We start from the raw sequence: 229,353 nt of genomic DNA on the forward strand, positions 1-229,353 counted from the left end.
TGACCTAGATTAGGCTCCTGTGTGACAAGGGTCAAGGAGGCAGAAGAACTGAGAGCATAAGGGAATTGTGTTTTATCTATGGTGGAGCAGAAGACGAGGTTCTTGTTGCTACGAATGGCGCTTAGTCTCAGCCTTTCTGGAGACAGTCATAAGGGTAGGAATATCACCTTTCAATATCTGAGCCATATGCTTGAATTTGCTTTTCACACCTCTCCACTTTCAAGAAGAACCCCAGTGAATCACACTGTCTGGCTATAAAAAGGGAAACCAAAAGAAATGTCAAATGTCACTGTGGCTTTTTCACGTTATCGTTCTGTTGTTCAGACAGGAAGTAGGACTGCATCCTACTCACCGTGTAGATAGGGGAGACAGCTGCCTCCAGAGTCTCTTTATCAGGAGGGACTGCCCCTTTCGGAGAACCACAGGGTTGTTTTCTTTTCTTCTAAACAAGGTTTTGTTTTCTGACCTTCGTTCTGCAAACCTAACTCACCCTCGGGGCTTCTCAGAAGACTCTATAGATGAAAAGCAACGTTTCAGGGTGCCCTGTCTGCTGAAATTTTGTCTCATTTCCATTTTAATCCAGATTTAGAACCATACCCATCTACTCTCAGACCACAGGGAATGGTTGAAATTAAAAAATATTTCATTTTATGTTTGGAAACCTGGTTCTCATCTCACCTAGCTCAGTACACTAGGAACAGTACCATTGAAATCCATGGTAAAAGAGCCTAGATTAAAAAGCTCAGTGTACAGTAATGCTTGAAGGAATAAATCCACTTCTGTCAAGCTAGGCTCAGATTTCTTCTTAGGATAGGTCAGTCAGAAAACCTCTCTCACCCACACTTTCCCACCGCTCAGAATGAGTGGCAGCTGCAGATCCCCCATGAATATTTGTGGTCCCAGCTAAACCGTGAGCATGCATTTTGCACATCACAAAGTGGGGATGGCCTGTTGGCTGCTCTGCAGCCAAATTCTTTCATTCTGTTCACAAATACACTCCTAGCTTGTAAGGTTCTACAGCTGTGTGTAGTCCAAAAGCTAAAGTACCTGGCAACTTTAGTGCATATGCTACAGTCTGTATTGGAAAGGGTTGAAAAGAGGTGAAGCAGGCCATGCAGACAAGAGCTGCAGGGTCACCTTCTTACATGTATGACTGCCAGATAGAAAACTACCAGTTATCTTCAGGCAGGCAAAGTTATTTCTCCTCTTCAGGAAAATTGAAAGGTGCCACCCAGTCCAAATCATTCTCTTTCTAGAGTCTATGATGAAAAAATGAAGAGACCAGTCAGCAATTAGACCAATGGTGTCTTGAGCAGACTCCCTCTTTGGTTTTGGCCTTCGTTTAAAGCTGAGGCTGAATTTCTTACAGCCTTAAATAAGCTCCTACAGATCTGAAAGTGGTGTTTGCAGCTCAATTAGTCTGCACTGTCTCTTGGAGCAGTTGTTGATGATAGTAATCTGGGCTTGGAGTCTTGGCATGTAAGGGATGCTTGTGACTGTAGCTCACGTTGCCTCTCGCTGGCTGAAGGCACATAGAGGGACAAGGGTCACTTAGTGCTATCACAAACTAAGGCCTCTGCCACAAGGCATCCCTCAGATATGTACCCCGTTGCCCATGTGCTGAGCTTTGTTAGTGAGACCATGCCAAGGCTCAAGCTAGAGAATTATCAGCTTTGTGAAAGAACAGCATTATAACACTGCAGACAAAGCACTCCTATGTGCTTTGTGCTGTGCAAACGGAGACCGAGTGGTAAATGTGTCAGTTTAGGAGTGTTTTGGATTCAAGAAGCAATGGAATGTCCTTTATATCTTTCGTAATGAGAGTCTGTTTGGATTAAAATGATCTCCATGTAAGCAAAAAAAAAATTACCAGCCTTCCCATTTCAAAGCTGGCAAGGCTTCTTACACAGGCCTCTATTCAAACAGTGTAGGGGAAGAGGAATAGGGGACTTTTTTGTTTAATTCAAATGACGTGGTGTGTATTTCTAACATAAAAAGCAAGACAGAAAATGAACCCTGTCTGAGGCAAAAGATTTAGAAGAAAAAGGAAAGTATGAATGTAGGAAGCTGTCTGAACACAAAGGCAAGGAAAATGAACACTTTTAGTCATTGACAGAACATGCATTTTTATGAGTGTTAACAGAAATTTGGTGTGATGATTCCTATAATGACATCTCAGCCAATACAGCTGGTCTACAGGCAGAGAGGGAAGAAGCTGGATGCACAGTGGGATCTATGCACAGTCTTTAGAACACATTTAAAAAACAACTCCATGCATTTTGGAAGAACCGAGATTGACAATGTGGCAGGGCTGAAAACCATGGTAGAAAACAAGGAAATTCCAGTTGAAGAAATGCAAATTTTTGCATCATCTAAATATAACTGCACAGACAGTTATCCCACCAAAAACAGAATCCAGGAAAGCATTAAGAAGTGGTCCACCTAGACCAGGATTGTTTTCTCCAAGACCTGGCAGAGCACAATGTTGGAGAGAAGGCTGCAAAAAAGGTCAAGGTCACTATGCACAATTTTGCCATGAGATGGATGTAAGGAAAACATACATTTCAGATAAAATGATCAAATACAGTTTATAACCTAAGGCTTAATTCTCACGTACCTCTCCTAAGAAACCTCAGCCATCCCTTTCCTTCCGTCCAACTTCCATTCTCCTCACAAAGGGAATACCACCCTCTGGCTACATGAAAAAGTACCACAATAACCTTCACAGGGCTTCCCTTTCCCTTGGGATGAAACCAAAGCAGCGTTCCAGTTTTTCTATTAGTCCCCAAAAGATGTCTCCACATACTCACAGTGTTCACCTACCTGCTCTGCCTAAACCGTTTTCTTTATTATTTTATTTTATTTTATTTTATTTTATTTTATTTTATTTTATTTTTTTATTTTATTTTATTTTATTTTATTTTATTTTATTTTATTTTATTTTATTTTATTTTATTTTATTTTATTTTTATTTTTATTTTTATTTTTTATTTGTTTTGTTTTTTGTTTTTATTTTTGTAACCTCTTTGCTCCACTTACTGTCCTTTCTGCTGCTCTCCCCACCTCTCACTTCACTCAGTAACAAAAGTCCAGATCCTGTGATTGCCTCCCTCTGTCGTACCTCTGACGGCACTTGACCCACCCTGGCTGCCTTTCTGCCTTCACACTCCTCTTTGCTCCCCTTGCAGGCTTCCCCTCTGTAACTTCTCAATGCAGCACTCCCAACTTGAATGCTTCTCTCCTCAGCTTTTCCCTCTTGCCCCAGCAGTCCATCGCATGACAGTACCATTTCTAAAATACTGCAGACAGCCAAGCTAGTTTCTCCTTCACCTCCTGGCCTGGACAGACACACATTTTTTTCTGCTGTCACTGTTTCTGAAACCATCTTTTCACAAAGATTCCTCTTCTTCTCTCACACTCCCTTCCCTTTGTCATCCTCCTTTTCCTCTTCCTTTCCACACTTTTGAATAATCCTGCACCCAAACCCTTTCTCTGCTCCTCAGCCATGCTTCAGCTTGTGTCTCCTGAGAAGTTTTGGAGAGTTTCTCCTCCTCTTCCTACCCTTACCCATCCTTGACAGGGATACAGATCACAGAATCACAGATGGCAGCATGGCAGAGGCTGGCAGGGCCCTCTGGAGGCCACCTGGTCCCACCCCTGCTCCATCAGGGACACCCAGAGCAGGCCGCCCAGGGCCACATCCAGGAAGATTTTGGAGATCTCCGAGGAGGAGACCCCACAGCCTCTCTGGGCAGCCTGTGCCAGTGCTCTGCCACCAACACTGTGCAGAAGTGCTCCCTGATGGTCCCTCTTGTGTCCCAATTTGCGCCCATTGCCTCTGCTCCTGGCACTGAACACCACTGAAAGGAGCCTGGCTCTGTCTCCTTTGCACCCTCCCTTCAGGTATTTCTAGACATCGATAAGATCTCCCCAAGTCTCCTCTTCTCCAGGCTGAACAGTCCCAAGCTGCTTGTGTGCTGACATAAAGCCAGCCCTAGAGGTGTAGGTTTCTTCACACTTTTGTCTTTGTTCTCTCTGCAGCCATGACTCAACTTTCCCCTCACCTAGCAGACCACTGACCAGGCCGTGCTCTCCCTCTTTCTCCCCTCCATCATTAAATGTTCCCTCCTGTCACGGCCAAGCCCCTTTCCACATCACCCATCACTTCTGGCCCTGTGGAGGTAACCCCTCACCCGGCATCCACGGGACTTCCAATCCGTCAGCATCTGCTCCCCACACTTTGTCCTTTCCCCCTCCTCAGTGCTTTGCCAATTCTCCCTTGATGCCTTGATTCCTTCCCCCCTATTCCCAAATGCAAGTTTTACGCTGGCACTGGCTCAAGTGCAGCAACTGTTCCTCCACCAGCAGGCTGACAACCGCCACCACGAGCTCGTTCTCTCCTTTTTCCATTCACCCGCCTCACGCAGCACTCAGCACAGTGGGCTTCGGGCCCGCGAGCCAGGCGTCGTAAGCACTGCCACGAATGCAAATGCAATCACGTGGCTGTGGAAGTTGTTCCTGCCATTCATGTGACTAGTTAGCTGCTTTTTGTTAATTAACTTTACATGCTTTCCGTAGCAGTCTTTCTGCTGGTTGAGACGGACCCTTTCCTGCAGGAATGGCTGAATAATAGCGCCAGCTGGATGCGTTGTAATTATCACAGCCTCAGCACTGGGGAAATATAAGACTTCTGGTGGGTGGAAGCCATTGCCTCTTTCTTTTCCTGTGTGCCTGGGCTTATCACAGGATGTCATTCAAGGTTAAAAAGCTTAGCATCCCTGCTGGTCATGCCTTTCCCCCTGGAGAAGACATGTGATGGATATGATCAAAAAGGGTTGTATTTCAGCCGTGCAGTCTGCTCAGGCTTGTCCTTCTTTACCTTACCCATGGTGTCCCAAAACTGACATGTGACCATGTGCACATGAGGGATTAATAACTGGGATTCCATTTTAGTGACACCGAGATCATTGTTGTGGGCCGCCTGTTGAGAAAGCCAGAAGCAGGCGAACAGAACCACAGCTATACGGCTCGCCCCACATCAGAGGGAGGGAGCCTGGCTTCGGTTTTGCCACTTTAATGTGTAAATCATTAATGAGCCTTGACTCCGGTTGCATTTGAGAACTCCTTGCAGTTGCCTGTGCCCCTTTATCTTGCCTGTCAGTGATTTCTTCGTGGCATGTTATGGAAACAGGTGAATATAATTTTTCTTCTTCCTAGATGCTAATGGGTGGAATTTCCATCCCTGTGTCTTCCTCTTTGTTTCTAAAAGGCTGCCTCTAGGCACTCCTGTTTGAATGCTGTATTTTCTAGCGCGAACACAGCTGACCCTATATTTATACATCCTTAACACCCCCTTTTATTTTTGTCTGCGTTTTGCTGTAAAATTCAGCCAAGATCAGGTACAGGAAGGAAATGGTTTGGACTTAGACCAGTAATAGCATTAATGTTTAAAGATAATGCATTGCAATTCCCATTGACCATCTTATCCTGAGCGTATGCCTGGAAAGCCTGTCTCATCCTTGGTCTTGTGGTTGTGGCTGTGCCTCAGTTTACCTACACTTAGGGCTGAGGCCTCACATGCTCCTCAGCCAACTCCACTGTAATGGCATTGGCAAAGCTCCTGGATTCTGCAGCAATCTGGTGCAGGAAAAAGCCAATTCTGCCACGGCTTCTTTTCTGCTTTAACAAAGGATATGTTTAATTAAATAAACAGCGGGATTAACAATGAGGATAGTACAATGGTATCTGTGTTAAGACCTCAAATATCACTTTCCCTTTACTTAGTAACCTCGTTTTTCAGTATACCACAATGTTTTGTTTTGTTTTTACATCAGCAGCTTTTCCTTCTGTCGTGGCATTTGTGAAAAGGACTCTCCCCCAGGCAAAATCAACAGGATACTTTATAGAAAGGACATTGCTGTTTAAATTATGAGGAAGTGCTTATAAAGAAAAACTGGTCTGATAATGTGTACTAATTCCTAGATTTAAACATGAAATCTTTAAGCTACCTCCGTTCTTACTTGCTGATGATTGCATATTACTGTCTCCACTAACAGAACATGTCTGTTCTCCTGTTTACACATACCCAATTTATTTCTTCTTTCTTGCCATATTATCAGAGCGCTTCACAAACACAAGCAAAAATAGATTTTTGTTAGATAGCTACAATGTTATTTTGGTATAAGGTAAACTACCACAGAATTGCAAACTTATTTTTGACATTGTGAATGCAGTGCATAGTTCCAGATTTGCTGATTGTTAAAAATGCAAATCATTTCTATATAGTTTCCTTGGACAAAATAAATAAATGGGCTGCCGTTTTCCTTTGCCTGGACTGACCTTATGACTAAAACACTGCCAAAATTTTACACATTTTCCTATGGTCTGTTCTCCAGACAATGAGATCCAAAGCTGCCAGATTTTTCATTAATTGGTTCTTCAGTGGATGTTAGAAAAGCAAGAAGAATACAAACTTGAGTGTGTTTGTTTACTTATCATCTGCTGCTCTTAATCTTCAGGTTCCACATTTATCTAACAAATAACTTTTCCTCCATTATCTCAAAACCACAGCGTATCCAGCATTTTTCTTTGCTTTTCTTGGATGCCTTTGTCCCTTTGCCTTATCTCTCATTACTGTTTTCCTCACATTGATATTAGGACTCCCTAATCCAGTAACTGGCCTCCCTTTTCCACAGGATGGCTCTTCAGGAGGGGGAATGAATGGCTCAGGATTTAAAATATAAAATAAAAAAAAAGCTGAAGTTTTGTCAGCACAAAATGTGTGTGATGATGGCTGTGTTGTATGGGGCAGCTCTGGAAAGAGAGAAGAGCTTCTGCCAATATGTTAAAGAAAGGGAAGCCAGTGTTAAAGAAAAGGAAAGCAACCTGATGACTCTATTAGGGAAATAAAAGTGCCTGAACCTCTCTCTCCTGTGCTTTGCTTTCCTGGCTGGCTCTCTAGGACTCACGGTGGCTGTCCGTGTCCTGCGGAAGAAGGAAAGTGGGGTGAGAGCCTTCAGGACACCAAAAAGAATAATTAAAACATTATATTAAAAAATAAAAATAATAAAATAAAAGGAGGGAGTGGGGGAGAAAACCACTTTCTGAGCCATAAAAAAAAAAAGCTACACGGAGAGAGTGGGAAAGCAGAAACCGTGCCTCCTTTCGGGAATCCGGCGGGGCGCAAGAGGAGCCAGGGTAATGTGTGGGGGCAGAGCAGCACGGAGGCTCACTGGCACCCTTGTGCAAGGACTCCCGGCCCCGGCACGGCCAGCTGTCACATCCAAAATGCTCCGCCAACTGCGAGCATCCTCTGCTGCCACCTAGCTCGCAGCCCGGGCAGCTCCCAGGCCTCGGCCTCTGCAGCCTCCTGCCCCAGGAGCCTGCCTCCACCTGGCATCAGGTGAGGGGTGAGCACACAGAGCGGGCTTTCCCTGGTCTGGGATCACGCAGGGATTTTGTTAGCCCCTGCCCTGTGCTCAGGAAGTGAGTGGAGGCTTCACCTCCTTCAAGGTTCTGTCTCCCCGTCTGGTTTGGTTGGTGCTGGTCAGTGAGGACATGGACACACACACACACACTCTCCACAAACACAATCATCCCCTCTCCACTAAGCAGGCATGCCTAATGCTGAGCCTCCCAGCACAGCAGTCATGACAAATCCAAAATCTCAGAAGGTTTCTGCATTTTGCCACCCTGCTGTATGGCCAAGTATCACCACCACAAATGCCCTAGGGTGCTCTGCAGCACTGGTGGCACTCTGCCCTCAGGATACTGCTTGCAGGCATTAGAAACAAAAGGTAAAGCTAAAGGCAGGCTGGGGTGAGAGCTGCCAGCACAGGCAGATTTGCATATCATGATTTATGCTGCATACTTATGATTAGGTTTTGTAGGCGATGCGCTGCTAGGACACACGGACCTCATATGTCTTCTCCTTACGCACACGTCAAGGTGGCTGAAAACTTGAGCTCACCCTCGGGCTGGCTGTGTTTGTCCAGCCCAAGGCTCGGTACAGATTTTGACCAGCAAAACCAGTGCTGTGGTCCTGCTGTGCTGGTGCTGCCAGCTCTCCCTTTCACCTTCTGTGCGGCCCAGTGGTTATTTTCCTTCCCAGCTACCAGTCTTCTTCCAGGCTTTGAAGGCCTTCCTTAAATTACTTTTCTCTCCTGTCTATGTGCCTCTTGCCAGCCCCTTCCTACTCTGACATAGGAAGTTCATGGCAGAAGGCTGAGGGAAGGGAATTCAGTCCTCAAGAGTCAAGTGGGCTAACACAATGGACATCTTGGGAAGGACAGGGTGAAATGAAGAACTTCTCTCGAGGCTCCTGAGGATAGTTTTCTTCAAGCTGTCCCATGTCATGGAAGCCACAGCATGAGCACTCCAGCTTATGTAAGTCTTTTTTTCCGGGCACAATGTTATGTACTTGGTTAACAGCCCATAAAGTAAACATAAATCCCTAAGCCCAAGAATGTCATTTTAGCTGGGAGCATCTGTATTAACATCACAGTGACTTTGGCTCCTGTTGGTGTGTCCTTGAGGTAAGTACATACATTATTTTTTATTCATCTTTCATGGGTTTGGACAAGCACTGCACCCAGCCCTCAAAAGTCAGTGCAGCTCTGACTCCACAGCACGGAAGGTATGTGAGATCAAACAAGGTAAGCTCTGAGCTTGTAACAATGAATTTTTTAGCTTTCTTCAAAAGTAGAATAAGCAACATTAACCCAGGAAAGCTAGTTATCTTGTAATAATACCTACAGGGCCCACAGATATTGAATAATTTAGAATAAACTTTGCATTGATTGCCATGAATTAAATTCTAAAAAATAAAATTAATATTAAAAAAAAAAAAAAGTACACAACCAAATCAGCTAGCTCAGCCTGAAATATCAAGACTCTGATCCCAGATTTATGCCTGCATTTAAATCATGCTATCCTCAGCCCACATTTCTGTCTCCAGCGAGAAGTGGCCATCTGCTCCAATTCACACGGAGCGAAGTCCAGTACAGACTTAGCTGTACATTCCTGTGCGGGACTCAGGTTTCCTCTGTGATGTGCATGTGTCTCCTTCCTACACTCCAGTCTGGTCCAAAGACTACTGGAACCCCGACTGACCTTTCAATGTTAGTGACAGCATACTCTAGAAAGCACCAAGAGAGAGGTTTTCACTGCTGCTGGAAGCCATAGATAGGTATCTATGGGATTTTTGAGTGTGTCTAAATAGGCCAATGGGCTGACTCCCACTGTTTCTGTGAAATCAGTAGAAGTTTAGCACCTAAACTCATGTTTGGAAAGATTGCCACGAGCATCTTTGAACAACTAAGAATTTCGTGATGTCTGGCCTCACTTGTAGACAGAGACTTCCCAGGCACACAGTAAAAACACAAAAAAATCCTCCCAGAACCAGTCAGATCCCAGTTCCTAGTACATAAAACTGCTCAGAACATATGGGTAGTTCCAGACAAGAAAAAAATGATTCAGTTTTAGTTTTCTTTCAGTGCACTTTGTATCCCAGAATCAGACCCAGCAGGAACTGGGCTGGCACTACTGTACTGAAGGCCCAGCTTCCTCGAGGTATCTGAGTATAATACCAACAAGACTGTAAAGCAGGAGCGATGAGTGGTGAACACCTGTAATTTCAATAGGTGCCTCGGGTCCTTGGCTTCTTCAACAACCAGAAAGGCTCTGCATCTTCACAACTCATTCCCTCCTCGCCCTCAGGCGAGCAGGAGCAGTTCTGGCAAGGATTGCCAGGTAGTCTGAAACCCGAAGCTGCTCTGCAGAGGTCTCTGACCTACCAGTGCTATCCTGAGTGCAGGCTGCAATCTGCTCCCTCCCCTCTGCCAGTCACTCCACGTGCAACGCAGGAGACTCCACCAACAACCTCCTGAGCAAAGATTTTTACCTCTGCAGCAGCAGGTTAACAACAACTTGCAGCCTTCAGTAAAGTCTGTTCTGGTTCAAGAGATAATTGGTCACACATGTATGATACAGCTGTCCTCAGCGGGAGACTTTCATTTACTTTGATCCTCGTGTTAAAATAAACAAAAACCCTTGTTGTGTATTTCCTAATTTCAGTCTGCTGTGGCAATCACAGTTCATCATAGGCATGTGAAAAATATTTTGGAAAGCCACGTCACGTACGTCTTGCTCAGCACTCAGTGCACTGATTAAAAAAAAAAAAGATGTACAGCATGTATTGTCCATCAGTTGTGCGCAGAGCTGGGCCGATCAAACCTGAACTTTGATTGCCTTTAGCCACATGGCGAAAATGATCTGCATCAATCGGCCCCAAACCATCTGCCTTTCTGCTTCAGGCTCGTGGCTGTGCTCAGAATCAGGTGCAAATGCATCAGCAGTGATAGTCACCTTTTGGCTGCTCAGAACAAGCCCCCACCTCTGGGAGCATTTACATTCAGGCTGGAAAAGGAGGCACTGCCCCAGCAGGGAGGTTGGTACAAAGTCCAGATTTACAGGCCTGTCACCAGACTAAATCAAACGGTACGTGGTCCATAACACTGTCAGGAAGGTAGGGGATGCCATTCTGCATCTGATTAAGAGTGATATATTCAGTCAAACCACATAATAATGCTGTTTTAGGACTAAAATGAGAGACTACTGGCAAATGCAATAATCCCCTTTTTCAAACGACAAAGATGTGCAAATACGGGGAGAGGATAAAACCCTAGCGGTGCTGACACCGGGATCAGGTCTGGGAGGCTTTACAGGCTGCGCGCTCTGCCTTTTGCCTTCTACTTGTTGTTTACACTTAGGAATAGAGCTGTGGGGGACAGGATATTTAGGAACTGTCACCGCACGAGTGACATATGGGCACTGCCTGGATCATGGCATCTTTATGATGGTGTGACTTCTAATCCAGACGTATGCAGATTAGCAGCGGGCTCAGTAATGCTGAAGGCATCCAGGGCTCCCTTTTAAGCACCGATCCCTTTCTGACTGGCAGCGATGTGACTGTCAGCTACTGTTCCCTGATGTCTCTCTCACATGACTCCTGCGTGCCGCGATACGCCGCGCTCGGCCGCCTCTCCGATTTCCAACCCAGCGTACCGCCGCCGCGGACAGTAACGGGGGTTTCTGTTCCTGGCCGAGTGCCACAGTGTACTTGGAGACATTTGCTGCTCGCATGTGAGTTTTGGAATCCCCTTTTACAATCAGGAGGTCTGTGGAAAAAGAAATCCCTAGCGCAGCATGAACATAATACTGGCTCTGTGTGATGCCAAAAGCATTAATCTCGTCAGCCTTAAGGCCGTGTGCCTACGGACTCCAAATGTCCCAGTTCACTCAGCACATTGCTCGCAGCCTCCTGCACGATTTTTAGCTAATTACAACATCACATGATAGCACACTGCACTGTGTTAGAGTTATGAAACCGGGGCATCTGTAGAAAAATCCAGGTAATTTTTTACTCTGACTCACAGGAGAACGGAGAAGCTGTTATCGCCAATTGCCAACCTGATGGAACAGCAGCTTGCAAACTTGGGGATGAGTCGCCCTTATCCTTAGCTAAACGATGCTCCTGTTGAAATGAAAATCTCTCAATTCAATTTCCATTGGAAGATCACAGACTTCTGTCTGTAACTCCTGCTAGCAATAGAGACAGCAGCCCCACTTACTTCGAGCCAGGACTCCGTTTAAAATGTGTATAACTGAGCAACAGGTGACTAAACGCTCTGCTGAGCGGCACATCAGCAGTGCTTTTGACAGACACAACATTTTTTGGCTTTGTCTTCTGTACCAAGTGTTGTCTAGGTTTCTAATTTAAAGAGATGTTCATAAAAATGAAGAAAAATAAGCTGTTAGGGCTGCTGGAAGCCCTTCTCTGTCGTCCTCCTCAGCAGTTTGATTTTCAGCTTTTGGCTCCTCATTCCTCCTGCCCAGAGAGAGGGCCGGCCTCCCACACGGGGCTTTAGAGCTCCTTGAAGGCATGTCATCTCTCCACCCCTAAAAGTTGGAAATTTTGGCATTACAAGGTAATGTAAATGCGTCCTTCAGGCACTGCTGAAAGCAGACTCCCCCTTGCAATGGACAAGGCATGGGCCTATCCACCAGACAGTCCCATGGCCAGCACAAAGTGTTGTGTTAAGCATTTGTACCTGTAAAGGAATGGGACTGTTGCCAAAACTCCTTGAAGGACAGGAAGGAAGAAGAAAAACAGCAATGCTTCCCAAACTGCTGATCCAATGTTCTTCCCTCTGCCATTTCCTACTGAGTATTTTCTGTTTAACCCCTTTTTATATCACGTGAATGGGAAAACATCACCGCCCCCCTTTCCGTTGGGCACAATTTATACACTCACATTGTTGCAGAGAAGGAAATTTGAGCTGATGCCATGCAAGTGTGTTGAAAAGGACTGCTAGAAACTTTTTTTTTTTTTTTTTGATAGAGAAAGATCTCTTTTCTGTAGAACTTCTAAAATAACTGTTCTGTAAAATGCATACATTCAGTCACATGGCTTACAAACACTTCAGGAGAATCACTGTTTTCTGTACTTTTCTGTAAAGGCAGTTCCTTTAGGGCTGACAGAGAGGAAGCCTCATGTTTCTCACTTTCCTTTGTGTTATTGAGTGGGGACCAGGCATCAGCATCAGCTGAGCCCGGGTCACAAGAGCAGTGACAGTGAGGCTCACCACAGACCAGTATGCCAGTTGCGAGCAGGAAGGGCAAAGGCTCACAGAACAACTGCACTTGGGAAGCACCTCTGGAGGTCATCTGGTCCAGCCTCTGGATCAGGTGGGGCCAACTTCAAAGTTAGCCCATCAGTAATTAACAACAAAATGAAACGCAACAGGAACACTGGAGATGTGCACGTGTTGGATGAGCAGCATCAAATGGAGAATTCAAAAGAATTTCACGAGTTCCCAGTTAACCACTACCTCAACTTAAAAGGCATATTTTAATGTGACACTGATTCATGACCAGCTTTCTCAGATAAATATAGCATACCCAGAAAACAGAAATTATAAGCCACTCAGATTTAGCAACAGATTGACCAAAGGAAACTCAATGCTTTAATCTAAATGCAAACAAAAGTCCTGATATGGTTGTCAAACATAGTATAATCTTGGCTTTTACTTTATTTCAGTCTTTGTTTTTTTTTTTTTTTCCTTTTCTCTTTTTTTAGGAACTGTAACTTAACCTTGTCAAGTGGAAGTTTCTGTTTTTATGGGGCTTTCTCCAGATCAAAGCGAAGGCATGTTAGGAGAGAATTGAAAGCAAGCGTGTGCTCTCACAGGCTGTGCCGGGCAGCTGAGAGTGATCAAACCTGCTCCTCGCTCACTTCTGTACAGCTGGGTATCTCTGACAGCATTCTGCTTGCTCCGCTCATATTTCCTTTTTACAGGGGAGAAGATTTCATCAGAAAGCTGGAACAAATTGCACCTTTGGTTAAACCATAATGTATGCTAACGGTTGTTTCCTCTTTCCCTGTATCTGACATCAGAGCCGTTCTCTTTGAGGAAGTCACAATTACGGCGATTGTTTCTAACCACTGCTCCCTTCTATTTCGGGCTGGGTGAGAATTATCCCATCCCTTTATACTCTGTTTTTGGCTAAATACACTTATATCTGTAACCTGTATGTACAGGAACATTGTTTGAGAAGACTGGAGTACAACAAGGTATTTCTGCACAGAACAAAGAGGCAGAAAAGGAAAGTGCGGGTCTCTTTTTTTATTTTGTATTGATTTAAAATGCTTTAACAACAACAGCGCTTTGATTGATGCGAAGTCACAATGAAGCCACAATAGACTTGGTGGTGGGATGAATGCTCCTTTGACCTTTAGAGATAGTTGGCCTCATTCCCCCACCGCTGTGCACCTAGGGCTGTAATTTATACCTGTGGCAAAGTGGTTACCAAACCAGCATGGTAGCGTTTTACAGTGGCCGGTGCGAATCACAACACAAGGAACCAGGCAGGGGGAAATCAGGCCCAGAGCCTTCTCCCACAAGGCATCAAAGAGAGGATCTTTTATAATTTACTACAATACTGCCTAAGTACCAACCTAAAGCGAGGCCCTGCCAGGCACCCGACAAACACAGAATAGAGGACGGCCGCTTGCCACAGCCCGAGGACTTGTCCGCAGGGGGAAGCTACTGCTCATTAAATGAAGGTGTGGGCACGGAAAGCGGTTCTTTGTGTTGGGCCCTTTGCTCCACACGGCGTGCCTCCAGGAGGAGCCGGGGTGTTTTGTGAGCTCCCAGCTTAACCTGCTGTGCTGGGAGCTCCCGGGCGCTGTGTAAATCTGCATGGCTACATAGCAGCGGGTGGAAGGGAGGGATGGAGCCCCTCCAGCACCCCTCCTAAACCTACCTGGCCTCCCTGCCCAGATAAATCTCTTTAACCCTTCGCAAGTTACAAAAGCACGGTAAATGGGCCGAAGGGTTACCTGGGGAAGAGGTTTCCAGAGCCGTGCACCTAACCCCGATACACAAGAAGAAAGAAAAGGCGTTGGCCGTGTCTACAGTGCCTTGCTAGGTCACTCATAAGACTATCTGACTCAGGGTGCCCCAAAGCAGAGGAACCTCTCTATGCACACAGAAGGCCTTCAAGCATCACACAAGCCTTCTCACAACACAGAGCTCCGTACCCTCTGGCATGACATTGATCTCCAGATCCCTCCAGGAGGGAACAAGCACCACTGTCACCCCATAACCTCCTCATGAGGCCCTACAAAGGGGTCCTGCCTTACTGACTGCTATCTAAGAGCACCTGAAAGCAGGTCTAGCTGATCACATGCAGGCATATCAGTGTTGGGGCAGGGGGAACTCACTCCATCAACTCTTTGCCACCAAGGGATGAAATGCTCCTTTTTTAAAAGGAGGATAAATAAGAGAGTCTTATACAGCAGGTGTTTTATACAGCAATCTCACAGGGAGTTGGCTTTTTCGATGATTCAGGGTGGGTTTGCAAAGATAACCCATGAAACCTCCCTGCACTACATACTGTGATCACACAGGCCTAGGCCCAAGGAACAAAACCAGTTCCAGGCCAAAGGCACACAATCCCCCAGTTTCTTCCAGAGGACAAGGACACCTCCCAGGACTATCTTATTCCTTTTTGTTTAGAGGCAAGCATTTCAAGTCAGTGAAACACAGCAGTTTCTGACAGCAGCCCAAGCACATTTCCCAGGACAGAGCAATTTGGGCTGGGAATCACAGACTGCAATCATAGGAGATGGTTTATCTTCCCCTTAATGAGAACAGTATAGGAAGCTGAAAAACAAGGTCTGACCGAGGCCTACAAAATGAATACACAACCATGCAGTCCCTTTTATCTCTTTTTAAAGTCCTGCAATTCCCCTGTCTATACCCAACATACTCATTTTGAAAGTGCCTGAGAAGAACTGGGAGGTGGCTTATTACATGAGCACTGCTGCGAGAGGCAAGCTTGCAGGAAACTTTCTGTGCACAATGTCACCCCCAGACACCAGCGGCTTCAGGTCTAGAAAAGCTGTGTGGGAGTCCAGAAACGCCTGCAATTTATGTGCTCTTGCAGAAGGCAGGGCCGGTTAAAGTGACCAACACACCATCGCTTTGTACGCACACATCTGCAGAAGCACAGAAAACACAGCAGACAGTGGATATGCTGGGGGAGCCAGCATCAAAAGTTTACCTGGCGCTGATGTCTATGATGAAAATGATCTTGATGGAGTAGGCAAAATGGCATTATGTGTCTCAGACCACATCTAATATGACCACCCTCCACTCTCCCATCTTGCCAGGGCTGACACCACCACAGAGCTCTCACAGAGCTCCCGAAGACACACATCCACAACTACCCCTCTATCCCTCAAGGCTTGCCTACTTGGAGGCCAACAAAACCTCACCTGGGTCCCAGTGCTCCCCTGCCTCAAAGGACTGAAGGCAGGACTCAGTAAGGAGGTGGAGGGGCAGCAGGCAGGATGCTAACCCTGTGCCTGCCCAGCACCATTTGTCCTTTCTTCTCATTAAACTCCATTTCTAACCATTTGTTGTTTTATTAACTATTCCACAGGCTCTCTTTGGCTTCGAGAGGCCTTCTTGCTTTTACAGGCACTCAAGGGAGAAGAACTGTTTACTTAGCAAAATCTCTGGAATTAGTTAACTTAAACCAAGTAGTGTTTTTGTGAGCCAGTTATTTGCTCATAGGCCCTATTGCACAGGCAGATATGATGAAGCCTATGAGGTGTCCCGGCATAACTCAGTGCAGAGTTTGTCCTGTGTGGTCCTTGCAAGTGATGATGCATGAGTCAGCTGGCTAACCACTAGAAAGCAAAACCATATTCCCTGTAAGCTTTCAATTAGAAACAGTAAATTAACAAAGCCACGCTCACTTTTCAAAAGCTCCTTTTTCAAAGCAACTCTTTTCCGCTGTCCTCCCCAATTTCTCTCAGGATCCGAAGATGAGGACTTCAGCTCCACCTTCTGCTGAAAGAATGGAGCAGAGAGCACGGCAGGCAGCAAGGTCCAACTTCAAACAGGAGCAAAGAGCATCAGGAAGATTCCAGGTGGGAAGGGTCTCCGGAGGGCTCCACTTCAGCTCTAGGCAGGGCTAGCTTCACGACAGATCAAGTTTTCAATATCTCTGTAGACTGAGAAACTACATTTTGAAGAAAACTTCTTCAGCATTTGATTATACTCCTGGTAAAAAATTTCCTTCCTACTACCCATCAAGAGCCTCCCTGCTGCATCTTGTGACCACTGCCTCTTGTCCTTTTGCTGAGCAATTTTGAGAGGAGCTTGGCTTTGCCTTCATTACCACCCTCCTCTAGACAGTTGAGGACAGCAATTAGATTTCCCTCAATCCTCTTCTCCTCTGGCCCAAATATACCCAGTTCCCTCAGCCCACCCTCCTATGCTACATGTATGTGCTTCAGCCCTCCACACAGGAGCGTTTTATTCAAGATTAATAACGTTATTTCATTATTACAGAGGTCAAAAATAGCAACCTTAGGATGTCGCCCTGTGCATTTTAATGATAAAATGATGGCATTTTAAAATCATTCAATGATTTTTTCCTCATTCCATATAGGTTAAATGCTCCAATAAATTACACAATAAGTGAGAAATTATATTGAGTTATATCTTATTACTAGTTTCATAAAACACAGCAACAAATCACAGCGTAGCAGGTGACCAGCCCACTTTGCTAGGTATTAAGCCTGTCGCTTGGCCAGCTGAGCTGCAGATAAAACCTGCAGATTGATTAGACCCAACTGGCACCTGCAGAATTAACACCTGCAATTTTGGTCAGCTAGCTAAACTAATTGAACCGAGCAGCACACAGCGATCAGATTTCACTCCTTTTCTTTTCACACATAACTCCTGACGTCCTTTGCAAGCGGTTGTGAGAAACTGCATGTTTGATTTAGTTGGAAATCTGATCATTTTTGCAGGTGACCACAGCTTTTTAATGCATACATGGAGATGTCTCTTTATTCTTGCTGCAAAGCAGAGCAGTGTTTTATTTTTGTTCTGCTTTCGGAAACTGCCATTGTATATTCAGTGACAAGCAGATTGAATAGATAGATTTAATTCTTGTTACGGCCCTGGTTACAATAACAATCCTTACATCTCCTGTAATTATCATCCAGCATTTCACCCACAAATACATAACAGCCTCTCTTTCTGTATATTTAATCACCCTCTCCTAACCTCCAACTCTCCTAATGGAGCTGCCGGTTGATTAGCAAACAACTAATCACCTGAGTGCCAGATACAGGCAGCTGCACGGTGTGCGTGTCACTCACGACCCATCTGCAGAGCACAGCAAATGCCAGATGCTTGTCTCGGAGTAAGCTCGGCAGCAAACCACTGGACACGGAGAGCAATGCAGACAGGCATGTGTGTACGTGTGTGTATGCAGAGAAACAAGAGTGAGGGAGCCACAGAAAATGTTATGGAAAGGAAACATTTTGGTCTGCTGCTCCCTCAGGGCTCATTTCTTTCTTTATACTTCCTCAGTGTCCTGCCTGCCATACCTTCTGCTAAGGAGAACAGTTTGGTGCAACCCCAGGTAGTCGAAATGGGAGCTGGTTGCTCAGCCTATGCAATAATAGTGGACTTTGTGAGCGGTCGTGATGAATGTTGTGTGTGTGTGTTTCATTAGTTTTACAGTTTCTGAATATTATTAAATGGGACGCAGTTACGACTAACACAATGTTTGGCAAAATCTACTGACTCAGCCCAAATTTTACATTTGATTCACGGAAGTGACTGCACAGTTCAGCAAAAGGTGGGCTTGTAATGATTGTCAGCATTATTCATGCAAACATGTTAATATTTTGATATTGCACAAATCATCTTGAAAAGGAGCTAGAGAGTCAATGCCAGCTTCATGTATATACACCAGAGTGCTTCTGAAGCATGTCTGAAAATTCTCATTTTAATGATGTGATATTTTATCTTAAAATATACAGTCAGGTGTGTGGTGATAATTCAGGAAAGACATACATATAAAACTCACTCCAATCCATTGGCTTCTTTAAGGTTGGATCGGGCTTCATTGTTTGATTTTTCTTGACAAGAATGTCATTAATGTCTTAGTGGAACCTGAGATTATATCAGAGCCTAAGAAGTGAAAAACAGTAAAACAAAAGAGAGGCCAAACATCAGAGAGTAAAGATTTGCTGGGCATCCTGCCATTTGGAAAAGCTAGAGGTAACCTGTCTTTTTAAACTAACTTTAAACAAAACCCAAACTTGTGCCCAGAGTAGATGCACATTACTTCTTTTTAGCTCTGAAGGCAGATCCTGACAAAGACACAGTCAACCTGAGGTGAAGAGGTATCAAATCTTTTTCCCTATAATGTAACTCCAAATGTCAGATTATACATTTCAATCAGAGAAAACAGGCAAATGGACGGGAGTAGTAATACAGAAGCAGAAATGTTTTCCCCATCGTATTAAATAATGCCTGCCTGATTACAAGGAGGAAAGGGGAAGAAGAAGGGGAAGAGGAAGGTCCTCTGTCTTCATTACATTTATCTCCTCTGTCTTCACAAGGCTTTACATTCCACTTGTTCAGATTTTAATCCTCCTTCAGAGCAACACATTGTTGTCTGTGTTTGCCAGAGAAGACACAGGCTCCTTTAAAAATCTCATATTTAGCTGAAATTGCATGCCAAACTACAGAAAGCCTCAGGTGTAAGCGTATGTGAGAAAATGCAAGGATTCTATACAGACCTCACCCAACTATTTCCCTGGTAGGATAAAACCACTGTGCCACCAGCTATTTCTGCTTGTGCAAACAAAACTTGACAGCAAATAGCAGTGAACCTTCTGAAAGATTTAATCTGAGAAAATGCTCTGAAGTGCTTGATCCACATGATAAATAATTGCTCTGTGGTCTATATCTATACTACTGGATCAAAACTTCTTTGCTTCCACATTTTTCCATCCACACATTAGCATTTAATATTAATTTACTTGCCTAGAATGAGCCATAATCATATTTGCCATACGTGAGCTGTTACTAGAAGTAGAGGGCATTATTAATTGCCAGGAAAAAAATGAACTAAAAAGCCACTTGGCTACGTGCATGAATATGTAGAGGAGAGAAAAGAATGTGAACAGCATCCTGCTTTTCTGCTCACCTGTGCAGTGTTGCAGCACTGATTCCATGAGAATCTGTGTGTCTGTGTGTTGATAAATCATGAGCAATATTAGCCTTCCCTAAGTACAGAGGGTGAGGAAGGGTCCACACCCTACCTGTATTGGTGGCACACCAGTGCCCACTGGCACCTGCAGAGGGTGAGTGGGCTTCTCTTATCTACAACCTATCAGACCTCACGAAAGGAACCCAAACTTTCCCTTCACCAAGCAGCATTATGCGGAAGCAAGTTGTCTCCAGTGGAACAGAACAGATCAGTGGGGAAATGCCAAGCTATGTATTTTACCATTTACACTTAAAGAAGTGGTAGGAGAAGGCTTTGAACCATCCCTTTCTTTTGAGCAAACCAGAGTGAGCTCTGTGCCTGAAGGTCTTACACATTGGCATAAAGCTACTTGATCACATTGTGATTTGCAGCCTGTACAATTTATATCAACTGCATCTATGTGATGATTACACATTTCCTTCCAAATTGTTGATAAAGGTATTGAGCGAACCAAGAATAGCTCCTTATGCTACCTCAGTTCAAAGTTTACAGTACTGCAGCTCTTCTAAGCCAGAGATTTCCAATCTGCACTGTGTAAAACCCATTGACAGCGCACCTGCAACCTCAAAGGAGCAGCCAAACACAATTAAAAATCTGCCCTGCTGCTTTCTTCTGGAGGCAGCGAGAGACTGCTTGAGTAGGTAAGAACTCACTGTCATACTTGGGCTCCATCTCACACAGCAAGGGGAGCTTCTACCTCTTAGACTACTTCAAGGACATCAGAAATTACAAGAAACTCAGTGGCCAGCAATTTTTCTTCTGAATACAACACAGTTGCTTTGGGTTTCAACGACAGCAATTTTTGTACTGTAGCTGAATGTTGGAAATGATTACAGGGTCATATTGTTTAGGGATAGTATTAGACTATGGGGCAGCAGTATCAAACCAAAATGTGCAGCTGAAAAAGCTGAAGGTGGTGGTAAATTCTGAAGTCATTAACAGAAACATGTTCATGAGAGCAATAATCCAGCCAACACCTAGTCAAGAGGAGGTGAAATGGGAGAATAACATAAAAAAGAAATGACAGAATCAGCTGGCACCTCATAGAGGAGTAGCCATTCAAATGTGAAACAGCACACAACAAAAGAAAAAAACAAGGAAGATAGTGTAGCAATGACACAAAGGAATGGAAACCACCAAATAAAACAGTAAAATCTAGGTAATAAGATCCATAATACTAGCACAGCTCTAAGTCAGTCCCAGAAAAATGTACACAGCTTTTGGAAGCTGAATTTAATCAAAAATTGTTTATTAACGAAGATACACTGCAGAGAGGTTGGAAAGACAGACAACAGGCAAAAACTTCTTTTCCAATGCTATGTCCACTTCATTAATGCATCAGTGTCTTCCTCTTCTCTCCCACACCCCCACACCCTCTACATTTCTTTCCTTGCTTCATCCTATTGAATCCTGTTGTTCATCAGCTGTCTGGGGGGTGCTCTATTTTTCTTTTTCTATTTTTGTGTGCTAATAACAAGCACAATGAAGCTGGTAGGATTCCTAGTTGTGTGACTATGTATAAAGACCTAGAGAAAGGCAAAATCCAGTAAACTCTGAGGTACATATAAGCAATCACTGCGTCTCAAGAAGTTACTATGGGATTAACATCTGAAATGCACAAATCTTTGAATCTCTTGGAGGAGATGCCCTACATTGCTGTTTCTTTGTTTTCTTCAAAGGTTGATGGACAATGATCTTCTCAAGATTTTTGCTATTGTCAGACAATGCTAGTCAGTCAAAAACAAACTTTGGGGTAAAATAAGGCAGTATCAACAAGAGATGCAAATTCTGTTCAAAAAATAGAAAGAAAGGAACCCCAGATAGCCAGTGATACACTTGTGAGAAAAATTAATGTGGCATGTGAGAGAACCAGATGCATGTCCCTGCTCTGCCTGATTCACAACAAGAATATGAAGGAAGCCTCGTCAGTCTTTCTGTGGTTCAGTGACTATTAATACAAGACAGAACAGACGCAACAGGAAAGCCTGAGAAAGTCCCACACACACTCCCTTGCAAAAGGCACTGTCTGGAGAGTAAGGAGGCCACAGCCTAGTTTCAGCAGAGCAGGTGCTTGCAATAGCATTGAGTTGTCTCAGGTTTTGGTTGAAATGTGGAGAGAATATTCATAAAGTCTCAGTGAGTTTGATAGAGTTACTCCTCACCTCTCTCCATGCTCCTCCTCTCCCACAGCCCTCCAAAAAATACACACTTCTAGTGTCTTTACTACACTCTGCGCTTCACTGAGGGCTCAGAGGAGCAATATTGGCTGCAGCGAGATGGTTTCTGCTTAAACATCCAGGGATTCTCAAAGAAGGCTGCCATGTCCATTAGTTACTCTTCAGCCTCTGTCACCACATGAAAACCCCCTGAGCCTCTGCAGGTGTTGTAGGCACCTAATGTTTTTCTGTGGGAAGAGGAGTGTACTACAGCATTACTACTGACTTCTTTCATTACTCTAGCCTGCGTCCTGCATCTGGATTTTTTATATTATTATTTATTTATTTATTTATTTATTTATTTATTTTTGTGGAAAGGATGGTAACTATAACCCCCAATACAGAGCAAACTGAAGCAGAGTAAAGGAGAAGACCACAAATTAAACTTTCATACAAGCTCTGCTCATTGCAGTTGTATGATCTGAGATAAAGCTTTTTAACACCAGCAACAACAAAACCTAACAGAACCCAGTAGAGACACCCAGGAGTGAAAATCAAGAGAAAGGTTCAGGAGTCAAGCACCAAATGATTTTATTACAAGTGCATAACAAATAAAAGTTCAGCAGAAGTTACTTCAGACTCCCAATGAAGTACGAGAGGAACCTGCAGACAGATGAGACACAGAGACTAATAATGGAAACCAGAATGGAAAACAAAAAGAGTTCTCTGCTCAGTGGCTATTGGGAACAGGAAGAACAGTGTTTCATGAAACATTTACCGGAGGCAGAAAAGCATGACCACTCTTTAGTCAGGACAGGCATAAAGGAAAAATACAACATTACCTAGAGATTTTTGCTCTTGCCCTGACCCAGAAGCCTGACTCACCTTGATCATATTGTTTTTGCATCTGTGTAATCATACAGACATCTGCTATTATTTAAAGACAACATTTATCACTTTATCACAAAATCATAAAATGTTGCTCAAGAGGGACCCATGGAGATCATATAGTCCATCCTTCTGCTTGATACAGTTAAGGTGTGGGTTTGGCTAGCCAACTCTTGAAAATTTCCTGGGATGGAGACTGCACAGCCTCTGTTGCACATGTTCCAGGGCTGCACTACACTCCTTCATGTTTTTTTTTTCCAACTGTCCAACCCAAACCTTCCAACTGCAGTTCTGGGCTGTTGCTTTGTCACATTGTCAGCTACTACACTGAAGAGTTTGTCTCCATTGTCTTTGTTATTCCTCTTCCAGTCGCTGTAGGCTGTTGCTAGGATCACCCTATAGCCCCCTCTTCACCAGATAAACCCCTCAGCTCTCTCCTGGACTCCTCCAGTTTCTTTACAGCCTCCTTTGAACTGGGGACAGGAAGGAAGGTCAGTATGGGATGCATTACTCTACGTAGGGCCTCACCCTTGCCGAGTAAAGGTGTATAAGAACACCAACTTTGATTGAGCTGCTGGCTATGATCCTTCTAGCCCACTGGGTGGTTTAATTTAACAGTGGCTTTTGGCTCAACCAAATGTTGTTCAGACAGTCCACCAAAACCCTGAGGTCCTCTCCAGGTTATGCTCCTCCTCAGTCAGTTACCACTTTGTACCAATGCTGGGGTTATTCTGCCCCAAGTGCAGAACCTTGCATTTCTTCGTGTTTAATCTCATAAAATTTCTGTTGGTCCAATCTTCAACTTCCTGCAGATTCCTCTGGACTAAAGCTGTGCTATTCTCTGTGTCAATCACTCCCCCCCATTTAACACTGTCTGCAAATTTGCTAACGGTGCCATCTGCCTCCTCATACAGGCCACTGCCTTCTTATCTTTGCTATGAATTACAAGATGTTCTTTTTCAGCAACTGAGGTGACGTTAAATGGCATATTAGGATCTTCCTTTTTGCCCTTATGCAAGGTAGGCCTTTTAGCCTCTAGCCTTTTTCCAGTCTTCATGAACATCCACGGATCACCCCGACTTTTCACTGATGATAGAAGTCTCACAGACACATCAAGTATCATTTTCAGTGCCATCAAACGAATCTCATCAAGTACTATGGATCACATCCATAGTACATCCAGTGGTAGTAGTCCCTAGCTTATTGCTCCTTCACAGTAGGCCGTGATGGTATGTATGCTTTGTGAGCAGCTGGTTAAGTACAGCCCCTTTACCATTTGCATTATAACATTGTCACCAACATAGTTCAGGAACTTCTTGGATTGCTTACACAGTGCAGGCCCCAAAATAACTATCTCAATAGCTGAATTCTCCCATGAAGACAAACATTTGCAAGCTGGAGACATCTGTAATTGTCTGTAGAAAGCCTCACCCTCTACATCTTCTTGGTCAGGAGGTCTGTAACAGACCCCACCACAGCATCTTCTGTGTCACTCTGCCCTTAGATCTTGAGCACTGGCAGACCCATCCTTTGTTTTCTACTAGAGCTCTGCAGTGTCAAGGAGCACCTTTATGGAGAGCACAGACCCTCTGCTGATTGTCCCTTAACAGCCTGTGATCAGTGGTGACAGCACTCCAATCAGGATATAATACATACTTTACGTATGTTTTAGAAGACCTACCAGAAAGACTTCATGTCATGCAGTGTGTGTAAAGCAGTGTTCCATATTACAGCTCTGGTTTCACTCTTCTCTCTTTTCCTACATAACCTTTTCCTATCATCCTCTTAACTGCTGTTTTAGCTTGTCAGGGCTGAGCTTTCCTCCTACATTTGTATTTTACCCACTTGAATCCGTACCCTAACTGGCATTACAGTAACAACCGTATTTTTAAAAGTGTAAAATAACAAAAGAGGGGTGAGTGTTAGGGCTGAGGGGGCAGGAAAAGAGGAGTAACAGACTCCCTGTACTCATAATTTGCAATTTGTCAAACTTGAAAAAGATGAATACCCATTAAACCACTCAAAATGATTTAGCATCATTTCTACAAGTAAGCAAAACACTGGGATCTAGTTATGGTCAGTTACCATTATGAGGAAGAGGGAAAAGTTAATTCCGAATCTGTTCAAATAAATGGGAGATAAACCTGTAGGTGATCAAGAAGAGTGAATAGACTGCAATTATACTACTTTTAGTTGAAAATTCATTGCAGAATTATGCACAATAATTATACCACTGTTGTACTGAAGTTAAAAATGAATTAAAAAAAAATCCCTTACTTATACTGATTACATTCCACAATCCTTTCTGTGAGACTGGAGAGTACAAAACCGGATGAAGACACCGAAGTTTCTGTGTTAATCTTCTAACAGAATAACATAGTAGTTATCGATGAATAGCAATTAATGCCCCCTAGAGAATATTCAAAGGAATTAACAGCGCTGTAGTCTCTGAAGCACAAAAGCAGACACTGCACGCTGAATTCTCCCTAGCCCGTGCCTGAGAGCCACATGCCGGGCATTGCTTTTAAAGCTTTGAAAGGCTGCAGGCCATCAGCATGCCCTCTGGAAGGCCTGCAGGGTTCACGAAGAGACAGGTCTCCTTGAGCCCATCCTCCCCTTCTCGTTTCTACCTTCACCACAAACATTTCTCCTCGGCGCGTCCGAGCCCTTTCACTGCTTTCCAAAACACAGCAGAGGTGTGTCTCTTTCACACCACGTCACAGGCCTTGGGTGGCTGCTTTTACAAGACATCTCTGAGCTGTACAAAAACTGGGTGGATGGGATCACAACCTAAAGCTGCTGTGGGTGTCTTCACATGACGTGCAACCACACGGGGATATTTGTCGGGCCACGCTCCCCGGTCTCTGCAGTGCCGTGCCAGCAGCGCCTTTGCTAGCTCCTGTTAGGCCAGGGACAACCCACCGTGGCCAGAAGGAGCCTCTGGTGACAAACTGGCTGAACTACAGCCTGGGATGTGTGTGACTCCTGGCTTGTATCTGGTATCATGGCCTGCTCACACCAGCAGCCACATCTACTGGTCCTGCTGGCTCTGCACTGGGTTCAGGTGGTGAGGAAGAAATCCCTCCCACATAGCTCAACCACCACACCCCAGGCCATCATATTTACAAATGGCATTTCTCAGATCCAATCATCAATAAAATGATACTTAAGATTTTAATTCACTTCTGAAAAGTTTCAACAGTAAGCACGGCACAGTTCAGATTTTATGTCGCGTTGCAACCAGTATCCCCATGTAAAATGCCTGTTAAAACACAGCTCTTCAAGGAGCAACATTAAAGCAAACCTGGTGACTGAATTCACTGTCACCCACACGGCTGACTCCCATCTGTCTGTCTCAAGCTCCCATCCCTCCCTGTGTTGCCTAAAAGCATCTCTCTTCACCTCAGTTTTTCTTCATCTTCATCATGAGGAAGAATAACCAAGGACGTGGTTCTGGTGGTGTGTGGCTTCTGTGTGGCTTCTCTTCTTCCTTGCTTTTGCCATGATGAACAGTGCTGTCCCAGATGGGGAACCAGGGGCCCCAAAAGGCGATTTACTGAGCTGGCAAATGTCATATAGATCCCACTGCCACCACCCAGCACTCGAGCTAGGAGGTGGTTTATTCGCTAGTCTAATCTCTACGATCACTACCAACGTGAGTCATGTTTCCCACGCTGTCACTGATTCCTCACCTATGTGATGCTGCTAAATTGGGGTCTGAAAGGGGATTTTAGACACCAGCTTTGGCCCCAATTACTCACACAGAGCCGGTGCTGTTATACCGAGATGGAGAGAGCAATTAGACTCATGACACACCTCAGTGCTTAAACGTTGCTCCAGCCTTCTTACATGCAGGATTTAATGAAACTACCTTTGATCTTCTGAAAGTGCAGCACAACCGCGACACTTAGTTTTGAGGCATTTCAGACACTGAGAGTGATTTTTATTTATTTGTTGTGTTGTTTTCTTTTTTCTTTTTTTTTTTTTTTTTCAGTATTTAAGGAGTAGAGCTGCTTTTTGGCAAGTGTATGCAAAAGCAGGAAAGCAGCAGACAGTGCCAGCGTGACTCTCAGAGAGACGAGATCTTTACAACAGTATTTCCGCCCCTTTTGAGGCTACAGCCTGAGGTTTCATCTGAGGTACCTGTGTGGCAAACTATTCAAATGAGCCCACGGAGACTCTTGTATGTTGAAAGATATGTGAAGGAAAGAGGAATTTCCAGCGGAAAATGTGATTGAATGGAGAAATGTTCACTTGGACAATCTTTTACCGAAGCACAGCAAACGACTAGAGGTATCTGCCAGTCTTTTTTTTCCATGCCATGAGGCACCATCTCTTTGCTGCTTACATCAATTAGAACTCATAATGTAATTACTGGGCACATCAAAGCATCATGCCGCCCTTCAGAAAGGCTCACAAGCCTGCCCACTCACATTGTGGTCTGCGAGTAACTATGAATCCCCCAGCACTTACTAATGCGTTTCACACCTCGTCTCTGGGCTCTGAGTGACGCTTTTAGGCTCTTCTAGCACTGACAATTACAGACACCATTCCTCAGGAACCCTCAGATTTAGTCAAACATTCTTTTTTTTTTTTCATATTTCACATTAACAAGAACTGCTTTTAAAATGCAATGCTCACAATTCAGTATATAATTAAGAAAAGCACCCATTTATTAACTGAATATTTGAAAACTCTGGTAATAGTGCAGACAGTGTATGTACATGTTTACAGACTTTGATATCAAGTGTTCTCAAAATTTAGGTGTAGAGTTTTCATAGTCTCTGAGAACTAGTATGTGCATATGCATGTATCAGAATCACAAGGATTTTTGTATGCATCAAGCTGTTTTCCAGGTACTAATTATACTGATCAAAGAATTGTTAACATGCCTGATTTTTTAATTTTATTTATTTTGAAAACTGGAATTATCTCTAACGGAAATGTAAGAGGGGCAGGGTCAATTTGAAAAGGGCAAAGGGCATGGAAATGTTAATTTTTTCTTCCCCAGAGAAGTGTTATAGCATTGCTCTTTATCCTTCTTTGTGTCTGTTACTGTAACTACAAATGCATTTGTTCTATAATGACAATGGTCTGAAGCAGAAACAAGAAATTCTCTACCAGAATTAATCCACATTGTGCCCAAAATCTCCAAAAGAAAGCTAGGCCCAGATCCCCCAAACAGCTACCTGAACAGAAGTTCCTAAACCAAATATTTGTGCTGACCTGAGCCTGCTGAGACAGTCCTGCCTTGTTTCACCCCAGAGGTACCTCACAATCTCAGCCCTTGGCATATCTCTTGTGTTACCTGCTTTACTGGCAAATAAAGTGTTTATGTTATTACTTGTTTAGTCTTCCCATCTGCAGGGGGGTGCCAGAGACACCACAAGAGAAACAACAGGAATGTATAGCTGGGGAGGGATATTCAGCAATGGTCCCAACTTAATGTTCTTTATCTGCAGCCTGGGACATTACAGCTTGTGAAATTACCCAGGAAAGTGCAATAAGGGGAACTACTAGAATAACTACTAGAAGTGGGAGGTCACGGTTCCATGGCCTTCACATATTTTTTGAGGACTGGGGCACCTCTGCTTGCTTGTATGTGCCCCTTCACACAGAGCAGGGCCAATCCTAAGCACAACAAATGCACCTGCCTTGGGCAGCAGACTAATAAATGTCCACCAGAGACCTGTTCTGAATATGCCAGAGCTGCAGAGAGCCTGGTCAGTGAAAATGGTAACACCAACAATGGGATGAAGACAGAAGTTTCATCTGGCGTCTTCACTCTCATCCCCTTTAATGTGACAAATTACATTCACCAGGCTCTCCCCTCTCTCTCTGAGGTAGCTCCTTTCTCCCCCTACTCTTCTCCTACAACATGAGTCCTACCTCAGCATCTCACTTTAGGGCGTATCATCACTGAGTTTGGTTTACAGTGCTAAGAAGCCCTAAGCCACCTCCAGCATATGGCTGTGAATAGCCTAACTGCAGAGCTGTGACCACAACAGCTGCCTGCACTTGTGATTCATACAGTGCACAGATCTGTAAAGGCCAGGAGGTACAGGTATCCTTACCCTAACTTAAATGTTCAGCTATTACAATCAGTAATTGCCTGAATACCCTTGGAGATGGAGTCATCAGCAGTCAGGTCCCTAGAAGTCCAGCTCCTTGCTGTGCACAGCAAGGTCATCAATGGTTGGTCATCAACCCAAACAACAGACAAAATGAAAATGTCAAAGAGCTACAAAGAATTATACTGGAACCCAGCCAAATGAATCTGAAGTGGTCTACAGAACCCATATTTAGCAAGTGAAGGAAATTTTCTGGAGGCCACCATCTTTTTTGGGGATGGTTTCTGCAAAGCTCTAAGCAGTCTTGTGGTTCAGAGCTCATCACAGGAGTGTGACAGTGGGATTCCATTCTTTGTTGTTGTTATTTATTTATTTTAAGGTCAAAACAGCCAAAAGAACAGCAAAAATTAATTTGTATCAAAATGAAGTTTTGCAAAAATGAAAGCAAATGCAGTCCTTGCCCAGCTTAGTATAATTGTCATTTCCTCCCATGCCATAGCACAAACTCATCTGAACTGGAAACAGGGGTGATCCTTATAAATGGTATTAAACTGCATATTTTTCATTGAACTGGAGGGGACGGAAGGAAGGAGCAGAAAGTTAAGACACCTGTTGCAACCCTCCTTCAAAAGAAACCATATAATACTAATTGTAGGCCATCATAAAAGGCTTTATAATGCCTCAAAGGCGTTGGGTCAATATGTTAACAATCAGGTTCGCATACTCAGTGGAAAATAGAGAGGAAAGAACTTCAAGGTATTCTTGTTCCCTGCAAACTAAAAGCTTCAACCATAAAGTCTGATGAGTGACTTTATGTTGGAAATTCCTTTATAGTTCCAGAAAGTGTTGTGTGGTTTGTTGTTGGTGGTGGTGGTTTTTAAAGTGCAGTCAGAAAACCCAATAGTGAAATAGGAACAATGAAGGAACAAAAGGAAGATTTGGAGAAGTCACCCAGGGATGGTGCAATTATTGCTTTTTAATCAAAGGAGTTGCTTTTCTTCTCTGTGTTCTTGAGACAAAACTTTGGTTCTAGTCTCTCTAAAGAGAACATCTCTGGTTCTCAGGCGGTATGTGCTTCACTCACTGAGCAAAGAACTGTGAGGAAGAACAGCATCTGGGGAGAAAGAAAGCCAAGAGCATTTATTGGAAGGTATTAGCTTTATCAGAAAGAGTACTTCAGACTGTGTTTTAATTGAAATCAGGAATGTAGCTGGAGAAAAGAAACATTGCCAACATACCCCGGAGAGCAGTTCTGAAATCTGTGCTCCATTGACCACTGACAATCCATAGAGAGCTGGCAGGTCACACAGTGCTGGCTCTTCTCCTTGTTTCCAGCTGCTAAATTACATTAAGTCAGCTTAAAATTCATTAAATGCTTTCCTATTATTACTTTTCCATATAAGCAGTTGTTATAGCTGCTGCAGAGGCTTTGTGTAACGGTGACTGTGAAGGGAGAGGCCTGAGTAAATATGAATGGGAAAGGAGAGGTGATTTTGACCAGAAAAACGCTTGGGATCCTTTCCTTCAGAATTTAACTGCTTTTCAAAAAATGAAAGCAGCTACATAGCAGATTTTGAATTCAGATGCTTAATTGCTCCGGATACCTTAATGCTGAATGTGGAGGTCACGTTTTGTTTTGCAGTTTTGTATAAATTTTGAACCACCGAGAGTCACCACTCTGTGAGACTGTCATTGCAATGATGCTGACCCAGTGTCAGTGATAATTACAGGTAATTTCAAGTGCTGCCATTAATTTGCCTTTTTCAATCACTCAGCAAAGCCTTACAGGCTTTGTCCTGCATATAATGATGTTGAAGGTAATAAGATTTCTTCCATCAGGGATTTAAGGAATTGAATTTAGCTTTGATTTTTGTAAAGGTTCTGTATTATTTCTTAAGGTTTTGGAAAAAAATAATTTTCAACAGTTTCCACCAATTTCAGTGGGAGGTTCTTCCAGAACAAGATACAGAGGACTGAAATTCAGGTGTTAGCAGAAATACACTGCTACTCAGTTCAGGGTTCACCTCCAGTACTATGTGCAGTTTGGGGTGCTCCAATATAAGAAGGGCATAAAACCATTAGTGAGTGTCCAAAGGAGGGCTACAAAGATGGTGAAGGGTCTGGAGGGGAAGACGTGAGGAGTGGCTGAGGTCCCTTGGTTTGCTCAGCCCTGAGCAGAGCAGGCCGAGGGGAGGCCTCATGGCGGCCTGCAGCTCCCTCACAAGGGGAGCGGAGGGGCAGGCGCTGAGCTCTGCTCTCTGGGGACAGCGACAGGACCCGAGGGAATGGCATGGAGATGGGAGAGGGGAGGGTCAGGCTGGGGGTTAGGGAAAGGGTCTGCACCCAGAGGGGGGTCGGGCACTGGGACAGGCTCCCCAGCACAGTGGTCATGGCACTGAGCCTACATGTATAGTTCAAGCAGCTTTTGGAGAGGAGGTCCCGTGTGCCCACCCAAAAAGGAGCCAGGAATTGGTCTCAATGATCCTTGTGGATCCCTTCCAACTTAGGCTATTCTACAATTCTATGATTCTATGAAAGTTGTGGAGGTGGCAGGGTTCTTCAGCGCTGCCTTTGAGTGAGCCTTTTTGCTTGTAAGTTCATTTTTTATAAAAGATGACAAATATAAAGATTCTTTGCTTGTATTCTGGCCTTTCGTGACATGTTGCATGCAACAACAAAAAAAAAGTCTTCTGGCATGAAATGAATGTGGCTTTGCCAACAGGACAGAAACAACAGTCCAAGCTCAGTATTAAATTGTACTTTAAAGGCAAGTATCAGTCATGGTGCTGTCCATTCATTACCTACATCATCTGATATACCTACGAAAAACAAGCTAAAAGCCTTTAACAACACCTTACAGCTTGACTGAAAGAACAACCCTGTCAGTTTTTCTGGGACAACAAAGTAAAATACACTGAAAGAAGAAACTCTTTTTAAATCTAAAAAAGAAGACATAAACCACTTTTTAGTGACTCATACAACTTAGAGCTGTAGAGACTTTTTAAAATAGTATTTGCAATTTCTGCAGGGAAGACTTTCAGAATAGCATCACTAAAAATACCCCAGTGCCTTTAAAGACTTACTGTCCATGCCCAGAATTCTTGAAAAAAAAATAAAATATATATATTAAAATAATATAGATCCTACTAGAAAACCATGCATCTATACTTCTCACAGCTGAACTGGGAGATGCAGAGGTCCATATACTGGAGACCCCTTCTACATGCCACGCTGTTCCTCTGTGTATGGAATTTCCATTGGCTTCACAGCTGACCAAGCCTATACAACGATGCTTCCAGCACACAGTAGCCACGTGTACTGTTGGCTTATTCTGATCTTCGCTAAATATTCAGAGCTGAATTTCGCTTGTTTGATGATTCAGGTGCAACAGAAGGTATGAAATTTCTCATGACTGGAGGCTTAACTATGTTTTGGGTCTACAGTAAGAGCGGCCAAATCAGGTATTGCAAATGTGTAGGAAGACAACATGAACCTGATGAGACTCTCCTGAACCCAAGGGACTTGTAGTTTATCCTGCAGGTTTCCTCAGTGGAATATCTGCTCCTGTGGAGAGAGGAGCTGCAGAGCCACTGGCTCTCTCTAGGAGAAGTAACTCATTTCATCTTCCTAGGTGGAGCTGTTCTGCCCCCGCATGGCAGGTAACTAGAAGAGCATGGAGCTAGACCCTTGCTTCACACATGAAAAAAAAACACCTCGTGCAAAGCTGGTTGAAGATTTTATGCCACAAGGAAGAGCCTTGTGTTGGTGCTCAGAGCACTACATCCTGTTACAATGCATGTGCCAGGACCAAGGTAGCTGAAGGGAGTCTCCAACAAATGAATGACTGACCTCCCAACAAAGAACGATCAAAATCAAAGATGCAACAGAAGCAAGTGAAAGTTGTGATTTATTACAGGCTTTGTGATGTGTTCTCGTTTGGAGCACTTTTTTTTTTTTTTTTTTTTTTAAAGGGTGAACAAGTGAAGGCATTTTCTGATAGGATGCAAACTTGGCTTCTGGAAGCAGAGGCCAAAACTGAATACAGGTTGAAACTTGGGAAGGGGAGCCCTGATGATGTTAGCTGCCCTGCAGATGCAAGGATGGAGGTACAGCCAGATGCTGGAGAGGAATGAAGTAGAAAGCTTCTGTGGAGGAATACAGCTATCTTTTGAGGGGAAGAGGAAGACTAGTCAGTAGAGAGAATTAATGCACAAGGCATGGAAAGTTCAGAGGAGCATTGATGAAACATTCTCATGTCTTGTTCCCCACCAACCCCCCAGGAGCTTAGGCAACACCAGAAGTCTCTGGGAGCTAAACAGGGGCTCGGCTGCGTTCAGCTGACTCCTCTGAGAGTGGGAAGAAGATCGTGACTGTTTCCTGATTACATTCAAACAAATGTATAGAGCTTTTATGTGGGCAGGGGCATCTGGTTTTCACACCATATGCTACTCCTTTTGGAGTATAAGTATATAGCTGAGTAAATGCAGGGGGATGTTTATACAATGAGCATGAAACAGTCTGAAAAGAGACTTGAAGCCAGTAGTAATAAATATATTTTGCTTTCCACCATGGGGCTCTGAATTCTCTTGGTAAACTTTACATTTAATCTGCTTGATCTTTAATGAGATAGTAGTTGGACATGGATGGGGGAAAACAGAGTTATTTTTCAAGATCTGCCTGAAGTACGTTTGTTACTTCAACAACATCTGAAATGTCAAAAAGGAAACAAACAGAGAAACCAAAGTAAAACACAACAAAACCTCACAAGATAGCATCACGCCCCAGTTGCTATTCTCTCCTTGCAGTGCTTGCCACCAAACACTCTGTATATACACTGATGCAAGTTCAACACCCAGTTTTGGTGAAATCACTCAGAAACGGAGCTGAGAAGAAATTTCTCCAGTTATACATCACTGCAGGACCTCTCCCAGAAAGGGACTTTGGAAACCAGGGAAGCCACATCAGAACCCCCACCTCTGGCCATTTGATGCAGGGTAGCTGTGAGCAGGTGACTAAATGCTCTTCTTTCAAGAAGCTGATACCATCATTATTGTAAGCAGTGAGGGAAGAATTTAAGGGGGCACCAAGGGCTTAATGAACCCCCAGTTCTGTGAGATCTTCTCTGTGTTGAAAAGTAATTCATTAAAAGCCTTCTTGCAGGTAACACCATAAGGAACAGTGCAGTCCAGTAGCACATGATTGGATAAAGAATAGATAAGAAACAATTTTGCTGCCTCTGGTGTCTGACTTGATTAACTGTAGACTGAAAGATGGTCAGAAATAAACTACGCAAGAAAAAGGGAAAGCATCTGCCAAAAAAGAGGTAGTATGTCTCAGATCGAAACCTCTGTGTCAGTATGTGTATGCATGTGCATATATTACTTGCTACCAGTTTCTGCTGTTTTCAGTGAATTTCATACTACCTTCACCTCCTATGGAACGAAGGATTTGTTAAAAAATGAGTATGTTCGTGGAAGAATCCTGAGGGAAGAGCTTGAGGTGTATTGATGCACATCCAAACTAGTTCTTATCCCTTGTTAGGAGCACAAATGGTGCCAGGTGACAGTGCCAGCACAGGAAAAGGCACACATACAACTAGCACAATGAATTTTCTTGACGTGAAATCTTTGAGAAAAGTTGTCCCAGCAGAAAAAAGCAGAAAAGGTGCCAAATATGATGCAAGCATAAAGGCAGGACACTGTGCAATTGTGTATAGAAAGTGATACGAGGGTCTGTTTCTAGACAGGGGAGATGTCTGTGATTAATTAGTAGTTGGCAGATGTTTGCCATTCCAAGCCATGCTAACAATTTTCAATCAGACCTAAATTTGAGAGTTTCCACAGAGAAGCATGTCAATATTGATGCCCAATGGATTTAGGAAGTACAGATAAATACCTTTGATGTATCACGCACGCACATACACACATACACATTCTGTATCCACATCCATTTCACATATTCATACATTTAGGACCACAGATGTAGAGTCATTGACATATATTTATGTGATTATACATGGATGCAGTACAGTGGGTTTATATTTGCATCTGTAACTATAGCTAGAATTATTGGTATAGTATAGAAATACTGATATATACTGAAGGTTTCTCTACGGGAGGTTTCTCTCTACATCCAGAAGATAAAGGATATATGAGTAAAGCTGTATGTAAAGATCTGGCAGCCTGACACACTGAGTAGGCCTGTGCTCTAACTGAAGGCTGGGGCTGTATTAATGTTAGCTTCCTTTCAACCATGACAGGGAAGGAGGAGGGAGGTCTGGAAAGCACCATCTGCTTTTCCAGATTGCTGTTAATCTGCCAATAATTCACATTGGATATACAGAATTAATGTTATGGGAGAATGTTAAAAATATAGAGCCTCCATCTTCAGTGTATGGAGCAAGAACTATGAGCGGGCTTCAGGTTGTCCTCATGGGCCAGGAGGGTGAAGAAGTGCAATGTGTGGGGATATAAGAGTGAAAACATACACACGTATGAAAGGGGAAGGGGTTATTCCTCTGAAAATCAACCCGTGAAAAAACTTGGAAATCAACAAAGAAGTAGTGCAAAGAACACTGCAAAGCTGGACAATTAACACGGGAGGAACAGGGTCCAGGCCCAGGCATACATAGGAATGAATAAAATCCTGGCTTGGGGGAACATGCAAGCTATGCTTTGTGAGCCTGTGTTCGCTTCTCTGCGAAAACACATTGGAAACAGCCTGGAGCAAAATGTCACATGAAGAGTGCCTGAAGTCACTTGGAAAGGATGGCAGGGTGGCATCAGCGAGAAGGCAAAGCATGGGGTGATACATCTGAGGTGAAACACTAATCCCGTAACTGTTGACTGTGGTTTTTACATTGACCAGAAAAGGTCGACATATGGTGTGCCGGGAAAACTGCCAACAGAAGTACTGCTATTTTTTTCTGAATGTTTTTAATATAAATTTCAACCTTTTTCTTGTCTTGCAGCTCTGTTAGAGAACAAGTGCCGGTTACTACAGGGAGTGATCTCTACTTATGGCTCCTCTGAACATGTAGGTTGAGTCTAAATAGGCACGAGCTACATACAGGTGACAACTCACAGAAATAGGGCTGTTTTGTCCTTTATTGACTGTTCCAGTATTACATGGGCATGGGAACCTCTGGCTACACCTGTCCAAATAAACTACACAGGGTACGGGGATAAGCCTGAGGACTGGCAAGCTATCAGCCCTGCCATGAAAGTATTAGCACGGTTTCCAGCCCAGCTTTGGCCCAGGCCAAATTACATCATTGTTTAGGAACACTTTAGGAGCTAATGCAGGCCACCAGGCATGCCAGATACAGCTGGCTGCTCCGATGGGTGAGGAAGGGATACGGGAATTTAGCTGTGTGAACACAACCTCAGCCATGCCTGTTGAACCCAAGACTAAAGACCAGTCCCTGGCCCACTTTACTTAGCTACGTGGATACAGCCTTTGAGTCCTGACTGTGGTTTTTCATATACGTTGCCCCTATGACATTCATGCAACAACTACTGGGCCAACACAGTGCCTTCTAGAAGACTTTTGCCTAGGCAAATATGATATTTTGGATCCCACCCCAAGTGGTAGAAGGAGCTTTATAGAGATGAATAAGTAAACTTTCAGAGCTACAACCTTTGTATTGCCAAAAAGGTCTCTGGGCTCCCATGCCCTGCAAAATTCTCTTAAAATAACAACATTTAAGTTTCACACCAGAATCAAAGGACTTGTATGCTCTGACACTAGGAAAAGAAAATCAGCCGCCTCTCCAAGGATAGAAAGCTGGTGCAGCAACATAAGTGATCTGGCAGTTCTTGCAAGAGTAGCATAAACAGGAAGGGAAGAATTCCACAAATTTGATGACATGTGGTCTTTATTTTCAGAGTTGCTTGATTGACGAGTGACTGTGAAGGGGTGCTGTGTACAGGGAGCTCTGCTGATGGGCCTCGTGATCCAAAGCTGGAAGGAGTTCGAGACTGATATCACTGCTACTCGATGACAATTTTCTGGCTCTAGGGGGTATTTCTTCTGTCAGACATACTGAATTCTGAGTGCCATCTCTCTTTCATTTCATATGTCTTTTTTTTTTCTCTTTGGTTTATTTTTTTTTTCTCTTCTGAGTTTTCTTACAGTATAAAACGTGTGAATGGGTACGGGTTGTAGTCTGAAATCATGAATGTGGTGCCTCTGTTTCACTGTAATTTTTAAAATCCCTGTTTCACACACAATTAAAACTACCCATAAAACCATTTGTCTCATTCTCCTCACTGGAAGCTTAAGCTGCAGGTTGAGAACTTTTTAAAAATTCAGCCATTGTGAAAAGACTACAGGAGGAGTATGGCCAGAGTCAAATGCCCACAGCACTCTAAGGACCTCCTTCAGCAAAAGCAGCGGCTAATGACTCACTTTACAGAAGTGGGACAAGATTAGAAAATAAAGATAATAACATTACTGAACCAAACAATACAGGTTGGGGAAAAAAAAAAAAAAAAAAAAAAAAGGGTAAGATTTTGGGCACACAAGTGCTTCAGGAGATTCTTTACCATACCATATTCATGATTTAAAGCTTTATTTTTTTTGGGGGGGGGGAATATTAGGTTTATTTCCACAAACACAACACAAATTTCAAGGGAAAAAAGCTCAGAACACTAAATAAGGTCCAGTTTACCTGCAACAGGCAAAGCAGAAATTCCAGAAATTAATGAAATGAAATGCACTTATATTCCATGTGCCCAAAATATATGTTGTTTAACTCAGTGGTTTGTTTTATGAAATAAAATGAAAGACATCATTTGTATAGCTGCTTAATGTTTTATTCCTGGCTGGGTATTTGGACTAGGAAAACAACAGCTTTCCTTTTGGCTGTTAGTGTTTAATTATTCAATGTTAACAGCCAAGAAGTAAGCTGTTAGCCCTCCTCCTCTTCTTCACAGCTTTTCTTTCTCTAGTGGGTCTAAATCTGTCCTTCATGCATACGAAGAGCAATCTGACTTGCAGGAATTGCATTTTGGCCTCACAGGAAACAGCCTATGAATGGCTTAAAATATTTCTTTTTAATATTGGTGTGGTTTGTTCTCCATTCGTTCAGAAAGACACAGTAGCAGCTTCATTTCCTCTGTCTGTGATGCTGGCCTTTAAACTCAATCATGGACACTTCTTCACAGACCTGATCCCAAGGTAAGTTCTCTCAGTACAGCTCCTGAAATGTAACAATGATTCTAAGTCACTGTACCCACTGCTAGACAAAGCTCTGAACTTGATTTTCCTCCTCCTTCCTGAGAAGTCTCAACAGCACTCACAAGATCTAGCTTGACTGACTCTAAAAGCTTTTAAAATTTCCTTGAAAGATGAAAATTTAAAAGATGAAATTTAAAAGCTTCCGTGAAAAATGCAGATCCTGATACCAGAGGATGATGACTGCTTGAATCATCCCCAAATAATACCTCATAAAGTAAGCCACATATTCACTATATTTGGGTGAATTCCTTGAAAGCCAAATCTAGCCATATCATCTTGAGTAGTGTGCAAGTTGTCTTTTCCTAGAGTCTTGAAGAAGCCATGCATCTTGCCTCTCTAGCATAACGGAGCAACTCTCAGGACATAACTGAACACTTTTATTGAATGGAGCTCTCCCTCATGCTCTCTTCTCCAAAAATCTCAAAAATCACCTGCTTCAGCTAAGCATGACAAAAGGTAAGTATGTACCCCCTCCTGACAAGTCATCCCTGCAATGTATTTTGATGTAGGATCAATCATGCATAGTTCATTGAATAACTACTTGTTACTACCACCTTTTAGTTACAAAAACTATGTCAGAATAGGTGAGACAACACACAGTTGCGCAAAGATAATAAAAAGTGAAAATGAGGTGAATAACGGTTACCTGATTACTAAACAATTGCTATTACAGCTAAACAAGCTAAAAGAAGTGTGCAGTAAGAACACAACTAGTCCATACAATGCCCAACAAGTCTAGAGGCCTCTGGTGTTAATTCACACAAAGCCCACAGTTTGTTACAAAAAATGGCAACACCAATATCTACCGGGCTGCAAGGTAGGAAAGTCTTTAGCCAAGTTCTGGGTTTGAAAAAAACTCATGTCTTCAAATCTGAATTGGACCTCTGAGAAGTGGTGGGGACTGTGATGCAAACTCTGTCTGAGATCAGATATTTCAATTCAGACTAGATTAGAAGGGACTAGATTTCATTACACATCTTTCAGTCACTAAGACAAATGTCTGAATAACAAATTTGCTACTACACAGAGAACAAATATTTTATTCATAGCGAAAGAAAAGAAACTGGATTTCATGGCTGTGAAGAGCATGGTATACCCTCATTGGTCCAGCTGAAAGTTCACTTCTGACCAAAATAAAACGCTTCCACTCCCGAACCACAAAAACTGACTACCAAAAGCTACTCTGGATATTTTAACCAATGTGGAAAACTCATATTCTGAGTCCACAACCTGTAGAAAAGAGGAGGTCAAATTCTCCAGGACCGTTTCTTTTGTTTGCAACCCATCGATCACATTGCTTTGGGCTACTCATCTTGGGAAAAAATGGAATGGGATAAAAATTAGTTATTACAACTGAAGAATTTTTTTTTTTTAAATAAAATAAAATTCCCCAAACAAGTTAAGATTTCTTGTCTGTCTTGTGTACAAGGACACTTGCTTACAGATACAAAATAGATTGAAAAATCCCTGCCTTCACAACTGAAGAACGTCAGATGAAGAATGCACCTTTAAACACTACAAGTTGTTATTGATTTCCCCACCAGATGGAGTAGCATGTACAGTTTTGATGATTCCCACAGACAAGTGATTTATTTGTTTGGATTGCATACTGTATTCTTAGCTAATATTACAGAACTATGTCAACTTAGTTCAAACTCAAGAAATTAGTTCCAAAGACTGAATAAAATCATAGATAAAGCAGAGAACCTTCTTTCTCTCCGTGTCTCTTCAAGACCTTTGATAAACCCAAGTAGGCTTTTGGTATGGTTCTGCTTACTGTCAGCTCTTTACCTCAAGTGTTGTGCTGAAGAAATATCCCAAGTTTCAAAGAATGTTGACATTCAAGCCAGTGTCAGAAGGGCTCCACAACAATCATAGGATCATAGGATAATCCAGCCAGATTGGAAGAGATCTTGAGAGGTCATCTAGAGCAACCTCCTGCTACCTCCAGCTCAAGACTGGGTCACCTATACGATTAGACCAGGCTTCCCATGGCTTTATCCACCACGTCTTTAAAATATGCAAGGAAGAAGATTGCACAATCTCTTCGGGCAACCTGCTCCAATGCTTGACTGTGCTCGTGGTGAAAGTGGTTTCACCTTATATCCAAACTTTCTTGTTTCAATTTAAGTCCATTGTCTCTCATCTTCCTACTACGTATTGCTGTGAAAGGTCAGTCTCCAACTTCTTCATGACCTCCATGTAGGTCTTGTAAGGTCTTGCTCACAGGTCCAGTTCCCACAGCTTCCCCTCACAAAAACAAGCATTCCAGCCCCTGACCTCTGCCGGATTTTCTCATTTATCTGTAAAAGCCCCCTGTATTGTGGGGCTTCAAAACTGCACACAGCCAGGCTCTGCTGTGAACTGGCATGTTGTGCCACGGTCCTGTATCTCCTTGTGTTAACAAGGATGCATGTGCTAACTCATATTAGATCAATTTTATACTTTTATGTTAGATATGCAGCATTACATGGAAGAACATTTGTAACTTAAGGAAGTCCTGAACTCTAACCAAGCCTGTGGCATTGAACTGCTGTGAGGAAGGGATTAAATTATTCAGTCTTCACACTGCTGCCATGCAAGGACACCATAAATCTTACAAGAAACGTACATACAAAGTTCATCCCTGTTTGGCATGTCTGACTTGAGACAAATACTATTCTTTCTTCATTAATATGATAAATTAATATGTTCCCTAATGTCTTGGGCCTAGTTTCAGAAGCAGGTGTGGGTGGGACCTACCCAACACCTACTTCTTGAGCTACGTATTTCCTGGAAAAGGCAGGGACCTGCAAGGTCCTCAGCAGAAGGCTAAGTAGTGTTTTGGTGAGCACAAAGAGGCAGAAATTGGAAGTGGTATTGATGCAGTGTGGACATGAAAGCTGGCGCAAAACTCTGGGTTTACTCGGATGTAAATGGCTTTACACCATACACAGCAACAAAGAACAGGGCCTAGGCAGGGCTGCGATTACTGCCCTGCTCAGCACACGAAGGGAGAGAGTGCCTGTGCAAGACCAAATACAACCACGTGCCAAGACCAAATTAGTCTTTCAATGGACTAATCTTGAGCTATATACGAATTACACAACTCCACAAAGTAAAATTACAGTTAGGATATCTGGGAGCAGGGAGAAGCCTTATGTCTAAAGCAGAAAAGGAACTGAGGGATCAGTCTGGCCCAACTCCAAATCAATAGGATCAAACCTTGTTAAATCTCCGCTTGCTTCACAAAGGGGAAGAAATGTCACAGCTCTTCCTTGTGTATGGGGGATTATATAGAGAATTGTAAAAAAAAGGTTCACAGCAGTGACACACTAAAGGACCTCTCTTGCAGAGTTTCCATATGACTGAGTCTGTGGGCATGACTGGAGGAATTCCTGCATTCAGACCAAGTCTGAGAAAGATTAATTTCTGCATGCACTTCTGATTGCTCTTTAGGGCTGCAGGAGTATCAAGAACGATTGTGCATGAGTATGTGTAAAAATTAGAGCTGAATTCATTTCAGCCATTCTCTTGTAAGTAGCATACATTTACATTTCACAAATGTGTGAATCTTGCACGGACACACATGGAAAGTAAGCATTCCTGCTCAGTTCTTTTATACAGCTTTCATGTTGGTGTAAAGGCACAGAAATCCCCCCAGTTCTTTCCTACTGCCTTTCCTGTCAGGTGATTTGTGACCAGATGGGGACAGGAGTCAAGACTGGATTCACCACTTTGTCTGACATAAATGACTCAGATATCTGACCTCATCCACTGGAGTCAGGACCTTTAGCACTCCAATAAACACTAAGCATACCTCCACAAACAAAAGCAAGTACTAATTATCACTCTAGGAAGGATACTTAAGTGAAGTTCATATGCTATTGAGGGACATTTTCTAAATGCAGTGACCAAATGTTGCCAGCTGCCAGCACACCGACCCCACCAGCAAGAGGAACCTCCAGCTTCTCCATCAGCCAATTCATTCAGCTCACCCACTGAAGGGCACAATTCAAGTGCCTCTCCAAAGAACAACACTGCCCTGGATGCTGGCTCAGCAGGAGGAAGGAATGACTGGAGCTAAAAGACAAATAAAGGGCAGGAACGTCTCGAATCGACAAAGGGTTCCAGAGAGATTAACCCCAAACAGGAGAATAACAATCAAAGGAATTGTTAGCAATCAGTATGGCTCAGCCCAGTACCTGGCAGGATACTGCTAAAAAGCTCAGTAAAATTTCCATCAGAGGCAATTTCTGTCAAAGGAAGAAACAGAAGCAGTGTGGCAACAACACTACAAAGGTTTGTTGGTGAGCTTACTTCTGCAGCTCACTTAATACCCAGTAAGTGAAAAAAAAATGAGCTAAAATTTTGAGAGGTACACAAGTGTTTTGAAACCACAGCTTTACAATGCCTCTGTGTTAAACCAAACAACACCTTGTAAATTTAAGAGACTGGAGAGCTTCTTATATGTAATGCCTGTCTTTAAGAGTAAGTTCTGATTGTCTCCCAACGTTTCAGTAACTATGTAATTTTATTGATATTTGGCAAAGTTCTTACAGAATTTTCCTTTAAATATATATATACTTATATATGGCAATATACTTTTCAAAGCATATCACTTTTATTCCAGTGTCATTGCTGAGGTTTATCTTCATATGTCAATACGATATCTTCCTACTTCAAGTGTATTTCAAATACATCTCTTTTACTCATAGCATACAGCAAGAGCAAAATGTAGCCTTGTTTATATTTGAAAAAAAAAACAACCTATTTTGAACAGTAAAAAGCATGGATAGTCAGTAACACAAGAAAAAACAGTACTGGTTTACCACCGTGCTGCTGGCCAGAGTCCTGGGAGGCAGCTAACCTGGAGAAAAAAAAAAGAAGTTATGACAGCACTGCTTGTTACTAATAGCTAGCAAATATTAGTAGTTGGCAAGAATCAGTATCTCAGAGTATGATGCTTTCTTGACTGTCGTATTTCAAGACAAAACATAGGTCTGCTTGTATTTTAAATATATTTCCAGTCCAGAGTGAGACACTCCTGTCTTCTGATGCACCTTTGTGGTCTTACAGGGAGACTCTGTGCTACGATGGTTATAGCTAGCAGCAGCAAGGGAGGGCGAGAAGTATGAAGGGAAGTACTGCATGAAAGCTCTTCTGTGGTGGCAGGTGCTGGAAATATTTAGCGTGGGCATTAATTAGGCATTACAGTAACGCTTTCAAGTCTGGGATCCGATGGTGTTAAATACACAGTGAAAACATGAGACTCTGTATGAGAAAGTATTACTCCGACCCCACACACGTCCCAGTTCACGATAAAACAATCGAGTTACACCTGAAATGCCAGACCCCACGGTGCCATTCGCTCTACCACTTCATTCTGCGTCTGCAGCTTCTTCAAAGCTGGTACTTCGCTAAGACAGGGTAAGACAGGCTGCTGTGATGGGAACATATGTCAGCTTCTATGACAGAGTTCCTCCATCATCTGATCCATGAATTGTCAGTATCAGAAACAGCCTTTTTTCCCAGCTTGAGCATTATCTGAGAGCCACTGTCTTACAGCAGATGGTGGGGGAGCAGGCTCTGGAGCATTAATACAATTGTCTCGCAGCACTTCTCTGCTGAATACAGAGATTAGATGGTCCTTTAAGATATCAGTTTATTTCATCTCCTGACACACATGCATTGTAGGGGCAAGGCAGTACACTTTGTCACAGCAGTACCATGTTCCCAAAGTACAGACATGTTTACTTCGCCTGTGAATCAGCTACAGATTTTACAAAGCCTGGCATGACTACGCCTACAACCTCACTGCTAAAAGGTGTCTTTTTACACATGGAAATAGCTAGCTGCTGCACTTACCCCAGTGTAACTTCTCAGACAAGACAGGGGAAGTTCATATGTCTCAGATTATGGAGTTTGATCCATTTAGGAAAGGCTTTTATGATGCATTTCTCCTGAGTGAAAGAACCAGGATTTTTATTCCAACAAACAACAGCCTTCTAGAGGCTGTCATGTCAGAGAGCAAGCAGGAGGGATGGGGCCACTGGTAAAGTTATCTAAAAATCTGTGCCTGCAGAGGCAAAGAGGAGAGGTGCTGCCCACCAGACTGAGTACTTGGACATAGAGATATCAGCTTGTATTGGCTTTACAGTCCCTTTTCCTTTCAGAGAATTAGTTCAAGGGAAGGAAGAACGAAGGGCAAACATGTACATAAAAGTTTTCTTCCTTCTACTGGCATCACTGGGAATGCCGGGAGGAAATTCAAAAAAGCAAACATTTACTGCTGAAGTCATACCAGAAATGAACTTTTTGTGTGTTGCTCTGGCCACCGAGCACATGCCGTAGGCATCTTCTATGGTAGTCTGTGCGAGACCCACAAATAAAAGAAATGGCATACGCTATCGGGAAGCAAGAACTTTATATAAATCACTTTACGAGCCAGCAGATAGATCTGAATGCACAGGTGGTGAGTGAGAAATGAACAAGCAGAAGGCCTGGGAACAGTGCCTAGTGAATTTTGGGAAGGCACTTGGAGGCCTCTCAAGCACATCTGAGTTTCCACTTGCATCTTCCATGTAAAATACAGCATGGGGCTACAGCATGCTCTTCTGTGAAATCCAGCATCTAAACGCCAGCATCACACGCAGGACCAGGCAGAGAGTTTTCTTTTCTTTTCTTTTTTTTTTTTTTGAAGATGGTCAAAAACAGGGACAAAAAGCTTAGAGAGAACCTGCAGGCTCATCCTCACGCTCCTAGCAGGAAGGTAGCTGGCCTCATTATCCACATCTTTAGCAAGTTCGTAAAGACACCAAACTGCAAAAAACAGCAGCTAGGCTGGAGAATAGCACTTAGATGAGGGCCTTAGCAGTTTAGAGAAATGTTCAGCAAGGACAAAATGCAAAGTGTTGCACCTTGGATGGAGCAGCACCATGCAATAAGGCTTGGACAGACCAGCCAGAGAGCAACTCCACAGACCTTTGCAACAAAATGAGGGCTAACCATGTAACAAGATGCACAGCCAGCACGTTAAGGAAAGTAACCCTGAAGATTCTCCATTATTTGGAATCCTGTGTCCAGTTTTATGCCCAGTACAAAAGAACTAACTGGAGAGTTGAGGAGGGGGCAGGCATTTAGATAGTTAGGGGACTGGACCACAAGTGTGGAATCTACTTGTTTTCCTCACCTACCCAAGGTTATGGAAAAGATGGAGACAGACTCTTCTCAGCAACAAACAGCAAAAGGATAACACGCAACCCCTCCTAGGTCAAAAAAAGAAACTTCTGATTAGACAGAAGAAAAAATTCCTCACCACAAGAATGGTTACGCACAGCAACAGGCACCCGGAGAAACTGAAATCTCTTCTCAGACACTTTCACAACGCAATTAGGCAGGGACCTGATGTGAGCAAGGAGCTGGAACAGGCTTCTGTGATCCCCCTCCAAAACACGTTCCTTTATGACCTATCCCCACATCTCCAATTTTACTTTACATTGTCATGGCTATCTAGTGTTAAGCGCTGGCTCCAATTTGAAACTCCAGTTCATGGAAAATGTTGGTATTTGGCAATCACTTTTCATTTTGACCAAAAGCAAAATGTTTTATATTTATTTTTAATTGTTTTGAGATTACAAAAAGTTAAACATTGATTTTTAAATATACTTCTAATGTTCAGTGTAATGATTTTTGTTCACGGATTACTTTTGGAAAAGATCATGAATATAATAGCATCGGAGCCTCCTGAATGCTAACTTCGTTATTTATGAGGAAGATTGCTTGATTTCTCTGTAGGTTTAAGGGGAAGATGTGGCTTATTTTATTTCAATCTATCACGTACTGTAAGTCGTGGCAAACTGCCTTCTATCTTTTCCTGCCTATTTATTGAGAACGTAGTAGAGACATGAAAAGCTAAGGCTGCTGAGCACGAAAACATCTTTCATCAAGATGTTCATTAGCTATTGATTTAAATAGCTGTTTCTAAGGAAGAAAACATCTTCTAGACATCCTTTTGGGCATAACTGCTCAATTTTCCCTGAACAATGGTTTCATGATTCCTCTACTTCCTCAGCAAACAGGCCTGGCTAAAGAGGCCTTAGTTGCATATGTGGAAAAAAAAAGTTATTGAGGTTGAGAGGGGGTGGATGAAGGTTAAAAATAAATATATACACACACCTTTTGGTCTTTCTTTCCACCTTCTGAACGCAGAAAGGGACACCTACCTCTGTCTTTTCCTGTGTTTGGGCAGAAGCCCACCCCACAGGCAAGCTACAGATAAACCCAAACAACATGGCCTGGTGCTTGTTCTTACTTTTTTTCTTTACAGACCAGAAATCCATCACACGATGTGTGAATAAAGGCTGTGAGAGGTTTGTCAAGCTTTCATCTTCAGCTCCCAACACATTCAAACGTCTGAAAACTTTCTGAAGTGATCAGGTACGAGTAATCATCTAACAAAAAAAATCATCTAATAAAAATTTTAAAAGGCAACCTTTCGGAAAAGCACATTGCTTTTATTTCACTTTAACATCAAGGCACACAAGTGTGATTTCACTTGGTTAACATTAAGACAAACATCTCTGTGCATGAGACCTTTTGCTTAGTGCTGTTTATGAAATTCCAGCGTGATTTCAAATAATTCTACTTCTGGTTGGTCAATTACTTGGTCAGGTGTGTTAAAAATCCTTCAAAGTAAGAAATACAAACGATTTTTTGCAAAACAAGCCCAAAACAAGTCTAAGGGTGTCAAATTTCTCAGCATTCAAAGTGATCCACGTCTGAACTTGGACACTGTTATAAGGAAAATGGGTCTGTTCTGTTCACTGTTGCTATTGCCTGCCATGTCCCTGCATCACAGCATTACCCTGCTCTGTGGCATAATTTGGTGTAACTGGTAGTCTCCAGAGACAAAAAGATCAAAGCTGGAAGTATATAACAACTTAGTCCTTGAAGAAACAAGAGGCATGTCTTTTTCTAGACAAAAATAATAATAAAATTTTCTACAAAGACCCTCGTGGAATCCATTAATATATTTATAAAATCATTTAGCCCTCACCACACGATCTCAATATAGCATCCACTCATCTCTAGCCAACACAGCTGAGGGAAGGAACACAAGCTGTTCTAGCTGCTTCTTGCACTGCTGCCACAGCGCAGCCTAATAGGGATATACTCTTACATTTTCAGACTCATCTTTTCGCATTTCTAAACAGATGAAGTGACTATATACGTGTACATGCATGCATCTTTACAGTTATACATGTGCCCGTGGTAAAGGCATTGTAACTTACTGTGAACAGTTCCGAAGACGGCTTACGCTAGTTTATGTTTGACACTCTCAGAGATCCTAGGAAACAGCTGGAGATAGATGAAACACTGAAAAAGAGCCGACAGCTTCTTCTTGGAGGGTAAATTCAGAGCCTGATGTGGCAAAATAAATTTTAAAAGTCCTTCCGCAGCAAAATAGCTGTACATGCATGAGACTTGGTAAGGTGTCACATGTACTTGAGCAACTGCCCTTCCCTTGGTCCCTTCAGGAACCAGAAACATTGAGTGATGAGAGGGAAGGCTTACGTGGTTCAGACATAGTCATGTACAACAGGGCCACAGAAGCCCTATTTCCTTATAAAACCCCATTATTTGAGCAGTAACAAAGCTTGAGGTTGCAAATACTGTTAAAAGAATAAAAGGTTCTAGTACTTTATCTTATCTCCCGTGGAAATACAAGCCCTCTCAGATTTCCTAACACTTATCACTAAGGACAAAATAAAGATCTTAGTTGACTTAGCTCTTTTTTTTTTTTTTTTTTTTTTTTTACTGAAGTAAACTATAAACATATTTACAATTTCAAAGTCAGCTCAGATGTTTGTATTTCAATCATATAGGATAAAAATCCAAAGTCTTAATTCCTTGCAAAGGATTATCATTTCTTCTTTTTCCACCTATTACTAAAGATGCCCTAGCTTTACGCATTACAGATTAGCTACTGTTTATCAGCACGACCACAATTTATTCACCCAGGCCAAACGGACTTTCACAGAAGCCAAAATTCTGGCAGATCTCTGCAATCTGCATTTCTTCATCTGCACTTCTATGAAGCTGAATTCTTGATAACCATTGACTGTAATTATCTACTACAGCTCACATATGAGGTGCTCAAAATATAAGCATGGATTGCATGATTTCATGATAACCATTAAAATGATGGTAAGCTGAAAACATAAAACAGAGAAAGTTGTCTTTATGGTGTACAAGGAACATCAGGCAATGCTATGGAAGTTTCAGCTAAATTAATTTAAAGTATCAATTTTTCCATGAATTAAAGCAGCAATTGTTTAAAGCCATAATAAAATTCACACTTCCAAACACTAGACTCCTTGATGGCACGTGTAAAAATCTATGATACAGGCCACTCTAGGAAATAACACGCTTAAGGACAGCACTGTTGAAGGACCCAATGGTTTTATACTCAGCTGAATAAAATGCAGGGTTGGACAGCAATGGCCTCCCACACAACCCTGTTCCTTTCCTGAGTTCGTGGCTAATTTGATCTTTTCCACAAGATACCAGAAAGCAAAAATATTGCCAGATTTAAATGGAATTATCTGATGTGGCAAAACAGCCTTTGAAGACCACAATTGTTTAAAAGACAATTACATTGTCAAGAGCAGAGTAAAGCAGAGGTTACCTACTTAGATACTACTACTATCCATTATTCCTTTCCTTTGTGGTATCTTAGAGCCCATTATTACTTTCCTTTAAAGTACCACAAATTAAGTCAGCCTGTCCACATGGTCAGTTAACAACTGACCTGTCTTCTTCCTCATCTTACAATAGTCGGTGACTGCACACAATTCTCCTTCTTGCTGGGCAAAACATGTGAATGAGTTCCCTACCTCTGCTTTTCAAAGCAAGCTAATCCCCATTTTATTTATCTTGCGTTTTCACTTCCCTTCCATGTGCACAGCGGTAAGTGATTTATAGATCCTTTTCCCTTTGACACACAACGTATTGGACTGAGTTTCCACCACATTATTGTATTCTGCTACCGCTGCCTTTTAGTCACCAGAACTCCCTGCTCCTCAACTCCCACTCCTCCCAAAGCATAACCTCCCTGCCACCACATTTAATAAAATTTGAGTTTCTGCTCAAAGTCTATCCTCACCTGTACATTTCCAGCAGGTATTATGGCATAAGCACAGCTCAGAAGTTATCCTTACAGGTCTGAGATCACGTTCCTTCTTTTCAAACCAATTCTCTTCAGAATTGCTCCTACTTTAAGGATTGCTTTACAGGAGAGTGGGTAGGGGTAACAGAGACTGTTTCCACAACTCGTCAGCAGTCAACACTTGTATCATAAGCAAGAATACTGTTTTTTCTTGTACAAGGTGATATCCAGTGAATCACCGTAACATGAAAAATAGGCTAAAATAATTCCAGCCAGCTGCACAGAAAGGCCTTGCTTGGTTATCTGAATCTCATGACCACATCAGCAATGAGGAAAAAAAAAAAAGTACTCTAATGCACCAATATGTATGCATGTTTAAAAGGTGAAGGAAGAGCTGTCTTGACTGTCCAAAAGGAAAATAAACACACCAGGAAAACTGAATGGGTATGGAGAGCTACTTAACTGTACCTCAGAGTGTGTTTGTACATCCTTTTATTTAAAAAGCAGCCATTATTTTTCCAGTCCTCCCGTTCCTTTCTGACCTGAATCTCCTCGTAAGAGCCTAGGACTACAGAAAAGAATCTTTGACAGTCATGCAGTTATTCTTTTTAAATCGTTTGGGTATCTGTTCATGTCCTTCCTCAAGTGCAGTTTGAAAACAAGTATACCTGTATACTTTTAGTGTAATTAATATTGAGCAGGTTAACTTGCATTTAGGAAATGAACAAATCCAGCTCTTTTTCTGGAGTTAACGCAAGAACATGACCAGCACAGCTAACACACCTGAGTTTTGTTTTTAACAACGCCCTTGTTACCATCACATGTTTGTGCACCCTATTTTGCTTTTCCCATTTACAAAAACATCTTCTGTCATAAAAGTATATAGCAATGTGCAGTATAAAAGAAACTGGTTTGAACTGTCACATGGCATTTACTCAGAAATGTGGTTATATATGGAAAGCGCAAGTATGATGCTTTAATTGTGCAGTGTTGGAACAGGAGGGGAAAGAAAAAGTTAAGACTGTTTCCATTTCCATATACAAATTTTATTTTAATACCTGTATTCTAAGCGTACAGATACAATGACCCATGACAGACCTTCAGGTCTGACCACATAGAAAATTGAGTTCATTCTGTATTAGAGACAAAGTTGAAAGGACTTCAACAGATGACAGGAAGCTTCCCCATTTTCTCTCCAAGAACAACCAGGATCCATCATATTTTTGGTCCGAGATGTATGCTTTAAGTTGGCAGCTGACTCTATGAGCGAGTATATTTACCCCAGATGTGCAGCATAAATACAGAAGCAATAAAAAGGAGACTCATGACCAAAACTGGAACAGGTCCACTAAAAATAAAGAAAAAAAAATAATTAACATAAAAAGCAAAAAAAAAAAAAAAGAAAAAAGTCTGCTTTGTCCAAAGGCCAGTCATTCCCAGCCAAACAAATCATCATCAATTCATATGCAATTGTAAGAGAAAACTTATTCCATTCGCACAGAAATACCATAAAATACACAGAAATGAGACAGCCACCTTTAGCAAAAAAATTGCCATTATGCTTTTAATGGTAGTTATGTAACAGGGCATGTAAAACAATAAATCACAACAACCACCACCCCCCACTTATTTAGAACTTCATAGTTCGTTACTAGTCATCACTGCAGAAAATTATCATCTCTATTTACTATTCAGAGATGTCGTAAGATACAAGAAACAACAGAGTCCTCTAGCGGCTAGTCGAATTTTGGCCTAAAATTCACATTAGCTTTTTTTTCCGCCCAAAGAGGTTTTATTTCATTCAAGGACCATGGCAGCAGTGAGGGAGATGGGGACTGCTGGTTGCGTTTTTTTTTTGTTTGTTTGTTTTTGTTTTGTTTTTTTGAAAGAGATAATACACAATGTTGAAAGCCAGTCGTAAAATCATTACCTGAAGCGTACAGTTTACCAGGTTTCTTAAACTTTTTTTTCTTCTCACTTTACCTATTGTTTAGAAACAGCATAGCGATGTTTTTCAAGAACAGTTTAATCTCAGAGTGCATGTTGAGAGACTGAATTAGCTGTTTCACACTGTTGTGACACCACAATTAGCACACACTATGACAGGCACTCAGCACTGCTTCGTACCACTTACTTCATACAACCTTGCATCAGATTTATAATGTTATACTGGGTGAAACGCTGTGAATTCTCTCAACCAGCCTTCAAGTCACACTTTGCAAATTACCCTTCGGGTTACCATGTACAAGGAGGTAAATGTTACTTGAACATAAAGTGAAACTCAAAGTTGATTGAAACAATTTACTAACAATTTTCTACCGGATCAGAATTGTCATCTTCCCTTGCATTCTAGAACTTGGTAATAATTGATCATGCTTAGTCTTCTTTGAGCATAGAGAACTGTGAACACAGATATAAACTACTTATTAAATAAACCAACAACACAACGTGCAAAATAAAAAGTCTGCACACACAGCAACTACACAAGCAGCCCCTATTCAGGGGAATATTTCACCAAGCAACAGAACCTAATCTGCAGTTTTATTCGTACTTCCTCAAGACAGCCTGCTTAAACCCTGGAATCCTCCTTCAAACACGTGGATGTTCTCATCTCACCATGCCCACACAATTAAATAAATAATAAACCTGACTTAGGCACCTCTAAAAATTTGGTGTTGTGCCTTCTGTAAGGCTACATACCACACATCCAATTTTATATTATGGCTCCACTGCAAACACTGCCTACAGCTCTTCAAGCAGTAAAGATTAAGATACAGGAACCACAGGTATCAAGTACTAAATGAAGTGACCTAACTTGGTTTAAGTCTTCTTTTCAAAGCACAAAATATTCATGTTAAATATTAAACAGAAAAATAATCATATCCCAACCCTGACCCGATTTCCCACAGCTCCTTTTGCTAGCATTGTTTTTAAAGATGCAAAGCATGTGAGATGCAAAGTATTGTTAGAGAGAAATGTACTTTCCTGAGACAAAATACAAAACGTTTGACCTGCAGCAGAGTAGTCCTGATCATGACTAGCATGAAATAACCTATTCTCAGATATCTTATGTATTTTTCCTTATTATTAAGAGTTCTTATTTTAAGCATGGGGAAAAGAGCAACTCCTTTCCACCAGAAAAATAAACCTCAGGCTAAGTTTTACACAGTAGAAATCACAGCTTCTGCTGAATCACTTAACTGAGGCAACCACAACCTATCTATAACCCATTTTCATTTTTAAGCCTACTGAACCAGGACAGAGATCATAGCAATGGGATCGATGATACAGAAAACAAAAAGCTGTAAGCTAGCAAGAAATATGCTCCCAACTGGAACAGGTTGTGAATGCCCCATCCCTGGAGGTGTTCGAGGCCAGGTTGGGTGAGGCCCTGGGCAGCCTGGTCTAGTGGGAGGTGTCCCTGCACATGGCAGGGGGTTGGAACTGGGTGGGCTTTAAGGTCCCTTCCAACCTGAGCCATTCTATGATGTGATGTCTATGACTGTGGTTTAGAAAATGTTACAACTAGTGTGGAAGTGACCTGTAAAAGTCAGCTGTTTTTACAGATGTTTCATCCATTAAAAGCCTGGCCATACAGCCACCCACGGTAGCTTGAAAAAAACACCACTCCAAAACCTTAGAATTCGGAACCACTGCTTTGTAGCCTCAGTAAAAGGGGAAAAAAACTGCCTACTGACCTGCTTGTATTGATGATCAGCACAATGCACCGTATGGGACTGACCACTCATCAGCAAAAGGAAAACCAAAAGGTTCAGAAGGAAACTTCATGAAGTTAGTAAAGCTGCACTGACAGCTTGCACCACTGTTTTGTTGAAAAAGTTCTTCTGAACTGTCGAATGTGCTTCCTTTTTTTTTTTTTTTTAGTTTCATTTTATTCATGTTTTCTTTAACTAATCCTTAGTAGACCAAACAATACAGAAAATATCTGCCTTGATTACTACAGAGACATGCCCTAAAACACTGCTCCTACAGACAGCCACAGCCAGCTTAGGGAACCCCAAAATAAAACCCTAATGGATTCTAGATAAAAACCATAAACAACTGGTGTACCTTAGGGTCTCCCCACGCAATTTGGGGATAAACCCCTCGGTGCCGTGAGGCAGCCTTAGCGCTGACGTGTCCCCATTCCCCCCCCCCCCCCCCCAGCCACTCACACTTTGAGGCCGGGCGAGTCCTCGGTGTAGAAGCGCCACATGCCGCCGGTGCCCGTGGACGTGGCGCGGCCGGCGCTCCTGGTCCCGCAGCTGGCATTCTTCCTGCCGACAGACCCCCGCAGCCGTTAGACGACCGTTACCGGACACCACCACCCCAAAATAAACAAAACACACCCCAAAACCCCCTGAGCCGGTAGCCGAGCCCTCACCTCTGCCTGACGGTGGAGCCGGCGGCGCGGGGGGCCACGGCTTTGCTGGGCGAGCGGCCGGAGGTGCCCACGTTGGTGGCGCTGGGGCTGGGTCCAGGCTGCGGAGAGAAGACAGGAGACGGGGTGAGAGGAGAAGGGGTGAGAAGAAAAGGGGTGAGGGGAGAAGGGGTGAGGGACGGGGGCTGCCCGCGGTGGCCGCGGCCCCCTCACCATGATGGCGGCGGCGCTGCTGAGGCGCTGAGCGCGGCCCTGCCCGCTGCGCGCGCCGCCGAGCCCCGCCCGCTGCCGGCAGCCAGGGGTTGACGTGGCGGCCGGGAAGCAGCCGGGGGTTGACGTGGCGGCCGGGGAGGCGGCCCCCGGCACAAGATGGCGGAGCCCGGAGAAGGGGAAGGGGAAGGGGGGGCTCCCTCCGTGCTCTTCCTGCACCCGGACCTGGGCCTGGGCGGCGCCGAGCGGCTGGTGGTGGACGCGGCGCTGGCGCTGCAGGCGCGGGGCTGCCGGGTGCAGGTGTGGACGGCTCGCTACGAGCCCGAGCGCTGCTTCGCCGAGACGCGGGGGCTGGCGGTGCGGCGCGCCGGGGGGTGGCTGCCCCGCAGCCTGTGGGGCCGCGGGCACGCCGTGTGCGCCGCCCTCCGCATGGCCTTCGTGGCGCTTTATGTGTTGCTGCTCAGCGGGGAGCCCGTCGATGTCTTCGTCTGCGACCAGGTGAGGCAAGAAGGGGCCCCCTCAGGCCTTATTGGGGTGGGGGGGCTCCTGGGGAAACCCCGCTGTCTGTGGGGTGGGGAGGGAGTGGGCGCTGTGGTGCCCTCCTCCTAAGAGGTGTTGGGTCCTGGGTGACAGCTTTCAACTCACTTCTCACTCCTAACACATATATTTTGATCTATCTCTGTTCTAGGTGTCCGCCTGCATTCCTATTCTTCGTCTGGCCAGAACCCGGAAGAAGGTTTTGTTCTACTGCCACTTCCCCGATCAGCTGCTGACCAAGCGAGAGTCGTTCCTGAAGCGCATCTACAGGATGCCGCTCGACTGGCTGGAGGAGTACACGACTGGCATGGCAGACTGCATCGTCGTCAACAGCAACTTCACTGCTGGCGTGTTCAAGGAAACGTTCAAGTCCTTATCTCACATCAACCCAGATGTCCTCTATCCGTCGCTCAACATCAATAGCTTTGAAACAATCGTTCCTGTAGACATAGCTGAGCTGATTCCCAAAAAGAAAAAGTTCTTGTTTCTGTCCATTAATAGGTATGAGAGAAAAAAGAATTTAGCACTGGCTCTCGAAGCATTGCATGAGCTTCAAGGAAGACTTGACTCTCATGACTGGAATGAAGTTCATTTGGTTATGGCAGGTGGCTATGATAAAGCCGTTCTGGAAAACGTGGAACACTATGAAGAGCTAAGGAGCATTGCAGCTAAGCTTAACATTAATGACCACGTCACGTTTCTGAGATCATTCTCCGATGAACAGAAAATCTCTCTTCTTAGTCACTCTGTGTGCGTGCTTTATACACCGAGTAATGAACACTTTGGCATTGTTCCTCTGGAGGCAATGTACATGAGGTGTCCAGTTATAGCAGTTAATTCAGGTGGTCCTTTAGAATCCATCTTACATAATGTTACTGGATTTTTGTGTGACCCTCTGCCAACACAATTTGCTGAGGCCATGGAAAAGATTGTGAGAGATCCTCTCTTAAAGGACGCAATGGGAGCAGCTGGGAGAGTCAGAGTCACAGAAAAATTTTCCTTAGGAGCATTCTCAGAACAGCTGTACCAATACATACGCAGATTAACACAATAAAATTATATTCCCATATGGCATTTTATACTTTTGTACCTGTGACTTGTATAGGGAGCCAGCGTTCAATGTGACTGTGATGACAAACCCAATACTTGTGAATTTTCTGGTTATACTTTGTATGCTGCCTTATGTTGCTTGATTTAAAAAAAAAAGAAAAAAAGAGAGAGAGAGAAGAAAATGCCTCTTTCTGAAAGGTTCAGATTTTCATGTTTTTGCCAATGTATGAACTCTTGCGTGCAGTACCTTGGATAAATGCATAGCTCAAATAGTGAGTTACAAGGACATTATTGCATATATTACTTCAAGACTGGATGATTAACTCAGTTTACAAAACACGCATTTGTGCAGATAAGCACGGCTTTATTTTTATGTAAGACTACTTCAAATTTGTATCATCAATAACTTGTAAGTGAAAGACCTCAGCTATGGTATGGACAGGGATTGCACAGTCCAACTGTGCATTTAAAAAAATAAACACTATCCTTTGGGATATGAATGGTATGTCTTTTTTTAAATAGCCTTTTACTGTGCCTTCTAAAATTGCGTCATCTAGTCACGCTGGGAATCATAAATGAGCAAATGGGTGTGTGAGCAAGAGGAAGGTGGGATGAGAAAACCAAGGCCATTAAACTACTTGAATCAAAAATGTTTGTCCTGAAATTCTACATCAATGCAGATGCTTGGTATGCTTAAGGATATAGTTTGAAGAGTTTCTGGTTTGTAGAAGCTTAATTGATATTTATTGAACATTTCATTATACTCTAAATTATAGAAAACACATTTATAAAAGATGATTATCTCAAATGTACAATAAAGATGGATTTTGCTTTGCCTGTTTCATTGGTAAGTTTTTGGTAAAATATTTCTGAATAGTTTAGGTGGGGGGCAGTAACCACACACTTCTCCCAAAGCAGGGATTTAATGTGACAATTTGACTTTGTTGTTGGTTGGTTGTGTTTGATTGTTTGTTTTCAAGTGCAATACTGTGTTTTAAGCAAGGAATATCTTTTTTCTATCTACCTCTTTTTTTTTTAGCACATCTGTATTGCTTGGTTGTTGGATTTCCAATAATACAGTGCTATGCAATATATTCAGTTGAATTGTAAATCTGAAAATGGACTGCGTAACAACAGTTTCCCTGTTTTTTGAAGTCTAGTTTTATCTATAAAATACTGTTTTGTGATCTGCATTCTGTGATTTTCTTTTAAGAAAAAGTTTTGTGAATTTTCACATTTCGTACTCCCCAGCAGAGATGGAAACTCTTTTTGTTACTAAGAAATGTTGACGTTAACACCTTCATGACATATTTGGCCTGGGTTTTAAGCTGCAGTGAGAAGGGGTGAGATGGTTGGAACTGATATGCGAGGCTAGCTTAGTTTATGTTACATTCTCCTTTCCAGTTGCACAGGTGTTAACTTGGAACCAAAGGTACATCAGTGCACACCTGCCTGTATGCCTGCAGGGGTAGCTCTGGTCACAGATCCTGTCCTGGTCCCAGCAATCAAAAATGAGGACCTTTCTTTCAGAAGGGGGAGTCAGAATTCAGTCCTGAAAAAACCTAACTCTGAACCTGACTCTGTCAGGCTCGATGTTGTGACCACGTCCCTGGGGATCCTGTCCCAGTGCCCGACCACCCTCTGGGTGCAGACCCTTTCCCTAAACCCCAGCCTGACCCTCCCCTGTCACAGCTCCATGCCGTCCCCTCGGGTCCTGTCGCTGTCCCCAGAGAGCAGAGCTCAGCGCCTGCCCCTCCGCTCCCCTCGTGAGGGAGCTGCAGGCCGCCATGAGGCCTCCCCTCAGCCTGCTCTGCTCGGGGCTGAGCAAACCCAGGGACCTCAGCTGCTCCTCACGTCTTGCCCTTAGACCCTTCACTATCTTCATAGCCCTCCTTTGGACACTCCCTAATGGTTTTATGCCCTTCTTACACCGTGGCACCCCAACCTGCACACAGTACTGGAGGTGAGGCTGCACCAGCGCAGAGCAGAGCAGGACAATCCCTTCCTTCAACCAGCTAGCAGTGCGGTGCCTGATGCACCCCAGGGCACAGTTGGCTGCCAGGGGACACTGCTGACTCATACTCAACTTGCCATTGACCAGAACCTCAGATCCTTTTCCCTTTAAGCTCAAATCTTGGCCTTCAGACCCTTCCCCATCCTTTCCCAGCCCTTTCCTTCAGGCCTAGCCCTGTTCCCTGCAGCTCATGCTGACTGTCAGCTCTTGTCCCTTGTGGAGCAGCCGCAGTCCTGCTGCTTTTTGACAGGTAGCTTGGGTCTTCTCAAGCCTTGATCCATCATGGAGCCTGGCCTTCAGTTTATAAGCCTTTAAGGCTTCCCCTCGGATGCACATTAACCTCAAAATCCTGGAGGAAGCTATAATGCACATAGAGATGTGGCACAGCCATTCAGGTTTCTTGAAAGTCTCTTGCTCCACAACTTCCAGAATCATTCACTGAGGACTGTGCATGGAGTGCGAGTGCTCAGCCAGTGCCTTACTTTATGCCAGTGTGGCTTTGTTTCGTCTCTGCTTCCTCTCCTCCTTTTTGGAAATCCCACCAGTTTGGTAGAAGGGATGATGCAACACGTAGGAAATGGTTTTAAGGAGGAATTCATCTCCTGTCCCCTCTCTCCCATATTTGCACATATTTCCACCTTCGTTTAGAACCAAAATACATAGAAAGAAGCTAAATAAAGAACATAGAAAAATACAAAGTACATTCAAGTATACTATGTGTGAACAAATGAAGGCAAGAGGGGTGGTTAGGATTTAGAGTTTCTTCACTTACAAGTACTGTGGGTTGTAAAGTGGAAACCTAGTTTCCCTTGTTTGGTTTATTTTTAATACCAATTGTAAACAAAATAAGAACAAATCATTTCATATGCAAATTTTTACACACTCTTTTTCAGATTATAAAAAGAAATAGGAATAACAAGGGTTTCAGGATTAAGCCAGCCTGCTAATGTTGCTTTTTCCCCCCTCTCCACACTCTTCCTCTTTTTTTACTATTTTACACAACATAAAAAATTTATAGATTTTAACATTTACATGGAGTCTATAAAAACCTCATGCTACATTATCATATTGCTAAACTTTATTCCTTTTTATTATGGCTTTATTATTCTCTCTCATGGATGAAATGACTGATATTTTATTTTGAATTGTAATTTATTATACAGTTAATATCACAGGGGTATTTTTAAGGAAACAATAACTAGAATGCTGACAAAATATAGTATTATGAAAGGCGTATATTCAACAGCATGAATGTTAATACAAATAGCAGAGAAGGAAATAGACATTTTAATTATAGTTACCTTTATCTGCATTTATGGTGAATGCAGAACATGTGGCCCAAACAGATATAAATCAGAGGTTAGTCTCTATTGATTTATGGATGTGCGTTTCTCCAGTGCCAGTAATTTTATGCACAAGATTAACTGAGTTGCTTCCAGATTTTTGCACTGTTGGTCATATGGGAAGACCAGCAAGTTTCACCTTATGAACTCTGAGACAAATCTATTAATACCGTGTTATCTTTATGACTCCAATTTCTGTGCACTGAAAGAGAAGAAAGATATAATGGCTGGGAAAAGGAAAGTAGAAATCATCTGAGTAAATGAAAGTAGAAATCATTTGGAGTTGTTTTACATGGAGAAAGGGAACACAAGTTGCTAAATTTTAAAACTCTTACATAAGATAATCAGTCACTGGGAAATTAGCCTTCAAACAACCTACACTACAACTACAGGCACATACCATTTTTTAAATTTGTGAACTTTTCCCCCTCACAGTTGTACACACAATCTCTGTACCATATAGCAAGATTTGCAAGACACAAAAAAAAAAATGAGAAGCTATCTTCAATTACTCATAGGCAAAAGAAAAAAAAAGCCTCGGTTGTGCTTCTAAGTATTTACAGGTATGTAAAAATCACAGGTGCATCACACCTTCTCTGAATTACTGTGCTCTCTCTTGGCATTTTACCTTCAACCAAGAAGAGTGGAGCCCAAGCAGAACTCTTGTGGTTATGGTGCAGATAACGTGGCAGTAGAGTGAAGATCCCTGATGTTCTAATGGGATCTCATCAGTGGTGAGGGAGAATGAAGCCATCGTTGGTCCTGATGTAGGAAACAGCACTCGGGCTAGCAGGAAATCCAGGGCCACCTCAAGCCCGTGCTATCTCAGTGTCCCTCCAGTTAATCCTTTCTCTTACATCCCATCACCTGTCCAGATCCAGTTAGGATCGAGTTAGACTGTCAGGGAGCGGCAAGAGCTGATTGATCACCAAGGGTCCATGGAGCCAGGAGCAGTGCACAGTAATGAGGTGGGCATCCCACAGGGCAGGCCCAGGGATGGCAGGATGTGGGAACTACTGAGCACAGCTGATGCACAGCTGTGAACTTACCTCAACAGAAAGAGAAACACAAGGTTCTGAACACCAAGAAGCACTTTTTTTACTGTACAGGTGACTGAGTAAAAGAACAAGTCTCCCAGAAATGTTGTGGAGTCTACCTTGGAGATCTTCAAAAGCTGCCTGGATGCATTCCTGAGCAACCTGCTCTGGGTGGTCCTGTTTGAGCTGGGGAGTTGGACCAGGTGACCTCCAGAGGTCCCTGCCAGCCTCAGCCATACTGTGAAGGTAGCCTGTGCCCGAGATAAATGGCTTTAATTGTCCAGTAGATCAACGGGATGTGTAGCTCTACTTCTCTGAGTTAATCAAAAGACTGTAAATACACCAGCAAACATGGTACAACTCAGTGGAGTGTATAAACTAGAGGAAGAACTGTGAAGGGAGCTACGGGCTTGAACTGGTTCAATTCTCCTCAGAGGCTGGGAACACCCAGCATTGTTGTGGTGCTGTATTATAGAGACCAGTAATAGGAACCACATTTATGTTGTGACTCAACTGTATGTTACAGATACAACATCCTGCTGAGGACGATTTGTACCTGTACTGTCATGTACGTACATTGCTGTATCACTCTGATAGATCAAAATCCCACATAGCTTCCAAAAAGCAGGTTTGGTATTCAACATGAAACCCTCTATAGATGGAGTATCTAAAAGAACCTGGCCAGTGAGTGTGAGACCCTGGCACAGGCTGAACTGAGAGACCACATTGTTGGAGGTGCTTGTAGTGATGAGTCAGGTCTGAGGTCATGCTGGGGTACCAACCTGCAGGTCAGGGTCAGGGTCAAGATCAGGTCCAACAGTGGTGTCAAGGGTCAGACACCATCTGGAGATTACTAGGCAGGTCCATAATGATGGTCTGGGCAACTGAGGCTTCTTGGTGTGCTCAGGACATTCATTCAGGGTAAATTTTTTGTATGTTTGCTAACAAGTATTAATGCTTTTTTCTTTCTTCACGGCCTTCCAGGTTACGTCCGAATTTACTGTATGTGGTGACCATATGTTAGATAGTATCCTGCTGGATGCCACTGTATGAATAGAAATTATTTGCTACTGCTCCTCAGGCTTCATTCTGTTCCTTGGCTTTAGACCTAGATAACCCAGTGCCAGCACTTCTGGGTTAACCTAGTATTTGTGCAGGTATCTAGCATCAAAAAATGAAACAGTAAATAGAAAAATACAATCTGTTGGTTATGCTGCTTCCTCCTCTTCATGGTGACTCTGTGTTAACATTAACATTAGACTGCAGGACCTATAGGTGTACTGCAGGCTAAAAACAAAAGCAGAATGTCTTTTTCCTCACAACGTATTTACGTTGTGGAAACTCTTTGCATAGTGCTAAAATAACACTAAAAGCCAAAAGCAGATTCAAAAAAGGGTTAATCAGACATGTTGATTTAAAAAGTTATGGTCCAAATACAGTAACCGCTCAGAAAGCCCATCAATAACTGGTCATTAGGAGCAGGAAACTACATTAGACAACACATAAGTAATACTAGACATAAGCATTTTCTTTTGCCCAGTCCTGAAAATAGAATACAAAATGAAGCAAACCTTTGAGAAGTATTCATATGTCTTCTCTCCTAAGGCAAAACTGCTCTATCCCTAAGTATCACAAGCTATGGGAAAAGGGACCAAGAAGACATCCCAAGAACTTATACAGTGTTTAAAAACATGAAAGTAGGTAACTTCCTTACTGAAACAGCTACTCTCTTTCTATAGGAAAATCTGTGCTAGTACCGGTTCTAATAATACAGGAGAGGATATTTTGTCACCTATTCCAGCAGCATCTCATTTTCTGGGTAGATGTGTTCTTTCAACAGTTTAGTGTGACTTCAAGACAAGAAACTTGCACTTTTAAGTTAATGAAGCAATCTCTGACTTACTGTGAACAAAATGAATTATATTGCAAAACATCATCAATTAATTTTTGACCACTAAAGCCGTATGAAAGTTCATGACAGATGACAAGGTAGCATTCCCTAGCTGAAATTCTCATGTTCCTGGTATATTTCACATTTAAACTGCGGTGCTCCAGTCTCAAAATATTTTGTATATATGCAAACACACACAGTGCAAATATGACTGTAAGTCACTTCGAGTGAAAGATGCCCAGTCCAGGCTGTCTCCCAAAGTAATAAAAATGCTCACATAAGTTTATTTTCTGCCTATATATTCTGATAGGGAATTAATTTCCTACAACTTTGAGACTATCTGGTTCTTTGTAAGACTACATTTCTAGAGGCTGAAATTAATTAATATTATAGTTAATTTAATATTTTATTTCATTATTTAGATTAATTCAAATTAAATTTAAAATATTCCCTGCAGTGAGTAATGGCATCCGCCATTAATCTAACATGGAAATTTAACCTGTCTGCTTAAAAAAACCTTTCATACTTCACAGAGGAAAGAGCTTTTGATTATGTACCTGCTTAAATCAAATTAGGCAAAACAAATTCTAACTCTTGCAGGTGAACAAGCTCCTTAAAATATAATTTCGAAAATATCAGTTGTGGTCATCTCAAACAAAGCACCTCAGCAAGGGTTGAAGATTTTTAAAAGACGAATGGACAGCAATCCAGAAGGACTGGATATCAATCTGATAGGAATAAGTGTTAATATTCCTTCCTTTAGAGCACACAAGAAGCCAGTAACCACAGTTGTAGAAGATTCCTTGATCCAGTATTTGGTTCCTAGAATAAATATTGTTCCCAAAAGCAACGTAAAGCAAAATTCTGTAGTTGGGCAAATTAGACTGTTTCATACACTTATGACTTCTTGCAGTTACCAAGAAGTCATTCACTGTCCTGCTAATCCTTATAACAGGACAAAAGAAAGTGAATCCTCAGACTGCTGTACAAAGAAGAGCTGCAAATTTCACAGAAAGATACGTTTTGCAGAAGCAGATCCACTGCACGTAAAGCAAGCACAAAAAGCATAGAAACAAATAGCTAATAAAAAGGATTGGTAAGATATGGAACAACCTGAAATAAAACACCGTTCAAGGATCTTCTTCAAACCGAGTCTCAGGAGAAAACAAAACTTCCATGGGAGATCACAACAAAGGCAGGATTTTCAGCAAGAAATGTGCTTTTCTCCGAGCTAGGTAACTTCTTCATTGTACCGGTTTTCTAAGGGACCTTTTTCTCATTCAGATATAAAATACACCCCAATTACACTCATTTCTTAAGGCACAAACCTGAAGTAACAGCAGCGAATAGAATGATTTACATGAAATTTTCGTCATAGTAATAAGAATCAGAATTTATATAATGTTTGCACATACATTCAATTTGTTTTAATGAACTGAAGCAAGGCAAAGCCTCTTCACCTGAATTCCAAGTGGATAAATATATTCTGATTTAAGAAAGTAATTGCTGTAAGATCTTATGAACTCAGCTGGATACAGTAACATGCTTCATATCTTAATATATGACCTGATATAACTTCTCTTTGGCCTGCCAACCATGCAATACTTTTTATGTGCTGGCAACATGGTAAGAAATGTTTTGTACCTGTTGAGGAGTGGTCCGGAAGAGAGGAAAAAGCACTTTGAGAACAAGCTGTATCATCTTGCCAGATACCAGTACAAAGTCACTGCGATATTGCAGTTGCTTGAATGGAAACTCCCCTGGATAAAAAGCAGATGATAAACAGGCAGGAAGATCAACTTCTCTTACAACTTAATTCAAATCTCCTTTCTCTTGCCTGCAGGACCTCTTCTAGTTTTCAGCTTCCTTGTTCAGAATCCTCGTATATCAGATTCTCTCACTCCGGCAAAGAGCAAGGCCATTTACAACGGCAGTAGAAAGTTGATTAGAACAAATAACAAAGGCCGTAGTTGCAGTGAGTTAAAAAACTTTAAGACCATTTAATAGACGAGCAAAACTCAGGCAGAATCTACTTTTGTCAATAGACTCCCACAGTGTATTTCAAGACAAGCATTTCCTTTTGATAAGTGACTCTACGTGTTTCCTCCACCATGGTGTGTCTAGGCTCAAAGTTTACCATAGAACTGTGCTGTTAATGAGTAATGCACAAAAGGACAAGCAATTAATTCCTGAAGTGCTAGCAAAATGACAGGCTACGCCACATGTACTCCAGAGCTTTACAAGCTGAGTAAAGTAACTAAGTTCAGATATGAAACTCTCACCTCCCCCAACAATTCAAATTACCATTACACTGTGGGCAGGGACAGGAAGAATAAAAATAGTGTGTTTTTTTGTTTGTTTGTTTGTTTTGTTTGTTTTTTTGTTTTTTTCCCTTTGCAGAGCTGTTTGCATTTTCCCAGTACCAGACTCCCTTTGCTAATTCCAGAGAATATTCCAACCCCTACAGAGGGAAGGAGAGGGAGAAATGGAGGAGGGTGGGCTCACAGCCAGAAAGTTATCCATACTTTCAGATGATATCTCATTTAAGCTCATGAAACTCACTTTCACATGAGTTGTGACATAACCATGGCAGGAGCTGACAAGTGTCAAAATTTCGCTGAGGAAATAAGATTTAAAGTCCTATCCTGCTGTACCTAAGAGCAGCCAGCAAATATTGCACATCTACCCTCTTTTTTCCCACAGCACTAACTCTCCTCAGCAGCATCTTCGGCACTCTGAAGGCATGTCCAATTCACACCTTCACTTCGAATAGCTGCTGGTATTTAAACAAAATTCTTCATTGCTTTCCTATGGAGATGGGACACTTCTAAATATCACTCTGATGTGGAGAATAAAGAGTTACTGGATTCTCTGGTGTCAGAGGAGTCCACATTGTGACTTTTCCTCTGTCTGTGCCACAGATAGAATGAGATGGGTTGAGGCTGTCCATTTGCTCTGTTAGAGCAGGCTCAGGAGATGTGCACAAATGTCAAACTGGATGTAAAGTCTGGGATTTTTTCTTCTAATGAACCTCTTTTTGTTCCTGCCTGGGTTTCCTCATGAAAACTGCCCCACTCACCTCCTTCCAGTATGAGTACTTGGAAATACGCACGTGGGCAAACCGCACCCATAGCTCCACCATCGGCCTCTGCTGCTAGCTCCAGGTTTGGGGGCAGGGGGCACAACCCACACTTACCATGGTAGGATCATCTGCTTGTGCTTTTTCTCAAAATAGGCTTTCAAGGAAGACCAAGGGGCCATTATCAGCACATTCCTTACACCGGAAAAGAAAAGGGATTGTGCCCTTTTACATAGTTTGTGCTGCAGTCCTCTTCCCTGGTAATTCCTCTTCACCCTTTGGCTGTGTGACAGAGCAAACACTCTCCTAAGGAGACAAGCCAAGGTCCACAGCACAGAAAGACAGGCAATCTGCACTGAGTAGGGGCAGTACAAAGCAGACCTTCTTGGCAAAGAGGGCTCTGTAACACACAACAAATACCTCCCTGAGGAGAAAAATGTGCTTGTAGGATTGATGAGGGGTTCTACGGAGTAGGCCTGACAGAGGAAATAAAAAAGTTGTGCAGCCTGTGCCTGCCTCACAGGGGACTTTCAGAGAGGAAGAGAAATGGTGAAGGAGAGAGGGAAGAACATACGGCAGGAGTAGATGAGTTCTGGATCAGTAACAGGTGGTAGGAAAGGAGGGAAGGCTGTTGAGAGTCCTGATAAAGGAATTCACAGCTTTATAAACACTAGATTAATGCTTTTCCACACACCAGTGCCATCTGCACAGGAAGACACGGGCACTGTGAAAGGATCACATTGCTGTCTTGAAGTCATCTCATATTCCCTCTCTGCCTGCTAATGCCCTGCTGAATCAGTGATAAGCACCCCTTCCTACAGCTATAGGCATCTTACAAAGGGCACATCCAGCTGCAGGGCATGCTGCTACCACCGTTTGTACACGAGGCAAGAAAAGTAGGGCGGGCAAGTACATTAGGAGGGTCTATGCTGCAGCATTTGAAGAGAGGAAGAGGTGGGCCTTGAAACTTTGGTTCATTCCCAGCTGCTTTGCACTGCAGACAGCACCTGGGACCACAAAGACCCTAGGATGTGGGCAGTACAGACTCCCACCAGGCTGCTCTCTCATCCAAGTGAGAATAGATGTGGTCAGAATGATCCATCCAGGGCTGCACAACCTGCCCACAGTAAATAGTTTGTCCAGTGGCTCTCATTATTTAGTGTTAGTACCTCATGATTTGACATTTAATTTAAGTCTTCCACTGTGTCTTGCCCAGCAGCTTTAGCATTATAAATAGTGAAGCACTTTCTTTCCCGTTTAAGAACTAGCCACAAGGATTCAGATCTAGTTTGATGAACTTTTTTTTGTTTGGCTTGCATTCTGTTGTCATAAGTGGGTGATACTCAGAAGATGACACGCACTTCTGTTCTGAGGAAAGTTACCTAAGAGCCAAAGCCACTACTGCTCCAAGGCATCTATTGTGTCCAGCCTTGATGGGAGATGTATTTCCCTAAATACTGTAGAGGTGAGGAAGTAGTTTGTTTTGTGTATTATTTTTTTTTTTTTTGAGAAATTTTCTCTGTTATCAAAGTTTCTTCAGTGCTTGGCATTGTGTCATAGAGAGCAAAATGTGCCCTCAGCAAACTCGTGTCAAGTATGCCTGGTTGCTTTCTTGTTCTTCAGATGTTCAGAAGCAGATTCCAAGAGGACACACTCCATGATCTTCCCAGGGAGGCTTTCACTCTGAGCTTTTCTCATTTATCTTGTAGGCACAACCATATCTCACCCTAACTCATGCTGCTCTAACTGTCTACTCTTCACAGTATCCCAGATGCCATAGTAAAGTTATTTGTCACGATGACAGTAAGCTGACTCGTCAGGTTCAATCAGACCGTACTCAATCTCCAGCATAAATGTAAGTCATATAAACATGTAGCCGGGACTCTCAAATCAGAAAAAGCTTATGTCAAACCTCATCATCTTTCAGATGCAAAAACGTACTTAGAAACAGAAAAGAAGAGGTTTCTCCTCATTGAAAAAGGCTTTCATGGCCTAGAAGTGTCTAAACGACCCAGCCACTCTTATTGTTCCAAGAAAATCTCTCAGTCTTTTATTAGCATGGCCTGAAACCTACCCATACATCAGCAGCTGGAGCTGAGAAGTAAATCAGGCCATCTGGTCTTCAGATCCCTTACCCATGTAACAGATTGGCCACTTTGTCATTAACAGCTTTTCAAAATGACCATAAAAGCACTTACAGCACTTACACTTTCATAGATACTTACTTGTATTAGCATTTGAAACCTGTTTATATAAATATATATAAACATTTAATGTTTATTTTGTGCTTGTTACCAAAAATCCCCAGTCACATAATATATGTGGCCTCAGAAACTTGCTGGGAGATAGGAAAATAATATTACTTTCAACTTAGAGACAAGGAGAGGCCCACATATTTCAAGCTGTCGGTGCTTAGCTTTCATCTTCAGACAAGACTTCCCTTTTCACTGCTGAAAACTGGACTTTGTCTTGGACCCCTGGACCCTGCGACGCTGACCAGAGACGTGCATGATTGGACTGCACTACTGGGACACAGAAGCTGCAGTATGGGGCACAAGGAAGAGACCTGAAAACCCACATAGCAGAGACCACCAACGCATGTCTTTTGATTTAGGCTATAGATGGAAGGCATCACAGCCTCCTTCCCTGATCCTTGTGGAGCTGGAACCACCAGGGCTACTCTAGGAGCTGGACCAGGTCCCCTGACCGAGGGAGCAGCTCGGCACTTACCCTGCAGCACACACTGTACCATGGGCTTATCTGTGTGGCACCTAGGAACCAAGTTTCTTCATCTTATACGTGCTTACTTGGCATGTGCTTGCTTTACTTGTATGTGCTTTCTTAGAATCACAGAATCATTAAGGTCTTGTGGCCAAGAAGGCCAATGGTATCCTGGGGTGCATTTGGAGGAGTGTTGCCAGCAGGACAAGGGAGGTGATCCTCGCCTTCTACTAAGCCCTGATGAAGCCACACTTGGAGTACTGGTTCCAGTTCTGGGCTCCCCAGTACAAGAGGGATGTGGAGGTATGGGAGCGAGTCTCCTTCTCTGGAAATATTCAAAACCCACCTGGATGCCATCCTCCATGTGCTCTAGGTGATCCTGCTTGGCAGGGGGGTTGGACTAGATGATCTTCAGAGATCCCTTCCCACATCAACCATTCTGTGATCCTGTGATTCTTTAACACCGACCTATAGGGAACACCGCTGGTGACTGGTCACCAGCTGGATTTCACTCTGTTTACCGCCACTCTCTGTGCCTGGCTGTCCATCCAGTTTTTAACCCAGAAAAGAGTGTACCTGTCCAAGCCATCCTGCCTAGGTCCCATGCCCCTGTCCGGTTCATTACTCGGTGCCTCCTGGGACTGCATCTCTGTGCTCCCACACCGAGGAGGGCTGCTGCCCATGAACCCATGCTGACATGCAAACTCTCTTTTTCTCCTGAATACACAGCAAAAGTTCCCTGTTCAGCCATACCGGTCTTCCTCCCTGCTGGATCATCTTATGGCACACGGGGACAGCCTGCTCCTGAGCCTTTAAGACTTCCTTCTTGAGGAGCGCCTAGCCTTCCTGGACCCCTCTGCCCTGCAGGACCGACTCCCAAGGGACCCTCCCTACCAGTGTCCTGAGCAATTTAAAGTCTGCCCTCTGGAAGTCCAAGGTAGCAGTTTTACTGACAACCCTCCTGACTTCACCACGTCATGGTCCCTCTGCCCAAGACAGCTCCCTGCCACCTCATCTCCCCCCAGTCCTTCTTTGTTCGTGAACAGCAGGTCTAGCGGGGCACCCCCTCTAGTAGGCTCACTGACCAGCCGAGTCTTCCACACACTCTAGGAACCTTCTAGACTGCTTCCTCAGGGCTGTACTGAGTTTCCAGCATATGTCCAGGAAGTTGAAGTCCTCCATGAGAACAAGCGCTGGCAATTGCACCACTTCTGCCAACTGCTTCTGCCAGCTTCTTGCCAGCTACTTGTTTTATGTGTCTACTTGCTTGTAGATGGCATGGTTTGGAATGGCATTGTTAAACCAGCAATTGTGATAACATTTGAACAGTAGTGGGAAATCAGTTATTAAAAGCAGCACTTTGACCATTAATTCAATTTCTTAAACTGTTATTTTTGTTCTTACTACATTTCTTCTAGATAGTAAATAAATACATAAATACATAAGCCTCATGTTATCTTGAGGAATAGGTACAACCGATTATTGGATTATACAACTGGTCTATCACCTTCATGACTTTGCCCCTTAGATTTCAGAAAGACATAATTTCCCCCCATATCTATACAACTGTTCTTGAAGACTGCATTAACTCATTGTTTTCCTTCCTACCTTCTAATGTGTCCTTGTATTTTCAAATTTTGTTAATATAACTGTTCATGGGAAGACTTCAACCTCAAGATCAAATGGAATATTTACTCAGATGATAATGTATTTTTACCAGTTATCTATGTTTTTCTTTAACAGAATAATATACAAGGGAACTTTCTATTCAGATTTTTACCAGTTTGTGAGAATTCTTTATCCTTACCTCTGTTTTCAGTCTAAAAAAAAAAAAAAAAAAAAAAAGACCATGCTGCTGACATTTATTTGTCAGCTGAAGTAACTTCCCATGCTTTGGAAAATAAGACTTTTAACCTTAAGGAAAGGATCCTTCAGTGCAGGAATAATGGCTTGTGTTAAATGTCTTTGGGATAAAAAATCACTTCACTAAGAACACTAAGTACTGGCTATTCCATGCCAACTTTCAAGCACTGCTCTCCTTGCAGCAGAAACTAACAGCCTTGAGAATGATGCTCAGGCTTTCGTTTCAGTGCCTGAGAAGCATATGATAGCTCAACAGGGGAAGTGAAAGGATCAGCAGAAATAATGGAATAATGAAGACTTCTTTGGAGACAGAGAGCAAATGGGAGCACGACTCCTTGGCTGAGTGTTGTCTCTCATCCCAGTTCCTGTGGTGACTGAGAGTGCCACTCTCAAAGGGCTGAATCCCATTTTGGGTTCTATAGGTGTGTTTTTAATAGGTCACAAAATCAAAACATCCAAAATTTCAATTTGCTTCCCCCAAAAAGTCACCAGTGCAACTTTATGGATTGTTTCATCTGTACCACAGGTATAATTATGTTTTGCTTCTGATAGATAAAATGGTAATACAAATCCCAATGAGAGATAATTAACCTAACCCTGAACAAGACTGACATATGGAAAAATCAGCCTTACCTGTAAAGCTCCTTTCTGGCCTTGACTGTAATGTTTCTGGTATCACTTCCCAGTCTCTTCCTAGCTATAGTGACTTTTACTAGTATGAAGACCACTGAGATAAAGGAAGTGATTGTTCCCTCTACCATGCACTGATGAGTACTCATCTTTACCTCAGAAAGGCAGAGAGAAAATTGTCATTAGAGTCCTGTAGAAGTTGTTGAGAAGCATTTTTATTTTATTTTATTTTATTTTTATTTTATTTTATTTTATTTTATTGAGGAAAGTGTGTCACTATATGATTAGAGATGAAATAGCCAAATACCCAAGTAAAGTTGGAAGGAAACATTTTAAGGTAGCAGAAATATCCACAGGAGTCCGTTTTTTTGAAACTATCAGGAGCTCTTTAGCTACTTATGTCCTAACTGTAGGTTTTTAACTGTGCTCTTTAGATCTGAAATAATGTGGGCATAAAGAATATGGAACCAGAATCTCCTCAGAGTTGCACACAGATAAGACAACATACAACAAACATAAGTTGCAACATGGAAAATTCTGATGTGATATACAGAAAAAATAAATAAATCAACCTGAAGGTGGTCAAATACTGGAGCAAGTTGCCCAGAAAGGACGTGGAATCTCCATCCTTGGAGATATTTAGAATTCAGCTATATCAGTCTCTGAGCATGTAACAGGGTAAGACCCTGGCTAGACCAAATGACCTCCAGAGGTTCCTTCCAACCTAAATTACTGTATGGTTCTATGATTGTGACTATACAAAAAACTCCTTCACATTCACGTGAATCATGTGACGCCACCGTGTGAGCTCACATCAATCATAATATCAGCCTTGTGGGATTTATTTCTGTTCCTAATTTATACTAAGTCAATCCTGACAGAGACTGAAAAATTTTAAATCACAACATTGTGTTGGACAGCCTTCTCTCAGCATGACCGTGGTCATATGTTAAATGTTTATTACCTAAATTATATATTTTTTTAGAGTTAATCTATTAGAGCTTGATAACACTGTTCCTAATTTTATAAGTAATAAAACTACTGCCACCTGTATTATGGAGAGTTTCAATGTGTTTTACCAATCTAGATGGCCTCTTACTCACCCGGAGTTACTTTGGAAGTGTCTTGGAATATGTATATCAGTTATATATGGCTTGTATGTATTTCTTCTTGGGTGAAATGAAAAATTTAATTATATGAAAAAAATGCAAATTGCTGCCAACTGTGTTAACTGTGAGAGAGTTGCATTATCTTCTAACATAAATTGTCAGTGAATTGAAGAAAAGACGTTTTGGAAGCTGATCTGATTACTGTCAGGGAAAGTGCTCAAACTCAATTGTTGGCAAATGTCCAGTACCCATCACTGAATGATCATCACCTCATCATTCAGCCTTCTCAACTGACATGCAAAACAACATCCAAATATTCATTGCACATCTGTGCTGGACAGATTATGCATTAGCAATTCAAATCAATTCAATGTACAGGCAGTTTCTGTAAAGGCGTCTGTTTGGGTGAGATGCCTTGTTGTCTGGGATGGATAATAAGGCAACTCTGTCTAATCTTGGAGAACAATCAACCCATCTTGAGAAGGTGACTGACTACGTATGCTCTTGCCCTGACAGCACTAGAACAATGGCCCCATAATGCACTTGACTCAGCTGGTAATAAAATCTACTTTTGATTAGCAGCCATGGCTTGTGTCAATCACTGTATGATGTACCATTGTCCTCTGGTCCTGAACACAGTTTATTTACAGGGAAACAAAAGCTTTTTGGATATGGCTGCTGCCCAGAGATTGCAAAATAGATTGAGCTGTCAGCCTCACACACTAGATGAAGATTAATGAGTTGTGCAGACAATAAATATGAAGCAATGACCATAAATATGCTAATAGGTATTATCCATATACACTATAATTGCTACAAAAATTAAAAAGTAGTGTGAAGGAAATAGGTCACAGGGTGACAGATAGATAATCTTGGATGCTGAAGATCTTTGGTTCAGTCAGATTCTCTACAGGTTTATTTCCTTCAATTAGACCCTTCAAAAGAGTAATTGTTTAAAAGCTGTTTGAATAATCTCTTTTGAAACAGAGGTTTATGGGAAAATGTTTATGAAAAAGTGACTTCAATGAACATGTTATTAGAATGAAAAACGTGACTACCAAAAGCAGGCTAAGCAGAGATTAATGTCTGGGATCAGCTGCCCAGCTTCACTAGGAGGAAAATATATCTGAGTGGCACACAAGTGAGAACTTCAAGGAAAACAGACTACTGAGGCACAGCAGTTTACACCCACAGACACAAATGAGTAAGTTAATTCCTGAGTGAAATATGGAAGAATTGCATGTACATCTGTTTGTTTGTGTTGGTTTGTTTGGTATTTTCATCCTAGCACACTTTTTTTAATTTATTTTTTTTACCCCCCGAAGAGGGTAAGGATGCTCATGGCTCAAATTTTCAGAGTACTTCCAAACAGGCCTCTGGTTTTCCAGTTCTACACCATTCTCCCTGCAAACTCAGCAGGATATCAACTACATTGGCTTAACATCTTAAAAGTTACACTTTCTAACCAGAAATACTGGCAAAACAACGCAAAACAGGTATGGGACCATTAAGGAAAAAGACTCACACAAAGTTAGCAGGTGAGAGAAGCATGTCTTTCTGGATGGATCCTGGTGGAGCGAAGTGACCTCTGGAAGCTGACTGAATTCTTGTTCTCAGTCCCACATCGACAGTGACACTTAAGATTGTCATGGATCATTCAGATTGTCAGAATCTCTTTAGATTGGAGGGTGTGACGTTAGTCATGTTGTCAGGGCACAGCAAGGGCTGCCTGCTCCCTAAGGGACGGGGAACCAAACAAGACAAAAAACCAGCACAGCGAGAGCATCACCAGCCATGGCCCTGTCCCACCACCCCAAGCAAGGCAAATTGAGCAGACCAAGAAGCAACGATCAGGTTGGAGCAAGAGTCCAAATCATCAGACAAGGTGGTGGTGATGAGGCAGATCCAGGGTCAAGCCAGAAGCATGAATCAACAGATCAGGTTCAGGTCTGGAGACAGTAACCAGGGCCAGTCCAGTGACCACTGGGCACGTCTATCCATTATAACCAGGCAGGTCCGAGGTCAAGCCAGGAGGACAGGCTGGAGGTCAGCACACGAGTCAAGTAGGTATGGCCATGATGGAGCTGCAGGCAGGGGCACCTACAGCATCCCTCAGGCAGGGACTGAGCCCATGGGCAGAGGGTGTGGGTGGAGACCCCAGGTGAGGCTGCTCAGGGCCTTTAAGGCCTAAAGGTGGACTCAGCCCTGGCACATGTCCAAGAGATTGACCACATTTTGCCAAGCTGAACTGTTTACAAAGTGAGGTGTTAGTGAGGTCAGCTTACTAGGACACAGGAAATATAGGTTTTTATTTATTTTTTATATATATATGTATAAGCAGAATATCCCAAGTTATCATAGTAAGCTGAAAACGAGTGAAATTGAGTCCCTTCCAGGTCAGAGCTTTATAAATTAATTTGCCTCACTTGTATTAGTAACTAGCACCGTGTCATCTATACCTACTGACACGGCAATCACCCAACTCACTGCAACCACATTCCAGATTTTATAGCCATGTCCCTGTGGATTAGTTCTGTGGCATACTTGTAAGCAGAGGCTTCTCTTGAATCTTTTCAGTGGCTTCCCTCTCATTATCACTTTGAATTTCTTCACCTTGTCTTTAGGAGACTACTAGTAACGCCTTCTTTCCTTGCTTATTCACTGATACCTCTGTCAATCATGAATTGCCTTGGGGCACTTCACTTGCAATGGAACTTTTGTCTAATTTTTATTGGCTTAATTTAAACAACTTTGTGCGTATTCATTAGGAATCGTTGTGTTTTAGGATTGGGTAAAATCTCATCACGTATTGAGTGTCTGCAACTTCATGAAGCTCTAATTCCCCATTGCTTTGCCAGGCCTCGTCATCATTTCTTGATGGGGTGTCTGGAATATTAAATAAATGATATCAACAAAGCACCAAAAGATTTCAGCAGTTTTGAAGGAAGGATAGCAATACTTACAAAAAAAGTGACATTTTTGTTTTATTGACACTTTGAAGAGGGCTTATAGCATTAATTGCTGTATTCTTGCATGGAATCTTAGTTGCATTTAAGTTGTAACTTTAGATATTTCATAACTTTAAATAATTCAAAATGATTAGCAAGTCTTGAGATAAAGGGAGATTTCTGTGGATAAACATACATGATAACAGAAGCCCTAATACGAGCAGACTAGAAAAAAAAAAAAAACAACCATATTTGAATTAAATTAAACAAACATAGCCGAATTAAAGAAAAAAAAATGAATAAAAGGGAAGTGTTCAAATTAAAAAGAGCAGTGCTGCTCAGGGATGCGTGGGCCGGATAACCCACTGCTCAGATAAATACAGCATACGGAAGCAAAAGAATGGACCTTATGCCCTTTGTTCTATAACCCACCATGTACAAGATACGGGCATTATACAACAGCGAAAAAGCTCTATCTTCTGTCTATTTCCACTCCCAGAGCCCTCCCTCTGGTACTCTGACCTACCCAGATAGTCCTCTTTACCTAAAGACAGAGGCCTATGGATTTTAAAACAGTCTTATCTAAAGTACTGGCTAAGAAAAACTGCAATAAAAGGTACATATGCCGTTTCCAAAGGCATGTTTGCTGAAGGTGTAAGTTTTAATGGGATTACACAAGGAATAATAAAACAGCTGTCAATCTGCTCTTATGACATGAAACCCCCTTCCATAACAAAGTTAATTTCAACCATCCAATGTTAATTGAGTTCTGATTTACAAGTCTTGGTAAACAATTTTTTTTGGGGGGTAGCTGTATCTCAACTGGGCTCTGGGTACTGTAACAAACAGCTTGCGGATTCTGTATGGCCAACACTTTGCTGTCTTTTATCATCTTTATTCAGAGTTGTGTTAATAATTAAAGTGAAAAAATACCCCATTTTCAGGCTTTTGGTAAGAACATTTATTTGTAAAGAACCTTCTTTGAGAATGCTAACTGGTACCAAAAGCACATTTTTTGTCCAACTGGAACGCTAAGACTCCTCCAAAAGCCGTACTTTTAAACTGTCAGATAAAACAGGTGGGAGACAAATAACAAACAGTTTGGGAAGCTTTCGGAAATGGTGAAATGGTGAAGAAAGGTGTTAAACTGCTCTTAACGAGCTTTTCTGCTCTCTTGATGCCCTTCAGAAGGCCACATATGACTAGTTACTTTTTGTAAAGGAACTTCCTAATAAAAATGTTTGTGGCAATACAATAGCAGCTCATGTGCAGGGTTTATTGTCTCCATCACTGTTGCCTCCCACCACACCTACCTTCAGAGAAGGAGGGCAAGAGATTGTCTTTTAACCTAGATGTGCAATGTAGACTAGCGTAAAGTACCAGGTCTTGTTTTGGGCTTAAACCAGCATAAAGCCTGACGGAGACAGGTTGTCTGAATTTCTCAGACCCCTTTCATGCCTTCCCCTGACAAAGACAGCTTTGCATGTGCCATATGTCCCTGAAGTTTGAGGAAATGACCAACAGAACAGAAGAGAGATCTTCCATGGATGGAGTTCATTACAACAGAGTGCAGTGGAAAATGATGAAGAAACAAATTTCTCAGCCACATCACCTGCGGATCAATGACACTTACATTACTAATCTGTTTTGTTATCAGGAGAATGAATCAGTTGATTTGTCTAACAAGCTTTGCTCTCACAGCAATGAAAAAGCACGATCATAAAGTTCAGTTTCGTTTCCCCGAGTGATCCCAGGTTTTGTGTACTTTTCTTCCTTGCTCATTGGTTTCGGTTCTGTTTCTTTGCTGTTAGCTAGACAGAGTATAAAAAGACTGGCTGTGCAGTGCTTCATACACCACCCAAAGCAAAAATGGCTGACCGAAACGTCCACAACGCTGGCTTCGGCTCCTCCGGCATCCGAGCAGGTTCGCTTGCTTCACACATGATGTCCGTGGAAGCAAGATCTAGTGGGGGAGGCGTGCGTTCTGGAGGGCCTACTGCTACTCTCCAAGAGATGGGTATGAGCAACTTCTTTTTTTCTTTTGTGGTTTTGTGGTTTAGTGAGTGGGGCCAAATGGAATTTCGTCCTTGAATGCAGGCTTGTCGAGTGATCACTTCCCTCCTACATTCCTGTTTCACACTGCAAGACAAAAGATGTGGGTATTTAACTGCATGTTATGGCCGGGATGCTAGTGAGGATGTTTTCTGTGTATGTACATATGCATGAGTGTGTATATACATAGGTGGCATTCATGAGATTTGGGACAGTGTTTATTTGAAGTTTGCGCTCTCTCTAGGAACCATCAATAATACAGAAAGCCATGCCAGCAGTAAGCAACCGTACACTTATGCGGGAACATGATCTGTGTACCTACATTTCATATAAATAATCAGATTTCCTTTGCTCCTTACTCATACACACCCATAAATATCACATAGAGAGAATGCATAGGAACCTATGCAGACACTATAACAGGGGGAAATTAGCTGCAGTTCAAGAGATAAACTCACAAAGGGAATATTTACACGTCCTTGCAGCATGTTTCCAAGTACTAAAAATAACCATAGCTGGCTTTCACATGAGCTAACCCCACAGGTGCTTGCTTTTCTGCTGCATACGCAGAGCAGTCCCTGATCTGACAACTCGAAGCAGCTTGGCACTTGTTTAACCCCAGATCCGGTGGGATTCACGCACAAGGTATTCTGCCTACTAGTCCCACCTGTGGGACCTGATTCATCAGGCACTCTAAGTATGCACGACCCCACAGAAAAGAGAGCCCCGTGTAATCCTGATTTACCCTGCAGCATGGTAGTTAGCAGGGTGACCTTTGTAAAAGTTTCAAACCCCTTAGTGCCTTACGGGTCTTGGACCCACATCTCCCACACTTCAGGAGCGTGCTCACCAGCAGGCTGTGGGCTGTCATATTGGCCAACTGCTGGCCTATTGCTTTCATGGTAAGCAGCTACGTGTCTACTGAATGATGGAGCTGAGCCTGACTCTTCCAGCCATAACATGAGAGGTTGGCCAGGTAAGCTGGCCAGGGCCCAGATTTGTGCCATCTTTCAATTATTAATAAATAAATAAATACATAAAAGGTGACAGGCCTGACTGAAAGGAGGTAAGTTATTTTTTTTAGACGTGGCTTGTGTTGCTGACAGTATTATTCATAGCACGAGGCTCTTTAGACACTGAGGGAGTAAGTGACATAAGGGTCATTTGGAGAGATGCTGCATGGTACTCCTGTGAGGCATTGTTTGAATTTTACATTATGATTTAAATTATGATTTGATCAGTGAGTTTAGGTTACTGATACAGTGCTTATTGAATACTTGGTAGCAAAGATGTTAAGGGATGGTAGCAGCAGAGGGAGAGAATATGAGAGAAAGTCAAGAGAGGAGGAGAACCTTGGGAGTCTATAGCAGGAAGAGCTACTTTCAGGCACCACACTGCATCAGCAGCACAGATCCCAGTCCACAGGCACCACCAGACAGTTGATCTAATATTATAGCAGAGCAGAGACAACTGCCCAACGCTGCCTTTTGCTACATATAATGGTGGTACAGCAATACTCGGCATGGCCATAGCCAGTGGTGAACCTTGGTGGTGATGCCCTACAGAGAGTATGAAGTTGCAATTTTTAAAATAAAAGACTGAACATATTTATCCCCTGGTGTGTTGGGAATATTTAGAAGAGAGAGAGGCAGAGTAAACATTTGATGGTACCTGATTTTATTCTTGCAATGAAACAGTATCAGCTACACCCTTTTATGAAATGCACTGTTTTTGGTGAAGATAAATCTGCAAGACTTGAGGAAACCTTAGCCGTGCCTACAGCAGGTACTCCAAAAAAGCTTTTATCCATGTGAAAAATACTCTGTCTGTAACATTGCCAAGACAGGTGTGAGCTTTGGCTCCCTGCAGCAGGGGAGCTTGCCACACATTCTTTGCCTGATTGAGAGCTAAAAGAGTCTGATTTCATTTCCGCAGGTGCTCACTGAAATCTCTCGCTCTTCAAACACATCTTCTTAACCTTTTTATTAAGACTGCAAACCCTCCCCCACGAACAAATGTGCATGGAGGAGCGGCTGATTCTGCAGCAGGGCACAAGTATTGTTCAGCATCACTTTACAGGAGATGTTATAACAAGCTCATCACCAAAATATTTGAGCATCCTCCAGGAATGTTTTAAGGGGCTGTCACTAGCATTTGTCATTGTCAATGTCTTAGTCCTCTCCCACAAAAAAAAAAAAAAAAAGGCTTGCAATGTAATACTTTGTTTGGGGCTTATTTATACTGAGATGGAGATATACATATGTGTTGGCTACCAGAGCTTGCTGTGTTCAAAACCTTGAGGTATCTATTATGCATAGGTTTATGCTATGGAAAGTGAAGTGAAAGGTATCCATCACCTGTAACAGTAAGTGGTAAAGTCTGCAATAACCCCGAGTTCCTGTAAAAGTTTGTTCCACAGCCCTCAGAAAATCAGCAGTCTCTTTGTCTTCTAATAAATTTTCTAGCCTTTTTTTTATTATTATTATTATTATTAATTATTATTATTAATATTATCTTCCCCATTTATTTATTTATTTTTAAAGAACACTAGATTACAATTATCCTGTGAGGTTCCTCCCAGTCAGAAAGTGCAGTAACACTTCCTTTGTAACTGTTGTAGGTGCCAGAGGCTCAACACATTCCTCAGGTTTTACCAGCAGCGGGATCTCCAGTGGATCCAGGGCTTCTGACATGATGTCCCAGGAGGCCAGATCTCATGGGGGTGGAGTCCCCAGTGGCGGCACAACTTCCACTGTCCAGTCCATCTGTAAGTGAGAGTCTTCCCAGTAAAGCTGAAATAACAAACGATTTCTCAGCTCAATTGTACATTTACTAGAGGGAGGGGTGTAAAGCGAAGTTGCTGCATTGCATTTGAAACAACATTTCTTCTGTTTGTTGCTTTATACTGGGTGGGAAGCAGAAGCTAAGGAATTAGGGGAAATAACTATGCAATAAAGTTGCAAGGATGGAGGCGGATAGCAGAGACAGATTGCTGAAACACCTAGTTGCAGAAAAAAGGTCACTGGAAGTTTAGGTTATTAACTGAGTGTAACACAGACCTTTGGTCTATGTCCTGGGAGTGCTTGTAACTCATGCTTAGATATTCTGTATGTTGCCCTGTTGCAACATACAGAACATACAACAGCAGATTTGCTTTATATTGTTCTCATGTGTTTCTTTATGTTTGTCCTTAGCGATGGGTGGCAAAGGAGGAAGGCACTGAAGAGAAAGAAGCATCAGTCTAGAAGTAAGCTCTGCAAGCAGTTCATCATCCTGTACTGCCAGAATCATTTGACATCTTCCCTTCTTTGCTCTCCCTGACACTAACATGAAAGGCAAAGCTGTTTTCACATGTGCAAATAAAAGCTCTGTTAAAACCATGGATGCTTGTGCAAAATTAATAGGGGTGGGGATGCGGATGGGGATGGGGGGCAGGTTCTTCCTTGGTTAAACGTCCTCTGAAGCACAGACATATACAAACACAAGCCAATGAAAGGAAGCTACAGTACTCTGGGCTGGAATAGGTCTCACTATCTGAGCCTCTTGCTGTTCCCCACTCGCCTTTCATTCAGATGTGCTCCCACTGCACCATTTCCCCAGGTACACACATTGTCCACTTCCTAGACACGTTCCCACATACATTCCCCGTTCCTTCCATCTTCCTTTTGTCTTTCTGGCTTCTCATGCTCCCTCCCCTAGCTCCTCCTTCCCCCCATATTCCAATAAAAAAACCTGATGCAGCCTCTCCTGTTACTTTCTGTAAAATTACAGATTTAGGGTTTTCTTCACACAATACTAATCATTTACATGTTAGCTCTCATACTTAAGAATCTTGAACTGTTTTGTTCACTGCAAATGAAATGCAGAAACAATCACACAGAGGTTGTGGTGTTGTATTTCTGTTGTTTGTTTTTTAAGGTCAGATGCCTTGACTTGAGTGGTGTTTTATATGTTCACCCTCACATGAAATCTTCCCTGCTTATTGCGTGCATGCTGGTTATTTACTGCTAATTTTTTACCCCTGGCATAGCTAACTAACTGCAATCCTGGTGTTGAATTATGTAGTTAACAAAGACAAGAAATGAAGAACATGAGGTCCAGGTGAAATGAAAAGGAATTTAAGGCATATGGAGTAAAAAATGAAGTACTCAGTAGTCACAGACAGCATTTAGACTCAGGTATTTCTGTGCAAAGGTGGAACCATCAGTTTGCTGGGATGCATCATCTTCAAGTCTGAGCTGTTACATGGCTCTGCTTGAGCCATCCTACACTTTCCTCATAAGGTCTAATGCAGCAGACTTCTAAAATACACCTGTGCCCTACCAGCAGATCTTTACTCCCTTCTGCACGAGGTAGAGCAAGGATGTCCACAATTCCCATCCGTACGTTCCCCCATGTGCAGAAGCTGTCAGAGAGCAGCAAGGATCCAGAAACCCACAAGCAAACTGTCCAGCACCTGTGTTAACATTGATGATACTGAAGTGAGTTGTAACAATGAAACTAATGTAAGGATGAGTAAAAATTAGAAAAAGACAGGCACATACATAACTTGAAGGACAAACAATTGATGCTATATTATCTAGAAAACAACATGCAATCATTTGATGGCAATTAAGGATTATGCTTCTTATTTGCCTGCATAACAGTAACATTTAATATCAGGATTCAACTTCAGAGTTGGCATTTCTTGACCTCAAGTGCTTTTGCCTTGTTTAAAAAATGTTTAACATTAGTGAAAGCTAACAAAAGATATTCATGCCCAGAAGAAGGAAAAACAACCCAAACCAAGGCAACAATTGTTAATTACATTTCATTTCACTTTTCAGTTCTTATGTGATTCTGACATTACTAATTTGCCTATTTTTTTCCATCTTTGGACCTTGCCATGTTGAGAGCTATTCTAGATAGTTCTCCTAAAGCTGGGAGCATCCTCGGTTGCATCTGAATTCCCTCAGCTGCACCAGCTCCAACAGGTCTACAGGAGAACAAAGGTAAATGCTTCCTCCTGAATGCTTCACTCGCAGACCACTTAAGCAAATTCACGTGTGCACTGTTAGAAAGGAATTATTTACATTTTTTAACAGAATATAATTGAAACGGTCAAATAACAGCAGATATGACAATCTAAATCCCTCACGTCCCTCAATCAATCTCCTGCAACAAACAGACAGAAGGGGAGAGAAAGGAAAAGAGGCAGCAGTGTGTGATTACCAGAGCAATAGCAGTGAAGCAATGCACTGCAGAAAGAACATAGCTCTCTGCACAGAAATCAATTCCTCCCATGGGATGGGGTCGATAGTTGCCTGACAGGACAGTATACAGGCAATTTAATAGCATTTTATCTAAATGAATCTATTCCTCCCCCCCCACCGGCCTCACAGTTCATGAGCAGGATCTCTTAGTAAAATAGATTTATTTATTTTTTATCATATAACAGGAAAGCATTTATCATGCTGAAGACACTACCACTGTCTATTAAAAATCATTTATCCCTGTTAGTTTCTCATTACCAGCAACTCTTTCCCAGCATTGTTATTCTAATCAGTTAACTTATGCACGCAGTCCATAAAAATCACTTTCAGTTAACTCTGGAAATATTTTTCTTACTCAAATACTTTCTAAATTACAGGTCACACTTTCAGGGAAAATAAACTCACAAACCAGGCAGAGCCAGTTGATTCAAAAGAGTGTTGGTATCTGAAATGACATTTTTATGCAAGAAAAGCTAATTTTTTATTTATTTATTTATTGTGCAATACATTTTACACAGAGATTGGTTGTCCAGTGTATCTATTTTAATAGCACTTTAATAAATAAAGCCAGGCTGATCTTATTAGTGGGTATCTGTGTGAAGTAAATGGTAATGAATAAGAACCCCTAATAAGCATCATTCCAGGGATGGATCTTCGGCTCTCTGGGAGTTTGGTATTGTGCCCCAAAGGCTCTTGTAAATCCAGCCACAGTTCTTGCTCATCATTTAGAAGATTAGGGGCTGATAAGCGACAGTCAAGCCTTATTAGGACAGGCTAAGGCAACAGAAAACATTAATTGGGTAATTTAATGCACAAGGAGACAATAAATGCCTGCATTGTGGTTCAGATGCTGTTCCTCTATTGATTTGTTCATGTCTTATTTTGTGGAATTCTCACAAATTCTTAGTGGGCAGAGTGCAAGGCAAAGTCTCTACGTTTAAAAACATGAGACCACTTTTGTTATTTCCTGCAGCTTCTCTTTGCCTCCTGCATTACTAAGATGCCCTTCAATGTCCCTGTCCTTGGTAAGCCGAAGAATGAAAACTGATTCCTTGCCCAAGAACTCCTCAGAGAAAGGAGGGGAGAGAGCCAAGTTATGGCAACTACCTGCACTGAAATGGTATCTTACCATCTCACTTGTATCATGGTTTCATCTCTTAAAGGTAAATTAAAATATCCCCGTTCCCATGGGTCTGACAGGCAAGAAATACTGCGTGCACACAGCAGGAGCACTGTGGCTTTGGGAAGAAGCCCAAATTCTCTTTTCCTCCTGGAAATTACTTGAAAATTTTCTCTTCCCTTTCACTGTTCTGAGGAGATGAAGAAATAGTTGCTGGACGTGTCTTCCTCTGGAAGTAAGGAAGATGAGAGGAAGCTCCTAATCTGGGTATTTCTCCCCTGTCTAGTGCCAGAATTAATTCACTCACTTGAGGAGTCACACAATTCACTCAGTGGTGGATTTTAGTGTCTAGAAAACCAGTCACATACATACATTTCTCAGTCATATACCACCTCCTTACTTGGATCCCATTTTAAGATTTCCTTCCCTGCTACCTCTTTCCCACAGCTGAACAGGAGGGAAGAGTTTCTCTCAGAGTGGAAGTTCAGCACGAGAAGGGGAGATTTCCCTTTACTTAGCTGACTGAGGCATTCATATCCTCTCATCTTCTCACACTGTAACTTGGAAGATTGGCAGTGATAATCCATGAACAATTTATTTTAATAATTTACATTTGAATCAATTTGAATATTGAAATGCAGTTCTGAGGCAGGCACACAGCATTATTTTCAAACATTATGTTCTGTTTGACAGCATTTGGTCTCACTTATTGTAGTTTAATTCCAGGTTCAGGTGCAGATTTTGTCTTTGTTTTTAAGGCCCCCTGTCACAGCCTCTCCCTTCCACCCAGCAGCTTGTTGCTATTTCTGCTGAGAATGATGTTTCCCACATCTGTGGCACTGCCTGGAAGGCTCTCTCCTTGGCAGAGCACCCCTCCACTTGAAACTTCTTCAGATCTGACCCATTTCAAGTTGGTGTTGTCTTCACACCTTCCCATATTTAAGGAAGGAGATAGCCCTTCTCACATTTGCCGTATGATGTTCTTAAACTCATGGATGCTGTGGTAGAAGAGGCAGGGTCCACCTACAACCCAAAATTACACCCCATCCACTACCACATTAAACAGTACTCTAATGCACTCCTTGCATCTTCACAAGGACTTGACCCAATCACAACAGCCTGAGACTATCCACCAAAACAAAAATACTTCTCCTTGCACTCAACTTGGCAGGACAGCCAGTGGCAGACCTGTTCTGCTGGACATAGTGCAAGGATAAATCAAGGCAGACCTCCACATCTCAGATCTGAAAATCTGCCTGGAGTCAGACCAACAAATTCCTTTCAATCAGCAACTGGATACTCAGTAGCTGCTGGGTCAAGCAGATTAGCCCATTTTCTGTCCTGGAGCGGACATCCCCATGTTCTTTCTGTGAGCTTTTCATTCTGCTGAAGTTCTGAGCATTGTAACCTTAACAAAAACAACAAAATTGTGCAGGCTGCCCACAACAGTCCATTTCCTTAGGGCCTCATGTATTAAAGAGACACCATTAATAATTTTATTTAAACACACAGTAATTCAAAAGATTGCAAGTACATTCCCTTACGAACAAATTCAGCATTCATGATTATACTAATTAACTTAAAAGAGTTCCCCATCTTTCACTCTATCACTTTTGGGGAATAAAATGAACACTTAAATATAATCCAGTTTAGTGCTCATCTAACACAAGGAATATTTTATCTAAGCTATCTTATTTTTACCTGGGGATTCTTTTTTTAAATGCCTGGTTGTGAATGTGAAAATAAATAAATAAAGCGATTTCCCTTGATGTCATAAAATTTCATAGAAAATATTGTCTCTAAGGAAAAAAATAGTGCATTCTACAAAAGCAGTTCTTAAAATTCAGATGTTGCTCTCTGCAGTCTTTTACAATTGGAATTTCCACCCAGCCAAGATTTTTACTGGCCAGTTTTAAGCTAGCTCTGCAATTTATGTTTATACATAAACAGCCCTGATTTTAATTGCTATCAACTTCTTATACTTGATAGATGGTCCTAAACATTTTTTGTCTCCGGAGACTATTTACTTTGCCAAGTATCGACACACTTTCAAGATTTATACTTCTCTAAGGAACGAAGTTTACAATAAAATGTAATGTATTCCGTGGCTGTGAATGGTAATGTTACTGAACAATCCGAAGATATTTCACAACTGATAGTTATTTCCCTTTTGCACCCAGGCCTGCACTGTTTTAGTTCTGCTATAGACTTAGGGCTTTAAGGAAAACTAAAATTCCTAATTTGACAAATATAATGTTTCAGAGATTCAATATTGCTTAATTTACGTTTTCTTCCACAAGAGATATCAGACTCATGACCGCACTTCCACTCTTCCCAATAATTAATGTAAAAGGGTAAGTCTGGTGGAAGGGGTTTGCTCAGTTATGGGACAGGAGTAACCCGTTGCTTTACAGAGGTCAAAGCCAATGTCACACCACAATCAGGAATAAGCAAAGGCGTGAAGTACAATGTCAAACGTCCAAGTGGTTACTAGTTATTAGACAAACATAGCTCAGTAGATGAAGAAAGTCATACCTGGATCAAAACACTGGGATCCAGTGTGCTGGTAACATCATGGGCCAGAGTGCTTAGAGAAACTCAGAGGTCAAGGAAGGGTTTTATATAAAAATACATCAAGTTGTATCATCCCCATGCAACTGCTATTGCATTGCTGCAGAAGTAGTACTATCAATAGCTCTGCCAAATCAGCTGAAAAGACCTCCATCACCAAAAATATTCATAGATGTGACTTTAGTGACAAAGTACAGCTCCCAGCCTTCTAGGAATGTGCTTTCAAGTGAGAAACTTTCATTCTTTTTCTTTCTTTTTCTTTTTTTTCCCAGTCATTTCAGCTTTTTAGCATAGCTTTCCATACCTATCTGTTTTGCAAATGGGTAATTAACTGTCACACAGCTGTTTTGCAGAGAAAAGGAAAGACAGCTCTTCGTTGCTCTCTTTTTATCTTACTGTTACCATATCTCAAAGTTTAGAAGGCACCGAAGCAATAAAAGGAGAGACATGCCCCACATCGTCCATGACTTGCTCTTCCTCACTGACCGGGAAATGGAAAGGATGTGATGCAAGAGGGTCTGTAATTTCCCCGGGGTAGCTGATGGACAAGAGTAATGGCTGTCAGGCTTTAAACTTAAATACCCCAGCGTCTGCTCGTTGTGAGACTACAATTCCAGGTTACTTGGCATTTGCCATTGAGATGGAGGAGATATTCCCTGCAATTTCTATAAGAAACACTAAAAAATCCTAGTAATAAACTATTTTGTCAAAGTAATAATTCATATAATTACCCATTGGGAATCCTTGCTCTGACCATCCTCCCTCTCAAACATGTTTTACAAGGATTTTGCTAGGTAAAATAATGCAGTATCTACCGTAGCCAGAATAAAAACTGAACAAAGCAACAGAACAGAAGTATAAAGAGAAAAGAAATGAACACTTGCTTAAATCTGTTAATAACCAGATACAGAATCAACGAATGGGAATAATCAGAACAAAAAAATTAAGAGAGATCAAACCCAAAAGTATTTTTGCAGATTTCATCCCTGTCGGAGCAAGCAATAGAAGTGGATAACTAACTGAGGTTACATGCTAAAAAACATGTAAACACTTAAGCATTTATATACAAATACTTGAGAAGTTCTTCATATTCTGTCAGCATGAAGTTTTTAATTGGGTCTGGTAGTTTGTGTTGCTAAGCCTAGTGAATTTCTAACAAAAATTTTATTAGGATGTAAATCAACTCTAGAAAACTATTTCAAGATACAGAAATAATAATTCTTCTGTAGTGCAATTTATTTATTTCTTCTGACCCAAGGGTATAAATTGGACAATAATTTTACACCAGTCCAATAGAGGACTTATAAAAGACAGTGAATGAGATCTTTCATTTCTGATTATACATGTTTATTTTATATTTAGCATAAATAGCTTATGAAAATAATCTGTTAGATGGTTGGTGCTTTTCTGATAAATTTTAAATTACATATTGAATATTCTTAAGATGTGAAGTACTGAAAATATAAATATGTTGTTAATTTGATTCTTCTTGCCTCCCATGCTTAAAAAAGGGTATATACACAAAGAGGTAAATAGCATTGTGATTTTCAGATAATCCATTTTTAAATTGTTGATTTGGAAAATGTGAGACTAATAGCACTGAAAACAACTAAACATAATAGGATTACAATTTAATATTAACTAAGTGTTTCTTGGGGGGTCTGCTGTTGCAGTGCCTCATTGCTGGGATGCACCAGAGTAATTAGTCTGCAGTGGCATACAGTGGTGATACATGATAACTGCAGTTTTTTTCTTGCTACGGTGAGGGTTTTCCATTCACAGGTAACTGGTTTTTATTTGTGATACCAGTCATAAACTGGCACAGACTGAGTTTGTTCTTGCTGTAAGCTGGTTAGGGAGAAACCAGTTCTCAGAGGACACCATACTGATCCCAAATGTGCAAGCAAAGGTTTGCTTGCTTTTCTTCCGCATAGCAGAATTATAAAAAATACTGAGTCTCACATCTACTATACTGCAGGACTGGCTATATTGCAGTCTCTTTAGGAAAGCTGTTGAAGCCAAAGGTGGTCAGGGTGAGTGGGTAGTGTGCTGGCTGCAGGACAGAGGGACAAAAGGAGAGGCAACTCTCACTCCTGCCATTCTATCATCTAAATCCCTAATTGTTTCCTTCCTCATTTGGCTCATTCAATGACTTTATGCAAAAGGTGCTGACCTCCTCCATTTCTTATTTTTCTTTTGTCTTGGATGACAGCATTATTCAGTTCTGTATCAGGGAGTGTGGTGACAGATAATACAAGGAGGGTGGTGAGGGCACTTCAGAGGGTGGTGAGGCCCTGGCACAGGCTGCCCACAGAAGCTGTGGATGCCCCATCCCTGGAGGTGCTCAAGGCCAGGCTGGATGGGGCTTTGGGCAATCTGGTCTGGTGGGAGGTGTCCCTGGTACTTGGCAGTGCCCTTCCTACTGGCCCGACATACACATATATACCTTCATAATTGTTTGAGAGGGGATATCTCAATAATCTCAGTTTGCAGGATGTCCCTGCAAAACACAAAGGTTGAGAAAGGTACAGAAGTGGCTGACTCCCACTTTTAAAATCCACCTTTCAGGTAATGTGGAGTTTTGAACCAGCATCTGCATTTTGATTACAAGGTTCTGTTCACCTAAAAATTTCAGATCCATGGAGGATCTCATGGAAAGCATCCTCTTAAAAGTTGTGTTATGCTCACTAATAATCCCTCCCATGCCTCCATTATGTTCAGCTGTTCAGATTTCCAGCTATATTTACACGGTAATTTTGACTCCTTTATTTGTTAGGGAATGTCTTTCTATTAGTAGGAAAAGAGTTAATGAAGGAAAAAAACTCAAAGAGAGAAGGCCTATAACAAACCTATTGATATAATATATAGAAGAAAAAAAATAATGATTAGTGTCTAGTCAGCAATTTCTCAATTTCAGTATCTTTCTAGTTAAATTAACCCCATTAGATGTGGGAGACTACTTTACACTTGCAGTACCCTTCTGAGGCAGGAAATCGTATCTTTTATTTCCAGAAGGAAACTCAGGAAGCCACCCAAGGTCACACAGGAGAACCTGGGATTTCAGTTTTGTTTGTTTGTTTGTTTGATTGATTGTTTGTTTTTATCCCTAGGGAGTCACAGAAGCTCAAAACATACCTTTTAAGTCACTCACATGACAAAGCTCACTGACTGTCCCCACTTCTCTCCCCTCTGCTAACTCACTAAAGTCCATAGATAATCCCTGTCAAACGAAACACAAACAATATGTAGTGGACAAGAGTTGAAAGGGAAGGTAGGGTTCACGTTTACAAAGGAAAAAGCAATGGCAATTAATCTTTAGACTGAAAAAAAAAAAAGGAAAAAAAAAAAACAACAAAAACAAACAAACAAACAAAGAACAAACAAGGAGCAGCTGTTAAGCTTCTCTAGCTGAGAGGGTGAAGAGGACATAGTTCTCCACCTCCAAGCTCTGGAGATCATCTCCCACTCAAAGTGGGACTATTGCCTACACCTGTAGAGCATGTCAACTTTGCACAGGTGAGTCTTGAAACCCTTGAAGGATGGGTGTATCTTGAGATGCTTTCATGCATTGCCACTGATTTCAACAGGATTGTTGAAGCAACTGCTCTTTGAACCCCTGATAATTAAACTTAATCTGTATTACAAGGGTATCTTGTGTTGCTTATTTTTTGCATGCTAGCTTATTCCTTCTTCCCAGTGTGAGCAGCAGAAGCTTCTGTAGGTGCTCCTGTACATCTGTCTTGTCCCTCATAAGCAACTGAAGAATAGTGAGAGGACAGCATCCATTGCAGGCTTATTGTGTGTAACAGTGCATCTGCAGTGCATAAATGTGTTTAAATGGATCTCTTCTTAGGATATTTGCAAAAGCAAGCAAGCAAGCAGTCATTCACTTCCTATGGAGTCAAGTTTAGACCACCCAGGAGTTGCTTTTGAACACTGCTACTGATCGTTACCTGTAGTGAGCCAGCTAGCAAAAGTATTAAACATTAATGTATTTCAGTTGTGCCTATCGACGGTGCATTTTAAATAGACTCTGCTATATTCTCCCAGTGGAAAGATTTATTTTACTTTAAGAATATATAGGACTGTGCTTTCAGTACTTTTTCTTTGTTTAACGAGAAGCTCTCTTACTGAAAACCCAGCAGACCATAAAACCAGTCAGGGGCTTTTATCCAGGATGTCTGACCCATCGCCTGACAATAATTAGTTCAGGTTAATTACAGCAAATCTGTAGATTTGCAGCCTGAAATCATCTCATCCCCTAAGCTGAACCCTCCAGAGGTTTCTTTTATGAGCTCTGCATCCTAAGGGTGGACTTAAAGTAATGAATTTGTCTCTAATAAGATTCATAGGTTTGTTCCCTAAGCAATGGTGTCAATTATAGAATCTAACACTGATGGCTTATTTTGCTGAAAATAGAGAAATTGAGAGTTTTTAATGAAGCATGCAGGATTTTTAACATTTTTGTTTAACTCTTTCCATTGTCGAAAAGCATAAAAATGCAATTATGTGAAATCTTGTACCACTTTCTATGGCTTTCTGTGTGCGCCGGTAGCTAATTTCCTTCTGCTCTGTAATGGAAAAGGTTAATGTAATGACTCTGAGATTTCATTTGGAAATGTTCCAGAAGAGTGTCTGAGTATTTGCTGCACTTAATGGCAGGAAGTAATAAGTGAGGTTATGTATTGGTGAAAAATGTTTCATGTACTGAGAAGATTAATACTGGAGAGAGGCACAGGGGACACAAGCCTGAGGCTTCCTCCTCAATTCTGACACAATATAATATGTCCATACTTGGTACGTGCCCTTCTGTAGTTAGCTCTTCATCATTAACAAAGCAGACAGGAAGTCTCTGGGGGATGTGTTATCAGCAGAAGAGAAGGAACCAGAGAGGAGAAGGATGCCCCTCCGTTCTACAAATGAGTGGCAGGCACCTCCAACTGGGAACACTGGACCAGATGGTGCTGGTACCAGCACAGTACCTACACAGCAAGAGGATGCTGTAACACCCTTCAAGGGTTTGGCTTTATTTCAATGTTTACACTATTTTTTTTGTGTGTGTGTGTGTGTGCATAGCTATTGTACTTACGGTTTCTGGATTTGGCTCCATCACAAATATTTCAATGTTTATACTAATTTTTGTGCATAGCTATTGTACTTACGGTTTCTGAAAGATGAACCACTACTTCAGAATTTACCAAAACGAGAATACCCACCACCAAAACAGAATTTATTGAAAGAAAAACTAACCCTCCACTCTTGATAGGCTGCTGCAAGCCCTGCCCAGAGCAGGACTTGTTCTGCCCCTCAGCACTGCCAGGCTGCTTGTTTGAACTTGGAGACCCAATGAGGATAAACGGGACAGACAGCAGGCAGGACTGACTGCCAATTTCACAGGTGGCCCAGCTCACACTGGGATGGGGACTGAGGGCTGTTAATCTCTCTGCCTATCCCTAGTCATTTAGTTCACCAGATTCTCACTTTTTATTGTGTGTCATGCATAATCTTCCACTGAGCTCTGCTCTGAAGGCTGCTTATCTAATGAAGTCTATTTTGATGCACATTTGAAGTAATAAGGGCATCCATTAGGCAGAATAAAGTTTAGAAAAGGCGAAAAAATGCACTGAAAATGCAGGTTTGGTGATGCTTAAGCATTGCTCAGATACTTACAAGTGACATCCTTTTTTAATCTGGAAAACACCGATGTACCAAGGCCTAACATTTTAATGGAAAAAAAATACTGGGTTTCATATTTTCCCAACAGGACTGACAAGCGGTGTTAGTTGCTCAGACAACTATTTTGGCCGCCTCTCTGAGAACCTTTCTGTTCTGAAGTCACCAAGCAGGGGTTTGGCCAGGAGAGGCACCTACTGGACGTGGTGCTGTTAACCTCATTAACCCAGCGTCACGGCGTATTTTGCCATGAAGGACCAGGGAAAGGCTCCGGTGCCCCGAATATCCATCCTGCAATCCTGTATTGCAGTCTGAACTCCCCTCACTTGGAACCTGTAACCTGCTAATTGCCTTATCCTCATTTATATGATAAGTGGTTCATTTCCTTTATTGTGATTGAATCCCCTCCCTATATTACAAGAAAACTGGAGCTGCAGAGAGTGCTTGATTGGATTTCATTGCTGTAGGCCATTTCTTAAACAGGTTACGGGTTGACAAACATAGGAGGGGGATCAATATCCATCCTTTGCCTCATTGACAAGCTAATCTTTTCAGTAAACATTTCATCAGTACCTGCCATTTGTATACACACCTGCCTCATGAGGATGGAGAAAGCTCTGCTTTATAAGGTTTGGGTAACTAATAAATGAAAAGACAAGAATATAAATGGGGCAAATCACCGAGAGAGCATTTTTAGGAAAAATAGCCTTTCGTTGCCTGCAGAATCTAGCCAAGCACGTTTTCAACCGTTGTTAATTTTAATTAGGTTGCATTACGTTCAGGCCCGGTGTCAGCTTCGGTTTCTGTAGCTCAGCTCGCCCTGCGCCGAGAGGCCTGCCCCTCAGCCTGCAATCCCCAGCCCTGCTACAAATGCCTTCAAAGATCCCGCTTGCCCGAACTGGGGATGCTGAATGAGCTCAGAAATTGTGGTCAGGGGAATGAAACTGCCCCTCTCTGATGCCCTGGGCCTGCTCACTTTTCACCTGCTTTTTCACAGCAGCGTGGATGAAGAGGGGCCACCGCTGGCAATGAAGTCACCTCCTCCTCTCTCATCAGAGGTAGAAGGATGGTTTTGATCAGGGTTTTAGAGAAGCTGTGGCTCTGCTAATCACTTAGAAACCATGAGTCATACTCCAAAAGAAAGCAAGAGAGTTTTGCTAAGTGTTTTTGGAGACATCTTTCCTGTTTGCTTTTGTGCCACACGTTGAAGGCTCCTTCCCCCACGGCTGTGTGGGCTAGAAACTGGCATTGTCTCTTACAGGAGTGAGGGCCAAGATTATCACTATATTTAGGCTTCTCTTACGGTCCTGCATATTAGAATTACACAGTTGAATGACGAACGCTGCAAAAATTAGCAATGCTGTATTTCAGTCCAACCTGAGAGAGAACATGAAGGCATTCACTGTGGAGTTAGTTAGGGGTGAAGGAAAGTGGACAGCAAACATGAAACTTTGGGGTCACAAGCAAAGAAAGCAATATTGCTGCTGATACTTCAGCAGCAGAAAATTAGAGACTTTCTTATTTGTTTTCTTCTGCAAAGTAAAGAAGCTCTCACAGAGCACACAGCAATGCTTACCAGTCAAATCAACTTTACAGACAGTAAAAACCATCAGAGCTGAAGATTACCCAAGATGAAACTTTGCTCACACCACTGAAGTAACATTAGAAATATTTCAGTCCTGCATTTTGAGAGGAAAAAATGAGGTGATACGATTAAGTCAGTGTCTAAGGAATGAGACTAGAGAAAAAGTGGTGTAGTGTGAAGATCAGGGAACACATACACATTTCCTTTTCTTCCCAGGTGAGTGTTTGAATAAGTTTTTTTAAAAGTAAACATTAACCAACTGCACCTCAAATATCTGTTCTGTCATCTATATGACCTCAGGAAGAGCAAATGAAAAGGAAGAGCTCAGTTAATATTCAGCAGTCTGGGAAAAGGATTCAATGTAAGACATTTTCAGTGTGTTGGGTGCCTTCTTTTCTCTGGTCCACGTAGGTCTCAGAACTTTTGTTTCAGAGCCTTTTCAATTAGCAAAAGCAGTGTTAGGATACATCTTTTATTTGATGTGCAGACTAGAATAGAAACGTAATAGGGAAAAATATTCCCACAACCATAGGTTAATTGCTAGTAAATGTTGCTCAAGCATCTTGGTTACGTTGATTAATGGCCCCGGTGAGCAGCTGAAAAAATAGCTGGGCTGTTGGAAAGATCATTAGCAATTTTAACTCTTTGGCTTTTGTGATGGGCATAGAGAAACATTTATAATGGTTTCACTGAGTACAGTGGCATACTGCAATGTTAGTTACAGTTAGATAGAAACAATCACTGTGTTTTCCTTGCATCCAATAGTATGGAAATTTACAAGACAGCGTGAGGCAAGATTTTTTTATTTTATTTTATTTTGTGTTCTTTTTGTAAAACTTTTGGACAGATCCTTGCTAAATGCAAGGGAGATTTTATACATAAATACGAATACTCAGTTCTGCTCATTAATCCTATTATTTGAAAGAGGAGAGGGACAGAGATGATGTGTGAAAAGTAGCATACCAGCCAACAGAACTTATTTTAGCTCAGAAAGGCACAGCAATATGAAGCAGTGCCTTGTGACAGCACGAAGCTAGCAGTCCAAGGGCTGAAGGAAAGAAGGACGAGGTTTCAAGCCACCTTTGATCTCAAGCTATAAATACCACAGCTGCCCTGAGTGCATCCCAAAGACCACAGTGCTTGTGATAATTCACAGTTCTTCTTACCTGGACTGCCTGCACCAGGAAGGATCTCATCATTACCTATTGGATATTTACCCAGTTCCACAGATAGTATCATAATTTCCTTTTTTCTAGACTAATCCTCTGAAAAGAAGGAAAGCATCACCATCTTAGTGAGACTTTTTACAGGCTGGGGCAGAACCCCAGAGGCTCTTGAGAGATTCCTCACACCTGGGAGGATGGGAGAATAAGCAGCTGACCCCACTAAGACAAAAGCTCCTAGAAATGCACCTTCAGATGCTGCTTCACGGAGTCAGGCCAGGTGTAAGGCAGACTCCAGAAATAATATTGGTGTTCCCCAAAACAGTGCCTTGCAGCTGTCTGAGCAGTGGTGGGCAAATCAACTCCACATTATTGACCCTAAGTTAGAATCTTTCCCCCGGTTTGGGTACAGCTTGGGAATTGCCTCAGCCATGGCCTGGCATATAAGTACCACATAAAATCTCTATGAAGCTCCCGCAGTGCCCAGAGCCCTCTCTTCTGTGCTGGCCCAGAAGATCTTGTGCCAGCTACCTTCAGAGGCTTTGTGACTCTGTCTATTTAAATATAACTATTTAAATCCCAGGAAGGGGAAATAAAGCAATCCTGGACTGCAAAGGGAAAAGGGTGGCAAGGAGCTGAAGGGTATATCTGGCTGGTAATGAGACAGGTTCACTTGTAGCAGGCTCCTGGAAAGCTCATCAGGAACAATCCCTTACGTTGTTTCAGAAAATATGCAACAGGAAATTACAGCCCGAAGGCACTTTGTTCGCTGGCAATTTGCAACCAAGAAAGGGAGAAAGAGGACAAACCAAAATAATTGAATAAAATTCTTTGAGCTTTATATGCAAGCTCTGCACTTGCCAAGGGAAATGGGCAAGCAGCCAAAAGGGACACGATATATTACTAATTATCAAATAGAGGAGAGAAACTGCTTGCTTGTTGGAGAAACATTTCATGCAAAGCTTTGTCTGTACTTCCTAGCGTAGGTGCTATTAGCCTTGGCAGGGTTTGGCAAAACCATGTTTTCAAAACGTGGCTCTGACCAGAGTGAGGCATTTGGTAATGCACCTGGGATAGAAGGAAAGGGGGAAAATCCTGCCCATGCTTCTTGCACTGGGATGACTTTTCTGTTGGTGCATCTCTCAGGACTCTCAGCCTGCACACAGCAGAACACAAAGAAAGCAAGATGATGCGTATTACTTCTTTCCTGGAGGAAATACATGTGGCTGATACCCTATGTAGTGATTTGCCACAGGCAGGAACCCTTTCTTAGCAATACCCCACCAACTCCTGCAGGGCATTTCTTTCCCAAAGCTGCACCATCTGAGGCACATTTGGTGTAAACTCTGGGCTCACTGAGGACAGGAGAGAACATAAACCTGCTCACAGGTCCAATCACTTTACAACTCCATTTTTAAAGTTACCCGTGCTCAGCTAAATCCCTTCCGAATTACATTTTCACTCAAACTCATGCAGCTCAAAAAAAAAAAAAAAAAAAAAAGTCTTTATTCCACGCACCGCTGTAATTATTTTTAATATATTCAATAACGGAGCCACAGGCTTAAGAATATTAAAAATTACGCTTAGAGCAAAAACTATCGCCGCATAAATTGCATTACACCGTACGGAGGTTGGCGGTATCCCAGCCCCAAAAAAAGGATGCTCAGCCTCCTGTCTGTGAGTTTTTCAACCCAGATGGGCTGGAAAGCGAAGAGCAACGCTGCCACCTACCGCACATAAACCAGGACACTTCGGTCACCTGCCGGGGCTTCAACCCCAGCCGGGTTTCCCAATTTTCTAGTGGGATTTTGATCAGTTTTTGAGAGAGCAAAACTGCTCCGCCTGACGCAGTCTTGTGTTCAGGCTAAAGCAGGGGCAAAGACTGCAAGCATCCATCCTTTCAAAAGGTTTCTGCAGCTGTTCGTCAAAAACAAAGAGAGACTGACAAAATGTGCACAGCATTGGGGTGAAGCAGAAGTGGAGGAAAAACCCCAACAAAACCTGCCAGAGGATCAGCACGGGCACTGACTGTGTGGCCAGTGCTGTCCTGCTTGGCCTGCATCTTTGCACACCCCAGGATGATGTGGGCAGCAGCTGGCCCCCCACCCTGGCTCGTCAGTACATGAGCAATAAGGGGAGCTCTGCCAGTTCACAGCCTTTCAGGACACAGAGCTTATTCTGAATTTTGGGGACCTCTCAGCACAGCCTTGCCCAGGCAGAGTGCCCCAGGCACACTATTTGGATCAGCAGGCTCTTGCTCTCTGCAGACCTCTTTGCAGCTTTTCCTAGTTTTCTTTTAAATGAGGTCTTGGATCCTTGTCTGCATGCTATCCATACAGCCCGTGTCTGTTTTTTTTCTGTATTATTTCCTTTAAGTTCACCTGTCAGTGTAGGTCCCCCTGCTCCTGTGGGGGCTCTCCATGGGCCGCAGCCTCCTCCAGGCCACATCCACCTGCTCCACCGGGGGCTCCTCCACCCACGGGGGGGCTGCAGCGTGGAGATCTGCTCCATGGGGGACCCATGGGCTGCAGGGGGACAGCCTGCTCCACCGGGGGCCTCTCCCTGCACAGCCTGCAGGGGAACTGCTGCTGCCTCCTGCTGCACTCCCCTGGGGGGCTGCAGGGCTGCTTCCCCTCTCTTTCTCCCTGTGAAGCAGCTTTTGTTTTGTTATTTTTGTTCTCCTTTCTTCAATATGCTCTCACAGAGGAACAAGCGACATCGTTTCTTGGCTTGGCTCTGGCCAGCAGGGGAGCCCTTCTCTAACGTGGGGCAGCTTCTAGATTCTTCTCACGGAAGCCACCCCTATGGCCCCCTGCTACCAAAACCTTGCCACGTAAACCCACCAGAGCAACTCTTTCGGTGAAGAAATTTTTCGCAATAACCAACCAAAACCTCCCCTGGTACAACCTAAGGGGTTTTGTTCTTGTCTTGTCACTTGGGGCTTGGGAGAAGAGAACGATCCCCACCTCTCTGGAGCCTCCTTGAAGCTTCCTGTAGAGCACAGGAAGGTCTCCTCTGAGCCTCCTTTTCTCCAGGCTGAACAAGCCCAGCTCCCTCAGCCGCTCCTCACCAGACTTGTTCTCGAAACCCTTCACAAGCTTCAGAGCCCTTCTCCGCACACGCTCCAGCACCTCGAGGTCTTCGCTGAACACAGTGCTCGAGGTGCGGCCTCACCAGAGCCGAGCACAGAGGGACAACCGCTTCCCTAGTCCTGAGGGCCACTCTATGTCTGATACAAGCCAGCTGTAGAGATATTTCTATGCATATAGATGCAGCACTAGTACATGTTCCTTGGAAAACCGGTCAAACTCTCTTCAAACCCTCTAACTGGTTTCCTCTAACTGGCACTGATGCTTCAGCTGGATCCTCTAAATCCCATGTTACTGCTTCTGCTTCCCAAGCAGGTGACGGAAACTCCTAACCGCAGAGCAGAGGAGTTGTAGTTCTGTCTACAGGCAATATTTGGAAGTTTGGAAGATGCTTCCCTTGCTCAGCTGCCATCCCTACGTTAATCAATCACCTGATCTTTTGCCTTCCAGCAAAAGTCTCGATGCAGTTCTTAAGGCAAGTTATATCTGAAAATCCTCAGCCACCTCTGTGCACGCCAAACCTTTCATGGCACTGTGCAAGGCGCGGCTGGCAGCGATAAATCAGGTTGTGGAATGAATGGCAACGTGTGGGGAGGGAATTTTCAGGTGGCTTCGCGCTGTTTTGCAGGTCCCTGAATTAGAGGTAAAGAGGAAACAAGCGGGAGAAACAAAAACTTGAGCAAGGCTGAGATCCAGAATTGGCTACAGTGTTAAAGAGGACCTTTGGGCAGTGGGCAATTGCTGGCTGGCTCCAGGCGCGTGCCTGAGGGTCTCTGACCAACTGTGGGATAGATTCGGGTGCGTGGACAGCACGTGGGGCTACGGGGAGAGGACATGGAGGAGTGAAAAAGGGCAATAAACGCCTCCTGTTCAAGAGCCATCAGGAGTCTGTGTCTTGCATCCCGTCAGCAACACAAATATTTGGCTCCAGATCCAAAATGTCATGTATTTGGCAACTTTATTTATGGTAGCACTCCCCTCCCCTCCCCTCTTTTGCCTCCCCTCCCCTCCCCTCTTTTGCTTCCCCTCCCCTCCCCTCTTTTGCCTCCCCTCCCCTCCCCTCTTTTGCTTCCCCTCCCCTCCCCTCCCCTCTTTTGCCTCCCCTCCCCTCCCCTCCACTCCCCTCCCCTCCCCTCGCCTCCCCTCTCCTCCCCTATGCTCCCTGTCCCTACACTCTGCTACACTCCCCTTCCCTATCCTACTCTACACTCCCCTTCGCTACACTACCCTACATTACCCTATGCTCCCCGCCCCTACGCTCTCCTACGCTCCCCTCCCATATCCTACCCTACACTCCCCTAAACTCCGCTCCCCTACACTACCCTATACTCTCCTATGCTCCCCTCCCTTATCCTACTCTCCACTCCCCTAAACTTCGCTCCCCTACACTACCCTATACTCTCCTACGCTCCCCTCCCCTCTAACACGCTACACTACGCTATGCTATGCTACACTACCCTATCCTACCCTCCCCTAACCTCCCCTACACTATCTTCCCCTGCCCTCCCCTCCCTGGCCCTCCCCTGCCCTGCCCTCCCCTCCCCTTCCCTCCCCTCCCCTCCCCTATGCTTCCCTACGCTCCCCTCCCCTATGCTCCCTGTCCCTACACTCTGCTACACTCCCCTCCCCTATACTACCCTACACACCCCTACACTCCCCTCCGCTATCCTACCCTACACTCCCCTAAACTCCGCTCCCCTACACTGCCCTATAATCTCCTACGCTCCCCTCCCCTCTACCACGCTACACTATGCTACGCTACGCTATGCTACCCTACGCTATGCTATGCTACGCTACCCTATCCTACCCTCCCCTAACTTCCCCTACACTATCTTACCCTCTCCTGCCCTCCCCTCCCCTGCCCTCCCCTCCCCTATGCTCCCTGCCCCTACACTCTGCTACACTCCCCTCCCCTATACTACCCTACACTCCCCTTCGCTACACTACCCTACATTACCCTATGCTCCCCTCCCCTATGCTCCCCTACGCTCCCATCCCCTATCATACCCTACACTCCCCTAAACTCAACTCCCCTACACTACCCTATACTCTCCTACGCTCCCCTCCCCTCTACCACACTACACTACGCTACGCTACCCTACGCTATGCTATGCTACACTACCCTATCCTACCCTCCCCTTCCCTCCCCTCCCCTGCCCTTTCCTCCCCTCCCTTCCCTCCCCTTCCCTCCCCTCCCCTCTCTTCCTTTTAGTCCCTCCCCTTCCCTCCCCTCTTGTCTTCTTCCCTCCTCTTTTCTTTCTTTCAGGTATCTTCAGATCGCTTCAGTCGTTCTCATAGCTGCTATCCCTGGCTGATTCACGGGAACCCATCAGCAGCAACCAGAAGCGCTCCAGCTGCTGTGTCACTGGGCAAGCAACAGTCTCCAACTGGCAATCGCTGACTTCGTTCTGTGGCTCGGACAGGTGCCTTGCAGTTCCACCGTGGCCTGGACGTGTCCTCTTGCTGTGTCCCCACCTACAGCGCAGTTCTGCTTAGAAGCAGCAGCAGGCTTTTGAAGATGTCCCACTCCTTCCATTTTCAGTGGTTTAGCTTGGCTAGCCGGGTGGTGTCTGTCAACAGAAGACATCAAAGAGATTTGGGTTAGAAACAGCTAACTGAGTAGTTCCTTTGCACAAGGGCAAGGACTATTTACCCCTTCCTAATGGAGACTGCAGTGTCAGAGATAATGACGGGTCCTTCAGAGAGCTTTGAAATATCCCTTGGGGATGCTGAGTCCAGAGGACCAGAGGAAATCTGTCCAAAGTACACCATGGAAGCACTCTGAATTACTTCCTAGCACAGAAGCATCTATGCTGATACGGCTTCAGCTGGTTGCAGTGTTCTTCTTCACCTAATACCTAAATTCAGATAAGAGGTCTCAATGCAGATGGAAAGATTGAGAACTAGAGAAATCACTGATGTGCTTTGAGAACTTCTGAGGACTGAGAACTAAATAAATCCAATGGTGTAACATTAAGGATTGGTTAGAAAAGTAAACGTTAAAAACAAGTAAAGGAGAAGGACAAGTAAGCTTTCTTAAAGGATCTACTATATGTAAAGGATCTTTAAATAAGTAAATAAGTAATGAAATATATGCGCAGAGTGATGGATAGATAGATATCCAGAAACCTAAGAAACTGCTGCGCAGGTTAGCTTCTTGCTCTCTTTTCTCAAAGTGCTAGTGAATACAGCATCTGTGTGCCTTACAAGCATTACCCTCAGTCCACCACAGGTACACACGAGAGGACAGCCTGCAGGTTGCGGAGGCAAAGAAACTGCTCTGGCTGGATGTGAAGAGCCACGACAGAAGTTGCTGTCAGGGAAAAGATACACAGAGGGGATGAAAAACACGGAGTGTGCTTCCGACCTTCACAACTTCTAAGCAAGCGGAGATGAGGGTGTGGAACAACCAAATGAGCTGTAGATCGAGAAGCAGCCTGAAGACTGTCCTTAAGCAGGGCCTTGCCTTCTTTGTTTTTCTAGCATTGCTTGCCTTCAAGCGCACGATCATGACTTTATTAACTTTCTACCACTACAGAAATGCACCGGATTCTTTCACAACACTTACGGGTGGTAATTGGAAATACTGGTCAGCATTCTCTATTTCCTTCTTCATCTCAATTCTCTTTTGGCCTGTGAAGCTTTTCAGATCAGAGGAGAAGATCCGCTGTAATACGGAGTTTTGGATACTGCAAAGGAAACGAAGAATCGTACTGACAACTCTTTTCAACCTCACCTGCAACCATCACAGAAGAGAATAGCGAAAGAACGCCGCTTTCTCATGGGAAGCATAAATTCGAGCATAGGTGTCCTCTAGCTGAAGCGAGGTGAAGCAGGTTCCAAACAAGGGGAAGGAGCACACCCAGAAGTATTTCCATAAAGCTGTGTTTTCAATCAAATGGTTTAAAGACTTAGATTTTCTTACAAGTGAAGAATGGAAAAATAAAGTGAAAGAAAATTACCTGGACATCCAGTTTTCCTCTAGCTTGCTTTGCTGCTTTCAGAATCTAGGGCTTTGATACTGCTGCCTCCTCAGCAACATCAGCAATTTCCTAGGAAAGCTGGTGTCCACCAGGTCAAATAGGAATGGGAAACCCCTCTTGCCACAGCTTCACACTCACACCAGAGTTGGCAGGACAGGCCGATGGACAGAGAAGGGTCTGTAAGAGTGTTAGAAAACAGACTTTAGATTTCCATCCACCCAGGACAAATTCCTTGCTCATCCCTTCCAACTGAACTCGAAGTAGAAGGAGGTGATCCCAAGCTGCACTCCTGACATCTATGCTGCAAAGTCATCGAATGTGACATGGTACTGTACCAGCCTGTGATGAACAGAAACAGGACTTTGAAGGTTATGCTGTCCACCAGCTTGAACGAACTCGCTCCTAGGCGCAGTTGTGTCCAAGCCATTCTGTTGCTAGACATGTTGTGCAAACAGACAGCTGAGTAGTGGGGAGAGGACGTGCTGCTGTCTGCAGTGTGACCTCAGCGCTTACCAAACAGTAGTGAATACACAGAGAAGGGCGTTAGGAAAACTTCAAGCCCCAGATACATTTGAGGTGGAAACCATGTTTCCCAAGATAACACTGGGCAGGACTCCATAATCAAAATGTGTTCATTTCTTGGTTCATCCAACTCCTAGGGTTTAGGTTTAAAATGTTTCTGTCTTGGCTTGAAGCACTCTTCCAACCTCTATTTCCAGTTCCTATGATTTCCTGAAATAGCTAATCCCACTTTTTCTTTTGACAATCTCACAGTCTCTTCTTTTTTACCTCTCCCCAAGAAACTTAGAACTGTTCTCTTCATACTTGACAACTAGATATGGAGCTGTATCAGCCAGAAGGAAGTTTCCTTCACACTTTCCGCTTCTTACGGTACCTGGACTCTTACCTTTACTCTTACTCGCCCTTCCTACATTAGCACAAAGGAAGCTGTTTTGGAGATCTGACGTCTTGTTCTCCAGAAGCTACCCTGAATCACCTTTACGAGCGCTGTCCCACGCTGCGAGCACAAGTCTTGCAGTCTGGCCAGATATTTGCCTTCTAAGTCAATAATCAAATCTGTCAAGTTAAGAACATGGAATTAATGGAAAGGAAATCCTCTTATTTTGATCCCAATTCCCTTTTTTTTTTAATTTCTTTTTTTTTCTTCTTTTTTTCTAGACCACGAGTGAATCGTGGGAAACCAGCAAAACTCAGGTGAAAAATGGAATGAACAATGTTAAGGTCAGGCAGCTTGCCCACTGCAATTGCTACCCTGAAAGCAGATGGAGTGCCTCTTCATACACCACAGCCTGAGACACTACTCGACAGGCCAGCCCATGTGGTGCAGTCCATTGCTGTCCTGAATTTTAACATGACAGGGGTACTCTTAAGCCTCTTGTTTATGCTTTAGGACTTGCGGTCTGTGGGAGGACCACAGCACACTCTTCTCTGTCTCCCCTTATTTGCTGATCGCCTGGAGGAAGAAGAGAACGTGCAGAGGCCCTCACCCGTACATTGGGTCTGTTCTCACTCTGTGCAGCTCCATCATTGAGCAAAGTCCCAAACTTGATCCTTCTGTAAGGGCTTGACACAAACTACAGAATACTAAAATGAAAAATTCACAACAAAACCACCCTGTTTTCCCCAGCCGAGCATCAAAACACTTACAGAAGGGCATGGGCCCTCTCTGTGCACCTCAAGGTGACATGCACAAATCCTCACGTGGTTTCATCACATCCAGCACCCTTCTCTGTCCCTCCCGGCTAAACGTGCACAGAGGCAGCTGTTCCCAAAGTGCTGTGGTGACATCATTCAGGTCTGTTTCTGAAGTCATCACCGCAGGCGCCTCCCAGTGACGGCACAACACTCTCTGTTGCTAACGCGTATGTCTCAGAAACAGCTAGAGAAGTACCACTATGCCCAAACTGACTTGAATTAGGGTAGTTCAAAAATTATTCCCTGCTCCCCTACATCTGTGGAAGGACTGTGACTACAGACCAAAAGAGCTTGATTCTGATATGTTGCCCGTACTTGTAGAGCAGTTCACCTTTTATTTCCATGTAAGAAGGTGAAATCAACAATTCCCTTCCTCTGATTTGGGAATAGGAAAAAACCCCAATTCTCCAGGAAGCCTTAATAAGGAAACTATGCACTTCCTTGTTAAACATCTTGTTTCTTCGGAAAACTTTTCCAGTCCTTTGCAACTGCGCTGGTCTGAATCGGGTGGGCAGCCGAGTCCCACCACGACCGCTCTCTCACTCCCCCTCCTCAAGGGAAAGGGGGAGAAAATACGGTGCAAAGGGCTCAAGGGCTGAGATAAGGACGGGGAGATGGCTCAACAATTATTGTAAAGGGGAAAGCAGACTCAGCATAGGGAGACAGTAAGAGTTATTGCCTACTACCAACAAACTAGACACGTGAGAAACAAAGGAAAGAAACCCAAAACGTCTTCTCCCCATCTGCCCTCTTCCACCTCCTCCTCCTGAGCAGCGCAGGGAAACAGGGGACTGAGGGCTGCGCTCAGTCCCTGAAGCGTTGTCCCCGCCGCTCCTTCTCGCTCCCTCCCTGCCCCTGTTCCCATGGGGTCCCTCCCACGGGATGCCGTCCTTCCCCAGCTGATCCCACACGGGCTGCCCACAGGCAGCAGCTCCTCAAGCACTGCTCCCACACGGCTCCGTCCCACGGGCTCCATCCATCCGTCCCCCAGGAGCAAACTGCTCCAGCACGGGTCCCCCACGGCTGGGCGGCAGCTCCCCCCAGACCCCCTGCTCCTGCGGGGGCTCCTCTCCACGGGGGGGCTGCAGCTGCGGCCCGGGGCCTGCTCCTGCGGGGGCTCTCCGTGGGCCGCAGCCTCCTCCAGGCCGCATCCACCTGCTCCACCGGGGGCTCCTCCACCCACGGGGGGGCTGCAGCGTGGAGATCTGCTCCATGGGGGACCCATGGGCTGCAGGGGGACAGCCTGCTCCACCGGGGGCCTCTCCTTGCACAGCCTGCAGGGGAACTGCTGCTGCCTCCTGCTGCACTCCCCTGGGGGGCTGCAGGGCTGCTTCTCCTCTCTTTCTCCCTGTGAAGCAGCTTTTGTTTTGTTATTTTTGTTCTCCTTTCTTCAATATGCTCTCACAGAGGAACAAGCGACATCGTTTCTTGGCTTGGCTCTGGCCAGCAGGGGAGCCCTTCTCTAACGTGGGGCAGCTTCTAGATTCTTCTCACGGAAGCCACCCCTATGGCCCCCTGCTACCAAAACCTTGCCACGTAAACCCACCAGAGCAACTCTTTCGGTGAAGAAATTTTTCGCAATAACCAACCAAAACCTCCCCTGGTACAACCTAAGGGGTTTTGTTCTTGTCTTGTCACTTGGGGCTTGGGAGAAGAGAACGATCCCCACCTCTCTGGAGCCTCCTTTCAGCTTCCTGTAGAGCACAGGAAGGTCTCCCCTGAGCCTCCTTTTCTCCAGGCTGAACAAGCCCAGCTCCCTCAGCCGCTCCTCACCAGACTTGTTCTCGAAACCCTTCACAAGCTTCAGAGCCCTTCTCCGCACACGCTCCAGCACCTCGAGGTCTTCGCTGAACACAGTGCTCGAGGTGCGGCCTCACCAGAGCCGAGCACAGAGGGACAACCGCTTCCCTAGTCCTGAGGGCCACTCTATGTCTGATACAAGCCAGCTGTAGAGATATTTCTATGCATATAGATGCAGCACTAGTACATGTTCCTTGGAAAACCGGTCAAACTCTCTTCAAACCCTCTAACTGGTTTCCTCTAACTGGCACTGATGCTTCAGCTGGATCCTCTAAATCCCATGTTACTGCTTCTGCTTCCTAAGCAGGTGACGGAAACTCCTAACCGCAGAGCAGAGGAGTTGTAGTTCTGTCTACAGGCAATATTTGGAAGTCTGGAAGATGCTTCCCTTGCTCAGCTGCCATCCCGATGTTAATCAATCACCCGATCTTTTGCCTTCCAGCAAAAGTCTTGATGCAGTTCCTAAGGAAAGTTCTTTCTGAAAATCCTCAGCCACCTCTGCGCACGCCCAACCTTTCATGGCACTGTGCAAGGCGCGGCTGGCAGCGATAAATCAGGTTGTGGAATGAATGGCAACGTGTGGGGAGGGAATTTTCAGGTGGCTTCGCGCTGTTTCGCAGGTCCCTGAATTCAAGGTAATGAGGAAACAAGCGGGAGAAACAAAAACTTGAGCAAGGCTGAGATCCAGAATTGGCTACAGTGTTAAAGAGGACCTTTGGGCAGTGGGCAATTGCTGGCTGGCTCCAGGCGCGTGCCTGAGGGTCTCTGACCAACTGTGGGATAGATTCGGGTGCGTGGACAGCACGTGGGGCTACGGGGAGAGGACATGGAGGAGTGAAAAAGGGCAATAAACGCCTCCTGTTCAAGAGCCATCAGGAGTCTGTGTCTTGCATCCCTTCAACAACACAAATATTTGGCTCCAGATCCAAAATGTCATGTATTTGGCAACTTTATTTATGGTAGCACTCCCCTCCCCTCCCCTCTTTTGCCTCCCCTCCCCTCCCCTCTTTTGCGTCCCCTCCCCTCCCCTCTTTTGCTTCCCCTCCCCTCCCCTCTTTTGCCTCCCCTCCCCTCCCCTCTTTTGCTTCCCCTCCCCTCCCCTCCCCTCTTTTGCCTCCCCTCCCCTCCCCTCCACTCCCCTCCCCTCGCCTCCCCTCTCCTCCCCTATGCTCCCTGTCCCTACACTCTGCTACACTCCCCTTCCCTATCCTACTCTACACTCCCCTTCGCTACACTACCCTACATTACCCTATGCTCCCCGCCCCTACGCTCTCCTACGCTCCCCTCCCATATCCTACCCTACACTGCCCAAAGCTCCGCTCCCCTACACTACCCTATGCTCTCCTATGCTCCCCTCCCTTATCCTACCCTCCACTCCCCTAAACTTCGCTCCCCTACACTACCCTATACTCTCCTACGCTCCCCTCCCCTCTAACACGCTACACTACGCTATGCTATGCTACACTACCCTATCCTACCCTCCCCTAACCTCCCCTACACTATCTTCCCCTGCCCTCCCCTCCCTGGCCCTCCCCTGCCCCGCCCTCCCCTCCCCTTCCCTCCCCTCCCCTCCCCTATGCTTCCCTACACTCCCCTCCCCTACGCTCCCCTCCCCTATGCTCCCTGTCCCTACACTCTGCTACACTCCCCTCCCCTATACTACCCTACACACCCCTACACTCCCCTCCGCTATCCTACCCTACACTCCCCTAAACTCTGCTCCCCTACACTACCCTATACTCTCCTACGCTCCCTTCCCCTCTACCACGCTACACTATGCTACGCTACGCTATGCTATCCTACCCTACGCTATGCTATGCTACACTACCCTATCCTACCCTCCCCTAACCTCCCCTACACTATCCTACCCTCTCCTGCCCTCCCCTCCCCTGCCCTCCCCTCCCCTATGCTCCCTGCCCCTACACTCTGCTACACTCCCCTCCCCTATACTACCCTACACTCCCCTTCGCTACACTACCCTACATTACCCTATGCTCCCCTCCCCTATGCTCCCCTACGCTCCCCTCCCCTATCCTACCCTACACTCCCCTAAACTCCACTCCCCTACACTACCCTATACTCTCCTACGCTCCCCTCCCCTCTACCACACTACACTACGCTACGCTACCCTACACTATGCTATGCTACACTACCCTATCCTACCCTCCCCTTCCCTCCCCTCCCCTGCCCTTTCCTCCCCTCCCTTCCCTCCCCTTCCCTCCCCTCCCCTCTCTTCCTTTTATTCCCTCCCCTTCCCTCCCCTCTTGTCTTCTTCCCTCCTCTTTTCTTTCTTTCAGGTATCTTCAGATCGCTTCAGTCGTTCTCATAGCTCCTATCCCTGGCTGATTCACGGGAACCCATCAGCAGCAACCAGAAGCGCTCCAGCTGCTGTGTCCCTAGGCGAGCAACAGTCTCCAACTGGCAATCGCTGACTTCGTTCTGTGGCTCGGACAGGTGCCTTGCAGTTCCACCGTGGCCTGGACGTGTCCTCTTGCTGTGTCCCCACCTACAGCGCAGTTCTGCTTAGAAGCAGCAGCAGGCTTTTGAAGATGTCCCACTCCTTCCATTTTCAGTGGTTTAGCTTGGCTAGCCGGGTGGTGTCTGTCAATAGAAGACAACAAAGAGATTTGGGTTAGAAACAGCTAACTGAGTAGTTCCTTTGCACAAGGGCAAGGAATATTTACCCCTTCCTAATGGAGGCTGCAGTGTCAGAGATAATGACGGGTCCTTCAGAGAGCTTTGAAATATCCCTTGGGGATGCTGAGTCCAGAGGACCAGAGGAAATCTGTCTAAAGTACACCATGGAAGCACTCTGAATTACTTCCTAGCACAGAAGCATCTATGCTGATCCGGCTTCAGCTGGTTGCAGTGTTCTTCTTCACCTAATACCTAAATTGAGAGAAGAGGTCTCAATGCAGATGGAAAGATTGAGAACTAGAGAAATCACTGATGTGCTTTGAGAACTTCTGAGGACTGAGAACTAAATAAATCCAATGGTGTAACATTAAGGATTGGTTAGAAAAGTAAACGTTAAAAACAAGTAAAGGAGAAGGACAAGTAAGCTTTCTTAAAGGATCTACTATATGTAAAGGATCTTTAAATAAGTAAATAAGTAATGAAATATATGCGCAGAGAGATAGATAGATAGATATCCAGAAACCTAAGAAACTGCTGCGCAGGTTAGCTTCGTGCTCTCTTTTCTCAAAGTGCTAGTGAATACAGCATCTGTGTGCCTTACAAGCATTACCCTCAGTCCACTGCAGGTACACACGAGAGGACAGCCTGCAGGTTGCGGAGGCAAAGAAACTGCTCTGGCTGGATGTGAAGAGCCAAGACAGAAGTTGCTGTCAGGGAAAAGATACACAGAGGGGATGAAAACCACGGAGTGCGCTTCCGACCTTCACAACTTCTAAGCAAGTGGAGATGAGGGTGTGGAAGAAGCAAATCAGCTGCTGATCGAGAAGCAGCCTGAAGATTGCCCTTAAGCAGGGCCTTGCCTTCTTTGTTTTTCTAGCATTGCTTGCCTTCAAGTGCACGATCAGGATTTTATTAACTTTGATTAACTTTTATTAACTTCTACCACTACAGAACTGCGCCCGATTCCTTCCCAATACTTACGGGTGGTAATTGGAAATATTGGTCTGCATTCTCTATTTCCTTCTTCATCTCAATTCTCTTTTGGCCTGTGAAGCTTTTCGGATCAGAGGAGAAGATCCGCTGTAATACGGAGTTTTGGATACTGCAAAGGAAACGAAGAATCGTACTGACAACTCTTGTCAACCTCACCTGCAACCATCACAGAAAAGAATACCGAAAGAACACCGCTTTCTCATGGGAAGCATAAATTTGAGCATAGGTGTCCTCTAGCTGAAGCGAGGTGAAGCAGGTTCCAAACAAGGCGAAGGAGCACACCCAGAAGCATTTCCATAAAGCTGTGTTTTCAAACAAACGGTTTAAAGACTTAGATTTTCTTACAAGTGAAGAATGAAACAAGAAAGAAACGAAAATTACCTGGACATCCAGTTTTCCTCTAGCTTGCTTTGCTTCTTTCCAAATCTGAGTCTGGAGTGACAGTCAGGGAGCAGCATTGTGCAGAAATGCCAAAGCCTCCCCAGCTTGTTGTACCTTCATCAACAAGGCCTCTGATACTGCCGCCTCCTCAGCAACATCAGCAATTTCCTAGGAAAGCTGGTGTCCACCAGGTCAAATAGGAACGGGAAACCCCTCTTGCCACAGCTTCACACTCACACCAGAGCTGGCAGGACAGGCCGATGCACAGAGAAGGCTCTGTAAGAGTGTTAGAAAATAGACTTGAAACAGAATTCCGTCCACCCAGGACAAATTCCTTGCTCATCCCTTCCAACTGAACTCGAAGTAGAAGGAGGTGATCCCAAGCTGCACTCCTGACATCTATGCTGCAAAGTCATCGAATGTGACATGGTACTGTACCAGCCTGTGATGAACAGAAACAGGACTTTGAAGGTTATGCTGTCCACCAGCTTGAACGAACTCGCTCCTAGGCGCAGTTGTGTCCAAGCCATTCTGTTGCTAGGCGTGTTGTGCAAACAGACAGCTGAGTAGTGGGGAGAGGATGTGCTGCTGTCTGCAGTGTGACCTCAGCGCTTACCAAACAGTAGGGAATACACAGAGAAGGGCGTTAGGAAAACTTCAAGCCCCAGATACATTTGAGGTGGAAACCATGTTTCCCAAGATAACACTGGGCAGGACTCCATAATCAAAATGTGTTCATTTCTTGGTTCATCCAACTCCTAGGGTTTAGGTTTAAAATGTTTCTGTCTTGGCTTGAAGCACTCTCCCAGTCTCTAGTTCCAGTTCCTATGATTTCCTGCAATAGCTAATCCCACTTTTTCTTTTGACAATCTCACAGTCTCTTCTTTTTTACCTCTCCCCAAGAAACTTAGAACTGTTCTCTTCATACTTGACAACTAGATATGGAGCTGTATCAGCCAGAAGGAAGTTTCCTTCACACTTTCCGCTTCTTACGGTACCTGGACTCTTACCTTTACTCTTACTCGCCCTTCCTACATTAGCACAAAGGAAGCTGTTTTGGAGATCTGACGTCTTGTTCTCCAGAAGCTACCCTGAATCACCTTTACGAGCGCTGTCCCACGCTGCGAGCACAAGTCTTGCAGTCTGGCCAGATATTTGCCTTCTAAGTCAATAATCAAATCTGTCAAGTTAAGAACATGGAATTAATGGAAAGGAAATCCTCTTATTTTGATCCCAATTCCCTTTTTTTTTTAATTTCTTTTTTTTTTCTTCTTTTTTTCTAGACCACGAGTGAATCGTGGGAAACCAGCAAAACTCAGGTGAAAAATGGAATGAACAATGTTAAGGTCAGGCAGCTTGCCCACTGCAATTGCTACCCTGAAAGCAGATGGAGTGCCTCTTCATACACCACAGCCTGAGACACTACTCGACAGGCCAGCCCATGTGGTGCAGTCCATTGCTGTCCTGAATTTTAACATGACAGGGGTACTCTTAAGCCTCTTGTTTATGCTTTAGGACTTGCGGTCTGTGGGAGGACCACAGCACACTCTTCTCTGTCTCCCCTTATTTGCTGATCGCCTGGAGGAAGAAGAGAACGTGCAGAGGCCCTCACCCGTACATTGGGTCTGTTCTCACTCTGTGCAGCTCCATCATTGAGCAAAGTCCCAAACTTGATCCTTCTGTAAGGGCTTGACACAAACTACAGAATACTAAAATGAAAAATTCACAACAAAACCACCCTGTTTTCCCCAGCCGAGCATCAAAACACTTACAGAAGGGCATGGGCCCTCTCTGTGCACCTCAAGGTGACATGCACAAATCCTCACGTGGTTTCATCACATCCAGCACCCTTCTCTGTCCCTCCCGGCTAAACGTGCACAGAGGCAGCTGTTCCCAAAGTGCTGTGGTGACATCATTCAGGTCTGTTTCTGAAGTCACCACCGCAGGCGCCTCCCAGTGACGGCACAACACTCTCACTTAAGCTATATGACGGAGACAGAAATAATGCCATTTTCACATTTCATTATCCTACTGCGCAATAATTGTAGCAGCCTGATCCCTGACTTTCTCCTGTGTTCTCTCTGGCAATGCAGCTTTCTGATGCTTGTCATGCCAGGTTCAAAAAGGGAAGGAAGTGGCTTTGACTCACTGACTTTCTCCATTCCATCTCAAGACCCTTTTCAAGACCCTGCTTGCCATCAAACAGCCTCCAGGTGGCATCCTACAGATGGCCCTTTCCTCACCAAGCCTCTGGTTGAGAGGATCTAGCAGTGTCCTGTATTCTGACCACAAAACCAGCAGCACTGATGTTTGTAATCAACAGACCAGGAGGCTTTGCTCACTTTCTCTTGTTATTAGCTTCCTAATACAGATCAAAACAACTATCAGAGACAGGAGCAAACTAAATGGCAGTGAACACTCTGTTTTCTTAAAAGTTTTATTTTCTTGTACTTAAGATGTCCTATACCTCAGCTGTCTGAGTTTTATTTATTTACTTTTCCAATCAGCTGCTTGGATGTTGTAGGACTGCTGAAAGCAGATGCTGAAAAGACAGGTCAAATTAGCATTAAAACTGCTCAACCGGAAAAGTATCTTTAAATATTGAATTAGACAAAAGAAAAAAAAAATAAAAGCCTAACAAAGTAAGAGATATTCACAAAAGCTAAAAAGCATTCTTAGGGCACTGTCTAACACTGTGCAAAAGCCTACAGTTCAGCAGTCCACCAGCCTGACACAACTCCTCCATAGTTCTCACCACCAAGTTAACCACTTTGCTAGAAGCAAATCCACCTGAAAAGCTGAAGCCAGAGAGAAGTAGAGTGGCTGAGCTCATAAGAAGGAAAGTCTTTCCAAGTGGAGTTTGTAAGACTTCAGCCAAGTGCTCACATTTTTTTGCTCATGTGTTTATTATTATTTTTGTTCATGTGATAAGTTTTTTTGTCTTTCTTCTTTGGGTGGGCTGATTTTATCTATACCTTTTTGTTCCCAGCTGATCTTTGAATCAGCTTTTCCCACAAAATATAGACATGGACCAACCCATACATACATTAATATGAAGTAATTACATTATGCCTACAGTTCAAATCAGGATTTGAACAGAAAAGCTATGAATGATTCTGGACTTAAAAGTCTTCTAGACAATTCTAACAATAAAAATGCAATCACAAAATATAATTGGCATGCATGGTTTCAACCTCTACTGTGGAAGAGATCTGAAAGCTCAGCCGGTAATCTGGCTTCATGTGCTACAAGATGAAATCACTTTACCTGTTTCAGGTGGCTAAACAACTGTTACATCCTTGCAGAGCCCAAGTCAGTTTACAAAAAAAATAAATAAAAATAAAGAAACAAACAGGAACATATGCTACAAGGAAGGAAGGCTTCATTACTTTATCTCAGAGAACTACACGGGGGTACCAGTGGTCTGCAAGGCCTCTCAGGGTGGAACACAAAAAAATGTGTCACCCAAATCTTCACTGAATGCCTCTGCCTGTGTCCTGGTGCTGTTGCAGAGCCCTCCTGCTACCAGTACTGCAGTGCTTGGTCCTCTTGCAGTGCTTGTCCAGACATGAAGTTTGCAACTTGACTTCCAAGTCCTTTTCCTGCCCTTCCTTCAGAAGGTTCACATCATCCTTGTTACCTTTACTTACAGAAGAGATGTTCTGGGGAGTTACTTTGTACCATAACAAACTTGGTCAGCTTCAGGTAAAAACAGCTCTGTGGTCTTCTGACAATACTTCTACCACTTCACAGTGTCATCTTCCAGTTTTTGGAGGGGCAATTTCCTGGTTTTTAGGACGATGAAGGAGTGGAGTTGGCAAATTAAAATGTGTAAGGCTGGCTTCCCTTTTGGCACTTTTTAAAGACCAATCCCATTTCTTGCCTATGTGCTTTTTTATTATTTAAACTGGAAGACTGGAAATGAAATGTCAGACAATGTAGAATTCTTTTTCCTACCTCCTTCTGCAAAAAGACCTTAGAAACCTCCTCCAGGCCTCTCAAGACAGATATTTTCCGCTGGTATCAGGACAGTCAGATTAGACTTTCATGTCATTCCTAGGGCAAAGATGGCTTCTATGTGTGCTTGAATACCTTGTCTGCCCTTACATGACAGGAGGTAACCTTTCTTTGTCACCTCCCAGTCACCACAGCTCTCTAAGATGTGGTGGAGAGTGGAGCTACACATCTTCACCTACATGGGGTCTTTCCATACAGATTGCTGGTAAGTCAGGTTTCAGAGTACTTTTCCCCAAAATCCTATGGCTTTTGGATGAGCAACATAAGCAACATTACCTTTTTCTTTGCATTTGGACTCCTACCTATGCTGTGGCTTACTGAGCAGACAGTTCATTCACAGAAGGCATCAATATTATAAATGGGCTTCACGAAGAACTAAATTGACAGATTGTTGTTGTTGTTTTTTGTGGATATTTCTGATCCTATTTATTTATTTATAAATTACTATACTCATGCTTACTTGCATGAAAACTCCGTAGGGTGTATGAAGTGTGTATTGGGTCTATTTGAGTGGCTTGTGTTCCTTACATGTCAGATTATCACTGACACCACGGTCTTACTAAAAAGCTCTGAAAGCACACTTGCTGCTGCCATTCTAAATAAAGATAATGACTAAGTTGGTTTTGTTTTGTTCTCTTTTTACCCACATCACCAGTTCTGACATTAAAAATCTACTGGGTGGCAGCAGAGAAAAAAGCTGACCTGATTCACTCAACTAGATACATACATCAACTATTCAAGTAATTATAAAGTCAATAGCAGCAATGTTATTACAAAAAATAGGGCACTTTTATACCATTAATTTATTTAACATTTCTCAAGTGAAGGTTGAAGATGGGGAGGCTCCAAGACCACATTTATTTAAATAGACACTTGTGTGTGGAAGCAAAGTGAATGTTCTTTACTGAGAACATAGCAAATGAGAGAGGGAGTGGCAGAAACTGAACAAAATACAAAGCGGGATTTCAACAGAGAAAGATGTATGACTCTTCACCTTTGGATTCAAGTCAGTGCAAAATTTCTATAAAGAGGTGATGGTCATTTTTGATCTGCTTTATGATTTATCATTTCTTAGAAGGTCTCTCTTCTTTCTTTCTTGCACTAGACTACTTGCTGGTTTATTTGCATATCCTTACATAACCAATAAAGGCATATGTTAATGTCCTGGAAATAAAATCCAAAGATCATCCAACAAAGATTCAGGTAACTGCAAAGACTTCAGTAATTCATATTCAAAAATATTTAATTTTCAGATGTTCATTGTATGTGTTAAATTCTTGGTTACAGCAAAAAGTTTATAATATACAGCATCACAGTGACATATAATCAAGCCGTAACAGTGCAGTTTATTACAACTGTGTAAACAAAAAGTATTTCTGCAATGGCACTCTTCATGAACCAAATTCTGGCATACAGAATCTCAGCAGAAGTCAGAAATAAACATTTACATAAAAAATAAAACCACAAATTAGAGTATATGAATCTGGCCAAAGTGTCCAGTCCACATTTTTTAAGGATAAAAAAAAAAAGTGTCCATAGAATTTTTGTTCACTTTCTTTTAAAGAAATTAATTTTATTATTTTTTTTTTCCCAAGGCATCTATCCAGCCTGTGACACATTTCTGCTGCTATTGAATTATAACAACTAAGAGCAAATGTTTCTTAATTATGATCTGGGAATGTTATTGTCTGCATAGTATGATACCTGCAGAAGGTATTCCCTAGGAAATAAAAATAAGTTACTGAGAAATAAAATCCAAGATGCTCTCCAAAAGAAACTTATTTTATACATTTAAGAAAAAAGGCACTACCTTGCTTTTCTGTAAGGGAAGTAAACAATTTGATTATAAGATAATGTACATACTGTAAACTGTAGGATGGGGTTGAACTTGAAATACACTTCATCTGAAATAAATTTTAAGTATTAGCACCTAAAAACATAAAGCTAGGATTTAAACATTTCTAGTAGCTTTCTGGTCATGCATTAGTTATAGCTTGCTTGATGGATACAATTTTGCCAGCAATATGTTAGTGTTCTCTGAGATCCTTTTAATGAAAACATACAAGTCTGAATTGCCCTACATTTTATACAAGTACTTTTCATATGGGAGGCTTTGCACATGTTCTATCTCATCTGTAGAGAGCCAACCCCACAGTTGCAGGAGGTACAGAGAGGGAGCAAAGAATTTATAGTTATTAACAAATACTGGAAAACTTGAAATACATGATATAATTACAAGCTGGTATCTTCAGTTTACACAAAGCTACAAACTTGCTTGTTAAGAAAAAGACATCCAACATGTGCTTACTCACATGCTGACACAGAGTTCATGCAAAATATTAAAAAAAAATAAAAAAGAAAAAAAAAAGAAAAACTTATAAACTGTTACCCTTCAGAAATACTGCATACACTTCATCCTCAGATAAACTGCAGCCCCCTCAGAAACAACAGGGACCTAATGTGTAGATTGACTCAAGCAACATGTAATTGCTTCCTCTGTAACGAGAAGCGAACAGCAGTATCCAACAGGAAATGTCATTGAATTGTACTTCATTTCAAACACTGTCAAGTCCAAACCTAGGTTCATTTGTCGCTAAACAATAACGCTACCTTTTTTTTTAAAAAAAAAAAAGTTATTTTCTTGGAGGAAGGACATTTTCTTCATAGTAGCCTGGATTTACTACATTTCCAGCTGGATCGTACCTAGCTACCACAAATGTAGAACCATCACTAGCAGATGCTTTTCCGACTCCCATCTTTTTTGTGTTCTTCCAAACCATTGCTGTGAAGTGGCCTGAAGAAAGAGAGAAATATATGCAGATATTTTAGGTGCTAAATTTAAACTAGTCCTTTAAACATGTGGAGGGGGGTGGGGAGAAAGAGACAAAACTGTTTTTTTCTCTAACAGGAAAGAAAAATGAAGGTGTGAAAAAAAAAAAACCCACGCTACATCTAGCATTTTGTCTTGAGAAAGCCTGCTTTCATCTGGTTCGTTCTACTATTCCAGTTCCATATCCTATTCTCAACTAGTAAGAGAATCATGAAAGACATAGTTTGATGAGTATCTGACATAAAACTCCACCAAGACATCATGGTCTCTACTTTCTGCAGTATGAACAGCAGTTCTACCATCTCATCTTCCCTCATCCTGCCTGCATGTGCAACTGTTGAAACTAGTACTGTTTTTTTGTGGCTTCTTGTGACTAGCTCTAATAGCCACCTCCAAGTTGTGTTATCAGTCATTTCCCCTATGCATGGATGAGTACCACTGGAGAAAACACAGTTTTTTTTAAATCTCAGATGATCTTGGGCCTATCTCTTGCTTAATTCAAGTAATTACGTTCCTATGCTCATGCAACACTGTATTGTCAATATGCAGTCAGTGACCTGTGGCTGATCTCCAAATTATAGCTGAAGTAATCTCTGTGATTGCAGTGATGCTGCTTGGTAGAAGACACGTGTCAATGTAAACAACAGCACAGTACATTTAGTAAGACATCTACATGATTCCAATTCAGTGGCATTTACAAATTAAGTTGCCTTAAATATAAGTTGCCTTTCAAGAACTTTGAAGTAGGAGGAAAAATATAATATATTAAAAAACAAAAAAAAAGATTTTGCTTACTTCCTTATTTCTCACAAGTTTTTGTTTACCCTTCTGTCAGCTTCTAATATAAAAATTTGGAGAAGTTCTAATATTATTTTCTCTTTTTTTTTTTTTTTCTCCTAAGAATAAGGTAGATTTTTGAAAAATACCAAGAGAAGCAGAGCAGTCAATTTCTTAAAATAAAAGTTTTGCTTTTGAAGAGAAAGTGCTCAGTCTGAACTTACCTGTCCCTGAAGAAAAACCTGGGTTTTGAAAGCTGTAATTTTTTATTTCACTGTACCATCTGTCAGCCACATCCTTCCCTGAAACGCAAAAGAAATGTGGAATCATGACAGGTCACACAAGCATAAGAAAGCAGCTCACTTACAGTCTGACCAGCAAGATCTTCTGTTAACAGCTGGTGAGAACTGTGCAACTGAAGGTACAACTTCTAGAAACATGAAGAAACAGTCTTTTACTGAAGAAAAGTTTTTGAAATGTAGGTAACATGCTGGCATATGTTACTTACCAAGTGTTTATTGTTTTGCACCAGATGTTGCTATACAGTTACTAATTAGTTCACAAAAACTTTGGACTATCTCCTGCCACCAGTTACTTGAGTTTTTCTCAGTTTCTTGATACAAACACAGTCCAGTGGTTTCTTCACTGAAGTGCTAGGAAATACGTGGCCTGCACAGTCTGGCTCAAAGCTCAAGCAAGCTGCAGGAAGAGCCCATCCTACTCCAGGGAGATCTCTGTAGTGTGTTCTCCTCAGGTAGGATGGAGCTGATGAATCACAGAATGGTTTGGGCTGGAAGGGACCCTAAAACCCACCCAGTTCCAGCCCCCTGCCATGGGCAGGGACACCTTCCACCAGACCAGGTTGCCCAAAGCCCCATCCAGGCTGGCCTTGAGCACCTCCAGAGATGGGGCATCCACAGCTGCTCTGGGCAGCCTGTTCCACAGCCTCAGCATCCTCATATTAAAGAATTTCTTCCTTGTAGATGATATAAATCTGCACTTTTTTACTTTAAAACCATTACTCCTATCCCTACACTCTGATAGAGTCCCTCCCCAGTTTTCCTGTAGACCCCCTTTAGGTACTGGAAGGCTGCTCTAAGGTCTTCCTGAAGCCTTATCTTCTCCAGGCTGAACAACCCCAACTCCCTCAGCCTGTCTTCACAGGAGAGGTGCTCCAGCCCTCCGATCATCCTCATGGAAGGAAGAAGGAAGTGAAAAGAATGAAGAGCGCTATACTACCTCCAGCAGCTCAGTCAACAGGGCCACATGCCCATTCTTGGCTGCAGTTAAAACTTGGCAGGGTTGAAGTTAGAAAAACCTACAGACAACAGAGACCAGCGTGGCATAGCATTTGGATCTGGAGGGTTAAGAAATCCATTTAGCCCTTAACAAAACTGTCTAGCAGTTTAACACATTGGTTTTTTTTGTTTTGTTTTCCTGCCCATAACTGTCTGTAACTTTAAGCCTGGAAGTCAGTGAAAGAGCACTCATCTCCCCCATCTTGGGTGGATACTCCTATCACTAGGTTTCTGCATACCTTTTCAGCAGATACTCCCTCTTGGGACACATTTGAAAAGACTTCAGTGAGCCTTGCCAGGTTTTCTCAGCAAAAGAGGGAGGCCTCTGACCTGTGGAGCCAGGTGTTTGAAGAGCTCCAAGCAAACCAAAGAAAAATGACCCTCCTGACATCACTTAGTTTTGTGCTTTCATCAGTATTTAACACCTCAAATTTCTAAACGCATTTATTCTTAATGGGGTTTACTCAGCACTTGAGCCACGGGGGATTTCTCCTTTGAGGTGCTCTAACCCAGGGTCCTACAGTCAGGCACATTAAATATACATGTCTAGGAGCTGGCACGGCATGGAAATCCTTAAATGCAGTACAGGCACATCTCCTCAGAGACATTCACTGACCACAGTTATTTAGGGATCGCAACTACGGTCAGTGGCATAGCACTACATGCCTATAGGTCTCTAACTGTGACGTTTGCTGAAGAAACAATCCTCCCTTGTTTTGTGCTGAAACATTATGGAATCCCATAGACAAGAGCAGATTCTGATAATCCACAATGAATCTGGTCAAACTGACAGCACAGAGGGCAGAAACTCAGAGCAGAGTTGCAGATGCTGTGCACTCAAAGGTCAGACATTACTTCTTTTCCATTACTGCTTCTTAGGAAATTCTTGTGTCAAACATGGAGGGGGTAAGAAGGGACAGGTTTTTCCTTGAGCTACATCAATAATGAAATTTCTGCTTAGCATTCCAGGAAGTATGACATAAAGCCAGTCCATCTCGTAACTGCCAAAAATGTTAAGACTACTGCCATGAAAAATGCTGGTCCCTGGTGGACTCCTGGCCGCAGAACCACAATGACTCATGTTCTGCTATTTTGCAGCAAAAAGTCTTACGTTTGCACTGTTCTAGGAGTCAGGCATTGAGATGTTAACCTCTTTAGACTTCAGATGCTTATGAGTGCAATCTGCTAAACTGATGGCATCGTTAACCTGGCAATCTGGCTGTCAGAGCTGTCACAGAAAAGAAAATATTGAATGAACTGCCATCTCTGAAAGGTTTGTGGAAGTACTAAGAACTTACCCATATATACCACGCAGCTCATTAGGAATGGTGCTCTCTTACTAAGTCTATTTACATTTTCTGCATAAAAATTTAGCAAAACCTCTCCTGATTCCCAAAGGAAATGTTTTGGAAATAATGACGGGTTCCTACTTTCCCTGTTCTCCCTGCACCAAACAACAAATCCTGTAGACCTGTTTTATGGCTGAAGTCTCTAATGCAAATAAAATATCTGTTCATCTGTTACTCACACTAAAGCTAAAATGAAGACTGAGAAACTTGCAAAGACCAATTAATGAACAATTCAAATGGAAAATAAAAAATATATAGGATAAAAACCAAACAATCACCCTGTCCCACACCAGGCTTGACTGCTATGAAGAATTTAGATGTGTTTGTGGCAAGCTGGGTGAAACAGAAGCACAGAGTGTGACAGCAGACATATCAGACCCTATAAAGCATATGTACAAGTGCTTGAATAACTACACTATATAAATGAATTTTTACAGATGTAGTACTGCATTTCCACTGCTATCAGCACTTCACTCCATCCATTAATACACAGCAAAAAGAGTAGATCAAGAGAAAGTCAACCCCACTCTCTCTACTGTAGCTCTAAGAAGCTCCACACACCAAGACCTGAAACTCAGCATAATGGAAAGGTTGCAAGACACATGGAAGTTCTGATGTAGTATCATTTTTTTTTTTAATTTTATTTTTTGTCTGTTTGCTTGTTTGTTTTAATGTAAACAATATCATAATGTGAAAATCTGGTAATGCCTTAATTCAAAGAAGATGGCAGTGACATCAGGCAAGAATGCCCCAGTCCTGCACATGAAAGACAACGAGCACAGTTATGCAAGACAAGTTATGATGTGTTAAGTCCCAGCCTTAGCAGTTAACTTATTGCAGGCAGACAGTGAAAGTCTAGAAGCTGATAGCTATGCTCTGTTTAAATGTGAAGGATCGGGTTATCATTGCACAGTATTGCTGTCATCCTTGAATTGAAGAGTCATTGCATCAGAGGCTGTGAGAAATTAAAGACTGACTTGTTCCCAGCAAGAGGGAGGGTCACCAAAGGACCAGGAAATGTGTGAAAGACTCTGCCCTGAAATCAAGCTGAAGACGTGGCTCAGAAGTGAAGGGGATGAACTCTATCTGTCAGATGTTGCAGGAGATGGGGGGTTCCTATGTGAAAGTTCCTACCATAGGAGAAGACAGGCAGGTACCTAGTGATTAAATGTACTTTTATTCTGACTTTCTGTTCTCCAGGAAGTAGTAAGCAATAAACCATCATTGAAAATAACAGCCGATACACAGGTCACTATGGGAAAACTGTCATGGGCTCAGTGGGGAAAATGAACAGAAAGAGAACACAGGGGAGCAGAGCGCTCAGCCTAGCCCCTTGGATAACAACTTGCATCCTCAGACACGCTGTTTTGGAAGATTTGACCCCAGTATTTCCATTTCCATCACAAGATACGTGATGCAGTTATATTCAGTGCCCACTGATTGACCTTGCATTTGAATATTTCACTGAAAACAACTCCCACTCCCTCACCCCCCAAAACATGGGCTGATGAGTGTTTGAAATGTATTTCAAGAAGGAAAAAAACCACATAAATCATACTCCCACCCATCATTGCAGATTATAGCAGAAATGACAGAAGTTTAATTCTATCAAAATCATCCAGATCTGTCCTACAGTCAGTGCTGCAGCTTCTCTTCCGTAGCTCCACTTGCAGAACCAGTGAGTGTATCACTCTTTCTTTAAATACCCTTCCTGTTTGCATCGCTGTTAACCACATTTACAGTTTCAACACTTTTTCAATGGAAACGTGCTTCAGCTCCACCCTTCTCCTAATGATAGCCGGCTGATGACCTGCTCAGATAGACTTACCAGCTGCTCATTTCAGAACAGGCTGTCTCGTTGTGATGAGTTTTGTCGGTAGCACTACCCTCTGGGCACAGCTACATCACATAAACTTTGGTGCAAAAATCCTTGAATAGCCGAGTACAGTTCTGATCAATACTAGGTACAGAATAAGCATAGCTGTGTGTGTTTAGCATTTACTCAAGCTAAGAGCCAGGAGCATGGCCATTCTGTTTGCTCTCCAAGTGAATCTGACTGCACCTATCTGCATGGGTCTGTGTGGCCACCTGCACACATATGTGCCAGCTGTGTATGTGTCTGTGTGCACACCTGGGAACACACTCTCATCTTCACTGCTGGTTGGATTCAGGGCACAAGGCTGTGGCAGCCCAGCAACTGTATTCGGCTTCATTAATATTTAATTGCTCTGAGGCCAGCCTTACTGTCTCTCGTTATACCAAAGAAACCTTAGATCTTCAAGACAACTCACAGAGTAAATTGTTAAAAACATTCTAATAAAATTACAGAATATAGGTCATATTCAAGATCTCTTTAAAAACCAGGTACCCCAAGCCTCATATCTTTCTTTTATCATTTTTCTAGGTTTCATTACCACAATCTCCCTTCCACCAGTCTGAGTGGAAAGCAGGAGAGGCGTGTTTAAGTTTCTCTCAGAAATAAGATATCTATCTAGATGGGAATCTAGATACTAGATAAACAGTTTTAGGGAGTAATTCTCTACTCCCACCTTTCCCCATTAAGGTCCTTTTTTTGGCAGTACTGCATAAGCATGGTGTTGGAGAGCAATAGAGAGCCACAGGTGCCTCAAGGTGTGCTCAGAAACATTTCTGACTCAAAGCATGTGCCTTCAGGGCTGGTGCAGAAGGTACCTGCACACTAGACCAGATCTGTCCCCAAACCTGGGTTCCTCCCATCACTGCATGATAACCTGTTAATTAACCAAACCTGTTAATTTCTCTTATAAACTCCCCCATCAGCCGTAGTGTTTTCAGGGGCAGCACACCACACTCTTCACGACACCGTTCATCCCAGCCAGGATTTAATCATTCAGGGCCTGCCTTCAGCCTGCCGGTACGTGAGCAATGGCGCGAGGCATCCTAAGAAGCCTGACACACCACAGCTGCCAAGACAGGCCGTGGTCTCTCACAGCAGTGGCAGATGACAGCTCACTTACTCGAACACAGACAAAGAGAAGCCTGCCACGGAGCAGTTCCTGCAGGACTTGGAGGGAGGAAACAGCTGTCAACTATTTCTTGGATTACAGGGATAAACATATTTTCAGCTACAGCTTTAAGCTAACTCCAAAATCCTGAATGCAATGTCAGAGATTCTTGTGCCAGGAGAGGGTCAGGCTAGAGTGCCCTTATAACGTAAAGCTTAAATCTTCTCCGAAACAGGATATACATCTCCTGGCATTATTACAGAACTCCTTAAGAGTCAAAATAAACAATAGGATCACTTTCTTGCAGACAATACACAGTATGCTGGAGGTTTATTGAGTTCTGCTTTATCTGGGAAGGAAACTGGAAGACACAGACTCCCTTTGTTAAGCCCTTGAATAGATGCCTAATACAAATTTCAGCCTCATTGAGCAGGCTACAAATTAAACTATCCAAAGGGAACTATATGAGAAAAAGAGGAAGAATGAACCAGCTCCACAGAGATGAAGACTAAGCCCAGCTAGGGGAACAACTTTCTTTGAAGAACTAGTTTTCTCATTCTGACACTCCGAATGATCCTGCTACATAGGAAATGTAGAACAGAACAAAAGAGGATGTAGCTTCATTTTCTTAGCAAGGCACTCAACCCCATGGATAACAAATAGCACTAAAATTGCTCAAAATTGGCAAGTTATGCATGGAAACAGCGCACAGAAGAAAACAAATGTGATCCAGAAAAGGACTGGCATTATAAAGTTTGTGGAAGGATTCATGTGTTTTGTTTCCAGCTCTCTGAAAGAGAATCCTGTTTCTTTAACCTTGGGGGAAGGAGCACAGGCCATTAACGCAAACAAGAAGGAAGAAGTAAGCTCAGCCAGTGAGTCATCGGCACTGCAAATTTTGCCATACATCTGTGTTTTCCCATGCTATTCTGAAGTCTTGCCTCAGACTCTTGCAATGGACAGAATGCCAAATGTTAGTAGGTCCAATTGTATTTTTCCACCCTGCTTTTCTTTTTCAATACGAAAACGTATCCACCAGGGACTAGAGCTGGCACTTGAAAAGGAACCTAGCAGTTCCTTTTTTTGGAACTTTCAGGCCCAGGGACCTGGGTCTGAAACTCAGTTCCTAAAATTGCCAGGCCCTTAAAATGGGACCTACAGTCTGCAGAAATGAGCTTCAATCTCCTCTAGACTGGGCTGGGAATTCCAGGGGCGGATGGGAATAAAGAAGGCAAGTGGTGACTTTTTTTAATACACACCACCTGCTGTCTCAGCAGGCAGAGGCGTTAACCCTGCACGCTGGAGGAGGAAAGAGGGAAGAGCCTGCTGAACGTAGCTCTAAGGGCTCACCACAGGCTGCCAGCACAGCCAAAACTCAGCTCCTAGGGCATCCAAACTGAAAGCTGTCAATTGTGTGTTATGTTTGTGAGAAAATGCATGGAGTGCTTTGTCTTCAGAAACAAAGGCAGGGAAAAAGGTTTACAGCCTGTTTACTGACAGAGCAGAAGAGACCAGATGCTGCTGCCCGATACACTTGCCTCTCCCTCTTTGGCTTCCCCTCGCCTTTTTGCCCCCACGAACAGGAACTGATGTGCCATACGCAACTGCCACATTTCCATCTTCCTCACCACAGCTGGCTTGTGGTCAGCCCTTCCTTAAGCGAGGGCAAACTAAGGATAAAGGTGAAGAACGGGGCACTGGCAGCTTCCCTCTCTCCTGCCAGGGACAGAGAAATAGTACTCCAAGTAACGCCATGGCTGGGACAAACAGAGCAGCCTAGCCACCAAGCCCTACCTCTGAAGGGACAGAGCACTACCAGAGTTCATTACCCCTTCAGAGCCTGTGTGTGTTTCTTGCTCTCAGCACACACAGGTGACTGCACACCAGCATCCTGTCCCTGTACAGCATGGGCTGGGCTGTGGTGGCTGCTTTTTCAGAGCAGAGGAAGTGGGGGTGCCCTTGCAACCAGCCAAGGCATCCACCTCGTTCATACCCTGAGCCCGAAGTACAGCAAACAGGCCATTTATCTAGTGTCTGTGAGACAGACAGAGAAGAAACTTTACCTGGTTGATCATAGGATGCCCATGCCAGGTTTTCTCCGCATTTTCCATTAGCAGACTCGGAGCTGTGTTTGAGGACCCTCGTGGTGGCCAGCTCTTCTGCGTACCTAGCAAAGGAATCCACACATCATGTCACAGACCGCAGCCAAGTTGTTTCAAGAGAAAGGCTGATTAATTCACTCTAGATCAGGCAGTTGGAAGCACGAGATCTGTGTCTGAAATCATCACCCTATGCTTCATTACAGTCAGAGATAAACAGGCACCTGCTGAGGGTGACTCAGTCATCCTAAAACGGGGATCCAATAGTCAATTTATTTAGCCTGCCTCAATTCTTGGGACTGAAAATAGTAGAAAATAGGCCATTTTCAACACAAGCAGAGAGACAGAGCAAATTAACCAGAGATAGACCAGATACTTACCAACAAAGATACAAGATATATCAAAAGAAGAAGTGAGGCTCCTCCTTGTATTTAAGATTATGCACAATCTGTCCTGACAAATATGAGATTTGATATTCCATGTCTGCTATTCAGAACGAAACATTTCTGGTTCTTACCACCAACCAGTTACACCGGTTTCTGAACATGCTTTTGATACTTATAAGTAAGTTACAGGCAGCCAACAAACAAAGGTTTCCCACTGCTGCTTGCCACAGTGAGGCAAGTCAGCTGAGACCGGAGAGGATTGTGAGGAATTCCAGAAGGACCTAAAAATACCCAGGAAGGGCAACAGCACACTTAGAGATAAATGCGGAGCGATGCCTGTTTGGCAGAAATAATCTGAACTATTTGTACAAATTGATTCGTTCAAACCATCGGTAAAAGTTTGAGGAGACAAGACGTGTGGCTGACAAGTCAGTGAAACTTCTTCCTCATTGGGAGGCACCACGTAAAACGGGAACAAAACAGACCTCTGAAGAACAGGAAGAAAAACTCAGAAGATTACATAGGTATGCAGATGCGTCACTGGCATTACAAAAATACTGCATCTGGTTATCGTGGTGCCTCAAAAACTGGAAAAAAAAGGACCAAATTAGATTTTGATTGCTGCCAGAGGGCACATCAACAAGCCATGTACATGGTGTGCCATACAGCACATCACCTGGTAGGGATTTCTGGTCTGGGCATGAGGGGACTGTAGCATCTGCACAACAGAGTGTGGCACCACGCTGAGACAATAAATTGGGTTCTGGAAACACTACAGCTTCTCTGGTTCCTGGCCAGACAGCATGGAGAACTCTGCAGAGTTAGGGTAGAAAGCCTAATGGGAGATGACAATGGGAGATGACATTTGCAGGGATCAAGCTGACCAGTCTTTAGCTATTAAGTGAAGACATTTATATTCTGAATAGTTTAGTCATCATTTTGCCCTTCAACTATTTCCTTTGTACTGTGAAGATCTATTCCTCAGCCTGAAAAATATATTGAAGGTGACCTCCAGAGGTCCCTTCCAACCTCAGCCATTCCGTGATCCCATGAAAATTGCTTTGAAAAGTGTTGCTGTAAGGGGAAAGGAAATAATCTGGTTTTCACATCTACAGCAAAGAGAAAAAGCAGTAGTGGACTAAAATTTCTGCAAGGAAGGCTTCAATCAGGCAGTAGGAAGTTGGTTGGATCCACTGTATGTTAACCGTACATTAGGGAGTTTGCACAGTCTTCAGCACTGGAGAAGAGGTAAGGTGTGTCCCTCCTGAGAGATGAGGGAACGATGTTACACTGACTTTGCTTTTGTGGAAGGAAGACAGACAATTTGATCTGAAATTACTTCCCTTTGATTTCATTGATCTTGGGCCAGTCATCATGTCCTACCATGAAAGACTTTTCTCCACTATTTCAGCAGCAGCTGAGGTTCTTTAGCAGATGACAGTGCATCATCTGACAGAGACAGTGGTGGTGAAGCATGTTTTAGGCAACTACCCCCTGCAAAGGAGACACATGAGTGTAGACAGATGCAGCCCATGTCTCGAAGAGGGTGCAAGGAAGATTCACACACTTGTGGCCAAAGAAGTGCCTGTGTGACTAGCCGGTGTTATGTGATAGAGAAAGAAAGGAAGAAAAGATTTGGGTAGGAGACAAAAAGAGTATGGTCCTTCACTTCCCACCCAGCAAGCTTATATTGAATATCAGCATATCAAAAGGCAAGTATTTTTGCAGTATGCATAGGCAAGCCTAACCAATAAAAGTGACAGAAATCTCATTAAAGAAAATAAAGGACTGAACTCACTGTTGGGCTCCTCTGTTTAACTTCTTGCAGAGTTTTAATGGGGGGACTCCGTGTTTCTTCCTGTAGTCATTGTGTGCTTTCAAGACCTCTTCAGCAAATTGTTTGGAAGCTGAAATCACATCAAAAAATTGGAAAGGTCTGTCAAATACAGACATCAGTGAAGACAGAAAAACATACCCTGTAGACTAAGATGCTGGAGAAGGCTGGACTGAAAGACAGGAGCATGCCACCCTCATTACCTCTGAGTTGGATGAAATGAAAAATGCCTTCTGTCCAGGAACTCTAAGAGACACTCCCAGTGGGATGGTACAGATGCACTACAGGTTGAAAAAAAAAAAAACAAACAAACAAACAAAAAAACCACCCTGATCCTTATTCCCTTACTCAACAGTAATGTGATTTAAAGTTAGTTTGACTGACTCTCATTTCAAGCTCTCTATGCAATGCATAGCCACTGCAAAGAAATCAGAGTAAGTAAATATGTGAATTGTTATCTGTGTATGCAAGAACTTGTATCAGTCAAGACACTTCCAAAAGAAAATGGAGATATTAAAATGTGTAGAAGTATGCAAAAGCTTTGAAACACACAGCATTCTTTGTAGGCACTACATAGCACAAATTCACAGAACACTCCAGGTGCACCTGTGTGTGGCTCAAGACGAATAATAGTCACAAACAGCAGGTGGTAACGAAGGAAATGATTTTTCTTTTTTTTTTTTTTTAATCCCCTGTGCTAGAGTGTATTTGGTAAATATCTGAATTTATTAGAAAGCTTTTTAAAAAAACAAAAACAAAACTCACATTCATACTGTTGGTAAACTTGGGAATTTCAGCAACAGTAGGCAGAGGACAAAGTGCTAACTCACAGTGGCAAACCAGATGCGATTCACTTTGATGGCAATGTTCTCTCTTTTTTTTTTTTTTTTGCCTTCCTGTTTTTTTCTCAGGTTTCAGGAAAAAAAAATAATGATCTTCCCTGGAATTGGTCAGCCAGGGGAATTTCCTGCATTAAGAGAAATTTGGAACCTCTGAAGTAAGGTATTAGGATAGTTAGAGAAGAATATTTTCACTTTCTCTGTACTGCTGTAGCTTCTGAACAGGCTGAGACATATTTTAGTATTTACTCCAGTTTTACTGTAAGGCAGGTTTCTACATTTATTAATGCAATTTGTGACCTAATTTCTGACATATTAGGTATATAGAATATAGAATTCTAAAGCTGATATCTGAATAATCAGAAGTCCTAATTAGGACTCCCATCACTTTCCTTGTAAGATGTTTTCAAAACCCATATAGATCTCATGACTAGAAAGCTGTTCATGTTATTAACCTTAGATTTGTCAAGTTTCCCTCATTGCTCGATTTTAACAGCTACAATCACTCATCCCCTCCTTTATTAGCATGTACACTGTTCTCCTGTTTGTAGTGATGCATTCTCCCACAGTGTAGCTGTCACCGGGCATATACTGCTCTTGCAATGTTTTCTAAGGTAATTACCCAACCCACACTCACGCTTTTAGCTGTTGCCAGAGTTTTCACTAGTTTTAAAAACAGCTTTAAGATAATATTGTGACCTAAGGTAACCTCAACATCCAAATGCACATAGAAAGCCATCACTGTTTCACTCAGGACCTTTTAACTTTCGAACAGAATATGGAGTTGAGTTTGTTCATTTCTCTGGACCAAAGTTGTGCTGTGGGCATACTCTTAATATATTCTCCATCAAGATGTTTTCAGGCTAGATTTTTTTTTGGTAAAAAACCTGTTGGCATAAGACAGCTGAGACTTCAGCAATAGGAATCTTATTGAGGGAGATGAAGTCTGCCCACCACATTCCTCCTCCTAGGTCTGCCTTCACTCTCATGTCACAAATTGCATACCCTCAAATAAAACCGGCGCCCCCACTTCAGCATGTAAGCACCCACACACCCTTTGCTAACAAACCTCTTCCATCATCCTTACTGACACTGCTCACAGCTCGCTGATGCTATGGAGTCAGGAATGTAAACCTCTCATCTGCTGCATCATGGCCTTTTCCTAACACATCTACCAGAAGTTACTGAGGAAAGCAGGCCTACAGGTGATTTCACTGATGCAGGGGTCCATGCTTCCAGCAGGGACATTTTAGGGTAGTCCACAAATCAAAGAATTTGAAATGCGCAGCATTGGAAGTTGTATGACATACTCCAGGCTGCCTATTTTCTGCACAAAACAATCTTAGAGTTAGTGGCTGTTATCACCTAGACTTAATTTCTCATCTGCTCAGGATTAAATAGCAGATAAACACTCTGACCTGCAAGTATGAATTTTGGATTCAAGTGATTTGTTTTTGACTACAATAAAAGATTCAAACTCTAGGAGATAGAAAAAAAAAAAAAGAAAAACCTTGAAATCAATTGAAATGCAGCCTTTTTCAATTGTCAGTCCATCCACTAACAGACATTGCACAGTCCAGTTCTGTGCTAACATTTTGATCTACAAAGACCAACAAAACATGGAAAAAACAGTTTCTTCCAGCCATGGCAGACACCACTCTATGGTGCTTAGGGGTCTTTCCCTTCCCTTCCCTTTCTTTTCCTTCCCTAAAGGTGGCTGCTATATAAACATTTATCTCCAGTGACTCAAGCTCATGTGCTAACCACCTCCCTCTCCTCTGCTCTCTGAAGCGTGGAGAGGGACGCCCAACTGCCAAATACATTTCAGATTTGTTCTGGGAGACATGCTAAGTTTTTCCATTTTAATCAATGTTCCATACACTGAGAAGCCAGATATTAAAAGTGAGAGTTAACGGGAGTTTTCAGGCTCCCACCCAAATGTGAATAGCTTCCCAAGCAGCTCTGGAGATGTATTTTTTTTCCCCTTCACATAGGCTGCTTAAGCTGCTAGAAAAAAAATATTTCCTACTGCCAGGAAGTTGGTTTTGGACATGAATCATTACAGGGCTTAACAGATAAAACAATTAAAACTATTAGCTACAGTTGTTTGTTTCTCATTATTCAAACGTTTACTCCTGTTTTAGATTCTGCTGGAGCATTGCCTAAGATACGACAGCACATGACAACGAATTTACAGGCTATGATGTAGTATAAACCACCTTGTAGTATAGTCCAAGAAGGCTGCAAGGTGTGCTTTCAGGTTCATTGATCAACTTTGTTTGAAAAAGTATGCAGAGTCATCTGGGTTGACTTTTCCCATCAGATTTATTTCCCCGAGTATTATATTTCACCATTCTTTTCCTTCCTCCAAGTACTGACAACTGACTCAACCTCTCTCAGGTGAAGTGCTCTTCATGCCTGAATCCTTCCTGCCTCTTCTCTTAACCTTGCCTTCTCCTGCTCTGCTCTCCCCTTCGTTTGGCCACCAGAACTGAAGCAAGTCATCTGAACACGTCCAGCGGGCCTGGCTGCTCTATATCACCTCTGCAGCCATCAGCTGCACCTACTCCACTGGGCTTGCAAGATGAGGTGGGGAAAAGTTAACAGTAAAATACTTCACAAAATACAAACACAAAACCACTCCACCCAATACCTACACAACAGATATGCTGCGGGTAGCTCTTATGTCACAACTCAGGGCCCACAGCATTACGCCAAGCATACACTTGAGTAGTAAATAAAGACACAGGTTTTTAATGGCTATGTATCCATTGCAGTGATTCAAGAAAGAGCACGGTTTTCATTTCTAGGAGTATCATTGTCTTCTCAATGCTCTCTGCCCTATTGTTTATGGGTTAATCTTCACTGGCAATCTTGTACTTTATGTAAAAGATAATTAACACATAACAGAGTCGACAAGAAATGGACCTCCTGTAGAATCCTCCCCAGAAGCGTACCAAAATGTGTCTCAATTCATCTTTGAGCCATGAGATAGACCTCCACTTTTCACTCTGTGTGTGCACTGCAGGTAAACGAAGATAGTGACCTCACCTTTCAGTTTTGCCCCAAAATAACTAAACAGAAGGGAAGTCATGTAACAGCTGGAACCACATTTCCGAAGGCAGATGCAAAACACGTTTCAAAGAACCCACTCTTTTGGGAAGAGGTAAATGCAAAGAAACTGATCTCAACAACTTTGGTGATATGACTCATATTACCCAGGATACTGCACATTATTTCGACACTCCTTCCTGCCCAGAGCACAAGGAGGAACATCAACAGGGAGAAACTGCTCTACTCCGACAGAAGAAATGGAATGTGGAAAGATGGTGCAGCAAATACAGTTTTTAATATGCCCAACAGCTTTGTGAGAAAATTGCTTTGAAGCTTTAGGAACTACAAAGTATTTATATGAAGAATTCCTTTATTACCCACCCAGATAACTAAGGATAACTCTATTTTGACAAACTTCTCAAAGTATATTAACAGATTGGAAACAAACAAACAAAATTCTTAAGTGAAAGCCAGCTCAGCCAATGACCACCTTCTCACCTAGACCTAAGAGACCTGGTATATTTCTTATTAGCCATCTTTGTCCTCACATGAAATGATTCTCTAGAAACTAGCCACAGCTGAGTCTTTCACACAAGCATACTGCTTCTCAATGGAGAAATGATGGCTATTTAATTAACATGAGAAAGGTTAAATGAAGACAGTTGCACCTCTGTCACCACTTTGACTCTGTGCTTTGATTTGAGGACACAAATGCTCCGTGGTGGTTTTATGCTGGTTCACCTCTGCAAAGCCACAAAGACCAAATGTTTCATATTTTTTACTCCACGTATTTGACTGCACCTTCTTGCTCCCTGTCTGGCATAAAAGTGTTTTCACAGACTGGTCCTTAAAGCCATTCCTGAATACATCACTTGGGAGCATGGATCTGACACACTAATTCATGCATCACTTCCAGTCACAAAAACTGACCTCCTTCTGCGAGAAACTCCCCCGTACTCTAACAAAACTGGCTGATTGCTTGGAAATACATAGAGGAAATGAAATCATACATACATTTTGAAGGGAAGGAAAGATAAAATGATACCATATTCAAAAAAAAAACATTACAGCCTGGGTGGGGTTTCTTTGTCTTCTTTTACACCTTTGAACCAAGAATAGAATAAAGAGGCAACACCTTCATCCCAGACAGTGGGCCTTTATGGGGGATACCCATAGTTGTTGGTAGCCTATTTCCCTTCCAACCTGAATTACCCTATTTCAAGTTAGCAGAAAAAATATTGCTTAAGGGCTTGCAAGGAATTGGGGTTTATAATTAGTGATAAGTTTGAATGAGAGTAGTTTCCTGGAACTTTCTTGTGTTTAATCGGTCTGCTCAAAATAGCTTTCCCCTCAGTTCAGGAGATCCCACTTCAGGGAGAAGATTCTCCGGACACACTCCCCACTCGTTTTATTATCCAGGTCTCCTCTACAGCAAACTGGAAGCTTAATAACCTTGCATTACCTGTGCCACGTGATGTAACACATTGTCCCCCTCTCCCCCATTCCCAATTTGAGGCATATTGCCTGAGAATATGAAACCACCGGTGTAATAATGTTTCAGTGGCATTAGTCATGTCACTCTTTGAATGCAAATACTATTCTTGCCATAATAGACAGTGTTGATTACTTCCTCACTTAAAGGCCTTTTATAAACTGTTAGGCAATTGACTCCGCTGATTAAAAAGGAACACCTGGTAAATGGGAAACTGCACAGCACAGAGAAGCAGTGGAGCCTTCTGAAATATTAAAAAAAAAAAAAAAAAAAAAAAAAAAACTAATCAGTCTCGAACACCGACAAAACAAAGCTCTCTTCCATTTTTTTTTTTGTGGGGGAGAGTGGCATGGGAGGAGAAATGCTTTGCTTGGGGTCCCTCTCCTCTCCAAATAACGAGACCAGCAAACCTTTCAACGACCAAGTAGTTGCTGTCATGGTGTGGTCATCATGCCTAAGGCTGGAAGTGACTGCTCATCAAATCTAGAGAAGCCAGAGTTGGATTTGCATGAGAGATAATCAGAAAATATTATTTTTACCACTACTCTGCTATGGAGGACCACTAATACTGTAATCATGACACACATGCACAACTCTTGATAGACAGTTAGTGAGTAAACTGCTAACCCTTTAAAAAGGCTGAGAACCTCTCATTAATAAGGCCTTATATTCTTAAATCTAATTGGACATAGTTCTGATGGCCTTAAATAGGCCCATGTTGTCTTCCTCCAAAAGCACCCATGACTACTGCCGTCTCTTACAGGCTCAGAGCTGCTTGCACATGGGCCAGTCCTGAGTGAGAATTGTTAGCCACAGGCTTGGCCTTGCCTCCTCCTCCTCACAGGGCCACGCAGCCTGACTCAGACATGGTTTCTGTCCAGACCTTCAAACACTGGCCAGAGCTTGCTTATATCTGCCTGTAAAAACACAACGTTGATATGCTTCAGCTAATCTTTTGGAGAACAGAATGGCCTTTACCAAAACAGCTATCTGAAATACTCTGCTGGCCTGTGGAGATAGGCAACGAACGACTCAGCAGTTACCATCAAGAGACTCATTTTCTCTTACTTTTGGTTCCTGTACACAGGGCAGCAACTGAGGCAAATTCATATTCAAACAAGATAGAAACTAACTGTTGCACTGTTAAAAAAAAGAGAGGTCTTGTGTTGAATGTTTTCAATGATTTTGAGCAATAAAAGTTTTCTTCATGCTTAATTATTTTTGAGAATGATTTCTTGAGGGATGCAGGAAGGAGGGTTGCTGCTTTTTGATGTGTAACAGCACGGCATGGGAAACCTCAGTAGGTGTCTTTGTTAATACAGACCATCCCATTCTGTCTCATTCCTTGTGAGCCACTTCATGCTTGTTTTGGTGCTTATCTGCCTTGAACACCAGGAGCTAAGGCGACTAATCTAGCAGCAAACAGGAGTAACCACTCTTACAAGAGATGGCTGCTGCTCCTCTGGCCAGTTGTTGGCCTTCTCCTCTGCCTAAACTATGATTATAAAAATTAGGCCCTGAATATTATTTGCTGAAGCCTGATGCCTTCCTGGCAGATCTTCCTCCGCTTCCCATTCACCAAACTTGAACTGAGTAATTAGCATCATCTACACACAGAAACTGGAGAAGCGTGGCTTTTTAAATTGAACCAGCTTGATTTTTGAAGGGCCCTTTTCCTGCTACTCCTCCAATTCAGCTGTGATGTAAAAAGAAACCGCCAGTAACTTGCATTAATCACAAGTTCTGCAGATGCCCCGGCGTTACCCAACATGCAGGGCTGGTTACTTGCAGTTTCGGCATTCGTTTCCTGTATCACCACGGGTCCTCCAAAGCCAGCCAACACAAAATGCATTGTCACTTTGTCAGTCTGCGAGTATCACGTTTCTCAGAAAGCAAACAGGTCATTTGTCTAGGATACTTGAGCTTGGTTAAGAGCTGCCACAGCTGTCTCCTCGAGACGCTGAGTGCAAGATCAACTGAACGTCCTTTTTTTTTCCCCCCTGCTCCAAAGATGCATCTTCAAAGCTAAAAACCAGCACATGCTTCTCTGGAAGCCTAAAGGCAACGAGGAAAAACTGCACTGGGTTTGATTCATATCTCTCTTTTTGTTATTGGAACCCCTTCGTGGCCCTTGCTTATTTTTTCACTGACTCAACGCGCAGCACAGTGGGTAACTCCCAGCCACCTCTCTGGAGACCCACCCACATTTGCAGTGGCAGGAGGGGAGGGAAGGAAAGAAAATAAGGAAACCAAACACTGTAAAAAAGATACCCAATATTTACTGAGCCCATTCTTCTCTTTGTCTGCGTGCCCCGCACCCCGCGGCCAGGAGTCAAAGAGCACTTGATTCCCTCCCCATCACCTCTGCTTGGCGTTTAGAGGGCAAAGGGGGGGCGAGATCCCTTTCCCGGAGGGGAAATGGAAGAAATGGGACTTTCCACAGCCTCTCTCTGCCACCTCCCCAGCCATCCCAGTGCGGAGGAGTGGCTCTGGCCGCCAGTTGCCTTCCTGAAGAGGGCTGGCAGCTGCTGCTGCGGATAACCCCTCCGGGGCGATGGCTGCTCCGGGACCCCGGCCTCCGCGCACAGCTGCAGGGGGGTCAGAGCTGTGCCGTGACGAGGCTCGTAGCAGCACGCCAACAAAAAAGAGCAGCCAGCTCACCATCGGCTCATTTCCTGCTGAAAACACTCGCCAATATATTTTGGGAGGGGGTTGAGATCCCACGGGAGGGGAGCCTGCGCCACCTGCTAGCCCAGATGCTGCGTAAAAGAGAGAAGACCGGTGGGAGGACAGAGGGGGGTCCCCGTGTTTTGCCTCAGTGTTTGCAAAAGTTGTCTCCATGGGAGGCATTTTTCTGAGTCTGATGGGGGAGTTCCAGCGTGCACTCGGTTTTAGCAGCCTGCAGCTTCCAAGGAAGCTGAGTCAGAGATACTGATGTCTTCCAGGGCTCAGTCGTAATAAGCGAAGCAAAAACACTGCTGCATCTGCGAGCTGGCTGTAATACTTACAAAGAGCACCCCTTCAAGAGCAACCTAACAGCTAGTAGCAACACATCACTGGGGAACTTTTATCAAAGTTCCTGCAAGGAACCGAGGTTGTAAGCAGCGGGATTTATCTGCCTGGGAACACTTAGACCTCAGGACAAATTCACCAAAGATACAGAGGTAAAGAAACTGCTCTGAAGACATTTATTCTAAAATACAGAGCCCCCAGTTTATGTCAATTAGGGGTGCTCTAATTCATGAATTATTCACTAAATTTATGCCTGGAGGTAATCTCTGCCATAGTCTTTCTGATCCAGGCGAGGAGCATGCACTCTTTGGGTGTCACCAAGAGGTCAGACCGGTCCCAACCTGTTACGTTTCCACATATCCCAGTACAGAGAAATCTGCCCACATCTCCTAAGCCTGCTGTGTGCCCTCAGTAGTACCACGGCTGGACCATGTGATGTTTTACCCAAAACACAGAGGAAGCTGTACTCTTCCAAATAGCTGCTCTCACCCGTTCAATGGCAAACAACACTGAACAATCTCAGACAGGAATTTAGAGACTTCAGGGCGGAGAAAAGGGCAGATTTAATCAATGAACCGATTGTCAGGACAGGAGCTCTGACTGTGGTCCATCCAAAAAATACCTCATACAGTTCAAAGGCAGCTACCCAGACCCAGTTTGCCATTGATTGTGCATGACACAAGTGAGGGGAAAAAAAAAAGTTTAAGATGTGCTTAGATCTCAAGCTCTATTTGTATAACTTCTTGGAGAAGGAAACAAAAGCCTCCATGAAAGGAATTTCTTGTCTGCCTTTGCTCCTAATTTTGAAACAAAGAGCTGGTGTGCAGGGCTAATAGCTAAAGATAGCAGTTGCCTTACAACTGTATTAGCAATTTGCAGAAGCTGGGCATTAAAATTAAGAGATTTAAAACTGTTTGGGATTGTGAGGGGCACATCAAGTCTCTACTGCCTTTGCCCAACCAACTTTGCTAACGTAGCACTGGGATGCTAGGCTTATCTGGCACTTGTGCCTTTCATGCCACTAGCAAGGAACTTCTGAACGTGACACTTCCGAGCGACGATAGTTATTTTAACAGTTTTAAGGGAATTTTACTAATCCTAACCCACTTGAATACACACAGACTGCAGGCCATGGTGCTAAGCCTGGGCTGGCTGTCGGACTGCCGCCGCATGCCAGGCAGTAAGAGCAAGCCCTGCAACAGCCACGCTTTCAGAGGGCTTGGACTTCATATGGCTGCTGACCTTTAAAAAGGAAAAAGAAAGAAACCTCAACACACCCATGCTGCGGCCCATCAGAGTGTTACCCACACACAGATTTTCCTCAAGTTTCCCTGTGATTTTAAGTGAATTTATCGAGATTTTTTTTAAAGTGGATTTTACCCAGCATGTCCCACACGTGCTCTTTTATGGAAAAGACAGGTAGATAACATGCCACCGGGCTCTGATTAGTTGCAGAAATAACATCCTGACCATGAGAACAAGATTAAACTACCCATTTTTGTAGCGGTTTAAAAATTAAGCACAGATTTCCAGGCTCTAGGCATGTCTGTGTTCAAGGGGAACTGCTTGCAGCTCTAACGGGACGAGGGCGGACCAAGCCCTGGGGCGTGAGCTCTCTCTTTTTAAGGTCTCCAGCTTGTAAGGCAGCTTCAGAGGGGTTTTCTCCAACACAGAACATAGGACCCAGGCCCACAGACAAGAGATGAGCGGGCGATAATGCAACCAACAGCTGGCAGAAACAAGAGGCTTCACAAAAATCCGCACAGCTGGGGAAGAACTTTTGAGCCCAGCCAGCCTGTACTTGGTTAAAGTGTAACCAGAGCTTAAATCTAAATCCTCCTGAAAGAAAGGGCAATAAAAAAAGCTTCTCTCTCCAAGCCAGCAAGTCTGCAGACTGTCTGCAGCACAGGAAGCGTTGTCAGGCAGCTATACACAAAGCAGTATTAATGCTATCAGGCTTACAATACAACCTCTACGTTTTGCAGGTTTTGGGGGGTGCTTTTTCTTTTTTCCTTCTCCTCGCTTTCCTAATGTAACGGTCCCGTTTCACTGTGTCATAGGGAATGCTCCTCCCAGCCTGCAAGATGCACAAATGAAAGCAGCCTGCTGAGAGAAAAGCCACTAAGGCTTCGGGAAGGCTTTCGGAGCACAAACCCGAGCCATGCTATCGTAAGAACATGCAGCCAACTGCACAGAAGCATTTGCTCACCTGATTTTCCCATGATCAAGTTGTGCTTTTTTTTGTTTGCTTGTTTCACCTGATGTCTCCTCTCTTGATGGAGTTTCTCAGCTCGGCGATGAAGGGCTTGTAATTTCAATGCAACTTCTCCACTCCGCTGCGACTTCTGCTGGAGGAGCTCCGCTGAAATAACCCGTTACCGCCCCTCTCACAGCGCTGGGGAAGCCTGCCCCTGCCTTATAAGGAACAGGGACACTGCTTCTTTTTTTTTTTCTTAAAAAGATTCTGTTTAGGGTCAGGAGCCGCGTAGCCTCCACAGCAACCATGCAGCTCAAAAACACCATATGGTTTCACATACCGATTTAGTTTAGTAATCGAGGCTATTTCCTGATAAGAGAAAAAAAAATAATCTGCTGACAAATAATTATGCTGGCACAACAGGCATCACCCACGGGGTTAATTCATTCATACAGCTGATTACTCGTTAAAGTTTTACTAAGTTATTGCACGTAAAGTTAAAATAGGCAAGTGACACAGGAGTTTAACTATATTTTATGAGTATGAAAAGTTTCTCTGCACTGCTAAAACAATCTGTACAAGATCTGGGTAAGATGCAGCATAGGATTCTTCAGGGTAAGCAGGAATCATGATGATGGTTTATTTATTTCTGTGAAAAGAGTTTGATGTTCATATGCCTTATTTCATCTGTGCAAGCACGCTACAGGCTGTATCACTGATACCTTCATAGTACATCTAAACACCTCACGCTAATCTGACAAATATTAACCACCATTTCAACTGCTGGGTGTGGAGATGTTACTCTGATTATTTTTTATTTATTTTTTTTTAATTCAGAAGTACTGCATCTCTCCAAGTAATAAGTCAGTTATGTGCTTCCTACTTCCTTCTTTTCTTCATCACAGAAAAACATCTGAGGTCAATACTTCCTTTTTTTTTTTTCTTCTTTACAATACCTTTCAAAAATTTGAGGTTTTACTTTAAAAAAATAAAATAAAATAAAATAAAATAAAATAAAATAAAATAAAATAAAATAAAATAAAATAAAATAAAATAAAATAATAAAATAAAATAAAATAATTGTTTTTATTTTATTTTCAAATTAAAAAAAAAAAAAAAAAGCAGGAGCAGATTAGGAAGACAACATCCCTTCACCAACACAACCCTCTTGAGATTGCTTCACCGGTGATGCTGCAGCACATGCTGAGCCTGTGTCGTTATCTACGAGCTGCCCTGATTGCTAGGAAGAGATATGGGGGTGAGATATGGGGGTGAATGATCACCAGCTGGAGGAGGAAACTGCAGGCTGCAAGGTCAAAGCCATCTTCACAACTGCCTGACACCTCCCTCAGCATGGTGGCAAGTTTGAGCAGGGTGGAGACAGCAGAGAAGGTGAGCAAGGAAATCTCTTCTGCTCGCCCTGCCATGAGAGTGGCAGTCACTGGCCAAGGCAGGAGGCACTGCAGGGCCCTCTACACGGAAATGTAAAGGGATTTGTTGGATTTGTTTGCAGAAGTCAGTAAACCGTGGGCCAGTCTGTGAACCCTAGCCTCTAAAAATGCTCTGCTAAACCTGAAACGCTGCGTTGTTCTACCCCTAGGATGAACATCAACACTCAGTAATATTCTGTGCCATCCCACAGCCTTGACAAATAGCAGAAGGGAACTCAAATTTGCATAGTTAAGAGTCTCTGGTATTTAAAATTTTCATTTATATCCTCATAATTGGCTGTTATATTTTATGCTGTCCATGTTTTAAGTCTTCATAATATTCAGCTGCATTATAAAGCGACGTGCACTCGTGACCCAGATGTCATAAAAATCTCCAAAAGTTAGCACAGTCACCTGCATGTGGTTTTCAGCATATGCTGTGCAATCATTGCTTGGGAAAGAGGGTTCCTCCAATCTGGCAAGATCCAGTGTTACCTGCAGGCAAAACTGGTGCTTTTTCTGTCCAGGAAACATAGAAATCAAAATCACTGCTCGGACGTGAAATGTTTAAAGAATCAGTACAAAATATGTGCGGTGACTCATCAGAGGCTAGAAAGCAATGTAAGCTGAGATACAAACAACAAAGAGGAAGTGGGGAGCAGGGCTTTTTAGCATTTTAACATGACCCGTTGAAATTTCCAGACTAAAAATTATTGCTGACCTTATCAGATGGCAATTTGGAGGAAGTATGTACACTAATAACTAAGAATGTAATCAAATCTTTGAAAATAATGGCAGCGATTAAATAAAAGCCACTGCTAGGGAGAATTGCCAGCTGTAAATCATTAATATGCCTGTACCAGTTTCAGGTAGTATCAAACACACTGAAATCTGAGTGGAAAAAAATGGGATTTCCCATTTGCTTGATGATATATCAGAACAACCCCAACTGTATTCTTGTTTAATTACTGAATGATTCCTTTATACAAAGAAAATAGTACAATGGCACTGGCATTATCCACTAGTGGGCACTAGGAACTGTTTTCCAGAACCAGAAATGCCCTGACACAATCAGACACGGGTCCAGCACTCTGGCTCCTATAGCAACACCTCCTAGATGTTTCTGGAAAAGATGCGGAAAAAAAAAAAAAAAAGTATAGTGTGGATTGAGTTATTTTTAATTGTTCCCTCTTTTTGCTAGAAGGAAAAAGTATGGGGACACACATCTGAGGAGCACAGCCAAGGACCCATCTCCCCTGTGAATTTCAGCCTGAGGATTTCAGGGTACAAATGATGAAGAAACAGCCAGCCAGGCTGTGCAGGTCCCCAGCTGCTTGTAGGCACGTTCAGACACAGCAAGGGAGGCCTGAGATGAACCTTTTTACCTGTTCATGCTCTGATGGGCCCGGCTGATGCAAATGCCAGTCATCGTTAATGCTGTGAATCACTAATTCAGTGCATGAATTGGAACGAGTTAGGTACAATTAGGTGTTTGCACAGATGGGGACAGACATATGATGATGTTGTCATGTGTAAGCCCTGCCAAGCTGTGTGTGCCTCTCAGCTTTCTATTAACACAACACCCAGCAGTTTCTCGGCAAGTCAAGCCACGCATACAAAAAGCTTGTGAGCAGTACTAAATATAACAAATCTGTTCTCCCCAGAGACTCTTAACAAGGGATCCTAAGGGCCAGCAGTATTCGTATCAATATGAAGACATCATCTGTGAATAACATCATACTTGGTGACAAGAACCATGAGTGAACGCTAGAATAATGCACTGGGCTACCAATGAAAATAGAAAAATGCATATTGAGGTAAAAGGAAAATGGGGCAAAAATGATGGTAGAGGACATGAAAACACCCTTCCTGTCCCCAGTTTTTCCAGACTTTGTTTATGGGACCCAAACTGGTGTTGCCATTTCAACTGAGCTGAACACAGTGATCCAGGCTGTGTGGCAGGTCACAACAAATCAACTTCAGCACAGCTGGAGGCATTATTTTTCCTTCAAGGAGAGAAGATGTTCATCTCTGTTTTCTAGTTTGGCCACGACTCTGGAGAGAATGGAAAGAACTGAGCTGAAAAGAGCAACAGCACAAAAGCAAAGCCATTACTCTTCTCTTGGCACTGTGCTGTTATCGGGTGGCTGCATCCATAAAACCCTCACAGAAAGCTGGAGACTGTCACTGCAGAGTAGTCAGTCACTTTAACTTCTTCCTACACACAGCAAGACAAAAGCAGTGCATGATTAATCACCACCAACAATCTTAGTGGCTGGATGCAAAGCAAAGGCTTTGGAGACAAAATGTGGGGATACCATTGTCTGGTGGAGAGTGTGGCACAGAAGAAAGACAGCACCACCCCTGGCTGACGTTCTTCAGGCTCAATCCTCGACACTCTAGATGTCTGTGAGCATGAGTGCACACAAATCTCACTAGAGCCAGGCCGTGAAATGCCCACTTCAGCCCCAGGATATTACAGAAACACAGAATGGTTGAGCTACCAACTTGAGTAAAACACTCCCAATTGTTTTCAACAATCTCCAAGCAGGAGGAGGAAGATGATACAGGACAACCTCTGTCAGACATGTCACTTCCCACCTCTGCTTGGGGTCCTTCCCCTGCACAGTGCCTTGGAGAAGGACATGGAGGCCTGCTGCTCCATGAGGGGAGAGCAGGGCAGAGCTCATCCTCAGGGAGCGGGGTACAGAGGGCTTATGGTGCAGAGGCAGAGGAGATGGTGCCCTGAAAGAGCTCTGGCACCAGAAACGGTCTGAGGACATTCAGAAGGAAGAAGGTTGGTGTCAGTGCTGCAAAGTGTTACCTCTCCCCTCCAAGGCTCGTGTGGCCTGCACAGTGCCTGGAAGATGTTTATGGGCTTTCAGCTTCCTCATTGTACCTCAGGCTAGGTTAAACTGAACTCATTTTTAGGACCGCTGCTCTGTGGCTGTGACAAAAGCCAAGGGCCAGCCCCGGTGAGCACAAACGCACACAGTGATCAGTCGAGTAGGCCGGCTGCTGGCCTCCTGTAGCGGTACATCCCTATGTATATAAACAGAGCCACAACAAACACACTGTCAGCACTCACAGCCAGCCCACTGACTTCGCAGCATCCGTGGTTTTGCGTCCTTGTCCTGGTTTGGCCACCTACTCCTTTTCGTACCAGATCCACTTACACCTTTGTTTTGGCAAAACCATCACTCTACCTACTGGAATCACCTGCTTAATGTCCATATATTTAGCTCTTACACTAAAATACCCTTCTATCCGAACCGCTTTATGAGTCAGGAAGTCAATCTGAGCAGTTACTCATGAATGAGATCATGCAGTTATGATGGGTCCTGAAAACATCAGTTTACACGATAAGAAGCAGATAAGAAAGCACATCCAATACTGGGCAGAGGTAGAGGAGAAACAAAAAACAGAGCAGAGAATGTTATTGTGGCACTGTTTAAACCTTTGATTTGCTTGTGCCTTGAATTACACGGACAGTGCTGGTTTCCTTATCTCAAAAGGGTAGAGCAGAAGTGGTAAAAAAATCAGAGACGAGCAACAAAGGGCATGGAAGCTCCACACAAACCCACCAAACTTTTTCAGCCAGGGAAAGAGGTCATGCAAAGTTAGACATTTATGAGATGATCAACATCACAGGCGGGTGTTAAATCCCACACATGGGGATTAAAGGAAGTGTTCGGAAAAAGTAATATAGGATTTAACATATTAAATATTATTAATTAAAGTATTTAATAATTTTATCTTTAATAGATAATAATTTATAATTATTAGATTTTATTGATTGTCATATTATGTGTATTTACCACTCTCAGTGAAAAAGAGTGTTTTCTTATGTTCAGACAGAATTTCATTTGTTTTTATTTTGTTCCCATTGCATCTTGTTGTATCAGTGGACACTGCTGAAGTGTCTCTCTTCTTCACTCCCCCGCATCTGGTATTTATATACAATGATAAGGTTCCCCCCTCATCCTTCTGTCCTCAGACTGAACAGTCCCAGCTCCCTCAGCCTCTCCTCATGAAATGCTCCAAAATCTTTCTGGCCCTGCACGGGACTCACTCCAGTACATCCACACCATTTTTGTACTGGGGAGCCCAGTAAAAACTTACCATGAGGCAAAGGAGGCGCTGAGTACCTTGTCCTGCCCCGTGTCACCAGGTCTCTGCTGCATCCAGCAGTAGATCCACACTCTCCCTGGCCTTCCTCGTGCTGTTTGTGCACCCGTAGAGTCCCTCCTTGCTGCCCTTGACATCCCTTGCCAGATTCACGTTCAGGCCAGTACTGGGTGCTGACCATCACCTCACTGCTTCGTGCAAAGAGCTCGCAGCCGCACTGCGCATCCACTGCGTGCTAACCACATCCCAGCTGATTTTCCTGAGGCAACGCTTCCCTGGCATGCCTGCCTTGTGCTCCCATTCCCTTGGCTGCAGAAACACAGCTAAATCCAGGAAAAGTCAGGCTTATAAATCCCGGAGGAAAACACGACACGAGATAGTTGTTTGATTACACAGTTTAGAGCACTTTTTTAATTGTTTTTCCTGCTGCTGCCTCCCCTCTTCCCCTCCCTGGAGAGCTCGTGCTGCTGTGGGACTGGCAGCAGCAGGCCCTGAGGAAAAAAAAATAAAAATTAAGCTCCTAAACTGCAAACAAGTAGCAAAATCACATGTGTATTTCAGATCCGCTCTGGATTTTCATTTGTACTTCCCCAGCTCAGGGACCTTGCCCTCGGCTGTTTATGCTTTCGGAGGCTCTGGCCCACAGCTTTACCTCTTGGCATTTGCCTTGGGTGCTCTACTCAGTACACTGTTTTCTGCTTCGTCCACTTCTACAGAATGGTCTCACCATTCCTATTTTTTTTTCCTTGTTTTCATATGATTCAGTCTGAACTAGCTTTTCTGCCAGTTTGCAGCTCTCTGCAAACCTTTCACATTCTGAGAAACCTTTCATGTTCAGAGAAACATTTCAGGTGCACATCAGTTGTAGCGAGCTCTGATTTACAGTCACAGTATTGTGGGGATTTTGGCTACTTTTTTTTTTTTTTCCTTATACTTTCTTATCCTTTCCCTTCCCCTCCCTTCCCCTTTTATTTTTTTCTTCATTTACATATCCTGTTTTCCATATATCCTTTTTATATAGTGTTCAAGCTTCTGGACAGATGTTTCACCGAAGAACTCCTCGATCCCCTCTGTGCTTCTACAAGCCTGTGGGTCTCCACAGCTGAAGACTTCTCATTCCTGATGATTTAGCTGCAGTGGCTACAGAGATTACCGACCCAAACCACGGAAACACCAGCTTCTTTGACCATAGCCAAACCTAGCAGGGATCTTGGTTTTTCAAGGCAGGGCACATAGGAAATTCTTGGTAGCAATTCCAAGACTAGATTTTATTTTTCTTCCACAAAAAAAACAAGGAAGTACAAAAGTGTCATAATTTATTTATTTTTCTTGTAAGGTAACCTGGCAACATTTACAAATTCCAGATGTAAAGTGCTCTTCATAGACGCAGATGCAAGTTATCTTGCTCTTCTAATTCTGGAAGGTGTTTTCACACAGGATCGCTCTCTGAATCTCAGGATCTAAGCATTTGGAAACAATTCCTGTGCATGACAGAATCCAAATTAAACTTCCTACTAATTTCTTACCATTGTAGGTAAAACTACTTAAGCTTGAAGGTTTTTGTCAGCAGAAGCCATGCACTGCTATCAGTTTTGATAACATCAGTGTAATCCAACGCATCTTTAAATCTTAAAACTCAATTTATTAATTGTCCAGATAAATCATCAGATCTGTTTCTTCTCATGGCAGTAATTACCCTAGACTTTATAGCACCTGCAGTGGTGTTGCTCAAGTGTGGAACAAAATATGCATGCCCCAAGATAATGAATTACTAGTGTCAGTCTTTATCTGCCTTCTGCAGGCACAGTTTATCATGTAAGTAAATATTTAGTTAAGGCAGATTGCGTTGATTTTTGTCCAAGAGCTATGAGAAATGTGGAGCTCTGACATTCAACCCATCCTGTGTATCTTGTGGATGCAGCTTTTATTATATCTGAACACACCTCTTAAAGCACGCAGATATATTTTGACAAGTCACAGTACTACTTTCAAATAGAAACCCAAACCATACCTAACTATAAAGATATAAAAACTTTTAGCATTCTCTCTTCTGCGATAGGTTAACGTTTGGTGTGAGGGAAGAAAAGTAAGATTTGTGTGTAGACAATTCTGTTGCTGTTTAACATCAGCTTGTTTCATACACTTGATAACCAACTTTTAGCAACTCAGCTCATTACATGTGTTGTTTTAAATCAGTGCTATATGAAGAACTCTTCATGTTAAAAATAGGTAACATATTGCTATTGTTATTGGCTTCAGATCTTGAAACCCAGGCAACAGGAGAAAGATAAACAGTGTACAGAAAATTATAAATATCAAGCTTAATTCATAATATAGCTAATACTGGTTTCACAGTAATACAAGGTAACAATGGCAGACAGAATAAAAGATTTGAAACTATAAGCTTTCTTTACTGAGTGTGAGCTCTTGGGTTTTACATTATTCCTGCTTGATAAGAGTTACCACAAGTGAAGAGACGGGCAAGGTAGTACGCATCAACCCACTCAATACCAGAGTGAACGCGTGGATCTTGTTAGTATTATAAAAATGCATCAATTTATTAAACTTTCTAATACTATGGTCTCAGATCAGCTGTAACCTTGTTATTCTGTACCATATATATATAAAAAAGCCACAGCTTAGGTATCATCAGTACTTTTATAGAATCACATAATGGCTTGGGTTAGAAGGGACCTTAAAGCCCACCCAGTTCCAACCCCCTGCCATGGGCAGAGACACCTCCCACCAGACCAGGTTGCCCAAAGCCCCATCCAACCTGGGAGCATTGCATGTTATAGCATTTCTTTAGTGAATCTTCAATGCTCTGTCCATTATTGTCAGAATTAAAAATATTCTGGAGCATTTACAACATACAAACTATGAGTCATGGGAATTGCATTGTTTTTGTTTATGGCGTTCTTTCAAAATAAATTATGTTTTCCATGGAACCGTTTTAACGTAAAAGCCCACTTCAGTTTTTCCTCCTTGCATTTGTCAATGAATTCATTCAGCTCCATTCAGTAACGGGAAAAGTTATTTGAGCAGTTGATCCATTAGTTAGAAAGCGGTTCTAAAATTAAGAGGTTTTGTACCATCAGTATCAGTGTGCTTGAGAGTATTTAGTGTGCTTAAGAATATTTGACTGCAGCCTTATGTTTTTACACTAAGTTATAGGTACACCATTTCTTTAGATTTCACTGAGAAGGACTAATAAGCCTTTATTATTCTGACATAAATGGACAGGTACCCTGCCTTTTGGAAAGGCAACTGCTGCTGCAATGGAATGTCTAGAGCGAAATGCTTAGGTATTGAAGAAAGTAAGGAGTGGTGAGAGAGAGTATTTGGGTGTTCCTCTTGATAGAAATGCGTCTGCTCTTTCCTGTGTGTTCCCATGTAAGTGTAAGTTCTAGACTCTGTGTTGTAGTTCAGGTGTTGCTTTTATATTAAAACTGTTTTTAGAGCCTAATGATTTTAAGAATATAACAAGTAATGATTAACAACTGCTAGATGTTACAGCAGGCTGTAACAAAAAGGTTCTCAGAAATAACTGCAGTTCAGGGCCCTCAGGTGTGATTCAAGAGTACACCAGGTGTTAGATAGCCATTAGTTTATTGACATTTTACTCCCACTCCAGTCAGCACAAGCAGCACCAGTCACTGCACAGAGGTTTGAAAGGGGGAAGTGTAAGGTCAGGGCAGGTGTCCTACAAAGGCTCAGCCCAGGGATAGCCCTGCCTCAGTTTACACACTTTTTCTTTCTGACAGCAGATCATATATACCATGCCCACCTGACTCCACATCGATCAGCACAACGCTGCAGGAATTAGAAGGTGTGGCCACAGTGACCTGCTGGTCATCAGCAAGGGTGGAATGTCGTGTTGTGAACTCGGACAGGATCCCACACGCCAAGCCATGTCCTTGACTCCTCGCCAATCTTCTGAGTCCTCCCCTTGCCACCTGCACATCCTGCTGCGGTGCGCTTGTCTACACACAGTGCAGGGACCGAGTTCCAAAACTTACAGTGATTTTATGCATAGAGCTTTTCTTTCACCTCAGTCAGTATATTAAGAAAAAAAAAAAAAGACATCCTTGAGGTACGGCTATTTACATTTGCAGCAGCACAGATACTGAAGTGTTAAAAGATATATAATATAAAAGTATGTTTCCTATTATTTCCCTATAAAAAAAAAAAACCACAAAACAAACACAACCCTGCTGTAGAAGTTCATTTCCCAATATAATCTGAAAACGTATACTGTGTTTTAGGAAGACTTTTCAAAGAATATTCACAAACAAAGATTACCTGAAAACACTGCCTGAAGGAAGACAATGAGAATCAGAACGGCAATATGCCATTAATAACGCTCAGAAATGCAGCTGTTTTGAGGTTAGCATTTCTTTTGTTCACTTGGCTTTCTCTATTCCGGCTGATTAATTCCAATCCCAGAACAAAAATTGTCAATAAGGTGCTTCATTAAGACACGGAAAATAGTCTTCAGTCTTGAAGAGGACTGGAGGTTCATAGGGGGTCTGTTGTCGTGAGGAAGACGATTTCTGCAAATCAGATAAAGTTTATTTTTCACCTCCTTAAAAATACAAGTTTCAGAACAAAACCCACAGAGCTAAAATGCAAGACAAAAGGAGTTTTAACAGCATATCCCCTTCCTCAGGTGACTTTAAACCACAGCTCAGATGGGTCTAGCATATTCTTTATGTTACCGAAGAAAACTGGCTTTGGCTTTTGCCATTCTATCACCTGAACAGACTCAGTCTTGCAAAAAAGTAAATATGCCAACTTTGCAGGAGCCAAACATGTAAGGGTCAAGTCACTGTAATCTTTGTCTGCCCAAACCCACAAACCTTTACCTTTCTTCCTCCAGCCTTTTGAGTTCTCCTCAGCCACTCCCTCTGTTAACCCTAGCCTGTGTTCCCATAAAGACTTTTTTTAGCTTAATAAATATGAAAACAAACCTAGTTTCTTTCAAGAAGGTTGCTGCTCCTGCTGAGCTTCTTCAGTAAGTATAAATGTTGGAATATATGTTCTATGACATGCTGTTAAAATAATAGAGTAGTAAATTTGGACTTTTCAGGAAAACTGCATACACTCCTAAATATTATTTGTACATTATTTTGCTATACCAAACATCTCCTATAGGTGGACAACGGCAGGGACCACTACCGACTATCACATCAGCCTTCGTGCATTTAAGTAATACTGCACTGCAACACAGAGCCATTGTATGATTTCAGTACGTGCCCTTAAACAGATGGATTGAGGCCAAGATCTCATTCATTAAGAATTCCTATGGACTCATGAAGAAAACAATCTTCAAAATCAAAGTTCCCTTTTAAAATAACATTTCCTATCCTGCACTGGTCTACAAGAAGACAGCTTGTAAGCAAGAAAAACTAGTGTCACAGGTGTTCTGCAGCTCACCACTCTAAGTTGCATTTGCATGTGTGCAGGGAGGGGCTAATTTAAATCCAGTGAAGAAATTCGTAGGCAGGCACAGTACCCACAGTTGCCTAAGAACACGTTTACAAATTTTTGCAGCTGCTTAGCAGACATTTTTGAAAGTGTCTACATCCTTAGTGCTATTAGAAGCCTGAGAGTACTGTACTTTACATTGCCTGGCATTCACAAGGGAAGAACTTGGGGCAAAACCTGAAAGTGAGATTATAAATACACAGCTGAAGAAATACAGAATATACCCTTTCCGTAAAGAAACAGACATTCAAATGGGAAGAATTTGAGGGAACTTGATCAAATGAAAGTTTTTGCAGGAGACTGTGAACAGCCACAATGAAAATCATGACATCGATTCTTTCTTTTCCAAAGGGCGTGTGTATTGTGTAAGCTAGCTAAACATCAAGCATGAGGAAAAATCTCTATACGCATTTTCATTCATGCAGAAGTGTGTTTACTGATGAAAATAAATATTTTCCTATGTGATACTCAGCTCACTGTGGAACAGTCACCTAGCTTTTATTTACTTTATCAATTAATACCAGTCAGTTCTGAGTGTTGATTATATTCCTATCCATTCCCAAACCACAAAAACATTGGATGTGACAGGTTCTGCTTGCTGACTCTTTCAAAGACTTTCCACCCTATTGATTGTGGAAAAAAATAAGCTGACGAAGCCTTCCCACACAACAGCAAAAAAACACTATTAGAACTCTCAAACTTCTCAGCTGAAGATTTTAATTTTATGGAAAATACTGTTGAATATTTTTCAAGGCCAAAGTTTAAGGCTACTAGACTCCTAGCTACAACTGCCATTGTGGTTTTTTTTGTTTGTTTGATTTTTTTTTGGTAATTGGCCTATAAATAGCAGCTTTGATTTTTTTTTTTAAGGGAGTGGGGAGGGCTGTTTTTCTAAAAGAAGAAATAAGCAACATCACCCTGAACTTACACACAAAAAAAAACTACAGAGGAACTGGAAGTTAACTAACTTTAAGATTACACAGAAAATAGCAGGGGAAAAGTTTTCCTGAACCAAGTCTTACCAACACAATACATACTCTATTTAGAGCTATTTTTCTCTGCTACCACACAGTTACAGTATGTAACACAAACACCTCAACAGTCACAAATATCTTCCTCGCCCCCTCCGCAAACCTGCTTTATTTCAGCATTCTCCCCAGCATTATGAGATGGAGACCTGAGCTAGTGCAGCAATACTGGGTGCTGACAAAACACAAGGTGGAGCACTTGTGTGTGGTGTATTGGCAGGTGATGCAAAGAAGCATCAGGTGTTCATATGAGGGCCAGAAGATTTTCTTTTTTAATTCAAAATTTATTTTAAAAACTGACACTATGCACTAGTTCTAAGACTAGATAAGGAATCTCCTTGAAACATACTAGAGAGAGTACTTCACATTATCTGAAGTGGAAAAAGTCCACAGACAGTCATGAGGAAAGGTAGAAAAGAATCACACCCATTTTACCAAGTTTTAAGAAGGTGCTAACACAATTACTAAACTCCACAGATTGTGTATAAATAGAACCTTTATTTTAAAAATATTGTGTAGCACAGCTTTTACTTCCTTTTTTAGATAATATTTTGTCAGTGATTATATGAATGCAGTATGCTCCTTTAACAGGCTGTACAGGCTCTTTCTACCTGCTTTCATGTTACTGAGGTGCTTTAATAAAGGCTTGGTCATTCTTTACTTTTTTTGTGCCCTTCATGTTCTCTTCTACACATATTCAAACTACCTTTGGAATGCAACTCAAATCCTTCTAAGAATTCGTGATTTTTTGAGTGTTTGTTTTGCTTTGTTTTTTTAATTAAGTCTGAGAACTTCACGATAGTGTTAATAAAGTATGTAAGGTTTACATTTAAATACAGTTATAGGTGTAAGAAATTTACAATTATTTTAATAATCCTGTCTGGTAAACAGAATTAAGCTGGACACATGCTAACAAAAGCTTACTTACGTTAAGGAAGGATGGCATGCTGATTGTGTGCAAGATTTTCTTGAATGTGCTTGGGAAAGCTCCGAGGTCTGTTTCTGCCTTTGTGACCCGTTCTTCCATTCCAGCCACACAGTTTCCAATCATCTTCACAAAAGCCTATCGGAAAATAAATGGATAAATAAGCACAGCTTTTTCACTAATAGATAGAAACAGGACTTTATATTACACGACAGCGGTAACAGTACTGCTACTACAATGAGAAGTAAAAACAAAACAAAACAAAAAACTCCATACTTTATTTCCTTCTACCTACAAGCCCAATCTATTGCTAAAAGTTATTTATGAGACACTTAGTAGCCCACAAAAACAGGTTAAATCTCATAAAACAATTATCGTTCCTCTTCCCGTTTGTTTTTCAAATAACTAATTTGGACTTATTAGGATTTAGATTTTTATCTGCCTTTCCAACCAAAAGCAGGATCAAGAATCTGGATCACTTAGAATTTTGAAGTTTTATCAGAAATCAATAGCTCCCTCCTTCTTTTAGTCTAAAAATAGCTTTGAAGACAGTAACGCTATCAAAATAATGCTATCAATAACAAAAAGAAGGAAAAGTGGTACTACTGCTTTCTGAAAAGAGGACAGTTGCCTTGCTTCGAGCAGCAAATCTAGGAACAAAAAGGCATTTTGTTTTTAGAACATCAACAGTCTCTGGAAATTCCTCATAAACTGTTTTGTCTTCATCACTCTGAGGTAAGAGAGCTGGATTGGACACTGAAGAACAAGAAGGAATCTGAGCCCGCCCCACGTTCATGCACATGCACGTGATTATAGCGTATCATCGATTCTTTCCCCCTGCTGAGAAACGGAATGCACGTAGAAGATGGCAAGCACATACCTCTAGGTTGTCAATCTTCTTGTATACCTGTCTCATTTCTGTAGCTTTTGTGTAAATTTCGGGTATGCTTTCATTGATGACTTGGGAGGAATCACTTCTAATCTAAACAAGATTCCAACAGATAATAGAAAGAGATTAATAAAACAAAATATTATGTACCAGGTTTTACTTCTGAAGCTAGAATTGTGTACCAATTACACTTATCAAAACTAACATTAAAAGCACTAAATCAAAACTAATTATCTAGCTTCTTTGTATAGTTTAGCAAGTACCTTTGAACAAAATTTATTTTGCAGAGGCAAATACTTAATTTTATAGCTATATCAAAAACAGGCTGCTATAACCTTATCAGAATTAAGACATAAGATCCTGGAGAATCAAACGCATTGAACTGAAGTTCTAACTTCAGTTTTACTCCCTGTGCGTTTCCTCATCTTCACCAAAAAAAAAAAAAAAAGAAGCAAGATTTTGTGGCCTTTTATTGATATAATAAAAAACATAATTACATTGCCCTTAGATTACAGCTGCAGGACCATGTGTACTGTGCTTTCAAAGGCGGCCCGTATACCTAGTGCCATTGTACATGGGCGTTTCGCGGAGTTCCCCCTTCTCCTCTCATGGGGACGCGAAAACAAAGCTGTCTTTCTGACAAAATGGTAAGAGCGGGCCTGCCCTAAACTCGTGTCTAGTTTTGGGAGTCTGGCAATTCCAACCAGACGCTTTAATCGTTAAAACCACGTAAAATGTCTGTATGTATATTAAAGGGGGATGAATATCACATTGTCCTTTTAAGTGTCTGTCGCTGTGCTATCCAAAAATGAGATTCCATGTATGTACACTTACAAACGTATACAAAAGCAGTTAGATACCTAAATGTGAACATTGTTTTGCTCGTGCATGGAGGATCAGTAGTGTTCATCCATGAATTATTGATAGAACAAGTTCTCTCTCCAGTGACTTACCATACGGGAGCCCACAGGCCAACACCAATAGCTGCTTCCCTTCTGCCCCATACTTCAAAATACAACCCCATACTGAAACCCAGCGCCGCACCACTTCCACGCACCATGTCCAGCATCCCCACGAACTCATCCACCCTGGTCAGCAGCTCGTCCAGGCTCCTCTCCAGGCTCTCCACCTGCCAAAACACGGTTAAGCTTAGGAGATGGGGAGGTGGTGGTGGGGGGAGGACGAGGCTACGTCCCGCTTGGCCCAGAAAAGAACAAACAACAACAAAAAAAGAAGCGTTGGGACGATGCAACGGCTCCCCGAAATAAATAAGTAAGCGAATAAATAAAACGAAATGAAGGCGCTGCGGGTCGCGGCCCCCCACCTGCTCGCTGAAGGCGCTGCGGTCGACGAGCAGGTAGGCGGCGTAAGCGGCGGCGGTGGCGCTGAGCGACGCCTCCAGGGCGTCCCCCTCCTCGTCCTCCTGCTCGCCGAGCCCGGAGGCGTTGCTGTGGCTCTGGGAGACGTGCCCGCTGTCCCCGTTACCCCCGCTGGGGCCCGTCCCGGCCCCGTCGCCGTCCCCCCCCGGTGCCGCCGCCATGCCGCCGCTGCCCGTCCCGTCAGGCGGCGCCGCCATTACGCGAGGGAGGAGGCGCCGCCATCACGTGAGGGGGCCGTGCCCGCGCCTGGCACCGCCCGCCCGCCCTCACCACAGCGGAGGGTGGAGGGTGCCTGAAGGGGGGGACCAAGCTCTGTCCCCTCAGCCACCCGCCTGCTTTATCACAGAAATTCCGATGGGTTTGCGGCAGGAAGGGACCTTAAAGACCATCTAAGTCCACCCCCCTGCCCTGGGCAGGGACACTTCCCGCTACGCCTAAAGATTTCCCTGGTTTCTGCCTGAGCTTCTCCCACCTGGTAGAGCAGAACCAGGTGACAGACCAAAAAGGGGTCCTAAAGAGGACCTAAATCCTAAAGAGAGAACTAATATGTGTGTGTATATATATATATGGGACCTTTCAGAATGGTACATACAAAAATAAAAGCTTTTTTTTCGTTTTGTTTTTGTTTTTTTACCCGATGCAAACAAGCGCAGTACGTTTGCAAGCCTTGAGAGTTATGTTACAAAGTGTTAGCTCCAAAGTTGGTTTTGTCAATGCTCTGCCCTTCTCAACTTGTGATTGAAAGCCGGGGTAAAATGCTTTTATTCGTCCCCCTTGAAGCTCTGGGGTGTGAAATGCAACTCGTGTTTCCCCCTTCCTAGGATGAAACGCCTTGTCTGCTTCACCTGGACTGCCACAGAGCCTTCCTCCAAGCAAGGCTCCACAGCATATCAGCACAACAGGGGTATCTTCAGCTTATTCTGAAGCTTCTGAAGCTCTGGAAGTACCTGAGGTACTCAAGGAAGACAGGAGACCTGAAGAAGTCATGCTATGAAGAGTATTGCAAGTTACTTGGTTCCCATACAAATCCATGTAGCAGTACCCTTTAATAAAGGCAGCACAGGGAGGAAATTTTCACTCTTCTGGCTGTTACCTGTGCTAAGTCTTTAATAGTACAGAAAAAGGTATCAACAAAATGAGTTGCCAAAAAAACATGTCTTGTTTCAACAAGGAGGTAAAACACTTCTGCAGAAAGATGTGCTTCAGGAGAGGGGAAAGGATATAGCATAGATGTAAGATTAGTGCACGTTTTATTGCAGACAGGAGGTCACAATTTCATCAGTTAAATAAGGCAAAATGAGTAACTTCAGCCAGACAAATCCACTTATTTAAAGAAGTTGTCTTATTTAAGATATAACACAATCCTCTGATAAGATGGTCTGATTGACTGAAGCATATCCAGCTTTTTTTTTTTTTTTTACTGCACTGATATAGTCAGATTTTTTTTAAAAAAATGAAAACCTTTGGTAAAGTACAAACATTTTTAAGACAAACAGGATCAATGTGCTGTTCTTATTGTGCTGGGAAAAATAAGGATAGCTCAATATCTGCTGTGACACCTAGAAGAGGCTTAATTAGAATAAGTGAAAGGATTTTAAAATAAACTTTCAAAGCAAATCTAAAAGAAACACACTAAGTTCAGCGTCCAAAACATTTAACAACGAGCAGAAGACTGGCTGTTCCACAGGTATTCTTAATCAGCAGTAATGAATTAGTCCAAACATCCTTTGTCCAGCCTTTACAAATTCCAAAATGGAATGTAACTTTTTTCAAACCAAGACTTCTGAATTTTCATAACCATACAATATTTAAGAAATGTCTAGTTCACCATATAAAAAAGCTTTAATGTACTACAAAGTTAAAAACAAACAGAAAGTGACACAAGCTAAAAGTAGAAAAATACATTGTAAAACATATTTTGTTCCTTACACTGATCAAGGTATAACAAAATATTTTAGATTTGACCACTTTAATAAATCCATGGCATTTTCAGAAGTGAACGGTTATCAACTCAGCAGTCGCTGGTTACCCCTTAACCAGCATCCAGTAGAGATGTCCAGCCATCGCAAACACCCAGTACACTCTAAGTTTCTAGAAATCATGTGTAGACATTAAGCTTTATGATTACTAGAAGAGTCCAAAAATAAGAGAACTACTCTAAGGTTAGGTTTGAAAGAGAGTCGACATCCCTAGCTTGTACAGCAATTGGCCAATCTTTTGTAAGGAAAGACCTTGTGGGATTTTGGTTGCCCCAAACATGTAGCAAGAACCTGTTTCGGTGGCGAAGGGGACAGTCCTAGCATACTCTTCCACTTTTGCCTTCTCGCATGAATCCCTAAAATTCACATGAACCATAAAATTGAAAAAAAAAAAAAAAACAGAATGAAAAAAAAAAATGAAAAAGAGGTATTATCTAATAAATATCGAAAAAAAAGAAAAGGAATAGATTTTACACATAATGGTGCTGAACCTGGTTTGAAGCCCTCGGTGTCGTGGTTTTCTGTTCCAGGACAGCCCAAAATCGTGTTGCAGGCAGGCCTGCCTCTGACCAGCAGGTGGTGCTGATCCCAAAGCAATAACGTCAACATCCTCCAACCTCCGCACCCCAGGCTTTTTTAAAAATATATATATAAAATCTACTTTCATTTGGAAAATGGATTTGCAGCATCTCCCTACCACTGTTACCACCAGAGCAGGAAACCGCCCCTTTTATAGAGCGTGTCTGGATTAGACATAACATTGCAAATATGGAATAAACAAATGAGTGGAAGATCTGTCTGTGATGCTAGAAGAACGGATAGCTATTAAGAAGCGCTCTTTTTAAACTCCTATTAGAGGAAAAACAGATTCCACTTCAAATAGACATGTCTGTTATTACTATTAAAACCTAATTCATATACATGCATGTATAAATACATCCACCCATGCATTCAAACCCAAGTACGTAGCACTGCCAGTGGTGGCCTATAAAACTGCTCAGATTTATACAAACTAAAACTAATTTGCCTTCTCACTTCAGGGCTGGGATATCAACCAGGTTTTACACCCTGGTATTCTCCTGACAAATTCTGCAGTGCGTGACAGTCTTATGTCTAACTCCAGATGCCACGTTTCCTAGACAGCAACAATTTTCTGCACCTCTGAGGTCTACGAGAATATCAGCTCTCTGTAATTGTGCATAACGTGTTGCAAGACTTAATTGTCCTCATTGGCACTTAAGACTGAAAAGAGAGTTGCAGGAATTGCTACTAAAGTGTAATGACTGTCCCGTCCTCCTCGATGCCTCCTCTGGGGATAACCAGACTGTGCCGGGGATCAGTTTTTAAGGAACTGAGTAATTTGTGGATGTTGCCGTTGCTTTCTCGGCCAGAGTTGTTGTTGAGCACCAGGTCCCTTTGAAGTCTGTGGCTAAGGCTGCTGCCATTGATTCGAGAGAGGCTACTGGAAGTAAGGCTGTGCAGTTTCGGAATGTGCTGTGGCTCCAGACCGCCCTCAATGACAATGTCAGCCTCTTCGTCACTCTCCATTTCATCGGGGTGGAAGTTCTGCAGCACGTGGGATGTAGGCAAGCTGTGGTGACTAGCAGTGCTGTCTGTAGACTGGCCAGAGCTACCAGACATCCTACTGCTTCGGATAATATTGTTCCTCTGGTTTGCTGGCTTGACCGTGATAATAAGGTTATGGCTGTTGGCAATCATCATGTCTGTGACTTGGTCCAGAGTCTTTCCTGCTACTTCAATGCCGTTAACTTCCAGGACTTCATCGTTGACAGCCAGCAAGCCCGTGCTCTCTGCTAGCCCCCCGGGAACCATACGAGAGATGAAGATGCCGGGCACTTTTTCCAGTCCGTGAGGAGTAACCCTCACGCTGGTGCCATCGCGAATGTAAAACCCGAGGGGTTTCTCACACCCGTGTCGGTACAGCCTCACTCTCCTGTGTGTTTCGGGGAGAATGTCCACGTCGATTATGGAAGACACCGGTCTAAAATCATGAGGCATGCTAATGTTAATGTGAGGGCGCCGGCGGAGATTGTCGTTGCGGAGAGTCACCAGAGCCTTCTTCTTCCTCGATAGCGTGTTGGTCCCAAAATTGCTGTAGTCCACTTCATCTGAAAGAGAAGCAGCAACACCACGTCAATCAACCACAGAATAACTCAATCTACGGGGCATTCTCCTCTTAAGTCTGGTTCAGTGAAGCCACATTCCTAATAATATGGAAGAAAGCATGTGAATTCTTCTGCTTACCCTGACCTTTGTTTTGTTCTATGTCCATCAGCACACCATTCAGAATGAATTAGCTGTTTTCAATGAATTATCCGTATTTTTTCCACATTTTGATCCCATGCTCCCGTACAGAACGCAATTACTTGCAGCTGCAGGCCTGATACACCGTCTTACACGGCACCAGATTGTCAGAGTTAGATTGTAATTTTATACATGTCAAACGTGCAAAAAAAAAAGGCATTATACACATTCCTAACCTAAAAGTCTGAATCGGAGAATATTTCAATATCCAACACGGGCTTAACTGATAGCAGACCTTAGGTGCAAACAAGAAGGCAGGGTACGGGATGTGTGTTTTTAGCCTAGCTGTTTTCACCAAGGGATTTCGGTTAATACGTGTCTCTCAGTACTGCACTCTTCTCCTTGGAGTATTTTAATTTATTTCACATGAACTTCCCAGAAATAAAAAGTGCTAAAGTGCCAAGATCCCAAGTTTTGTGGAAGTAGCGTGGTAGAAATAAAAGCAGGGAGAAGTGCTCGGTTGCCTCGCCCATACGCTAAGGATTGAAAGGAGAAGAAGCTCAAGTTGCACTTTGCATGAAAAACACTTAAAGCAGTTATGAAGGAGCTGGTGTACAAAATGTGTCACTGCAGCTCACATTAAAAATACTGTGCATATTTTAAAGATGAAGCATGCACTAGCTGGAAAAACATTTCACCAGGAGTTTAAACATGCTAACACTTTTCAGCTACAGACGAAGGCTTTCAGTTCATTCTGCCGCCGAAGGCAGCAGTGAGATGCAGAAGCACAATCAGTTTACAACAGTGCCACGAGGAAATTTCTCTCCTACAAGTTAACCCTGCATAACAATGTTTGGGAAAGTCAATCTCTATCCAATAAAGGTTGGAAAAAAATGTGTTAGCAAAAAACAAGCCTATAATTATTCTTATTTCTTGCAAGGTCTCATCTTCAGAGACACACCTACCTCTCCCTCTGCTCAAAAGGTTGTTCAGAGCCCTACCAAGTGCTGTGCTCTGTCTCCTTGCAGCTAACCCTCATCAGCACAGCACCAATAATTCTTTCTGACAATTTTTCTTTCCATTTTTTCTGACGAAGTATGGGTCCGCCTGAGATTTCTTCCATCATCGCTGCCTCCAACTTTGCACCCTACGTTCTCACATCTCACTGACTGGTTTCTGTGACAAGGCTACAAAAACAGCTTAGGGGTTCACGTTTAGAACTGCAATTCTTCTTCACCTGAAATATGTAAGCACTGTTGAAGTGCTCTGTACCTTGAAAACTGAGGCAGCCTTCGCTGTAGGACTTTTAAGATGGTAAAATTAAAATTACATGTGATTTTTTTGTTGCCAGCAATGTTTTCTTCCCCTTAAGACAACAAGAACGATCCAGAGCATTGATTCTCACAACATGCAGCTTCGTCGTGACAAAGGTGAGCCAGAGAAGCACGACGGGCCTCCTGACACACACAGGTGGGTCATCTCCGAAGCAGCTTCCCTTGGCTGAACAATCACCAGGGCAATGGCACACAAAAGAGGTCCTTGTTTTGCTTCCGTGACCTCCTCACCTGCTCTCAGCCCACTAATCTGCCTCCCCAGATGACTACCAGCATTCCTAACCCCTGAGCAGCGTCAGGACAGCCACCTCCTTTAATAAGAAAGAGCCCAGCTCACCACAAAAATGTTATCTTTTGCCTCCAAACACGAACCAGGCTGAAACAGAGACTGCAAGTCATGTGGGCTAATTCAGTGTTGGACCACTGACCAGTTTGTGTTTTTAAAATATCGTCACTCATCAGTTTCCAGCTCTGATCCCAACCAGGATTATGTATAAAAAAAAAGATGAAGTCCCAGTTTTAACAGATAGAACTGTTAAAACCTACTATCAATTGGAGAAATTGAGAAAAACACCAATTAACTGTTTTCTAGAAGCGTAAGTATGGAATACATGCAAGAAAAACGTCCCTGCTCACGGGGGAAGCGGAGAAGTCAGGCAGCATCACTGCCCTCTAAGAGCTCCGGGGTGGTCGCACAGTGATCTATCACCTCTTTCAGTGATGAACCATTCAGGTGGTGCGTGTCAGAGTGAAATGGAGCAGTGTCATAGCGTAATTTGCAGTGACACACTGCTAACGAAGGCCAGTTACTTGGTTTTGAGTTTCCTGGCCACGTAGGATTCCAGGCAGGAGTGCCATTTTCCCTAATAAAATGGTGTGTTTGATCTCTGGGAAGACAAGGATAAACTCTATGAAGCAGACAGAGCTGGCTTTTCATGTTTCACTTGTTGCAGTATCAAATTCTCCTGCTGCTGCTGAGCATGAGCAAAAAGCCTACATAAATCTGTATGCACGCTGGGAAATGATGTGCCATCAAATGGAGCATCTAAACAGAAAGATCTTAAAGCCTTCTGTTTTATAGGGTGTCATGTATTCCTGGGTATTCAAGAACATTTACCACAACTGGAGGAATCCTCAGCCCCCCAGTTCTGTTCTACATGAAACCACAACCCAAGGCTGCACGAAAAAATACCTCCACTTCTTCTGGAGGCACTGAGCCTCATTCCACCTCTTCTCCCCAAGAAGCTGCATTTTTCAGTACAATGTGTTTTCTGGCAATAAGTTATATAAAACCTTAAGTATTTCAGCTGCATCCTTCCTGTTTAACATTCGTGCTTTTTTATTTCCCCCATTTATTTTAAATAGTTGTCACTGCCTACTTACCCATCAGGACCTTGCTGTTAGAGAAGAGAGAGATGCTACAGCTCTCTGCATTTCTTCATACCAGTGTGTTGTTTTTTTAATTTGTTTTAATTTGTGGAGCTACCTCCACTTGTCCAGCAGCAAAACCCATTAAAGGAGGTTTTCACTCCCAGGCACGGATGTTTTACTGTCAGAATTTCTTTCAAAAACCTATCTACAGAGTTACAGATGCTAACATCTTTGAGGTAAATGCCCTTCCGACAATCCTGTAGTCAACCTGTGACTTTCCAAACTAGGCGATACCGTCCTGATGGGCATTGGGAATCCTGTCGTTGAGTCACAGAGCACAGCACAGCACAGCATACCTGAAGGACTATTCACGAGGGAAAGCAAACTGCTCACAGCATCTGGTTGCAGCCAAAAGAGTATTGTATTTCTTTAATTTACATGAAACAAGAAATTATAGACCTTCTGAAAAAGCCACCAGGAGCACCACTCCCATTGCTTGGACAGCTGCTTTTCATAGGAATTGCCTGCCAGATGAAATACCAAAGCTTAGCCAGATAAGATTGTATAAACAAGCTGAATTCCACAGAGCAGCAGACTGCCAGGCTCCTATAGGAACAGTTCATTTCAGCCTCTACTTTTGCAGTGTACATGCACTCATGGCTTATTATTTCCTCTGGGAACTGTGGAACATTAGTTGACAGCTCTGGAAAGTACTTCAAAGACAAAATTACTTCCACTAGGGAGAGCAGCACTTCAGGCAGCTTGGGAAGGAGGCCAGTGAGTCATTAATAGCGAAGGGTAACCCCTCGATCCAGCAGATCTCTATTACCGAGCGCTCAAACTAGCAGCCTACAACCGTTTGGAGGGAACGTGTCGTGTTTAACCCTTCTACCTTTCCATGTCTCTGCTACAGGCAGCCTCTGTACTTCACACGAGTTGCTTTCGGCGTCTCCTTCCTTGGAGAGATCAAAAGCAGAAGCGTTTGCGACAGGCGTGGGACAACAATCAGCTGGCAGCCTCTGCTGAGCCACCACGTGCAGAGGGATGGAGGAGGAAACAGATACGGAGTGAACTATGGCTTGGGGGGGTCCTCGTGCCAACATCACTCAGCGAGGAGCATTAACGGGGGGAAAAATAAGGTTATCTGAATGCTAACGGAGCGTTTTGTGTGTTACAGGAGCATTGAAAAAAAAAATCCAGCTGCTGCCAGCAACCTCTGGGTGGTGAGCCAACCCCAAACACACACTGCAGGTAAAGCTGCTGTAGCTGGCGTGCCCTTAGGAGTCGAGGAACAGAAGCACACCGTAAATGCACACGCACACACACTCGTTCCTCTCTCTCTCTCTATCACAAGGAAGCGGACATAATCTCATCACCCTTCAGAAGACTCCCGAAATGTTACAGTTCATAGCTTATCTGTGATAATCAGCAGTGCTTTGGAAGCACAAAGAAGATCAAAAGGGACGAGTGCAAATTAAGATGAGAGCAGGTTATCTTAAGGCATGAGTTTCTAAAACAAAGCTTTCCAAGGACTTTGCAGACCGTAAGCTCAATGACACCTCTCAAAACAAATTTCACCAAATAACTGAGCTAGAAAGAAAATTTGAGAACATCTTACCCTAGTAAAATCAAGTAAGGCACAGTTTTTCAAAGGCAATCTTCTACAGCAATTCAGTGTTAACAAGATAAATTTGTTTTCCTATGGAGGAAGTGTTCGTTATCTGATCAGGATTAAAATCTGAGCAACACAAATGTGTCTCTCTTCCCAATTTGTTTATAAACTCAACACATTCTGCCCTCTTTCAAGAAGGTGAACATTATTTGTCCCTGGATCTTACGTGTTATAGCACAGGAAAATATCACTGCATTAGATTTGGGCTCTCTTTACAACACCAGACACGTGTAAGGAACATTTTTAGGCCACTTGCCTGAAGGATGAGGACAGCCCCTGGGGAATTTGATCTGCGCTGCTGGTGTGGCCTCCTGCACTTCCCTCTGCTTGTCATCAGAGGCCACTGTTCCCTTGCTGAACCTCCTTCCTCCTCAGGAGGAGGCTCCCTGTTTCTGACTAGCTGCACAGCTCCGAAGCAGCAGGAGCTTTTTGACCTACGAGCTTGCCCCATGACACACGAGAGACTTCAGGAGGATGAGGATGCTACTAAATGTAAGCAAGCATCTGGGTCTGTACCTCCCAGAGCGATCCTCACCCTCAGAAACATTCAAACCCAGCAGACAGCTCCTTTAGCTAGCCAAAAACCAGCTCTGAGACGCCAAATCCTACATGTGTGGTGTAAGTGTGAAGCGTTCTGGGTACAGACACACTGATGATCAAGACTGAGCAGCCACTTGTCTGTGAGGGTTGTGTTGTGAGGATCTTAAAGTTGTTTCGCCAACTCTGCTGTCTTCCTTCCTTCTTCGGGCAACGGCCCCAGTACGATCTTCATTGAAAAGGAAAAAAAGCATCAGGGTCTTCTTCCTATTTAAGCTTCACGTGCAACTTCTACTCTAAAATGCAACAGAAAGGGTTCCTTTCCCCTTGCTTCCTTCCACAAACCTTTTCTAAGGTGTTTAGGGGAAAATATCACCCCAAAAAACAACCCCCACCACTCACCAGCCTGTAATTACACGCAGTATCTTTGGCCAGTCAGCATTATGAACCGTGCCATTTAATGTTATTAAAATGCCAGCCTTTAATTATTTTATTTCACTCCATTTCTGACCTGTAACAAACACACAATCTCTCTTCTATTCACTCAGAAGATTACGGTAAAAATCTTATTAATGACAAAAAAAAACACCACAGTGGATATTTTTTGCTGAGTACTGTTGTGGTATGAGAAGAAGCAGTTACTTTCTGTACGAGTCTAAAGTTTGGAAGATAAGCAAGGTAAACAGATCAAACCAAAGAGCAAATCTGGGTGCACACCGTTGTGTTTCTCACAGCTGTGACATCTGCAAAAGCACCGCAAGTAATGAAAAAAATTCACCTAAGGGTCACATTCGTTCAGGGTATGAACTTTATACCTCTGACAAGGATAAAAATGTTTCACAGTAGGCTCGGAAGAAGCTGCAAACGGAGATTGGAAAGGTACCACAGCAAGGGGCACAGAATAAAACTAGTGTATTTGTGCTATTTACACAGCCGTGGGTCCAAGGGACAGCTCTGGGGGAGCTGCAGCACTGAACCTGCTGAGAAGTGCCACCCTGTCCACACAGATCCTGAAGCACATACCCCAGTGCTCAGCCCAGAGTGATCCTCCCTCCACAGCTAAAAGCAAAACTGATGGCAAACAAGGTTGTCTGCTATCCTGTGTGCAGGTAACTGCTGATCATGTTACTGTGAGAATATCCATGGGGTCATGCAACTGCCGCGAGCATCGGACCTGTGAGATCCCAGCGTGTCACCAAAAGGAATGGCTGCGGCACAGAAAGCTGCCCCTTTCTCATGCATTCTTTTGCTGAGTAACACCTTATTCATCCCGAGCTAGTTCAGACACGCAGGCTTCCCTAACCTTTTTGGTTACACTTCTGAATTCCCACCAAAAAAATAAATAAATGTGTTACTTTTAATGTTCGATTAGCCATACCCCGTCCTGACCATCGCCAGAAAGCAAGCAGCACTTAACTGTCATCATCATTGTCATCATAATTGGAGAGCAAGCAAGAAAATTAAACAAATACAGAGAGGTTTACACCACTTTAAAGCTTTGCTCCTTTCTTTACACAGCGTTTGAGATGCCGCATCGCTATTTCAGCGTGGTGACCTAGTGGACGCGGTACTTTTTCCTTTAAAAAGGAGTTTCTTCCTCCAAGCACATGACACAAACAAGGGAGTGGCAGGCAGGAAGCCACGGTTCAAAAATTAAAGAATTAGATCAGCTTCCACGATACCAGAACACAACAACGAGGCACGGCAAGCGGAGCTGCCGGTTACTGCTTCGAATGGACGGAAGCATTTTGGGGCTCACGTTTTGCCTCCTTATCGAAGATAGGTGTTGAAGATACGCCTGCAGGGGAGCCCAGCTTACTCCTTGCATTTCATCAGCAGAGCCCTACCACCTGTGCAGTGCAGCCCTCCTGCTTCTAGCCTGTATCTAAAAGAAGATGGGAGTATTCCCAGCCTGGTCCCTCTGGGTGAAGAGCATGGGCAGCGCTGGGCTTTTTTCTGTGCCTGAAAAAAAAAAAAAATGAAGTTGTGGCCAGAGCAGACGTGCGGCTCTTTAGTGAGCACCGAGTGATTTAGCACCGCTGTAAATTCCAGGAAAGTCAGCTCAAGGAAAGGCATCCCACACAGGGAGCCTAATTACAAAAAGCACTTCTGATCGGTGGATCCCGACGAGCTGAAAATAGAAGCGAGACTTCGCTCCCATTGCGCTGGTCGAGCTAAAAGCCTGGAGAATACATCAGAGGTTACACAGAGCCCAGCGGCTTTAAAGGAAGGAGGAGGGATTTGTCCTGTTCAAAGGCAGGAAAGCACAGATGCAGTACGTTAGCGCTTCTTTGCATTACGCCACCTAACTTGCTTCCAAGAATGCTTTCAGCAGCAGCATCCCCCCGTACAGGCAGCCGACTCGGGCAAGCTTCAGTGCAAGCTGTCTCCTTGCCCAGAGACACCGAGCTGCTCCCAGTAATTTCAGCTCACCACTTCCTTCTCACCCCTAACCGTGACACCTTCCTCTGCCTTCAGCTCCCTCTGGGTTCTGTCTGCTCGCAGTTAGGATCACATCCTCACCCTCTGTACAACAGGAAGAACGAATAAAACCCCTCTGTTTTCTCCTGACAAGAGCCCGGTGTTCCTCTTCAAGTCTTTCCTCACCTCGCTCTCTTAAATTGCTAGACAGCATCAGGAACTGGCAAGCCCTTTAATAATAAGATCAGGCAGCATTACTAAATCCATACTAAATTCCCACAGCGGGAGCCAAACGGTGACCAAGACCATTTTTGTTTGATGATGCATCTCATCTTCAGGGAAAAAAAACACGCTGTTCCAGGGACGTGGAGAGTGAAGACAAATGGTTACATAGCAGAAAAAACACTGGCTCACAGGTTGATCAAGGCACGTTTTTGCTAAGGTGCTCCTGGGCGGACGGCAGGAGGGTAGGGGGAGGAATACAAACGCTCAGCACTATGCTGTGCTGTATTTCGGTGTGCATTCGTTAGCGCATGGGCTAATAAAACACCTTCTTTCAAGTCTCTCAACTCCACGACGTTTTGCAGCTGTGGAGATGGACGTCAAGAACTAAGGTTTGCACCGGGCTCGTGTTCAGCCCCCTGAACGCGCTTCAAAAAACGTGCAGTGCAGAATTTGTGCATTTTGTGCGGTACTCATGGGCACGGCAACAAGGCAGCATGCCTCCTGCGCAAAAATCAGAGCGCTTCTCCCATTCGGAGGAGCGGATGGAGCAGCCAGGAGACAGGCTGAACAGGTTTCAGAGCTCATAACACCTGCCCTTGGCTTGGCAGCTAACTCCACGTTAATCCAGGGAGCTGCAGTGGAGGAAAATATATTTATATGACACAGAGGTATGAAAAAAAAAAAAAAAGATATCTGGGTTTCTTCTCCCTTATCCGATCCTGATCGTATTTATCGGCTACTCAGCTCCAGTTTTCCCTGCTGGGTGGATGCAGTGTAACATCCAGACCCCTATGCTGGATCTAAACAAGAAACTCACCTTGGTTTTGCCTCTTTTACGTCATTTTACACGGGTCAAGCCCTTGGCCTCGGCAAGTGAAATGATGGGTTAGTTGCAAGGAGTAATGGTAATGCTTTAGTCTCCACCTTTTAAGGCACATTGCTGAGAGTTTCAGAAGGAAAATGGGGAAAAAGAAAAAAAAAGGCAGTGGCTATGAATCACCTGCTTGTCTGGGCAAGGAAGAAATCTGGAAAATCCTGATCCTAGCAGTAACTGACACACACTGAACGGGTGGCACGGCACTGAGGAGCAGCTGGGCATTGCGGCTATCAGAAAGCCAGCCCGTGGCAGCAAGAGCTTTGCTCGTAACGTGTCTCCCCTGGGAAAGCACCACCGTCCTGTTTGCTCTCGTGTCAGATCAGCCAAAGGCCAATGCAAAGCTCCCGGGCCAGATTTCACATCAGCCGCTTGCCCAAACAACCGGGGAGGCCGTTTTAGCTGAGCTCTGCTCTTTCGCCGGCTTCAGATGGTTGCGTTAATTACAAAGCCTCCCTCTGGTGCTGCGCAGCCCAGGGGGAGCGAGGAGGAGCCTCCTGGCCCTGTAATAACGGCAGGCGCTCGCTCCCAGCACTCTGGCTGTGGTGGTGTACAGGGGAGGATGCTGCCTGTGTGGGAGCCTCACCGCCTTGTGCAGCGTCAGCCTGAGCTCCTGCACAAAGGGGGCTTTCTGCGGGAGCACAGCACGAAATCCTCCCCAGAATCAGAGTCCTCTGAGCGGGCTTCACCACTGAGATCTGCTCCATCGACGAGAGGCAGCTGCTGGGTTGCTGGGTGCGGGATGTGTCACCTCTGGGCTCGCCCCGACGAAGCCTTGCCTAACCTAGCAAGTAGGCAAAAAAACACCACCATTGTCAGCCCCGAGCTCAGACTGAAGAAATTCCACCTTGGAAGCACTACAAGAAGTGAGTCACTCTATATACCTTGGCAGTGGCTCGCGAGGCAGCAGGGAATATCCAGAAGGAAATAATGTCACCAGCCGGTGAGGCAGCAGCTCTGTTTACCAGCTCTAACAAGTCGGTGTCTCAGCACTTCGAGCTAAGCATGGCCAGCAGCAAGCCTCCAGTTCAGAGGCCGTAAAACCCTCAATTCAGAAGTCGTTTACACGTAAGTGCACCTGAAAACCAGGCTTTTCCAACAGCTGTCCCAGCCGCTGGAGAAAAACACCACCTCAGGATCAGCACCGAGCTTCTTTCGAGCTCGGTGAGAAGTGCTGGCGCTTAGGGAAGTCTTCCTTACTTCACTTCAAAGAAAAACCTTAATGCACCTTACGTTTTGAGCTCAAAGTTTCCTTTCCAGAATGGCTAATGGAGCCGCATTAACTGCACCTTTGAAGCAGACATGAAGGGGAGGGCCCTGAACCAGACTTCTGGCACGCACGGGGGAGTCAGGCCAAGTGTCAGCCAAAAGGCTGGCTAGCAGGCTGGGAACACCACCGAGCAGCCACTTGAGAGGAAGTCTAGTCACTCAGCAGGGTCCTCAAGCTGGTTTCCCTCTGCCTACTTCTAACAGATCTATTATCCCCAGAGGATTTCTTCTCTCCAGAGTATGCAAACTGCCTTTGTTACCAAAAATGCTTTAGAAACGGTGAAAGCTGGATATTTGCATGAGGATCACATGCAACGACTGCATGCCTTTAAACAGCCGACGTGCAAAAAATGAGGACACAAACCCCTTCTACCACATGGATTCAGAAAGCAGGAGATGTACCCTGGCACTTTAAAACTCTGTAAGCATCCTTCCTAGCCTGTTTAATTCTCTTCTTGCAAGTCTCCAGGTTGCTTTCCTTAAGGCCTCAAACAGAGGAAGATAACCATCAGCACGCAGTCCTCCCTTTCTCTTCTGGGATTTATAGATGCCCTAAGAAGGCATTAAAATAAGGTAGAACAGCTTGACTAAGGCACTTCAATCCTCGTGTTTTCTCCTTCACAGTGTACAGTCCGTGCCTTATCTGCTGATACTGGTTAGCAGGCAGAAACAAAGGTGGCTTACGTTTTTAACACCCTAACCCCAAAAAAACACAAAATAAAAGCCTTGCCAGGGTCTCACTTTCTTTTAATAAAACACTAGGTCTCTGCTGCATGCATCATAGGTCATTTGTAAATGACCTTATTTTCTCAGTAGACAGAAAATGTGTCTTTGCAAAGGCGAGTCATCATTATGAAACCTGTTTTGTTCCCAGGAGGAAACAGCTTTCTTAAATTAGCTTTAAAATTCCCACTTCCAGCATTTCAGCGTGCAGGGCAGCGCTTAGATAGTGTCCCGAGCTGGCATTTGCAGTTGTTGCAGATCCTGCTAATTGCTCGTGCAGATATTCCAGCTGTCAGCACACACATATCACCAACCACAATTATTTGCAGACTCTTCAAAAAAAAAAAAAAAAAAAAAAAAAAAGAGCCTGCCCTTGTACAACAGCGCTCTCACTGTGCCCATTTGAAGAAATCACTCCTGTTACAATGGAAACAAATGGATTTTGGGGACCATATCCCCAAAAAGCATATAAATAGATGTTAAATAAAACGACTGTATCAGGCTTTTTCCCTCCTCCACCAATATTTTCACTCTTTGCATCTCCAATGGGCCGTAAAAACTGTTGCTCTGTCCCACGTGCTCTGTGGCAGCAACACAGTCAACAGATTCCAGCTCTAACATTTACAGGCTTTGTTATAACCTGTCAACACCTCTGATGCAAAAAATAAAAAATAAAAAAGGATCCGGATTGCACCCCTTAGATAATTTCCATCCGAGGAAGTCATGCTGTCAGCAGGGTGGAGAAAATGGAGGAATTCCTGTTTACCCTTCGACTTGAAAACTTACTTGGGAGGGGACTTCCAATTACAAGCTAACACCTGAAGTACCCCACCGGTTTTTTGAGTCATTAGCTCGTGTTTATCTAGAAGGCTAACCTGGAGTTTGTTGATTAAGAGCCATTGCAGAAGCTGAGCAGCAACTAATGCGAGAGGAATGGCACAGGCAGGAAGCCGTTGCTCAACATCTCTTTCATCCTGACAAGCGACTGCGTTGTCCAAGAGGAGCTTGCTTATCAGCCTGGAGCATCCCGAGCGCTGCTGATCACGCTAATGCAAGCAGCCCTTCAGCAGCTGCTCCACGCAACACAGAGAAGTTGAAGGAAAAAATAATAAACACCAATCAAAAATGGGGCCACAGGTAGGTGAACCACCTGGGGTACCAAATATTTTGCCAGCTACTGACCTGACTCACCCTGCTAATACAGCTGCCCTTTCTGTTCTAGTCTCTTTCCACAGACATCCTCTTGTGTCCACTTTTTTTGGTCCGCTCTGTCTTCAAATTCAAGAGATTTAAGCTTGGGGGATACCTGCAAAGGACTGGTGTACATGTACATGTATGTATATGTATCTGTATACAAAAAGATGGAGCTCGCAGCTTTCAAAGGTTTGGACCCATAACCAGATTTGGGATAAAACACCTTTTTAAAAGCCTTCCTCCCCACAGAAAAGTGGCAGAACAGAGTCCCTGGTTCCCTTTTCAAAAAAAAAAAAGAATAAATAAATAAGTACTCAAATTTCAGTCTCTAATATACAAGGTTTTCTACCCTAAACTGAACCAATTTGTGTTACGCCCCAAGAGAGGATGGGATCACGCCTTTTCATTTATTTAAGCCCACTGTGGTCTAGGAGACAGCCACGCGGTATCAAACATTTCACACTTTCCAAATCTAGGCCAAAAGGGCCTAGGGAATTAAAAACAAAAACCAACAACAACAAAGAAAATGTAATCTGGATTTAATTCAGAAAGCAACTTTGCCTTGACCAAACTTTATTGTGGGTCTTGCTTGCGAAGAGGCAGCTGAAGGGAAAGCCCACCTCAGCTTTACGTTTCACCTCAACCATACAAACTGTCGGTATGAAGTCTTTGATGCTCTTCCCACCAAGGGTAGAAAAAGCAGTGTGGGAAACACACCTGAGACTTACCTGCTCTACCTAAGTGTGAATTTGGGTAGACTTCTGGTCGGTTCTTTGTGGCCAAACCAGGCAGGCCCTGACACTGTGCTCAGGGCTGCAGCGAGCCGTGCCACTGCGTGACCCCAGCTTGATCTCAGCCTTGCTGCAGCAATCCAGACCCGCTGCTGTATCTTTCTCCAGCGAGGCTAGTGGTTTCTGTGGCCAAGTAAAATCTTCCTCAGGAGCCTCTGAGCAATTGGAAGTCACTGCTAGTTCCTGTAGGTCACTGACTATGGCTTTTTGCCTCTCCCTGTGGTAGCTTAGAGGTTTGGGATTCATCCGGTTAGTGCAACAACAGCAAGGCTACCAGCCGTGCCACGGACCAATATGAACAACATTATTTTCATCCTAACCTGTCTTTAACTACAGGATACCAAACACATTAACAAGCACTTTTCAGTTCTCCGAGCTAAATACGGAGAAGTTTCCAGGACAAGCCAACTCAGTCAGACCTCTCTCAAAATTACTAACGAAATTATCAACCCCCCCAGCTCGCTGTCCTCCTGCTCCCTTCCTAAGAAGTTTCTGTGAGTACAAAGTTAAAATAAAAATAAAAATCACAGAAATAGCCTGGGAAGACAGGATTATTTCATGCAGGATATGTGCTTGGATAGTCAGAGAGTCACGTTTATAGCAGCAAGTGATGAACTCATGACCAACACGTTATAGGACAGGCTGAAAAGATTGGTCCTTAGGGGTAAAGGTGGTCCTAACTCAACAGCCTGGGCCTCGCCTGCTCCACGGGCACAATTGTGAATCAACTCTACATCAGCTATTAATGTTCTGTAGGCCTTCAGAGGAATCAGCCACCTCACGGGTGCTATCACCTGACAATACGGGCACCACATCTAAAGGACCGACCGAGGAAAGCAGGCAGGAAATCGAGTCACAACTTCTGCTTTTGGAGATAAGGAGAAACACTTGAAGGATCGTTAACAAAAATCCCAATGATAGCGAGCTAGCAAGCGGCTGTCCACCTTCCCTGGCTTCAGAATAAACCTTTTAAGCTTCTCTTTCAATCCCAAAGGAGCCCAAGATCAAAAGGATGGCGAAGCAGCTCTGCCCTCATCAAGCTCCTCCTGGGAAAAGAAACATTCACGTACACACACACGTCGGGGCACAGATAATGAAAAGCTCGGCGGAGTAAGTCTTGAAGCCAGGCCATGTGGCTAACATCAGAGGGACGGTGAACTCCATGTGAATGCATCTGCATAGGAAAAAAAAAGCTTTAAAAGTCAAACCGCTGGCTGCGTGACGTGCTCAGCTCCTCATGGTACCGAACGGCAGCCTGCTTCAAAAGGTTGGCTGCTGCCTCCACGGCTGCTCACAGCCCTCGAGTCTAAGGGTAAAGGGTTAAGGCCTGTGGGCTTAGCCGCAGGAGATGTCATCTGAAGGATCCACACATGGGCAACAGCACAGATCCTGCGCTAAGCGTGGCAGAGCACCCCCGGCCCCATCTGCAAAGAACTGACAGGAGCAGAGGGGCCTGGAGAGGGGACAGTACCACGGCTCACCTGGACAAGCTATTGGATTTATCTGTTTTCTCTGGAGACAGTGTATCCTGGCTTTTGTTTGCGGTCAAGCCTTCAATGTCAGGGTCTAGCCTTGAGATCATCTTCCTAATCTGTCCCTCAGCATGCTTAAGGGAGTGGGGGGGCTTTCACGAAGCCAGGTCTGAGCGACAGCACTGGGATTCACACTGCGATTCCACTAGGCCGCAGTTTGACGATGGCATCTCACCATGTAATCAACCTCACTGCATTTCGCAATCCTTCCTCCTTTCTCTCTCCATCAGCTTCTTAAACACTAGGGACATCCACTTCCAGGCAACGCTTACTTCAAGCTCACCCACTGCATGAAAATGGCTTCTTGAGGAAACCAGGATAGCCCAAACTCTTCAAGCCACTGTCCTTCTCACCTTTAGGGGAAGTACCTCAGGGCTCTGTGGTGCTGCTGTTTTCATCACATCTGCAGGCCTGCAAAGAACAGCTTAAAAGTGCAGTAAACACATCGCCCCTCTTTGGTACTGCTACAGAAACAGTACTCAAGGCAGAAGGGGAAGGAAACTGGACCAGCAGAGGTCTGTGCGGGGAGCAAGAGCTGGGACCACAGAGGAAAAAAAACCCTAAAAGTCTGCACTGTAATGCTAGGTGCTGGGAGGAGGGCTAAGGGGGTGGTGTCAGTGAAGGATGATCTCATGCAGCTATCAAGAAAAACAGGAGGGAGGGAGGGAGAGGAAAGACAGCACACCTGACAGACATGTTGAGAGGTGTCTGAACACGAACAGGGCTGGCCCAAAACCACAGCGCAGCCTCCTGGGAGCAGTGGAAGTAAAAGCAGTTCTGCAACTGGAGGCACTTGGCTTATCGACTGCTCGTGCATGTTACCGAACCCCTGAAGAAAAAAAGAACGTGGAAGACAAGAATCAAAGGATGACTCAGACAGGCTCCCAGTCTCAGAAGGGGAAAGCTGATACGCGCAGAAGGGCCAACGTGGAAGAGGTGCCAACACCACGTTTGGGAAAAGCCGAGGCATACAAAATGCCCCTAAGCCATGCTGCTGCCTGGAACGATTCCTATCTCCCTTTGCATAACCAGTGCCTTGATATTCCCACTTACAGACTCCCCCAAAGCATCCCTTCTTCTTCAGCGGTGGTGACTGCGAGGCTACAGCACACGAAACAAGCAGAGGCTGGAGGAAGGAAGCAAAGAACCTTCAGCTGACTTAAAATCATGCAACTCAGTCAAACGACAAGAAGTCACACTCTCTGTGAAAGGGGAGAGGAAGAATTAGATGCATACAGACACACTGAACTGTCACATTAGTTTATCATGCACCTTCAGATCCGCTTTTTCCCCAGAGGGGATAACAATCCATGCTGGGGGTAACAACCCAGGGCTGGTGGTCAACTCGCTTCCCAGGGAAGGAAGCAAGCCTACTAAGTTACAGACTTAATCCTGAAAAAAAAAAAAAAAAAAAAAATCAACACCGCCTTGCGAAAACATATTCCAGCCTAAGCTTGTTTAGGTAATTAAGGCAAAAGATCTTCCACCCTACCTCTGCTATAAGGTATTCCAGCACAACTGTACCCAACGCTTCGCCTCCAAACATGCCCGTTCAAGTCCGGGATTCAACCCACTTAAAAATTCTTCTGTATAATTTGAAAAACTGAACATGCACTTCATTAACAGCTGGCTGATTAGCATTAACCAGCCATTTCGCTCCTCTCCCACCATCCTGGTAGCTGGGGCTGAAAGCACTCACTCGAAAAGTCTCTCATTTTATAAAACTTTGCCCCATGATAAATACGGACGTGACTGAGGGTTCCCAAGGGGCCTTTCCTAACTCAGCACCACCAGACTCTTAACAGGAGCTGTATCTTTGGACTGATACAGCCAGGCCTCTGCCATCTAATGAGCTCCCTTTTTCTATCTTCAGTCTCTGGATGAGAAAACCCTGAAGAATGAGGCATCTGCCTGCAAGAGGATGCATTTCAGCGCCGACATCCCATTGTTTCACCTATGCCAGAGTCAGGAGTCTACAGCAAGAATAAGAACGGGCACATGTGCTCGGACAAGTTGGGGCTTGAAAATATGAGTGGAGGGTAATGGCAAGCAGGAAAAAAAAAGAACAGTGAAGTATAGAAAATATGAATGTCTTCTCAATTAGATTTAAAACTTCATCTTGTGCTTTCACAGGAACTAACAGAAGATAATTAAGTCCTTTACCGTGTTTCTTAGGACATTTCTGGAGGTAGGGCATGAGAAGGGGAATAAAGAAACAAACACACACCTCCAAAAAAGCCCCCAGGCATCAGCATCCATTTCTCCCCCTTGGCTCTCCTGATATCTCTTGGCACGCCAGACCTGAGCATGAAAGGCTCCAAGACTCTGCTCGAGCAGTTTCAAATGAGCGCTGCCACCCCTCAGCCAGCCTGCCCTCCCACACCCCAGGTGGAAATATTCCTTGTATAAAGCCACACCTGGGGAAGGAGCAGAGCTCACACCACTGTCACGCTCATTATGAAAAAGCTCCACTTGTGAGTGATTTCAGGGAGACGGGGAGATGGGCACGGGTAATAACAGAGCATGACTGGAAGGGCTTTCCTGGGCCTGAAAAAAATAAAAGTCAATAAAGCGTATGTTTTCATTTAAGAAGCAAAACTTAGTCATGGCTTTAATAAAAAATCCAGCCTTTATTTGTTCTGGAGGAGGAGGAAGGAGATGAATGGGCTGCTCCCCTCGCCTCCCCAATTTTTGAGTGCATCTCACTGCTCCTGGCAACAACAACCAAAGCTCAGCTCATCCCTAGGAAAAGGGTTTGCTCCTAAAGCGGGTGGGAAACCCAGGCACGTGTTGGGTGGAGGGAGGAAAACCACTTGGAGGTTCTTGCTTTGCTTCAAAGATTAATCCCATGTTTTAAGTTTGGACCAGAAGCGGCTCAGCAAGATAGGGATTTTGTTTTTAAAGGGCAATTAGAGCCTTCCTCCTCCATTTGTTCTTTCTTTAGAAGATTTGTTTTCTATTGTCTCGATATTTTGGAAAGGAAAAGCCCCACTGCGATTGTTTTATGGCACTTTTGAAACGCATCAGCCCCAGAACATTCAGCCCTGGGTTTGTGTTTTTGGTTTTCTTTTCGGCGCTCGGCCTGGGCCGTGCACACATGAACTCATTTGCCCGACAGCTCAGCTGCTGGTCACTTATCTACGAGGAAAATCAATGATAACTGCGAAGCGAGATAAACACCCCAGGCGTGCACCATGCGAGAACTTTTCAAAAACAATATGCTCTGTTAAGGAGAGCCCACGGGGTAGCGACCCACTCCTTTTCCACCTGAGTCACTGCCTCTGCCATAGTCATATCCTGGCATCGGCCTGTCCTAGCTCATTTTACTCGATGAAGCATATAAAAATATTTTGCTTATAGAGCACACACAACTCAACGAGTTACCCTGGAAAGCACGCTGCCAGATTTGTACTCGAGCATCACGACCATTGCCTTGCTCTATTGAAATGGCATCTGAAAAGCCAGCTTCAAAGCCCTTTTAATGTCTTATCTTGAGAAAACTTGCCAGCACAGAATGAATCGCAGTCTTGCTGCCTGCTAGCTAAGGTCAAGAGTTCTGCAACACGCTGCCACGCTGATTTGTATCAGACGTGAGAAAGGCAGAGCTCCTCACGTGTGCCAGCAGCCACCCCGCAACACCTGGGGGAAGAGCTGGCATACACCAGCTGAGCGAGCCAGGAAGAGAAGTTTTCCGACTGTGAGCAGTTCCCCGCAGACATCTCAGGCTCCTGAAAATCTTGCAGTCCGTGAGGTGCTCCATTTCTCTCTGCAGCAAGTTTGTAACTTAATTTCAGGGTCTGAATGAGCAACCTTTGGTTAGCCCTGGTGGAGACACAGCGGGGCAGTGCCCACTGCATTGTTCAAGGCAACATTCCTGCTTAGCCAATTTGGCAGTCAGCAAAAACCAGAACTCCCTGGGATTTTAGCCTCAGTTTGGGGAAGAAAAAGAAAAGAAGTATTTGATTCTAGATTTCCCACAGTGATTAGCAGAGTTTGTAAAAGTCCCCTGGTAAGACAGGAGAGCTGTACTCATCCAATCGATTTCACGCCATGACGCTGACAGGCAGAAGCCTTCCTGCCAACAGCTGGGTCTTGCTAATCCCTCCACCCAACCTGCTGCAACACGACTTTGCACCCAAGGCCACATGCAAAAACATCTGGCTCCGGAGCAGAAACAGAGATGCTGCTAAGCAGGATGAGCTCCACACCTTTCCCTTTCCATCCCCGTACATGAACACAAACACTGTCTGGTGCCAGAGCCCACAGGCTCGAAGACGGAGGCGACAGCCAGGAAATGCTTCGTTCAAAGGAGGGGTAGCAGCATCTGCTACACAACCCAACGCAGATGGCCACAAGGTTGTAATGCAAAGTAACCTTAATTTAGGATTAATTTAATCCTTAACCCAGAGATTCACAGTAGGTTGCTGAGGTCTCTTCTGCTTCCCAAAGTAAATTGAGAGTCTGCTGGGAATTCCTTAAACTGCACGATAGCAGAAAACATTTTTAGAAGTTAATGCAAACCGGGCTGGACAACTAGAAGTCTAAAACCAAGCAGGTTCAAGGCACTCCAGCCCTTTCCTGCTATAATGTGCCATGTTTAAAAGAAATAAGTATTCATGCTTCGATCCAGGGAGGATTTCCTTTTCTAGGACAGACTAGGATATGATTTCCTTCCCTGAAATAAAGGCAGCAAAACTAGGTCTTCTGAACTTAACTTGATCCAGCAACGCTGGCAGAGAGGGCAGGTCAAACAACAAAGGAAAAACCAATTTTTAAAAAAAAAAAAAGTGTAACGTGATAGTTCACTCGGAGACTACCTTTGTGCTAGGACTCAGGAAATGGATGGCAGAAGTTTTATTATAACTAGAGGGGGAGCATTTTTCTTTAATAATCTCTACAACCAAAGTTACTCAGGTGTGTCTCCAGCAGACCTAGTCTCAGACACATTGCATAGTCAAAAGATGAAGTCATCGCCAGTGCAAAAACCAGTCTAGCCACCAAAGAGGGAAGATTTTCTCCCACTCAGCTACTTCACAGTGCCTGAATGGAGCAGAGGACCGCCAACCACCACTGCAAGCAGCAAGACCCCTAGGAAGAGGTGAGATAAAGAAAATAAGTTAATAAGAAAATAATTCAGTAATGGGAGAGCCCTGTGACAAAACATGGCACTGAGCTGTGCGACTACCACTTCACCAGTGTGCCCAAGGGCTGAAGGAGCACGGACACATCCACCTTGGAGCTGCAGAACAGGACGGCTGGCGAGCCTGTAATGTGCTGCTCTCTCCTATGTCAGGAATGCCTGCGCATCCCAGCCACAAGGACACGGATAATTAATGGCTGGTTAATAGTCAGAACTGCTTCCCGAGCTTGCCAAGAAAGACAAGCATGCAGTCTTATGAGCGTATGAGAGATGAGAGCCATTTACGACACTGCACCCTTAGTTTGGATAAGGTTTTATGTATTGACTGTTCACAGAAGTCAAAAACGCTCCCTTCTCTCCCATCTTCGGAAATTTCAAACACAGGTGGGTGGGGAGGAGAGGAAGTCATACACTCTCCTTTCTTCCCATCTCTTAAAAAAGGTGGAAAAAAGGGATTTGCAGCTTTGGGGTTGCAAGCAAATATTTACATGGTTGGTGTTGGGGAACTGTATCTGGGAGTTCATAATCCAAGGGCAACAGCACTGCACAAGTTTACTTGCATTTTCCCGCTTGCCATTCATTTGTTACATGAGGCAAACAGTAGATTTGGACTTCAGAGGGCCAGAATAACACACATACTTAGACCAAGCATGTTTGAAAACAAAGTCACCCAGACACATGGAGGGCAAAGGGTCAGGAGATCCGCCTCCAAGAACACAGCAGACTTCACCATGGGAGCTCTGCTGTATATTGCTGTTTGGGAACAAAAACTGCCAGCGGGACCAAATAGAGGACAAAGAAGCTGTCCTGTTATTTTGCTTCACCTGCTCACATACAGGTAAGAAATTTGCTCAGCCAGAAACTGGCAAACTTCAGCATACGCAGGACGTACTCCACTAACTCCTCCTGCACCTCACCGACATAAAGGAAGCACTGCCCGTGAGGAAAGCTAGCATTTCGCTTCTGGTGGCTCCAGTCTTCCTCACACTACCCTCTCTTACCCATTTCTGGAAAAAAGCAAGCCACTTTCCCATCCCTCCTCTCCACTTGACATTTAATTTTCTCTTACATACCTTTCAAAGCACTTAAATCTGGGCAAAACATTCTAAGATTGCAACAAAAGCATACGCTGATTGTGAAAGGTGTGTGTGCATTTCTAAATAACTCTGCAGGAGCACACAACAGCTGAGGAAGCCTCTTACCACGTACCACTTGTACAGGAGTTTGATATGCATGGACCTCAAGAGACCATTTAGTGTAATCCTCCACAGTGAGACACAAACCAATTATCTCCTGGGAAGGGAGAGCAGCGAGACGATGAGAAAAGGGCCCCTGGCAACCTTCCATGACAGCGTGAAAGGCAGCTATTTAAAAATACATATACGTATATCATCAAACCTGCTGTCAGAGAGCGTGAAAGCCTGCCACACGTCTCCACTGGAAAGCACGCGGTGCCTGCAGCCACAGAGGGCTGAGGTTTGCCATCACAGGGCAGTCTGTCCTGCCACACCACCATGCTGGAGGTGGCCCCAGGTGGGCCAACCCAGCAGGGCTCTCCGTAAGGCAATGGTACCGAGGGTGTCGACAATCAGACTAAAAGCTGGCAAGGTTTTTGTTTCACATGAGGCCTGGTCTCTTGCCACAGCATGTTGGGTGGGCTTTGGGCAAGCAGCTTCTGGTTTTATGCAGAAGGAATCCAGCTTGCATGCTCTGACACTTCACGAGTGCCCTCCTGACCCACACCAAGGCACAAGGACAAACGTTATCTAACAACTCCCAGTGCTTATACCCCACAACAGCGTCAGACCTTTCTTCCTGCCTCGATTTGTCCATTTAACATGGGGAAAAATACAGAGGAAAAGTTTCATAAGCCTCTTCCTCTCGCTGCTCACCTCTGGACTTTTCCAAGCCTCTCTTTCCTGAGACAAAGGGTCAGAACACAACACACTGAACACAGGCTCCCCTGTGCCAGATTGCTTTTCAGACGCCCACGTGCTGATTTTATTGATGAATGCACCCCACCACGTCAGTCTTTGCAGTACTTTTTTACAAGATGTTCTCTAGGTCTGTCAGTGATAACGTGGGGCCAAAACTACTGAGCCAAGCAGCAGCTCTCACAGCACCGGCCTGCCCCTCAATACAGGGGCTCAGAGGTAAAGGAGGAAGAGGACACCACACAGAGCTGGTGTAAAAGTAAAAAGTACTCAGGGTCTAAAAGTACAGTTTGGCCCTTCATTGTAAACTCCCTTTCAAAAAGGGATGTGACTTGTGGGAAGCTTTGGCAGAGAATGCAAATTCCTCCCCCTTCCCTCCCCTCCACTTTTATATGCCTCTAAGAGCTGTGAGCATTAGTCAAAACACTCCCGGGACTTTCATTTGCTGTCTCAGCTTAACAGACCCATACACCTTCACCCTCCCATGTACACATCCTCCCCAGTTTTCCCTTAAATCCACTTTGGGCATCGTGAAGGCAGGCAGGGGCCATGCTTCTGGCACAAAGCACAACATGGCCGACCTGCTGCAACCCCTCACAGCACAGAAGAGTGGCTGGGAAAGGGGAGAGCAAGACACAAGGGGAACTGTGTGCTTTCCTTCTGACTGCTAATACTGAGTGGGAGTGTTTTTGTTCATTTCAAGGGCACAAAAACAATAAATTCTTATTAGCATGCATACTGTAATTCAAAGGCTTATGGGCCGTAGCGCAACAGCGAAGTGCAAGGCATTTCCAGGCAAAGAACTGCTGTAGAAAACTGAAGTAGAAAAGCTTCAGCAAGTAACTTTTCTTCCTTTTCAGAGGCAGATTTACCTCAACACACTGGCATTTCACCTCCTCCCTCCTTCACCCCAGTCGCTGATGCTCTTCTGACATGTCTCAAGGCTGATGGCAACTACCTGTACCATTGTCCCCAGGTGGTCAGAAAAGTGACCCTAGAGGGCATGCCTTTGCTAACTGTCACCTGGTGACCCTGTGTAGTGCACAGATATGTGTATTAACATCGCTAAAGAACCATTAGTAGTACCTAATTCAAAGAAATTTAGGTGTAGTACACAGTGAGTACCTGCTTATAGTATCTACAAGTATCTGGTGGAGCCTCATGTAATTCCCCTCTTCCGCTTCCTCCCCCAAAAAAGAGCATAGCATAGGAAAAAAAAAAAAAAAAAAAAATATATATATATATATATATATATATATATATAAATAAAATATTTATACACACACACACAGAGCTCCGTTAGCTTACCCCTGGAGCACCAAGGCCCAGGGCTATCCCATCCACTGCAGACGCGCCCACCCTGCTGCAGACACCAGGCACAGGAATCCAAGCTTGGCACCACGCTAACACAACTATGTGGCTTCTGGAGCAAAAGTGGTTCATGTCCTGCCAAGAGAGCACAGAGGGAGCCAAAATGCAATTGCCTGTACCAGGATCTGTGCAGCTAGGCCCGCAGATACTCCGCTCGGGTTTTCAGGTCTCAGATTTTCCTTGGTAACTGGGAGACCTGGAAGGCTTGCAGACCCACATCAGCAGTCAACCACAGGCTGTAGAAACAAGGCCTTTGCGAATAAAAGCGTAAAGCATTGCCAGAGCTAAATAGTGCAAGTGAAGCTGTACCTAACGGGGAGCATGTTAACTACGTTATAGCTTCTCGGGAATCACTGTGTTGGTCTTTGAAGCTACGAGCAACAACACGTGCCACAAGGCTGTCTCCCAGAGCCTGGCTGAAGGATACATCCCCTGCTACTTTAATTTTCTACTCCTTGAATTTTTCCTTGAAAGTCTCCACCCCCAAGGCTGCATTCCCATCTATCCGCCCCCAGGCACTGGGACTAAATTAAGCCAAAAAAAATCAAAGCCAGCTGATTATTTATTAAACAAACAGGATACATTTTGTCTTTGGTGGAATCGAACACTCCTGGTCACTGAAGACTTTAAGCTTTACTTTGGTGGGGTGGGGGGGAAGGAAGGAAGCGGTGTTTCACTTCAGGAGAGCACACTGAGAAGTCATTATTTTACCTAAAAGCCATCTGCCTACAAAATGAAGCTGTACAAGCACCTAAGACTTCACGAGCTACAAACACGCATCAATAACAGCACCCATCTTTCAGTGATAATAGCAGGCTTTGATCAAGTTTCATGAGACTAGCCCCACTCCTCTTAACACCATTTTCAACTCATCTCCTGTCAAACCCATCCCCTACATCTGCCGATTAAAGGAAGAGGCAGAAATGAGGGTTACTGGGGGCACAGAGGGGGAGCTAGGGCGCTTTGTTTCTGTGCCAAATGTTCTACCAGCATGCAGAGAGGTCCCCACCAAACCGGGGCCAGCAACACGTGCAAATGAAGGAATGCCACAGTTATGTCGATGGAAAGGCATCCCTAATTTTTTCCAGAGAAGTTCTGAACACTTTGTTTCCTGTGGAAAAAAAAAAAAAGGGGGGGAAAAAAAGAAAAACACAAGCATTTGTCTAGAGACCTCCTAATCAGGAAACAGACAAGTCAGGTATTTCTAGAATGCTAATGAACGGAGCAGCATTTATCTGCTGTCTGTCACAGCTGGCATCATGGACTTGAGCATCTGAACTCCCTCCTGCTTTTATTCAAGTCAGAATTTGGAGACAGATCTTCTGCACGAAAACTAAACAATACACAAAGTCAGTTCCCAAATGGATACAGAAAGCCACATGTGGAGCTACAGGAAGACAGAGCTTAGAAACCACTTGCATCAGGAATTGTTTTCTTCTTTTGGTTGAGGGAAAGAGAAAACATATCCAAGACAAGAATGTGCAATAAAATCAGATTAAGGAATGTTAGTCACTCCTGGCTTCCCCTCAAAACAGAAGTCAAAGACTTTCCGCCATTCATTCACAAGACGTCTAAACATCGAGTTTGCTGAAAGGGGAGGGAAAAAAAAAAGGGTAAGAGTGAAAGGATGCAAAAAAAAAAAAAAAAGTCACGGTTGCTCTTCTCAGCCTACTAATAAGCTTCCCTAAGAGCTTTTCCTTCGTCCAGATGCTAAATGCCAAAGCAATCCCTGCAGCATCAGCAGGCGCTGTGGTCAGGGCTGGGTCCCAGCCAGTCAAGAGTGCAAATTCAGTATTAAATGCATTCATACTTTCCCACTGAGACAAAGACTCAAAAGCCTAACCACTGCTCCATCCTCTGCGCTGCCTCTTCCCAGTTAAACCTCTTGATGTTGCTCCTAAACAAAAATATCCTGACTGCTTACATCCATGTTTATACAAGGAAGAGGTTCAGGGTCACGGGCTGGAGGAGCTGAGAAGAACAGGCACATTGCTGCAAACGTGTCCACTCTTCTTCAGATTTGGCTTAGGTACTCAGTGGCTTCGCTGTTGCAATTCAGCATCCACTTACACAAACACCAGTGCGGTCGCTGGAGAAAGGAGGATTGTAATTGAAACCACCAAAAATAACCATTGGCAGACAACACCTGTTATTTAGCACAGACCCCCTTCAGCGGTTTTCATGGTCATGATTCAGCAGACACGGTGGCAGCACTCCAATATAAGGTCTCTCTCCCCTTTCTGAGGAAGGACCACAGAGCTGCACAGAGCACTTTAGGAGGGGACCTCAAGCCCCGAGTTTACCCAATTTACCAGCACATTACATCCCAGCCACCGGAGAAAAATGCAGACTAGTGAAAATCCAGAGAATTTTGTTAAGGCTTTGTAAAGTCTCTCCCAGGGAACCCTTTCCCTGCAAGTAAAGTGGAGCTAGGCTGCTATTCCCACTAGCTGGTGAGTCAAACAACTTCATTAGGAAATGCTTGCTTAAGGCCAGGGTTGTTATTTGAGGTGCTGGTATCTCACCTCCCAGCAGAAGCTAGTGAACGTGCAAAAAAAATGGGGTGGTTTTTGTTTGTTTTGTTTTTAGATGAATGAAGATCATTTAAAAATTGAAGTTCTTCAAAGAGGGACTGGCTGAAAAGCTTACTGAGTGGCTATGGACAGTGACATTGCTCTCCAGTTTTACCCCACAGAGCAACAGGGGGTAATGCATTTACCCTGGACTTCTTGTGCATATTTCTCTATTAAAGAAGGCAGAAATCCACGGTTTCCAGAGTCAAAATATAATACTCCTTTCCTTCCTGTAAATCAGCATTTCCAGAGAGATGCACGCAGAATCCTCCAAATAAAGCCGGCAGAACTATTCTGCTCCTTGGGGTTTTTATAAGGTTTGGATTTAACTTGGCACCCCAATTTTAACGGATAAGGAGACTCATTGGATCTGAAGTGTCATTAAGACCCCCAAATATCACAAAGCACAGTTTATCAGGCCAGTGCAGAAGCTGTTCACCTACCTTTGAGTGGGATGGTAAGAAGTTAGGCGTGTAACTTGCCCACCACAAGAGAAAAAATAGGGGGAAAAAAAGAAAGAAAAAAGAAAGCCTACCTGCCTCGTGTTGTTGGGAAGGCAGAAGTCTGCACATCACAAAAGCTCACATGCATTATCACGGAGGTGACTACGTTACACAGGAGTGACTGTGCCACCAGTGGCAGGCACACACACCACTTATATGAACTGGGATCTTGGTAATCATCAGACTCACACCTTTGGTTTAAAATTATTCGTGTTTTAACCATATAAAAAATGTATTGTGGTAAAAGACCTATGAAGCTAGATAACACAGAGAGTGTGAATTTGGAACTGGAGTCCTTACTGAGCCCATTTTTTAAGTGTGAGTTAACAGCTGCATGGTGACAAGACCTCCTGAACTCTTCCTCCCTGCTGCTCTGAACCACGTGTGCCACTTCTGGCAGCTGTACATCGGGCCAGCTCGCAGAGCTATCTGCGTGCACTGTAGACAGGCACCACGTCTGAGAGGAGAGGGACTCCTTCACGCATGGACCAATATCCATGACACTTTGGGCAGGGTGAACACCTCCAGAAATACCTCTAACAGTGTTCCCTGCTGCTGTGAGTCCTCCTCAGCAGGGATGCAACTTCCCCTACTTATTTCTACGCACAAGCAGGTCAATGCAGGCAGCCTCTGGAGTGCCAGGAGGTCTGTGAGGCAGGGACACCTGGTTGCTGCCAATGCAGACGTAGAAGCACCTCCTTCACACCTCTGCTTCAGCTCTCCGGGGACGTCCACGTGGAGCCGACGGAAAGGCTGGGGCAGAGGCAGTACCACTTCTGAAGACCGATGGAGCTGGTAGCTGCGATCCTCCAAGATAAGCACCCACACCCATAAACCAGACCGACAGGACTCCGGAGGGAGCGTGCTACCCACGCACCGTGTGACACCCATCGGGGCAGAAAGGCACCCACACCGCGCTGCCGCTCCAGCACTTCCTCGTGATGCAACAGGGCCCTGGGAACCCGGGACACACCGCGTGAGAAGCAGGGTGTGGGACACAGCCGCCACAGACCGACCGAGCTACGGCGCTGGGAAAAAAAAAAAACAAAACAAAACAGGAAAACAAAAGGCAACACAAACAAAAATCCCAACCCACACACTCAGGAAGATGTTGCTGCACGGCTTTACTCCAGGCAGCCAGAGGGAGGGCTGGAAAATTGGTTTCAGGGATGCTCAAATACCATCTCGCGGCGTTGTCTGGGGCTGGATGCTGGTGCAAGCCCACAGTTAGGCAGGTCTCTGTGCACACCAGCAACATCCCTCCTGGTGCTTGCCAACACCACGCGCTTCCCAGCGATGATGCAGGTGGCTCGGACCCTTGCTGAGGGTCATCTGAGCAAAGGAAGACACGGCTGTTGCAGCAAGCTGTTTCCTGCGATCTGCAGCCCGGGAGCTGGCTCCTGTGGCCAGCTGCTTCTGGGAACATTTCAGGGAGGGGACGTGGGTTTTGGGGCGCTGCCAAACCACTGTGCCCACAGCAGCATATGCTAAGCCACCGTGGATATCCAGCCAAGGCTTCTCTCAGTGCTCCCCCTCTGCTCTCCATCCCCCTCTGGATGACATGGCAAGCCACCTCAGAGTGCTCTGCGGCACAGGCACAGCAGAGATCTAGCACAGAACCTGGATAACGCCCCAGTTACTGCATTTCTTCATTACACTGCATGCCTCCGAGGTACGGTGAAGGCAGCATGCAAGGCCTTCAACACACAAGCTGCTTGAACTTCCACTCCAGGTGAGACATGCCAGGAACAGACCCCCGTAACCGACAGGTTTAATGCAAGAAAAGTTAAGGTCCCAAACTCCATGGTGTGACCAGAGCTGCCAGGTAATGCTGTCACATAACCTCTGAAGCCCCTCTGTTTTTTGAAATCAGCCAAAAAACGGGGAAGGGGAAGTTTCGCAATACTCTCATATACCTTTGCTTTCAACAGCAGAAGACACGAGACCTGGACAGAGGAGTGAAGCTAAACACAAAGTTTCCTGTTTTTCGTAATGATGGCCCAGTGCAAGGCCAGATACCTCCAAGGGGTCACAAAGGCACCAGCCACACCACTACTGAAGTCAACTAAAACAAAGAAGAACCTGATGTACCCCCAGGCTTGTCCTATTTACACAAGAAGAGGCGTTAGGCAGACCTAATGGAAATCATGACCAGCGTTAGCTCAGTTACCCTTGCAAATGCAAAGCTCGCTAGCAGGTCATCAGCACTCTTTGTGCCTCGGTTATTATCTAGGGGGAACCCTTAGGACACAACCTTTGAGGTACAACAGCCCGATAAAAGAAGACACGATGTGGTTACCCACATGGAAAAGTAACTCCCTCGTGAAGCAACCTAACAGATGAAGAAGCAGCCTTTCAGCCACAGCACTGAAGGATCCAGATTAGTTTAACACTGGAAACAAGAATCTCACATTTTCTGAGAGGTCAAATCCACCATAAAGAGGTCCTCTGTAGCTGTAAAGATGATTCAAGCTTGAGGAGAGAGCACGTCCCAAGAGGTTAAACGTTAAGTTGCATAAACGTTAAGTTGGCTCCTTGTAAGCTACCCTCTCCTCTCTAATACTCAGCCAGAAGTGGGTACAGAAAATCAATGATTACATTGCACATGTTCCCAGTGCACTTTTAAGCGAGCAAAAATAATGCGGGCATAACAAGACTGTCACATCTCCTGCTGATATTCTGTCTCAGCTAAGAACTGCTCTGAAACCAATGTGTGTGTATATACACCTTTAGCTCCACTCTCTACTAAGGCACAACCCAGACCGGTTGTCATCAGCGTTCAACAAGATGTCAGAAGTGACAGACTTCCTCTCGTCACACCTCCCTGGTACCTGTGGAGGACTAAAACAGGTTTAAGCCTTCTCAAATCCTGGTACCTCCACTTCAACAGAAGCAGCCGTGGTCACCTGTAGTGGAGGAGGAGGCAGAAACTCAGCCTCAGAGCTTGCTGCTGCTGGAGACCTTCCATGACTTCTTCGTGCTCGGACACTGCCTTCCACCAGCTCTCCAATTTCCACAGTGACCAGGAACTACAGAATTTCTTATTCATTAGTGAAATAAACGTAGGTAAGTGTTCTCCTTCAAGTCCCACGCTGCTTATTTTTAAATCCCCAACTTCTCTATTATTTCTAATCCAAGGCACAAGCAGAGAATAAATAAATTTAAGACCCCGACTGCGGGCAGTTTTTCCTCACTAATTCTGATTCCCTTACCTGCTCTGTCACTGCCGCTCCACTGCTACTAACACTCTCCAAGCTTTCTTCTAATGCTTGGAATACCAGGCACCAGCACCTGTGCGTTTTCACCCACAAACACACTGGCCTTGCAGAACAAATCAAAACTAAGATAAGGAGCAGAAAGCAGAGAGCTGAAAAAGAAAAGAAAAAAAAAAAAAACAATAAGGGGGAGAAACCAGAGAGACAGAAAAAATACAGGAAAATGAAGGAGGGAGAAAGGAGGAGGAGAGGAGTGGTGTGGAAGTTGTTCATGTGAAGCTTTTAGAGGTTACTTGGTGTTAGGATATAGCAGGGGACTGAAGAGCAAGAACAGTGAAGTTTTCTAGGTTAATAGTTTCCTCAGTATTCTCCCGGGATTCTTTGCTACTCTAAACATAGCACAGAGGAAAAAATAAGATCCAAGCAGCTCTTCGTTAGGGACAGGCTCAAGAAAGAGGTCTTTCAACTGTCCCCACACCGCTTTCCCCCTTGGAACTGAATATCCTGAGTTCTGGTGCAGGTTTATTAAAGCTGGCAGTCACACTGGGGAAGCGCAATCCCAACAACACAGGCAGTGAGAAGACAAAAGAGGAGCTTTCACTTTTAAAAAGCATGTATTTTTGAGGTTTTGAGAGTTATATTTTCAATTAGGTAAGTTAGCTTTTCGATGCCTGCTACGAACAGCTCGCAGAAGCATCCAACCCCGCACACTTGCTTGCGGTGCAGGAGTGCACCCACCCATTAAGTTGTCAGAAGCCCTTTAGAGCACTTCAGAAATTCAACAGAAAGCTTCTTCCCAGCGGCCTGAATCCCGGGGTAACATAAGCATCTGTATTGTGCTATCTATCCTCCCTCGCCACATGAAAGCTGCTTTGAGCGTGCGAGGTCTCTTCAGGTGAACTCCTGTGTCAAGAGGAGATTGGCAAGTGCCTTTCATCATTATCCGCACGCTGTCGTACTTGTTTCCATCATTTGGGAACGGAAATGACAGCTAGGCAGGACAGGAAAAAACCTGAGCCATGTGCAGGAAGCAGAATCTTGTATTTTGACTGCTAAGGTAGGGAAATATAAATAGTGGAAAATTCCCTCGCAGAGACCTCACCGGGAGAGGATCGTCTGACAAGCCTTCCTCTCCGATGTTTTTGTACGGTCAAGCCACCTGTTGGAGCAGCTTCACTATCTCAAATTAAAAGGGCCAGACCAAGGAAGAAAACAAGATTGTAACAGTACAAACAAGATGATAATTTTCCTGGAGACTGTCTTTGTGTAGACATCACTGGGAATAACTGGGGGAGTCCTTCTGTCTTGTTTTTCTAAGCACTGTCACAGCAGCAATCTGCAACTCTAAGACAACACACATGGCAGTGAGGAATGAAAGAAAAGACTGGTTATTTACTTGTTCTCACGCGGCTCACCAGCGAAAGCCAAGCATGGAGTTGTGTAGGGTTTCTTATTAAAGGCTGCACGAGCTTCCCCCGTAAATGAGTTCCTTCAGCCTAACTTCAGCTGAGCTTGTGGTGCCGGTGCCAGCTAAACGCAATTTAAATGCAATCAGCTGTAGCAGTTAAAGTATAATTTTTATTATTAATATGTTTTCATTATCAAGCTACTAAACTTTGCAACTAAAAGCAAGCCCCATGTAGCTTTAATACAGAAGTGCCACAAGTTTTATCTGCCAGTTACAGCACAGCAGCATTTTCACAAGGCTTTTGCTCCCTCCCTAGCGTATGGTGCAGCTACCAACATTTATACAGCGCCCAGTGAAACCTTTACTGTAAAACACCAGTTTCAGATTTACTCCAGAAACCCAATTTGCAGGCAACACAATTTCCACGTGCTCTCCTCACCTATCACCTACAATTCTTGCTCACCACCTCTTCTGGCTGCAGATGAAAACCAAATATCCACGTACTCCAAAAAGGGAGTTTTCGAGGAGAGAAGCAGCCTTGTGCCGGCTCTGCTCAGCCACCAGGTATTGCTAACCATGCCAAAAACAAAATCCAGGGCTGTTTTGTGTTTATGTTTGACAAGCCAGATAAAACGTAATGCTTTCAAAGATGCTTAATAAAGTAGTTGAAAGATTACCCAGTCTCATCATTTGCACATGAAAGGTGGGGCAATGGAGCTCCAGTAATTTGTTGCCAGACTTCAGTGAAACAAACAGCTGCATTTTACTTATCTTCAGATATCAAAGGACTCGAGTGGGACAAAGATTACTTGGCTTAACAAGCAAAGACCCCTCCAGCTCAAACACAGAGATGTTTCTGAGAAAAATCATGAAAGGGTTTAAGCCCAGCAGCAATTCCTATTATATTAGCATGAAATCTACCACCCTTCCCTAATCTCGTCAAAGCTGAGGCAAGAAGCTTTTTCCTCCTTTTACAGTGCTTGCAGACTTTGGAAACAGGCAACGCTGCTGCTAACTGCTTCCTCCCAGGAAGCTGAGGCTTCGTGGCAACTTCAATCGGCGGTCCTGCCCATCCCACGCTGGTGCCTCACAAGAACAACTGGTTTTCTGCCAAAGAGCTCTCTCAGAGAGCTCAGACACTGGGTCACACCCAAGCCAGGGCAGAGGAGACACGGTGGCAGCCCTAGGACAGTTTGGAGAGCAGCAGAGCTGCATCTTCTGTTTCATCAATGAACTGCGCCAAGTGCTACAGCAGTGGCTTCTCCTCCCTCCTCTTCTACAAGGGCATATAAGTCTCAAGCCACCTTCTCTGCACCCTTACCTTTAATTTTATTCCCTCAGATTTGCAGAAGAACATTTTGAAAATCTGCGCAGCCCAATCAAGTGCAAGACCAGAAGCAGTTCAGGATTCCCCTCCACATGTGCTGCTACCTGCTTTATCATTTAATATATCAGGTGCCTCTGAGAGCAGTAAAACCACCCTGCTCTTGTTCAGGACAGCCTTTTGAGGTGATAAAGTTAACGCCTGTGCTGTAAAATAAACAGGAAGGTTACTGAAGAACCAAAAAGACGTGGAAGACTTCAGCTTTTCCTCTGGAAGCCTAAGCTGAGAGTTAAGGGTTTTAGATAGCTGAAAATAGGTTTAATTTTAGTTGCTGCCTCAAAGCCAGTTCTCATGTTTAACACATGTGGTTAGACAGCCAACCACCATTCCTGAGGATTATCTGCTTAGAGTATGAAAGACAATAAAACAACCCACCATCAGTTTTGCAGTCAGACCTGGGCACGATTCCCATTAGCACATTTTTATTTTAAAACTCATAGCTGTGATTGCTACGATTTTCTAAAACAAGACAGCTAAGCACAGATGTGGGTACCTCAAGCAGAACAGAACTTTGCCAGGTAAAAAAAAATTAAAATAAAATAAAAATAAAAACTGCAGAGCTATTTATCTGCTTCTGCACACAGAGAAGAAACTTTCTGCTGCATGGCACAGCAGTTTTAAACACATCAGTCACTGCACGCTGCAGAGGAAAATTAGCTTTTTCCAAACTCATTAAAACGAGCCAAATTCAAGGCCAGATCCAAAAGGCAGCCTGGTCAGCGCACATTTCTCCCTGTTGATTTTGGACTGAGCTTTAAGTGAGAACTGATGGTAGACAGCAGCGCTAACCACTCCAGGAGAAAAGCAAGGTCTGGTGTTCGATGTGCTGGTTTACTGTTACAGTAATAGGCTATTAAAATATAACTACAGAAGAGCAGACACTTAATAGCGAGTCTCTGAAGATGGGACTTAATGGCTTTTTACACACTATCAGTTTTCCAGACTGCAAAATACAAGACAATAAAGGTACTACAAGACACCAGCCTTCTCTAGCTTCAGGCCACCTCAATTAACAGCTGCAGTTCATTTGTGGCATTAACTAAATTATTATGTTAGGCCTTGTTCTGGTTAGCTTTATAGAGTGTTTTAGGTTTAGTTGCTCTGTTCGAATGCTCTTCAGCTTCTTAGGGCTTTCTTTTTCTTTTCTGTTGCTGTAGGAAGCCTGATACTTGAAAACATGCAGAAATACAGCTCCAGCATCTGACACTCCAGCACTCCACCTCTTCCCTACCTGTAGGATACTTATATAACCATTCAAACCTTTAGGAAGCTTTAAAATTAATTGTATTAATGGAAAGAGCGTGAGTTTGATCTGGATTCTCTTTTAGGCTTAATAAAGCTCCCCAACATCCATAGTTTACTGTTGTGTTTATGGAAGTTGCTTACGAACCACAGCAATACGCCTGCTGATTCAGATTATCAGCAGCTGTATGCACGCAGCAGCCACAAGCACCATCTCAGTCCTTACACACAACACCTCCCGGAGCTCCTAACCTCACTAGGTTAAGCACACCATAGCTGGTATCTCAAGCAAAAGAGGGGAAATCTGGGATCTGTTGTCTCGTACACCTTCACTTAAATCCTTATGATCTGCTTGCGAAGTCTGAGGAGTCATTTCAGGCAGGTTTATGATGAAGGAGTCATAATGCTTCTGCTGTTGGCCACTCCCTTCTGTTTCAGAGCCCCCAAAACAGCCTGATTTGAACACACTCTGCCTCCAGGAGACAGGCATTAAAACAAGATTTGACAGTAATGTCATTCCATTTAATCATAGAAGAAAAAATGTAATGCAGTCACACTATGTAATACTGACCCATTTGGTTTTTTTAGTTCGTTTCTACTTGAATTCACGGCTTACTTTTTCTTTTAATTTTTTGCTGTATTAAGTACTGTGTCTCTCAAGAGCTGTAGTTTAAAACAGACACAGAACAAACGAAGTCTTGAAACACTGATGAAGAACTGCATCAACAGATAAGCCTTTCCTTCATGCAGGTCTTGGCCAGAGTACAAGAGCTCAGTTATTGTGGAGCAAGTCAAACACATCCATAATTCCTCGCATTGTTCTGAGGTCGCTGGTACATCCGTCCTTTCCCCACCAGCAGGCATCTTCCACGCAGGGTTCTGGGTATGTTTGACACCAGTCACAGCCAAGTGAGTAAATTCTTGGGCTGGAAGCATCAGCTGATATAAATCGCTATTGTGCTAATGAAGTCAAGAGCCACATCAGTTTACAACAGCTGAGGACACAGCCCATGCTGTAGCCTGGGAAAGCAAGTCGAAAGAAAACTGGCTTGTTTTTCTTTTTATAGCCTGCTTGTCTAATTAGGATTTTTATCTGCATTGTAATTTGGTGTTGGAGGGGAGGGGGGATGAAGAGCAACACATACTTTGTGCAGATGGATCACTACCAGCTATAAAAACTTGACACAGCTGAGCATGCTCAAATGTAGCCGTCAGATGTCCCAGAGACCTCAAGACCCCAAAAAGCATCTGCAGTGATTGTCACAGGCACACTGGGAACAGCAAAGCCAGTTCTTAATAAAAAGGCTGGCTTATAAGCACTGACATTTCCCTGCCGGGAAGAGAGAATGGCTACTGTGATCCTGAAAATCTGGGGGCTCAGGTGTGGAAAATAAAATAAATAAATAAAATAAAAAAACAAGGACATAGATTAAGACAGCTATCCCGTACCTAGACACCAGCCTGGAAGGCACGTGGCTAGCCTCAGGACAAATGAGGGAAGTGCTTTTGAATTTAAGTGCGAGACTAAGCTCAGATTTAAAATAAAATAAAATAAATCAAACTAGCGAGTTGTTGCCTGATTATTGTCCCCAGTTCTGTCCCCCCGGTAACAAACAGTTAAGCTGGTTTATCATCGTTATATAACCCCCTTGACAAGAGAAAGGATAGCCCAGCTACAAGCTGTGAGAACAGCCCAAATGACTAATCACGCAGCCGATAAGCAGCCCGCTCGGCTAGAAAAGGACCTCAACTCGGGCTACTCAGTTGTTCCACGTCCACATGCTTCTGCCCAGTTTCCTCCCTGCTCCACAGCACTGCGGGAACAGCCTCTGGCAGCCACCCCCGAGGACTTCTCCTATGGAAAAGCAGCGATCCACGGCCCAGTGAGCCGCACAGCCCATGCCCTGCAGCCTCCACTGAAGTCGGAGGACCGGCCTCGTGTTTTACTGGCATCCCCGTCGACTTAATTTTCCGCCTCTGCAGCCCGAGTTGAGGGTGTGAGCCGAAGCACAGCGGACACGCCACATTCCCCAGGATGGCACAATGGTTTCCTGCTCGCTGGGAAAGGGGCTGCTCACCTCCTTCTCCAGCAGAAGGACCACAGGAGTCCTGTGTTAAAAGCGCCTTTTCCATTAAGGTTACAAGTTAGAAACCTCCCTGAGTAGCACACAATTTCCTGCTGAAGCAGAGGAGGGAGCACCTTCCCCACATGGAGCCAACAGTATTCTCTTACTCGCCTGCTTGTGTGTCCACCAGCTTGGTGGCAATTCCTCTCCCAGTGCCACTAGGGATACTCAAGGCTTCCAGCGGTCTGCTCGGAGCAAGGACTGCCGCGTTTGGAACAGGACTGATCCAGAGACACATGAATAAACTTGAGCTGATGCAGGCACGACAGTCATGCAAGCAATTTCTCATGACCTGACCCACCATGAACACTCACAAGCCCTAACAGGTGTTGCAGGAAGGAGATGTAATAGGACTTGTCATCCAGCTCGGTGTTTCCTGCACCAGAAAGGAGAGCTACCAACCCAAGTCCTCTTTCACAGATGTTCCCACTCATCTGACAGACACACAAACAAAAGAAACTGGTCTGGATCCTCTTCTCCACTGCCCCCTCGAGCATTTATTTTCATCCAAAAGGAGGAGGCAGACAACATGTTCTGGATGGGGAGGGCCACACAGCTCTGCCTGTATCTGATGACACAGAAGCAAACCACAGGCTACACCAGCTCCTATCAGGGAGCAGGCTGGAGCCTCTTGCTAAATCCCCGTCAATACAAAAACGCACACAGCAACGAGCCCAGCCCCAAAAAGCTACATGACTGTTCAAAGCCACAGATCAAGTCTCGTTTCTGACTCTGCCACTGACCAGATTTTAATTCCAAACCCTGTGCTATAAATCGCTACCTGACTGCACGCACTGTGGAGGCAGTGTTAACACAGCGCCGGGTTCCTCTGGGACTGAAGGAGTTCTGCAGGAAGACAACTCGTTATAAAAAGCAACCCTCGTCTGAAGCAACTGTCAGACGCAGCCTTTAGGGGGAAGGCAGGGTCTACTTCCAGATATCTGCAATAAAAGCTTGACAAGAACAACGCAGCCACTCAAATCTGAAGTCACCTTGACGTTCAGGCAATTCTGCCCAACAATCGGCTGATGATTTCAAAAAGGGAAGAACCAGCACTCTTTTATTTAAGGACAGAGGAGAAATTATCACCATTCAGGTGTCCGAAAGAACAGCCTGCGACCCTGAGAAGTGGAAGGGGTCCCACATTCCTCTTGCGTCATCTCAGCCTTTAAATAAAGGCCACAGATCCACTCTTCACCTTGTCCCAGCACGGGCCAAGGCACTGAAATGAATTTTGTGTCTTACCTTGCCTTTGTATAAAAACCCTGAGCAGCGGATGGGCACTTGAAACGGCCTTGAAGAAGTTGTCATCGTTGTTAATGGGGAGGAGGTCTCCATGCACGTCAGCATATCCGATCATCACTTCCAGGTTGGCGATGTGGTGAATGTGGAGAATTAGTTTATAGAAGTCTTCAAACTTTCCTGGCTTGTAGCGGTCCAGGGAGAACCTTCTGAACTCTGCCCCAAACTGCAAGAGAAAACAACAAAGAGTGTCTGCTATCACACGTCTTCACAGCCCAGAGCCCTAGTTTGACACTTGATCGTGGTACACATCTCTTTCTATGAGAAATACAGCCACGTATCAGTGCCTTCAAGTCTACAAATACCCTTTAAAGTCCTCCCATTAGAATAAAACCATGGCTACCAAGACACCACCCTGCTTGACAACAGGTATGCTCCCATGTGCCACCTTAATATTTAAAGCATATGCTTCCTTTTAAGTTGCCATCCCAGAGGATTTGCAGGATTTAGCTTTGAAGCTCCATCATTCACTACCATCATCTCGGGCATCCACAGAACCACTCTTTGAAGCAGAAGTGTTCACCCTACTGCTTTCAAAAGAAATTACTCAGCTATTCAAACAACCTTAATAAGAATTCTTTACACGTTTTCTATCAATACCACCAGGATCCCAACCACAAGACCTTTAAAGAAGTGTGGTATGCGAGCGCACAGGCTGCTATTAGCAAATTACACTCCCTCTCCATGCCCCCAGAATTTCCTGGTATCCATGTAGGATGAGGAAAGTTCTTATTTTAAATAGGTTTTTACAGGTTTAAACCTTCTGCCACTGCACCAGTTTTTATTCCTGAAGCTTCATGAGTGACTGTTAAAAAAAAAAAGGAAGGGGGTGGCACAAGATAATTGAAAATGTTTTATTTAAAATAACTTTATGTATTTAAGTCAGGAACTGATCCCAGAAAATACTTCAGTTCGCTTTATCTCTGCTATCAGAAACCAAGCAGGCTACTAAGAGCAGGAGGAAACAATGAGATTCTCCAACCATGGGAATGAATGAAGTGAAACTTCACTCAACTTTTTTTTAGGCATCTAAGAGAAATCAGGCAGTTAAACTAGGTAGCTTAAATCATCCTTCTGGTACATTTCTTTCCATAGCTTAGATGGTTTAGTACTGGTAATCTACTGTTCAGCAGCTGAAGCTCTACATCACGCTAACTCATTCCCAAAGAACCATATCCATAAATCCACGCTTATCCAGCATATACATAAAACCTCGCTTAGAGGTTTGCAGTTGTTAAATCAACTTACAAATGCAAGCCACTCTTCTGCTGAGACTAACGAAAGCCTGAAACATCACCAGGATCATCTTCAAGCAGAAAAGAAAAAAAAAAAAAAGCAAAGCCCTACTGGCTTTGGGTGCAAGCATGTTCTCAAATTACTTCTGCAGTTATGAAAATCCCACTCTTCGGCATCAAAGCCTAGTTGTGATCATCTGAAAGCCTGTTTAGGCAAACTATGCCGCTTGTTTGTGATACTGACGGCTGGTTCCAGTTTGGATTTCAATTCAGGATGCCCATCCAAAGGCACAAAAGCTGAGCAACCCACAGCTGGTTCCAATGGAGGAGAAACAGTCCCTCTTTGTCCTCCACCCCCTGCTCCTCTCCAAAAAAAAAAAAAATAAAAAAAAATCCGAGCGACAACTTTTTAAACCACCAGAGAGCTGACGCAGTTTTCAAACAGAAATATCTTAAAGCTTTCTTTCTCATGGATTCAAAAGAGAAGAAGCCATCTTCCCGTGACAAGCATAGCACCTACATGGCAAACCCAAGAGGCAGGAACGAGATATCTGGAGGCATCACCTCCTGCCTGGCAGGAGCATGGGGTTCCTTTAGGCACCAGCGCATCGTGCCAGGCTATGTGCCCTGGTAAATGCTCGTTTGTAGGAAAACACGGAGCCCCTTCAAAAGGGATTTTGGCAGATAGCGCAGCTGATGCCGTGTTGTTTAAAGGTTAGTCCTGCAGTCGTGGCGTAGCTGATGAGTTTACCCAGGGCAGCAGCCATTGTCAGTGGGGCTTTTCAGAAGAGGAACAAAATGCTTCAGCACTGACCGTTCATTCATCCTCCCTAACGAGGCTGATAGCAAGTATCGCGGTGATAATAGGTTTCGCAGTGCCACACGGCTCAGGACCCGGTGCTCTGCATTGTATTCAGCCGGGATTTCAAGATAACCCCTGCCACGGATCTTCCAGAAACTACAGATTCAATGAGGGCTTTGCCAAGACAGCCAAGACGACTGTCTGCTTTCCTGAGCCACAAACAAAGTTCATCCTTCGTGTATCACTCGAAAGGCAGAGACACAAGGACTGGCGTCTGCCAGCAGCCTCTGCCAGAACAATACTGTGTTACGCTGCCTGACAAACCAACAGCTTTAACAAGCAGATTAGCCCTCCATCATGAAGTAAATCACTCCGACCTATTTATCTAACGCAAATACGGCACCCCCTTATTGCAGGAGTCAGAGGGCAGGAGGGTCCGAGGGAACTTAAAGAGAATTTAGCCTGACAGAGCTCAGCATGACTGAAGGGAAAAGAAATTCAGAAAGAAATTCTGGGTGCAGCAGGGAGGGCTGAAGAGAGGATGGGGGAGAGGAGGGAGCAGGATTTTGAGGTTTGTTTAGCTGGAGGGCTGCTGTTCTGTAGGAATAAAAGGGAAGAGGTCTCTGCCAGCAAAACAGACCTTTTATTCTTTTTGAAAAAGGTTAAGTTTCAAAAATTTTACAGGGTGGAAAACAGAAGCGCTATGTTCAGGAGGTGCCATCCCTCTAGCTCATTGCTGGAGTCGAGTTTAGGCTATTGTAATAAGAAGACATCAAAGGGCAACATTTAGCAATAAACACGAATTACATTAGCCACCTACTTCTCCCATGGAGTATCGGGGACAGAAAGAAAAACAAACACTCTTAGCCTCGCAGACTGTAATTTCTGCCTACCTGCGAGCTCCTCAGACTGAGGCAGACCTGATCAGGGTGAGAAGGAGCAGACACGAGGTAAATGGTTTTGTGCCGGGTGTTTTCAGCTGGGACTCGAGCTCTGCTGCCACACCTCTGTACCTTGCTGTTCCCTTTCTCCCCTCTCCATGTCTCCCCCAGCTCTCCTTCGTGCTGTTCCCAGTCCCACAGCGACTGTCTCTGGAGCCCTGACAGGGACCAGGAGCCGGGGAGGAAAGGAGAGGGATGGCCCCAGGCTGGGTGGCCCTTAGAGGCAGGGAATGGCTCAGAAGGCAGGTTTCATCCTCAACTTCTGGCCTGCATCGTAAATGTAATTAGGGACGAGCAATCCGTCCATGGAAGTGCTTCTTGGCTACCAAGAGCCCCGATTAAGCACCCACAAAGCCTCTTACAGAGGCGTGATAAGGGACTACTGAGGACAGTACTATTCATTGCCCCCTGAAGAACTCCTTAGAGGTGGCTGGCCCAGCAGCCTGCCGGACCCACAGAGCCTCCGCAGGTATTTTAACCTCGGAGAGGAGACATTCCTTTCTGGCTCCGCCTGTAAGCAGCTTTTCAGCTTCACAGGGCACCTCAGCAAATTAAAGGCCCCTTTTGCTCAGTGCCCTTTAGGGCTGTTTCAGTGTGCCCAGGCTCAAATTCGGAAGCTGACTCCGAAAGACAGACTTGTTGGGTGAAGTTTCGAGCAGGTCAGAAACTCCCGAGCCATTAGGATAAGAGTGGCTACGAAAACAAGGGTGAGAAGCTGGAGGTGGGATCCATCAGAAGAAGGAACGGAGCAAGCACAAGACCTCTTAAGAGGTTAATGTTTACAGCCCGACATCTTCCTCCTGACACGTTTTGCAAAAATCCCGAGTGACTCAAGCCGATATTGCTGTGGCATATTGCCTTCATTTGCGAGGGGAAGCACTGCGGTTTTCTCGGTCCATGCCACATTTGGTTTGCATACAATCCATGTTTTGAAGCTCAAAACCAGCGGTTACCATCAGCCGGTCACAGGGCTTTTCTCTGCAGTTATTTTCCTGGTGTTCTAGGTATGGCAAGCATGATCCGAACTGGGAAGAAACTAAAGTACTGCTTAGAAACTTAAATAGACGACATCTTTTTAAACCTAGAGGACATCAAAACAGTTTTGAAGAGTGCAACACATGGAAAATATATCTTGAACTGCAGAAGGCCTGCATGACTTTCAGGGTTAGAGTGAAATCACACAAAGTACAAGAGGCTGGAAAAGATGATCTGTAGACCTCTCTCACTTGGTTAACACCAGGCAGAGGAGAAGCAGAGTTTTACAGATGCTTTGCAGGGGACTGGTAAAGGCAAGTTTGCTCTTACCATTAATGGTAAAGGTAAAACACCGCTTGGTGTCACACATTTCAAGGTAAGAGCTGCGGTGTCACGTGTATGTGCAACACCGCTAAGGTTATCTGAACTGCATCAGCAACTTCTGGAGGGAAAAAAAAAGGCATTTCAGGTTAAAACGGCTATTTTTAACCTTCTGATATGAAGCATGATGACCTGTACACCAGACAAGGCACCCACAAGGTGTTTGGCTGTTACTCCAACCCAGCACGTGGGAAGAGACTTGTGTGTGAGTCAGGAGATGCTTCAGCATGTCCAAGGCCCAAAGACACCATTTTATCTGTGAGGCACTTCTAAAAGCACAGGGCACAGCTGACCCCAAGCATGCCCTGTCTTCAAGGACCACACCACTGTCACATCTATATCCTGTACCCATGGGAATATGACCAAAAGTTTATTCAAAATCCAGTAGCAGCACTCAGCCGAACACCACAACTTACTGGAACTGGGAAGAAACAGGATGGGAGGAGAGAGCACAAGAAATATGGTTATAGTTAACTGGATGTATTTATCTTAATGGGTTTGTTTATAGTAGAAGGATGTTAGTCACATTGTTAACTTGTAAATCAGTTGTTAATACAAGAAAATATGACACTATTAATGTGGCAGAAATGCCACAATCTACCACCGAGTATCCAAAATTGCACTTGAGTCAGGTAGCTGTGCTTTTATAATCCTCAGCCATTACTGAAAGTTTTCATTCTTGAAGAAGGTTTAGCAACTAAACAAGAGTGTGTTTTTTTTTAAAGGACTATTTTTGGAGGGAACCAAGAGTCCTTTTGAAAATCTGAAAGTTAATTCGTGCTGGTATATACACCTTACAGGGAATAATGTAGTAGAAGGGAAAAAAGATAATTCTGCACTGCTTTTAAGCCAGAAACATAACACTGTCAGCTTTAAAATGCAAAAACTCCCCCACAACCAAGTCAGAGAGCTACCATTTAAAGGCCTGAGGGAATCTTATACCTCTACCACTCTAGAGCATCCAAGTGACTAGAAAAGAAGTGTACACTTCAGCTGACACCTACCCTCCTATTCGAAAAGCTACGTGTGCAATTGAGAAAATCATCTCTCTATTTTTCACTTGATTGGAGGAGGGTGAGATAAAATTGACTGCATGGAGCTAATTAAAGAGGAAGCCTCAGCATTAATGTACAGTAATTTTCGTTTTGTAAGTTTTTGTTCTTCAGGAAGGTTACTCATGGAGAGAGGGGCCTTCAACCTCTCTGCAGAGCTAGAGAGAGAAGATGAAAACAGGGCTGCAATCTCCCGCCAGCATGCCAGATTCTCAGTAAAACAAACAAAAATCCCCACGCACTGCTTGCTCTGGAGTTCTCGGTAAAGAGGAGGGAAAGAGTCATCTGGAAACCTTTTTCAGAGATTAGAGGTAATTTCTTCAAAGGGAACAGACACTCGCTCCTCTTGTCACCAGGCTGGGGAAGGGAGCCACGGAGCACTAGGCACATGAAAACACACAGCTGTTTTAAGCCAGCGAGATAATGTGCCTTCAGATCCTGCCTAAACGGGCTGAAACATTTATTCTGAGCTATGCAGACAACACCTAGATAACAACCGAGCTTCTAATTCACTCTGTTGAGAAAGACTCGGGAAGAGAAAAGGGATAAGATATAATTACGATTCAATTATTATTTTCCTATGACATGTGCCAATTTCTAAGCAGGTTTCTCTTTCTCCTTCCGCTCTCCCATCCAGCAATAAGCTCTTAAGTGTTTTGATTATAAGGCCGGCTTTCAGGGGAGGAGACAGGCAGGGAGAAAGCACAGAGCCTGAAGGAAGATGACTGCTTCAAGCAGAAGACTATTGCAATTACAATTACTGCCATGCTTGAGAACAAATGCACGCAGAGGGCTCGTGCTCCAACTTCACCTTCAGCACCTACTGCAGCACAATGAGCAGGAGACTCGGGAAGCACCTTCCATTTGCCCAGAGGAAAAAGCTGACCTGGCATACACCAAGAAGCACTACAGAGAGCCACAAAACTAGTCTTTTGGCAAAGATTTGGAGCCAGGGAACACATCACTCCGAATGCTCCCGCTGGGAGAATCACAAGGCATCAAAATATCTACGGACAGAGGTATCGGGAGCAGCCACATCCTTCAGGGCCCCATGCCCAGCTGGGGTGATGGGTGAGGCTTGGTCCAGGAGAGGTACAAGTCCATTTGCACCAGCTGTAATCCCATCACACACGAAGCTCACACCGTGCAAGAAAGACGCTGATAAATCAGAGCTGGCTGCCAGGATGCTCCTTCCCTTTGTATTCATTTACGTTTTAAAGTAATCCCCTGACACGCATCAGAAATCACGAGATTTAAGGCTACCGGGGACTGCCAAAGAAGTGTCTCACCCAGGCTGGTACTGAGAACCTCACAATCTCCCTCCTTCCAGTAACTACGGGCACTTTTAAGAACTTTCCTTTGAAGGAGAGAAATAAAATCCAGGTACAGCTAATCCTCAACGAGCCTGGAAAAAGTTCGGCCAGTTTTTAAGAGGCGCCACATCTGCCTGGTGACCAACGCGCCGCACCAGCTGCTTGGCTGCTTACCCTTACGGGGGAACCACTTGGCTACGGTAAGATCCCGTCAAAAACATCTAAATGATTAAAAAAATCACGTTTTCAGGCCATCACCCACCGGACTGCCCACTGATAATTTCGCACGGGGCTCCCTTATGCCTGTGCAGGAGGGAAGGGGCTGCTCCACAGCAGCACCCTCTCACCTTGAGGGGCTCCTCCATGCCGGGGGGGAGTCCTGAGACCCCAGACCCCAATCCCCCGTCCCCGGGGGCTGCCCAGCAGGGCTGTGGGGCCGGGCTTGGCGGCGGGTGGGTGCCCAGGCGAGCTCTGGGACTCAACTTTCTCGTTCTGGGGCAGGCTGGGACAGGCCTGGCGCTTACCAAACAGCACAGCCCAGGGCTGGGGGGGCTGGATACCGACAGCAGCACGACAGTTTGCTGGGATAATTGCTGATTTCGGTTTTATTTTATTTTGTAATATTTTATTTTATTTTCCCTGCTCGTTTCTCCAGGTCCATCCGATCTGTTGCCATGTCCAGAGGCTGGCTCCGAGACCACCGGTGCGGGACGAGGTGGCTGTAGGGTCACCAGCCCCACCAGGGCACGATGCTCCCACAGGCAGGATGCCCCCCACATGGCCCCTTACCACCAGCTTTCCCCTAAACCCCTTTAACCCCCCAAAACCAGCCCTCCCCACACCTGGAGCTCACCCTCCGCTTAAAAACTCTCTCCCAGCTCGGGGCACAGGACCCCACTGCCACCCGTGGGGGCTCCCTAAAAGCTGCAGTCGCCCCCTTCCCCCCCCCCAGCCGGCCACATTTGGGGTTTTTCCCCGAGGCAGCGCGGGGGGCGCTTTCCCGACCGCCCGGGCACGCCGAGCGCTGGGGGTGCGGGCGGTGAAACAAAAGATCGAGCGGCGGTGGTGCTGGTGTGGCGCCCGCCCGCCCCGCTCCGCTCCGGTCCCCGCTGCCGCCGCTGCTCTCACCTTGCTCTTCACTTCCACGGCGCTGCACTCCAGGTAGCGCAGAGTCTGGGACTTGTTGAAGCTCCGGTTCATCTTCCCGGCGCCGCGGCCGCCCCGCAGGATCGCCTCCCGGGGCCGCCGCCGCTGCCAGCCCCGAGCCCTCCCGCCCCGCGCGCGCGGCCGGCGGACAACGGCGGGGCGGGGGCGGGGACGCGCCCCAGGCCACGCCCCCTTGGCGGTCAGGCCACGCCCACCGCCGCCAAGCCACGCCCACTCGCCGCCAAGCCACGCCCCCTTCGGGTCTTAGCCCCGCCCCCTCAGTGGCTGCGCCCCCCTCAAAATGGCAGCCGCGAGGGGGGGGGGGCGGGTGCAGTCGTTCTGCGGTTGGACTTTGTAGTTTCGATAAATAAAATGAAAGTTTCATACATTTTTCAATCAATTATAAGCTTATTTGAAGTGAATCTGGTGGTTATTGAGCGTGTTTGGCTATCTCGTGCTCCTTCCCCAGAGTGCCAAAGCTCCGCCGCCATCCCACCCGTATTAAACCCCTTCCCCACTAATAACGCCTACCCGGCTGTCCCTGACCACAGGGGGAATCCCGAAATGTGAACCAAAAAACCACAAATACTAATGATAACCTACATCCGTGCTGGGTTCATACAGAACACAAACCCATTTCCCAAAGCAGGACCCCACGAGCTGGGGGGACATCACTCACCCTACCCCATCCACCACATGGATACCCGGCCCTCTCCTCCTCATCTGCCCCGTCTTGGAAGCTGCTTCAACAAAATTCCCTCTCTTGTTGCTATCCCTCGGCTGATCGCTTTTTCCTCCCGAAAAACGAGCCTGAATAGCATTTTAATGTCAATTATTTTTGCTCAGATCTCCGTGACTTCAAACACAAAATGAACAGACTTTTGAAATTCAAGTGTCTGAGTCAAATGAAATCCCATTTGAGTTAAATATCCATTAGTGTGTTAAATTAGGATGAGCCATTTTTCCCCAGTCTGGTCCAGAGAATGACTGGTCTCCAGGTAGCTCACTGATGAGGCTAAAATAGGTGGACACATGGGTAGGACAGAGGATGAAAACCCGACTGTATGCTTTAATTAGCAGAAAAACACAATAATGTTAAAAGTTAATAGAATATATTAGGTTTGATCTAAGATTCAGGTTTTTTTACTTTTCCAAACTACTGCCAGGCTTACACCCTTACCTCCAGAGGAGAGCAGAGGCCTGATGAGGACACCTTCAGAAACCAGCAGTGACTTCATCTCCGCTGATGAGCAGGAACCCAAAAACGTGTGTGCTCTGGGGCTGCCCGGCCCCGCATCACGGTGGGAGCTGCTGCTCCTGCCAGCTGTTTTCCTCAAACTCCTGCCACGTTTCAGCCACCGAGATGGTTTTAATTTAACTGCTGTTACTCAGGCACCTTTTCTTTTTTCTTTTTCCTTTTCCTTTTCTTTTTCTTTTTTTTTTTTTTTCTCATCACCAGCCAAAGGCATCACGTTCCCTTAACTATTTCTTTAAATCTTTGTCTGTTTTGCTAACCAGTAATTTGTTTGCCCTGTTTCTGATCTAAAGGGATTCAATTGTGTTTCTCGGTGTGCAGGGGGCTTCACTGACTCGCTGCATGCCTCGTCAGTGCTCACAACAGTCATCTACGTGCTCTGGGAGGTAAAAAATACCCCAGGCTCATCTTCCCCCTCCCCACACTGAATTTGCAGGAGTTATGATCAGCAAGTCCTGAGGGCTTGGGGGAACTGCTGCAATGCCAGACCGGTTCTGGTTTCTCTAAATGCGAAGCAAACCGCAGCATGGCAAAAAGAGAAGAAGAGTTGGGATGAAAACTGTTGCTTTTTGTGCATGAAGTTGGCATTCCTGCAACGGCAGGGATGGCTTTTACTTTATCGGCTGCAGAGGATGACGGCAAGGGACATCATGGCAAAGGATGCTGCCCATGGGGCAGCGATGGCCACACCAGATGAGACCACCACTGCTGTTCCACTGTCCCTGGCCTCTTGGGGGAATGTCTTCTTTTTCTTCCCTTTTAAGAGCTTTTGCCTTCAGGCCTTCAAGAGCCCTGTGTTCATTTAATAGGAAAAAGAGCAAAGAGAGGTTGCTGTTTGCTCTCAGGAGTGGGGAATCCCCATGCTGGTTCCCTACCAGAACGGTGAAGCATTAAGGAAACCTCTTGCATGACTGTACTATCAAATAATCCGAGGAAATCTTTTGCATGAGGTTTGAGTGCTGTTACATACTCCATGGTCAGAGCTGTAGCTCAGGAGACCTCACCTGCTGAGCTGCACTGCAGCACCCACCGGTGAGGGTGGAGATGGATGTTTGCCTGTACAGCTCCCAGAATTTCTCCGGGACACTGCTCTGCACTACCAACATCTTTTCTTTGCTTATCCTGAGCACTAATCCCCAATTGTTTGTAATTTCCCAAATTAATAATTGATTTAAAGACACTACTTATCAGAGGCCTGGTGTGCAGGAGTGTCTGCCTGATTCTCTTCCCCTGTGCTTCACTTTTCTCTTCCCCCAGTATAAAGCTGTGCTTTACTTTGTCCCTTCTTACAGTTGGTCCTACTTCTCCAGCAAACTGAAGCACAATTATAAGTTGGCAAGCACAGGGTACATCTCCTAATTAGTCCTGCACTATCAAATAATTTATGTAGTTGACATCATCTCTATCTTCCCAAGCACCTTTCCTCTGTGAAACTGTGATTTAAGTTAGAATGGGCTGTAAAAACACAATGATACGGGAGTAACTTTTCTGCTGTGTTTTTCTAAAGGACATAAGCTGACCAGATCATAATAAATAAAATAAATTGAAGGAAAGCAGCACTGTTAATTTTAAATTTTAATGCCAGAATGAGAAAACTGCTAAAGATGCAATTCCTTCTGCTTATGGTCCAAGTGCTTATCTAACTTGCCTAGGGAACAGAGAAACCGGCCCTGTGGCATCCTTCTGCAATTCTTCTCAGTCGCAAACTGTGTTTATTCTATTTTGGGTAACCATTTAACTCATAGGAATGCTGTCTAGCATATTTTTTTAGTCGTGGAAGCTGAAGCTGGGTTTTGGTGACAAGGTAGAAGAGTACAACCTTAGCTCAGTCTCAGTTCCTCATAAAAACGCAGAGAGGTTTTCAGCCTGGCATGGGATGCAGTTAACTGGAAGGAACAACCAAAATCTTAATGAGAGTATAATTTCTGAAAACTTCTGTTTGGAAAGTGAAATGAAGGTAAAGCAACAAATAAATAAACTAATTTCATCTTTAATGAACATGTAAGGTCTCATGCCTAGCTATTAGGTCAAGCCCTCTCAGAAGTGGATAGAGGCATCACCCAATAGTAAGGAAAAATGACAAGGAACAGTTGTAGCAATAGGAGTCCTACGGTGTACAAATTTTGTCTTTCACTTACTGATTTGAATCCCTAAAAAATGTAACTGCAGCTGAAAACTTCATACCAAAAAAAAATATTACCAGATGACTTTTTAAGCCTGTTCTTCATACGATATCTTTGGCAGAGCTGCCAGAGCAGTTGCCATGTTAAGATAAAGACAGACATTGAAAGATGTAGTTCCTGATTATTAATAATGATTAAAAAAAAAAAAAAAAAAAAAAAAAACAATTAGAGGGAGAGGTCACACATATTCACACAGCCAAATCCATCCAATGTTTGCCAGACCGCTGCACACAGCTGTACCAGGCAGGAACCACCTGATCTTGTCAGAACTAGTGAAGCAGATCCCGCATGGAAAGGCATCATGAAGCTCTTAATCGTCTGGGACTGGACATAATCTCTTCCTCACCCACCTGATTTGCAGAGAGATTTGCCAAGAAGCAGCTTACTACATGAGAGATTTCTTCCAGCTTGCATTCATGCCCTGTAAATGCTGAAGTTTTGAAATGCTTGTGCACAATCGATCCTTTCCAGAGCTTTCAGCAACAGCACACAGTCCCATGTGAGGAGTCCTTCAAAGCAGCTGCTTAGAAATGCATGAAGCATGAGGCACATTTTATCCTTCTTCCCACAGGCTGAGGGCCAGATGTTCAGTGGGTGCAAAGCAGCAGAGCCTCGCTGCGACTTTTTTGGGGCCGGGATGAATTATACCAGCCAAGAATCCGTCCGTAAGCCTTTCGTCCAAGTGACTTTCCCTGACCTCTGCGGATGAAGGGCCCGATTTTGTAATCTCCGGTCCTAACCTTCATCCTGCGCTGCCATCCGCAGCAAGGTGAAAAGAGATGTGAAATATTAAGGACTGCTGGGTCATGATGCTGAAGAGGGAAATCTCACAGAACATCCCTGAAACTGTTTCTCCAGCCCAGTTTGCTGAGCTCGTCTCAGGCTGTCAGCTCTGAGGCATTTACCTACTTTCCTTCCCGTGTTTCTGCTGTTAGCCATGCATTTAGGCTCTTTGTATCTGCTTTCCTCCAAAGTGGGCTCCCCTTTGCACCTTCTTAATACAAAAAATCAGAATATGTCTCTGCAGAAGTTCCTATGCTTTTTCTTTTTTCCTTCATAATTCACGTTTTCCTGAAGCATTAATGAGGATTATTTGCAGGGGCATGGCTTTCAGAATCAGGCCTTTTGGCCATTTTGGTGGTATAATGGGAGGAAAAACTCTTTCCCAGAACCAAACAATTTTATTGCATTCCAGAATCATGTGCAAAACACTGATCCCATCTGTTCAGCAGCATTCCCCCTAAGTACGGGGCTGCCTCTAGCTCACCAGCGTGAGCAGTTCAACAAAGAAGCCTCAGTTTTCCATGGCAAGTTTTTCTTCAAAATACAACACATCGGTAAAAAAGGCTTCACAATGATTCACACGTTTGTCAAGGTGCATTTTATTAGATACTGTTTTGACTGGTACAGCAGGAACAGAGCAGGATGGTGCTACAGCACTTGCTCCTAAACGTAGGTGTCTTTGAGGTCAATTTTGCCAATTCCTCTAAATCCACCATAAATTGATAGACTACAAAAATATTAATCTCAAACTCAAAATTTGACTGAAACAGTCTTTCTATTTTTTTCCCCTGATGGCTTGAAGACTTCTAAACGAAAGGAGCTTGCATTCAGCACTCTAGGTATTGGCCGCTTTATCAGAGAGATTTTACAATAAATAGACTGCAAAAAACAGAGAATTTAATTTATGAGATTCCTCCAAACTGAAGGCTGGTGCCTCAGATATTTATCATCACCATCATCACCAGCAAGTTATGCTTAACAAAGACTTCTGGGAACTCGAGGCAAAAGGTTTTTAGTTGCTTAATTCTGCTTATCTCCATTTCTATGTGCCTGCTTTGGGTCACCCTAAAGACCTTTTCATGACGTCTCCAACTTATTGCTCAAGATCCCCTCAACAGCTCTGGAAAGTCTAAAGTTTTGCTCTTGTGTTTTTACTTCCAGAAACTGATCTGAAAAATAAAACACACTTTCAGGGGATGCTTGCCAGTGGAAAGAGCTCACTATTTGGCTGGGAAGCTAGAGCCGCTTTCCCTGCCCTTGCTGGTGCACATGCTTTGCCTATGGGCAAGGAGCAAATGCCCACTGAGCCTGTTTTGTCATGGTAGGGAGAAATGTGGACAACGTTGAAGCTTCTCATGTTTTTCATCTTCGTAAGAAATGCCTCTTAAGATTCAGCAGGGGCACAGGATGTAGTTTGCTAATTTTATCAACAACAGGTCAAAATCTTCTGCCAAGTGGGCAGGCACCTAGTGGTTAAGGCAGAACGACCTGGAGAGGGTTTGGGCTTCAGGACAGGGTAGCGGGTGTGAGCTGGTCCTTCAGCTTCTTCATTTGTAAATCAGAATGAAAAAAATCCTTCTATCTCTGCACCACAGGGCTAGCACGGGGCTTAATTAACTTGTGCTTATGACACCCTGCCGGAAAGGTGTTAAGATAATTAGAAACATAACTCTTACATCTGTTCGGGCCTACTCCGGTGGGGCCGCAACCCATAATTAAGATTTCTAGCAGATGTCATAATGCAAATGGTGACTCCTAACAAGTGCAAGTACAGTAATGAGGCGCACGACTGATTCTCCTCCCTCCCAGAAGATGCACGCTCTGCGCCGGCCTTCACTGCTGTCCCTACGCCCTCACATCTCATGCCAGCTTCAAGGGACGGTGCTGCTTGGCTCAGTATTGAAGACAGAAGGGATCTTTTTTACTGAAATGTGGTGTTTTGTGATAAACATCTAGCCTCTGTGAAGCACACTAATCCAGTCCATGCCTTGTACGCTCCCCACAGGCAACTGTGGAAAGAAGCACTCGCCATTGGAAAGGATATTTTACTGATGCTGCTAAGGGGGAGAGTGACATCATTTAATATTTTTTTTTTGAACAATGGCCTTTTTCCCATAGCTGCCTTGGCTTTTGTTCACTCTACACTGGCGCCACATGACTGGCTAGGATCTGACGTTATTCTGGATGCTGGGTGCCAAAAGAAAACAGTCTCCGGAGACCGGGTGATTGTGAGGAGTCAGCAAAATGCCGACTGGTTTTGGTTGCTGTTCTCTTGTGTGTGTGTTGGAGGAGGAATGACGGTATTTGGTTTTGACCTGCTCCATATTTCAGAGTCGTAATTGGCTAGGAAAACTCCTACCTGCATAGCAGGGATCCAGCTTGCTGGGATCTGAGGCGCTGGAGGTGGTAACGCAGGCAGGCGGGAGGGAGCCCAGGCTGGGTGCTCTCGGGAAGGGCTGGAAACACTTGGTTGGAGCCAGGCACTGCTGTGCTCAGGTCCTGCTGAAGGACAGAAACGACACAGGACCCTATAAACAACAGCTCCCCTCATCAAAGCACAGATCAGTGCTTTGCATCGAGGTGAACCTTGGTTTTCCTGCCCTTCCCCTGCCGTTTCCCTGGAGTTGCCCTGCTTCGCCTCATTCCTTCTCCTCACCCTGATGGTTGGTTCTTGCAGTGCAACTTGGAGAAGTTTTCTATCAAGGCTGGGTCTAGCTGGGGTTCACAGCTGTGCCAGGCCTCCTAACCCAGTCAGGTGTCTGTGCCCAGCATGACCTGTGAGGAGCTAAGCATGCCCAGCTCAGGGAGGGTTTTCTACGAATTTAACCACTCAAAACTGAGAAGCTTGTGCAAACTAGGACTCCTCGCAGGCTAAGGGTTTGGAAAACAAAATGAGATGCATGCCAGTGGGGATGCCAGAAGTCTCCTCCTCAACAAAACACTGCACAATTATCCGCAAAAATACAGTCTTTTTCGCAAATCCCACTGTCATAAGTAATTTCCAAATGAAAGGGCACGTAATTTATTTCCTTCAAATATGGATAAGAGGTACATTCCCTAGCCTCCTCCTTGGCAATGGGTAAGCTGTTTTGCCTGAGACAAAAAAAAATGAAAAAGAAAAAAAAATACCAAACAACCCCCTCCAAACCACAAAAATCCCCAAATGAAATCAACTCCTAGCAAGACTAAACTAGCCTGAGGTAGGCACCCGGGAAAGATTTCAGCCTGAGCACTTACTTTTGGCAGTGCTATAAGAAAGGGAAGACGAGATCTTATGCCAGCAAAGGCCAGGAACATGTGGCAGGCTGTTCACCGCAGCTGCCCTGGACACTCAGTGCCCCATTTCAGATGTACTGGCTGGCTTTCACAGGTGGTCTCTGTTAGTTCCTGCTGGCAAGCTTGAACTTAAAAAAAATATATATATAATCTTTTTTATTTTTAATGCAAAGCAGTATGAAATATGCAGTGCTACAAGGACGACATAAGGCAGTTTGGGTAATTACCCTGTAGAGACCTAGTGTCTGTTTTCTAAAACAGTCATCTCCTGGGGGACACAGGTTCAGCATCCAGCAGTAGTTGAAAACACAAATTGACTCTTGGGTTTATTAGGAAGGGAAGAGCGAATCGTCATCAACATCCTTGTACATGTATAAACACCCACTGAGCGTCTATCTGGAATATCTGGTGTGTGGTTCCAGTCCCATCCCTCCAAGATGACAGAGCAGAACAAGAAAAGGTGCAGAAAAGGGCACCAGAGGTGACTGGAGGTATGATCCAGGTTCTGCACCCCAGCATGGAAAATACAGAGGAGAAGCTGGAGAGGTTATATAGCTGTTAAGTGAATCAAGAAGGTGAACAGGGAGCAATAATTAACACTTTATCGTGATATAAGAACTGGAAAGCATAAGATGGAGTTTTCAACACAAGTACAGAGTATCGTTCATTTGGATTCTACTCTTCTTTTTTCACAAAAACTGTGAGATCTGGTGTAATGTGCAGCATGCTGTAAGTAACATTGTAAAGCTGCCTCAAAACCACTTCTTAGGCAAACAATAGTTCTTAGAAAATTGTGCCAGCTAAGAATTAATGGTGATAAAACCTACATTTCTCTTCCTTGGGAGTCTCCTGGGAAAAGTCTGGTTTTGCTGTTCCGAATTATTTTCAGAAAATGCGCTACCAAATGTAGGTGTTCTGGAAATAGATGAAATGAAGGAGGAGGTGACAGGCATAAATATAAAACGAGAACAGTGAACTCTGCGTCACTGAGCTCGTCATGCGTGACTTGAAGGCTCCTGAGAAGATAAGCACAACCCTACAACCTGCTAGCTTTTAAGGCAGCTGCCAGGTTGCAGGAGCGAGCCTCCCCATTCAAATCAGCTTCAGGGTGAATGACTGAAGAAGAAAGTTCCTGGAAAAAATAAAAAATAAAAAAATAAAAAGAAATCTCCAAAGGTACCTTTTCCCTTTAATAGACTGCCAAATGTTTTCTTACAACAGGAAGAGTTAGTTCACATGGACTGGTGAGCCAGGATTTGGGCCTCAGACACAGGAATAGCAAAGTTAAAATGTATGAAATTACACTGCTAACAAGCCTAAGACAACCGGCAAGTCATTATCTCCTGTCAAAGAAGCTGGAAAAGCAGTGTGAAGCAGAAGAGCCTCCGCTGCCTGCAGGACAATTTCGTCTGCTAATGAACCTGTGTGTAGAAAGAACATCAAATTCGGGCCAAGAGTCCTTCTCTCTCTCTTTTTATTTATTTATTTTTTTTCTTGCAGGAATGTGTCTGAAGCTGCTTCAGACACTTCTCCCTGACTGCTTCAGATTTCACCCAGTTTCACCCTTTTGAACAGAGGACCTCAGACCTGTTTCCCAGTGGGGATCGGTACCGGCGTGGCCCCTTGCATTTTCCTCGGCATTCCCCACAGTTGCTCTTCTCCACGTTCAGCGTGGGCAATTTCAACTCAGCTCATTCTTTCCCCAGCTGGGAATAACCCGGCTTTGTGATATCAGTACGCTTCCCAGAAAAGGAAGCCATAGGCATTTCCCCCTTGCCCATTTCATTCACGGTATGTGTTAACAACTTTCGGATCAAAAGCATTGGGCTTCCAGTTTGGGGCTGAGCTCTTCTGCTATAAGGAGTGCACCTGCGTTGGTATTGTGCTCATGAGTGACTGCAACCTGTCGTTCAGCTCTTTCATCTCATCCCCAGCATCAGCGGTGGGACATCAGACCCGACCCTATTCACCTCCTCAGGTTTCACTCGGAGCTCTCGAAGCCAGGCCCCACTCCGTGAGAAGACTTCCTCTTGCATTTAAGATCATATCACCTCAGACTTCACCTTCTCTTCTCCATCTGCATTTGCACATCATTTTGTCACTGCCTGAATCCAAGATTTTCTTTCCTTCAGGCCAGAGGCCACTTTCCAAATGCTTTCTGTTCATTCTGCCAAGTCCTAGTAATTCCTGACCACTTTTCCCATGTCCCTACCTGTTGGGGCAGTGTGGGATAAAACATTCCCAATTCTGTTTTTAAGGGCAAGAGAAAGCTCTCCTGTGGTTAGCATGATCCCTTATTTTAGCATTTTTATATTAACCTATATTAGGTCTACCAAGGAGTGATTAGTGGCCACTACACCATCCATTACTGTCAGAGGAGCTGCTAAGAAGACGGGCAGCCTGCATCTCCCAGCAGAGAACCAGGAAGATATCCAGGGCTCCCAGTGAGGATGAGGAAGCTCTTGGCAGACAGAAGTACCCTGGAAATACATTGGGTTTGATAGAGAATCACAAAATCATCTAGGTTGGAAGAGACCTCTAAGATCACCGAGTCCAGCCTCTCACTAACCAGTCCTCCACTAAACCATATCACTAATGATATCCCAGCTGTGTACCCCTGAAGTCCACTGAACTTTGGGTCCTGAGTTCAGGAAAATGTTTTATGGATCGCCTGGGAATGGTATATGCTCAGCCCAGCTCAGAAAGGGATCTTTTATCAAGAACACTCAAAGTGAGCGGAGGCCCACAATGGGCTGATTTTAGTCAATGCTTTAATCAGATTACCTGAAAGACGGAGCATGGGGGCTGAATTTTATGCAGTTTGTGGACAACACCAAGTTTGTGGTGCCTGGCTATGGACACCCAGCTCTAGGATGAGGCTGGGACTTGGGGCAGGAGACACAGGCTGAGCTTCAACACAGGCTGCAGGAGGGAGACGCTAATTTGCCAATACAGGCACCCAGCCACGAGCAATGCCAGCGACCATTCCCAGGGGACAGCTCTGGATTATTCTGTTGTTAAACAATTTTGTTCCGATTGCAGAACAATTGCAAAGCATTGCTAAACTGTTCACATAGCTCCTGGCATGGGAGCATCTGCCAAAGAGATCCCAGGCCAGGGACCTTCCCTGGGAGGCTGTTTGGGTAGGGGCACAATTTTTGGTGGGTGGGAGAGGTTTAGTATGGGAATGTGGGGTGCTGAGTGCCAGGATTTATTTTTTTTTTCTTTTGCTATTGAATTAAAACATTCATGTAGACAATTCCTTTGGGTCGTGAACATTTGCTTCTGGGAGATGAACGTGGATGTTGCCGCATTTGTCCTGCTGGTGCTTGAGAAACTGAAAGCGGAAACGAGCAGAGAACAAAGGGAAACAGCTGAGCTCCTTTTTGCCGTCCAAAGTGAGTGAAACAAAAGCAAATAAATAACACAGATAATGCAACCGATGACTGTAGGACTGAAAGGATCATTCCAAAAGTCTGAGTGGAACCAGCTACCCTCTCGGTCTATCTGCTGCTCTTGTTTAGCTGTCGCCGAAACAACAGCGTGCCAAGAAATATAAACTGCAAACACAGCATTTTAATAAACATCAAGTGAAATAAAACAAGCCAGAACAGATCTGTTGGCTCTCGCAGTTTTTTGTTTGCAAGATGGGGAAGCTGGAGGTGGGGGCACGCAGGGAGGGTATTATTTCTTGCACATGTTTGCCTGCTGCTGATTAACAGGGGCGATGCTAAAAACTCTCTGTGACTTGTTACAGGCTATAATCTTCAAATTGAGGGCCTTGTACTGCTCTCAATCTATTCACTCGAACCCTGTTAAGGAGTGTAGAGAGCCCTGAGGAGAGTTTGTGTAGTAGGCTTTAATGGAGCCTTAGAAGCAAAAACCCCCTTAATTGTGCCCGAACCATCTTTTCTCACATTTTGCAGGACGACCTTGGGTGCTAATATTCTCCAATCGGGTGATCTGATGTTCTTTAACAGCGTTCACAGAAATACAGGCTTCAAACGGATCTAATCGATCGAGTTGGCCAGCCAGATGTAACAGCAACCTTGGTGTAGAAATGCCAAGAACCTCCCCAACGTGAAGCAAGTGGACTGACACCCTTCCCTCCCTCAGTTTAGAGCCACACACCCATCACTGTCCCTGCCATTTGCTCCATGCCTCGCCAGCCCCTTGCTCACAGCAGCGATGCTGATGCCAGGGTACCAGGACCCTGGGGCTGAGCTCCACTCCCCGCCCCACGCCACCTCCCCATCCGCTGCCTCCCTCCTGAGCAAGCTCCCGCCCGACGTTGGAGAAAATTAATGCTAAGGAGAAAATGATGAAAGCATATTACCTGTAAATTGCCTGACTAATCATGTTCTCTCTCTCCTGGGCCCTATTACGCTTCCGAGCCTGCAACTTAGTCATCCTTGCAGGCGAGCTCTCCCCGTTTCCCTGTTTTGCTTGTCAGGTTCATCCAGAATATTTGCTTATTTCTCTGCTTTCCTCCAAGCTAGCAGCTCAGTCCCGCCAGGCACTCGGCCCTCCGTGCTCTCTCCGGGAAAGTAATTAAGCACATTGCTTGATTTTAAGCATGTGAAACTGACGGTAATTAGGGAAAAGGTAGGCTCTGCGGCACTCTTTTTTTTTTTTTTTTTTTTTTTTTGTTTCTTTTTGGCTGGGAGTTCCTTAGGTAGGTGTGATGAACAGTCCTCTGGAGACGCCGGTCTCTATCTACCCATTGGCTTTTGAGGAAATCCTGAGAGCACGTGCCCCAGTGAGAGCAGCCTGGACACACCAAGACATAGCGTGTGCATCCCTTGCATAGGGCATTTTGACTCGCAGGGAAGATAAGTCAAGCGCTGTTTTTAGCAGCCTTTATTGATTCCTGTATAATTTCCCTTGCTCTTCCTGTGGAAGTTCCTTCCTTTCCAGTAACACCAGCATTTGAAGTAGCACATCAATCCTTATTATGTGTCAAACCTTACTTTTTTTTTTTTTTTTCCCGAGCCTCAGCACGATGCGGAAACCCTTAAACACAAAGCCTTCCTGTAATTTAAACACCCGGCCGTAAGTGTAATTCAAAGAAGATGTGGTGAGTCCTGATGAAGTAACCCCCAGGCTCAGCAGCAAGCGCAGCTTTCTGGAGTATTCGTGGGAGGGTCGATACGACACTGCAAAGCACTTGGAGAGGAGAAACAGCTCAGTGATGGCTACATGTTCAATGAGTCTGGCTCTGCACTCGCGTGCACTGGCTCTGTAACACCCCTTCGGTGGCTCTGATTTATTCTGCCCTTGTGAAAAGTGCAGAGGCAAAGCAGATTTTCACAATGCTATTACGCTTGATCAAGGACCTAGAGCATTTCCAGGTCTTAAGCACACAGAGCAGGAGTCCCTATTGCTTCCACCAAAGTTCTTAGGACCAGATTTTCAAGAAGCATTTGGGCCTGTAAGAATGCCAGGAAACACCCAATGGGACTTAAAAAAAGAAAGAGCTGGTTTCTTTGCTTGTAAGTATAAAATATTCAGCTTTCATCTGTTAATGCGAGCTGTACTGCAAGACTCCAGTGCAGAAATTGTTTTCCGTCCAGTCCAGGTGAGCCCTGTGGGGACATGTGAAATGAGAAGGCTTTGAAGCGTTTGAAGGAGGCTTCAAGTACTTGTCTAAGTGCATGTGGGGACAAACTGATGCGCTCAACGTCACACAACAGTTCTCTGTCCTCATTCCTAGGCGTCCAGCTTGGGTCCCGAGTGCCAAAAGCAGATGCTTAATGAATAATTCACAGGCTGCTCATCTGCAGTGATTTATCATTTTCTTCTAAGCACTGAACAGTTTAAAACATTTCATGAAACTTAAGGGAAAGCTGAAGTCAACAACTGCTCCGCAGCTTGCTCAGAAATGTGGCTTTAGATTGATTCTCTTGTGCAAAACATCAGGAGTGTTAGAAATAAATTGCGAGTTGCACGGGTCTGACCCAGTATTTGCCAAAAACCTGCATTTGCTCCCTCGAAACAGCAACCTCCCAGAAAGCCTGCCTCCTGCACAAAGGCACGTAGCCCGTGCATCCCTCCAAAGGTCAGGCAAAGCAAACCTAGAAGGTAGGGTGATTGCACAAGCGGTTCTGTGAAGGCTCTTATCTCCTGGGCAGGAGGCGGGTGCCAAGACGCCAGGGCAGTGAGCTAAAGCAGGCTCGGGGAGGATGCGAATTCCCGGAGCCTCGCCGCGCAGACGTGCCAGAGGAATTCCTGCCTCCCTGCACCGGCGGCCCGAGGGAGGAGAGCACCAGGCACGCTTTGCACAAAGGTTCCCACCCACCACTTTTTTTAATTTTTATTTTTTCCAAGACTTGGAGCATAGGGGAAAAGAAGCTCTATGTTTTAAAAGGGCTTTTGGGTTACCCTGCTTTGGTATGGGCCACCCTTTTAAACCCAAAAGCAACCTTCCCGTCCCGAGATGAAATCTGATCTGGCAGACATTTCAGTGCCAGAGCCTCTTTTCTGTTGACTCCAGAGGATTTAAGGAGACTTTTTTTTTGACCAACATTGCTGTTAATTTCAAATGGGCACTTGGCCTAGTATTTTTTTTTTTTTTTCTGAGACTGACGTTACCCAATTTCGCCTACTCCAGTACTTTCTATGCATGCTCTCATTGAAGCTGTGTCCATGAAACCCTTCAATGCCCTTTGTTACATGTTGGCAAAGGCTGGTGTTCTGCTCTGCAGACCTATGCAAGCACGTAACTAACTCTCAGCCCACCTCTCCTTGACTTTGTTGGGACATCCAGCCTCTGCTGAGCAGAGCATTATTGCACACCCGAGGCACAAGCCTTCATCCTTTGCCTGGTGATGGACTTGCACCAATGTGTCAAAGGGGCTTGGAGCCGTCCATCACCAAGCACAGTGCAAGCTTCTCTGTGGGGCAGCACAGCGTGGGAAGAAAGAGAGGGCAGAAACCTGGGGAAGTGAGAAGTTTCCTACTCAGAAGGAGGTGTGCTTGCTGCAGGTGATGTCTGTCCTTGTGCATAATGATAAAAGACAATTTTGGAGTTTCTGACACCTGGTGAAACTTACTGAGCAGATGGAGAACCCAGCACAGAGGAGCTGGGAGACCCTGAGTATCACCTGGATCCACTGAACCCTGAGCAGAAGATATCCAAGGACTTCCAAAGCAGCAAAACTTCTCCAGAAAGACCAGACCATAGCTCTTCTGAAATCAGAGGTTGTGTGTAAACACTCCACATGCACCAGTATTTCCACTGTGTGGAAATTATTCATCTAGAAATAACAAAAGGAGCCAGAGCTTGCCCGGAGTTAGGTGGCGAGCACTGTCTGACCAAAGTCTACATTTCTGAATTGTAAAACGAGGCAGGCTGCATGTCAAAATAGATGACATTAAATCCACATTTGTGGTAATGCCCTAAACCCCCCAGTTTTGTGTCTCCCTTTCCATTTCCCGGATCCAGCTGATTTGGGATCGCAGGAGGGGAGAGCCGCCAGCAGCATTGCCCTGCCCAGCCATCACCCTGGGGACTCGCCATGTCTCAGCCGCTGTTACTCCTTCCATCGCCCTCCTGAATGCATTAATTGCTTTGCACGCCCAAGGACTGCTCTTTTAATCAACTGCAGTTTCATCAGCTGTGTGTTATTTCTCGGCCAGCTGGAAATGCTGGATTTCTCTGGCGTTTGCCACAGTGGGATGGGAGAAGGGAGCGAGCCACAAATCAAGCAGCAAAGCACACGAGAGCTGAGCGCGCCGTGATGCACAGCCGTCTCCTGCCAAGTGGATGAAACACGAGCGCTCTGCTCCCAATTTGACGTCCCTGATTGTTAGAGTCAGGATAAAATACGAACTTGAAGCATTTGCACAACAGCCATCAGGCCGTAATGAGATTTCTATCCTGTGGTCTCTTGGATATTTTAGACTGCCAGGCCCGACAGTTTGCAGCATATGGTTTAGATTTATGCTTTACATGTATCAGGCTTAGGGCATACATCTGGAAGGACACATGTAGAGTGGATACAGGTGGGCCATTGGGGAAAAATCTTCAGTGTCTCAAACATTAGCGTTTTCTTTTGTTTATTTATTTGCTTGTTTGTTTATTTTTGCTTTCCTGGAGCCCATCTAAAGGCACACATGTAGGGCCATACCTAATTTCTGTCCCTGGAAAGGCCACGGTAACTATTAAACTACAACTCTGCCCTCCTCAGTGTTCTTAAAACAACCCACAGGAATAATTCTAGAATTAAGCATAAAAAAAACTAAATGCTGAGATGTTTACTTCAAACACATGTGCCAGAAATATGCTTATCCATGAAAAAAATCCAAGTATTACTATGCACCTGGAATAATAGAAAGAAAAAAAAAAACAGGAGTACTCTAGCCATGATCTCTAGCAAGTGCAGATTTAAAAAGTAGAGTTTTGCAGTAAACTACCCAATCTGACAGATTTGGGATAAAAAATGGGAAGCTGTTGCTGACACATGGGAAACCCTTTTAGCCATTTACCTTCTGGATTCTGCAGGGGCACAGGCTGGTGCTAAACTGGAGCACAAACCCTGTAACACCGTGACAGCATGACTTTCGTCCCTTGCAGCTCCGCCACTGGGGGTGTTTCAATGTTGTTTCAAGCCAAATGCATGGCTCTTGAGCCCCAGGTCTGAGCAAACAGTTGTTAGTGACTGCTGTGAATAGATCCTGAGATCTTCCTTGGACCCTCTTTCCTCCTTTTGTGAATTACCATTGGGGAAAGCCAAGAAGGGGGAACACATGCAGCTCAGAATCTCCCTGTGGTTATTCCTGGAGCTCCTTGAGCTGCAGCTTGCTCTTACACGATGCTTACAGTCTTTGAAGGGATGAACAAAATACCATGAGGAGGAAGCTGGTGGGTCAGCACTGGCACTGATTTTAGTACAGCTAGTAACTAGTGGTTTAGTCTTTCCAGGTTTTAGCTTGCAAGTAGTATACACTCGCAGTTCTCTCAGTGGCTCTGCAAAAGGCTTTAGAGTCCAGCACTGAGGATCTTCAAGAATCCTAAAGGTAGCCAGAGAGGCAGACTAATCCCTCCATAATTATATGTAATTATATACATAATTATATATATAATTAAAATAAATAATTTATTTACAAAAAGGCTTTGGAAAAGTATGTATTTGATGCTGTTGAGTAGTGGGAACCATGACAGGGATGCAAAGAAAGTAACATGAGCCCAGAGGAGAGCTTCGAGCTGTCCAGGAGTTTAGAGAAAGCTGAATATTTGCATATACATATGAGCTGAGTAAAAGACTGTGCAGAAAGTCGGTGTGATTTTCACACTGCTGGCATCTGAGGACATGAAGGGAGGGAGCAGCACACCAAAGGTAATCTTATAGGATGAGCTGAATGGCGCTGGTGTCTGTGGTAAGCAAGTGAGAAAGTACCAGGGGTGACTTGAGGAGAATGAGTATCACACCTTGCTGAGGAACATGTTTATTTAGAAACAACCAAATGAGAGTACAGAGTGGCTGCCCCTTGCAGATTAGCTCACTGTTTATAGAAACCTCTCACATACCTTAAAACCTTCACTTTTCTGTCTCATTTCTCTTTTTAATCACTATAATTGACAGAGTCTATATTTCTCCAAGTCACTGACCCATAGACAGCATCACTACAAAGGATAACGTATAACCTTGTGGAGGACATCAGGGCTTTGCACCACCTCTGCTCTGAGAGAGCATCCAGTGAACCACACCAGATCAGAGAGAGTGAACATTAGCCAAGAAAGTGGCTGCAGATTGAATTCAGAGGATGCTCACACCTGTGACGTGGACAGGTTGAGTGTTTATGGCCTGGGGCCCCTTCTTTTGCTTATTCTCGGTGTCTTGTGTCCATAGTAAAGTGCCTGCTATTGGTTATCACATGGCTTGTTTGCCTTTTCTACTGTGTGGCAGTGTAATATTTTTTAGGGTATATATTTTCAGAATTTTGGCTCCACATGAGGATCTGGGGACTTTGTTTTTATTCAGGAAATGACTTTTCTGTCCTCAGTGAACAAACTGCACAGGCTTAAGGCAAGCTACAAAGCAAAGCAACAACCCCTTTCCTAGAAACGCTTTGCTTGACATGCTGTTGATAGACAACCTCTGAGGAGGCAGTAACAGCTGTTGTCTTTGACTTGAATGCCTAGGATGTTTAAAAACCTAAGTAAGTTGCTTCTATTGAGAGGTGCTGGACAGACAATGTCCCTTCTCTTGTCAGAAGCTGCTAAATATAAATCTCAGGGCCTGCCCTGAAGGCTCCAGATTTGGCTGATGTAGTTGCTGTCTTGCAGGGTCCAATCCTGGTGTCTGCTACACAAAATGGGACACAAAGCACTCTCACAGTCCATGCTGTGTCCCTGTTGATGGACACGTGTAGCTGAGAGCAGAGCTGGGCCACCAGGCAGTGAGGGAAATGGCCGGCCTGGAGGCGATACCAGCTCACCACAGCCCCTGCCCCTACAGGGTGAGCCTCCCTCTGCCTGATTGAAGCCCAAGACAAATTTCATGTAATTTCAGCGGATGAGCTAACCGTTCCTCATCGAGGGCCAACTGGAGTTACTCATTTTAACTCTGATTACCTCGGGCTAAAAGCACCCATGTGGCTGATGAGCCACATGGAGCGCTGACCAGTTTGTGTGCCTGGAGCCTGGCCTCCTGCTCTACCACCTGCCTTGGCTCTCCTGATCCCTGGGAAGCTCCAGCATGAAACATCATGAATCTGGCTGTGTCCCCTTCTAAACCACTCACTGCCACCCAGATTACTGAGATTTCTCACTGCTCATCCTGCAGGGCAATTTCAGCAAAAGCTTGGCTCACACAGAACACCTGCTAGCTGGCCTTCCCCTGGCACCCTGTTACCAAACATAATGCTATTCACCTTAGAGAGGTGCTACCAGCTGAATGAGCCCCATTTACCCCTAAACACGACTTCAAGAATAACAGAGAGGATAACGGTGGTCTGAGACAAGTTTAGGGTGGCTCAGCAGCCAGGTTGTTGGTGGGAGCTGCGTGAAGTCAACTACTAATCCATATAGATGACATACTCATGCTTTACAAAACAAACAAACAAAAACAAACTAAAAAAAAAATCCTCATCAGGTGAGCTTTGTTTCCCTCTGCCCTTTCCTGCTGTAAAGTGCTATTGAACAGGACACAATCAGTACCTGCTTTTTAGCAGGAAACACTTTTGTGGCCATGTAGTTTTCTACTTAGAGTGGGAGTGTTTTGAGACAAGGCCTGGGAGTTGCCTCCAAATAATTACCATTGCTTCTTTAATGAAATATATAGTTTCACTCCCTTTTTAAATAACAGAACTGCCTTATATAACTAATTATTAAAGCTTGCAAGCCTTCCTCAGGCCCATAGATGGCATATTCTAACTATTTGTGCTCTGTAAAGCCAGCAGTGGGATGGATCGCAGAATAACCTAAAAAGCAAATTAAAACTGAAATGTTTTTTCATGGGCAAAGGAGAATGGGAAGGTTTATTTTCCCCAAGCCCAGAGGCAGAGTGGTGAGGACTGCAGAAGAGATTCAGGGAATGCCCGTGGTAGAATCCCACTGGCTACTGCTGCTTTAATGATAGACAAGAAAAGCAATGTTATGGTACAAAACATTTATGTTTTCTCAAAAACAAAAGCGGAGTGGAAAATGAGGCACAAAATATAACAAATATGGGAATTACAAAGAAACACGCCACAGATGAATCCTGAAGGAAACAAAATTCTCCTCCATGGTAGCTGTACAGCACTGCAATGGTACTTGCCATGCTGGGTCAGCTTTTAAAGGCTTATCAAGTGTCACACTGGTGGGTGACTTTCACAGGCAAGAAGACAACAGAAAGGACAGAGAATGGACCAGGGTTCAAGTCTATTTGCTGAGCTAGCAATCAGAAAGCCTGAATAGCTTAAAAGGTGGGCAAGAGGAAGTATTGTCCAGATCTGACCCCTCTGGGCATTTTGTCTTGAGCTTCCTGTGCCAAAATCTAATCCAAGACATTGCATAAAATTAAAGTAGTGTCTTCCTCCCTCACCTCTTCAAGATATTTGCTGATGTTGTCACTTTCCACATGTTAGACAGCAGATTTCTTCCAAAGGCATCCTCTGAGCACAGCAAAATACCAATGCCAGCAAGATCTGGCTGTTGACCAAGAGAAATTAAGGTGTTGAGAATTTGTATGAACCAGCAGGGGTAGCCAGAATCTGTATAAAGAGTAAGGGAGTTCTGGATAAATAGTGAAGTCCTTTGGGACTTTGTGAAGGATGAACATGCTGGTTTGTGTGAAGAGAAGAAGAAAGAGACATTGTACTCTTTAGAGCATTTTATAAGCAGACCAAAATATGGGCCTGCTGTGACCATCAGTGTTGAGTTCTGTTACTGAAAGGCTCACGTGAAAACACAGAGAACAACACAACACTGCACACTGCAGCTTTCAGCAGGGACGACCCGTTAGGGAGGGTGCTCAGAGCTTTTCTAATTACCTGTGTGCCAATCACAGAAGCCAAGACATTCCTAGCTCAGCAAAAACGATGCTCAAAGCTGTTACACATTTTGCTGTGCCGTAGGAAGGAACAATGCTCTCTGGCATCCCTGGTGGGACAGATATCAATGCCCCCAGATACACATGCGCAACCCCAACAGCACCTACAGCAGGGTGAGATCCCCCATGTCCAGGCAGGTGGCCCAGGAGCAGACCCGGTGACAAATGCATCTGACATTTTAAATGTACTCCATGCCACTTGCTGCTGCATAGACTGGTTAGTCTGGAGTCTGAATAACCCTTTTTGTCCATCCCTGAAAAAAAAAAAAAAAAAAAAGCAAAAAATCAACCCACACGCTTCTTCAGGGAAGACTATGTGTTGTGTGAGGGGAGGGCTCAGCGGCATGTCATTTTAGTAACCCTCTGGTATGCTGATGAGTTGACTTTTTGTTGAGGATTGTTGCACATTTTTGTGGATTTTGTCACCTTCTGAACTGTAAACAGAAGAAAAAAATACTTTTTACAGGCCAAAGTTTGCTGTTGCAGGGTTAGAGGTACCTTTATGATCTAAACTGTGATCCATCTGGAGATCTGCAGCAAAGCTCACCAAAAGCTGGTAAAATAAACAGTGGATGAAGAGAATTTATATTGGAAATTATCTCAATAACAGTAATAGTAAAGCAGGCCACGTGCAAGGGTGCCGAGCATTCATCAGAAATTGTTCCGATGATCCTCAAATAACAAAGACTTATTCTTCTTTGTTTTTGTAAGACATGCAATGGTGAGTTTTTCAGTGTCCTTGAAACTTGCCAAGAATGGGGAAAAAAAAAGAAAGGAAACCTACATAAAGAGATGGGAGTGTATTGAAAATAGAGGATGACAGAGGGTAGAGAAATGCCTAATCAGCTTTGATGTGGAGCAGATGTACCCTGCATTCCACAGGCAAACACAACACTGAGGCCTCTCAGAAAACAGCGAGGAGGGAAACTCCCCTGGTTCTGGGTAAAAGCTAATGGGAGACCTTTCAGGAATTAGGATGTGCAGCAAAAATATTTCTAACAACACCCCCCACACATCCCAAAGTGTTCCTATCTAAGGAGGGAAGGTAAAAACAGGCAGAACTAGGATTCCACTCTTGGGTACATGGCAGCGTTTTTCCAAATTATGCCTGGATTCAGACACTTTGCGAAGTGCCCTATGTTACCGTCAGTCTGGGGATGTTTGCTCTGCCTCCCGTAGATAAAGCTAGAGTGTCATATTTAATACATGACATAAAAGTGTCCAATTAACATTATATGCAAATAAGGAAATTATCTAATTTTGATATACTGCACTAGCAGAAAATGCAAGACAAAAGACATAAGCAGTGGCAATTCACGTTGTTAGTTCTTTTTTTTTCTCCTCTAATAACAGATGATCCTTTCAAGCTGTTAAGTCATAGCAGTACTCAGAAAGGGTTGGTGGAGGGGAAAATTCACAGATTACTTGGTATCAGCCCACACTGGAAAGCCTGTGAAGCCTTTTACAATATTCCAGTCTGGAGAGCACATATCTGGCCTTGCAAGAAATTAATGGCAGAAGCAGCATTGACTCCAACAGAACTGACATTTAACCTTTTGGACCATTTGGCTTTATGAGAAGCATGTCAAAGGCACAAATTGCTGATGAGTAGATGAGAGGCTTCTTCTTGTGGCTGTGCCTCTAGAAGCATGCTGAAATGTATGTGTGCATGCTATAAAGTGCACTTACTGGGCAATTGAGTATATGTGCATATACACAAATATATTTTGGGAAAGCGTACAATACAATTTGAGAAATGCACTTTGAGATGCGTTCTTTCCATCAGTTGGAATATTATTATTTTTTTTTAAAGAGGAAAAATGCCCCACTGAATTAGATGAATAGAAAAACTTAAATCCCAAAACTCTACATCAGATTATTTTTTTTCTTCAAACAGTACTGACCTTTTCAGAGAATGAGCTCTGTGTCATACATTATTGCTTTTCTACCATTAATATAGTTGAAAGTTAGAAGTATTTATGAGCTTTCCAGTGAAAATACTCTTCCCTTACTTAGGTCTAGTCTGTTCAATATGAAGAAATAAAATTAGTGAGATTAATGCTGAAGCAGGTTATGCATTTTTTTTTTCCTGCCTGCACTATTCAATACTTTTATTGGATGTTATAAATAACAGTTAAAATAAAAATCAAAACATGAGAGAATGACAAGAATAAGAACAGCTACTGAGGACACATAGAAGCAATCAAAATGCTCCCTACAGCATTTGGGGCTCCAGCATAATGTGCTGTTGCCTTTCCAGCCCTGTATTTCAAGGAGTTCCATAGGACCTGAGGTTTTGCAAGCTGGACTTTTTGGCCAGTGAGGGCTCATATGAGAGAAAGCTAAAGAATCAATCTACAAAAAATCTACAGGAGCACAGTTATTGTTTAAGCTGAAATAAAGCCTGCCTTATGGCAGCAAGCAAAGCCCCCCGTTTCATTTCATTTATGCTGGGGTATACACAGCAAGAAGTCCTTCAAAGCCCCCAGTGCCTGAATGAAATTGATGGAAGTGGAAAAAAAAAAAAAGTCAGGTATTAAAAGCCCTGAAAGCAAGGTAATTGCTTCCAGATGTTTTAAAATTGCTTTCAGAAATGAATAATCAAATCCTTCATAAGCAAGGCACAATAGCAGAGGCACAAACAGTCGCGAATATTTATGAAGAGCTCTGTGGAGGGCACCTCTTCTTTCATCAGGGGCATAAAAGCCTGAACAGCCAACAGCATCCAAAATCTGTGTTTTGGATGGTGGCTTGCTGTAGGCTTTCAGATTGGCAGCCAGTTAAGTAGAAAGGATTGACATGCTAATTACAAACGAACACAGCCATGACAAGTGTTGTAGGCCACAAGTTTTTCAGACCTTAATTAAACGTGATAAGAGATACAAAGACTTGGTTTATTGAACCAACAGCACGGGGCCACCGCCTGCCACTCATCTTGGTATGTGGTCTTATAATAAACAGAAAGGTGAACCTGGAGCCTTATTTCCCTTTTGACTGATTCAGCACAGGGAATATTTTGTCTCATTTAACTTTATTTCAGAAAATTGAATTTATTAGGTCAGCCTAATTTTTTTTTATTTTTTTTTTATTTTTTTTTTTAAGAATGAAAAAGACAGCATCTGCCTTGCTCTTTTTACTGTTAAAGACGGGTCATGGCACAGACCTGGATCTGACGCCTGCACCACCTCGTGCACCTCCTGCCCATTGGGAAGCTGAGCTCATACCCCAACCTCAGGTCTAAGGAGGCACCAGGATGCTCCACCATGAATAAATGTCTGACCCAAACCGGTACTTTCATCCCTGTCCTGTTAGTTGCCAAAAACCTCATGGTGAGGCTGTGGTGATTATAGTCTGCCTGACTTGATAATACTTCTGATATCCCCATTCATTGACTCTTTCTCAATAGCTGGAAGGAGTCATGTTTCAGACCTACTAGCTGTGAGAAAACCTGGATCCTGTTTTACTGCAAATGTTGTGCCAAGTGACAGTCAGTGTAAAGATTTGAATTGGCCAAGAGGGTGTATTAAAAAAAAAAAAAAAAAAATGCCCTGGAAGTTCCTATATATTATTTTGAGGAACTTACTTGAGCCTCAACTGATCGGAGAGTACTCTTAACATCTACTGTCCAAGCAGCTTAACAGGACTGTTTTTCAAGCAAGCTGCACCAACTATGAACAAGCAGTTTGAAACAGTCCTTTCCATAGGAGTGAGTACTCCAATGATGCATAGGTTTCCACACAAATAATATCATGGTGTAGTAAAGGAAAGGAGAGAAAAGATATGGCCACAGGAAAAAAACCAATCTAATACAGATTTTCAGTGACATTAGCATAAATCATTTTTTTGTTTTTATTTTTTAAGTCCCAGAATGGTTTGGGTTGGAAAGGACCCTACAGACCACCCCATCCCAACCCCCTGCCATGGGCAGGGACACCTCCCACCAGACCAGGTTGCCCAAAGCCCCATCCAGCCTGGCCTTGAGCACCTCCAGGGATGGGGCATCCACAGCTGCTCTGGGCAGCCTGTACCAGGGCCTCACCACCCTCTGAAGTGAAGAATTTTTTCCTTGTATCCAAGCTCTCTTTTAGTTTAAAGCCATTATTCTTGTCCTATCCCTACACTCCCTGACATGGAGTCTCTCCCTAGCTTTCTCCTAGGCCCCCTTTAGGCACTGAAAGGCTGCTATAGGATCTCCATGGAGCCTACTCTGTGCTGAATAACCCCAAATCTCTCAGCCTTAAGCTGAACATCTGTACCTGTGTGTTCTTCAGTTTAGAAAGAAATCAGAAGAAAGCACATCCAAATTTGGTTCCTGTGCTGGAAGCAATGAGGACATCTGGTGCTTCCCTGCACAAGCGGGGCAAAGAGGTGACATGACTTCCTCTGGGGTAGATATTTGTAATTAAGACACTCTCAACAGGCAGCTGAGTAGAGGATTAAAGAGATTAAACTGAGCTGAAATACAGGAGTAACTATTTCTGAGGACATGCCCTGCACTCACATGCCTGTGCACTGCCCACCAGCCAGTACTGCCCACCTAGCCCTTGCTGCAGTGCCCTGGGACTTTACCCCATCCAAGCCCATCTTCCTCATCTCCTCTTTGAAGCTGGCATGAAGTTTTCTGCTTTACCCCATGTAGCAGAATAGCTGCCATAAAACAAGAGCATGAAGTCCCCAAAGATGGACACCAGCCTACCTTGAGGAATTAAAGCTGATTCCAGGTTTATCCCCCAACCTCACCTTCCAGCAGTCTGCTGATACCAAACCCAAGTCAGGTCTTTCATAACCTTGTATTAATACAGCCTGTCACCATCTCATGGGTTTTCCAGCTCGGTTTGTTATATTAAATAAACCGAGCCAGAAAAAAACATTTTGGTGGCCTTTACTTCCTCATTCTGCTGCAGGCAGCAAGCCTGGAAACCTCCAAGCCACAGCCTTGGAAGGGCTCTGACCTTCTTCCACCAGCAGCTGGGACTGAAGCTTCTGCCTGTCCCCACACTGCTGCAGGCTCCAAAAGCAAAGCCCTCAGGAGCACAGAGCTTGCACCAGGAGGAAGAGACGGATAAGAGAACCCCATAACTGAACTTGCTCCTTCCTCTGCTGAGTTATTCCATCTTCCTGACCCAAAGCCTCCCTCTCACAAAGAAAACTTATGCTTTTTTTTTTTTTTGAACAGCTCTAGCTACACTACTGAAAGAAACTTTTTAAAGCAGAGGCTAAGGATGCACACTTGAACTTCCCCTGATTTGTTCAGAGTTTATTTCATGGATCACCTATGCTTGGACAGGCACTTCACAGGCACTCTGCAGAGCCAGGAATGACAGCAAAAACAAGGGCAGAACTTGGTATTGCTACACTGTACAATAAATACTTCATTTTCCTTGTCTAAACAGCTCTCCCGGTGTCAACAGGACAGGGAATGGGAGCATGGTTAAATACCAACTGAAACATGTGCAAGACTTGTGCCTTAAGCAATAAGTGTCTTGTTTCACATAGAAGGCATTATTTGTGTTAGTCTTGCAGGGGAGACAGGCAGAATTGAGCAATCGTTCAATGCAAGATGAAGTTTTTGTGCAGTGAGACACAAGCCATTATCAGCACTGAATTAGCTGAAAAAGTGATAAAGATCAGTGATTTTCTAAGCTTGGGATTGAGATCGACTGCATTGCCACTCATCTTGTACAGCAAGCCTGTTGACAGGTTGGAGTACAGATGTCTGTGCAAACAAGAGGATATTGATAAAATGAAGACATTTTCCCTCCAAGAAGTGGAACTTATTATTTCCCTTTCAGATCATTTTCCTGTGTGTCAGGTGCAAGAGTCCAAATGCATTGGTCCTGTTAGTTATTTTGATGTAATTTTTTGTTTCCATCTCCAGATTCCCCTGCTCTACTGCCTACCTTTTCCCCAGTCTCTGCAGAGGGTATTGCATATGAGGGCAGAAAGAATTGCCACCAGCAGTGTTTAATCAAAATGCTTTTCCAATATAAACAACCTACAAGACAGGGCAGAAGGACAATGGGAAAACCCAAAGGAAAAAAAAAATACATTGATTAACTTCACATAGGGATATTTCCTCTGTTTGGAGTTTGCCAGATTGGCACATACTCTGGTGCAAACAGTTTCTACAACTAGTGCTAAAGCTACCACAATCATTTTCCTTTAAGAAGTTAGCTTTTCCAGGAACTTTCTTGCTATAGAACTGTGGTTTAATGCTTCCTAAAATATCCTATTACATGGTACAGAGGAAGTACAAACGATTATAGAAGTACAGCATGTGTGATAGGTACCTCCTTTCTTACAAATACCTGGTGTTTAACCAATTAGATGGTCTTAGCCAGTTTTCTGGAAGACAGATGAGTGAGTGAAGATATACACCCAAGGAAAGGGTTTCCCTTTTGTCTCTGCAACAAAATCCCTCTTCTCAGCCCTGCAGTGAACACGTGTAATGCCAATGAGATAATATCAGAAAGAAAGGAGTAACTCTCTGATGACAAATGAATTCAAGGACAGAGGTGGAGACACAACTTCCAGCTGTGTTGTTCAGTGCATTCACCAAACCTTGAGAGAATTCTGCTAAAGATGAAAAAGTACATTCACAAGACAGCTGAGCATGGTCACTTTTGCTATAATCTAGTAGATTTGTTGCTCTCCAGATGACAGCAAGTCAAGAACAGAAAAGAGTAATCACAGAGGGCATTCACCCAAGCCATCTAATCAACACCTCAAGTAAAGGCAGCCACTAACACTACACTGTGCACATGATATAGCTCAGAGTACTGGGTGGCCTCCTGCTACTTTGAAGTCATCAGCTTTTAATCATCAGCAGCTGCATCTAGACCTATTCTGACAGCAAATCTCCTACCTCCTTAAGAGGTCCGTGTTGTCTAGTCAACCCATTTTGAACTTACCACTTCTAGGAGAGTAGAAGCCCTGCTTTTGTAGAATAAGCTCTTATCTGTAGCCATTCTTTCCATCTATGGATCATTTTCTTTTCCCTCAAGTCCCTTATCCCCGTGAATGGCTCCAGTTATCCCTTTAGGATAGTTTGGGTTTATTCTCTCCTCCAGGTGCTCCTGTGGCATTGTGCATTGCACATAAGAACACGAGAATCAAATGGCATAAATACGACACTGTCAGCAGATAGACTTCAGCATCTCAGGCACGATTAGGGGATACCCCAAGGCTAAGATACTAGCTGGCAAAGACTGAGTTCAGCCAACCTCAATCTTACATACTATGCAAAACTGCAGTGTCTGCATGTCGTTGAAAGCTTAATTATATGTCTCCTATGCATCTGTCACAGCAGGAACCTTCTCGCTTGCCTCTCCAAGATGTGTAAGGTGTGGTCAAGACCAGCCCAGCCAAAACACGGTGGCAGAGGCAGCCTAATCTGGACTGCTGCTTTTCCTTAAACATGGAAGGGAAAAGTGACCTTACTGTGTGGGTAACCTGTAGATTATTGCTCTGTTCAGTGCCTGTATCTGGTTTGAAAACTGGATTTCTAGAAGAGGTACTGAAAGAGGTACTCCTTCAGCCAGCTGTCACCAGTTAGTTACACTTCAGGGTGTTAGTTAAACACATCAGCATTGTTTTAACAGCAACATTAGCACCTGCTTATTTATCAGTATGCCTCATTAAAAACGAGCAAGCAATTATTTCCAAGAGCGTGTTGTAGTCATTTGCATAGGTGTGCTAATGCTCCTGGTGAGCACTCACAGGAGTTGTGTAGAAACCACAGAGTCTGGGCCAAGTAACCAGGTTACCCAGCGAGCCTACTCTTACCAGCAAGGATGCATTTGCTTCTGCTTTGGTGCCAGGGCAAACAGCCCAGGGAAAACAGAGGTCTCACATGCATCTGCCTCGTTTGCTGCAATACGTTTCCTTCTTTGCTAGGTGAGTTTTGCTGTGTGAATGATGTTCTAGATGGCTGTCCAGCCAGAGAAGCATCTAAATAGCTCTGAAGGCGAGTTGTGGCATTTAAAGGTCATTCTCATTGCTCTGCCTTGAGAGCGCTCAGCTAACTGGACCAGCACATTAAGTCAGTGACACCAGAGCTAAGCGATGGTTGCCCTGAATAGCTGGTTGCTGAGGTGGAGAGAACAGTTAGAAGAACAGCGCTGGGCTCAGTGAGCCTTCTGGGTGAATTCATGACTAAATAAGCATATAATGAAGTAGTGAATTCATAGCTAAATAAATATACAGCGAATCGGTGCCCTGCCCTACAGAGATCTGAGGGGAACTATGCACTTAGGAGTGAAGCTCTGGTACCGAGACCCTCTACTACAAGTTTTCATCTTATCAGCATGACAACTTCTTGCCGTCCACCCTGCCTTGGTGTGGCAGCGTGAGAGCAGATGTTTTGAGCAGCTTATTGCTCCCTTGGGTGCAGGTGCTAGAGCATCAGGGGGAGGCTCTGCTTGCAGGAGGCTGGCTGGGAAAGGCAACAGCCAAGGAACGTGAGAGCACCCAGATTTCTCCATGCACCTTCATCCCTACTTTTGTGCACCTGCAGTGGGGCATTTTTACAGCACAGATTGACTCAGAGATATGATGCTGGCTTCTCGGTCAACACCGCACAGTAGCTAAAGCAACCCAGCTTCTCTAAGAACATGGAAGTGATACAACCACAAATCCCCAAATTAATTAAAAGTAACAGAATGGAAACAAGCAGTAAGTTATCTTGCAGCACTGGCACAAGCTGGGATTTAAGATAGGGTACCACTGTTATCAAACGTTACACAAGGCTAGCTCACACCACCTAAACGTCTGGCTTAGGACCAGGACAAAAGCGAGCACTGTAAACTGGAAAAACTGTAATTGCTCTTAACATCTGATACACATTCCTCCTCCAAGCTTTTTATTTTATTTTTTTAAGGGATGAAACATATTTTGTCAATTAAACTTTGGCCGTCAGAACCACTTACTCACCTGCCATGGAGCATGTCAGCCTGGAGCACCCTTTTGGGGCCATGGTGAGGTAGATCAGCTTTGCTCACCCAGCTCTCTCCTTCCCCTATATGGTCCCTGCAGGAGGTGGAGCATCCTGGCTGCTCCTCCAGGCAGCCCTCCTGCAGGGGTTTAACCTCGCAGCTGTGTGCCATCAGTGAGGAATGCCCCCTGCCATTACCTAGAAGGATTAATAGCAGCCAGGGGATATTCAAAGCCAGTGGTCTGTCTGCGGCCTTTGGAAACCGCATAGCACAGGGAGGGCTCTGATAAAGTGGCAGAGGTTTTATATGCTGGTTTTCGTGGATATGCCTTTATATCTGGTGAAAATCATCACAGTACAAGGTACAGAAGCAGCCCAGCATGTTTTCATCAGCCCCATCACCAGCGACAGACAGCAGATCCGCCTGCAGGTGCCACAGCGCCTGTGTCCTCAGTGCCCATTCAGGAATGACAAAATTTCATAATATTGTGACAAGGGACCTTGGTGCCTTTACATGTTTGTTAGTGTGAGGGAAAACAGCATAAAAAATGGTAAAAAAGGCTCTCAGGAGCCTTTCTACCTCCTCTTAAATGCATGTGATTTTTTCCCCCTGTGGTCAGCCAGACTGTAACCGCCACAGTCACCATCAGCAAGCATCTGAAGGTCTGGTGGAGAGAAGTTAAGAGGAAAAGAGTCTGAAATCCTCCCTGACAGGCAGCTACTTCTCTGCACGTATAGTGCC

The 229,353-nt window shown here is 44.0% G+C and overlaps 6 protein-coding genes and 4 long non-coding RNA genes across 11 annotated transcripts; 3 read left to right on the forward strand and 7 right to left on the reverse strand.

The window, feature by feature from the left end:
* Positions 1 to 14,549: 14,549 nt before the first annotated feature.
* On the reverse strand, positions 14,550 to 17,147 carry LOC137850841 (uncharacterized). Its single transcript, XR_011092835.1, has 2 exons — positions 17,087 to 17,147; positions 14,550 to 16,549 (listed from the first exon to the last, which is right to left on the reverse strand). It is a non-coding gene; the product is annotated as an uncharacterized lncRNA (long non-coding RNA).
* A 33,031-nt stretch (positions 17,148 to 50,178) lies between these two features.
* Positions 50,179 to 53,873, reverse strand: SEC61B (SEC61 translocon subunit beta). The gene is made up of 4 exons (XM_068671300.1): positions 53,749 to 53,873; positions 53,539 to 53,636; positions 53,330 to 53,431; positions 50,179 to 50,502 (listed from the first exon to the last, which is right to left on the reverse strand). The coding sequence occupies exons 1-4, from the start codon at positions 53,749 to 53,751 to the stop codon at positions 50,415 to 50,417; spliced, it is 291 nt and encodes a 96-aa protein (XP_068527401.1). The 5' UTR covers positions 53,752 to 53,873; the 3' UTR covers positions 50,179 to 50,414.
* Positions 53,843 to 55,498, forward strand: ALG2 (ALG2 alpha-1,3/1,6-mannosyltransferase). The gene is made up of 2 exons (XM_068671298.1): positions 53,843 to 54,243; positions 54,434 to 55,498. The coding sequence occupies exons 1-2, from the start codon at positions 53,905 to 53,907 to the stop codon at positions 55,334 to 55,336; spliced, it is 1,242 nt and encodes a 413-aa protein (XP_068527399.1). The 5' UTR covers positions 53,843 to 53,904; the 3' UTR covers positions 55,337 to 55,498.
* A 20,291-nt stretch (positions 55,499 to 75,789) lies between these two features.
* LOC137850844 (interferon alpha-inducible protein 27-like protein 2) lies at positions 75,790 to 79,397 on the forward strand. Its single transcript, XM_068671301.1, has 3 exons — positions 75,790 to 75,984; positions 78,640 to 78,786; positions 79,214 to 79,397. Exons 1-3 carry the CDS (start codon positions 75,837 to 75,839, stop codon positions 79,240 to 79,242), a joined length of 324 nt encoding a protein of 107 aa, XP_068527402.1. The 5' UTR covers positions 75,790 to 75,836; the 3' UTR covers positions 79,243 to 79,397.
* Positions 79,398 to 98,704: 19,307 nt separating this feature from the next.
* On the reverse strand, positions 98,705 to 99,775 carry LOC137851776 (uncharacterized). Its single transcript, XR_011093458.1, has 3 exons — positions 99,689 to 99,775; positions 99,126 to 99,330; positions 98,705 to 99,042 (listed from the first exon to the last, which is right to left on the reverse strand). It is a non-coding gene; the product is annotated as an uncharacterized lncRNA (long non-coding RNA).
* Positions 99,776 to 100,466: 691 nt separating this feature from the next.
* Positions 100,467 to 102,410, reverse strand: LOC137851777 (uncharacterized). Of its 2 annotated transcripts, none has more exons than XR_011093459.1 (3): positions 102,124 to 102,410; positions 101,363 to 101,532; positions 100,467 to 100,632 (listed from the first exon to the last, which is right to left on the reverse strand). It is a non-coding gene; the product is annotated as an uncharacterized lncRNA (long non-coding RNA). The 2 variants fall into 2 exon arrangements; XR_011093460.1 differs by having other exon boundaries at positions 101,351 to 101,532.
* Positions 102,411 to 113,224: 10,814 nt separating this feature from the next.
* GLIPR2 (GLI pathogenesis related 2) lies at positions 113,225 to 136,357 on the reverse strand. The gene is made up of 5 exons (XM_068671302.1): positions 136,163 to 136,357; positions 125,521 to 125,629; positions 123,301 to 123,404; positions 115,831 to 115,908; positions 113,225 to 114,793 (listed from the first exon to the last, which is right to left on the reverse strand). The coding sequence occupies exons 1-5, from the start codon at positions 136,173 to 136,175 to the stop codon at positions 114,633 to 114,635; spliced, it is 465 nt and encodes a 154-aa protein (XP_068527403.1). The 5' UTR covers positions 136,176 to 136,357; the 3' UTR covers positions 113,225 to 114,632.
* A 928-nt stretch (positions 136,358 to 137,285) lies between these two features.
* LOC137850846 (uncharacterized) lies at positions 137,286 to 141,414 on the forward strand. Its single transcript, XR_011092836.1, has 2 exons — positions 137,286 to 137,542; positions 137,664 to 141,414. It is a non-coding gene; the product is annotated as an uncharacterized lncRNA (long non-coding RNA).
* A 3,886-nt stretch (positions 141,415 to 145,300) lies between these two features.
* On the reverse strand, positions 145,301 to 151,648 carry BLOC1S4 (biogenesis of lysosomal organelles complex 1 subunit 4). Its single transcript, XM_068671304.1, has 5 exons — positions 151,362 to 151,648; positions 151,095 to 151,166; positions 150,029 to 150,130; positions 149,152 to 149,286; positions 145,301 to 146,261 (listed from the first exon to the last, which is right to left on the reverse strand). The coding sequence occupies exons 1-5, from the start codon at positions 151,611 to 151,613 to the stop codon at positions 146,166 to 146,168; spliced, it is 657 nt and encodes a 218-aa protein (XP_068527405.1). The 5' UTR covers positions 151,614 to 151,648; the 3' UTR covers positions 145,301 to 146,165.
* A 1,001-nt stretch (positions 151,649 to 152,649) lies between these two features.
* On the reverse strand, positions 152,650 to 199,821 carry PARD6G (par-6 family cell polarity regulator gamma). The gene is made up of 3 exons (XM_068671303.1): positions 199,629 to 199,821; positions 191,745 to 191,967; positions 152,650 to 155,524 (listed from the first exon to the last, which is right to left on the reverse strand). The coding sequence occupies exons 1-3, from the start codon at positions 199,698 to 199,700 to the stop codon at positions 154,665 to 154,667; spliced, it is 1,155 nt and encodes a 384-aa protein (XP_068527404.1). The 5' UTR covers positions 199,701 to 199,821; the 3' UTR covers positions 152,650 to 154,664.
* Between the last annotated feature and the right edge of the window lie 29,532 nt (positions 199,822 to 229,353).

Source organism: Anas acuta, chromosome 2 (assembly GCF_963932015.1).
Source record: "Anas acuta chromosome 2, bAnaAcu1.1, whole genome shotgun sequence".
Taxonomy (NCBI): domain Eukaryota; kingdom Metazoa; phylum Chordata; class Aves; order Anseriformes; family Anatidae; genus Anas; species Anas acuta.

What these genes read in the sequence shown, in the direction of transcription:
- SEC61B (XM_068671300.1), bottom strand. An exon ending in GGCTCCACCGTCAGGCAGAG is followed by an intron (nt 53,432 to 53,538) that starts GTGAGGGCTCGG and finishes GTCTGTCGGCAG; the next exon opens with GAAGAATGCCAGCTGCGGGA. An exon ending in GACTCGCCCGGCCTCAAAGT is followed by an intron (nt 50,503 to 53,329) that starts GTGAGTGGCTGG and finishes CTTTATTTTTAG; the next exon opens with TGGACCTGTTCCAGTTTTGG.
- ALG2 (XM_068671298.1), top strand. Translation starts at nt 53,905, where the DNA reads ATGGCGGAGCCCGGAGAAGGGGAAGGGGAAGGGGGGGCTCCCTCCGTG. An exon ending in ATGTCTTCGTCTGCGACCAG is followed by an intron (nt 54,244 to 54,433) that starts GTGAGGCAAGAA and finishes TCTCTGTTCTAG; the next exon opens with GTGTCCGCCTGCATTCCTAT.
- LOC137850844 (XM_068671301.1), top strand. Translation starts at nt 75,837, where the DNA reads ATGGCTGACCGAAACGTCCACAACGCTGGCTTCGGCTCCTCCGGCATC. An exon ending in TGCTACTCTCCAAGAGATGG is followed by an intron (nt 75,985 to 78,639) that starts GTATGAGCAACT and finishes TAACTGTTGTAG; the next exon opens with GTGCCAGAGGCTCAACACAT. An exon ending in TTCCACTGTCCAGTCCATCT is followed by an intron (nt 78,787 to 79,213) that starts GTAAGTGAGAGT and finishes GTTTGTCCTTAG; the next exon opens with CGATGGGTGGCAAAGGAGGA.
- GLIPR2 (XM_068671302.1), bottom strand. An exon ending in GGCATCCTATGATCAACCAG is followed by an intron (nt 115,909 to 123,300) that starts GTAAAGTTTCTT and finishes TTTGCGTTTCAG; the next exon opens with GGAAGGATGTGGCTGACAGA. An exon ending in AGGTTTTTCTTCAGGGACAG is followed by an intron (nt 114,794 to 115,830) that starts GTAAGTTCAGAC and finishes CTCTTTCTTCAG; the next exon opens with GCCACTTCACAGCAATGGTT.
- BLOC1S4 (XM_068671304.1), bottom strand. Translation starts at nt 151,613, where the DNA reads ATGGCGGCGCCGCCTGACGGGACGGGCAGCGGCGGCATGGCGGCGGCA. An exon ending in GCAGCGCCTTCAGCGAGCAG is followed by an intron (nt 151,167 to 151,361) that starts GTGGGGGGCCGC and finishes GTGTTTTGGCAG; the next exon opens with GTGGAGAGCCTGGAGAGGAG. An exon ending in AGAAGATTGACAACCTAGAG is followed by an intron (nt 149,287 to 150,028) that starts GTATGTGCTTGC and finishes ATTTTCCGATAG; the next exon opens with GCTTTTGTGAAGATGATTGG.
- PARD6G (XM_068671303.1), bottom strand. Translation starts at nt 199,700, where the DNA reads ATGAACCGGAGCTTCAACAAGTCCCAGACTCTGCGCTACCTGGAGTGC. An exon ending in CCGTGGAAGTGAAGAGCAAG is followed by an intron (nt 191,968 to 199,628) that starts GTGAGAGCAGCG and finishes TTTCTCTTGCAG; the next exon opens with TTTGGGGCAGAGTTCAGAAG. An exon ending in GGTTTTTATACAAAGGCAAG is followed by an intron (nt 155,525 to 191,744) that starts GTAAGACACAAA and finishes CTTCTCTTTCAG; the next exon opens with ATGAAGTGGACTACAGCAAT.